Genomic DNA, 288,358 nt, shown 5'->3' with positions numbered 1-288,358 from the left:
AGAAATACATTGTGTCAGGTCTAGCCCAAGTAACTCACTGCTCCCTACATTAGCCAACTTTTTAATGTAAAAACAACAAAGGGCTACTTAACCATTTTGCTTCTGTCAGAAAACAGAAAACAAACATGAATTCAATTCAATTCAAAAACCTTTATTAAATACGTTTATTAAATTATTTTATTTTATTAAATAAAATAAGCCTCTCTGAAGTGTGAAACATCATCCAGGTTTTATAATTTACAACATCTTCCTTGCTGATACCACGTTAGCTATCACATTGTTCAAGGAATCCAAACAAATATAACATAAGCTTGGATTTTAAGCTTTCCTATAATGCTACCAAATGGTAAAAGTAGCTTATAGCCATTACCTAAAAGGATATAAAGTAGCATTTGCATGAACGCTAAAGTTGGTTGTTGTCTTGCTGAATCTAGTTATTTCAACTTACATGGTCAGATTTTACTGTCCTTTCATTTATCAGAGAAAGAAAGACCTTTTTTTATTTCATTTAAAAAAAACAATCCCAAAACAGCCATAGGATTTTGTGACAGCATCAGCACTTTCCACCCAGATCATATTAATGTAGAATAACGAGTGAGTGGAGTGTGAGCACATGTTTATGATTCATCAGACTTTCATACAGTATGAGAACAAGTGTAGCCGACAGCTGTGCAGGAAACGGGAGTGATGTGAAACATGAACATGAGGAGTGGTGATGAAAGGGTGTTTGTGTGTGTCTGTTGGAGAGAGAATGTGAAACAAATGTTATATTACTCATGATGTTTATATGACAAGTACTTCACAGCCTTTAACTTTTTCAATTTAGCTGTGAAGAGTTTTTTTTAAATTACAAATTTAGATGCATAAAATACCTTTACAAACAACCTTTAATAAGATGTGTACATTTTAGAATATCAATTCAGTATCTCCCTAATAACCACAAAAACAAAAGAAGGAAAACATAAAAGGTTGAATAAAGTGATTGCTAAGCTAGCTTACAGCGCTAGTTGAAGAGTTGCTGAAGCTAGAGAGCGAACCAGCTAGTATCATTGGTAGGCACAGCTTCTCTCTGAATTCTCTTACTTCAGGCCTTGGATTTAGTTCAGTATTACAAACTTTTTTGTTCATTTCAAAGCTCCTGATGAGATAAAATAAAGTTATCTAATCTAACCAGCCCTCTAAATGGTCAGTAAGCTAACTGACCACATTTAATGAAACCATGTTGTATCACGTTTTTACTTTGGATAGCCTAATTACCTGGCTTTAGTTTTAAATGTCCCCTGCTGTGAGTGAACAGATTCAGCCCTCTAACCTGAAAAGGGTTGGGAAATGTTTAGGAGTGCAGTACATGTGTGATGGGCTTAAGGGTTGGCTCTGGAGGAAGTGCAGGTCTAGTTATTTTTTTAATGTATTTTATTTTTATTTAATCTTTATTTAACCAGGTTGGTCCCATTGAAATTAAAAACCTCTTTTCCAAGGGAGACCTGGCCAAGACAGGTTAAGATTCAGGTGAGTTTTTTTTTATCATTATTATGATTTAGGGGATAATAATTACTCTTTCTTTACAACTTACGTGGTGGAATAAAGTGACCAAAAAAAAAAAAAAAAAAAAGCTTACATTTAAAAAAAAGATTTCTTCCTGATGTGTGAAATTGCATTTCCATCACACTGGATGAAACACACACTACAATGAAAGAATGAGGAGAAAGGTGGGCGTACCGTACATCTTGCCCTCGTCAGAGAGGATGATCTTCCTGCGGCCACAGGGCGGATAGATGGCCAGGGCTTCTTGGAAGCTCTGTTCAATGTCTGGGCTCCACACACCCTCTGCATCGTTCTCCAAGGGTTTGTCGAGTGCATCCCCCAGCTCCTCACTCCCACCCCTGGGGGAGGGAGCCTGCACCCACTCTGCAGACGTGGTGGGAGGACAGGAAGGAGACCACAGAGCAGGTGGTGAAGGCTCTTGTTTGTGGTGGTAGGTGAGGTAGGAGAAAGGGAGGAGGCAGCAGGGAGCAGGCCTGCCTGTATGAAATCCACAGATGTGTTGATGATGGTGTCACAGTGCGGTCCTAAGAAAAAAAGAAAATGGTGATCAAATTAACAAGGTGTGACGTAAAGACTCTTAACAAGTCCAGAGTTGTCCAGGGGATATTTTACAAGGACTTCAAGGCTGTAAATAAAACACTGAATTCACCACCAAGATTTTTCCCCCAGTTTCTAACTAAAAGCACTGAGTTTGGTTTAAAAAGTTTGATACTTTAAATAGCAATATTGGATATTTTGAGATCACATTAAAAAAAGATTTGAGTTATCGCAGGGCGTGCGATACTGAGGCAAAGGCAAAGACAAAGCAGCGTATCATGCTGCTTCTTTGTTTTGCGTTTATTGATTAAACAACAAAGAATCTGACCAGAGACAGAACGTGTGCTGAGCTGTGCCTTTGAACCCTGAATATTGGCTTGTTTACTAGGGTGAAGTAACTACATTTCATAGTTAGATATCATTTGTTGTAGCTTCTTATTTTGAGCTGTCAGGGCTCCGATTATCATAAATACACACAATATACAAAGGAGGACACTTTCAATGTGCATTTAATAACTTCCTGGGGAAAACGAGTGACACTCCTTGATTATTGGGACACTTAAACGCTTTTGCAACAGCTTAAGAAATATTTTTTGGATTCAGTTATTTAAAAAAAAATTGGTTTTCTTAATACAAACACTAATGGTGGCAGACAGCACAAAACTTTTTAGGTTTCTCTCATGGTGTCTGACTGGGTTTTAACATTTCTTTTTACGTGTTTTAGCTCGCCACAATACAAACAAAAAAACTGAAAACTTATAACTAAAAAAAAAACAAAAGATGAAAAAACATTGATGCAACAAATTGTAACAGGGACATTTTAGCCCTTGAACCTGGGCATAAGAGAGACAGTTTAAAGGCAAATCAATATGCAACCTAGCTTCTATATCAAGACGGTTGGACCACAGTACATCATCAATCAGCATTAAATCTGTTCATCTTGATTTGGAAAAGCTCTGCAGATCATTGATAAGCAAAGTGAAACTGCATAAAATGAGTTGAAATATCACTTGGAGAAGGGGGAGGCTGGTGGGCTCACAAAAGGGCCTACAGACAACACATGAGAGGACACATTAAAGTGGGATCAGTGTCCTCAGACACACTTCGACACACATGCCAAGGAGGATCATACCAGGATATGAATGCCAGGAGGCTTTTTAGGCTGCCTGTTGCTTCATCAGCACCACAGATGACTGTTCTAATCTAATCAAAGTGTTTGTGCACTGTTTTGGTTTAGGGCGTGTTACTTTAACAAACAGACTCATCAATAGGATTCATTTGACATTCCATCTGCTTCTTAAAAGAGAAATGAACACAGGTTTGAGATCCAGGAAAGAGTGGCAGCACTTTTATATCCCGTTTATTCGACTCTCGTTTTTAAGGATGTTTGTGTACACTTTTTGTGTGTGTGTGTGTGTGTGTGTGTAGGGGTGTGTGTGGGGGGTGTGTGTGTGTGTGGGGGGGATAGCTGGAATATGACACATACGAAGCTTAGCCTCTTCCTGTCAACGGACGTGCAGAAACAAAAAGGAGACGGACGCAAATGCTCGTACACAACTAAGACAGACTCATGAGTCGGTGCAGACAGAGCTCTGTGTCTTCCTGCCTTCCTGAAAGTCGGAGACCTACATGTCCATTTAGGGCAGAAAATAAGGAAAAGCGGCGACCGGACTCTGAATTGCTTGTTTGAAAAAGGGTCAGAGACACCCGATGAGTGAGTCAGACTCTCTCGTCCCTCACCATCCCCCTCACACTTCCTCTCAGCCCCTAATGTTCACATCACTTCCTGTTAAAGGTCTGGCTGTTCAGCCCTTCTCCCAACCTCTCTTATTGACACACACAAACACACACACACACACACACACACAGGTGAGGACAAACAAACAAAAGGATGATGAGATAAACTCACACAACCCAAACATATGCATACTAACAAACAGAATCACTTCCTGTAAAGTCTTGATATAAAACGTGTACGATATAAAATTCTTCAAATTAAAGTACTATGTAAGACTTACATGACATTAACCAGCTTAAAGAAAACCGATAAGTCCCTCTTACACCTGTGCTGGCATGGATGTGGTGAGGCAGGTAAACTGATCCATCTATTGTGGTACTGCCCTTCTGTGAGCAGTGTTTGGACTGAGGTTATCTCAAGATGCTCTTTTATTTTGAAAGAAAAAAAAATTCAGCTTTTTTTTTTTTTTAAGTCTGCCTTGTCGACACTCGGGTAAAAGGTATAGAGTCAATGCTTTCACGACGTATCATCACACTGGCCTTTTCTGTCAGTGAAGCGAATCATTATGATGAATACACAAACCATAACGCTTCAGCACTGACAGTTGGTTAAAAGACTTCATGGATTTACTGTCAATGGAACTTTATCAGACTATACTTGGAAATCACACAAATGAACTACACCCCCCCCCTTCCTCTCTCTTTTTTTCTTTTCCATTCTTATTGTATTATTGTTTACTCTTTTCTTGTCTGGTGTCCATTGAATTTCCCTCGGGATCAATAATATCTATCTATCTATATATAATATCTATCTAATTGTGTCTTGTTTTGTACACTGTCATATGTACATTTTTGTTTTATGTGTAAGTGGTGTACAAGGGTTCTGATTTTTGTTTTGGAAAAAAAAAAACAGTCTCTACTAACACAGCTATAGCTATGACTGATACGTGTCAAAGCATGAAGTAGGCTCTTCATCTTAGAATGGTGAGTAAATCAAGCAAAAATAGGAAACCTTTGCTTGTTCAGCAGCGCTGTGAAGATCAGCTGTTTTTTTTTCTATTTGACTTGACTGGATCAGTGTTTCCTCTCGGTTTACATGCACAGCTTTAATTGTTTTGATGATTGGGGTGCAAAATAAGAATGAATCATATCTCCAACATTTTGATTATTTGCTCGTTTTATTGGTTTTCTATGATACTGTGTTGAATGTGTATTATGAACCAGTGGTTTAACTTGACAGCCTTACCTGTTATTCTCAACTACTTTCATACTAATGCAAATTTCAGTTTTCTTTGACCCTTCAGAGAAGATTTGATCATTTCTAAAAAGAAAGCAGATCAGGAAATATTCTCCATAAATGGCTAATAAGAAAATAACCAATCAAACGTTTGAACTCTACGTTACACTTTAAAGGAAATCGCAGCGACACTGAGAAAGAAAAAAAAAAGGTGACGTGAGTGTGAGATTGTTCTAAATCAACGAGTTAAAGGCCCCCTCCTGTGAAGCTGTGAAGGTTTTAGTTACTGATTGACTTTACAGATTATGACGTTAACGAATATCATTCCAACAAGCAAAAGTTTGACTCAGAACGTCTGAAACAAAATGTGTCAGATATCTTTTGATTTAACGACACCGTCTATACTCGTAACTCTCAGGGCAGAGCAGAATTATTTACTAACGATAAAATGATGCAACAGCATTTCCGAAGGCTGCCTCTGAACCCCAAATCAATTTTAAATAGCAGATGTTAAGCTAGAACAGGGCCCAGCTAATCTAAAACAACTTTTCAGATTTAAATTATGCATTTAAAATCCAAAATTAGAAAATAAATCTTTCTGCTGAGAAATCCTTAAATCCCTAATCTTGATCACGAGTCAACCAGCTGTGTTAAACAATGGTTTCATTTCATCACAACAAACCACTTTCTGAAGTTAATCACAGACACGACACAAGGTTGACTTCTGTTGTTTTATTTCACTGATTTTAAACTAACTGCAGCTTCAGCTCAGGGCGGCTGTTTGTCCCTGTGAGATTTGTTCAGACCATAAACCATTAGCGTGCTGCTCAGTGCGCCGGTCAAATATCCAGGAGGTTAATTAACTTAAGCCATGCTTTAAACCCCCCCACCCCACTCTCTCTCCTATTAGCCTCCTCTCTCCCTCCCTAACCCGTCCAGTCCTACCTCAACCAGCCCCAGCGAGGCCCCCCTTCCATGGATCAGCTCAGAATAATCCCCCCAGCTGGTGCTGCGGTCAAGGAGCCATGTAACCCTCCGGCTGCCCCCCCATCCCTTAACACAACTGCACACAGCAACCAAGCAAAGGAGAAAAAACACTAATGGAAACATATTAACAGGAAATAAACTCTGAGCATCAAATATGAGCTTTAAAAACTCAAAACACACACACAAACACACACACACACACACACACACACACACACACGACAACAATCCTTGTGTGCCTGCAAGGGGAGCAGGTGACTAGTAGTTACGGATACAATTACTAGTTATTGATGTCATTATTTAAGTAACGTTTTACTTTTTACGCACCTTCACGTGTTTGTGTTTAAGTCTACAGTAGCTCAACTCAGTAAGCATCACATGGACTCGGTCAGCCAGGGAACGTTCTGTCTACAAGTTCTTTGACTAAACAAATCAACAACAACATGCAGTGTAATGTATATTTCATCAATCATGCCGATCGTATATTTCCTAGTTTGATACTTCACCACATGTGCATCGGGCTCAAGAAGAAAAGCAGCAGAGACAGACAACAGGCTATTAGTGCATGTCATCATGATGATACCAGCAAACAATGCAAAGAAACTTGGCAGACTTTAAAGAAGCTTTGAAAAGCTTAAGCTGGTTCTTACTGTCAGACGATAATACTGTCTTGAAAAGGAGGAATTCTAGATTTCATGTCAGCCCATAAATCCTCCTCTATCGTTCGCACTTGTCCTTTCATACGGCTTCACAGGGAAAGTTTGTTGGCCATCAGTGTGAAAGTGCAGCATCTCAAAATGACTCGATTCCAGGCAGACAGCTGTTATTATCAGCCGTCGAAAGAAGCACAAAGGTCAGAGAGTGCACAAGTGCAGGTCAATATGTAGGAAGAGTCAAAGAGTTAAAGGGTGAAGGGTTTTTTGCTTGATATTGTGTGTGTTTGTGAGCTTGTGCGAGTACTCAACGGGTCACAATCTCCACTAATCAGGCGTGGAATGTAAAGGCAGGAAACACAGTCTGAAAGTAAGGACGGCTATGTGATGGAAAGTCACCGAGAGAGAGAGCCAGTGGAGACCTGAAGGATCGTTATGTTGAGTTTTTTTTTTTGCTGGAGCACATGTTCTCTGGTACAGAGTCTCACTGGGCTGAAACAGCAGGAGTCTTCAAGCTCTGCGTAAATGTACAGACAGAACAATCACACGCACATAACACACACTGTGTTTTTTTTTTACATCTTTGACCGAACATGTTCACGTTTAAATCTGATAACCATCATTGACTGTCCTTTCAAACTTTTGAAGGCGCATCCTTAACATTTGGTTCGTAGTATGTAAGAGTCGGAAAGTACTAAAAGATTTCTCGGGACATTGAAAACTTGTCAGCATAAAAAAGACATTTTGTGTCTGTAACATTGCTACAAAAAAATCTATGAATTAAATAGAAGAGAATTTTAAAGGATAACATTTTTATTACTAAAAAAAAAAAAATCTGAGAAATAAATAAATGTTTAATTTTTTCCATCTCATGTCTTGCACTCATTGACTCCTGTACTGGAGTATCAGACTCAGAGGGATGAGCAGAACACTGCGTTCAATAGTTTATAGGTCTGAATGGGGACTGACTGTCATTGAGCCAGCCTCCAGTGGCCACTCAAAGAACTGCAGTTTTTGGCATTGATGCGATTACCTCATTTTTGAGATCCCAAAGTAATCGTTACTGTTTGGTTAAATAACAAAGAATCATCAACAAAAAATTCTAAGAAATAAAGTCTGTGGCCATACCGTGCACTGGAATTAATAATTTTTAAATCCTACCGATGTAACTGCTTATCTAATGAGTGGACAGAGCAGAGTCTGTCAAATCAGCCACAGATAATACAACAGAATGCTCCATCAGACTGAAATCAATGGACTAAACAGACACACACACACACACACACACACACACACACTGCTCTGTGTGTAGAAAGAGGAGGGCAGAGGGGGGGAAAGAGAGTCTTTGTTCTTGGACACTCATATCAGAGGAATTATTTGTTTCACTCTTGTGCGAGCCGAAAAGATATGATCGCTATGTGAGATGAGCAAAAAACCTCCACAGTGGAGAGGACCTGTCTCAAGGCAACTCCACACACACACACACACACAACTCCCCCGGAGTTCTAATACACTTTTCCTCCTTTCTTATTTGTACAGCTCAGTCACCCACACATACACTTCCACCTCCAGGCCCAGTTAAATCCACCTCCACACACACACACACACACACACACACACACACACACACACACACACACACACACACACACACACACACACACACACACACACACACACACACACACACACACACACACACACACACACACACACACACACACACACACACACACACACACACACACTACGACCTTAAAGTTCACATTACAATATAACTCATCCGTCTGGGACAATAGTCAACCCAAGGCCTTGAAAACAAAAAATTTCCAAGGCCTGGAAAAAACCCCAAACTCCTCTGGCTGTCAGACACTTAAGAGGCAGCTTTGACAGGTGTGTTTTTCACAACCCGCCCTCCCCCTCATCAGACTGTCACCCTGCTCTATTCCACCTGTTGCCCCTCTGGAAAACACACTCCGCTCAGCTGCCCCGGGGACACCACAACACACACACACACACACACACACACACACACACACACACACACACACACACACACACACACACACACACACACACACACACACACACACACACACACACACACACACACACACACACACACACACACACACACACACACACACACACACACACACACACACACACACACACACACAAATGCAAACACACACTCTCTCTTTAACACACACACACAAAGCCCCAGAAATCCTGAGCGAAAACACTCCCTGACGCAGACTTATCCACTCCGCAGTGAGACCGACAGGATCTAATGAAAGATCTTCTATCAGTCATTCTGTCACACACACCACAGAATATCAGACATGATGGAAGTTTCATTACTGTAGTCCTTTGTAGAAGCACTTATGGTAGCACTGCTGCTTTTCCTCAGAGCAGATGCCCCATGTTCAGAGGCTGCGGTCCTCAGCGGACTGGTTGCAGGTTCAACTCCCAGTCCTGTCACTGTCACTTCCTACCCCTGTTTATCTTCAGCTGTCCAATCAAATAAAGGCTAGAATAATTATAAATACGATGCACTTGTGGTAAAGCTGAATATTTTGTTGAGTCTGTCCATTAACAGAAACACAAACAGTATTTCAGTTCATGTTTAAAAGGTTTCAGCTGCTCAGATGTTTGTCTTGTGTGTTATGATAACTTGAATACATTTAGACTTGATGACCATCGGTCATTTCAAATATGATACTCCATGTTGTTCCAATGCATCACTGCGGGATTGGGTGGCTTGCAGTCGCTGTTTTCCGAGACGTTTGATAAATATTCAACACATTAAGCACATTCATATATATATATATATAAATGAAAGTCATCTCTGGCAGCCTCCCTGAATCTTACTCAATGTTTATTTATACACACAAATCTTTCCAATCAAAACGACATCACTCTTTTAAAGTAAAGAATAATAACTTGGACATAATAACTTTACATCACTGCACTCCACTAAAAAGAAAAAAAAAAACTTGTGTAGCGTGCAGTTGTATACACCTTTTTAGGTGATGACTTTTAATAACAAGAAAACTACATTCTAAGGGGCAGCCTTGTACTTGTCTTTATGGTATTTATTTTATTCATTGTGACTTCTTTATGATTTAATATTTTAGAGATAAATCTAGTTTTTCACTGTGCCTTATTTATCTGGTATCCATAGTTAGCCGACCTGAAACATGTTAAAGACTCCTTCTGATTTATTTATACAAAGACAAAGAAAAAATACATCAGCTGCACTTTGTGTTTACATGAAAGCATGTCATTAAATGTCATTGCATGAACAATAACAATAGCAGCCACTAAAAATAAGTCACATAACTCTGACAGAGAACGTTTGCATGCTTTGTGAACGGACTTCTTGTTCTGAAACTGATTCTCATTTATTTACAACTTTATTGACTGACACAACTCATAGGATTCAAACAATACAAATAAATCAGGGGTTTTCTCCTTCTTTCATGGAAACACATGGAGCAGGAAATACATTTCAAAGTAAGGCTGTTAATTTTAAAATGTTTTACTTTACTTGATTTACTTTACTTAATACTTGAATTGAAAAAACCAATGTGCCATGTAACTACTTAGGAAAAAAAAGTCATGTGAGTATACTGTATTGTGCGTTGTTTTGTGAAGTACTACCCACAACACTGTTTAAGAATAATGACGAGTTCAGTCAAAATGAATTGCTGTGTTGTTTCAGACTGCGGTCTGTTGACAAGTTTAAATGTCCAAATGCGTCTGTAGGAGAGGCCGTTTATCCTCTGCTGGACGGGACACTTAAAAAAAACCATTTCTGAAATAATAAGGAGTATATCCACACCACTGTATTTACAAAGCATCATTTTGGCCTGAAATATAAAAAACGAATGAGTAATATTACCACTTGCTACTTTCAGTCTGCTCACACTTGTTGATGGAGGAGAGAAAAACACTCCCTGAATTAAAGCTGCTAGTTTATAAAAACACTCAGGTGTAAAACTTGGAACAGACATGATAATGTGCTAATGCTTCACAGCTCCACTGTGGCTTTATTCCTTTTAAAAAACGTGGGGGGGGGAAAGTTCTGGCTGAAGTCACAGGAAGTGAAACAATCACTAACTCACACTGCAGCTGTGGAGTTCTAGAAAAAATGTCGGAATTTGAGCAAAAAAATGTGAGATATTTAAGGAATGTTACTTCGGACAGTGAATGAGGATGATTCAGAGGGAGAGAGCGGAGTGAAATACCGACTTCACATCCACCAAATCCAACTCAGTGAAAGTTTACTCTCCGACTTCATGCGCAGCTTAAGTCTGGACACATGAGGGAAATATTAACATACAAATAGTAAAACATTTGCACGAACTTACCTGGTGAAGATATAGCTGCCTGGCAGACAGGTGGAGGGATATTTTAATAATAAATAAAAAAATTCAGGAGTTAGGCTACTCTGTTTCTATTTTTTCTTTGTTTTCTGCAGCCCTGTCTCCTTCCCTGAAGCCGTTTTGTTTGAAGCGAGAGGTTGGCAGGAATTTCAGGAATTGGCCGTGGTATGACATGAAGCCTGGTAAAAGCCAGAGAAAAAGAGACCAAGGGAGAGAAGGAGGAGAGGAGGAGGAGGAGGGAGGCAGGTCTGACCGCTCAACACCACGTAATGACGAAGGGTGGGGGAGGAGAGAGGGGGGGGCTCCTAAAGGAAAGGAAAGGGTGGTGTGGAGAGTAAAGAGGGTTGCAAAGGAAATATCACTAAGAATGAAAAATAGTTACAGTCAGGGGAAGCTGTTAAAGGGTGACCGGTCACTGGTTGAAAAACAAACAACTTAAAAAAAAAAAAAAATGGTGCTTAATGTCAGGCCACTTTCAAGGCCTACCTCGTCGAGCCTAACATGTAGCATACACAGTGTGCAGGCTACATGACAGGAATGAACCGTATTGTGAATAAAAGCCTGCATTTGTTTGACTTTTTTTTTTACAATTGGGAAGTTTATCTATGCCTTACTACACAATGGCTGAAAGCAAAGAACGTGGCTTTTTGTGTAGCTCATTATGCAACGCGCTGTCCCCAGGTTGTCTTTTATCTGGACCTTTAGTTGTAAAAAACAACTTTTGAACTGAATTTCCAATTTAACTCCCGATTTATTTCTTTTTTCCCAAATGTGCAAAACTGTATTGCATTTTTTCTGCTATTATTGAATGAGTAATATTGGATTTATTATTGTTTTTGTTTTTTTTAAGATAAACTTTCTTTGTCACTTCACTTTAGAGACATGTCTTAAGTTTGTATTACAGCAGACTGATGCAAAGAAAACCATTTTTTCAGTATTTTATTTTTTTAAGTGTTCTAGTTTTAAAAGATGTTCTGAATAACCCGTTTTGGACTTATTTAGGTTCCTCTGTGTTTACTCTTGCATAAGCAGACAAAGGACTCGTTGTTAGACTTGGTTATGTTGTGCAGGTCATGGACGTCCTGCAGGTTGTCTATTGTGATTCTGAACTTTGGACTCTGAAGGACAAGACAACAAAAACTTGGTAACAGAGCCCTCTAGTGGATATTTGTAGGTATGACATGTAACGTAAAAAAAATCTCAAAATGTAATTGTTCAGATGAGAGCAACACTGAAGGTGCACATATTGTCTCTCCGATCAGAGTAACAGACTACACATAGAGATTACTTGGTTACAATAAACTAATAAAATAATGTCTCTTTGTTTTGTGTTGTTCTAAAGTCTGTGTTTGAAAATGCCTTTAAGTGGCTTTGCACAATGTTTAATACTTTACCAGTGACAGTGAGTATCCCCAATCTCTGGCACCCTCATTCTGGGGGTTGCATGCCACACAGTTTGGGAATCCACTGAATAAAACACAGGAGACTCTTATCAAGTTCCCTGAAGATATGAAGCTAACTATAAAGTGAAATCATAGAAGTTCATTTCTTTGGCAAGCGGACACAATGAAAAACATAATTTATTTTTATAAATACATAATTAAAAAAATATATTTTTTTTCTACTCTTTAATCTGTCAGTGGATACCTGATATCTTACACCCTACACCTTTAAATCTTTGTCAACCATAAACTGAAGGTTTTCATTCATATAAACCCACATAAAACAACATAAACGATTCTCAAAAATGTATTAAAGCCAGGTAATTTGTTTTGGTTGTCAGCTCAAACCTTACTTGCTCTGGTACAATAGTAATTGTAGAAGTGCTGACAGTAGTTCATATAAGCAACATCTCCATGTGACCTCACTGAGTAATTTCACAGCGGTAAAACAAGCGGAAAACACACTGCTGGAGTTCCTCGGCATCACTTTGAATCAGTGAAAGAAAGTCAATAATTGAAGAGAAATTTCCAAAAATGAATCATTTTATTTATAAACTTTCATCACATTCTCAATCAAGTTTAAGGCAAACAAAGTTGCTTTTGTGAGACACAACAATACAGATTAGCCTAACATGCACATCCAACGTCAACTTCCAGACTTTTCCTTAAACCAAAGTGTGACACACATTAACATTGTTTTTCTTACATCTTTACATTGTCTTTATTCTTCCTTTTTTGATGCTCATTCCTTTTCTCCAATCAAAGTAGATTTACTCAAACAGTGGTACATTTACCCAACAACCCAAAGTGGTCTACAAACAGTCTGCTCTAGACTTTGTTAAATTAAGCCCACAACAAACTAAATGAGATTTATTTGCACTCATTTAAAATAATACATTTGAGATTAAGTTTATCTAAAAAAAAGATATAAATTAACTTAAAAGCCTCCTGCTGATGAAGAAGTTGTACTACTGTATTTATAAAAGGTCCTAGAGGGAATATTTGGAATGTAAAGGAAAGTTTTGTACACAATAAGACACTCCTCCTGACAGGTTTTCCATGTGAAGTCAATGAAGGGAAAAAAAGAACACTGTTTCTAAAATAAACATTTACACTGTATTGTGCTGTCAGAAACACACTGCAGGGAATGATGAGAATCTGTAAAACATCAATTACGGATATCACTACGTTGTGTTGGAGGGGTCTTTGGTCCAAGCTGAGTTAACCCCTCCCAACAACATTGGGTCGTTCCCCAGAATCCTTCAAGTTCACTACCTCCAGGTCCAGTTCATGTTAGTCTTTCTAAAACATCCACATCGTTACGTTCTCCACATCTGGGGAGTGCACCCTCTAGTTTTTATATCATCCCACACAACTCTTCATGCTTTTTTCCCCACACTTTCAACCATGCCTTCCTGGATCAAGACATCATTTCTTAGAGAGGAATTTCATCTTGTTTCCTGAAATTACAAAACATATTGAATACAATTTTAAAAGTCAGTTTGGGCAGAGAACTTGATGCACACTTATAAGGTAATACACTTTAAAGTTATTGGACCATTAATAGCTGTGGCGCTCGTAAGGATGAATTTTATTACTGCAGGTGTAAAGCAGGGACATTTGAACACATCATTTATTCATGTTAGGACATGGACTACACTATGGCTCCTGTTCACCTGAGCTTCATCTACGCTTTTATCTCACTGTTTACACGTTATCCCTGTTTGTCAGACCTTTTTATAGTAGTTTAAAGATTTAGTTGCCATTGTTGAGCTCGTCCTTATTTTAAGTATATGTCCATTACTGTGTGGTAACGTTGAGAGTAATGTAAAACCAGAGATGAATTCTTTGGATGTGTCCACATAGCTGGTCAATTAAATTGATTTGGACTTCTGGTCTTTGTGACAGAAGAGATTGGGAGTCGACCAAACACTTCTTAGCCGTGTACAAGACTGTGACTTGACATGCCACAGTTCTCTAAAGTGGGACTTGAAAGAACTGCATAGGAGAAGATTTTCATCTACAAACAGGGTACCAGGCCCTTACTGTACGGATTATTGTATACTTTTTTTAAATCATGTTTTTTCAAAATAAATTACACAAGATTGTTCATGTAGCCTACGTGTCTTTAAGTTGATGCTGAATTTGAGTCACTGCTTTGATTCATAAAGTGTTCCTTGATGGCTTTCCTGCAAAATGCAGTGTTGAAATGTGGGAAAAATCTTTGACTCAGTGTTTTTTATTGATCTAGCTTTGAAGGGCTGATGTGATAGCTATCAAATGACTGTTTGTTACATTATTAAATACATGTGTAACTCTCACCAAGACCCTTGAGAAACTTGTTGACTCCCCGTTGCTCGCTTCCAGGCAGCGAGTCCAGATACTCCTGTGCTCTCACCTCAAATAGACCTGGGAATAAAATAAGTCAAACAGATTTTACAATCACATGCAACAGCTTTGGGTTTAAAACCAAAGATAACAAAGTTGAACACTTTTGAAGGTTTTCATATGTCAGTACCTCTAAGGCCCTGACGGCGCAGATCTCTCTCCTGGATGAAGCCGGTGAACATCTGCGTCTCCATGAACACCTCCAAGAACCTCCTCAAGCTCTTGGATGTGACCGCTTTGCGAAAGGCATCACGCTGAAATGACGAGACTGAGGAGGACGAGGATGAGGAAGAGGAGGGGCTGAGCAACGTAGGTGAGGAGACGGACTCGTCGTCTCGCTCTGCTCCACCCATGAAGAGAGAGTAGTGACCCACCATCTCCACAAAGAAACGCACAAAGGCCTCTGACACCACTGTGCTGAGGGAGTTGGAGTCTGGTTGGAGGTAGAGGAGACACAGGCAGAAATAGATACTACATCAGGATGAATGATACATGTTGTATCAGGGAAACATTGGTCCATAAAGATAACTCCAAAGAAATCTAAACTCTCAACACAAAAAACTACATCCCTTTTATTGCGTTGACATAAATGACAGCATCACTCAGCTCTCTGCTCCAGAGCTGTACTTAGTACTTTTTGGTTGGAACATTTCGACCTTTGTAAAGAACCAATATTTAATTTTGTAGTTTTATTTTCACCAGTCTGTCTTCAGGATATCATCATACAGAGATCTAATGAATCCTGATACTGAAATGATGGATCGTTCTCTTGAAAGTACGTCTTTCATCTACCACAAACCTATGATTAAGTTGCTATTTGAGAAGAAGATCAAATGTCATTCTGCACCTGGCAGCTAAAATATGAGGTCGGATCAGGAATGATGGAAAATAGAAGTCATACAAATGACTAGAGGTTTTTTTTGGCGATGCTCTTAAAAGCCCATATTAAAAATATATACATATTATCAAAACATATTGGGGGGTTTTTTTACTATAAGAGACAATATTGTAAAAAGTGTGATGAGTCACCATTGGGTAGATCTCCTTTCTCACAGGCCAGCTCCCTCCTCTTGTCGAGCACATGCTCGAGAGCCGCCTGCAGCTTGTGAGGAAGAATAGAGTCCTCATCATCCAGCTGAGGAGGGAAAGATTTAAAAACAATTAGCATGCTACAGAGAATAATATCCGGTAGAATCACTACATGTTAAACTGAGTTAAAGGATGGCTCTTTGTTTCGCTGTTTTATCTAAGTTTCTATAGTTTCTACCTGTCTTAGGAAGCGGCTGTTGCAGAGGTCAACTACCAGGACCTGGGGGAGGAGCAGAGGGACAGTGATGTCATTTCCTGCAGCTATTGTTCAGAGGGGGAAAGGTCCCGAGAAAAACACGTCTGTACGTCACAAACAAAGAAAAAAGCGGATCTCACTTCTTCTATGGGCAGCTCCTTGAGTCGAGGCAGAGAGCTGGAGAGGAGGCCGACTATGAAGGGGGTGGGGGTGCACACAATGTCCAACATGGAGGGAGGGAGCACGGGGATGTACGTGTGCTGCCAGGTGAAAGGATAGAGCAGAGCCACTACTGCATGACAACACTGAGACAAGGTGCTGTGGAAAGAGAGATATTAAACAGTGAAAACTGTAGAAAAGTTCAGATAAGCCCCCAAACACTGCCTATTACAACATGCTCAGATATTATAAATACTGGTCACATGACTGGACATTATAATCACATTATTAGTTTGGTATCATGAGCAAGCCTACCAAAATGTCCATTCACTTGTTATTCTGGAACTATAAACGAAGTTGTTAGAAAATAAGACAGCTTAAATATTGTACATAAAACTTAAAAAAAGATGGTACTCATGACGGATTTTCTGTGGTTGAGAAATGAACACGTCGAGTGTTTACCACAAGAGGGCACTGAACAACCCCTTAAGACAATAACCTCTCCTCCACCTTTTCCTTATTTTGGAACAAGATGTTAAAAGTTTATTCCTGTTGCTCCAAACAAGACCATTATTACCATGAGAACATTTTTTAATGCATCTCTCGGAGGAGAGTGATGTAATGCGTATAAAAACTATACAGCAGTAGCAAACACACTCAACCCCATGCTGTTAAGTTAATGTCTCCCGGGTGTGCATATGCTCACACTTAATTCATTAAAAAATTAATTGAGGAGGCCAAGTTTCCAGTCTAGGGCAGAAAATGTGCAACCACGACGTGTTCTGCTTCGGAGCTCTGGTGAGAAATGCTTCCAAGGCTACTTTCTGCACAACAGTAGAAAGCTGGGAACATAAACATGGAGGGAAAAAAAACAGGATTGTATAGCATTGAAACTGGTAAAAGTAGAAACAAATCAAGACAGAATGAAGCTGATTGTGCTAAGCCCACATGTTGACCAGGTGCGCTACAACAGTAAGAAACAGTCAGGGGGCTAAAGTGGACTGTGTGGGTGTGATGACGTCATTGTGCACACGTGTTCGATCTTGAGTCATCCTCTGAAACCTCACTCCTTCTCTCTGGCGTCTATGACAGTTTTCCAGAGGAGAAGTGATTGTTCCCCAGGCGACTGTATAACACAACAGCATTCCTTCCTTTCATACTCTGTCAGGATCTTCTTTTTGCTCAGGCTGTTTGTCTCTCCGCCACATCTTTCAAACTCAAAGTTTTTTATTTCTTCCCTCGAAAAATCTAATCCCAACAGATGAAATGAAAACTCTGCAATGACCCCATCTTAATGACACTTGTTGCCTTAACAACAAGTTAAGACTTAACGTGATCTTTGTATTAGGGAGCAGACTAAACGCAGTGCTCTCTAACTACATGATCCTGGAGCCCACCTGAGTTTGTCAGCAGTGAAGATGACCCTGCGCTCCAGGAGCAGAGAGGCAAACACTCGCAGGAGGAGACGTAGACTCAGGGAGGAGAAGAGACATTCGAAGTCCACATGTTCCAGACGAGAATCTGAGGGCCGACATAACTCTATCACCTGTAGGAAAAAAACGAGAAAGTCAGCGGGACAAAAAATGAAGACCGTTAGATTTCGTCGTTTGCACTCCATGTGTACAAATAAAGACACTGATGTGGTCTAATTATTTCTAAATACGTTCATTTAACCTTCAAGAATATTCTCACCTCCGTCCCAGAACCAGGTAAGAAGTTTTTGACAGTGATGGTTCTTCCTGGAGCTGGAAAAGGAGCCTCCATTATGCCTCTCATGAAAGGTTGCACCAGAGCAGGAGAAATAGCCCTCCTTTTCTCCACTTCATCCAAAATCTGAAAAACACAAAGAACATGGCTCTGTATCTTAAACACCAGAAATCACAGAGCGCCATGTGCAAAAGCTATAGTCCTCGTCACAGCTTTAAATATCAATACAATACTGACTATTTAAGTAATTATGGAAAGGTCACATAATACTTAGGCCTCTTCAATCAGTACAGCTCACCAAAATATGTTATTGAAGTTTCTTGTTATAAATCCACTCTTATCCTGTATTTGATCATGCCTAAAAACGCCTCTATTTCAGTGCTGCTCAGCTGTTTCTGTGTCTGTTCCTTTAAATACAAATGAGCTGTCTGACCACGGCCCTCTCTGGAAGAACTTAGGTGGCTCGGGCTTTCTGGCACCATTTCCAATTATTTACGGTAAGAAGGTAGACTCAGAGGGCAGAACAAACACCGAGCTGTGGGAGTGTCTTCCACCTGGGGGAGGGGCTACTGCCCTTTGTGATGTCATTAAGGGAAAATCTATAGACGCCCAAGCAACACATTGTCTGAAAAGTGGAGCAGGCAAAAGATAGACAGGATGGACTTTTTACATAATTGGGGGTGTTTATAGACAGGATAGGGACACATATTAGTGTTAGAAAAACATGGTGAAATGCATAAATGTGACCTTTAACCTTTATTGAGCCAGGTCAATCCCATTGAACTGTGATAGAAGAGTGAATATGTATCTGATAACAATCAGTAATCTTATTGGCATTGATATCCATTGCTATAGATGTATGTGCCATCAGTGTGTGGGAAGTGGAGACAGTTAAATACTGTCAAAAGTGAATACAACAAATAGCTAACAGCCTGAACCCATCATGTGTACCCCTCTAAACACACACTGTACACATCTGGACCTCATTAAACTTTAGTGTAGTGATTTGATACAGATGAAACACAGTTTGTCATCAGTACTGAGTACACGCAATGCAGATGGAGCAGTTTTTCTATTTACAAAGTCCTGTGAGAACAGACTCACTCTTTTTTTAGGGACCCTTGCCCATGTTTGAATCTCAACAAACCCAGTTTTAGTGAAGGCATGTGTACATTGCACAGATATTTACGTATATGGGTCGACATGCATATAAATCACAGGCTCTGTGCAGGGATTTTTTTTTCAACTGTCGAAACCACATCAGCTGCAGTTCACATGTGTCTCTGAACTGGAGCCAAGACTCAAGGATTTGTGGGAAAGTAGAGCGGACAGGGGGTGGGTGTGGCTCTGTGGGCGATGAGGATGGTACCGCTCCATACTCTCATAGTGTGGGTGGGGTTATGTGTATGTAGAACACATTTCATTCTGTTGCAACTTTGTTGAAGTGAACTACATACCGGTACATGTTTCAATGTGAATTTTGAGCATTCAGTCAATCAAACGACTGTATCTACCTTAGAGAAGAGGTCGAAGCAGCCCAGGCGGCTGACGATGCAGTAAACCTCAGGGAGCCTTCTGCCTTTACCACTGGGCTGAGAAGAGATGGCAAAAAAAGAGAAGAAAACACTGGAGAGTCAAAAGATTAGTCACCCAAGCATCACCCCAGGATTAGACCGGTGAAGTAGAGCAAAGCTTTTGTTTCACAGACACTTTGAGAAAAAAATAATTCACCAACCAAATTTTTAAGAGACGTGTCAAGACAAGATAAAAATGGTAAAAGGAACAGTGGAAGTTGGGTCGGGTAATACTATCTGACTTAACATTAGGAGGCTTTATTGTACAACTTTATAGGAGCATACCAGCAACCGGCGACAGTATCCAAACCGCCTGCTCCCATCCTCACCGGTCAGGACAAATGAGAACGTCTCACTGTGGATTTAAAAAAAAAAAAAAAAAAACAATAATTCAAACATTCTGGTAAATTCTAAACATTTAGAGCTTTTTAAACTACACAACCTCCCTCCTCCTGAACTGCTTGTGTGGTTTGTGTAAACAAAGGCATGTCTTTGTACTTGAGAGGGGAAACCCTCAGGACAGGTTTACTCTGCAAATATCCTCACAAAACCTCCTTAGCTGGAGTTGACAGGTATTCATTGACCTGTGACGACCCCATTGACAGGAAGGAGCGTCAGCAAGTTCAATGCAGGTGTGTGTTGGGTGGCCCCTAACCCGTGAAACATTTCAATCCAGGTAATAATTAGCCATAGCTGTCAGGACACTCATCATCACTTCCCAGAACAATGTATGCATTGAGAGGCTAAGCTAGGAGGAATGGGGTAATTATGCCAATTTTAAACAGAGAAGACAGAGAGGTGATTTTCTAATACCAAAACAGGTGTGTCATGTGCTGGATCCAAAACTTCTCCCTGTAATTATTTGTCAGCGTCGGTGCTTTAAAGAAATGACCAACATATTTACAAGGCACGAGGTCATTTCTATTTCGAGCCGCTCCTCTCACAAGTGGCTATTAGCCAGGGAAACAGCTGAGTTATTAACACTCTGTGGGGAAATTCCTGTGTCCCTGTTGTGTTTCTTTTTTTTTTTCAAGTCAAAGTGCTGTGGCAAGCTAATCAGACAAAGACTGACCTGGGGAAGTTGTCAACAGGGGCCCAGTCTTTGGCGTCAGGGAAACAGAATTGAGGGATGACCTTCAGCTGGTCCTCAGTTTCCCGCATAAACTTAAAGCTCCTCTCCAACTGAATGAAAAAAGGACCGGAGATTTGTAAACAAATGGATTTAATTTCAACATGAAAAACATCGCCATTAAAGTCTGAAACAGAGAACATCTGCATGCTAAAAGGAATAAATAATGAAGCCTATCTTCTTTTTTGAATTGCCATTACATCAATGGGATACCAGTTGTGTCTTGATTTTAGGAAATGATTCACTATTGTCGGTAAGACAGTAAGATCATGGTTAGTCTTGACATTGTTAACATCACTTTATGAGTTTGGCACACAGAAGGCTGCGTTGTTGCAAAGTCATCATTGATTATTCTTTCGTCTGTAAAGAAGCAGCAGCACTGTTATTTGAAGCACCTGCTGTTGATCTGCTGTCAAGTGTGAAATTTCCTGTGGGTTTTTTTTTTTCAAGTAAAATCCATACCAGGTGCTCATAAACTTTAAGCTGAATTATCACTCTCCGCCAGCTAGACAGCTACACAGTTATGGTGCATTGCAGAAGTTTCTTGGTCTTCGAATAATATTCTTGGTTTGTCAGCTTGGATAAGTGCTTCGGACAGGTATTCTGCCACATCATTTCTTTTACCTTGAGGGGGAACTGCTGTGTGACTTCTGGCAGGTATGGGACTCCAGCTTTGGTCTTGTGGAGTGCAACAACTATGAAATACTCAAATAGTTTCCTCTCCTGCAACTCCATCAGATCCCTTTCCAACGTCCGGTACCGCCCTGTCTGCCTCAGCATGGATTGGACCGACACCAGGCGCTGACTGTGTGCTGAGAACGGTGGTGTAAAGAAACAATTCATGCAATAATCCATGTTGTGTTTGCAAACATATAAGATGAACAAAGGCTCGTTGTGAGGTTATTGTGTAAGGCTATCAGTTTCATCAGTGTTTATCTTTAAAGTTGGCTGTACAATTAAACAATGGACAGAAAGGAAACACTATGATCTTAATCAGTTTCCTAAACAGATAAAATGATCTGCGGTACATCATAAGCTACAGTACATGATCCTAATGGTACTGGGCACAGCCTAGCATTTATTTTCTGTTCTCACCTTTTAGTTTCTCCTCCGTGTCACTCTCTGACTCACTGTTCTCATCCGTCACTTAATTAAAAGAAAAGAAAGAGTGAAAAAGACATGAGATGACTGCAAAAAAACAATCACACAAAATAACTCACAGAGCACATCCAATCTGCTCACAGTGCTTTCAAACCTGCATCTAAAACAAGAAGTGACCCATTCCTCTGAAACTCACATAAGTCTCAGCTGAATTGTTTTTTCTCCATATTATTTCACATGTGTAACATTTCTATGTATGATTGCAGACATCAAACCCATATTATATTCATTTTAATCAAAATATTGTTAAGCGTTGTCAGAGCATCTAAAATAGAATCTATTTCATACTTTAGTGGTTCAACATTAAGTCATTTATGCTTCTAATCTAGTTTCTTTTTCAACTTAAAGACTGGAGAGGTCAACGTTTAACTACAAACTCCTGCCAAATCTGTCGTGTGCTTGTGTTTACATGACAATGGTACAATCCATTTCCTCTCGCTGTCAAATAACTAAAAAGCCAAAGTGTCATGTAGTATTTGATTTGATTTTTATTCAAAGCAGTTGAAGAAAACTGCCCTGCAATGTCAACAAAGCTTTTAAAGAATGAATTGAACCAAACTGGCATTTGCACCAGAAGGTCTTTCTTTGTTTCCTTACAAGTGTTAAAAGACTAACAAAACACAGCCTCCTTGATGGTGGCATTGCATAGACAGAGGAGATGTGTTTTTACTTAATTGACAATTGTGCAGCAAAATAAAAAGAAATAACAGTTCAAAACAGGCTTTCATACTTGGAGCCTCACCTCTCCCTGAGCTGTACTCTGTGGACTGAGACACCCTCTTCATGCGTTTCTTCCCTCTCCTTGCCTCAAAGATGCCATTGATTTTCAGCACCATCTGGAGGTAAGGGGAAAAAAAGGTCCATCTTTAACTCCTTAAACTAATAAACAAAATCTGCCAGACTCCAACCAAGATTATTTCAATACAAGCTTCTGGGAGGCCTTCCGCTAGGCACACTTCTCACAGGAAATATCTGTCAGGACATATTTCTCTGCCTTACTCATCCCCAGACGGCAGCATGAGTGGAGCAGCTCTGAACCTTCCTGAGCAATACGCTGGACCCATGAATTAAAGACAGAGCAGCACTAGTTTTGTTGGAGGCTTCTCAAGACTCCCATACCTTTGGGATTTTCCTCCGTCTGCGGTTGTACGGGTCTCCGGAGAGGCAGGGGGTGTCGTCTGGGCTGCTGGGTGTAGAAGGGGGGCTGACACGGGAGGGAGAGGAGATGCCGGTGTCCCTGCTGGCCTTACGTAGTTCCAGGAGCTTGAAGCTTCGCCGTTCTGAATTTTGTCTGAAGAAACCAGGCTTTGAGGAGAGCTGGGGCGAAATAAGAACGCCATTTTAGTCAATATGTTGCCTTAAATCTAGATAATGTTATATTGGTGTCTTAGTGATCAGGCACCTTAGTTGGTGTGTCAGGTATTGGAGATGAGGAGGCAGGTGAGACACATTTGCTTCCCAAACAACTTCTCTCCAGCTCTATATCTTCATAAGGGTTTTCCTTGGATGGAGGATCTGCAGGAGAAAAAAAACAATTACAAAACAAAATTGACCTGTAAGATACAACAGCCTGACAGGAGATTTTCCAAAAAGAAGATAAAGTGCTTTTTCTAGATCTGTGATGACTGTTTTTAGACGTTTCTACTCCAGATGTGCAGAGGGTGACCAAAGTCAGTCATCCAGCTCATATTTCCCTGTGAGTCAGAGTTAAAGCAAATAACTTCTAGACACCAATCCTCCCCTCCAGATAAGAAATGAGCATGTTTCACTATCAAAAAACCTGAGCCTCCTTCTCTCTCAAGTCTCTTTTGTATCTCCTTTGCTCTATCAATCCATCCACCAGATGTGAGCTGAATGAGTAGGAGGATTAAGACAGACGTTCAGTTCCCGGTTTCTTCTCCCTCCGAGGAAAAACAAGGGATCAGTGTGCTGTTTTTCGCATTGCTGGCTGCTGAAAGCGTCACACGTCAGCTGTGCACATGTGACTGTGCATCGGTCATCGAAGGGTTTCGTCGGAATAAGTGTGGTGGTGAAAGAAGCTTTCTTCTCAATTTAAAAACAATATCAGTCACGTGGAAGGTGTGTTTAAAGTGTGTAGAGGAGAGAGGTTTCTGTGAGGAGGTCGTTGACAAGACAAGGAGGATATAACAACTCCTCATCGCTATCTATACCTGTTTTTTAGGAGTTTTCGGGAACCGAAATAAAGAATAATACTTCTGTTAAAAAAGCAGCCAATGGATCTAAGAAAAGCTGAGGAATCACCCAAATAGAATTTGCCCTTGTTGCCAACAAGGAGCCCTCATTATACACCAGTATCAAGGAGGAGAGCAAAAGACACACTGATGCAATTGGAAGTAGTATGCCATGGCTCTATGCCATCATCATGTCATGATATTACACCGATTATTAAAGTAGCCAGCCTCAGCTATAGTACGACCTCACACAACGCAGCTATTGTACCTGATGAAATTAAACTGGCTCGAGGTGGGGTTGGCACAACACGGCAGATAATGAGGTAGCAACTAAGGTTAGGTTTCTACGTAGAAAAATGTAATAAAAGTGAAGCTGCATGGCTCCAAAATTAAAATTGGAGCAATAAAAACAAAGCAGAGCAAAGACAGCCTGGCCTCCTCATCACCTCTGTTAACTGCACACTATGACTGATATGTGAAATGAAACCAGAGGGTCATGCAGAGTGTGATGGGTACAGGAAAATGCTACCTACATTGTGGTAAGAAACAACTCTACTTGTACCTATTATGTCCTCATAGACATTCTCTTCTGATAAAGTGCGTGTTAGGCCCAGTCTGGACTGAGCATACCAGTCCACCCGGCCACTTTCTGAAGACGACTGGAGCAGATCCTCAAATTCGTAGGACTTCCTGGTGGACAGAACATCACAAAGATTTAGGGGAGTTGCATGACAAATACAAAGACAGGAGATGAAGGAAGGATATTTGACGGATGTCTCTAAGTAAATTTGAGCTCATATTGATGCTTTTAAAACTAATGTTGCATTTTGCTCGTTGCCACATCTGAATGGCCACATCTGTGTTTCATCAAGAGCAGAATAAAGTGCACACAAGCATACACCATTGCGTGCATCCCTGCATGTGTGCACTTACTACAAATAAGAGCAAGTTGTCATTTTATTAGGCACAGCTTGCCACGTGGATTGCAATCCAACAGCCCTGCAAGAATCCATCTTGTTTAATTTGAGTTATCTTTCAAGCCAAGTGTTTCTTGGTTGATAAGTCACCAAGTAGTGGACTTGTAAATCACTTACCCTCCTTAATGATCTCTTTCTCTAACTGGAACTATAATTTACAAGATAAGCATCATGCTGCTTTAATAATACTTCACACGAGTGAAAATAAACTCATTAAGAAAGTAAAATAAAAAGTAAGAGATAGCATAATTTCCTCAATGATTTTAATACAATCAGAATCATTTTTGGAGCAAGTGGAGTTGCCCCCTGCTGGTTGTTCAATATAAAAACAGTAAAGGCACTTTGGCCTCTGCCAAACTTTGAAAAACCAAGAGCCTTTGTACACTTCTTATATGCACTGTCTATAAGTTAAATCAATACTTTTATGAAAGGTTTTACATCTATTACAACGCAGCACGCAAGTATTCCTTTACACTCTGCAGAAGATACAGAGACAGCCTTGCCAAACAAAGGGCTTGACCCAGCACACTTGTGCTGAACGAGGTCTCCACATATGGTATGGAATGTACCAAATCCAAGCCAAGCTTCGAATAAAAATTCAGACCACCGGAGAAAGTGAACAATAGATGCACTCAAATACTGCAGAGTTCTTGTTTTTTTGTTTTTGCTACAGAGCTTTGTTTGTTTTATTGTAACCATCACAATGTGAGCACTGCTTTTAAAAAGTCAAACATGTTAATTGCTCTTGACAGAATAGAATGACTCAGCTTGTGATTCACACTTTACTAGTAGACACATGTTACATTTAGAAATATCAGCTCTGCAAACTGATCACCTCACACATTATTTGTGATGGCAAAAGCCTTGCACAACCCTCTTTACTGTCAAAGCTAAAAAATCTTGAAAAGCACAGGGCCTCCCTAACATTACTCACACAAATCTGCAAGTTGCTCTTCCCTTTTTGCAGTACTTTTGGAAGGACGACTGGGTCTATTTAAGCTTTACATTCCTAAGATCCAACAAATGAGCTCATTCTTTGGGATATTTCGAAACAGGATGATGTCATCTGTGTTTGTGATTTACAGCAGATGTGGGAAATGTTTTTCACCTCAATTTTTGGTGACAGTGGTCGGGGGGGTGGTGGGGGGAATGGGGGGGGGGGGATACACTACACCATGAACAGTTGATACAAATGCCATTAGAGCATGTCAGACTTTCATTAAGTGAGATTTTTGGTCAGGACAAAACAAGACAGCTTGACTATCTGGCAGTTCATGTCACGTTAAAGCTCCATGAAAAAAAGTATCTGATTTTGGTTTGTTGGTCGATCTCTTTGGTCCAGGCTGAATAATCTCCACCAATATTGAATGGATTGATAAAACTTGAAACTTAAGGCAAACAAGGTCCATAATAATAATAATAATAATGATTTCATTAAGTTACATTGTTTAGCTACTGACTGTTCAACAGGTCTGTTCTTACAAAATCTAAAGACCAGGCTATCTATACACAGACGTTTGAGCTGTTTATAAGTGTTTTCTTTAACCTGACATATAGGTTTAATTGTTGGTTTGTTTGTTCTTTGTTGGAACCAGGAATAAAACTAATAACACGGGTTAAACACACATTTATATTCAGATAAGCTCGTCTGAAGTTAGGAAAACTACTAAAACAGTCAATATTGAGAACACTTTATTTAACACAACTAAAGACATGATCACAGCGTCTGCGTGTTGAAGATGTCAAATTAGCTAGCAAAGTGTGGCTACGGTCACCAATGCTAACACTGCCAGCCTTTGGTCCTGCTCTAGTCGAGTGGCTATATTAGGTCAGTTTTGCTAAATTAAAACACAGCCTTTCCATACTGCTTCTACTTTGCTTGTTTACATCTGGGTAGTCGAGAATTATGGCAGCATAGCAGTTACCAGTAGGAGCTAGCAGCCCCTGCTAGTGATAAACCAGCTGCGCTACTGCTTAGACACAAGATTTGACTGGCAGCGCAGGCCTGAATTAGTAAAAACATTAACAACTGGTTAAAACAACACATAATTTTGGTTCTGCTAGAGAGGGGGGGACAAGAATCATTGATCTTTAATGTCAATGGGACAAACATGGTTTCAAAAAGATCAAAAAAAAATAAAGTAATATCCTAGTTCTACTTGAGTGCTTACAAGTAAATTGTAACACTGTAAACTTCGGTGTTGGAAATGCAGAATAATATATTAAATAATAATTAGATTTCTTATAGTAAACATATGTATAGAGACATAAGCACTCAATTCAAATAACTGCTATGTGTGCATTTCTGCCTTAGAGATGGCATTCGCTCACCTGTTACTGCTGTCCCTTGGTCTGTCTGCCCATGGTCTCCTGCAAACTCCAGGGGGTGGGCATGTGGGTAACGGTGGGGGAGGAATTGATGGCAGAGGAGGTAAGTTCCTCCGTCCCTTCCCCAAGCCTAGTCCTGAAGTTGGAGTAGTGGGTGGGGTGTGGTGCTGGAAGGTTCTTTGAGGTTTAGGTAAAGGGTTTATTGAAGGTGCGCCTGGTTCACTGTACACATTCTCTGGATCCCCCTCCCTCCTCCTCCGAGACCCTCCATGCCGAGCCACATCAAAAGTTCCAAAAATGGGCTCGTTGGCCTTTTTTTCAGTTTCTTCTAGTTCCTCCTTTGAGGGAGGACAGAAGTAATTTCCTGGAAATGCCAGTGAAGGTCTGTCAGGAACCTCCTTTGTTGCCTTCTCCAGTTTCTTAACATGAGTTAAAACCGTTTTCTTGTCTTGGGGTTGTTCTGTTGGCTTTGAGGCCAAACATCCCCTCTCCAAGATTACTTCTCTGTCCTTGTTTGTTTGGCCCTCAGGAGATTTAGCCCTTGAGTCCCCGAGCTTTCCAACATTCTCCTTCCCTGAGTCCTGTCTGTCCCAGCTGACAAACTTCTTACTGTCCGTCCTTTGAAACTCCGAAGATTTGGATTCCTTTTTCCTCACTGTCTCAACCTCCTTCTGTGTCATGCTCAGTGGACATGTCCCAGAAGAAGTAAGAGGGGTAGACTCCTTTTTGCCCTCCCATTGTGAAATCTTATCGCGGATGCTTGCAGTCTTGACTCCTGCTGGGCTCTTATTGTTGTTCAGCTTGCCACACAGGCCATTCTCCATGTTGGGAGTCCGCGCATCACTGGTGGTGGTAGTTCTCCTTTGAGCCAGCATGGCGTCAGGAGGACCCAGGCCGTCGGTCAGGCTTAGTGACGGGGAGAGGGGACACTTGGTGGACACAGGGGTGTCCCTCCTGTCTTTGTCCCCTGGTGACCCGCACACCTCTTGGCGCTGGGGCACCGAAAGCGACGGAGGCTCCCCGACCTTCAAGCCACAGCACTGGAGCCTAGAAAAAAAACACAGCAGGAAGATTAACAAACACATTTAAAATACTTCTTAACATGCAAACTGATAAAAGAACATTAATAAACATGAAGGGAATCATACAAAGACGCATTTCTTGATAATAAGCGATTGCTAACGCAGCAACAAACATGACAACTGAGTTGTACTTAATTAAAGAAAAATACATAGAGGTGTACATAAATGGCAATGTTTTAACTGTCATTATTTATTGGGCTGTTATTTTCACTGAAATTTGAATTGCTGCCTCAGTATACGAAGTCAAGCATCGAAAGCAATGCAGTCTAAACACCTAGATTTATTCACCATAGGTCTTTGTTTTATGGGGGAAGCAATTATTAAAGATGCAGAGACATCTATTCGTTGACTCAATTTCTGCAGTGAGTCATTCCTGGAAGATAACTGGGTCATGACCATTTGAACTCTGGGTTTCACGGTCAAAGTTTACTCGCTATACACACAGCTATTTCTGGAGAGGGGATGAAAGTATGCACGGAAGAGGAGGGGCCCGAAGTGTAGACGTGCATCTTTTCATTGCTTCTCCTGACCCCCGAAGCTCAGTTTTGGCCTATGGACCATACATCACATGACTAAATGTCCAACAAACGGAGGAAACGCTGCCTTTCTGGGTGACATCTGATGACACCGCTGTGGATGTAAAAACCAACGGTCATGCAATTCAGAGAAATTCTCTGGGGGACATTACTTATTTAAAGTTTCCCCAGAGACCTTTAAAGAAAAGACATATAAAGTGATGTTGTAACTATGGCCAATAAGGAAACCAAATAATTATCCTCCAAATTGCTCTTAGTTTTATTAGCTTGACCCTTCTCACCCTCCCCCCTTGTTTCTTGTTTCTTGGTCCCTTGCAAGAAACAGCAGTTTCTGTTAAGCATGAAGCACCAGAGAGGAAAAAAAGTAGGTCACATAGAAAAGCCAAGTAAAGGAGAACAGGAGTATGAAGGGGTGGGCTGTGTGGGGGTGAAGGCGCAGATGGACAAGGGCTCAATAATATACTTCTCTGTTTAAAAACAAACAACTGTTGCTGATTAAGTGTGAAGAAGAGATTGCGAGAAAGTAATTATAAAAATGGACAGTATGCAATGTCAAGTCAAGGATGGGTGGAGCATGGAGATGAGGGTTATTGAGTGCAGAAAGACAAAAGGGGGTATGATGGCACAACAGGATCTCTGACAAGCTGAGCTAATATAGGATGAGAGGATTCAAGAAAGAGTTTATAAAGAATAGGACAAAGATAAACAGATCATTTATTATGATATTATCTATTTAGATTTACATTTAACAAATCCCAAAGTTAAATAATGTTACTGAACAATCGGAAAATGGCAGATTATCAAAACATCTAAATCTTACAGTCCCTTTTCTTACAGGCACCAGCCAAAATCCCTTCATTACAATCTAAATAGCACTAATGAATATTGCAAGGGTGACAGAAGGGACCTGTATGAGAGTGGTCAAAGAGGCCTCAGACAATGGCAGCAGGGGGGCAGTAACAGTATCCAGATGCCAGATGGCCAACTCTGCCCTGCTCTGCATTCTAGTCCTGCTGTTGTTTCCTTGCTAACCCCAATGGAAAGAGGTGTTTCAAGTGTGCTTAACAGCAGCAGAGACCCGTTTTATGGTTATGGGAAAAGTGCATTTGAGGTTAGAAAACGTGCTTTGGAAAACTAGAAGAGGTATAGGATGGAAAAGAAAAGTGAACTTCTTAACTGTCTTAACATTGTTGTTACATTTGGCCTCGATAACAAGATCTACTTCACTGAAAGTTGAAGAAGAATCATGATATCAAATACAGTTTTGCTGTGATTTCAGCTTCATGCCTGAGGAACAATGTTTCTGATCAGACCTTAAAGGGCTGTTACAAAAAGTTGGAAGATTCAAAAGGTAAAGGTAACAGGAATGGTTCAAATCAAAGAGCTTGACTCACTTTGAGTGTGGATCAAATTCCACAAAGGTTTAACCCCTTCTTCTTCAGATTTATTTAAACAGTAGAACCTCATTGAGAGTGTCCTGGCCAAGTCGGCCATCCATAAAACTCAAAACTCAAAGGTTCATAACTACATTTATCAATAAAAGGCCAAGAAAAAACAAGAATATAATGTTGATCTTTGTCAAATAAAACAATCTGACATTGCTATACTACAACAGAAATCAGCAGTATGGCAAATTTTACAATGAGGACCAGTGGTGCAAGAAAAACCAAGCAGCCAATGTTGTGAGATCCATGTGATGTAATGTCTTCACCAGTGTTTCATTTCACAATAAGATGTCCAAAAACATGCGTTATCGTAGCGTTTGCTGTAGCACAAACAGTTTTGTAGGCTAGCTTTTAAACAATGAATGAGTACTTATTGGGTTTGAGGCACCTACCCGTTAACTGATTGGTAGATACAGTTGTCAGTGTTTGTACAGAGCAGCAGGGCCCTCCCACCAGTCATGGTGCTAGCAGCTGGCATCCTGTTCAGACACAGAAAAAGACAGTGATGAGCATGACTGTACATTGAAATGTGTATCCTGTAAAGAATTGTTAAAAAACATGGACCAATATTTCGACATATCGGCCATGATATTGTACTGAAAAGCTTTTACAAGACAACTTGTTCAGAGAGCAGGAAATAATGCAGCTTATATCCTTTCAGTTAAACGTTTTCACAAAAATAAGCAGAAGAACAAACACAGATGAGAGTGAGGGCAAAAGAAGAGCTGATTCCCCAGGACCCTGTCAGGAAAGGTTTTTTTTTTTTTTTTTCTAACTCTAGTGTGTGAATGTAAACCACTGTATGGCTAAAACCTCTCATTTCTGTGGCGAGCCAAACTCAATTCTGAACCAAGCTGCAGAACATCGGACCTCACAGGTTGCACAGCATCCTTCCAAAACGGAGTAATTGTAGGATACAGCTGAAAAGAAAAGCTTCAGCATTTGCTAACACGAAACACACTTTCGATTCCTTCAGCCAAGTGGCATCATGAAAAAAAAACAAAAAAACATACGTCCACACTGTCATTATTAAATCATCAGTGGGGGCAGAAAGACAGAGAGTATATGTTTTTTACACTTTCCAAAGATTTGTTTTTAGTTCATTTAAGCCAAAAACTTTACATATATTTGTTCTCTCATTAAAATCCTCCTTGAAAACTCTCCTTTCATTAACTTCCTTAATGTGTTGTCTTCCACAACACTGCACATTATTCATTTATTTATTGCAGTCGAGAAATGCCAGGGCGAGTGTAACAGGACATGATCAGCGAGCTTGAAATAATGACTTGGTCCATTTGAGTATGATGAAACCATCCATGTAACATAAAACAAGAATCACTGGTTCAAAGTGTTCATGATTTGGAACTGGAAATTCTGGCGAAGAGCTGGCATGTAGGAGAAGGGCTAAGCCTCTATGTGTCTCAGATGTGACGAACATGAGAAAGGAGGAAAGGTGTTCAGCAGGTATTTACATATTAAGTCAATTCTAATTAACACTTGTAAATGCTATGGCACTCACACACAAAGCCTCATAAACAAACACAAACACACAGACCTACATAAACACATCCTGCCAGACATCCCATACTCCAGACCAACATAATGTACATGTGTGAGTACGCGGCTTCAACCAGATGTGCTGGGATACTTTAGGGTATCTGTATGCTGTTAAACATTTCCTGAGCACTGTTTGGCCCAATCCCCACTTCATTCCTCAGCCAATAAACGTGCATTACTTAACCCTGACCCTATTTTTTTTTTTGCACCTTAGCTATGAAGAGAATCTGCGACTAAGTCGGCCAAATTCCACAAATTGTTGTCCCAACTGGCATTGAGGCAAGTCAGAAAAAAACCATAATTTCAGCAGATTACATAAACTTTTGCAGCCACATATCTGAACTCTTCCGTTGGCTAACAACATAATTGGCCCTTTGGGTCCAGTGTTTTGGAATGATTCAGGGTTTGTATTTTTCTTCTTTCTAACAGGATGAACAACAAATTGACACGATGGAAGAGTTTAATTTGACAAGAAGATGACAAAAAGTACAATACACTGATTTGTTTGCGTCTAGTTTTGCTCACAGCTTAATTTTCAACCCCCACCCCCACTTTGGCCAGGACCAAGCTCCCCCAGCGAGGGGAGAGTAGGGAGGAGTGTTTGCGTCAGCCGTCCACTGGCCTGTGGGCCTAAATTATTTTCAGCTGTGAGGCGAGCAGAGGTCACATGTTTGAGGGGAAACATCAACCATTTTTTCCCCCTTCCTCCCCCCTGATTCTTTTCTCCTTACCAAAACCAAAAACAGAAATGAAGGCCAGAAATCCTGCATGGAAAGGAGGGAGGGGATGGGCAAAGGGGGACCATAAAGAATGTATAGAGCCTTCTAGTTTTACAGTTAAATTTTTCTTGGTTTTGAAGGGTGATGCATATTCTAGAGGGAGAGGAATGCTGGGAGATGTGAAGGAGGAGCATATTGACAAGGAGATGGGGGGGGTGGGATGACAGGGGTTGTCAAAACTAAAGAGGAAAGTGGATATTTCAAAGAATAATACAAGTATACTATTGCACTATAAACAGTGTGGGCTGTCCCACTTCTCTGACTGGAGTCCTAAAGCTAAAACTAAGAAAGTGCAGATTTTAGAGCCCTAAAAGGTTATTTGGTATTTTCGCGCAATTCTTGCTTGGGCTTGACCATTTGTCCGACCTGACTCCTGCATTCAGGACAGCTCTAACCAGCATTCCCCTGAACCTGACTAACACGAATGACTTTTGCATCTTGTAAAATCAGTAGATTTGACAGCAGTTTGTAAGTTTTACAACCTTTGGTTACTGAGGAAACTCTTTTTGGAGCCTTGAAGGCTTTTGTCTCATACAACTATTGGCAACTATTGTTAACCCTGACCCTCAGAACAAGATGGCTACCATAACAATGCAGAGGCTGAGGGAAGCCATCTGCTGAGTCCAATAAAAACATCACGGGAAACTGCGACCTCAGAGACCTCAACGTGCCCCGCCCCCCTTCAGCCTCCGCCGGGTGAGGTGTGACAGTGTGTGGACACTGGGGCAAAGGAAGTGGAAGTGGTACTGATCTTGTAATCAGAAGTGTACTGCAATGGAAAACACAGGAACACATCGACTGATGCTTTTGTTTGATCTTCAATTAGATATTTTTGGAAGTCCTGTTAATTGATCAAAATGTTTCAGATCCTTTTAAGATTCACATTATCACCTGATGGAATTCTGAAATCGTTAGCTCATTGACTTTCAAATAAAGTTACTACAAAGATATAGTTCATGAGGAATAACCCCCAGTCCTTGCTTCAGATGAAAACTGATTTGTATTCAGTGAATGCACACGGTCCTAAATGCCTTTGAGGCTTTACCAGATAGAGATAGCTGCAGCCGGGGTCAAACACAGTCCATCAGAACAAAGCATCAGTTGCATAACAAACTGCAGGAGATACCTATCAGTGGATGGACACTGGGTATGTGGCCATCATTTTTCTGAAACACGTTGATGTCTTGCATCATTTCTTCATTTCATATCTTGATCAAGCCTTCCGTCAGCTTTAGGTACATCTACTTTGACAACTGTTGACTTGAACTGTTTCATGATAAACATTATATGTTACTGGTATAATGGAACATATAAATGTGCACAATTATACCTGATTTGATTCTTGAGTCTCAAAGGTGTCTCATCTGACTGAAAGAACGAGTGAACTGAAATGATTGAAACCAGAATTTGAGTTTGTCCATGGCAGTGAAGTGAAAAGAAAATCTAATACATTTGACTACCGTTAAGATAAGAGAGGTTACAAGTAGTATTATTTGGAAATGATTGTCATTCCAGTCAATAGTGCCATTTGGATCAAATAGAGGCCTGATACTCTTTTCCAGTTGGCTCACAGATGCTAGGTTTGTAGTTGGACTGAATGCTGGACGCACAAAGACATGGCCTACCTCAGTACAGTGTGTTAGCCAGCACAGCCAGGACTCATCATGGCAATGGTAACACTCACTTTCCTCGATAAATCCTCCTCAAGCTGTGTCAGTTATGAGCTGGCTTTTACTAGCTCTGAATAGCAGGACGTGTCAGTGATAAACTGTAAAAGGGCCCTCAGTCATATTTTTGACATTGCGAGGAGTGGACAATATCAATATTGTATGGTTTTTTGAACTTGTAAAAATTCACTTCATCTCTTTTAGACTTGGTGATACTCAAAGCTTTGCGATTGCAGTTATGTCTGTATGCGGGTGGTGTTGTCATCGTTTCATAGCCAGCTTTATCAGGCCTCCGAGTTGTTGTCAGTGAGCTGTTGGCAGGCTGTTGCTTTAGTGCTCTGGAAAGCTGCCTGCCTCTCCCCAACAGCTGCTTCTTATCAAGATTTCATCCTCCTCTCTATCCCTGTGTCCCTCCATACCTTTGTCCAGCCCTGCAGAAACAACTAATGCCATGACATCATCATCCCTTGTTCTTCCCCAAATCACACTGTTTCTCACTTTAATACCTAAAAAGGGGAAAAGTCTTACAGCCCATGATGTATTTACCATTTATCAGGACATGGAGTCACAAAAATGACAGGGAGAAATCAAAAAGAGGCAGCCCCTAAATCACAAGTCATCCTTATGAGTGAGGCTTTTCTTAATAACTGGGACAGTCGGGAGCATGAAAGCACAAAATGGGAATGATATACTGCCAAGTAAAAAGATTATTTATTTTCTTCCTTTTCAGCGCCCACGCTGAGTTGAGGACCCGAAACCCTACATGATGTGGCTTATAATAGCATGTGCCAAAACCATTGCCTGCAATCAATTTTACGCACCACTGCACATTTAGCCAGCTTTCTCTGAAATGGCAAACTTGTCTTTTTACCTCTGTGTCGGTCACTTTCATTTCTCCCTTTTAGTCTTACTCTGATTTATTCCTGTTCAGTCTACCAAGTTGTAGGGACAAAGTATAATAGAGGAGAGAGTGACAGAGGAGACTGATTTTTTTAGGCTTAGCATGATAGCCACTCGCCCACTTATATACTGCAATTGTGCAGCCCATTTGTTTCAGGCACTCTGGGCTTGCCATATCTTCGAGCAGTATTTGGTTTAAGTGTTATTTGGATTTTTTTTTTTCAATGACTGTCATGCTTCCTTAACCTGGTAGGCATTTACAAAGTTTTTGCAAAGTTCCTGAAGAAGTTGAAAGAGAGGGCTGATGATGAAGGAAGAGATGTATGGAGAGGGGGAGGGAAGGAGAGGGTTGGGCAAATAAACAATGGAATTTTATCTGGGCTCAGCAGTCTCCCTCTCTCGTTTTCTCTCTCTGTTTCTGTCTCTATGTCCTGTTCAGGGCCCCTGCTGCTTTCCCAAGCTGATTTCATAGCAGCAGGGCCTTGGACATGAGCCAAACAGGCCAACTCTGACAATGTGCCTGTGTCTCTGCATGTATCACAAAACACATGCTTTAACCAGTCAGAAAGTGTGTTACAGTTAATATTCCTCCATGTCAGTTCACCTCATACTCTGCACTCTTATCTACATTTGAGGGCAGAGTCTGTTTGAAGAGCCCTTTAAAGGAGCCTAATTTTCACTGGGCTTTTTTGGTTTTGGGGACAACCCTGAAAACACCAAATTAGCTAATTTTATACAATCATCACTTTCATAAACATGTTATTACTAAATATAGCTTTGCTTTGTTGTACTGTGGATAATTAAAGAATGATCTGTATTCTATGATGAACACTTCAGAATTTGGCATCTCAGGACCAAAAACAATCAAAACAGAGTTTAAGTGCATGTACAGCACAAGTCATCCCACTCAATGGTGTCCAGTCTGAGCCCACTGACAGCCCGCCTGCCCTGCTGTGCTGTCCTTTTGCCCCTGCACTTTCCCCCCTGCTCTCTCCATTGTTAGAAGAGGATGGATGTGAGACAGCATTGAAACTGGGTTAGCCACAGAACCAGACAGGAACCGACGGAGGGATACCACAAACAATCGATTTCTCCCTGCATGTATTTTTGCTTATCAATCTACTCTAAATATAACACGAGTATCCATTGTTGTATTTCTAACGCCGCACATAAAGCATTTCTTGTTATTGTGGTTGCATTTATAACAGAGACTCCTGACGGCATGGGTCTTTACAGTCTTACCTCCAGAGACTTGGAAGAATGGGCCTCAATAACCTTAAAAAAATGTAAACTCAAACCTTAATTATAATTGTGACCACAGAGAAAGCCACTATGGACTTAATTATAGTGCAAAGGCACGACCAAGGGGCAGAATGCTACACCATTTTGAAGGCTTCTTATTTATGTAAGAGTAGTAATTTTCTTGTTTGTGTCTGTGCGCAAAAGCAGACAGGACGGGTGATTTGACTCGAAGGTGGAAGGAGTAGAACTGACCTCTGCGTCTCCTGAAAGAAAATTAGCCGGCTATTTGCAAGGCAAGTTCCCTCGCTTAGGAATTCTCCTCGTACAATAGGAACTTGAGTTTGTTGTTGAGAAATGGGATAGCTGTCTACCACAAGGTCAAAATGGAAGCGAACGGAAGGAAAACTCCAAACAAGATCAGCAAAATCCAACTTAAAAGTCCAACTCACTTGTTCCACCTGTCAGAGTTTATAAATGACCATCCTGCAACAGTTTAACCACAGGCTTTTAATGGGGAAGGTCTCCCTTTTCCTTTTGAGCTTGTGGTTTTCATTCCACATTCTGCTGACTGCAAATGGAGCTGTCAAGCACGTTAACGATGCACTGAAGTCCTCAAGTGATAGGTCCTTCTCAAAATAGGGGAGAATTTGACATTTTTGGCCTGAAAAAATGGTGAACAAAACCTGGACTGACCTGTTGGAAACGATTCAGAAATGTCTCCATCTCAACACTACATTCTCTAAACCTATGGCCAACAAATACAAAGAGGCTTTAACTATGAGAAGAGAAGTCTCTCCATGAAAAAGATAATCCCAATGAGTAGAGAGAAAGAAGTGAAGGAGGAATATTAATCCGCCTTGGAGGCAGAGCAAACACATCTCTCTCTATCCCCCCCCCCATCTGTGAAAAAGGTGTCATGTTACATCTCATTGCAGAGTCGGAGCATCTGTCCTTCGACTCCCTCCCACAGATTAGTCAGACCCTCCTCCCCAAATACAGAAAGCTCTCGTCACCATAGCTCTTGAATCATCTCTAGTCTGCTACCAATTCCACCACTGGCAACACAGACCAGTGAAATGCCAACTCATCCCGTGGCTTGTTTTTAAACTACTCATCCCCATGCAACTCTAATTCTGTTAAATTAAATCCATATTGGTTCATCTGGAGCCGAAGCAGTCCTACAATTTTAGCCAATTTGTAAGATTCAACAAAAGGCTAAACGTCTCTGTGTGCCTCAAACAGAAGTGCTCGTTGGATCATCTCTCAGCATCTGAAACATTTTCTATGAAGCAATAAGTGAAGGTTTATAACTTTAACACAGAAAATGCAGCAGTTAACTATCTTATAATTTCAAATGCTTAAATGGTTGGCAACTCTTGCACAGTCATTTGCTATGATTTTTATTGGTTTTAGGAATGCAATAAGTGACTATGGCAGTGTTAGCTTTTTGCTATGTCAATTCATTGCATTGTTCTTAAGTGAAATAACTTAAGTACCATTTAATTCATTATTATATCAGATATCCGACCTTGGCGGCCCTCTGAAGCTTTCAGTATTGCCATAATTCAGTTATTGAAACAGTTAATAAAACGTGCTTCGCTATGATGTTTAACATTTGAAGTTTCTTGATTAAACATCAACATTCACATTGCCTGAGCATCTTAAACCATTGACATGCCAATGCACAGATTTTTGGAACCATTAGCTGGGTCAATCCATTCATGGTACACAAATGAGCATTTCTGAAACTTAAAAGTCTGCTATCCCTTTAAATACTTCTGTTCTCTTCTGCCTTCCTTCAAAGGAAAAATTAGCCCACATCATTGGCTCATTATGCTGTAAAACACAAGACCTTGGTGTAGATACACCTGTGGTTTGAGCACTGTGGTTGAACAAGCATAAATGATCACTGACAGAGTAAGTAAGGCCGTTTACAGGAAAGCTCGCCAACCAAAAGAAGCAATGGAGTCCTGGCAATGAGCTTTACTGTTTGGCAAGCAGTGATGAAAGTCAAAGTATGAGGTTTATAAGGGTAGTAGACACACAAAACCTCTGTCATCTGCAACCACAGCTGTACTGAGTTTCACCATGCCCTTAGACACAGGAGACAGACATGGCATGTCTTACACCTAAGACAATACCTGTCTCTGCTGTTAACAACACCCAGAGGGCCTGGGTTTTACACACACATGAGGAAGTGTCATTGAATATTCACAGTGAAAAATCGACTGCCTACAGTGAGCAGTATTTATAGCTATCTGATATTACATTGTGCAGACACAAAATGTGGGCCTAATGGCAAAACCTTCCCTCTTTAAAACCGGCTCAGCCACAGTGAATGTGCAGCAGTGAGTGGACCTACAGATCCTTTCAACAATAACCTGGCAGCTTGAGCACACTAACATAATTCACAGGGGCCTGGATCCGATTTCTCTTCTAAGACGTAGCATTTGAGCTGAGCTGCAACGCCAAAATCCTCTACTTTCCCACTCTTTCCTGTTTTTTTTTTCTTCCTATTTTACATCTTAGGCCGGGATCCGTTTGCGAATTCCCACCAGAGCTCCCTCGTCCCGTCAGCTCCTCAGCTTCTCTGCATGCATGTACAGAAACAGATTTTTTATAATTCACCCGTCAATCCCCGAGGGAGAAAAGCAAGGCGAGAGCTTGGGAAAGTGCTCTTCCGGAGTGTAAACTCCAGAGTCAGAGTCAGAGCTGACGATTTTGACCTCCTCACACCCCGTGACCGACAAATGTGGGCCTGATCCAACACCGCCAGTGGACAAAGAAGCTAGGGAAATGAAAAGAAGGTATTTTGCACAGAAGCAACCTAAACCTAAAACATTTACCAAACACATGACCTCTATGCTCATATTATGTTGTTTGAATTTAAAGTAGCACAGGGCTTAAGGAAGAATAGTTGGGGAGGCCATGTTTGCAGTGGCAAAATGTGAAACGGTTAAACCTTCAGATTAAATCAATGATCACTTTTCCCAATTTAGTTTCATTTTCTTTAAATGCCTGGGACCTAATACACAATTTTTACATTATTGAAAAACCTACAGTACGATTAAATGGTAGTAAACAAAAACAAGTCTTAGCTCAAATATACTGTATCTGAAACTGTAAAGACAACAATCAGCTAATTGCTTCATGTATTTCAGCATGATGTCTGAAAACTGAAAAGTACAGGGATAGAAATAATGTATGCAAAAATGTATAGTTTTGTCATGAGCCTGCCCACATCCAAGTAATAAAGGAACGTACCAAGCTTGACTAGAGAGGCAACTGGACGCTATATAGCAGTTTTAAAAAAGGAGGAGATAATTGTAACACTGGAGACAGACAATGACATAACTACTGCTTTCCCTTCCCTGGAACTTAACAAGACAGTGTTTGGAAATGATTTGGCGTGATCAAAGCTCCTGTGTGTCTGCAGAGTGTCTGGAGTATCTACTCATTAAGTCGTTACACTTGGATGAAGCTCTAGACATTTTTTTTAAAATTCTCATTATAGAGTGGATCCCTTAATTAACAGGTAAACAACATTCTTCTCATTCACAGGCATAGCTGCAAGAGTAGAGACGAGAAGACGAGAGAATAGAAGAAAAGAACAGATAGACTGGAACACACAAAATTATAACAAGATTATTGCTCTTACAGTTTTTCCGTCTCGAGTATTTCACACACGCGGCACACACCATATCTAAACTAACAAAGCATGCTGTAACCTTTCCAATTTTGCTTGGAATGCTCATTATAACATGGCAATCCAAGCCTAAATCAACGAGCTGCAAAGCCACATTAGAGTCACACTTTGAACCCAGATGGACACATTCCTTTCTCGTCGGCAGCACTTGCCACATACAAATTCTTTTTCCAAGCTGGGGATATTAAGCAAATGGAAAATACATGTTCAATTCCACGAACAGTATGTCCCGGGATGTTGAAGTATGTGTGGCCATGTGTTTGTGCATATTCTGGTCTTCATGGCCTTGTGTGTCGAAGTCTGCCTGCATATATTTGTTACCGGGCAATGCTTATTCCTAGACTGGCACAAGTTGCAAGTCTCTTTGCTGTGAACCCTGCCATAACACTGTTCTGTCTTTGGCCCTCTCTATGTGAAACCTGTCAAGGAATCTGCACCTGTATAGACAACACAGCAGGACAAGGATTCAGCCTGCAATATCCTGTACTGCGTCCTAATCAGAGCTGTTGAATCTTCTTTCAGCTCATATACAAAGCAGAGTGAAAATGCCGGACAGAGCAACAGCTTGCAAGCGACACATTGTGAGAGTGTTTGCATGAAAATGCAGCTGGGCAGGGTTAAAGTTGCATCCAATAAAAGCACTGAGGCCAGCTGCAAGATGCCACCAACATCCAATGTGATGGTATGCATTATCCATGCATGCATGTATATTCATGTGTTGGTTTGACTCTTCAAAGGAACCGGTTACGGCACTCTCAGATGGTATGCATTATCCATGCATTGGTATGTGTATGTGTGAGTGAGGGTTTTTGATCATGACTTGAGCTCATGGCCATCCACCATAGACAATACCCCCCCCCCCCCCCCCCCCCCCCCCCCCCCCCCACTACTACCACCATCACCACAGGACACATTCCTTCTGAGCATGTCCCTGTAGCAACAGCAGCAGCAGCTCGAGGATGGCAGGAGATTGACCCAGTGGGGTCTTTAAGTTGCAGGCCGTCCTGCAGAGTGCCTGTCAAAAGCCAGTTCCTGTATGAGGAGGGGTATAGGGGCTGTAACCTCCTAAAGTCCTGCTGTCACTTTACTGAGCAGAAAAGAATAGAGAAGACATCTCGCAGGCTCCATCCATTACCACACAAACATATACCCACACACTCTTATATATTAAATGTGGACTATTAGTCAAAACAGTCCAGGCCTTTTTTTTGTAATATGCATCAACAAACACATTATTACAAGTGAAGACTGAGAAACACAAGCATTTAAAAACAATGGGTGGGACTTTTTTTCAAGACCTAAACAATATGTTTTGCCTTAAAATCAACCCACTCAGGAAAGTGCATTACACGTCAGTAAAATACATTCAATGCACCAAGGTTCTCCCATAAAAACATTACTGAATGTATGTACACGATAAGGCAACTAAACATTGAAACAGCATCTATCTTGGTAGTTGGCACCAGAATAATTGGCCAGTTCAACTAAGTTTTTCAATAGTTTTATGAATCCATGCCTGCAATAGAGCTCAAATGTTGTTTCTAAGCCGCTAGCTCGGGCTGAAGCAGTTCACAGACGTGGAAGTGTTTTGATGCAGATAACGGAGATAAAGTTGTGTGGAGGCTGCGCCAGGTGGGTGAAACAGGCATACAACCACTTGACATGGGTGATGCATAACAGACACAGTCATGTGGACAATAACATGCAAGGAGGACTGAAGGCTGGTGGTGGCGCTACGATAACTGCACTCAGCAAACCAACGTGACATTGTTTGACAGCAGACACTTTGATGCTGCGTTAAGCCTCACTATATTATTTTTTTGTAATATGAGTCAACAAACTGCTCAATGCTTTGAAAAAATAACATAACATGTCTTTAATTTTGTCTGTATCACAAAATATTAAGAATGAACAACTGCATTTGAGTTTAAAATATAAAGTTGGGCACCATCAATGCTGAATAAAGTGTTATGTTTGGTTAAATATATAAGTAGATAAGTAATCATAATTGCTTCCTTAAGAGTGTTCTACAATTTGGCCCTCGAGCAGTGAGAATCAAATGATTGTGGCCCTCTCTTTGACACAAGGTTGCCCATCCCTGTTGAATGTATTCATTAAAAGTAAGTCTAAGTTGTGGCTGCATTTGAAACAGGCATCTAATAGTTAACTTTTTGTAAATGAAACCCATAGTGTCAGTCTGGAGCTGAGCTCTGTTTTCCTGGATGAAACATGCTCTCAAGTGACTCATACCAATCATCAAGACCAATTTCTCCACCTCAGCAAACTTCCAAGGAAAAAAAAAACTGCTGATTCAGTTATGAGAGAGGACAGAATTGTCATGATACTCAAGATCCGGTGTTTGAGTTTTCAGGACCAGTCTTTTTTTCCCTCCTTATAAAGCATGCATAGGAATGAAAAACTCCTCCGTTGAGTATAGCTTTAAGTCCTTGTATGTTACGTGTGTTGCTGGTGTTTATGCCAGTGAGTATGTGAGAAATCCTGAGTCACAGAGTGTGAAAAGAAAGTCATGCACTAAGAGAGAATGCCATGAGTATGAGTGTGTCAATGATTTGGTTTGTAGTGAAAGAAAAAGGAAACAGAAACATGAGGAAAATATAAAATTAGTCAAGATGCCCTGAGAATGAATGAGTGTATTACTGAGGGTAAAGTGAATCACAGGGGGGAGAAAGATTGAGTGTGTGAATATCCTGAGTGATGCACCCAAGGTCACAAATACGCTCTCCTCCGCCACAGTGCACATTGTCTCGCACAGCAGTCATGCAGACAGTTAGCCTCTGCCCCTGACTCCTGAATGTAAACAACTGACCCAATCTGACAGAACATTATGTGTGTGATGGCAACACTGGTAACACACACTCACACAATGGCTCCACACCAGAGCCCCTTTACAAGATTGCAGCCCGCTTATTACAACCATGCTGACGCGCAGACAGACAGTCCCTGTCTCTTTATCTTCAACTCTATAAACCTTTTCTGCACAGCGCCAGAAAGTCAGCCAGGCTCAATTCAATAAACTCTCAACCTTGCCCAGTTGAGTAAATACAACCTAAGGACAGAGAGAAACCGGAGAGAGCAGAGGAATGTTGATTTGTGGCCTGTAAAACTCCTAATAACCTGCCAACATGAAAATAACACTGGATTTAAGAGGCAGTAAATTAAGCTCAATTCTTCTGTGTCTATCACATGAAAAACAATGTAATCACATGTTCCAGTGTGGATGAGCATGTTCAATGGATCTCTCTTTTGGGTTTAATCATTGCCCAGCAAACTGAAGTTAAAGGCCTGAGGAACTGCTGAGATGGATTATGGAGGCTGAATGATAACCATCTCTTCAGGGTCACTGCCTATAAGACACAGCAGACATTCCTGTTGGACTCTGGAATGGCATTCAACAGTGCAGCATTCGACTCAAATGAAAAGATTCAAAACACACAGATTTCAAAACGAAACAGATACATGGATTTATTTGAAGGTGGTTTTTTTTCATTGGTAGAACTAGAATTTGACATTCATGTGAAGAGACCTTTTCTTCCTTTCAGATATCCATTCTAATGCCTGCATTTTTAACCCTTCAATACGATGTAGTTTGTATGTAGCATATGTAGCGATGTAGTGTAAGTGCAACCATGGCTGTATAGCCTAGCTCCACTCACTGAAGGAGTCTTATATCTAAACAAACTCAGCAGAAAAGGCTGAGCTAGCTAAAGCTGCAGTTTAGCTCAAGGCCTCTACTGTAGTCCTATGTGAACAGATGGATGGCAGATAAATGCAGAGTTTTTTTCTTTTGCTCCAGCTGCTTTATTCTTGTTTTTGTTTTTTTACTGAGATTAAAATATTACAGCCTTAACATTTAAGATCATCAAGCAATGACTGGTTACATTTTGTTAGCATTGGCTACCTTAACACGTTATGCTTACACTGTGCTTTTGTTTGTTGCCATCGTGACAAAAGAACTGCTAGATACTCTTTGCCCATTTTAAACAGCAGCTTCTAGTGGCAGCCATAACATACATCAAAGATGTGTTTTTGGAGAGGATAAGGTATAACAACATAACTAACTGGATTGGTGCATTGACTAGCTTAAGTAACAATAGCCAATGCCACATTTTTGGCAGTGTTGGAAACATTTCCTTAAGGTACTAGACTAATCCTTCATCAGTTGTAAAACATCAGATAGTTAATACTCAGGCCTGTATATATTAACTTGCCTTATGTGTTGGCAAACCAAACGTTACTATAAAAAGTGTCCCTGAAGCTCAACATCAGCTTGTGGCAGAAGTTTTACAATGCAGCCCAAGAGAAGAGAAGACAATGGGTTTTCAAATTTCACAATCTTTCTGGACGTTATGATAACATCAAAATATTTTCATGAGATAAGAAATGTATTCCAGATGTTCAGTTGGTCTTCAGGGTGCATTGACAGAAAAATCCAAACACAATTGTAATTGTTTACAATAAAAACTCCACATGGTGCACTCACTAGTCAAACCATTTCTTGTGAGTAAAGGGTGAGAATCCGTGTCCTTCTTTTCATGGGAACATCTTACTCTAACTGTAAAGTACATTTAAACGGTCACTCAGGAACAATTTTCTTCATTTTTAACAATTGGTCTTTGCTCTTTGGTTTTACTGTTGCTTACTGAAATATCTTGGCCTCCACCACAAGGTTTCATTGTGTTTTTTTTTGTGTATTTTCATCCATTAGTTAAAAAAAATGCTTTGCATGTACTCAGTGCCACTTCTTCTGCCACTGTTACTGTCGCTGTTTAAGCTTTTTATCCAATTGTAATGCATACTCCATAACATCCTGCATGTTCTGTTAATTTAAGTGCAGATTTTCAAAATGTAACCATCAGGAACTTACCAAAGACTTAAATGCAATGGTTTTTTTTTGTTTTTATCTTTGACCTCCATTCTGTCTTTCATAATCCTTTTCAAAGTTTCATGGTCAGTCATGAATCTACAAACACATTTTTACGCCTCATCTCTGAAGAGTTGACTTTTCAGTTCCACCTGAGGTTGGACTCCCATGTCCTCCCTGGGGAGGTTTCCACCCTTGCCTGCCTCCTCACAACAATACAGGTCCAGGACCTCTGCATGAAGAGGTGCCTTTGTTCATGGTGAAGAATGCTCATCTCACTTATCCTCTCTTCTTTTCTCTCGACCCCTCAAAAAGCCGGTTTGGAATGTGACGGTTTGAGTTTGTGCTGTGACTGTAATCCAAGTAGTCACCAAACCATCTATCTACACATTTGTTTTCATTTAATAAGCAGACGAGAGCTGACAGCCATTCAGTGTGCTGTGTGTGTGTGTGTGTGTGTGTGTGTGTGTGTGTGTGTGTGTGTGTGCTTGTGTGTGCTCAGAGACTTCAGTGACTCTCTTGTGGGCAGCTGTAATGGACTTGGTGCAGACAGTTTGAGACCGGCTCCTTGAGCAACACTTACAGATACTTTGACTGGAGCCAAAGCAGTCAGTACTGAAATACGGCCCAAATAAACACAAAAAAAACACACATTCATGTCCAAAGTGCTTTCAACAAGCAACAGATGTACATTCTGTACTTGCTGAACAATCAAGGTCACACACAATGCTGTACGTCTTTGCTGCACACTCTAAATGGGAAGGATAAGTGGATGCACATGCCTGAAGTTTTATCAAGACCTTCAGACTGAGCAGACAACTTGGGTTCAAGTGATTGATTGCTGTTAAAAGTTTGAAAGGAAATCAACTGCATTTCTTTGAGCTCAACATACTGTGTGAAAACAAACACATCTTTAACAAGAATGTTGCTGGCTTTTGTTTTTGAGGGCATTTTAAAGAGAATAAGAAACACGTTACCTCTCTGAGCTGGCTGAGCCCTGATGATGTGCTCCTGGAGTAGTTTCTCATTTTGTGTAATCTGATCCTGCAGAAGACAGCATCCACTTGCATGGTACTTTTCCTTCAGGGGAGCTCCTTTTTCTCTTTCCTCTCTCTCTTCTCCACGGTTTGCAAACCCCTACCCCTGCCTCTGACTTCTTTTCCTTTGCATAGCCCCTGCCTGTACCTCCCACACAGAAAAAGACACAGCTCCGCAAGGGCACAAAAAAAAGTTTGCAAATGGGCACAAAGTCAGGGAAATCCCTCCTCCTGTGCAGCCAGTTTAAAATGTTTACAGTTCTTTCTCCTCTCTCAAACACACTCACTCATTTCGGACTCCTATCTCTCACTAACGCCAGTGGCTCCTTCTCTTCCTCTCTCCCCTCCTCAAACTTTTCCCACCCCCCTCTCTCCTGCTCCCCTCTCCCTCTCTCTCTCTCTATTTTCCATCATCACCCCCCCTTCACATCTCCTCCCACCCACCACAACCCCCCACCACTGAACTAATCTGCAGCTGGCCGGGGCGATTGGAGCCCTAGTTGCCGGGGAAACCGAGTGTCCTGCTCAACAAAAAAAAAGGAAGGCACGGAGCAGGAAGGGGCAAAGCTGAGCACAACTGAACACATAAATAAAAAAAGCCTCCTGTGGGAGCCAATTACAAGCCCAAGATCTCCCTCCTTCTGCCTCAAAGAGGGGACAACATGTTCATCTATTTCATCTCGGTTCACGTTTGTGTTTATTTGTTGACATGTGCCCGTCAACTGCTGCTGAATGTTTCTGAGGAAAGAGTGAAGGGGAAAAAGGTGAGAGAGCAGGAAACTAGACTGAACAAGCTTACTGATGACCAGTGAGATAATCATTAACCTGTTCAACCCCACAGGACCTCTCGGGCAAGTCCATTATTTCACATTTATGCTTTTAAAGACAAACAGTTTTTCAATCCTGAATGATTTATATTGAGAGCATGTCATTTATAAAGATGTGGAAGTAGATTATGTCAGTGAAATAAGCCTAAAGCACTTTCATGTCCAGGTGCAGCCAATAAAGCGAAGTTTTAGATTTAAATGTTTCTCTGAATATGTTGTGATCTATAATAATAAACAGTAACGTTTGGGCATGGAGGTTGAAAAGGGATTGATTAGTTGACGAATTGATTGGGTTCAAATAAAATAAGCCAGCAACTATTTCAACAAATGATAGGCTTCTTTTCTTTGTAGTCTAAGACTGCCAAATAGATACATTTGGATTAGGAACTTTTTAAAGATTGTGATTATATTGTTGTAAACTAAAGAATTAAATAACACATAACTTGTAGTCCCAGAACAGCCAAGTAACACAAGATAGTATAAAAAGTGGTTAAAAAAGGAAAACTGGAGGAAGTTTGGAAATGCTCCAGCAGTTCATAATTATGATATTTTCAACTCATAAAATATTCCTGACTGACTATGAAGCCAGGTTTGGTTGCCCTGAAGCATCAGTATGCCTCTGTTGCATCATTTCACTGAGCAGCCTCCATCAAGTTTTTACCAGCATCATGTCAGCAGAGCAACCATCCTGCTGACCTCTGAGCCCAAACCCTGACCTCTCTTTGAAATGCAAGAGAGATCTGAAAGGCCTGGCTTGTCGATCAGGGGCTGTTGGGAGGGAACAGAGAGAGAGGTGGGGGCTAGTAACATCTGTTTGGCGTTTATCCTACCTTATTGTGTAGCTGAGTCCTCTATCAGGCTTACAGCTGGGATCCTGGGAGCGCACTGAGCCCAGTGTCCAGAGCACTCATACCGTGACTGGGAACAGAGCTGTGACATGTTCTCAGTCCTTGATGGTGCATGGCCTGGCTATTTGCAACAACTATCGTATAAGCAGAGGAAATGACAATAAAATCAAACCCAGGCTGTCTTTTGTTTCCTGCCTCCTCCTTTCCTTTATGAGCCAGACACTGCACTAGACATCCCTACAAATACTACTGGAAAATAATAAAACAGCTCTGAGATCACATGGGAAACTTTGTTCAGGAAAACACAAAGCATCCTACCAGGAAGTACCTCTAAGTACCACCTCCTTTAATGCCAAGACCACATACTGTAGACTTCACTCAGTCTGTCAACAACCAATCAACAGTCAGCTACAATGTGTAGGTGTTTAATTTCCTCTCTTTTACAGCCAACATGCTGAATGTCTAATGCTCATCAATTTACTTTTTTCCACAATTAAGTTTTCCACATTAAAGCTAAACATATTTCAAAGATAAGGACACATGAAATCAAGTGTCCACTTTTTAATGGCCAACTTTAGTAAAACTTAATTAGATAAATAACTGTCTCTATTTAATTCCCCTTACCATTCTTTACCTTTCTGTTTACATATAGTTCTGTTTCCATCTGTTTACGTATAGTTCTATTTGCATCAGTTCACCACTGCATGTCTGTTTACATCATATACAGTACGTCTGTTCGCATGCATATGTCTGTTTACGTCTGTTTACATGCATATAAGTCGGTTTACATCTTCGTCCAATCGCTGTCCTTTGCATCTAACTTTGTAATTTTATATATTAACTTTTAATTACATCTTGACACTTTATTCTTTGATGACACTTTTTTCTTCAATGCTTTTGTTGACACTTTATCTTGGTTACATTTTTATATAGCTGCACTGTTGTTTTTGCACTGCTTTTAATTGCCCCGCAGAGAAAAATAAAGTTTTTTGAATTTAATTGAATTGACCTTTGTTTTCTTTAGGAGAATCTTGTCGAGCACGGCGAGTACTTTGTGATATGTCTCCACCTGTAGGGCAGTTGCTGTCACTGCACATATTAATTATGAATAATATAATTATAATAATATATAATATTTTAGAATATATTAACAATATTTTTAGTTTACTGTTTATAATATGCACTGCAGTTTTTGTTGTAGTAGTAGTTTAGTATGTGGCAAACTGGCTCGAACTCACTTTCTGTCCAGCTTCGCTTCGCCTCCTCTTTAAAATAAAAGATTTTCCATAAAGCTGAAACAAATGTCAGCTAGTGAGCGTCTATGGCGAGCACACGAAAAAACAAATCCGTTTTTTTTTTTTACGTGCTCCTTTAAGACGTAATCACGTGACAATGGTCGGCACTACGTCATACCCGGATGTGAAGCGACTGTCATTCTCATGTTTTCATGTTCGGTCAATGGACGATACATTTTTTTTTAACGATGACTGCGCCAGCTGAACTATGAACTATCTAAAAAGAACAATTCAAGATGCTTTCATGCGACCGGAAACCAAAGAAGGCTGCCTTTGATCGTCAGTTTAAGTAGCGAAATGGATTTGTAGATAAACTATATTTTTTCGTTGCAGGTTTGATGAAGCATCAATCGAGGATATTTATTTCTGTTTTGGTCAGTCCTGTACAAACCGGCGTATGTATGCGTGGACACATCATATATGTCTGAATTGAAGGAGTCAAGCTTCTCTGATGATTTCGTTAAAGGCTGTTTCGCAACACAACACAGGCACATGTGGATCAATAATTCACCTCCTGGATTGATCTAAAGCACTTTTTTTTTTGGTCATCATGACTATGATTGCCTTCGGATTAAAAGCAGCCCTCGTCAACCTGAGGTACACTACTATCCAAAGAGCTGGCTTCTTTACCAGAACCAGACTCTTCCACAACTCCAAGACATGTTTCCATAAAAGAGGGCAGATTTTATTATCCCAGGTACCAAGACTTGCATTTCTATGTGTTGGAGCAGTCAGTGCATCATCCTGTGCAGCAAGATGCCAAGAAGCAATTCTTCCATCACAAAAAGTGGAGAGAAAGTCCGTAGCAAGAGTCCAAGTGCATAAATTCATTTTCTTCCTCCGCCTCAGCCTTCGTGCGCTGGTGCTGCTCCTGAAATTTGGCCCTCTTCTCCTCCTCTCCCCCTTGGCTCTGGTGTCCGCTCGCTGGGCCTCACACTGGCTGAACGCTCTCTTGTGGGTGACTGAAACATCTGGTCCTACCTTCATCAAGCTGGGACAATGGGCCAGCACCAGACGGGACATTTTCTCCCAAGACTTCTGTGAACGCTTCTCCCGGCTCCACGTACAGGTGCGCCCTCACTCCTGGTCCCACACCAAGCAGTGTCTCCGCAGGGCTTTTGGGGAAGCCTGGAGGAGGGTTTTAGTGTTTGAGAGCAAAGAGCCAGTAGGTTCGGGATGTGTGGCCCAGGTGTATAGAGGCTGGGCAAATGCAGACCAGGTGGAGGACCCTGCCTTCCAGGCGCTGGTTGAGCAGATGGAGAAGGAAGACTTGCTAGAAGCCTGGGAGATCCCCGGTCTGGGAGGAGTGGTGAGGTCTCTGAGGAAGCTTCTGAGCGGTGGTAAGGAGGAGGAAGGTTACGAAGAACGAGGCCAGCAAGAGGGTTGGCATGCAGCGAAGGAGCATCTGATACCCGTGGCTATCAAGGTATGTGAAGATCACATCAGAGTCTCACTAATTAGTAAATCAAGTATGTTTTTCAAGCCATTCATCAGATGTTTCTAAACTGTTTCTGCTGTATGACAGGTGGTGCATCCCGGTGTCAGAAGGCAGGTGGAAATTGACCTACTGCTGATGAAAACAGGCAGCTGGCTTCTGCACTGCCTGCCTGGACTCAAGTGGCTCAGTTTGTGTGAGATAGTTGATGAATTTGAGAAGCTCATGACCAAACAGGTAGGAACATTAATTTCTCCCGATTTTAAGATGTTGTAGTCGTTTGCCTTTATTCTTATGTCATTAGTTTGAACACACTTTGATTTATTGATCGCTTGCCATCGGTAAAATGGGGCCACATTTTTTGGGGGCTTTAGCGGTACAATATACTGTTGTTTGTAATGTTTTAAAATGAGCGTATGGAAGGCTTTAATAGTTATTTATTTCAGTGACATACGCAACTGGACTTTTTTATATTTCAGATTGATCTGCGTTTTGAGGCCACAAACATGGAGCGTTTCCAGGAGAATTTCCGTGATGTGAAATATGTCAAATTCCCAACTCCGTTACGACCGTTTGTCACCAGGACCATTTTAGTGGAAACTTTTGAAGTGAGTGAAGAGAGATCACAATGTCTGAAAGACTGAGGAATGCAAGTTTTAGATCAGTGACTTCTATCACACCTTCTTCGGCTAAATTAAAGCTAAACGATTGGATACATAACAAATAGTATCCCCCCCATTTGTTGTGTTTCTGTTCATTTGTTTTCTGTTCAGGAGAGTGAGCCCATATCCAACTACCTGGGCTCTGAGGTTCCTCAGGAGGTGAAGCAGAGGATAGCCAGGATGGGCGTAGACACCATGCTGAAGATGGTAAGCTACGGCACCTGCAATAAAATCAACGTGTTTCATGAGTCTCTTTGGTTTCAACACTTTCACGTGTGTTCAGATCTACTAAAAGACATTCTATTTATTTTTCCTAATACATATAAGTGTCAGATTGTATCCTTACTTCATTCTTTCTGTTGTGACATTGTTCTCCGTCGTTATGTCTGTCTTCAAGGTTTTTATTGACAACTTTGTCCACGCTGATCTCCATCCTGGGAACGTTCTTGTCCAGTGTTTGGGGCCTCTTCCCGGTTCCAGCCACAGTTCTGGTATATCAGCAGAGACCCATGGTAAGACCACCCTGACCGACTTGTGGGACACGGTGGTGGTGAGCGTCCGGCCAGAGCCATACCCTCTCCAGCTGGTTCTGCTGGACGCTGGTATCATCGCCCAGCTCAGTGATCACGATCTCGCCAACTTCAAATCGGTCTTCACTGCTGTGGTGCTACGACAGGTAATAAAGGAGTTATCTCGTTTATCTGACGACAAAGGAAGCATCCAGCTTGGATTCACTGCTGCTGGGGTCTTGTTTTCTTGGCTCAGGGTGAACGAGTGGCAGAGTTGATCCTGAATCATGCTCGAGCCAATGAGTGCCAAGATGTGCCGCAGTTTAAGAAGGAGATGGCCCTGCTGGTGGATCATGCCCTCAGCAACTCCCTCTCTCTGGGAAAGGTACCAACTGAGATGTTTGCTGTGTCATTTGTTTGTGTCTTTCAGGATGGTGACCATACTTTTATGTATTATGTTGCTATAGTTAGCTGGAATGGACAGTAATTAGGAAAGTGATTTTCCCTATCCCTCTGTGATTATTAATGCATCATCATTATTATTATTATTATCATTTACCATAGTTCTTTTTCAAATGAAGTTGTCAGTAACATTAAGGATGTCGTTTTATTTCTTGATTATTTTTTTCACTGGCTTTCTAGATCCAAGTGGGTGACTTGCTCTCTCGAGTCTTCGGTCTACTCATCAAACACAAGGTAGAACACTTGGAGGTTACATTTATTTTCTTCATTATGACCCTAACCCTTAAATTCAAGTATTTAAAATGCCGTTCCAGAGTTATTTGTCTCTGCTTTGTATTTGAAAACAGTTTTCATTTTGTAACTAAGACCAGCATGCACTTCACCATTACACGTGTGGTACTGTGAGACTGAAATCAGAACTTACTGTACTGAATTTTAGTATAATTTCCAGGGTTCAATTAGAACTCCCCCAGTAAATTACGGTTTGTTATAAGAATAACATCTTATTAAAAGGCTGCAGAAATAGTCATGATCTAACAACTAAAGGAACTTTTAAACTTGAAAACAGGGCTTGTGTAGGCCAAGATCTGTCCTTTGAAACAACAGACACTGCACTGAGAAATAAAAAGGAGCTCTGTATGTCTATAACGTACCTGTGTTGTTACTTATTGTTTGTTGTAGGTGAAGCTGGAAAGTAATTTCGCATCTATCGTGTTTGCCATCATGGTGCTGGAGGGTCTGGGCAGGTCACTCGATCCCAACTTGGACATCCTGGATTTGGCCAAACCCTTGTTGCTAAAGAACTGTGCATCACTGCTCTGACACACACATGCAGCTAAAGCACAGTGAATCACACACGATAAGGCATCTATTATCACATACAGCCGTAAGTATTCATACACCTTTCAGACTTTCATCTGGATGAACCAACATCACATGTACACCCCGGCTTAGTGACAAGAAAAGAAGTTCAAACGGTTCAATTTACAAGCTCTTAGTTACAAAAATGATCAGTGGCATATAGAACATATTAGATCCACGGTGGCCCCACCTGGAAATGAAAAGGTCTGTAGCAAACCTTCTGTATGACAGATTACACAAAAAGCTTCGGAGTCCCCGCTGCAAGAGTTCAGAGTTGTTAAATAAGATCTTTACAAGTGTACAACTGAAGACTTGGTTTCACGATCCCTGTCCTATCACTTCATTTCAACAGTGTAGATGACGTAAATACCTCAGTGAGTTTTACATTAGTGGCATTGAATTGTATTTTCTTTTTTTTTTTAGACTGAAGCAGAAACATTTCACGAACAGGTACAAACTTGAAGAGTGATAGTAGGTGCTTTACATGAGGCACCACTTGTTTATGGAGTGCTAATGGAGTCAGACACGTTAGCAGGCACACAGATGGCACCAGAGAGCATTTGTAGTGATTTAAGATCTAAAAGAAAATGCAGACAAAGTCCCTGGTGGATTCTCAAAAGCATATTTACTTTTAGTATTGATCTCAGGGTGTGTTTTATCGCTCTTTTATATTACATTATAGATAACGTTGTCTAATGGACTAGATTTGCGTTCATGTCTGAGGCACAATGTACTGTATGTAACACTGACAACTTGAAACCTTTAGCTCATGATACTCACAACTGTGTATTTAAACTCCCACGGCATAACTGGGAACACTTTTATGATTTCAACATTTCAATAAAGAGACAATGAATCTACCATAACTAATCTTTATCTTTCTTTCTTGTCCAAAGTTGCATTTCATCGTGGTCAGGAAAACTACATCAAGGGAACGGGATCCATTAATTTACAATTTTATTAAACCTGTCAATGAAAAACACAGACAAGAGACGCAATTCTGTCAATGTCATCAGGAAGAACAGTCAGCATGGCTGAAAGAGTGAGATCAGGAGGTTTTGGTGCAAAAAAAAATAATAATAAAAAAAAAAACTCATCACAGATCCTTTATTGCAAAACTGTTGATTTCTTTTAATCACCATCTAGAGCCCAGACAGAGCAGCACTGTTCAAGTAAGGAGGGAGGGAGAGGTGACAACTGTGTAAAAAAAACCTTTCAATAATATTAATTAATAATAATAATGACAAAAGAAATAAAAACATCTCTAATAGACAAACACAATCACCTCAGTATAAGACAAGTTTCTGTCACGGTCACAACAACCAGAGAAAAGTTGTTTTCTTTTTTTCTTTTTCTTTTTTTAAATGAATTAAATAGTTTTTAAAAATATCTCACCATTTACTTATATTCATCTTTTTTCATTTATTGCGAAAAATAGGCAACTGGACTAATTGTGATGATGCGCTTTTCTTTGTGTGTCTGTGTGTTTATGTGTCTGAGTGAGACAGAAATAGAGAAGTGGAGAGATCCAGTGGAGCGTTGGCACTGAGAGCAGCAGCGGAGTGTGGTAATGCAATACTCTCATCTGCCATCAGGTGGCACAGTTCAGTCTGAACATTCCTGGAGGGCCGGAGCTATGGCGGCTGTATCAAGAGGAAGTCAAGTTATGCTGACAGCAGCCTCTGATTTTTGGAATGATGTGTGTTGAAACTTTGTCCACGGTCGCTTATCTGCGTTGCCAGTTCTCAGTTCTATGTACAAAGATTTCAAATCCCTGAAGGACATCTACAAAGACAAGTGCAACCTCCTCGCGACAATCCCCTTTCTGGAGACGCTTAGGGATCTCAGGGTTCCTCTTCAGGGGAAACATGAGGGAATAGTACCAAACAGATCAGGTAAACGTGACACAGCAGGACTCAACAGAATTGCTCATAGGAATAAAAGTCAGTAACTATGGACGAAGAATAGGAATGTCAAAAGTTGAAGAAGAAGGGGTTGTAACTTCCTCACACGGGGCACCAAAATAACCTAATGCAATTCTTTCTAACACAAGTTCCAAGAGGGGATAAAACGGGAAAGAAACCAGCTTAATGCTCAAATAAAATGATGCATCCATCTTCCATTTGTTATATCCACTCATGCTGATCCATCAGTCCCTCCATGCATTTAAAAAAGTCGTAAGAGACCAAACTGTCCTTCTCTGTCGATAATTGATTGTATTCTAGTTTTTCTTTTTTCTGCTCATCCCACACTGTCCTCATGATGTAGAGAAACATGAGGATAATATTCAGGAATATACAAACAAAACAGAGTGGCAACTGTCAATGTGGTGCCCCCTGGAGGACTGGCTGACCTCCAGTTCTCTGCCGTGGCCCCCTGGTAGGAGCATGCAGCTTATTTTGGAAGGAACGTAATGAGGGACCAAAATGGGGAAAAGGATTTTGATTTGTGGAAGAAAAAAGGGTGTAAACTTTTAGTCCCATGTAGGTTCGTCTTCCATAGCAGAGTGAGGGGGAAGAAGGGTGTACCTGGGCTGGAAATAGAGAGGAGAAGTCTCTGTAGGCAGATCTTGAGCACAGGCACGTGTGCTCGTTCTCCCTGCCAAAAACAAACACTCTTGTCTGTCTATAAGGCCCTGGCTATGTAAAGGTCATGGCAGATGGAGCTCTAGGCTCTTACTTTTCTTTCCCCTCGTTGAAAAGATCAGCAACTGTTAGTGGCCCCTGACTGGATCGATCCAGGTTGAAAATGTGAATCACGAAGAAGAGAAACTATGAGGGGGTTGGCTGACATCTTGACAGCAGAAGAGAAGAAGAATAGTCATCTCTCTCGGCATCCATCGGTAAGTTATCTTATTTCAGGGAGATGTTTCAGAAGACACAGCTGCTATGTCATGTTATCTCCATTAGCTTGTCTTTACATTCCTTTTGGGAAAGATGAGGGGCTTTTGTTGGATTTAAGCCTACTAAGATAAGCATTGATGGATGTGTTGGACAGGGTAGAAAGGATAAGCTTGTCTTTATCTTCTCTCTACGCTGTTGTTCCTGGAGCTGCCACCAGGGGATGATGTTTGGGCTAACCGTTGATGTGACATGGGGGAGGAGGAGGACTTATGATCAGTTTGTGGCTACGAGTTGATCCATGGGTGGTTGAGGCATTCGCCGGCAGAGGCCCTCTTCTCAGGCACCATCTCCAGCATGGGCAGAAGGAAATGGGTGAAATGGCCGGCGTCTTCGTGCGCCCAGCCGTACTTTTCCACCAACACGTCAAACAGGGACCACGGCTTCAGCTTGGTGATGTGCCGCAGCTCACCTGTAGGGGGCGACAGGGAGACGAGTAAATGAAAGCACAAAGAAAGTGACAGAGTGGTAATTTTGAAAGAGTTTGTTCCTCCAAAAACCAAGATTGACTGTAAATATTCTGTTTCTTTAAGAAATTCCAAGAAACGACAGAACCATTTATTATGGATCCTACTCTCAAATATTCTGTACTTTAGCCTGATTAAGGGGTATTTTGTTATGCTTTTTTTAATAAGCCAGAACATATCTCAATAACTATGAGCCACAGTGTTATGTTAGCTAATATATAACTTCATATATATATATAACTTACACTTGTGACCCATTTACTACTCAGTGAACCATTTATGCATTAAGGCTGAGCTCCACCGACAACACTCAGAGACAGACAATTATATTGTCTTCTGGTTTTCTCTTGGAATTTGTTAAAATAAGAACAGTTTAGAAAACAGCCTTAGTAATAGTCTGATGATATCTACCCTTGACCCTGTGACGTTTCTGTTATTAAGACATCTGAGGTTTTTACATCCACCTGAACATTTTTCCTTCAGGCTGCACCCAGTTTGAAAACAGCAACATCTTTTCACAGAAATGTTGTCATCCTTGCTACGTAGCATACAGAATACTATACAAGACACACACTCAGCAGTGTTCACACACAGAGACTGTTTCTTTTGTAGGTAGCAGTTTCATCAAAGAATCAAAATGAAATGAGCAGATGGTACAGGATAAAGCTGCCACAATGTTTTGTTTCCACTTTGGCGTGATATCAAATAATAGCAGGGCCAGAATTAAGCATGAAGAGTATTATTACAATACTACATGTAATATTAATGTAGTTTTGATCACCTAGATGCTCACTATTAGGCGACTTGTAGACTTCTTTTGTTATTAATATTTATCACAAAGAAAACGCTTTTTGCCGCCTGTTATCTTGAGTAACAGGGACATCATTTAAAAAGATGTTGCTGCTTTTCCACGTTTAGAACACGCGAACAAAAAATCCAATGTTTTGCTCAACAAAATGTCTGCATGGCTGGATTCCACCAGAGGTGAGCAAGTTATTCTTAGAAGGTCATTCAGGTGGAGGAACCTTTTAATAAGATGTCGATGACCATATTTAAATAACAGCCATTTTCCTCGAATGTCACGCTGAGGGTTGGCAGCTGAAATGTTATTATGTTGTATACATGAGTGCAAGGTTTGCAAAACTCACAAACCGTAGGAATCTGACAAATTGTTATCACATCACTACTCCTCCATTGGTTAGAAACTGAATGGGCAATTGACAGTAAATTATCTGTGGACAAATGGCCACCATAGCTGGTCATTCTTCTGCAGACTCCAGTCAAACTGAGCTGATTAGATCACCCTCCAAGACTGAAATCGGACTAATTAGTGATATGCTGTCACAGCACTTGGTTTGACCAAAAACAGACAAGAACAGACGTCAGGAGAGAAAGACACAAAGAGAGAGGTGATTTAATGGAAACAGCCGAGCAGAGGAAGGTGTTCATTATTCAGGAGAGGAAGAAAATGATTGGCTGGGGGCAAAAGACTGACAGAGAGGAAAAAGTACGAGAGAATGATTAATGGTAGTCCAGCTCAGAACAGGGTTGTAACAAGATGGGTAAAAGGAACCCCCCCTTTTTTTAAAGACTAAACAGCTGTTTCTTTAACATTAAGTCTTGCAATAAAATGCTGTTATTTACAATCTTTTGGAGTTAAACTGTTTTGATTGTAATGAGTGTATCTTCTTTCCCCCAGGTGTTTCAGGGAAATCAGAACAAGGTCTACAAGGTAACAAGGCCGCTAGATTGCAACGCACAGCCGAATGCAGCACGGCAGACAGGAGGAGCCCAGAGAGACGGAGCGAGAAAGTCAGAGCAGATTAACAGAGCGCCGAGAGATAAAAGGCAGAACATTGAGACATCAAGTGCAGGCTCAGACCTCGGATAGAGACAACATCAAAGGCAGAATATTCAGGTCTCATGACACATTATGAAGAATATATGAGCAGAAAAGGGAGGTAGATCAGGAGGAAGAAAAAAAGAAGAAGAAATGTGAGAGTGCTGGGGTTATCAGCCGTACCAGTCACAGATCCATACACTTACCAGGCTCACAAAGAGCAGAGGCAGTCAGGTGCATGACACACCTGAGACCTGCTTGTCTGTGTTCAGGCTGATGAACTATAACTTATCTTTCCTTTGCTTTTCCAACGTTCTCAAAGACTATAAGTGATTGAATGTTGATCCATTTAAATTGACGCCCTTGTGCTTCAATTGCTGATAAGAATGTTACAAAGAGCCAAAACACGACTATCATGTGTTCGGTGAACAATAAGTTGGTTTGATCAAAGTCTCTCCTTACATTCATATATCTTCATGTGTCCCTGACTATAGTGAAACCACCGACCCTTCTGCTTCTTTCTACAGAATGTCAGAGACAATCCCAGCAAAGTAGTTGGATGTCGAGAAAGTTAGGGACGTGCAGTAAAATGACAGAATGTTTTTCAGAGACTATGGTTGTAAGCATTCATTAACATCCATGGATATAGCTTTAAAGTCTTGGTCATGAAGTCCTCTTTTAAACATCTTTTTCTCTTTTGTTGGCTTTGTTGCACTGTTGAACTGGGTTCTAATTGATGTATGTTTATTTTATTTACTGTAAAGCACTCTAGAGTGTTATACAAATGAAATGATTCTTATGATTATTTTAATTATTAAATCACTTCAGTGATTCAAGTTATTAATCACATGCCCCTGAACTGTTCAGGTTAGTTGCATTGTCTTACTGTGAGTTAGTTCATTAGTTTGGACAAAAGAAATCTAAGCCATGATTTCTGAGCTTTATATGATGTATGTTTTTTAGTTATTGTAGTCTGAGCATGAAAATGTGATTCATGTGTTTGTTACTTTACGTAAGGCCAGACTTTAATAGAGTATGTTTTTAACTTTAGGGTGACAAAGATAGCTTAGCATTTTATTGACTTATTTCTGTAAATCCTTTATTGAATTTTCTTATATTTGTGTCATCAATTTTTATTTATTTAGATATTTTTAATTTTTTTTGCTTTGACATCCACCTCACCTTTTTAGATGTATATTTAGATTACTATCCACACCACTTTCATACCTACACCTAAAAGGCCGCCTGGGCTCTTAACTAACCACTGACCACGGTGTCGTTTACCTTTCTTGGAGAAAAACTCTCTGCTGTACTTCCCGGCTGCGACCACTTTGCGTGGGATCTTCCCAAGGAGCTCCATGATCAGAGCGATGTGGTCTGCCCACCACCACATACATCACAGAGGGAACAGGCATTACAGCATGCACACACACGTCAACACCTTTGGCTGTATGGGACTGACACACACTGTTGATCGGGTGCACTGCATGGACACACTTGCAGATGGACGTCTGCTGGAACTCCTTGAAGTTGTGCAGTTTTTGGTTGTTTGTATGCTTTTAGTGGCTATTTAACCTATAAGTCCAATCAAAATGAAAATATTAAAACAAATGTGTTGTCCTGGCTGCCTACTAGTGTCCACTCTAGCCCACCACAGACATCAGTGTGTCCCATTCCCTCCAGCTCTCTGTCCATCGCTACCTCTTCTGTTGAAGAACTCCCGGGAATATTTTCCGGAGAGCGCAAAGTGCCTCGGAATACAGCCCAGCAGCTCTATGATGTGAGCTATGTGGTCTATGGAGGAGAGAGGGGGAGGAGGGTGGGAGGGGAGGAGGAGAAAGAGAAGGAAAAGGGATAACCAAAAGAACAAGGGAGGAAAGGGAAGAGAAAGTGTAAAGACAAGAAAGAAGAAAAGGAGATAGTAGACAGAAAAAAAGGTTGGATTTAGGATAAGAAAAACAAAGTGATCACAGAGAGGGGAGGGAGGAATAAAAAGAGAGGAAAGGGAAGGAAGGAAAAAAGAGACAGTCACAGAGAGTAAAGGAGAAAAACCTGTTAGTGAGCTGTGCCTCCACAGCAGTGGTGATGAAATGAAAATGATCAGCTTCAGAATTAAAGTGACATGCATTCAGACTTCAGTGAACCAGAACACAGAACTTTACTTTCACTTTGGCCTCAATGATGGGAGTTCACGGGTGTCTCGAAGTTTAATTATCAAGATGTCATGATCTATCTGACAGTGGCTTATTACCTGTGCAACACATGCAAAACGAGGTGAAGTGGCTGTGTGTCACGCAGGCAGTGAGAAAGATAACCCAATCAGAGGATGTAAAAAAGACAAAAGTGCAGATGAGGATCTATTGTTTGAAACAGGTTTTATTTAGTATGATATGGAGCAAGGGGATGAGTAGGGTTGATGACTGGGGTTGACGTGCAAAAATAGGGATTGTAGTGCTTTAGTAATTAATAGAGATGATAAGCAGATCATGCATCCATACATTTAACTACTCAGATGGATCATAGACGATCAAACACTGTTTTCTACTGACTGCAGTTGTTTTAAAGGTCAGATTGTAGGAACATGTGTCAGTCTAGTATTCTACCAAGTCCAGATGTTGAGCACATGCAGGAGCTCACTGTGTATCTATGACACTGAAACAACACAGGTGAAGGTGAGGATGAGTGGAGGCATAGCAGCAGAGCTAAAGGACAGGATTCACAGTCGACAGTGGACAGGGGGATTCTGGGGTGAGGGTTGGCTATCATTTGAGCTAAGCGCACTTTTTTTTCATCAGCATAAATATAGTTGAGAAGGTAAACATTTAATACATTCTTTTTCCATTGTTCAGATGCATTAAGGAGAAAATATTAAAAACAAACGTGTTTATGGATGTATCTTTTTATGCAGGAGGATCATTGATTTATAATTAACTTATAAAAGCTTGTTGTTCGTTTTCTTCTAAAAAATAATGTTCACTAAGAATAAATGTCCTCACTGCAATTTTTTTAATAGAAGTTTCGTTATTTCAGGAATTTGGATGCTTGTCGGAAAATATTCGCATAACATCTGTGCAGGTAAAAGATAATCGTAACATGACATTTTCATCCTTTTCCAGTCTCGGTGAAATCAGAACTAAATATCAGTGTTTGTGCTAAATGCTATTCAAACCACATGTTTATGTTGTGTGGAGATCAAAGATCTTGCTCAATAGTAAACGCAGCAACGATGCATCTGAACAACGGAGAAATCTGATCAAACACACTCAGTTCAATTGCAAACACACATTTACATTTGAAACTAGATCAATAAACGCTTCTAAAAACATTCATGTATTTCTGATGTAAAATAAACTTTTTTACCTCACTGCCTTTCTCTAATACTTGAGTCAACCACTTAAACAAACTGTACCACAAGCTTACTCTCACAGGATAGAATATTCAGCTGTGAAACTCTAGTGGAATACTTTGAAGTGACACATTTTCTACATCTCTATTTTTAGAAATTAGCCGTCTTGAGTGTGCGTCATAGAGATTTAGATACTCACCTTCATCACGAGAGTAGTCTTCTCCAGAGTGAGGCTCAAACAAGTAATCTCCAGTCGCCAGTTCAAAGGCCTATAAGAGATCCAGATGTATGTGAGTCCATACTGCGTGTGTTTAAATACACCATGTATGTCATGGGCTGTATATGTGCATGCGTTTTACTCACCATGCAGGCAGTGCTCCAGATGTCTGCAGGAGTGCTGTAACCAGCTCCAATCAGGACTTCAATGGAACGATACTGTCTCGTCTGGATGTCCTCGGTAAAGTGCTTGTGCTGTATAGAGAGAAGATGAATGGACATTAGTCTAACTGTAATATAAGTTAATAATACAAAAGATGCTCGGCACATTCTCTGCACGTGTTTTAATGTATTTATTAACTACGATATCATCCTCATTCATTTAAAGTTACCTTCCGCCTTTAAAAATGTATCCCGATGCAACATATTTTTTATGTGTTTTTGGGCAGAGACATCCTACTTTAAATGCATTGGTACGTCAGATTATGAAGAATTAATATAGTATATTTATAAAGTGCACTCACAGTCTCACATACAGCATTGGTAAAAGAGCACAATTCACATTTACTTACCCAACTATATACACCACTAAAAGATGACAAGGGTATTAATGGCTTCAGGTAAATAAGCCTTATGTGTCCACATTAGCTTGTAAACTTACTAAATGTAAATGTTTTTCTAATGTGTTTGTTTTAGACAGAATATTAAAATGTGTTTAACTAGTTGCTGTTTTTAGTCTTTTTATTTTGCTTCCGCCCTCACTGGAGAATTTCTGAATATGTGTAGAACTGCATCTTACCACCCAACAGGCATTCCCAAGATCAGCGATTTTGACTCGAATGGATTCAGCATTTCGTGGGTCTAGCGGGTTGATCAAGAGGTCTGCGGCTCGTGCCCGGACTGAACAGAAGGAAAGACAAGAAGAGTTAACAAACTTGGATGTACCTGTGGACATTATTACAGACTGAGGACTCTTCAGATGAAATCCAAATAATAAGAAATAACCACTAACTTTTTTGCTGATGAATTATTCAGTGTGTTGCATAACTGAATAACAGATTAAGGGGATGTTTAAAACTGCTTTTGTGCTTTGGAGATGTGACCCTAAAGGTGACCCTGGAGCTAATAGGTAGGAGTCCAAGTAATTGATGATGTGAATAACACTGTGGGTGGATGAGTAACAGTGATGGTGAGTCATTAATAATTCCCACAGGAGATCTCTAGAAACAAGAGAAAAAAACCTGCTGAGGACATGGATTATCTTACTGGGCAGTTTTAATGTTTCAGATAGATAATATACCAGTGAGGTTAATTCATCTTGTGCTGACTAGTTACTTCAACCAAGATTACTTTCATCATCCCCTTTCCCTCCCTTACCCTAATCTATCCAAGTAAAATCCTCATTTTCATGTAGATTGAAATGCCCTCTTTATTATAGACCTGAAACATATATACATCAGGCCACATTACATCATTTTTTATTCTTTTAAAATAAAATCATTCTAAAATGAATTGAACAAAACCATTACACACTCTGGACATTAAAGCTGTTCAATGAAGTGAATATCGCAGAACATTTTAAATTACTGAAAAGTCTGTAAAAAAATATGTTCTCTTAAAATCCTCAAAAGCACAAAAAGGCAGCAAACAATTCTCTACGAAACGATAATTTGGGGTCCCTTTAGGAGTTTTAATATGATGTGCATATCACACTTTTTGTGTTAACCAACAGATTTATAAAAACTAAGTGTCACCTTTGGGTGTGTCCCCCGTGCTTGAGGACGACACTGTGCGACTGCGGTCAGCGGTGGGACTGTTGGTCAAAAGCCCAGCTCCAATATCTGCCATTCCAATAGAAATGGGGTTTCCTGGCAAAGGATCCAGGGGCAAGTCGGGGAAGATGGGCACTGTGGTCCGGTGGCGATCACTGGAGCCGTTAGTCAGCCCCGTCTCACTCACCTCGCCGTTGTGCATCTCATAAGCCGAGCTGAGAGAGTTGTCCCTGTCCGTGTAGCTGAGCTCAGACTCCACCAGGGGGCAGAGGAGAGCAGAGGGGGTGGGAGAAGGAGGAGGAGGAGTGCCAGGGTTTGGTTTGAGTCCCTCAGATCCCAACAATACATGACCGTTGGTTTTGACTGAATTGCTTTTGACCGAATTGCTTTTGTTGTTGTCAGGTACGATGGGGGAGGTGCTCTCTGTGATGAGGTCTGCCGTCGTGTCGTCATCCTCATCTTCCTCGTCATCATCCTCCTCCTCCTCCTCCTCCTCCTTCTCTTCCTCCCCTTCCTTCTGCTCCTCTTCGACCTCGGCCTTCTCCTCTATTTTGCACTCAGTCTTTGGCTCCTCTTTGTCCTTCTCCTCTTTTTCAGTCTCTTTCTCCTCCTCCTCCTCTTCCTCCTCCTCCTCCTCCTCCTCATCATCATCCTCCTCCTCTTCCTCCTCATCATCATCATCCTCCTCCTCTTCCTCCTCCTGCTCTTCCTTCTCCTCTGCTACCTCTTTCTCAGTTCCATCCTCTTCCCCTTTTGATTCTTCCTTCTCCCCCACCTCGTCTTCTTCTTCTGCCTGCTTTGGATCGCCGTTACCTTGTTCTGTTTTCGGGGGAATCGGGGTATCTTTTTCAGTGATAGGAGTCAGCTCCTCTTCCTCCTCTTCCTCCTCCTCCTCCTCCTCGTCCTCCTCTTCTTCCACCTCCTCGTCCTGGTTGTCTTCAGTGATGTTAGGAGCCTCGCTCTGCTCCTGAGGAGGCGCTGCACCTTGTATTGAAAGAAAATAAGAAAAACAGTGAAGAAAAGAAGTGGGTGGGAACGAGATACAAGCGAGTCAAGGACAGTGTAGGCAGTGAAGAAAAGCGCATAAAAAAGTGAATAAAGATTGCAGAGAGGGAAGTGAAAGAGAGAAAAGGAGAACGCTAGAGACAGAAGGTGGAGAGACAGGGGTGGAGGAGGGAGACGGAGAAAGGCAGGGTTCTTTTAGTGTGAATCAGCCCAGCTACCCATACACTGTGGGACTAGCGTGGGCAGCTGGTTGGAGCCAGTCCACCTCCTATTCATTCACAGGCAGACGAACCTGAACACGCACATTCACACACTCACTCATGCTGCAGGCCTGCTATAGGCTGAACCTCTCCCTCTTGCAGTCAATGACCGGAGTACAGCCTTCACAGTGTTTTAAACTTAGAGGATTGTAAAAGATTGAATGTCGATTGAATGGATCATTGTCATGTTAAAGGACACGAGTCAAATACAGGACATACCAAATTTAATCTTAATCGCCATTAAAAACCATTTGCACAAACCTCATGCAGAAATGTGTTGATTTTATTTTTGCGAGGCTTGTTTGAAGGGTGAACTAAATTTCAGTGTCGTTTCACGACGGAGGAGAATATCAAATAAGTGCAGTGCAGCTGGGTTTTACAAATCAGAGCTGAAAGGACGATTCTGATCCAGGCTGTGATGAAGTACAGTACAAACATCACTGCAGTGACGCAGATTAGAGGACATTTTCACTCATAACTGTAAAGAAACCCCTCTGACAAAAAGACAATATGTTTATGAAATATGTAAAGTCACACCTGTGTGGCATAAGACATGATGCATAAAACCTGTGCTTAAAATGACTCTGTTAACTTTACTGTCCATGTAAAGACATGGTCGACAGATAAATAGTGCAAAGAATACTGTCGCTATACCAAGGCAATTTTGACTGAATGTGTTTAGAATTAAGACGTCAAATGAAAAAAACATGTTCAGATTGAGATTATGATACAGCCTTTGATGCCTTTTGCCGATCTTTAAAGCGATTTATTAATCTATGTTATTATTATATTGTTATAGAAAGTGAAGGTGAAAAAGAGAAAAATAAAAACTTCACAACCTCTTTTTAAACAGAGGTCAAGAGTACTGTTACTCATGGATGAAGTACATTTCTTTTATCTGAAGACTGCAGCACTGATACCAACAGGAATGGGAAAGGTGGTAAAGGTTTGAAATGCAGCAGAGATTCAAAGCCGTCTCAAAATCTGTGATCTGACAGTGAAACTGTTAAATATTAAAGATTCCTCACGGAGTCTGTGGACTCTAGTATAAGCACTAGAGCACCAGGGTGTCCCTAAAAGACATCTGCAATAATGATTAAATTACGTGTATCATACTCGATTTTTTTATTTCACAGGTGACGAGAATATATTTGTGAAATCAGATTTGAAGAAGAGAGAGAGATTTCATTCCAAGTAAACCAAGGATCGATGCACTCACATGTATGATTTGTCAACCTGATGGGCCTCTCCTTCCCCTCCTCCTCCTCCTCCTCATCGTCGTCGTCCTCCTCCTCATCATCGTCGCTCTCTCCCAGTGCCATGCTGGGTCCTATTGGCGGCGGGGTCTTCTTCAGGGGCGAAGGCGGGTTGTGTTCATGGTCCCCTTTCTCTCCCCCGTCTTTGGCTCGTTCGTCCTTCTTCTCTGCCTCTCTCTCCAGGGCTTCGATCTCCAGCATGCGCCTCTCCAGCAGCTCGGCCTGACGCTTCTGCTTCTTCTTCAGCTTCTTCTTCTTGTTCTTGGAGATCTTTCCCACCTAAGAGAAAAAAAAAACAGGAGGAGAGAGGGTCAGAGGAAGGCAAACAAACAAATGAACATGAGGCGTAATGTTGTGTTTCTAATTTACAAGAATTGAAAAATTGAAAATACATTTTTAAGCATCAAGTTGTTGCTGTCTAATGAAAAGCAAGGGTCTCAAAGTATTGTGACTTTTGTTAGCAGCTAACAAAGGAATCACATTTCCGTTGTAGTTTTGAAAAACTTGAAAATTCCTGAAGGTCTATACAACTTATATAAAACATATATTAAGGACAAGGATAGACTTTATTGAGCCCCTAATGGGGGAAATTTAGTTGTTGTAGCAGCTCCAGGAAAATAGTAAATATAAACAGCATCAATAACAAAAAGGTTTTAAAAAACATCTATGAACAAGTTCACATTAATTAAATAAAGGAAGAAAAAATAAATTCAAATTAAAGAACTCTTTCCTCAGTCAGTAAGCTCAGTTTTGGTAATTTGGGAAACTTTTAGCATTTCTTTTTTATCGTTTATGGTGTTCCTGCTGGTTGTAATGCGGGGGACATTTAGAAAAAGGAGATGCCAGTTACCTCCATGTAAAAGAATTGAAATTCTGACCAGGTGAGATTTGAGGTTGTTTGCTCACGCTGCCAGACAACTGTCAATCAAAACTGATGCTGCAGAGGATCTGAGTTTTAACGTTTTACAAAGTTAAACAAATAAACAGGGATGACTTTTTTTCAGGGATTAAATAAAGCACGAGAAACTACAGTGGATTGTATAAAAAATTCTGTTACTGGGTTAAAAATAGAGATACTTTTCCTAGCTTATAAAAAAGTTGATGTTTGGGTTAAGGTTTCACGGGGCAGAAATCTAATGATGTAATCGAGATTATTGTATCAAATATATTTTAGACAGATACCTTCAAAGGAGCTCGTCTCTAATTTAATGATACAGTATCTGGGACTTTATGTATTTAAATTAAATGTTTCCTCAGGATTTTTTTGTTGAATACTGATTTCATTTCAGTGTGCTCAAAAAAAACACACTTGTTTGAAAACTGATAATAAAACATTCAGTGCATGGAGTGCCTTCCCTGCAACACGAGCTACCGTCACTGTGAACAATGTGACATGCTGAAGGTTGTGTCTATGTGTGTTTATGTTTGTGTGTGTGTGCATGGCTCTCATTTCATACTCACATCTGTTGTACTCACCGGTTTGAGCTGGGGGGCTGTGCTAACTGACAGACAGAGAAGAAAAACAACAACAATCAGACGCCTCAAAGTGGAGCAGACATCTTTTTTTTTTTTTTTTTTTGCCAAAAGTTCACGTTGTGCGTCCATTATTTACTCGTCTAAAAGAGGGAGGGTTATGAATATGCTCCCTTTATTTATGTGATATTACAGAATCTAGAGGTGAAGTGAGAGAAATGAAAATGAATGAGGGGAAAAGATCACTCACACACATCCTTATTTCATCGTCCCAGATCCATAGCGTTAATGGTTTGTTCTCATGTCTGTGAATGTAGCTCCTACTGTATGAAGTTACAACTCAATCATCTGACAACAAGGTGCTGAACCATTTTCAGTGGGTCGTGAGTGGATGCCAAAGCAAGAAATGTGTGGACAAAAGTCTGTGCTGTGCTTTCCTTTTGAAGGATGTGTCTCTAATGAAAGTGTGCGTGAGGGAGAAGGGAAGTTTATTAACTGTACAACACAGTAGATGATAGAAATGCATCGTGTTCACGCTGATGAACACCAAAAGAAGAAGAAGAGGAAGCAGTGAAATGCTTGATTTTTTATGCTAACAGTTTTGCATGACGAAATGCAATCAGGACATTGAATATATTAATGGAACTTCATCAATAATGTAGCTAGAATGCCAACTTTGAGAGGCACATTTGGCCTTTGAAGGATGAGTTTTTAGGTAAAAAGAAAAAAACAGGGAATCGTCAAAAGATTTGAGTGTTACTAACAAGAAATACAGGAATGAATATCCCTGTTATTGAAAATGAACAAACACATGACAGATTTCCAAAAGCTGTTCCAGCAAAAAATGATCCTTGGTTTGTTTCAATTATGTGTCGGAACGGAGCGACACACGCACATCTTTTTTTTGTGGCATTAACAAGTTTCCAGCAGAGCCGATCAGGAGCTACAAGATTCATCAGAAAACATTCACACCAAAATATAAACTATAAATGGATTTATAACACAAACACTGAAGACGAGCATGTTGTCTTCTTGGTTTCATGTAGCTTCATGTAGCCAGAAACGTTTATTTGTTTCGGATGATTAGCGCTTCTCCTGTTATGTTCATAGCATTAAAATCTTTTATTTACATTGCCTCTTAAATCAAAGTCAAATTTTGTCAACAGTCAGCCCTCCTGTTTTGACAGCTGATGGGTTTGTGCCCGGCTTTAATTGCGTCGAAATGTAAGCAGTATAATTGGTTTCCCCATGGCTCATGAGCATTGCTTCGGCTGATGCAAGCAATCGACAGCTCAATGTGCGGTTCACCGGGAGGACAGGGTTCAAGTCGAGTTTGTCAAGACGGGCATTTTTTTGAAGACCTTGTTTCTCTCTCTCTCTCTCTCTCTCTCTCTCTCTCTCTCTCTCTCTCTTTCGGTGACAGGAGATGGAAAAAATCAGCAACAACAAAAAATGTCTCGTGTGAAGAAACGGAGGCACAGGAGGCTTCCCTGACTCATTTAGAGAAGAAACAGGACTATTTTAGTAGTAGTGCTGTATGAGGCTTTTTAGTTACAAATCTAATCAACAGTTTGAGCTGTTAAGCTAGTAGGGACTGTAAGGCTAGGAGTGGTTCTAATCTTTGACATTCATCAGGGAGTCCTTTTCACTAGTCTCCGTCCTTGTGCTCTATTAAATGAATGCTAATTTGAAAGCAAGATTTTCGGTAAAAACATGAGTGATAAGCGTTGACGCTCCCTTGAATACTCAAATTGGCTTTCAGATTAAGTGATTAAGACCATTCTCATGTGTAAATGCTAAATATGAAGCTTCATCCAGCAGCCCTCACTGTGCATATAGAGGAAAAATGCTGGCCTTGCATAAGAGTAAACAATATGTCGAACAGCACCTCCAAAGCACAAGACATACGCGATATATCTTTGTGATTAATCTTACTAAAACATTGGGAGGTAAATAAGGGTTTAAATGTATAAGTCATCGGACTGTGTCGCCTACTAAACCATCGGCGTCCTCATTCATGCACGGCCTGCTCCGACCTCCTCCTCAGCAGCAAGGAAGTGAGGACAGCAGGAAACACAAAGGAGAAATCCTGCCCGCATGATTCCATATATGCTTTTCATCACAGTTGTTATAAATTTACAAATAAGGATTGATTGATTGCTTGAGTAAAATAGAACTTTTTAAGCCACACTAGTTAAAAGTCCCATATTATGCTGTATACATCTAATTCTAATTCGGCAGTAGCTGGTAGCGGCAGTAGCTCAGTGGGGCGGCAGTAGCTCAGTCTGTAGGGACTTGGGTTGGGAACGGGAGGGTCGCCGGTTCAAGTCCCTGCACGGACCAAGTCCAGAAACTGGTCTGGTAGCTGGAGAGGTGCCAGTCCACTTCCTGATTTCATGTACTGCCTGCCTGCCTGTGTTTCTAAAGTCTGATCTGATTGGTCGGCCGATCTGCTCTCTTGTCATTCGTCAGTCGTTCAGCTTTTTTGTATATGCCCCGCCCCTTTTACCATATTGGGAATGCTGCAGTCTACAACATGCACAAGGTACCTGGAAAATGCACTAAGGGGCATATAAAATGAGAAAAAGGATAATATGGGACCTTTAACTTCACAGCTCATAGTGCAAAGAAAAAAAATCTCAATGGTGGAAAATCATTACACCAATGAGGTTTGCCATTACAACAGTAAGATTGCTAAGAAGGTCGTTGAGAATTGAACGTCTTACTTTGAAAGGACAAAGGGGAACAGGAAACTGGGATTCTTGTTTGTTTCTGGTTGACTGTTATAAATTCTCTCGTCCACCTCTTGTTGAGAAAGAAACATTTTTAAAATGTTAAACTACGTCATCACGTGACATAGTTTGTGTGTTTACCTGCTGATCCAGAGGGAGGGGGGGCGCCAGCTTTCTGCCACTCAGTAGCCTCCATGGCCATGCGTCTAACGAAGGTGTCATCGACACACATCAGGATGTTCTCTGGCTTGATGTCTGTGTGGATGATTTTACATTTGGTGTGAAGGTAGTCCAGACCCTGCAGCACCTGCAAACACATTCAGATAAACAGACATACATAAAGACAAGTTTAAACCAAAGACAAAAAGAAAACCTCGTACACCTCTTTAGTTCTCCTTCTCGCCCTCTATTCATTCCTTCTCTGTTTCTCATTAGCCGCTCTCTGGTGCTTGTCTAACTTCGCGGGCAGAGCAGAGAGGCTGCTGTTGTTGTTTTTTTTGTTCAGCTTCTCTCGTTTGTTTGTCTGAAGTGTGAAGTGAACAATACCGTTCCCTGTTTCGAAAGTAAGTGACGGGTGGGAATCTTCTTTTTCTGTTTTATTAAAATTTGTTTCTCTATTATTTTTCTTTCACCTCCTCCCCATATAGGTCAGCCAAATAATCTCAGTACTACAGTACACATGCATGATTTATGGTACACAGAGCTACTTTTTGTCTGGTAAAGCAATAAAACATCCGTGCTTCAATGTAGTCATCATGTTAGAATAAAGCTCTAATCAGGACTTAATGTTCTTTAAATATGTCATGCACCACAACTCTTGGGGAAATACCTCCCATTATTCACATGCTGACAATTTACACATTTAGGCAAAACATTTTTCCTAAATTTTATTTTTTTATTTATTTTTTAATTTTTTGCTCAAATATATTGACACGTAAAAACTAATATGGTTTGAGTGTGTGTGTGTGTGTGTGTGTGTGTGTGTGTGTGTGTGTGTGTGTGTGAGAGTGCTTACCTGTCTGATGATGCTCTTGACACACGGCAGCGGCAGACCTTGGTAGTTGGATTTAATAATCCACTTCAGCAGATGGTGACCAAGGACCTCAAACACCATACACACATCTGGGACAGCGAGTCAAGGACTCAAACTATATATCTGTCTCTCTCTCTCTCTCTCTCTCTCTCACACACACACACACACACACACACACACACACACACACACACCTGATAAGGATACGTATTCCGTTGACTCCAGAGATCTTAAAGTCATCTATTAGCTGGACCACCATGTCTTTGTTGGGGTCGTTTGGGTCGCTCTCTCTGACCTGGAGGACAAGACGACAAGGAGATGAAGCAAACATGACAGGTAAGAAGAGCAGAGGACAGAGGAGAGACAGCAATAAGAAAAGGAAACAATGAAGTATTAGAAAGAAAAAAGTAAAGAGCGATAGATGGAAAAAGGTGGCTGAAGGACAATTCAAAAGGTAGGGAAAGAGAGGAGACACGAGGGGATAAGGAAAAAGAGAGAGGTGGGAAAAGAAAGGGGCGAAGTTAGATGGATGTCAGGGAAAAAAAGATGCTGAAAAATTGATTCAAAGATGACTGTCCAATGCAGCCAGCATGCAAGATAAATGACTGGTGTACCTTTAGTGTATTTGTCAACAGAGATTCAAAGTGGAGGGACTGCAAGGCGTGAAGAGGGGAAGCATGGGTGGAGAAAAGACGGAGAGGAGATGGGACATTTTGGGAGGATGAAAAAAGAACGGTGAGTGAATAAATGAGGAAAGAAAAAGGAAGCAAGAAAGGAAGGACAGAGACGAAAAAGGAGTCCATAAAAGTAAGACGGGAGTGTGAGAGAGAAAGACGTCGAAACACTGAAAAGCCAGACTGATCGGATTCTCACACATCGCAGAAGTTTGATCTCATCCAGGGCCGTCTCTGTGTAATGCTGGGCGCTCTTCACCACCTTCATGGCCACAAAGTTCTTCACTCTGTAAGACACACAGACAGTTATTTCATGAGCTTATAAAAAGCAGTAATGACAGATTATTTGTTCTTGTTGTAGATTTGGTAAAAGCAGCTGCTTTAATTACAATTGCTTGGCTGTGGTTCACACGGCCTATACTGCCTCTGGAAATGCTAATTAGGCATTGTGGCATTTTATAACACAACTTTTTGATTATTATTACATTACCACTAAAGAACCAAGTCAGTGAGAATCTAAACAGCCAACACGATATTTCTCAACACCTGCATACTTTATGCATCAAATGATTCAACTGGCAGGCTCTCGCACTGCTGTTAGCTTACAAGCTACTGATGAGTCATTTATTGATCACCAAACAAACAACAGATGTATACTTCTGTCTGCTTTTGTTTGCTTTTAATGTATACAAACTAAACATAAAAGACCAGTGTTGTAGTACTCAAAGTTGGTCTTTGAAGGTCTTTTCTCGGAAATGAAAGAATTGTAACTTTTTTTTGTTTTGGTCTTGGACCGGGCGGACTCGGGATTTTGAGTCAAAACCGCTTAAGAGCACCACTCACAGGCCGTTTTTCCACATCACTGCTGTGATGAGAAGGAAAACAACAAATATCTTCAATTCATTTGTAGTTTGTTTTTATCCCACGGTTACGGCTGCAACCTTCCCAATGTGAGGGACCACGCCCTCCGCACACAACAAGAGGACTTTGATGTTTATGGTCTTGATTTTGTCTCCGTCTCACCCTGTCTCAGTAGTCTTTCCTTGGTCTCGATCCCTAAATGTCCTAGTCTCAGAGCACTCTGGTCTCGGTTAGTGTGGTCTTGACGACAACACCATAAAAGGCCATACATTCAAAATGTTTCACCTTTCACACTCACAAGTGCAATTTCCTTTTATTCAAGAAGAAATCCACCCTGAACAATTTCCAAGTGTACAGAACACAGAAAATTCAAAACTTTCTTTTTCTAGATTGGACTGGTTATGTCTCAGCCATGCTGTGTTTAACCTTAACACATCCATCCTGTGAATACAAGTCTAATTGTTCTCAAAGTAATTCTGTATCAGAGAACACAAAAAACCCAACAACATTGTATTCCTTTATGAACTCCTCATAAGTAGCACTTCTGAGACCTTCCACCGTTTGAGCCTGGAATGAACAACATTTAGGCTGCAGACTCGAGCTTGATAAGATTTGTGTCTCAGGTTTCTCCAAATAACAGGATTTTGCTTTGAACAAACAAAACAACAAAAATACATTCTGTCATAGACTTGACAGCTGGAAGGAGCTATATCATAAATCCCCTCAAGACTACAGTTTCTATCTGATTAAAGTGAGAGAAGACAATGATGCACAATAAACAGCACTGAGTTTTTACTGGACAACAGAGTCAAGTTTCTTTCTTTATGATGTCATGTTCAACGTTAATAAAGCAGCCAAAACGGCTTTTAAAAACATTGATGATGATGACAATAATTGTGTTTTTAGATGATTTTTTTGAGTTTGTTTTGTGACTAACACTGACTATGTAGACGAATAATGAGAGAGCCAAGGAGGGCACCGGCGAAATCAAACTGAGAACATTTAAGCTATGTACTTGTCTGCTAAAGAGAAGAGACGAGAAGAGAAGAGAAGAGAAGAGAAGAGAAGAGACGAGACGAGAAGAGAAGAGAAGAGACGAGAAGAGAAGAGAAGAGAAGAGAAGAGAAGAGAAGAGAAGAGACGAGAAGAGAAGAGACGAGACGAGACGAGAAGAGAAGAGAAGAGAAGAGAAGAGAAGAGAAGAGAAGAGACGAGACGAGACGAGACGAGACGAGAAGAGAAGAGAAGAGAAGAGAAGAGAAGAGACGAGACGAGACGAGAAGAGAAGAGAAGAGAAGAGAAGAGAAGAGAAGAGAAGATCTAAGGAATGTTCCTGAATGTTTTTTAAGGGGTGTGTCTGACTGCACAGTGCGCCTACAGAAACTCTATTCCATCTCATGAGCCATATGAACACCATTAGTGTAATTAACACCAGTGACACAAGTAAACGTGTGAGTGTCATTCCCTGAAAGGAGACACTCGGTTGACTATACTGTGACCCGTCCGTCCTGGGTGCCATGTGAACGATAAACATTAAACTGCTGGCTTTTCCTTCTGAAGCAGGGTGGTGTTGGCTGCAATGTTTGTCGTTGGGTTGATGTGCAAGATAGTGTCAACAGGTGCATGTGAGGTGGCGAGTGTGGTTTGCATGATGTGTGTGTACAGTATGTGTGTGTGTGTGTGTGAGGGGTTAGCTGAAGGAGAGCGTGTGTGCATGTGTGTGTGTGTGTGTGTGCATGTGTGTGAGAGCTTGTGTGTGTCTGACAGGGAGCGCTGAGGACTTCTTCTAGGTCACAATGTGCTTGTGGTACATGTGTTTGTGTCTTGAGGACTCAGATCAACTGAGAAATTCTATGCCGTTTGTGCGTGCGTGTGTGTGTGTGTGTGTGTGTGTGTGTGTGTGTGTGCAGGTGTGTGTTTGTGTGACTCACTGTATGTCCCAGCACAGCCATACGGTGGAGAAGTGGCCCCACCCCAGCTTCCTGATCACATGGTACCGCCCGTTGAACAAATCCCCGATCTTCACCGGATGGTACCCTCCTGAGAGAGATAAAGAGGAGAGGAGATGAAGGTTACAGGGGACTGCTGGTGATAACCAGGCAATGACATGAAATCCATTTGTGAAGATGGGGGGGGGGGAGCTGTCAGTGAATAAGACGTGTTCGAGATGAACTAATAAGTAGACGCAGGAGAGAATAAAAGCACAGATGCTTCAACAAGCACATAGCATCTATAAAGTTACCTATCAATAACTATTAAACCAACCATGACAAAAGCAGTTAGTTGTTGATCATTAATATATAAATTTGTTAATTTTCTGAAAAATGCTAAATCTTAGCAGCTTCCTGTTTCTAAAATGTGAACATGAATTAATTTATTTCAAGCTTTATTGATATTTTTCAGGGACAGCACACACTTGGACCCTTGGCATCGGTGGGATCGAACCCGTGACTTGAAATCTTGTAGACCAGCAAGCAGTTGTTGTTTTACTCTTGAACCCTTCTTTTTGTCAGGCCCAGTGTCAGCTCTCAAATAACTTAGGCACTGGCTCTGAACCAGCTCTTCAACTGGTTCAGTGGAAAAAGGGGCCATAGAGACCAAAGAGTGTGACTGGTCCACTTTGTAGCCTTGCACCAAAACTACTGAGGACGTTTTGCTTGTTCTTGTTTGTTCATTGGTGCAACAGCCTGTTGGAATATAGTCAGCGCCAATGTCTTTCTAGCCGCATTTTGTGAGTATGATTTCTGCATTGCAATTATTTTACTAAAAAGTTTCTGTAGTACACATTTATGTCAAGCAGCACAGACCTTGTCTATTGACTACAGAGCAGGCTTAGAGTAAAGTTAAAATGTGGTATTTAAAATATCAATAATTACTTCCCAGCCAGGAGGCCATTTAAATTATTGTCCGACAGATATTCTAGTTTTGATTGGTGGTTCTCAACTGGTCTCGTCTCACGATCCACCACCAACTCCTTCATGAAAAATTGCAACCCAAATATCAGACTTTTTTTTCTCTTTTTTCAACCAATCAGATTTATTTAACCTTCACGAGCCCCTGAAAACAGCCCCGTGACCATCTTTTGGGTCCCGACACACCAGTTGAGAGGCACTGCATGACAGGGTTTTGTGAAGTCTGTAAAATATTTAGAAAGGTGCTTTGAGAGAGAACACTAATAAAAAAGAATCACCTGATGGTGTCTTGTTTCGTTTGGTAAAATGGCTTCAGACAGTTTGTCTTTGTTTCTCTTTAAAAAAGGTCTCACAGCACTTAAGAAATGTTTCATCAAAGGAGATGCAAATCAGCTGAATAAGACTCATCCTGATTTATTAAGCGACATTTTACTTTGTTTACTGTAACATGCTGTGCTTCTTTAACCAGCAGATATTCATCGCTGTTTCCAGGAGTAACAAACAAAAACCTCTGAGAAGAAGGACGGTCTCGTCACTGCAGAAAACTAGACTGCTGCTTCTTTCTGTTCGGCAAACACAACAACCTTGAAACGCCGGTGTCACTACCATGATGGCTTTGACAAAGCTGCCGCAAATCCCATCAGGAGGCGAGAGAGAGAGAGAGAGAGAGAGAGAGAGAGAGGAGGGAAAGAATCACAGAAAGGAGCAGACGTCAGTGTGCGTGAGTGTGTGTGTGTGTGTGTGGCTCTGACCTTTGCAGTAATCTGCGGGGTCCTCCTGCTCCTCATCGTCGGAGCCCAGGATCTCCTCCTCCGGCTCCGGGGGCCCTGCTGGCTCAGGGGGAGGCGGAGGGGGCGGCGGGGGAGGAGGGGCACTCAACGGGGCTTTCTGCTGGGTCTCAGGCCTGAAAACACCACAACAGATGGATAGAAGTTCAGTAACCAAGCAGATAACTTCTGAACTTCTAACAGGAAATCCACCTCCAAGGATAGTACAGTTTGTACTTTGACACGTTTTAGGTATTTCTAGCTGTGACTCACAGCGACTGCAGACTGAACTTTAAGTGCAGATGACTAACATCCAATGCCAACTTCTAGCTGACTGTGATTCAAGCAGTTCTAAGTTCATGAGCATTTTTACATCGTTTCAGACAGCTCTTTACAGAAGAGGAAAGAGTTGGCACTATATCAGCAGTCACAGTGTTGCTTAACAAGTACAGAATGAGGTAAGGACTACAGGGACTCATATTTAATCAAGAGAAAACCCAAGAAGAACGAGGACATCCCAACACCAGGGACTTCTTAGGATTGCAATAACATGATCACAAACACTAGTCTGCACAACAACAGAATACAGACAAGTTCTGGGCAACGTAGCCCAAGAAAACAAAGCTAACAGGTATGTATTCAAGCAGAAGCTGATTAGCAGAAGATGCTAATTCCATTATTTTAACTACACTAGATTTAAGTTGATGCAGTTTCTTCTTTGTTTGTTTTGCACACCTCTCTGACAGGACTGACTGAATGAAGTCATGAGTGAATCATGAGCGCTGTGCAGACAAAGGCAGATGCTGTTAATGCTGCACCACTTCTGCAGGGTCAGAGACAAAAAAAAAATCGGGTTTCATTCTACACTAAAGTTTTATTTAGAGCCTAATTAAAGAGGGAAAATAGAAAGAAAAACATCTTAATCATGACTAGGCCCTGTTGTTAGTGTTGTGATAAGCAAGGTCAATTCTCAAGATCAATTAATTTTCTACCCATCTATCAATTAGCTATACCGCTTTTCCCATTGGGGGGGGGGAGGAGATACCCCGCACTGGGGGATTCAGTTTGAATCCTAAAAAACTAGCCAGGGACAGGAGCTGCAAATTAGCCACGGCTAGAAACCTGTATGCACGGCCCCCTCCACACTGCTGTTCACTGATTGGGTCCCTGTTAAATTCAAAACAAACAAAAAAACATGGCTGACATACAAACAGCCAACCAACAACTGTTATTGGACTTTAGGAGGAGGCAGGTGTACAGTGAGAGAACCAACACATGCACAGGGAGAGCACAGAAAGGCTGCTATCAGACGAGGATTCAAACCAGGATTTATGGTGGAGTGAACATTACTGCGCTTGTTTGACTTTCGCCTGCAGCTCAGACATCCAGGTTGACCCAATCAACTCCCACACTAAAGCTCAGGTAGGAATGGGCAGGAAAACAGAAACAGTCCAAACACAACTTGATATTTGCAACTCTGAAAATGTAATAACAGAAAATAAGGACATATATGAGGAAAAGTTAGCTTCTCGGTGTTCACTTCTACGGTCCACAGCGGCCTTGATCCACTTCCCCTGTCGTCTAAAATGGAACTGAGCCCATGAGAGAGGAAAAAGAAAAGAGGCTGCAGAGCTGGGTCTGCCTCTTTCTCCAGGCCCAGATACTTTGACAGCATTTAGCTGGCACTCTCATCCAGGACGACTTACAATGATTGATCAGGCAGGAAATTCAGGGTCCTGCTTTAGGAGGCTGCTATGACACGTACGGCTATTCGGGGAGGGTTTGGGAACTTGCCTGTAATGCTTCTGTTTTTAAGCCAATGCCACCCAAACCACCGGACTATTCAATCCAAAAGTCTCTGGACTGAATATAGACCCTTTATTGCACTTGGATGAAGCCCTTTCATCTACAAATACTTGTCTTTCAAAAATAAAGCTCACTATTTTTAACAAAGGGATTACTGGAGAATCAAAATGAAATGCAACATTTTTTTGAAATTCAACATCGATTGACTTCTTGTAAAAACATGTAACATGTAAGATCCTGGGTAAACAGGCCAAAGACTAAAAAACAATGGTGTGATCACATCATCCTTATAGAGTATTGTGATAAAGTACAGAACACACACACACACACACACACACACACACACTCTTTCCTACACACCCAACATCTGTCCACAATAGTTTGGAGGGCTCAAAAAATCAGGAATGTCAGAGTATGCATAATGCACACTAGATTTAGTTTGCAGTATGAAGTTTTTAACTGACATATGATAACATACAAGCCTTTACCAATTTACCACCCAGTGCAGATGTGTCCATATAGCTGAACTAGACGATCGTCTTGAGTGGCACTGGAGTAAAGGGTGGAAATGCTAAACCAGCTATGCAAAGTAACCAGCTGCTGTTCTGCCTGCACAGCATGGTAGGCTTTCTATAAGCAAAATGAAATGCTATATAATTCAATCAATCTGCTCCGGCAGCCACATCCTATGCCCATCTCACGCCCCCCCAGCTCTAATGAGCCAGCCTGGTCTAATGACACCAGCTTAGTCTGGCACCAAGAGTAAACACACGTGCCATGTGAGGAGATGCTAATGACGCTGCATGTTTAAACAACAAAATAGTTTTTGTATTCAAGTATAAAACTGAAGACTTTGGGAGGAGAAAGGTCTGAGAAAAAAGAGATTTGATTTTTAAGACACTCCCCGATGGCTAACAGTGGTTCAAACCCCACCAGAGCAAACAATGACACGAGTTGACTGCTTTGAGCAGATGGGTAGAGGCTTGAGCTCCCCCACTGAAGCCCTGAAGCTCACCTCAGCAAATGTGATGCCATCAATTACTTCAGTGCTTCTCATCCTCCTTCGTTCAGTCGCAAACATTTGAGGAATTGGTACAGACAATTTGAATAGAGAAGTCAAGAACTCTGCTGAGATAAAAAAAAAAGACTTGCTCTATACGCCTCCAAAAGGTAGGCTATAAGCTTATTTTTTGTCTATAGTTGTTAAAATTTCTGATATTATGGGAATGCACTCACTTCGTGTGTGTATTAGTGTGTACATTCCCAGACGAGAAGGTGTTATCGGCTGACATCTGCTTTGGAATTGTTGATTTTGAGGCGGCTGAAACGTGGTTGTTGGAGAGGAAATCTGAAAATGCTGTATTGACCTGAGCTGTAAACGTTTGGACCAGGTTATTACAGGTATTATGAATACCTGCTACCACACATTTATGTTTTGCAATGTTGACATCTGCATGGTGTAATAATGATGTCTTATCACCTTGAGTGGCACAGTGCTCAGCAGTCCTGATACCGATGTATCTATAAAGAGTTTCAACTGAAAAATAATTCATTGACCTTTTGTATATTGTACACTGTCACGCTTACTTTAGAGAAGAGTGTATATAATCTTATATTCAAAGCCTGCAGTCAGTTATCAATGCCATCTTTCCAGGTCTCTTATGATTGGAGGGACATTTCCCGATTCTTAATGTTTCTGCCCAACGAGTTCTCCTGCCACAACGATCCTGTAAGATCTGAACTTAATCATCAGAAAAACACCGCGAAGAGCTCCGCAGCTCTGAAATCAATCAGTGCCAGAAGGAACGCTGACACCTTCGACCAATCTTACATTTCCTCATTATGGACTCGATCGAGTCTTCACCTCAAAACGACAAACGCTTTCTGTGAAGTCTCTCTGGGAGACAAGTAAAGGCGAGCCCGAGAGAACTCGACAAACACAAACACCTTTTCTCTCTCGTCCAGCGTCACACGTCGCAGCAGAACCAGCATCATGATCAAAAGCTAAATTAAGACGGGGAGAAATATAAACACACAAAGCCAGTGCTTTGTGAGCGGTTATAAAATTGCGGTCACAGGCGCAGACACATGATGGAGCCTCTTGGTGCGTTGCCATGGCAACTGCAGAGCGAGGAGGGGAGGCAGAGGGGAGGAGGGGAGAAGGGGGGGGGGGACGTGAAGATTCCAGGACACTAAGCGTTAACATGGTGGCAAGGCCGACATACACACACACACGCACACACACACACACACGCACACGCACACACACACACACACGGTGCTGGGCTTTGTCCTTGCAGGAGGATGCTCCTTCTTTACCAAAGCAGTCACGTAGAGAGACATACATCACGTCTAATTGCTCAGCATTTTTTTTTTACGGCCCGTCTTGCCATTGGCTGCACTAACACTTAGCCTCTCAGAACTTTCTGGACCCGGGCCAAGCAGCAAAAACATTAAGACTGCAAAGACGCCACCGCCTTAGACACAGAAAGGAAGGTACTGTCGGTAGGCAGAGGAAGGACAGTGACAGAATGAAGAGGACTCAAAAGCAAGGAGAGGAAATCACATGTCAGAGAGAAGAGAGGGAGAGAAAAGAAGGTCACTAGAAGGATGGACACATGCATAAACATGCAGGCAAAAACAGAGACATGGAGCGAAAGACAAATATAGGAAGAGATGTAGTTTGCAGAATGAAAGACAGCATCTGATTAGTAGAAAAACAGGTATGACACAGAGCATGCACAAACTGAAAAGAAAGAGAGAGAGAGAGACTGTTTTCTGGATCCAACCATGAATAAAAATAATGGTCATTATTCATAAAAGAGCTTAAGCAGGATTTGCTTTGTTGCAGTCACACACTGACTGTGGCTGTAACAGAAAGTTGCTTTCGTTTTTATCACAACAGATTGTTCCACGCCGAAAAACACACTGCACATCGCTCCACCTTAAACTACACTGAGAGACAGGTGGAGGAGGAGAGAGCATTACTGCTGAGCAAGTGGAAAACAACAAACCCCTGAGCTGACAACCGGCTTGTCTTTGAAGACCAAAAACACAACAGTGAAGTGAGGTCATTACCTTCAAACACAGCGTGAAGTTACACACTGAAAGTAGATCTTTGTTTCTCTGATGAAGGAAAAAGTCACCATGGAGAAGATAAGGAGTTGTTTTTGTTTGCTTTGATTGTATTAAGGAGATATTTTCCTTTTTTAATGACAAACATCACACTGTTTATAATATAAAAGCTATTCTCTGCTTTCACCAACTGATGTTGTGTAATATTTTAACATTTTAATATGCAAAGCTAAGATCATGACGCATCGCTGAAACACAGCCATGATGTGATGACCTACCTTGTTACAGTTTGATGTTGTTGTTGCACTGGACATGTTTGTCTGAGAAAATGAAACCTTTGACCTGGTGGAAGTCCACGTGCCCTTCTAGATTCTTCCCTCGCTGTTCCGTGATGTCAATCTGCCCTCAAACGGTTGTTATTAGCTGCCAGATACATTGATCTCTGAAGATTGACACAAACTCTCTTCTGTCATGATGTGCAGCTGCTAAACATCCTCAACATGAACCAACCATTCAAGCCTTTTGGAGTATTTCTTGTAAATGAGAATAAACAGTAATATACTGTAGGTAATAGGTTGTGAACTGAATCTGAAATGTGTCACTGAGGTTCAACAGTTCCTGATTGGTTTCAAAAGAACCAATCAGCTGTGATTACTTCCCCTCCTCTGGTTAAAAGGTGTAATAATCCATTTTCTCCACTTATTGGCACTAATTTGCACACTCAGAGATTCAATTTGCTCCTGAAGGGTCCCTGCCCGCCTGTCCTGTGCTCACAAGCTGCTGTATTTTTAGCCCTCATCACTTCAGGGTTTACTGACGATCATTTCATTAGAAGTTGAGACTGATTCTGATCCAAGTTTTACTGGGGAAAAAAAAGTTATTTGTTAACATGCAAGATACAAAACTAAAGTTTGGCTGCATGGTGTCATATATACTGTATATTTGGAACAAAACTGAAATAATAGCTACATTATTGAGAGACAAGTGGACAGACAAAGCCATAACTTGGCTAAAAGTTATTTTAGCCAAGTTATGGCTATGGCCAATGTCGGGAGTCTGTCTGGGGAAAAAACACATTTTGTATAGAAAATGTATCTTTTTTTTTTTTTTTTAAAGAGTTAATTTTTTTTAAAGTGATCAAACAGCAAGTAAACAATGTTAAATTAAAATTTGAGCTGGGGCTCCTCAAACACTTCGGCAGTAAGCTTTATGTTTATAAGGCTTACAGGCGATCAGTCATTTTTTCAGATTTTAGTGACTGGCTTAGCCATGGGTCAAACAAAAATGAACCCCTCCCTAACAGAGGGTGGGGTTCATCTGTAAAAGTGTGTGTCTGTGCATGCATGCATGTGTGTGTGTGTGTGTGTGTGTGTGTGTGTGTGTGATCACCTTGCCTCAGGCCACAGTGAGCGAACCATCAGGAATGTCCCGCATGTTTGAGCCTTTTCATGGTTCTAATATAAGAGACGCTGAGTGTCTGTATGTGTGTTCATGTTGTGTTGTCCACTCCTGCACTGATGCATGTTTAAAATACTGCAGAGCGCAGGTTGAGACAGGACTCTGTCAGCCTACAGCTTTGTACTTTGGAGGTAAAAAAAACTGCAGAAGTTTTCCATCCCTCAACATCTTGTTATGTGTGCGGACTTGCCCTCGCGGCTTTTTACACCCGCCCGAGTGTGATGTACAAACATCTGCACACATACGCATGCTGCCCGCTGTCAGCTACTCCGATCTCACGCCCCACAAAGGCATCTCAAGCACCACTTGTACATTTCCTACAGACCGGCATGCCTTTGAATCAGGCATGGCCTACATTACACAAAGAAAAACAAATAAGCACAAAATAAACTTGATCTGAGTTTCATCCCACATGGTTTTTGTTCCCTACTTACTGCTAAACTACCTCCCTCCATCACAGCCCTTTTGGATTGGGATTTGGGATCCTACGTGAGTCGCTCACCTGATTTGCTGCTTCTTAAAGTCCCTCGAGCTTGTGCTGAACTCAGTAAAACTGCATCTTCCTCTGACGCCCCGAGCTCATGGATCAGCCTCCAGATAAAAAAAACAATAAATAACAAGTTCTTCCCTCTCTTGCAGAGTTAAAGATCAGGCTATCTAGACACTATTTGAAATTGTACTTGTTTAAATCCATTTCTCTTTTTTTTGTAGTTGATTATACAATGCCTTGAATTTCCCTTGGGATCAATAAAGTATCTATCCATCTATCTATCATCTATATGCTGCTGTTTTTTTGTTTGTTTAATGTGCCTGTAATCTCAACAGCATTTGAAATGAGGGAAACCTTAAAGGCAGGGTCGGTCATTTTTGAAAACTAGCATGATTTTGAAAGTAGCATTCTCTCAGTGCTCCGTCTGTACCCACCCCCTCCTTTCTGAGCTCCCTCAAAAGCCACGCCCCTCAGTTAAATGCACTAGCGCCATTGGTCCAAAAACAATTCTCAGCTCGTGCTCATTTCTTCGCTCCTTTTTTTTTCAGAGCACATGAGTTATTAATGTGTGTCAGGACTTAAAGACAATTTCAACCAAAATCTTAAAACGTGAATCTGGGTGAAAATTACCAACCCCGCCTTTAATGTCCTCTGAAAATGTCAAGAGTGTAGAGGTAAAACAACTCAGAATCAGCTGTCATGACTTCAGAGACACTATACTACATTTCTATCACAAATAGAAATGTAGAAACATAGTCACAACTCCAAAATCCATGCTGCAGAATATCCACTTAAAGGAAATGAAATAAGGTAAAAAAGTAAAAGTCCTCTCTCCCAGAATGACCAACAGGTGTACCCTGTGTACATCCTTTACATTTCAAGTGTGCATGGTTACTTATCCATATTGCTTTTTTTTTTTTTTTAAAACCCTGAATGTTCAAATAATGTTCTCCATTGAAACTCCAGCACCACTCAGGCTATATTCCTCTCTCAATGTCTATGTATACTAAATGTTACTGTCGAACACCATAATGACCATTTCCAGGTTAAAAGCAGATGTTTTCGTTGTTAGTGTTCCTCCTGAAGATGGAAATCTCTCAAAAGACAAAAAGCTCTGTTTCCTTATTTTTAGACAGAGCTTATCTTAATGAACTGGGCAGCTGTTGTTTGTAGTACACGTTACTCTACCAGCTGTAAGAAGTGTTTTTATTAGGAGACTATTTTAAGCCATGATTTGGCTCTCCCGTGAGTATTTACACAGCAGGATGGTGTATGTGGAAAAGACCACAAGTAAACAGTGCATAAACAGGGTGCGACTCTGTGGCAAGCTGATGGGTTTTTAACAGCTTTTGACAACTATAGAGGTCCATGGTACAGAAGGAAAGGCTGTTTGAAGCTTTGGCAACTGCCTTTAATGTTGTGAACATGACAGGTGTAATTAAAAGTGTGATACGTAGAATCTAAAATACCTCAAATTAACTGTATCTTCATAAAATAAGAAACTGTCTGAACCTATGTTATCTGTTTTATTGAATACTTACAATATTTCTAATATTTCCAACAGTTATCAAAACCAGAGAAATACTTAATTTTATAGTTATATAAAATATACCCATAGCATTCATGGCGGCCGCCATGTCATGACATGTTTATCATTGCCATGGAAACACTGGACAGCCTAACGTGGGAATTAAAAGCGGCCGTACTGTTGCTGTGATAAACCGTCATGTCACTTACACATACATCGTCTGTAAACATATTCTCTTCCTCAGCTCGGTTTCACCCGCTCATCTTTGTTTTCATCAGGGGTCGGGGCTGAAGTAGCAGAGAAAATCACTCCCATGATTCCCCCTGCCAGCTTGTCATCTTTTGTTATCGTTTTGATTGCAAGCCCCCTGCTGGTGGAATCCACAAACTGCGCGTTTAAGAAAGGTCATGTGCCGCTCTGATGTTAGATTCAGTCATTCGCTTTGAATGCATTAAGACATTCAAAGTCCAGGGGTCTGCAGCTGGAGACACTTCCAGTGCTAAAGCTGTGGTAGCGTCTGTGGCACAGAATGTCCCTGACTACGACTCTTTTGAAATGACGATGTTGGGAATGAAATAATCAGTCACCACTGTTTGAAGAAGATGCTTTATATTTCTATATATAGAGCATTTACCTTGTTTACGTTTGTTTTTGGAGCTTTAGCTGTTAGTCCTTCATCAACTACAAACCAGGACCTGAACCTTTTCAAAGAATTCCACAAATGCTTTTTCTCCCCGTGTTTGCTTGGGATGAATCTGGGTCTCACTGTGTTTGTCCCATTTTATGACACACATTTAAAATGCCTGAAGGAAAATGAAGGAGAGGATTTTGTTTCTTGATTTTTGAAACACATATGAATCAATGACTGTAGACTAAGAACCGTCCTCTTAAACCTTCTCTTTGAACATTGTATAAGGCTTGCTCTTCCTACCAAAGTCCGGCCAATAAAGATACACATTTTTTTCTATTTTTTAATATTTCTCGTATCTCTTTTTATGGCTTGAAGCCACTTGTTATTGTTTCCATCTCTTGCTGCTTATTTATCTTCTTACATCCTCGGCCGCCTTGGTCTTAACCTCGCCGCATCTCGCAGTTAACGACAAAGAGCTCACAGATCGTGGCTGAGAAAACCGCACTGAACAGTCGACCGCTCTAGCGTTCAAACTTGATGACTCATCTTCATACACGTCCAGTCATCACCAAGGTAACAGGTATTCCTAAGCAACAAGAGCATCTTCCTCCTCTCCTCTCGCTGTGAGGGCGTGGGTTTCAAACCGCGGGTGTCCTTCAGCTCTGTTTCTCCATTCTCTCGCCGGTGCCTCTACGTCTGATCGATTCATCGTTAATCTTTCACTCTCTCCGTCTCACCATCTCGGCCCCGTGTCGGCAGGACAGCTGACTCACTCTTTCCTCTCATCCAGAGGATCCGTCTGTGAGCAGAACTGAGATCTCACAACTATTTTCAGGATGCAGCCTGCTGTCACTGCCCCCACATAACCTCTCGCTGCACATTATGGTTCTGCCGGATGCTGTTTCCCACCACCAGACATCGATTCAATACTTTAGTATAAGGTGTAATGCTGGATCCCACATACTATTTTACACTACAAATGTGAAAGGTGGAAGCTGCCTTGTTCTTGAACTTCTTCTTTGACTTTCGATGGATTTTACCGGATAAGAAAGGAAATCAAAAACAAGAAGTAACAATGCAAGCAAGAGAGAGAGAGAAACCCCAAATTAGCATTGCACTTGTTACATCTGCGATGAATGGCTCAGAAAACAATCTAAATTGACGCAGCACTACCATAAATACTTGTTCCTGTTCACCACAGGATTTATTTCAAAGTTTTATTTCTGGCTTTTAAATCACTAAATGGCTCAGCACCTCACTACCAGTGTGAACTTCTTCATGTTCATGCTCCATCCAGAGCACGAAGCTCCTCCAACCAGCTGCTCCGGGACGTGCCCAAAACGAGGCTTAAAACTCGGGGCGATCGAGCCCTTTCTGTGGTAGCTCCAAAACTCTGGAATAAACTAACTTTTAATATAAGCTCTACAGCAACAACTGAAACCAATTCATTCTCTTTGGCTTTTACTTCTAGTTGAGTGTTTTTTTTTTTTTAATCCCAAACAGCAGTGTCCACTTGAACTTTTACGATTGTTTAGCACTTTAACTAGATTTTAAATTTGTTTGTGCGGTTTTTGTGATGTTTGGATGAAATGTATTTTTACTAAACTTAATGTACAGCACTTTGGTCCGCCTTGGCTGTTATTAACGTGCTATTTAAATAAAGTTGCCTCGACTTTACATACATTGAATGTTAGATTAGTCAAGGCTTAAAAACGATTATATGTTTCAAGTTCAGATATTTAAAATGGGGTGGGAATTAAAGGAGATCTATGTTCAAAATAAACGTGAAATACGGGACAAGATGGAGCAACCATAAAGGTACAGTAAGTCCAATATCAATGTGCGAAGCCGACATATCTGAGTTTCTATCAGGAAGGACAAAGGTCAATAGAAATTTCCAGTAACATTTCCAGTAATTGGGAAGTGAATTTGCATTTTTAAAGCTCCCATCAATCCTACAAACTCTGGAGTGAGTCAAATGTTTGGCGTTCCCTTTAAGTCACCCGCACTAATGACAGGGTTTAAGCTATTCACTTCAGTTTGCTGAAGCTTCCAGTTACTCAAGAGATGTCAGACTGGACTCCAGAAAAGCACAAAGAAGCTGATTCTGCATCAGTGGTGTAAAGGACTACTTTATCTCATTCTGCATGGTGCTCACGGTGGCTTAGAGAGGCCAAAAAGCAGCAGAGGCCTTCGCCCTTTGATCTCTCTAGTGCTCTGAACACCATCCAGCCCTTTTAACTTGGCAAGAGGCTCTCAACAATTCAGGTACGCCACGAAATGAGCAGGTTGTGAAGGAATAGGTTGTGTGTTAGGAATGTGTTGTGGATGTGTTGCTGTCGCCACGTGTCCTCCTGACATTTTCCAACAAGCATCAATGGAAACAACAGGCTACAAGTATCTCTCACTGAAGATTAACAGTGACGAAGAAATAAAACAGATACAGATTTAGAAAGACTGAAGATAGACGAACATGGTTAAATCTCTCTTGTTCCTCAGAACATTTTTCATGCAGGTACAGTAGACTTTCATTGAATATTGTATTCTTCATGGATTGCCTTCACGTCTGCAGCCGAGTATTGTTCCTGCAGCAACAATTGGATTTCCTTCATAGATATCACCTGTAACTTTGTAACTAATGATCTCCATCTAATTTGGAAACAAGCAAGATTCAGAATTCAACCCAACAAATGAAATTAAATAAACGTGTTTTATTATCAGCCACTGCATCCTGCAGACATTTCAGTATGAACCTCTTCACTAATCAAATGTAAGACTTGAAAAAAGTGTAAGATAAATGTCAAAAATCTAAAATAAAAGCCATACTTTGGTTATGATAGAAAAGGGATTGCCGTGGTTTGTGCATTTGTCAGTGTCGAGGCTAAGACCTAGTTTCAATGGTGATTAATAGACACAGAAGGACATAAAAGACTGTGCTTTGTGCAGCAGGGCTCAGACCAAACCAATCTATACAGTCTGAATCGACTGCTGCTGAAATTCCCCACAGGCCGCCGACGGATACAGGACCACATGCTACGCAGAATTGACTGAACTCCACAGTGGATACACGATGCAGGGCGTACACACACACACACAAACACACACACACACACACACACACACACACACACACACACTGCAAAAATGCAAACACGTTTGAAGATGATGATGAGCTACAAAAGGCTAATGAGCAGAATCCATACATACACCACCATTACAGCCATGTTGGTGCACTAAAATAAAGCTGCAGCACCGATCTGTGATTGCATGGAAATCCCATTGCGATAAAACCAGCTGACTTGGAATCAAATTTGCATCGGGAAACAGGAGCTCTACATGGCTACCGTGGTGGCATATGTGCAAAAAACACACAGACACACAATGCCTCGAGGCGGTGGAAGTCAAGTGACATGGCTGCAGACCCAGTAGAACAAGCACAATTCTGTCTCCTGAGTGCAAAAATAAAATAAAAAAAACACACCAGCAAAAACTCCAAAACATCCATGCACACTTAGAAAATCATGCTCTCTTTCATGTTTTTTTGCGTGCATCATGTGGGCTTTCTGTGGGGGGAAAAAAAGCCATTAGCCTGGTGTTTATGGCATATTCTGCTAGAAACATCTTCCAGCATTTCTTGCACACAGAGCCGATGGGTATCTGCTGTGTCTTTTATCGTGCACTGTGCACTTTACACTCTCTCTTATATAGTGCACTCATTCTCTGCATTCTGTATTTATACATTCCAATGACGTCAGCCGGCCACAAAGCCTGTTATTGTGGAGGGTTACATCCGCCCACACTTAGTTACAGCAAAGCCTCATGAGAAGCCATGTGTGTGAATGTATGTATGAATTGTAAATTCAGTGATGTATGTGCGCACATCGAGAAGCTTCTCTGCCCCTGTTAACCATGCATAGAAAGAAGAGTCTCTCCTTGGACTCGAAAATGATCAGAATGCATGCGTTTATAATTCTCCAACAAGCCTGCAGTTTAAAATGTTTATTCAGTGTATATGATATAGTACATTGGGATAAATTGAGAGATAAATACAAAGGGCCCCCACGTAATACTAATCCCCTGCAAATAGCCATTAATATAATACATTTAGCACACAAATTAGTAAAAAGACTTTTTGGATACTATTTTGAAAAATTGAGCTTCCCTTTTGTTAGGATTTATCTGAATAAACATCATGGAGCTACATCCATTCAGAGACCAGTTCATCAGGTAGAACAGACAATGAGTTTATGATCCAAAACTCCAATCAAGCTAAAAATAATACATCAAATGTTGTTTTTTTTATATCGCCACAGTCTGACGGAAATTCATCTATGGCGTCTTTATTATTAATACGCGTCTACATCAATGAGGGGATAGATTATGAAAAGACCTCCACAAACATGAAGTAAAATTCTGAACTTTGACATTTTCACCCAAAAACACAAGTTTTGTAAAAGTTTACGTTGAATTCATGTGAGAGCTTTGGCAGAGATCCAAGTGTACCTAATGAAGCTGAATCATGTATAGTTAATAAAATCATAGAATAATAATGATATAGTGTGTGTCTTCGAATGGAAATCAGGCTTCTACATATAAAACTGCTTTGATCGGAATATGGTAAAAAAAAAAAAAAGAGCATGATGGAAAAAAAAAAGTCTTAACAATCTTGTTTCACTTTCTTTGCTCTGTGGTTTGAGACTGTTTCTTTGCTCTAAACTCCCATGGGGCTTCAGTGATTGAAAATCCCCCTCTCGAGCTTAACGTAACAATAATCCTCCTTAAAAGTAATATAACTGTATTAGTTTTCAGAAGCAGGCTCTAAATGATGTCTATTAATTACAGCCAATCAAAGTGAGTGTCAACATTAATGAAGTCTTGATGTATAACATTGCCTTCAACCAACAATAAGCTATTAAATAGGCCTGTCAATCATGATATGGCAACATTAGATATATTTACATTTAGAGTCATATGATATAGATATACCAATGTCTGAACTGTGATCATCACCTTAACATAACCTGGCACTTTATATGTATGTGTGTGTGTGTGTGTGTGTGTGTGTGTGTGTGTGTGTGTGTGTGTGTGTGTGTGTGTGTGTGTGTGTGACATGCGGAATAAAAGTAGTAGTAGTAGTAGTCAGAAGACTAGAAAAGCGCTATACAAGTTCAAGTCCATTTACCATTAACCTTTAAAAAACATCAGACAACATTGTCTGCTACCAATGCACAGTCCCACTCTATTTCTATCATAAAACAATGTGGTGCATTGTTGCACTTCCATGTGAGAAAACAGGAAGCTGGAGCTTGGCCAGTGCATAAATAAAGGTCACTAGTTATCTTATTTGTCCTGTCAATCCAATCCTACTTTTTGCCATCCTCTCAACAAGAACAGGAATCACATTAAAATAAAAGGTTAAGAAACAACCTAACCTCAAAACTCAAATGTACATTCTTTTGACCCTTCCAAAATGAATCCAATTAGTTTTATCAATCCTGCACCTCTTGACACTTTACTTCTCCACTCATTTAACTCAGATTTTTAACCTCTACCTGTTTCGGAAAGCCCTGTGCCGGAGGCGGAGCACGCACAAAGCCAGGCTCCATTTCTTCTTGGTGGTCAAACTTGAATTGAATTCCATTGGGTAAGAAAATGGGATAGATTTATGGACGGACAGAGACCTCAGTGTCTCCTGCTCTCCACTGCAGACTCTAGGATACAGCAGTGGAGGGACCGACCCAGCCTTGAATTCCATCAGAAGTCATGTGGGACTGTGACACCCACCTGCGAAGGATCCATCTCGAAGCCGGATTGAGTTTTGGCACTGACGCAAATACATCTGTAACATAGGCCTGGATGCATATATTGTATACAGACACAAACACAATATCTCACATATCGATCAGAAATGCAACACCCACAGCACATTTCACACCTCTCCGTCGATGACTATTTAAACAAACTGGTTACCTAAGACATGCAGTGTCAGTTAAAGTTCCAGACAACACTGCTTCCAGAAATACTTTATAATATGATTTAAATGTCATCTCATTAGCATGCCTGTGTCTGCAGTCTAAGCTTCACATGCGGCTGTGGACTGAGTGAATCCAGAAGAGCCTCTCGTGTGGGGAGCATGTGGTAAATATAGCCAGTTATAAAAAGATGGATGTCATTTAATTAAATAGAAATAAAGGACCAGGACGGTGACTGACAGTATGATGCAGAAACGTTTTTCAATGACAAAAAGTCTCAATGAGTTAGTAGTTGTTTGTAGTTAAAAACAACAGTATGACATGTTTTGTAAAAGAAGAACCTTCCTAATGCATGTTCAGGACTAAATCAACAGAGAAAAACTACAGACTGTTAATAATGAATAATGAAACCCTTGTGCCATCACCCATTGGTTACTGAAGGAGGCTACTGAAGCACGCAGACAGCGGCCGTCATATTGAAGCCGTCCGTCCGTCTCAAACAAACTTTTTGTCAAGCTTACACCAACTCTGCGCCCAGGTCAGTCAGGTTAGCCTGAATAACTAGTATCCTTTAATAAAATGGTCAGCTATTAAAAAAATAAAAAATAAATAAAAACCTGGTCAGTTTGTGTGGGTTAAAAAATGAGCTATCCAGACCAATTCTCGTTTTTGGAATCAGACTGAAAACATGTTTGTTTGTGCTGTGAAAGTGATCATTTTGAATGTGTATTTTGTGGCCTCTGCAACCAGCCTCGAGTTGACACTCTAGTAACTGCAGGATATTGCACTTCATTTATCAACACTGCAGGTTGGTGCTTGGATAAGAAGCACCACATCCATGCGCCCCTGACACAGCAGGGGGAGCAATTTTGGGGTTAAGTGACTTGCCCAAAGACACATCAGACATGTTGCTTGCAGGAAGGTGGGTATCGAACCCTCGACCTTCCGGGCCGCCCCGCTTTTCTAGACTCTTCCCTGACAGAGGAGCGATGGCCAAACTCAGCCTTGCCATGTGTGCCATCGGTAACAGGATGACACACATCACTATGACTTTATTGGTAATACTCTGTTTCATTGGTGTTTTTTACAATGTGGAAGTGTTTTCAGGGGTCCAGAGCCTGAGAAAGCCCGCCCACTCAGGGCTGAACAACAACAAAAAGCGACCATGCAACAGGAAGACACTTCTTGCACTGTCCTCTCAGACACAACAGATGAATGTTGTTCTCAGTCACGCAGCAGACGAGTGACTCAGTCCTCCAGGGCATAAGGTGCTGCTGAGGGGTTACACGTGTGAGTATGGACATGCTTATGTGTTTGTTTTTGTGGCAGGAGAAAAAAAGTATGCAACGTGCTATCTGTTTCACACAGATGCATACGCCTCCCCACACACACACACAAACACAAACAGGCCATTATCATTCCTCTGCTTCAACGCTGCAGCATCAGTAGAGATTAGTCTCCCGGTGACCTAGCATTACCCAGCACACTGCGCAAGTCTGCAGAGAACCATCTATCTTCTCCCCCCATCTTCCCCCTCCTCTCCTCTCCCTTCTCCTTTTTATCTCCGTCTTTCCAAGGCTCCCAAGCTGTCTCCATCGCCTCTCTCTGGAGGTTTCTGCTGTCCTCTCCTGTTCTTTACTCTCTCTGTCTCTATCTCCGTCTCCCTCTTTCGCTCTCCGGCATTCTTCCGTCTGCTTTATCCTCTTTTTCTCAATTCCTCTGTGGGTTCATATCTCTCTCTCTCTCTCTCTCTCTGTTAGGGTTGTCGCTAAATCCTCTGCTCCTTCTCCTAAAAAAATCCCAAATTCCTCCTCCATCCCTCTCTCTCCTTCCTCCATTTCCTTGTTTCTGCTGTGTATAAATTGCACGGCGAAAGCAGTGAAGTCGACGAAAATATTTAAAAAAGGAGAGAAAAGGGCGCTAGCTGTATGCTAACAATCCACACGGCAGTTTAAGACATCACACAGGAAGACAGGAGAGCATAAGGGAATATTATTCCTCCATTTCTTTCTGTAACGTCTTATTGCATAAAGGGAATACTGCTCATTGTTAGCATTGTTACAATTGCTTATTAAAAACCAATGAGCTCCTGCTGCACAGTAGGTGGCGAACAAAATACAAACAGTGTGAGCCACTTTATGAGCCTTGAGTATGATTGTTATTGTAACCTAATAGCAAACGTTTGTGTGAAGGAAAACGAGAGCAGATTATTAATTTACTCATAACAGTTCAAAACAAACGTTGGTTCATGAAGTGAATGAAGCATGTTTTTAACAAAGTGTGTTTGATAACTCCACTACAGTAGCTCCAGCAGTGAACAGGACTAATCTAAAAAAATAACTATTGCATGAGATCCAGTTCCAACAGAGGAACTAAAAACCTCAAATGAAACAAACACCAATTAATAAATAGGAGACGGAGAGGTAAAATGGCTAAGTAGTTAGGTGAGAATTAAAACGACAGAAGTAGATGAAGTGAAGGATGTAAAAGACAGAGAGGGAAGCGAGTGAGCAATCGGGCATAACTGGAGCAGGCTTGAAAGACTGGAATGCCATAAATGTAAACAAACTGAGTCAACAAGGACTGGGAGTATTTGACCCAAACACACAAAGTCCAGAAAAAGAGGGTAAAAAAAAAAGCTTTACAAAAATGTACTGAAGAAAGGACAGACAAGCTATTTAAGCACATTATAGCCACGTTCAATACACAATGGTCACGTTACCAACAATGGTCAAGACTGGAGTAGCTTTACAACTACAGTATGGAACATTCAGAACTCTAAAAGAGTATCTGTTCAATGTAAAAGGAAGAACACACAAGGCTGAAATTTGTGGGTTTGAGTTGCGTCACTTCAATCAATCAACCTGTACTGATGTCTACTTGTGAGAAAATTGGTCCTGAGCGGTTCTGTGCTAATCATCACATCAACAATTCACTTTAAGGTGAAGCCAAATAGTTTTGTTGTATAATGACAATAAAGGCATTCTATCTATCTAAATCAAGCTAGCGATCACACCAATGTTTATCAATTCAATATCAAATGTAAGATCGCTATAGAATTCATACCAGCTTCTAGAGAATAGCATTTAGCTAAATACTTACAGAGCTGCTATCATGGCTCAACTTCATTACAGCAGGAATGTATCTACCTTATATGTGATAAGCAGAGCTGTGACACACATTCGGGCATCAATAAAGGCTTAATGACAGCTAAACTTTGTTACAGCGCTTTTGTATTTTTTTGCTATTTTAAAAAGGGCCATAGTTTATTTTGTATATCTCTGTACAGTACATCCACTGACGCCACAGTGTGACCTTTCCTCCGAAACATCACTGGCTGAGATCAAAATCCTAACTAGACACAAATAGCAGATCAGGTACCTGGGTCTGGATCATGTGACCAACTACTTGGGGGTATCGATACGGCAATCGTGTTAGACACACCACTCGTGAGGTGTCTTGTTCCCAACTGCTGCAGGTTCGACTCAGTGATTCTTATTACTGGTGGAAATTCACGGTGTTTCGGTGGGGAGGCTGTGCTACGTAGACAGGTTAAACTTGTTTGCTCAGCTTGAAAAATTTCAGAGCAGTTTTGACAACACTAACACCCACATCCAGTTATTTACCGTTGATACAGTAACTGAGGAACAGAAAAAGGTACATGCATAAGGGGATGTCCTTGTCCTCCTGTCCTGACGGAAAATAGTGGCCCAAAAAAAAAAAAGAAAGAGAAAAAAGGTGTTAAAAGAGAAAAAAACAGGTATTCATCTGTTTCTTTCCAGACGTGGGAGGGGGGCTGGTGGGGATAATGGAGGCTGAAAAGCCAGACAGGCAGGGCAAGCAGGCTAGTTAGCAAGCTAGCTCCCTGCCACGCTTCATTAGCTATTGTCATGTCGCTGCATGGCAGGGGCTGCTCACGTTTGTCTGCCTGTGTGTGTGTGTGTGTGTGTGTGTGTGTGTGTGTGTGTGTCTGTAGCCAAGTAGGTCGGACCAGAGAAGATGGTGGAGGCCGCGTAGGCCAGTTAAAGCTGCATAAACACAATGTGTGTGAGTGTGTGTGTGTGTGTGTGTGTGTGCATGTGAAAGCTGCCACGGCCCGTTCTTGCAAAGATAGATGTGACGCTGTGCTGCAGAGTAGGTCTGGCTCACACAGGCACATGAAGCATCAATAGAACACACAAAGACTCATCTCCTGCTCTTTCTGCACACATTTTATCCTCCCTTTTATCTTTTGCCGACGTTTAATCTCTTTCCATTTTGTCCCGGCTCTTTTATAAGAAAAGCACAGCATCCCATAACTACAAATTCAACTTCTTAATATCGTCCTTAATCCCAAGGATATTTCATTACCTAGCACATTTGTCAAACAAAGCTACACCTCATCACATTTGAGAAGTTGAAACTGGCTATTGTTTGGCCTCTTTACTTGAACATTCCAGAAATCACTTTTTCAAAACAGCAACACATTACTATTCATTCAATCAACCATGCAGCTAAAGATTATCTGACACAGCTCTATGTTGAGTATATTTTGGTTTTGACTGTTGATCAGAGAACGTGAGCAAATGTAGGAAATAACTTTAGACTCTTAAAGGCATATTTTACTGTTTTTTTACATTTATAGATCAAGCATTTTGCAAACTGATCAAGAAAAACACTGTCATGATAATCAATGGAAATATTGCTGAGCTTCATGGATATGAAGGTTGAGATTCAACTAGTGTCAAGCAGAAGATGCTCTGCTTGACACCCCGCTCTGTGAAGGTTAGCCGTTTCAGTAACCACAGTAAAAATCATGCATCATCACACTGACAAGGTGCAGATGCATACTACCACCCACTGAAACACACACACACACACACACACACACACACACACACACACACACACAGGAACGCTCAGATCATGCAGATGGATCATGTGCTAATTTCAGACAGTGCTTCCACCTGTCGTCTTTAATCTGCTACCTGCACACTTTGAAGTGGACATAATACTGTCAAAAGCTCGCCTAAGAGCTACACTCTAAAAAAACAGACAATCAGCTTCAAAGGCGAAGAAGTTTACCAAACAATAACCTCTCAGCCCTGCTGTCTTTAACTCGCTACAAGAACTACGAGAAAGCCTTTCAACAAGGCTGCTCAACTCTTGACCTTCGGGTGTTTATTCGTTCAACTTTCCTTTAATCCTTAAAGAAAGTGTCTCCTAAGGACACAAGTAAGCTCTGCGCCCAACAGCGTCAGTTATGACCTACACAGATGAGCAATCACACCGAGGAAAGAAGATTTAAGCTGCTGCTGATGTCAAAACACTAACATATCCTTACACACACACACACACACACACACACACACTCCATCCATCTCCATCTCCACCATGCCTGCAGTGCCAAGTTACACAATTGGGTCGTCTTCCTAACTCAAGTGCTCCAAGAGGGATTTGTCACCGCGCTGCCTCTTTGCTCTTTTCAGGCCCAACTCCATCCATCCTTTTGGTTTGGCACATCAATTATCCAACCTATTCCGCCTTGATGTTGACAAACATATTACTGCACATCCCAAATGAATCACCACAGTGTGTGTGTGTAGGGTGCCTGGGGCCCAGATGCTGCTGTAGACAGAAAAAAAAAACTTCCACAGAGTCCATAAACAAATATAAACAATGAATACAGCGAAAGAATATGTCCAATATCTGAATAATTTCACGATGCTTTTTGTGCATCAATAATCATCAAAGAAAGTCAATCGGATAAAAATTACGGTTATCAGTGAGGCATCTTTCTATATATTATCTTGATGCTCCTAGTTACTAATTTCCCTGTCAATTAAAATTTTAATTCAGACCATAGCCATCTGGTCTGAAGGTAAGAAAACCATCTGCAAAAGAATTGGCATAATTTATTGAATGCTAACATGCTAGCACCACCTGCCTAATGTTCTTAGCTTAACATCCACATACCAGCGCTCAAACCACATTTCATCTTCTGCTCTTTTAGTCTACTACACACACTCCTTATCAATATATCCCATCTCAAGTAATAAACCACTAAAGGAAGATGACATCTTTACAGGGTTCATCATCATCCCTCTGTTTCTAGAGATGCCGACATATATGCACGGATAGAATAAGGGTGCACTTTTTCTATGTAAGCGAGATGTTTTCAATCTGTATGGATACACATTGTATGGCAGCCCAGCTGTCAATGCAAGTCTCACAGAGCTGCACATTCCCCTCTAATCCTCGGTGCCCAGTTCAGCTAGAACTCAGATCAAGCTTGAACCACAAAAGGTATGAGCAGCTAGTCATACCTGATAGTGTGATGAGGTATTTGTAAAATAATGCAGAGTAATAAACCAATTACCTAAAGACGAGTTGTACTAACACCCCTGTTGAGCTATTCTAGTTGACCTGAGATGGAGACCAAGGGGCAGTTGCGTGCTTTGTTGCCGTTGTCATGTGAGATGTGACAGCCGTTACAGGTGGCAGCATTGTGTGTAGCTCTTTGTTGCTACCTGCCATGCAACAAGGGAATGCATTAGTCTTAATTACAGTCAGACCACTTTGACCCACACAATAGAGAAAGGGGGAAACTGGCCAAGTGTTGAAATGCACACACTTCGGCACACCATGCCTGCAAGATGATGCTTTTTATACGCTAGTGTGAGAGGATGCTTTTTTTCAGATGCGACATATATCAGTGCATTTACCCAAAAAGGCCTTTGCACACCATGTGTACCCACTGCCACTTCCTCAATATTAAACTTCACTTCATTTCCATCCAAAGCCTCCACTGTTAATGCTGCTCTCCTCTGTGCCCAACTGTCCATGTCATAATGCTTGATATACTTAGTGCCCATTTACTTGCCTATCTGTGTGCCCACCGCGCTGTGTTTCGAGTGTGCCAGTCTGGGGCCTGGCGCTAGCTTTTGTGGATGGCAGCAGCTCTGCCTGATCGTACTTGGCACAGGATCAGTGGCTACCTGAGTCATCCAGTCTGCCTGCTCCTCACCCTCCAGCACCCGTCAAATCGAGCTCTTTCCGCATTTGCACACTGGAAAAGGAATGTGGGCACACTGAAGACTGATATGAATGGATACGGGTTCCTAAAACGTGCAGAAAAGCGATTCGGACACAGCACACATCACGACTTTGACGTCTCGATTCGCTGCTTGAAACAGAAATGGAACTTCCAACAACGGAGTCTCTTCTCGAAGAAAAAGAAAATACAGTTCACCTTTTTGAATTGACCACCAACTGAAGTCACTCTTTGACCAAAACAACAACAGAGATCAGCTGAATAATCATCAATAACATCACAGAATGTCGTACATCTGAATGGGGGTTTCATGTTCAGCATAAATAGCGACAAATGATAAAAGAGGTCAGGTACTGAATGAGCAAGGCTAGGATACCTCTGAACCGTGGCTCGCATGGCTACACGTGCTCCAAATGTATTGTGAAATATTCTGTAAAGGTATTTCAAAATGATGCTCATGTCTTTGTCTGCATGTTTTTTTTTTCCCTTTTCAATTAGCCACAGATACTGTATCCATGTGACCGGTCATCCCTTGTGACTCTGATTTTCATTACATGTTTCCCTCCACATCAACATTACTTATAGCCGGTGAGAATGTCACACAAATGCCGGGGTGTGCAGGTTGGGAGTTTTTGAGGCATTCAGAGGTGCCATTGCTCAGTAATGCTATGCACTGAGGTGCGTCATGTGGCGAGCTGTTGTCTTGCATCGCTGCTGAGATGCTGCTGCTGCTGCTGCTGCTGTTGGCGCTGCTAATGTTGACGTGTGTTGACACTCTTGCTGTGTAAGCTGTGCGCTCCGACGCCATAAAGAGACAGTGTGTGAGTCTGTGTGTTGGCCTGTGTGTGTGTGTGTGTGTGTTGTCATGGGGGACGTTGCAGCTTCAGTGTATGACGGAGATTATTTTCAACACGAGGTCTAAGCGAGGGGTTGGCTATTTGCTGCATATGTTTCAAGACTGTAAAAGCAGGATGTTCTGTCCTTTTGCACCATGCAACAATGAACAAATGCGTTGTTGTTGTTTTTTACCCCCCCCCCCAGCCCCCCCCCCCCCCCCCACCTCCTCTCCATGCTACAGTCACACTGCTGTGACCCAGACAATAGAAGAAACCAGCACAGGAACCTCAGACAGAGAAAGTCAAAGAGGAGAGGATAGAAAAGATGGAGGGGCTGAGGGGGTTGTGGGTAGGAGAGGAGGAGGCACATAAAACAAGAGGTGGAAGAGAAGGACATGCAGACATACGCAGACATAATGGTGTGAAGTGATAGAGAAGGAGAGAGGGAAGGAGGTGTTACCTTTCAGGGGACGAGGATTTCTCCGAGTTCACGGACATGAGCGGTGCCTGTTAGCCGCTCGCTGGCCGAGGGACCACAGCAGACGGCGAAATAGAACAGAATGCTGCTTTCTCTGGGGTTTTTTTTACACTCTCTCCCTATCTCTCTCTCTCTGCTGTGTGAAGGAGAGGAGAGGGTTACTGCCTCTTCCCCTCCTCCTCCTCCTTCTTCTTCTCCTCCTCGTCCTTTTTCCTCCTCCTCCTCCTCTTCCTCCTCTCTGTCTCTCTTGTCCTCTTGCTCGGAGGAGAAGAAAGGATGGAGGACAAGCTTCAAAAGGGGAAACAAAAAGAGCAGCAACTGTGCACTGCACAATCTGGCTGGATGTGTGTGTGTGTGGAGGTCTGCCTATGTCTGTGTATGTGTGATAGCAAGAGCAGCAATGTCAGTCAGACGCCCCTCCTCATGCCCCTTTCCTCCTTCCTCCCTCCCTTTCCTTCCTTCTTTCCTTCTCCTCTTTCACCTTGCCACTCTTTCACTGTCCCTGCTTTCACTGAAACTCCTTTTTCTCTTTTTGTTTTCCTCTTCCTCCTCTTTGTGTCCTTCCTCTCTGGTGCCGCTGGTTGAACGAGGTGATGAAATGAATACACGGGCTCTGGATCCACAGTGTGTGTGTGTGTGCGTGTGTGTGTGTGTGTGTCTGTCTGTCTGTCTCTTGTCCCTCTATCCCTCCCTTCCTGCTCTCTCTGTCTCGCTGGCTCTATCAGGCCTTCTGCAGCTCTGCACAACAACAGAGCCCAGAGCGAGCTGGAACGTTCCACTTTCAGAACAGGCAGAGGGGTGTCAGCTTGTCACAGCAACAGGAAATATATCTCTTTCTCCTGAGGTGCACTCTCCTCCCCCCTTTTCCCCTCTGAATAGGCCTGCCTCTCTCTACCTCTCTCTCTCTCTCTCTCTCTCTCTCTCTCTCTCTCTACCTCTCTCTCTCTCTATCTCTCTCTCTCCCAATTGCCTTATTACGACATCCTGTATCTCAGGGCAACGCCGCACAGATCTGCCTCGCTCTCTCTCCCCCCTCTCTCTTTTCTTCTCCATCTCCATCTACCCCCGTTTTCTTTCTTTCCAATCCCCCATTTCCCCACCTCTGTGTTTTCGGGATGCTGGGTAATCTTAATACACAATTTGATATTTTGTCCCACCCCCCCGCCCCCCGTCTGTCTCTATTTTCACTGCATCTCTCTAGGCAGATGGGTCTCCTTCTACATGAGTGAACAGCTCACAGAGAGGTAGCCAGAGGGTGTTCCATGATGGGGGTCTGTCTCAATCTCTCAATCTGACCTCTATAATTGTGTGGGTATGTGGCCGTACGTGTGTGCAGCTATATGTACTGTACTGTATGTGTTTTTGTTTGTGTGTGTGTTTGTGCGTGTGTGTGTATAAAAATGCCCAGCAGGGGTTGAAAGGGAGCATCCTGAGGTTAAAGAGGCTAGTCAGCCATATAGCGTGAGAGACAAATAGTGTACAGCATCTACAGCTGAATCAGTATTTCAGCAGTTTGTCAACAATACGATGCAAAACCGTTTCATTATAATTCAAACAACAAATCTATTTGGTTGAATCAATGAAAGAAAGGCATGGTGAGAGAGCTCTGATTGTGTTCTAGGTCATTGCAATATGTTGAGTTCTGCTCTGCTGTGTTGTTAGACTGGTCATCAGCTGGATGAAATGTCTCGTTTTGTCAGGTGTTTATTTTGCTGTGTAAACCAAAAACAGGTTCTCTCATCTGGTCTTTTGTCACGCTTCTCAAATCGCACTGACATCAGTTTGTCAGAAAGACAGTCGGACCACCACTCTGGTCCAGATATATATATACATATATATATATATATACAGTATATAGTGTCACTATGGCAGGTAGGACACACATTCATGTCTCGTGAGTATTTGTTATCACTGTGGTTATCCCTTTGTTTTCATGCAGGGCCATCATGCCTGGTCCGAGGTCTGGCTCTGACCAACACTTTGGTTCATGACTAAATACCAGCAGAACTGGATTTGCTCCATTCCTGAATGTGGCCTCAAACTAAAAACAAAGTCATTTCAGCAGCAGACAAAGTTGCCTCCCCTGCTGCTTTTCGCAAATCTTATTGTTTTTGTAAATTCTTAGCTTTTATAACGAACTACGTTGAAATTTTCATTTGCCATCTTTTATTACTTTTTATACTATTACCATGTGCACCGTGGTTCAGAGAGAAATGACGTTTCTATTGCTCTGTACGTCCAGTCTGTATTGCAACATAGATAAAAAAGTTGAAATGCTGATTGCGAGTTGTCGTGTAAGATCAGGTATCTGAACTGAATTGGGGTTATATTAGCCATCCAGCGAGCCGCTAATCAAACAACAATACATGGTAGAGCTGAAGCTACTCTGGTCTTGGATAGTACATTAAAATAGACATTTTTAAAGAATAAATATTACATATATCTGTAGTTTATCTGTGTTTTGGAAGATTTCAACAAAAACGGAATTGTATCCTGAGTGCATTCCACTACTATCAGAGAAAAAAACACTGTTCAAACATGGATGCATTATATGATTTTTGTTTTGTAGTGATTACAATAAATGTGCATGACAGAATACACTACTATGGAGAAACTAACTAGTACAGAGCAATCTTTCTTCATCATCATCTCATCAGCTGCAGCTGTAAGTTGTTTTTGTTTTTTTTGCACCAGCTGCTGCAGTGTGAATGTTAATAAAAGTGCATTTTCAGAATAAACACTGGAGCCAGACATCTAAATGCTATCAGAGGCTGACAGACAGACGTAAGATAAACCGGCACACAACAATCCCCCATCCTCCTATTTCCATACAGTTCCACTTTCCCACATAAAAGGACTACATTAGGCACACATGTCTCTGAGCCAAACTGTTGTCCTCATTCTCTGTGGATGTGGGCCAATGGGGGGTAAAGTACACACCGGGTCTCTGCGCATCCAGACAGCGAGAGGAATATTGAGCTAATGTGCACTCCACTTTTCATCCATTTCTTTTCCGTAACCTGTTTTTTATCCCCCCCCCCTCCCCCAGGGTCACAGGCAGTGGGGGAGGGAGCCTAGAGTCCTGTAATATAATGCAGTCAATAGGACCTCACAGATCACCCGTTTATCATTCACTCATTCACATACAGGAGCACTAACTCCTTTGCTATTGTAGAATCAAACGAGTGAGAGAAGAGCAAGAGAAAAGTCGACAAACACTGAAAGAAGCAGGCAGTTTCAATTTCTGCTGAAGTCTTTTTTAGCTGTTCCAGAGAAAGTTCATCACCCAACATGTTTAATAGCAACAAACCATTTCACCTTTTTGGTTGCTGCTCTAAAATAGCCAAAGCTAAATATTTGGCGCGCTCAAGGGAACAGCGGCAGGAATTTCTCAACCTTAAGCCCGTATTTTAGACAGCTGCGATAATCGTTTTCAATTAGCTGTAAACTTATGATTGTGTCTGCAACTGTTCAGAATGTATTCCTCTTTTCAACATTACATGCGGTGTATTCATGCTGCTTGAATTCGTTTCTTTTGGACCCAGCATCTTGTCCTTTAATTGGAAAATAAACAACTGTTTATTTAATGATGAATTGTTTGGATGTTGTCGTACAAGTCAGGTTTTGCACCCTGCCCCCCCCCTTAAAATTAAACAGTAAATGAAAAGCTCATTCACATAAAGGACACATCTACACAAATCCATCAACGCATCCATAGCAGAGGATATTCTAAGAGGGTTTTTTTTTTGTAGTTCAGAGCTGATTGTGGTTCCATTTTCAGAAGCAGAAGGAGCAAAAGAAGAATAAGAAAGAGGGGGAGGGAGAGGAGATGATGACTCTCATGAGCAGATATATTTTGGGAGCCGGTATTGAGGCTGCCGGGAGCTATCTTTAAGCGGCCTACTTCTCATCTCTGCCGGGTGGATGCTGGGGAGAGAGAGGGGGTTTATACACTGTTAACACACACACACACACACACACACACACACACACACACACACACACACACACACACACTCATGTCCCATTGCAAACTGCTCTTGGAAATACAGTACACTCAAGCACACGCCAAGTAACAGAAATCACAGAGTAACACAATCCAGTGGACAGACGAGGAAGACGCTGCTTCTTCAACAGTGACTCTGCTCTTTGTGTCAGCGGCCGTGTTGTTTCTGTCTGCAGAGAGGAAACACTGCCCTCAAGTGGAAAGACACAAAAGCACACACAATAACATGCACACAAAGTAGCTGATCTTAACTTGTGCGTTCTTCGTGTTTAAAAGCAGTTAATGTCCAGATTGATTGATATATTGACAGCCTCAGGTCTGCTTTAGAGCAGCTTTTTCACTCGCTGCAGACTTCCATTTAGAGTACACAAGTCTGCCCTGATATAGAGCACATAGCATTACTGGTGGATACTGTTTATCTGCATACACAAGCGAGTTGCATAGGACAGAGAAAACAGAGGAGCATTACAGTGAAACGTAAACATTGTGAGGTATTCCATTTTGTATTTTGTGCTAAGCAGAAAAAAAATCTAAACAGTTTAACGACACAAATAAGAAATGTAAGGAACTTTAAACCCTTCTTTTTTCATCTTATAGATCTGATTTTACATTTCAGGGTCAATTCAATAAAAAAAACTGTCTGACCATCTTGACTGTCCTCCACAGAGTTTAAACACGTAAAGAAAATATTTGTATTTGTAATAAAACAGCTTACTGCATAACTGTGATCCAGTTCACACATTGGTTCATAATCCGATCATACCAGCTGAAAAACTCTGCATATTTCTTAAGTTTAACTTTAGATAGTTTTGAATTGATTGCAGTATGATTACTAGTATTATTACTTTATTTTCATCAGCCAAAAGGCAAACACTTTTCATTGTTTGATTATTGATTATTATTGGAGTTTATTATTTGAATATCACAAGAATTAAAATAACCAGCTTAAAAGAATTAAATCTTTAAAAAAAAGAAAAAAAAGAATAAAGAATCCAGCTTGAGTAAGGACAGCGAGTCATTCTGTTATGAAACAACGTCATCATTTTTGCAAGTCTGCAGCAGAATTGCTAGTCGGTGAAACCGAATCACTATTTTTTATTCATGCGCACGCCCACAATGCTGCCATGGTTAAATGTTGTATCTGTAGCACAGCCAGCCACCACTAGCATGAGCTGTAACTCCAGTTCATAGGCCTTCTCTCCTCACTACTGCCAGGATGTAAACCATCCTACCACTCAACCAGAGCAATGCCTAACCACGTTCAGCCACGTGGACATGAAGCTGTGTGGAGGAATGAAGGCTGGTGGTGCTAGCACTGCTAACATTAGCCACATTAGCCAACTACACACAATATGGTTTTTGACTGTCTTACGTAAAGTAAAATAAATTGGGCTATTTTAAGTAAGTGTTATCTTACCTTAACACTATACAACTATTCTGAATTAGATCACGAGAAACGTTTTTAACTCATTCAGTTAAAAGATTCATTAACCAGTTCAATGAAGGTAAGGTAAGTGTGGTCATGTACGATATGTTGAATTAAAGATCCCATATTATACTTCTTCTGGTTTTATATGCTCTTTAGTTTGTTTTCCATGTGTCTTTTGCATGTTTCCGCACATCTATTTGAAAAAATTTAAAGTCTGTGGAAATGCAGCTTCTCTTACCTCCTCCTGTTAGCAGTAGCAATAGCTGCATGAAACACTCTGTCCCTAGCCCCCCCCCCAAATTATGTGTTGTGACCTCACAAGACAAAGACATCACTGATCCAAGCCCATTGGCTCATCGTGGAAAGCACACGCTCCCCTCGGACTGACAGTAGCATTCCTAATATGGTAAAAGGGGTGGGACATATCCGAGAACAAAGCCGACCGACTGGCCAATTATGAGAGAGCAGATCGGCCGACCAATCAGATCAGACTTTGCACACGCGGGACGCTGCATTTTCTCTTTGTGGGGGATTCTGAGTGTTAGAAACACAGACAGATAACTGAGTCTTTCGAACATTAGCGATTGTGAACGTACTTTAGTAATTAATTACATATATGAACCTCGAAAAGGGCAGAATATGGGACCTTTAAGTACTTGTTGGATCATGTTAATTGACAAATTATTTTCTCTATCAAGGGTCCCCATAAACTATAATCCCAGCTTGCACAGTTAAAAATAATTGAAGCTAGGGTACCTCAATGCAATGCAACCATTGGTGTTATGAGTTACACTGGCTTTTTCTGATGTGACGCAGGAAAATATATATATTCCAAAAAAAAGTCCTATTGGCAGATAATTGGAGGAGTCCGGGGCTTAACAAAGGATTCTATCACTCTGAATCTTCTAGTTTAGGATAAAAAGTGCTCTCCTTTCCAAACACACAAACAGAACACTTGCTGTGCTCTTAATTCATCCCCACATACACACAGGTAAGCAGCTTGCACTTTGTGTGCCTCATTACCCCGGGGAAGCACACAATACAGCAGTATGTTTGAAATGTGTGCACTTTGTAAGCTAAAGGAAGTGTGTGCTGAGCAGTAAGTGGGTGAAGAGAGAGGAAGAGGAGGCGATTTATAGACACCTAAAGGGAATATACAAAATAGGGAGATTATGATCCAGTATTTGTGCCAAGTGTGTGTTTGTGTGTGTGTGCGTGTGTGTGTGTGTCTGTGTGTTTCTTCATGTGTTTGTGTGTGAAGGTGAGTGATAGCTCATTAGCTAAGTGGTGTGTGTTTAATTGATGAAGGTACGACCTTCACCCTCTCTTCCTGCACTCTGACCTCAGCTGCTTCACCACACTGATGTGTTTAAATGGATTTTTATCACACATGGGGTCTGGCAACACTTAGCAAACAAGCACACTGACAAATGGACCTCTTCTTCTTTTTAAACACTCATCCAGCACAATGACGTAGGACAGGACCGGCACAATAATGACACCTGATGTCATGACCCAACTGAGCCTATTTGACTTTTCTTTGGAGATTGTTTAGAAGAAATGTAATGGGCTGTTTGACATTTTTCACAAGATTGTAATTCTCATGAGCTGTGATTTCGAAAATTTGGCCTGAATAAATAATAATTGATGAGTAGTTTGTTTTGAAATATGTTGACGTTTTTTTAGTTCCAGTTTCAATTCTCGATGATGAGATCTGTTTCAATAAAGTCGAAGCGAGCATGTGGTGATTATCTGTTAGCTGTCATAATCCAGATACTTGTATTACAAACATGACATTAGGCAGCCAGCATTTATTCACAGCAAATTCACCAATAGACGTATGTTGTTTAGAGATCAGACCAGCGGCTCTGATGTGTACCACTTTAATTGCATTATGGGAAATGTAGGATCCTGTACAGGGCCCTTCAATTTAGCAATATCAAGTCTGAACCATAGGATGGAGGATGGGCAGTTTTAAAGTAGGTGATGGTGCACGGTTAGTTTTGTGTTCAATGTGGCTGCCTCCTGTCTCATCACCAGAAGAGAGCTGACTTTTCATAGGACTTCAGTGACTTCAAGTAAATGTACGTCTTGTTCAGAGTAACAAGAAATGCCACCCACAGACACTGATTAGCTCTTTAATGTTACACAGATACTTTCACCCAGCAGTGTTTCTGAATGTCATGTATTTATATGAAGAAATAAAAGGAAAGAAAAAGAATAATTGTGTGCAGTGCACTTAGTGGACCTACATACAGTATAACAGTGAGTGTTGTATTGATCATGGAACGGACAAGGACCGAGTACAAATGATTTATAAGTAAACATGCATCACCTGCAATGGGTCCTTTCACAAAACAACCAAAACAACTGAGACTTGGCTGCCCTCTATAGGACAGGAGAAGAATTACACCGAGACGGAACGTCACATACACCTCACCCTTCATTTTGAAGTGTGCATGGCTGGATACAGAGTGTCAGAGGAGAGTATAAGAGAACTAACACACATGAACAGATAAATAACAACATTTCTTTTTTCCATTGTCATATTGGGCAGAGAAAACAATGTTGATCTAGCTGGCCGTGCGTGCAAACAAAGAGTGTCCTGTGTTTCTAGTGTGATTACAGAAGAGAAGGCTGTCTGTGGTCACCAGTGAGCGTTGCGTCAACTCCCTGAATATGATAATACACATTGCAGATGCCTGAAATTGTGTTGATAAATCACTGACTTTAAATGTGAGTGTACAGCCCTCGTGTTTAGGCTACAGGAAATGGAGTTAAACAGCAAGCTAAAGCACTCAGCTTGGCTCAAACGAAACCTTGAGGACTCACCATTGTCCTGACAAAATATGACTAACAATTGTTCCATAATTAGAAGGCAACTTTTGAAAAGCCTAAATACGAAAGAAATCCCAAGTTGTAAAAACCAGAATTATTCATCTCAAGCAGGCAACCCGCAACCATATCTTAAACAAATGTCACAAGAGTGAGGGGGTAAATGGAGAATTGCATCTTTACAAGAACATTCTTTGGTCATAAGTGAGCCGTTTGTTTGGTTTATTTGACCAGAGGGGAAAAAAACCACGGCAAACATACACGAAGACTGGAAGATCCACATTTACTGCAGAATGAAAAATGTCACTTTATTAACGATGGAGAAGGAGAAGGTGGCAAATTGTGATAAACTGGAATCATACGAGAACGCTGCATAATAAAAATCCAAACATCTGTGATTCCCCCACAACCAGATACCAGGCATAGTTTTCAGGGAAGTAAACCGTGGGAGAACTTGTTTTTCGAGCTCATTTAGCCCACAAAAGTCTGGATTGAATGCTATCAAACTAAGTGGGCTGTATAATTGAGTTATTGTATCCTTAAGGAGTCATTGCACCAGCTGTTCTCAAAGTGTGGGCCACTTAAAGTCATTGTAAATAAATCCAGTAACAGCTTGTATGTGCACTCTTCAATGTACTATTTCAGCACATTTTTAACTTCTGTTTCTGAAGTAAAGATGTTGATCATCGCTGTGTGATTAGTGGTTTGGTTTGGCCCTTGAATATTTTAAAGTTCAAAATCGGTCCCTGGATCCCTATGTGATTGTTTGGTTCAGTCGACCAGCTGGAAGTTTCCCCACCTTTTTATTTAGATCTGCATTGTTAGAATCATGTAAGTCGTCGGTGTTTGTAGAGCTCACAAGAATATCTCCCAATGTTTGGATGACGTGCTGAATGAGGACAGCAGCTCAGCATAGCCAATCACTCAGTGTTTACCATCGCGGCAGCAGGCCTTGATGGAACGGAGCAGATGCATGGATTATGAAGGACACACACACACACACACACACAGACAAACAGGATGTATATACACACACGCTTGAGAGAACTGGGTTGGTGTGCTGTGGAGATACTGAGACAGATAAATACCTTGTGACCACGATGCATACAAGCATGACAACACATTCGAATGAGTATTGATTCTCTGTTGTATCTGTGTGCCTTCATCATGTGATCTGTGATTCCTGATGAGAAAACAAGGGAGATGGAGAAACGTCCCGCACTCCCTTAAACCACACTGATGACGGATACGGCGTATTGGCACTCACATCATCTTGTTGCACTTTCTTTACTGTTTCATTGGGGATTCAGAGTTTTGTTTTAGCTCTTCCTAACCTTAAAAGGGTCGATTACTTTAAATCAATAGTGATTTTTGTACTTAGTGCAAGAGCTATTAACTGAGCGCCACGGGAGTATGTTTTTTTAATGGGTTGTTAAAGCGATCTGTAGCATTTAGCTCAGCAGCAGTAAGTAAGCAAGGTGATGATGAAGTGCAGGTTGCTCCGTCTACATGATAGGCAGATCATACTAAGGGATTAAAGAAGTCCCCTCCTTGTACGTGTGTCTTTCATTTTTAGAATCAAATGTACTGTTGTTAACAGTTCCTTGGTATTATCAGGTGTTTTGAAGAGCGTTAAACTAAGTAAAGTTTATTTGTGCTGAAACATTCACATGGACATGCAAGTGTTCCGACAGTAACTTTATCCTATGTTATATAAACTGCTATTAAAAGACCAGATGATAAACAAAAGACACTCTCCACTTAGTGCAACACTGTTTCCTTTGTGATAAAAGAAGCTGTGCAACACTTTTTTTTAGAGGGAAATGCCCAGAAGGCTGTACTTTATGTTCGAGGAAAGAAGAAACGTCTCAGGCCAAAGATCGACTTCAGCTGTATTATTAGCAGAAAGGAAAATGCCCTTCAGAGGGACTCGACATTTCAGTGTTGCTTTTAAAGCTTTTTTTTTTTTTTACAATTATTTATTTTTATTATTTTGGTTATTTTTGCATTAAATAAATTAATAATCTATCACATCCAAACAGAACATTGAATGTTATTGTTTTGACGTAAAGAATGACATTATTTTAAAGGCATAGACAAGGCAGACAATTTCCAGCAGAAATATATCCTATACTTTATGTACATGTATGTTCTTTATCAGCACAATGCTTTCTAACAAACCGCCCACAAGGTGTCAGTGTAGGGGTCATGCAGTGTTCAGCCTCCCCAGCTGTGAGGAGCTCCTGTCCTCACAGAATTACATGCCCTATTAATGCCTTTCCTGCTGCTTCCCATGATGACCAACTGACCTGCCACTGCAGAGCTGGACCCCACTTCAGAGGGCCAGAGGAACAAATGTCTGCTTTTTGTCCCTTTGTTGGACAAGTGCTGTTTGGACCACACACACACACACACACACACACACACACAAACACACACACAATGTGAACACAGGAATGCTTCCCTTTAATTCACTCTTGCTCTTTCAGCTCACTCGCTCTCATTGATTCGGAATCTTTGCTGTGATTTGACGCTCTCTCTGGCTGATATCCTGGGAACGCTCAATCTCTCCTCATCAGACAAACATACGTTGGAAAGTCAGCCAGTGTTCTAAGTCATTCACCACACGTCGAGTGTCGAAGCCAAGTCTCCAATCTGCAGCTGCCACGACCAAGTCCAAGTCCGAGTCACCAAACACAAATCTCGAGTTGAGTCCGCATCACCGGAGAAAAAAACCGAGATCCAGTCATCACTACCCGAGTCCGAGTGCAAATCAGAGTCCTCAAGATTTAGTTTGAGCCAACTTTCAAGATACGCATCAGTTCTCACTTGAGCACATCCAACATTTTCGAACTGTTCTGACCTCTGTGGACACGTTTAAAGACTTTGTTTGATCTGTCTGTATCCCATTTTATGAGACTGTTTGTATCGTCTCTGTTTTTGTTTTATAGTGGCGCACTTTGTGACGTCTGTTCTTGAAAGGTGCTATATAAATAAACTTTACTTACTTAATGTGTTGATTTGATTAGGTTAAATGCTTCTGAGCTGAGCTTTAACTCTCTACTCTCTGGGAGGCTTCACGTCTATACTGTACCTTTGTCTTTTATGTTGAGCAGTGTCGGCTTTCAGGTGATTTTTTTTTGTGTCGTATGAGGTATAAAGGTCTTCTTTACTGTTTACTTTGAACTGCTCCTCCACTCTATGAACCTCGACTGACAGCGGGCCACCTTCTGGACATGTAGAAAACACATTTCTTTTAGTCATATTAGATTGTCAGTGTGTCTGGACATCTGAATTGTGAATGACGTTACAGAGCTGGGTTATGTTGTGTCTAAATTCTGGAGAGGCACTGATCGTTTCTTCTGAAGTGGGATCACTGCAGGCGCCTAATATACTCAACATACCTGCAATCCACCCGTTATCAATCACAATTTGAATTGTAATGATGCTGTTTGCCCGACCCATAGTTATATGTCTGCAATCTGCACATCAGCGGGACACACAAACTGTGGCAACATGAACGGGCGTGCACGTGAACACACACAAACATCTTCAGGGCCTCATTTAAAAACAAAACATTGCTAGGCTAGCACTACTCATTTACTTACAGCTGATAAACAAAGTTGTAATTTAATCATGGCGCTACTCTTCAGGAGCTCCTACTTTAAACACATACTGGAATGGCCTACATTACTTCTACATATATTCTATTGGACAGGCAGCCATCAGTAATACCAGCACCGTGACCACCATGAAGGAAATCTTTACCACTCAGACATCAGAGGAAGTAGCTGATATCAAATGTCCATTCAGTACATAACAAGGAATGATCTGCGATGGGCACAGCCAATCATTCAGACAGTCTCTCAAAGGAAAAGGGCTTGAATGTTGTGTGTACAAGCTGCATTGAATAATACTACTAACTCCTCCTTTAAGAATATAGGTTCATTGTAAATTTAGAGCTCAGTTAATGCACCTAATGTAGTAGTAGCACAGTAGCAATCAATACCTGGGTTTCAGCTACTTTTGCTATCCAATAATGTTAATCTGCTTAGCATTCAGCAACCAATGTATGTGCTTTCCCCATGTGTCCGACGCAGCACTTTTTACCTACACTCATTTCCTGCCTTCAGCTGCCCTGTGGCATCCTCTAATTTCCTCACTCGCTCGCTCCATCCCTGGCTTTCCTGTTGATATTTGTTGGCTCACACGTACTCCTTCTCACACTGTCAGTTTACCTCCCTCCAATTCTCTATTTTTGCTCCATCTTTCTAGACTCCCGCATGCCTCTCACTGTTTCTCTCTCCCTCTGTCTCTCTACATGCAGCTCACATGCTCGGCTCTCAGCACCCAGCATCAGCTCCATCCAGCAGGGCTGCAGTATTGATGAGGGAAGCGCTATTGGCTGAGCACTACAAATCTACTTGCAGAAGATCGAATCTCTGAGCTCTTCCTAACATCCCTGTTTTATATTGCATACTGGCCTTCAATCCACCATGCCTTGCTCCTAAAACCAGGGCACACGGCCAGCTCTTAGACCGATGGTATTCTTTTTCAGCTACATTCGATGGACTCCCCAGCCCCCTGAGGGAATCAATTCAATCTATTAGCAGGGAACCCTTTTGCTTACCACTTGCTTATCAACAGAAGAGATCATTGATCACAACCGCAGGCTGATCTTACCAATGACAAAATACAAACATACACTCAAAGGGTGATTTAAGAGCTTTGCGATAGTCAATAATCCACTTTCACATCGTCAATGAAAAAACGACATTTCTAACATACCTGAATTATGGTAACCTGTTTGTTGAGGTTTTTTTTTTTGTATATTCGATAGCCCAAAGGCGATACAACGCGATCACAAGAATAGCTTTTTGTACGACTAATTTGTTCTTTGTTTTACGGGTTCTTCCTTGCCCTGTTCGTGTTAAATCCTTCCTCTGTTATCTAATGTTTTCTTATTATGCTTACAAATCAACTCCGACGGCGCAGTAGTTATCCGTGTCAGGTAACTACTCAAAGAGAGCGTTTAAAAGCAAAAGTCATGCTTTTTTGTGTGTTCAATAGGAAGCAATAGGTTAGCTTAGCCTAGCATAGCGTTGAAAACATCTATTTAAGATTTTTTTACAGGGTGAATGATAGCTTTTGGTGAGCCAAAAGGTAATGGGTGATGAAGGAATTGTTTTTTGAACTTTCATCCAACAAAAAGAGCTAAGCTAGCTGTTTCGCCCTGTTTTTAGCCTTCATGCTAAGCTAAGCTAACCAGCTAGTATTTTTTCCTGCAACTCCAAATAGAGAGATATGAGACTAAATCGCCGGATCTGAATGTTTCAGAAATGTAATTAATCTGCTCAAAACTTTTAACTGTTATATTCTGTTTAAGGAAAATCAAGCAAAAGCAGTTTTTGATTTGAAATATTATCTCATGAACAGCATTCAGAAAATCGATAGATGACAAACTGTAGTTGAACCTAAATGCAGAATCAGAGGCTTCCTGTGAGGGTATAAAATATGTTAACTGAAAATATCTTTCTATGGTGTGTCTCATATGTCAGCTTCCGATTTATAAATCAATAAAGTAGAAATCCTGGCGTGTTATTTTAATCGTGACTGCTTTCATCCTTCTCTCTGCTGCCCGTTGAAATCAGTGAATAATCCTTGTCTCATCGCTGCCCTGTGTTCCAGCCAGCTGCTCTTTCATTCAGTCAAAGACTACTGGCTGGAAAAAGAACCCGACAAAAATCAATGCAGTTTACAGTGCAATGTGTGGGAACATCAGTCAGGTTATAGAGTATGCTCATTTCATGCAGAAAGGTCCATAGTGCTGCGATGGGCACTGCAGGCTCGCAGATTTAAATCCCAGGAAGAGTATTAGCATATAGATGCACTGGTGCTCTGTCTGGGAAAGTTATGACTAATGAATGCTATTCTACCTCTGTCTCTCTATATCATATTCACAGTCACAACCTCGGCACGTTTAAGTATGCTGATTGAGAGTTGTTTCGGCTTGGAGGAAATTCAAATCAAGGTCTCAGCTACTTACTTAAACTTGCTCTGAATCCTATACTAGAAGAAGCACACGCAATTTACAATCTGTATTATGAAAGGCAGCTTCAGGAGTCCAGAGTTGACCGTTAGGTCTACTTACAGGATTTCAAAGGATGGGTATCAAAGATTAATGAAAGAGAGACGCAGCTAAAGTCTCTGTAAATAAAGTGATTCAATTATATGAATCTGTTAAGTTACTGGCCATCTTAAAAAAAAATCCATTACAGAGGTGCCAACTCTCCCCACCATGCCTCCAAACTACTGCATCGTTGTTGTGCTTGTGAACATAGTGAGCAGGGCTCGCTGCATTATTGTTGTCCCTGGTTTCACAGCCTTACAGCCAGTGTTTCCATGACAACGTGCACAACAAAAGGGCATGACAACCCATTTATTTTAATAGAGAGCCCAAACTCACTAAAGGGCAGGAATAAAAGTCAAACGTCAGAAAAAGCTTTGGCTCATGACTGCACTTCTCTCGTCGGAGAAGAGAGTACTTGTGTTTCTGTTTCTCCTGCAGCAAACCTGCACTGAACTTTTCATTCAGTCGGTTTAGGTTATACAACTCTAAGGAAAACAAAGGGGCCTGGTTGGAAATCATCACCTGACTACTTACAGGATAATATCATTACAGGACTATATTCATAAGAGAACAAAAAAGCTATGGCTCCAGGTCTAAATATAAATGTAACGGGTTTAGTTCAGTTCCAGGAGTACTCTATTTTTCTATTCGCCCCAAAGGACTTGTTTTCGTGTGGATGTTTTCCTTGTGCTGTGTGTTATATGAAGTCCTTCAAAATGTATTTCTTATTTGGATCTCTGTAAACGACATCAATGAAGTAACTAACGACTGACTAATTTTTTTATTATTTTTTTTTAAGCAAATGTCAACTATTTCTTGATCCAGCTTCTTACATTGACTTGCTGCTTTCTTACAGCAAAACATGTTCACACACGCGAGATAAATCTCTGGAAAGTGTGCTCAGCTGAAACGTTGCATTTAACAATTGATTCGATGATTAATCGAATCATCAGTGATGACTGACTGGACATCATGAGGGGTTTTCACACATACACAAAACTCCTGAGAATGGACAGAAAAAACTTCACGCTGTGGAGGACGTGTGAACACAACTTTGGATCATTTCAGGGCTCGGCTGTCGTAAAATGTTTGGTGACATTTCAAAATGAAAGAGAGATGAGCTGAGAAAGAAATGGGCTGATTGATCAACAATGAGGATAAACTGCAGACTGACATCAATGCTTTATCTCTGGAGCTACATGTCGACCTCCTGGACGAACAACAACTCAGCTGGTTCCGTTTAGGGCTGCAGTTTACTACTGAATGCAAATGTGGATCCATTTGTCCATCATTACCTCAATCGTCTACAGACGATCATGAAATGTTTGTCATCTAAAACAACATTAAACAACTCATTAATGATACACATAATTATTCATTATTTAATCCTGTTTGTTTAGATAAGAGGCACTGAGGTAAGACCAATAGAGTGAAAACAAGTATATACACGGCTCAGTCTTTGACGTCTAAACTCCTGTACTGAGTAAATCTCTCACTATCAGACACAAACACACACACACACACACACACACACATTGATGAAATAAAGTAATGAGAAACACGACTTATAGTTCAGACTTCAAAAGAAAAAAACTAAAAGTTGAACAATTTAAGGGGATGGTGAATCAAAGTGAACTTGCTATGAACTTTTCTTTTGGGCCAAAACTAAGTTCAAAGCATCTCTCTCTCTCTCTCTCTCTCTCTCTCTCTCTCTCTCTCTCATCCTCTCTCTCTCTCTCACACACACACACACACACACACACACAAACACAAACACACACAGAAAAAGTCAATGCTGTGATATTTTTCATCCATAAATCCGACAAAAATATAACAAGGCACTTCAGCGCTCACAAATCAAAAGCGGTGTCTTTGAAATGTGCTGGCATTGCCTCAGCCTGGTGGATGCAGTTTGGTCAGCACATCCAACAGATGAGAGGAAAAGTTGAAAAGAAGTCTCTGAAGACTTGTAGCTGCAAGGCCAACAGATTGTTTTCTTGTTTACAGACACTCTGCTCAGCATTTATGCAGTTTAACTCCAACATGTGTCTGATCCAGTGCTGGCGATAAAGTTATCTCCGGGGTGTAGCAGAAGTATAAACATCACATTGGCTCTCAGTCTGTGAAGAAGTCGATGGAAAAACACAACAGATGTGGTGATTTCTGACTGAACTGATTTCAGTTCATTGAGCCTCTAAGATACAGTTCATGTAACCTCCAACATGCAAACAATGACACTGCTAAACTTTTTACATTTATAGCTAACATTTCCACAGTTCACCTTCTTTGTAATATCTTTTACACAGACATTACATACCAGGATGAACAAGCACTTGGCAGCAGTGGCAAGACAAACAAACTCCCTTTTTACAGAGTGAAACCTCCAACAGAACCGGTGCAGTACCCCTGCACTAATCGCTCATGGGGACTCTCTGGCTAGTTATCTAGTTTATGTGTACATGCATTCACTGTATTTGTAAGTGTATGTTTGTACAGCTGAATGACTCTATTCGTCATGGGAAGTTGGATCAGTTTAAATCAGGATCAAGATCAAAGTCAACAGACAATGACTGGTCTAAAACTTTTCTCCCTGAGTACACAAAGCTCTTAATATTACAGCCTATCTGTGGTGGATACGTGTGTGTGTGTGTGTGTGTGTGTGTGTGTGTGTGTGTGTGTGTGTGTGTGTGTGTGTGTGTGAGTTTGTTGTGGTTTCTGAACACAAAGCTCGTCTCTGCTGTGGGAAGCCCTTCAGTGGAGGCCAGGCAGGACTCTGGATCAAAGCAGAACACGACCCTCAAGCAGGAACTCTCTCTTTGAAAAGTGAGAACGGGTGTAAGAGAAGTCAAGAGAAAGAGTGTGTTGTCTAGTGTGTGTGTGTGTGTGTGTGTGTGTGTGTTCGTGTGTGTGCAAGGGGTGTGTCTGCTTGCCCTGATGCCACTATATAACCATGACCTGGAAAATGTCTAAAAACAGGGAGAAATGAATGAATTTACTGTAATGTCTGAGTGTATCTGTTAAACTGTCAAAGAAAGAGCCAGAGCTCAAACCAACATGAAGTCACATATGTGAAGCTTTTTCAAACTTGCCTGGGTTATACATCTTCAAATGTAATTTCAATAGTTTATACTGAGCCGTCTGCTATGGTGTCATTTTCCCCCCAATGTGGCTTCAAAAAGTCATTGCCTTTAGCTTTGTACTGTAATACAAAGGTTGTAACCTGTCACTACACAGCAATACCTTACCGAGCCCCATCGTGAATATGCTAGTGAAAGGAAATTCAACTCAACAGTTTCATCTACATGATATATCTAAGATTTAGATTCAACGTAGGAAGTGGCGTTACATGGAGAGATCACATGAATAACGAATAATCACATTTACATACTAATGTAAATTATTTACAGCAGTCAGACTAATTGCTAGATCCTTGTGGCATAAAATCAAGATTATATATCGGAGTGAACGTTATCATTCAACATGAACCAGGCTATTTACTATTTACGGGGGACAAAAGGTTGGGAACCACTGCCATAAATGATTAAAAATATATATATATGTTCAAATGATTCAAAGTACGTAGAGGTTCATTATTTATCATTCTATACAGAAGAGGCAAAAAAAAAAAGGTTGACACACTAGATTTTTTTCAAAGCTTTCAAACTTCTGGGCCTCTATCAGCACGTCGGCACTGCATTGCTGATAACTACTCAACTATTGCAATGACATCTGAGCAACCTCCACTTATTAGTGAAGGCCATGAAAGTTAAAGAACAGTTCAAGTATGTAGAACTTGTCTATAAAAAACATTCATTCAAACTAGATTAAATGTGTTGATAATTCTAATTTATCCCTATGAGTAAGGATAAGGATAATCTTTATTTATCCCCCAATGGGGGAAATGTGGATGTCACAAAAGCTCCAAAAAAAACAAGTAAGTATAAGTACAGTATCGCTGTAAATAATCTGCAGATGAGCCTACAACAGAAACAATCATGCGTGGCAGCAGCTGAAGTCTACTGCATGTAATCAAAGATCATTCTTCTCTGATTCACTCACTGTTTTCTCTTGTTTAATCCCTATCTGGATTAAGCCCTTTCTATATCCCAGCATACACTGGGCACAGGGCAGGACCACTTCCACAACATCCCCCACCAATCTCAGAACAACCACTGGAAGTTATATTTTGCAGCTGCTTCTGGAAAAAGGTCCTGATGCAGGTGAAAATCCATGCACATAATGAAGACTGACATCCTCTGATCGTCTTTTTAAGCACAACATTTACTTACTTGTCTTTATGAATGGACTTTTTTTTCCAGCATGCACCTGCATGCTGTATTTAAATGTGGAGGTGTTTTGGAATCTAGTACATTCTAGAAGCAGCCCCCCTGAGGTGGTCACACCTTTGGTATCACCTAATTGATGCCTTCTTTGACTACCGGTGACGTCGCTCCAATAGCATCATGCCATGAAGTCAAAGCCCCCACTCACTCACTCACTCACCCACTCACTCACTCACTCACTCCACTCCAATTCGCATGCACTCTACTTGGTCACTGCGCTGCTCACGCCGGGGAGATCATGCAGAGATATCTCGTGCATCTTCCCTGCAAGGAAACCAATGATACACCAGGAGACAATGCTCTCATGTATTCAAGAAATGTTACATAATCCAAAAAAAAATAAATAATCATGCGAGATCCTCAAATAGGCTTGGCGATGAGCCCGCTGCTTATCCAACTCACAGTGCCATCACTGCTGCAAAAAGAAATGATTTGTCACATCTGTCACAGTTTACCAGTTTACTACCAGAGCCTATAGGTGTGAATACAACAGTGGGCTGTATGCAAACGTTACTGGAAACAGCGGATGGAGTGGGACCAGTCACATACTCAGTCCACTCACGTAAAATGTCAACTTCCCATATACCGCACAGTCAGTCTGTCTGTGGGATGAAAATACAAACCTATCTGCCATATGTGCTGCTTACAGACACCGCCAACGCACCGGCAGTAGCACCGGCGTCATATGGAGAGCCACCCGCTGCCAACACACCAAACCCGGGCAAACAAGCACTTCACTCTCACTACGTCGCACGGTCATGAACCGCCGCCGCCCCACACTTACCTCCGATTGTGACCTGTCCTGTCTTTCTTCCCCTTTGGCCTCCTTTTTCTGGCCTGGATGGCCATCACTGCCGGGGTGACGGAGTGTTTATCCGCGGGCATATCCAGCGTCCGAGTCCGGGGGATGTGGTGCAAGAGGGGACGGGGGACACAGAGAGACAGAGAGAGAGGGAGAACAAACACACATCATCAGGCTCTGAATGATGTTGCCATGGGTCATAAAGCGTCTTTTAGTACGCTTCGATCGGCTTTCTAACCAGCGTAACTTCCGCTACCTTTGATATTAAATAAAAGGATACAACTGTATAAGCAGAGGTACGTTTGAAGGCAGAGGGATACACACCTTTCCTGGAGCTCATGTTTCCTCCTCTTCCCCTCAGCAGGAGCGGGCAGCTCGGTGCTAAGAGCCGGATTCTCCTTTCCTCTTGCACACACAAACACTCACACGAACACACACACACACACACAAACACTAACCGCAACCTGAAGATGGCACGCGCTCCCTCTGCTGTTTGAAGCGGGAGTCGCGTGCAGAACTGCTCAGAGATGAGCAGCTCAAATGGATATACAGAAGAAGGCTACACACATTTATTCCTTACAAAATTAAGGCTACCTGCTAAAGGTGGTATATTAATTTAAGTTCGCGACATGTAAACCAGTAATGGTTTGTTTCGGACTGATTAACCCCAGCCTGACTATCCAAATTGAGTGTTTTTGTTTTATAATAGCTTTATTCACTTTATTTTACTTTATTTCATGAAAAGGTTTTGCTATCATGCTATCATTTTGCTGTCATTCATGGTGACATGGTGAAAGTCTACAGCTAACTATGAGAAGGCTACATCAAGATATATTTGACCTTTCACTTTGTTTTGAAGCTGAGTTGCAATCTTGCAGTTACTGTTTAGACATTATTTGTTAACTATCGCATATGGTTATTCATACGGTTATCAAAAGGAATAGCTTCTACAGTGGATAACTTCAAAATACAAGTACACATTCCCTTATCAAGTAAAATGGCACAGTTCATGTAGGCCGTGTTAGGGTATAGGAATAGGAAATTAAGGGACTTTCTCAATCAACATATTGGACAGTCTTCTTAATGTAAAAACATTTATTATTATTGTTTATTTGACCAGGAAAACCTCATTGAGATTAAGAATCGTATACCAGAGTGTCTTGGCAAAAAGTGGCAGCAGCACAACAAAATGTTACAGACAACATGGTGTAATTACAACAACAACATGAACATGTCCTGCAGAGTCACATAGAAGAAAGTCATGAGTCAAATCTACAACCTGAAGCATTTTCCTCCAACACCTTCAATCTACTTTTAAAAAGATTTTAATAAACCAGCTTCCCCAGATACAGATCCTCCTGTTGGAAATTCCAGGCCGTCTGGGCACTGCTGCCTACCTGAAACTCCTTTTCCCCCTTTCATAACGCACTTTGGGAACAGATAACAACAATATGTTTTATGTCTGAATTGCAGAGCAAAAACTGTGGCTTCCCGCAAATTTGCATTTATTTAACAGGGAAGTTAACCCATCAATAGCTCTTTCACAAGGGTGGCCTGGCCAAGAGGGCAACAGAACACGTCATGATAAATACAATTACACAAGTAAAAGGGAAGCAGGTTAGGTATAAAGCCTTATAAATAAGGACATGCCAATTACTTTGTTAGGCAATAATAAATACAAAATGTAGCCAACTTATATCATCTCAGCTATTTATGAATAATTACAAACAAATTAGGCTACTTATTTTAGCCATAACAAGTAAGCACTATACGGTGGTTATTAGACAAAATATTAGAATTTAGTTGACTACTCGATTGTTTTTTCTTTTTCATTCAAAGGATTTCAATCTGTTTACATGAAAAACTCTGCATTTAAAATACTTTACTTAAAATGCATCTAAAGAGGAAATTGGCAGCATAAAAGAAGCTGACCAGAAGTAGAGAAATGATGCAAAGGTTTACCACACCGCTCTATTAAAAAAAGGTAGGTGTACATGGAAGTTGAATTTCTATGTTTAGCTTTTCTTACCATATGTAACATTTATGAACTTCTAATTCATTCTTTATTTGTCAACACACTTCAGTCTTTCTGTTAAGAATATCTGTCATGTCTTGAACAGCAGCAGGAACACAGGTAATGTATCATTGACATCCAGTGGGACATGATCAGTGAAAAGGCACCGCTGGGATTCGAACCCAGGATCTCCTGTTTACTAGACAGGCGCTTTAACCAACTAAGCCACGGCGCCGATATTGGGTAGAACGGATAAATATATCAGAATCACACAATATATCATCTCATGAATTTGATTTATCAAAAGATTTATCAAGGTTTATTAAATTATTTGATGAAAAAATTACCCTCCAAAAACCTGCAATTTAGAAAACATAAATTCATAAATCTTGTGACGCAAATGATCGTTTTATCACAATACTTGACGCCAGTAGGCTTGTTTGTTTGTTTCTGTTTTTTTAAGCCCATCAATGTAGGTGACCTGAACTTCGTGATTGACAGGTTTCTTAACCAACCATTTTTAAGTGGGCGGGACTTCTTATACTTCTGTGCAATCTGTTTCCGGAACTCACTAAACAGACGCACACACGCACGTGTGAGGGAAGCTGGCCTTAAACCGTGTTTGTACTCTTCTGAACATCACAATAAAAAGGTAAGGTGTAAACATTGAGGGCTTTGAGCAGCGACGCTTTTGCATAATTTACAGACGTTTAGATTAGCGCTGTCGCCATAGCAGCGGTAACATGAGCTAACGATGTTAGCTAGCATGTTCTTATTAGATGACCGTGCGGCGGCTTTGCTAACTTTTCTGCAATGCTTCTGAGTTGTCAGTAGTACTTTGATACTGTCTTGCAGAGCCAGCTTCACGCTTCCGTTCCTGAGGAAGTGTCTGCAGGTGTTTGGCAGCTGGGAGACGAGGAGTGTTACTCACATCCACAGCTGTCTTCACCAACATCAGTCCCACAAACAGTAAGTCAGCAGCATAAGTATGTAGGCCATTTATGTTGATGTCATATAAACACTGCAATGAAATATTAATAGCTGCATTTTAAAGTGATTGTTGTGCTTTAAATTTAATTCCAACTCATTTGCAATATGTAGTTTTATTGAACTCAGTCAGTATTACTTTAACATGGATGTTCCCTCCAGTGTGCAAAATAAAAGGTTTGGATTTGATTAATAAATACATTGTCACTGGCCACTTTTATTGTAAAAAAAACCAAACTGAAATAGCACGCCATTGATCAACCGTAAAGAATTTAAGATAAGATACCCACATATCAACAATGATCTCAGCTGTTCATTATCTCCTGTCAAATGAAAACATGACATCATCAGGGTTATGTTCTTAAACTCAATAAGTACCTTCCAAAAGAGGCAGTAGCGATTCAAAAATGCAGTCACCGTAGTATAACTTCTTTTTGTGTAAAATTGGTCTCCCTTTCGATGTAATATGTTCAAACATTTGAATCATTGTTTTGGTGTCCCTGTTGTCACAGGTTGGTCCTGATGGCTGATGCAGAGCCTGTGCCTGTACCCGCTCAGGTCAGAGAAAAGAGGGGCTGTCCTGAAGATGAAGACAAAGAAACACCATCGAAGAAGCTCAGAGTTGAGAAGGATAAGAAGAATGGCGGCCCTCCCCAGCCAGACGGGGAGGAAGAGCCAGAGGGCGGAGCCAGTGATGGAGAGGAGGAGGGGGAGACTTTTGCTGATATGATGAAGCATGGCCTCACTGAGCTGGATGTAGGCATCTTGAAGTATGTCAGTGACCATGAGGGCTTCTCAGGAATCCTGAAGGAAAGGTACGTTCTCTAGAATCAGGGAATTGTTGGCACAATTAATAAAATAAAATAAATTCTGTTTTCGGTTTTTAACAGATTTTTTTTTTTTTAATTCTCAGATATTCTGATTTTGTGGTACATGAAATCAACAAACAAGGCAAGATAGTGCATTTAGATGACCTCTCCATCCCTGCAGAGGTTGAAGTAAGAACATTGATTAAACTTCAACCACCACTGTTACATTTCCCTGATGTTGGAGTTTCCAATTTGGCTTGATTGTCCTGTAACTTGACGTTAAGGAGTTTTCAAATGCAGTGTTATTATTTTTGGTAAAACTGTAATTATGACGTTGGTGTTTTTAGCCAAACAGATATTTATATCAAATAGGGGTGTAACAGTATATAGAAGTCAAGCTTTAGTTTGCACCTCAGTCATTACACCAGTAAAGGGCAGAGACGATGGACTGGCTAATGTGCACACGAGATGGGATGTTGCACAAATGCTTGAGTGCTTCTAAACACCTGAAGGTACTCATCCACTGCATGTGCACTCAAAGCCTTCGCTAGTTTCTTTAAACCTTTCAAATGATTTAAAGATGCAGGCGGGTCTTTTAGCTCTGCTGTGTCTTCGATTTTGTTGCGTCTGCTTCCTCATCTGAGGTTGCAAACCGTTGCAAGCGTTGGCACCATCCAAGTTTGGATGTGTGATTGCCCTTTTTCCTTATTAAGACATACTTGTCGTAAGAATACACATACTGTTACATCCCCTAAAGGAAACCTTTGTAGGGATCAAGTAACACATCTTCTAATGTCATCTAACTATTTTCATTTAAATCCCATTGTGTATAAGGCTGATCAGTTTGTAGACTTCAATGTTTTTGTTGTTGCCTTTTGTCTTCATATCTTATAAAAAAGGAAGTCCCAGAGGTTGAAGAGCAGCCGAAAGACTGTGATGTGCTGACTGAAGAGCAGAAAAAGCAGCTTGGGGAGCTTCAGCTCTTCAAGAATAAAGAGACTGAAGTCTCTATCGAGGTGAGTTTACACTTGGGGTGGGTTATGTGTTACACACTGCTTTAATTAGTTCAGTGAATACACTAAATGTACAGCTTATATCAGGAGAGGCTGCGATCCTACAGCCAATCATTTCCCACTGCTTTAATACTCTTTAGGGGGGGCGGCAGTAGCTCAGTCTGTAGGGACTTGGGTTGGGAACCGGAGGGTCGCCGGCTCAAGTCCCGGCACGGACCAAGTCCGGAAATTGGTCTGGTAGCTGGAGAGGTGCCAGTCCACTTCCTGAGCACTGCCGAGGTGCCCTTGAGCAAGGCACCGAACCCCAACAACCGCTCTGGGGCGCCCTCTGTGGGCAGCCCCCTCACTCTGAGACCTCTCCATTAAATGCAGAGTGAAAACCGAATTTCCCCTCGCGGGATTAATAAAGTATATGAAAAAAAAAAATGAAAAAAAAGGGGTCTTACATGATGTCCCCACTCCTATCTCAAAATGTTTAGGTGGTGGACGATACAAAGGAGAAGCGTACGCTGGTCCACAAAGCCATCAAGACTCAGTTTCCTGGTCTGGAGACGAAGACAGAAGAGAAGGAAGGACGCAAGTTCATAGTGGCGTACCATGCTGCTGGGAAGAAAGCTCTGGCAGGTATGTGGACAGGAGACAGGACCACATGTCAAACTTAGACTATCCAGACAAGTAAATAAATCGAATGCACAGCAAAGGATTTTGTTTGCATGTATGTACGTTAAACTAATCTGCAGCAATGCATGTGGTACCACTTGAATTACATAGTAGTCAAACATGATGCATGCACCAATGCATGCGCTTGTTCAGGGTGCCTGCATGATCTTTTTTTGTGTTTTTTAAACAAGCAGATTTTTGATTCTGGACTGACACTATGAAGTGGACTGTTCTGGTGTAGGTTTAAATGGGATTTTAAATGATGAATAAATGTAAATGGAAAAAAAATGAAAAGACAAATATAGTCGAGAGAATCGGTCTTGGAGCCTGACATTTCCAGCATCTCCATTCCACTCTGAGGCCCGTGCATGAACTCTCACACTCTAAAGACACGTCCCACAGTCCTTCTTCATCTCTTTCTTAGTAACATTATTCTATCCTCCTTTTGCTTTTCTGTGGTGGATAGAGGTCAAAGCAACTACAGGTAAGAACCTTTTCTCCACACAGTTCAAGGTGGTTTAAACCCAAAAGCAGAGGAGTAAGGTTAGGTTTTGTAATGGTATGAAATTTGTTTTCCCACTTTCTTCCAGTGCTGTAGTAGCATTTCGTAAATCACAATTTCCAGTAAGAATTAAAAAAGTAACTTTTGTTTTCTTCGCAGGTGATCTTGAAGAAGTACAAAATCTGTTAAGATAGAGGTTGAATCTTTAAAGTGATATTTATCGAGGAGTATGTGCATCATTAGGCTGCTTTATATTGGCTTTGTGTTTCAAAGCAACCTTTTTTTTTCTGTGTCCTTAAAAGCTCCAAGGAAACACTTCTGGCCTAAAAACCGTGGCAGTTTCTGCCACTTTGCCCTGTACAAGGAGAACAAGGACACCATGGACGCCATCAATGTGCTGTCAAAGTTCCTCAGGTCTGAATGTCATCCTTACCTTTCTTTGATGGCCACACTGAGAGTGTCGCTGCCCAATGAAATGTTATTAAGGTGAACTAGCATGTGGTGAATCATGCATGTCTTTCTAGGCTGAGGCCCAACATGTTTTCCTACATGGGAACCAAAGACAAGAGAGCCATCACTGTGCAGGAGATAGCAGTGCTCAAGTGAGTAAATAACTACTTCAGTCAGTCTGTGGATGATCCATGAATAGGTGGTGGTATGAACGTTGCATCTGGTCTGTACTGGACTGGAGGTGTTTTTTGCAGTCACTGAGCAGATGTGGTCTGGTGCATCAGGGTGTTGCAAAAAATCGGTTATTAACTTTTTCTCTGTCCCGTCAGGATCACAGCAGAGAGGTTAGCTCACCTCAACAAGTGCCTCATGAACCTCAAGCTGGGAAACTTTTGCTACAAAAACCACCCTCTAAAGCTGGGCGAGCTGCAGGGGAACCACTTCACCATCATCATCAGGTCAGTGTGTATTAGTGTAATGATGGTACTCATAACTGGGAAACGGATTCCCCAACCCTCGTATCTCAGAACACTGAGCCACAGAGGAGGCCGGTAGTGCAGTTGTTGGTACATGCGCCCCGTGTAAGGAGGCTATAATCCTCCAAATCTGCTGCCCGGGATCAAATCCGCCCGTTGCAGTTTTCCCGCATGTCCCAAAACGAAACAAAAGTTCACCAAATAAAGTGCTGATTGTACAATTATTAAAATGTATACATCATAAAATGTTGTTAGACAAATCTAGTTTTTATTACATCTTATTCCTAATCCACCTAAACGCACCCTTTGTCCTGTATAATCCCACATCCTTCACAGTGCTGTTTAATTTGATGTGTGAATTTCAGGAACATCTCAGGTACAGATGAGCAGGTCCAACAGGCCATGACGTCCCTCAGGCAGACAGGATTTATTAACTACTATGGCATGCAGCGATTCGGCACCACAGCTGTTCCTACACAACAGGTTGGCAGGTAAGGTCACGACATGGTGATACTATCATTAATCATGACTTGGCAAAACCTAGGAAAGGATGGTGAATTTATGCATATGTTGTGTGGCAGGGCGATCTTGAGAAATGACTGGAAGGAGGTGGTGGATTTAATTCTGAAGCCTCGTCCTGGAGGTAATGCTTTGGATTTAACACAGCTGTCTTCCATTTGTCAAGAGGTTTAAATTGTTTTTTTTTAACCTTTCTCAATTTTTTTCTGTTCTAAATTAGCGGAGAAAGAATTCCTGGTGCGCTGCAGGGAGGAGTGGGCGAAGACTCAGGACCCGGAGGCAGCCCTGAAAAAGCTGCCCAACAAGCGCTGCGTGGAGGGGCAGCTGCTGAGAGGCCTGTCCATGTATGGCAAGAAGGACATCGTCACTGCTTTTGGACTGGTAGGTGTTTTGACAATGATGCTAAAAGGTTGATGAGACATAAAAAACTTTAAACAGCTGCAGGGGAAAGTGCTCTTAGATGAAGTTCAAACTGCAGAAGGACAAGAATTTGTTTTAAACCAGTATGAAAATGACACAAACCCTAACCCTAATGATAGGTCAAAAATCAGATTCTGCTCTAGATAAACACCATGTTCAGGAACAACTGACTGTCATTTAAAAAGGCAGGACTGATGAGGTTTTTTTTCCTTCTTTTTTCAGATCCCTCGTAACAACCGTCTGATGTACATCCACAGCTACCAGAGCGTTGTATGGAACACCATGGTGAGCCGCAGAATTGAAGCCTTCGGCCTCAAGGCTGTGGAGGGAGACCTGATGCTCAAAGGAAGTTAGTAGTTCAAGCTCATTTTCTCAGCTGACAGAGTAAACACTAAATGAAGAGTTTGATGTTTTTTTTACACTCTGAACAGATTAAAAAAAAAGATGTGATATTTTAGTAATTGACTTTATGAAAGCACAGACATCATCTAGTCAATTAATGGCAACCAAGATTAAGTTAAAGAAGCTAAAGATGTACTCAGTTCATGTAGTTTTTACTCACTTAAGAGTGTCACTCAATCATTCAGCATCAGGTTGTTTCTATATAGTGGCTGTGTTCTGATGGTTGACTGTGTTGTGTTCATGAAGCTGCAGCACACGTGTTGTCTGCAGAGGAGGCTGAGAGTCACTCCATCCATGACATTGTGATGCCACTTCCTGGGTTTGACGTCATCTACCCTACGCATCACGGTAAGAAGTGACTCTGTAAGCTTTGATGTTGATTTATCTGATCCCTGTCTATCCCTTTCACTCACGCAAAGACATCAGCTTTATGGATTGAACTTAAAGTTGAGTGAAGGAAAACTCAAAAAAACTGTTTCTATTTATTTTTTACTTGTTTTATATATTATATTTCTACATGTTTTACTTGTTTTTAAGACTTTTCTCTTTGTCTGTCAGTGGGTAAAGGATACAGAGAGCTGCTCTCTGCAGACGGTTTGGACATCGACAACATGAGACACAAAGTGAAGGACTATTCACTGGCAGGAGCCTACAGACGCATCATCATCAGACCCAGTGATGTCAGCTGGTTAGCAGCCTATTAAAACTTAATTTAGTGTTTCCTATGTATTTATGTAAACAGCTCTTAACTTATTTTCATACAAAAGCTGTTACTGCATGCTTCAGTTATTTGACTTTGTAAATCTTAGGTCCTCACTGTAGCTTCTCCATCCATCTCTAACTCTGTGCTGTCTGTCGGATTTCTTCAGGGAGGTCATTGAGTACGACGACCCGAAGATCTCTCTGGTGCATAGTGATTTTGAGAAACTGGAGAATAAACCTGCCCCTGTCTTCAACACAGGTACGTTCCCTCGAGAGGTTTTTTTTTTTTTTTTGCTCTTAATAATTGGAAACACTAATATGATGTCCCAGAACAAAATGAATATATTGGTGGGGGGAATTACATGTCGAAAGTCATTCACATACAACTCTGCTGTTTATAAGTCTGCACGTATTTAACATGTCAAGACAGTTGTAACATTACAAGAGGAAGAGGAAGTAGGGAAAATTGCATTTTACACACACACACACACACACACACACAGAGGCAGAAATATTCACAACTGCACAAAAAGGATCCTATGGCCATGCACTGATGGAAAGATGTCAGAGTGCAGGGACTGCTCACAGCGGGCGCTCCTGAGCTAGAGACAGGAGTTTGGTGCCTTGCTCAGTGGCACCTTGGCAGTGCACAGGAAGGAAGTTAAAACCTCCTTGACTAATTTCCAGACTTCCAGAACATGAGACCCTACAGTTCCCAACCCAAGTCCCTGCAGACTGAGCCACTGCCACTTGAACATAGCAGATTGTTTTCTGAACTGAATGTAACCAACATTTTGTCTCAAAGTTCATGTTTTTATTTTTTAGGTTTATTTTTGGGCTTTTCATGCTTTTATTTCCTGACAGGACAGTGGACAAAGTAAAAAAATCCGGGGGTTAATCGAGCATAGTTAGCACAGGGGGAAGTCTCTTTGGATGATAACTTGCCTCCTTTTGTACACACACACACACTAACTACAGTCTCTCTCTCTCTCTCTCTCTCTCTCTCTCTCTCTCTCTCTCTCTCTCTCTCTCTCTCTCTCTCTCTCTCTCTCACCCCTCCATCAGAGGGGAAGTATCGAGCTCTGCGGATGGAGTTCTCCCTCCCTCCCTCCACCTACGCCACCATGGCAATCAGAGAGGTCCTGAAGCTGGACACGAGCATCAAGAAACAAACGCAGCTCAACACCACGTGGTTCAACTGACACCTCAAACACTTTCTGCTATCTAACAGAGTGCTGCTGCAGGCTGTGTCGCGCCGGTCGACTGTGGCTACTTACTGTTGTGAGTGTTTAGTGTGTTGCTGTAGGTGTGCGTTTGTGTGAGAGAGCAGTTTTCGGTTCTGTGTGAACCAAAGATCATTTCTTTGAAGTACAAAGAGAAACTTATTGACTATTATTGAACTTTTTCTTTGAATGTTTTTACCTGCTCTTATGGATTTTTATGCTGCAATGACTCAGCATATTTTGACGATGATTTAGGTCAGTGGCTCCCAAACTTTTTCTTTTCCTTTGGCAGATGAAGCCCTACACCCCTCAACATACACATCAACATATATCAGAATTCCCTAGAATCGCTCTCAGTCACGCTCTTTGCTCACAAATTCCTTTATATTTAGAGTTTATCTCAAACATTGTCTAGAAGAACACAGAACTGCAACTTCAGTGTGTGTCAACAAGCGTCCATTTTAAAAGAGGAAGCAATCAAAAGTGAAACTGTAACATGAAACTTCACAGTATGTGACATCTTAGGTAGATTCTTTTTTAGCCTTAATTTCTCCTAGAAGTCCTCTCACAAAACGTGTCATGCTTTATTAGCTGTGAATAACAGTGTGCATTGTGCTTTCCCACTTTGGGAATCAGTGATTTAAGTGAACCTTGTGTCACCACTGTGTACAGATTTTTTTTTTTTTTTACATATCTGAGCTGAATGTGTGATATGTTGAAAAACGACTCAAACAAATAAAGAAACATTGAGTTTATAGTTTCATTGTCTTTCTTTTTAATCAAGTTCGAAATGTTCTTATTGTGATGAGGGCTTTTATACATTGTTGGATGGTCTATTGAAGCCTTATTTGTTTTTCACAACAGACAATTCTAAGTTTCTATCTGTTCAACAAGAAGCCATAAGCTATACAATACATGGTGTAACCTGTTTTCATGTGGTGTCTAATATTTAGATCTGGGCAGGTTGATGGATTCACACATCCTGTGCACATTTACACAAAACCACAATAACAAGCAAAAACTAAACCACAAACTGTTCATTTGTTGCTGTTCTGAGTCAAGGTTTTTTAACAAGAACTTTATAGATATTTACCCTGATGACAAGTGATATGGAGACTTAATTAAGTGGATTCATGGACTGTACGGGGTAGACCCTGAGTCTACTATTATTACAATTATCTATTTCACAATATTAACTCAATTGCAATTCCTTGAAACAACTTTCAGTGTGTTGTTGAAACATCTGTGTCATCCTTACTTTACGCCTCAAAACCATAAATCAAAAAACTTAACCTCAAAGACCCCAATGACTTCCCAATTACATAAACGGAGCAAGCTAATGCACCTATAATGCTGTTTTCATCATGCAGATGTCTCCCTTTGAAATGTATTTTAAGCTCTTATCCGTTAAAAGACACTTTGAGCTGACCATCTGGCATAGTGCCAAATGTGAGGCAGCTGGCAGCATTCAGCCAGCCTCTCAAACATGGTTACTGATGTCTTTCATCCTGACACTATGGCTGCTTGGGATCATTTTAATGTGTCTACACTTTCATATAGTCAGTATGAAGCATGTATGACCTGCTGATCTGATGGTCGATTGAAATCTTTATTTAAATAGGTTGATAACGAAAACGAAAAAACAAAACAAGAAAAGCTGGAAAAAATATGAAAAGTAAACCTTAACACGAATATTGATTGCTGTATTTGACTCAAAGCAAACAGTACATGTTCAAAAAGGAGGATGAAGTTCACACTTCTTCTACTGTTTAACAACTTTAATATGATCCATTATGATATATGACCAAATATTAGAAAACACATACTTTTTTTTTCCTTTTTCCAGACAAATTCCTAGAAATTTAATCACAATGTGTTGTTGAGTAGTAATAAAAAGTCAGTCATGATATTGGCCCAGTTAGACGTGCTGTGTGTGGCACAAATACACTTCAGAGGCTGTACTGTATGTGTAAATGTAAAACTGCTGATTTAATCAGTGTGTTGAACAAAAGGCCTTTAGAGGCAGAAGTCCTGTCCATAAGAGGATACATATTAACAACAGATAAAGCAAATGAAGAGTACAACTATGGCTTTTTATAGTATAGTTAAGCACACCAAAGGTCATTGATGTACCTTAACAGACAGCTTTATTACAATCTGACAAGTTTTACTGAAGTTGCTAAGAGTTTCATTTGACAAAGTTCACCAATCTCGCCACTGGGCAAAATATTTACAGAACAAAACTGCATAGTATGTATGTTATAACATAATGGGAAAAGATGAATCTAATTTTAAAAAAAGAATTTGAATTAGAAAATTTAAGATAATTAACTCTTCTTTGGGACTTAATCTAAACCAAAGGATAATCATTTCATTTGCTTAAGAAGGTTGGGCAACACAGTTTTCGTAAAAGACCTGGAAATTACTGTCAACATAAGTCACCTTCTTCAGGAAGTCCTCCAGCTGCAGCACCGGCATCTCTTGAACATTATTATTCTCCCTGTCGTTTAAACCGTAAGCTGCAAACGCTGGAAACTTTGAGCGCTCAATGTAAGGTGCATTGTGGTCATAGTCAATGCAGCAGTAGGCTGACCAGAGATAGGTGGGGATGCCCAGGCGGTTTATGTTATGTCGACGGATTGTGTGCCCAGAAATGGTGACTCCTGTCACCATGTATGCGGTGCCCCGGCAGTAGTTGTTGAGGCGCCTTCTGATGGTGTGCTCGTGTTTCTTCCAGGGACCAATGTTGAAATCTCGAACCCGAGGGACAACGTTTGTCAGAGTGTAGGTGGCTGCCTTGTCATCAGGGTTGGCCTGGTGCTCATCTGGATTCAGCTGGCCACGCTCAAACATGACACTGTCTGAGTAGTCGTCGAGCACGGCCTGAGCATCCTCGAAACTCCTGTGAAGGTTTTCTGCAGGAAGCTGCTGCATCTCTCTGGAGCCTGATGCTGTGGAGAGCTGTCAGGAGGAACAAGGTCATTGTTATGAGTAAGTGTTCAGTTTGAGGACATAACAGATTGTTAAAAAAAAAAAAAAAGAGTCAACACTGAAGTGTTTTTCTAACATCAAACAATAAAAATCAACCTTTTTGGTTGGAGTGGTAGCTACTCCAATACTTTGCCTCTTACCTGTGGCTCATACATCCATGGTACATCGACCTTCTTGAAGCCGTCTGAGCGCTTGAAGGTGTACGCAGAATAAATAGGGATGTGATTCAAAGTGTCATACAAGGTGACAAATCGTGGGTTACCCGCATAGTACTGGCAGATCTTCTTAAAAGCCTTCTCCTCCAGCCCTCGAGGCAGTGTGCCCTTAAATACAAACTGTTTGCACTCAGGTGAGATGTTTTCCTGCACCTCTGCTCCCGCCATCGCAACAACAAGAAGACAGATGAGCGTTTGATCCGTTCTGGGGACTAACATGATGAAACCTGCAGAATGTCTTCACCGTGCAGTCAGTCCCTTTGAAATGTCATCCTCCTGTGTGGACTTTGGCTCCTCTGTGCTTCATACCAGAGCAGTCATATTATGCAAAATCTTATCGTATTACTTTCCCTAGTAGGCCAACCTAAGCTGGTCGAGCGCAGGTTTTCTTCTCTATAAACCCAGACAAGGAGGACACTGCTCTAAACAGATCCCATTCAAGCTATGTTACTGCTTACAGAATTAGTTCTGAATGTCCACTTGTGTTAATCCGGCTGGAGACTCAACACACTGACGTCGCTATGGGTGGGCCATAGGGGGCCGGGCCCGCCCGCATAAATGCTTGTGCTTGAGGCACCGATCTTTTTTTTTTTTTTTTATAAACTTAATATTATATTATCATAGATGCAAATCATGTTGCATTGATGTTGCATTCTTTATCAGTAAACCATCAAAAATATAAAGAAACATTTTTTTAGTGTAGGTGGGATTTAATATGCTGTTGAATTACATACATTGTCACAGCTCAGTATCCTCTGGGTCTCTCCCTGTATGTTACACTGCAGGTCATCCTTCATGCCTGTTACACTCAACTACAGATCTTTTATCAATAAAACTATTGTATTTACTTTTCCTTTCTTTTATAAAGCTTTATATTGTGTCCACTTGCCAGTGTGAGTGTGTGTGTATATTTGTGTGTCTTCACTGTGCTGTCTTGAGAGGAAGGACTGTGGAATGTTCCAGGAACATCTCGTTTCCATAACAACAGGCTGATGACAGCATGACCCTTCTACCCCTGTGGAAACAAACACTTCCTGTTTACTGTTTAAGCATCTTCCCTGTTTACACGGTGACCTCTTACTGGCATACAGTATCTTTTTATTCATCTGTTCAATTATTGAAGGTGTAGTTTTACACGTAGCCGAGTGGAAAGAGCACACAAACACTTGAAATTGTCTCTGTAACCCCATTGTCTTAGAAAGTAAAGATGTTCACACGGTAACATCTTTAATAATGTTTTATCTCAGGTTTAGAGTTAATGCACCGCCTGTGAACTGTAATATCTACATTTTAAATCCCAGTAGTCTGAATAGAGACGATACTTCACACCCATCTGATGCCACTGTTCAATTTTTTAGCTGTATGTCTCTGAATGTAGAAAAGAGTGCAGTCATTATTTTATGTGCATGTCAACTACAACGTCATAAACAAGGCTTCCTTAACATTATCAAGAAAAACACAAAAAAACATAATAAAGTCAAGTTTTTTTATTAAGTTAAAGGGAAACAGGTTGTTCTTGACTATACAGACTAAGATTAAAATTCAATGTGCATTTTTTGGCATGATAGTTTTGAGGGTGCTTAATTTTGTTGGCTGACTTATATTTTCAATGCCACAGTAGAACAATAGAGAGATAATTAAGATTTAAGATTAACTTTATTGTCTCAGTGGGAAATCTGCATTGGACTTCACAGTGCTCTGGTGTAGTAGCAAATGACAACAAAATACAAACATTTCCTACAGCTCAATGGTGTCTGTGTTATTGCACCAGCGACATCTTAATAATGCAGGTACACTTTGAACGTGTAGGCATTGCAGGCATAGATATAACCTCAAAACAACTCCCTCATGCAATTCTGTACAGCTCCTTATTATTGTTGCATATATTCATATGGCAGCTATACTATTTCTGTGTGTTAATGCAAATTGCAAAGTCTTGTCAGTCAGTGTGTGCAGATAATAGAAGCCTTGTGGTTATATGTCACAAGGCTCATGTACAATCTCTCTGGCATGGCCGGGGGGCCTCGGCCCTTTGCTGCGTGTCATCCCGCACGCTCATCTCCCAACATTTCCTGTCTCACTTCAGCGGTCCTATTCAATAAAGGCAAAAAGGTACAACAACGTTACTTTGAAAAGAGAAATAACTATTAAGAAAAAAAGTTGACTGACATGAGTGGCTGATAGCATAACAGACAGGAAGGTATAGATTCTTATGACAAAAAAAAACAGATTAATTTCCTATTTAGGTTTTTGTATGTTAAGCATGCATTTGTTTGTAATTTTACCTGTAGTTTACTGGATGCAAACAAATGTTTTATTATGTTGTACAGTATATGTCAAGGCCCATCTAGGGGCAAGAGTTAAAACATAGCAAAATCATTAACTGTGAGTGTAGCATATCAGTGTCATGCTCTGTAAAGTAACAATGTGAAACTGTATTGTATTGTCAAAATTATATCACTAAAAACAAAACAGAAAAACCTTGCTTATTAAGCGTTGCAACGTAATAACAATGTAAAAACTTTCCTGCCTTTTCATAAATGACACCCTTATTGTGGTAAGTATAACACAGCTGTAAGTTTGGATCTAACTTCATGTCAAAACTGCTCTGTTGTTCTTTCATACAACATACAGGGTAAAGGTTCAGCTCCTTTTTATTCGATTCACACAGACGGTTGCCTCACATACATTCACTCTTCTGTTCTAACAGTCTGACTGTGAATGCAGGGGTTGTTAGTAGCTGTTTGCACTCTGAGTGGTTTGTTGCATTTGACATCTGCACACACTGTGTGTTTGAACATGAGAGACAAAGAGAAGAAAGAGCGTGTTTGTGTGTGCATGCATTTGTTTACTGTATGTGCATTTGGATTTGTTGTGTCTGTGAATAGAGAATATGAGAAGCAGTTTGGGGTGGTGGTGGGGGCGGGGGGTCTGTTTGTGTGTCTCGGATTTGTGTGTTTGAGCATGGGGGAAGGATGGGTGGTGTTATTGTGTCTCTTGGGAGGTGTGTGTGTGTTTGTGCTGAAGGGGGGACTATTTGTAGGTCTCGTAACTCACTGCTGGGGTGGTCCAGTTTTGAGAACAAGGGAAAGGAGGGTGTGTGTATACATGGTGTGTGTGTGTGTGTGTGTGTGTGTGTGTGTGTGTGTGTGTGCGTGTGTGTGTGTGTGTGTGTGTGTAGGAGATTACTATATATTGCGACTTAGGTGAAAGACACGTCTTCCTTGGTGGGCACAGTAGAGATGTAGAGATTGAGGGAGAAGACTCAGAGAGAAAGTGAAATGTAGGAAGACAGAGGATTCATTTTACTCCACATTTATCATCACACTGTTAGTCACATCTGAAAAAAAAGGATTTCTTTCAAGCTGATGTAATAGCCTGAGGTAAGTAACTTTGTGAGTTTCATTATAATTCCTCTCAGGAGTACTGAGCCCTTTATTCAGATTCAGACAAGCAAGGATGCAATGCAACACAAACACATCATACCTTAAGACTGCTATAGCTATTAACAGTAGTACCGTATTTCAAAATGTTAAGCAACGCTGAAAGTGGAATATTAGGTGCACACACAACATAAACAATCACATTCAACATTTTCACTTTTAAAATGTGTATTTTTTGTACATTTATCAGAGGTTTAGTCTTTGACAGAAACATTGTAGTACATTTTAAAGGGTCTTGTTTAGCTCTTTGTGTTTTTGATTCCAGACCTTTCCTCTATTACTATTATCTTATTCTGCACTAAGCTGCTCAGGGAGATACTTTGCTTTTTTTTTTCCCACAATGGCAATAAAGACTTGATTCTTGTCTCGATTTGCATTTGAGAAATGACCGTCTTTAAGCCTCACGTGTCATAAAGTTGTAAAATAGTATGCCAAAGTGTTTAAAATGCCCTAAAATGGGGCATGAAATCCTTTTCAGTCTAAGAGGATAATTTGATCTGGTCAAAAACAAAGTATTTTTTTGCTTGTGTGTTTCAGTGTTTCATTGCATAGCATTGCATGTGACAAAGATCTTAAAATATGTCTTAAATATGTCTTCAAATTGGAGACATATTTATGCACACAGTTTTAACGATGTGCTTGTTTTAAAAACCCTGAAATACTGACAAACAATTTACACACACCTCTGACATTTTGAAGTTGTTTGTTGAATGTTGTCAACATTCCCAGGATGATAAGTCAAAATTCCTGACTAAATACCTGAAATAAGACATGTGTGGCTTAACTATGACCTGTCATTAGAAGCTGTGCATGCACTGTAATTACTCTTTTTGTGCCTGTTGCAAAAGTTTAAGGATCCTGCTGTGTCTAATTTCATTTTCAGACCCTCCAAGTCAAAGGACCAAGGGATTTGTCCAAGTCAGGGCATTCTGGCCTTAACTTCTACAAACAAAACTTTTTCTATTACTGAGAGAGGTTGGATTCAAGAAATTATTTCTACCAAATGTCACCAAATATTGGAACCTCAACTTATTTAAATGGTTGGTGATTTTCTGTAAAGACCGAGGACATGGACCACCAAATGTCAGACCTCCTCGCCTCCCCGTCTCCTTCTCCCTCTCCCTTCTACCACTGTGACTACAGCGACTGGTCTCCTTCCTTCTCCATCATCCCCTCTGTGTACCTGCTAGCCTTTCTGGTTGGTTGCCTTGGTAACGTCCTGGTGCTGTGGGCCTACCTGGACAAAGCTGAGGGGAGGGGAGCGAGATCAAGAGGGCGGTTCTGTTGCACCCGTCAGTTGAACGTTAACAGCTCTGGAAGAAGTCGGCGCAATTCGTATCCCGAGAAAGGCAAGGAAAACTGTGGATCTTCTTCAGGAAAAAGCAGCAGAGCCTCTTTTCACTCCTCCTCCAACTCCTCGTCCTCTTATCCTCCCTCCATCCCTCGTCCCTCCCACTCCCTGACAGACTCTCTAATAGCCAGCTTAGCCTTGGCTGACCTCTGCTTTCTTGTGACCCTCCCTCTGTGGGCCGTCTACACAGCTCTGGGCTATCACTGGCCTTTTGGGCAACCGCTCTGCCAAATCAGCAGCTTCCTCACCGCCCTCAACATGTATGCCAGCGTGTTCAGTCTGAGCATGCTCAGTGTGGAGCGCTACTGGGTTTTGACTGGACGCCGGCACTCCAGCCACCATCACCCACAGCAGAGCTGCCCCCGCAGGGCTCTGTGGATACTTGGAGGGGTGTGGGTACTGGCTGGGGTTTTGGCACTTCCTGGTTTGCTGCTGCGCTCTGTCAAGGAGGTGGAGCTACAATCTGAATCTGAGGATGATTGGCAGCTAGAAGACAGCCTTTTAACTGACTCTGGGTCAGTGTTCCTTTCCTGTCAAATGGACTACTACATGCTGATTGGAGCAGAGATGGAGGAGATGGACAGAGAGAGGGCGGAGATGATGTGGGCGGCAGCCTTGAGTCTTAAATCAACTCTAATTGGCTTCCTGCTTCCTCTGGTCATCCTGCTGGTTTGTTACTGCTCCTTAGCCCAGCTCCTCAGCAGACATTTTGGACGAGGTCCTCGTCCTGACCGCAGGCGTCAGCGGAGACTCCTCAGGGTCATCATCTCTTTAGTGCTGGCCTTCTTCCTGTGCTGGCTACCCCTGCATGTTAACAAGACTGTCTCCATGCTGCTTGAGTTTGGCTTTGTCCCTTACTCTTGCTTTTTAGATCAGATTCTACTGGCTGCTCAACCATACGTTACCTGTTTAGCTTATCTTAACTCCTGTCTCAACCCTCTCCTGTATGCTGCCTGTGACCCGACATTCAGGAAGAGATGCAGAGGAGCTCTGCTCATGATGTGCAAGAAAGGAGGAGAGGGGAGAGAGGGAAAGAAGGAGGAAGGAGAGGAAGGGAAAGAGGAAAGGAGTTCAGCTTTTCCCACGAGAACTCAGGAGGAGACAGCAAGAACAGAGGGAGAGGAGGAGAGGGAAGGGGTGGATGGGCCACATGAATCAGGGCTGCAAATTTAAATATAAACTGATCCTGAAATAAGTGGTAAATAAAGCAGCATTCAATGGGATATGTCAGTGTTGCTCAAACAATAAACAAAAACTGTATTCCAAAGAGGCCTACACGTTCTGCACAATATTTTTGTGGGCTGTGCAGGATTGTAAAATGATCATTCATGAGGTCAAGGTCATGGACATAATTTCGTATGACTACATTCTTCCCACAGGAAAGAGATGCCACCACTTACTAAAAGATATTTAGGGCACTGGCCAGACCAAATGTTGTCCTATCATTTAATCTGTTTGCTTTGTTTATTTTTTTCTTTTAATTGGAACTACAATGAAAGTTTACACTGATTTTTCAAAGATTTAGTTGCACTGTTTTATATTAAAGTAAGAATGGTTCACACTGGTGTTGGTCTTGTAATCGCTTAGAAATAGAATTCATCTATAAATGTCTTATTTGAAATAAAACTTGAACACGTTTTTAGCTCTTTATTTTATTTATCAAGTTTAATTTTAAAGTTGAAACTAAAGATACAACTACAAAAAATGATACATCAAAGCAAAAACATGGACCGTCCATAAGGGTTAGGACGGCATTCAATGAAAGTACATGATCTGTCAACATTATGTTTGTATTTATTAAATAAGAGCTTTTCAAAAACTCAAAGACGCTTTACATGTTAAAAACAAAATACAAGTATACAGGATAAATTCAAACAAGGAAAACAGACAAACAGCTAAAAGAGCAAAAATACATACATTGTGAAGTTTATCTAAGTGATGCGTGATACAGAGATTAGTGAGGTGAGAGGTTGAAGGCAGTGTGGAACAGGTGTGTTTTTAATTTGGTTTTGAAGGTGGTAGGGTCGACGGTGTCACGAATGTGTTGTGGGAGTGAGTTCCAAAGTGAGGGGGCGGCAACAGAGAAGGCTCTGTCCCCCCCAGGTGCGGTGCATGGTCATAGGGACGGTCAGGAGGTTTGCATTGGTGGAACGGAGGGTTCCACTAATAAAGATGCAAGATGTGTTTATGCATCTATGTAACTTTAAGTGCTAGATTATTCTTGTAAAAAAAAAATTGTAACACAGTTTGGTCTTTTAGCACAGCAACTGCTTTTCTGCTAAAAAAAAATTAAGAAACACAATGGATTTACCTTTGCAGAACTTAAAATCCATAAGGTCTCTTCAGTAGATGTAAGTATCTGACTCCATCCAGTAGATGGCGCGACGGCACCTTTTCACTGTTTAACAACCTTCATAACACAGAAAGACTTGTTTGATTTTACCATCCGTACTCACTCTGTTTACCTTTGTTAACGTGCTGTTTGTGGAGCATATGGTGTCTTTTTTTTTAGCTTTTTTGCACCCGTCTGTCAAAGTCCAAGTTTTATTACCTTAGGCTACTTATTTTTTAGAAAGCCTTTCGATATACTTTGCATACAAAGTCCAGTGTGACTGGTCTGTGATATAATGACGATGGGGACAGCTCTGATTTACGACGAGGAGATGACCAAGTATAAACTGCTCTGGGTTGAGTAAGTTTGTCACAAGAAGTATTATTATGATTTTTTTGTTGTTGCTAGCACGCTAACTAAATCAGGCCACCCTCATTAACATCCGGCAATGCTACATTAAATAACCTTTAAGGTAAAACTTAAACCCCGACTGTGACTTTTAAAGAGTACTTTTTTTTGCTAAACTAAATTTGCATGATTATGTTCTTCTATCACTCGTAACGAAATGTTTCATGACACTATAAGTTCAAGGCTCTAATCCTATTTAGCTGCAGTTACTGCCTAATCAAAAAGGGCTTTTTATATTGAAATATCCAACCGTTTTAGCAGGTGTATTATTTCATAGTTTATTTTGACAGACTGGAAACTGTTCACCGTGTTGTCGGAAAGTTCATACAGACAGTTACGATGCTGTGTTGGTAGGAACTGAAGTTACTGTCTCATGTATCTCGTCGGGACTGTTAGCGGGGAGCACTCGCCGTGTGTCCCATTATCAGGGACGACTGTGAACAAAAAAAAACAGTGAACTGTGAACAGTTTCACTGGTTCTGTTCAACTCAGGCCAAAGGTCCTTATGATTTATTAAGTCCTTAAAAAGGATCAGACTCAGTTGCTATTAATTAAATAAAGATGTGAAGTCTTCCTCAAGTCATTTTACATCTTCATATTTAAATAAAATACATGTGTACCACTCAGCTGGACAGATCATCATGTTCACTTTTTTAATCCTCAGCCCTGCTTGTAAGATTGAAGTGCCCGAGCGTCTGACAGTGAGTTATGAAGCTTTGGTCAAGACCGGTCTGACTGATCGCTGTGTCTCTGTACCTGTCCGAGAGGCGACTGATGCAGACATCCTGCTGGTTCACAGGTCAGACATGATGTCCACAAACGGCCCTCGCCTTTTACTTACCTTTTACCTCTGCAATCGCCTGATATAGACGAAGCCACTCCAATGTACTTTTCTACGCCCAACAGTGAGGAGTACTTAGAGGCAGTGAAGAAGACCCCCTACATGACCCTGGAGGATCTCAAAGAGTTCACCCTGCAGTATGGGGACGTCTACTTCCACCCAGTTAGTCCCACACATAACATAGCAGCTGTTATTATTTATTTCTGTCTTGCATTTGTTCTTTCAGTGGTAAGAGTATTCGTCTTCTTCTTTGTCTCTGTCCTAGAACATCTATCACTGTGCCAAGCTGGCTGCAGGCGCTGCACTGCAGCTTGTGGACAATGTAATGACGGGAAAGGTGAGGAATGGCATGGCTCTGGTCAGGTGAGGTTAACCAGTTACATACAGCTCTCCTCATGCTTTCTCTGATCCTACAGTGAACCAGTCTCTCTTTGTTGCGAGGAAGATTTATTTTGATCATGTTATATTCTAGTTCTAGAAGTCCATAAATTGATGGGTTGCTTTTTTGATTTGATCATATTGCTGACATTCTGGTTAAAATTGATAATGATAAATTGAAGGATTTGTGCCACTTACGGGAATAATATTAAGTTTATGTGCACAGCTTCTGAAGTGTCAAGACTACATGATTAATGGATTACTCTGGTAAAGACATGTGCACATTACTTCTCTATTATTCTTAACAGACCACCAGGACATCACAGTATGCGCAGCGCTGCTAATGGATTCTGTGTGTTCAATAATGTGGCCATAGCAGCTCGATACGCCAAGCAAAAATACGAGGTGAAAAGGTAACACAACCGGATATTTGTTTGTTTCAGAACTTAGCGTATCAGCTCTAGCACAAAATGTGTTTTTAATATACGTGTTTCAATATTCCAGGGTTTTAATAGTTGACTGGGATGTACATCATGGTCAAGGGGTGCAATACTGTTTTGAAGATGATCCAAGGTTAGTCCAACTGGAAGCATCCTGAGTATGACGCTTAGTTTTTTCTTCTGCCATTTGAAATCTGAATACTATTTCCATGTGTCTTCCATCCGTCAGTGTGCTCTACTTCTCCTGGCACCGCTATGAGCATCAGAGATTCTGGCCTCAGCTGAGAGAATCAGACTACGACAGTGTTGGGAAAGACAAAGGGACAGGGTTTAATATCAATGTGCCATGGAATCAGGTTTGTGTCCACGAACTTTGAATGATTGTTGAATGAAACACTTCCTGTCAGAAAGGTTATAAAGTGAAAGAAAGTGAAATGATGAGATCAAATTAAAATGAGGTGAAATGGATTTAATAAAACTATTCATAAAGTAAAATATTATTTTCATGAGTTAACACAAAGATCTTTAACTCTTTGAACCTGCTTCATGGATTAATCCTCTATACCAACAAAGATCCCCAAAGATCTTTTAAATAGATTTCTAAGTCACCTTCACTGGTTAAAAGCAGCTTCTGCAGGTTGCAATGAGGCAAAGCAGATCACGTCTGTTTCTTCCATGTACAGTATGCATGCTCTTCTTAAGAAGGACTCATTGTCATATTTCAGGTGGGAATGAAAAACAGTGACTACCTTTCTGTCTTCTGTCACCTCCTTCTCCCAGTCGCGTACGAGGTGATCCATTTACAAAAAAACAAAAAAAAAAAACCTCACATTTTGCAAACATGTTGATGATCAGGTGGTTATTAACATGAGTATTTCTTTGTCACAGTTTAGTCCAGACCTGGTGCTGGTGTGTGCAGGCTTTGACTCAGCCATTGGTGACCCAGAGGTACAAAATATCTCTAGAATCAGTCACATTTAAACTGAACAGCTCTGCCACATATTCTAACTTTACTACGTTTATTAGTTTTATTAGTTTATTACAAGTTTTAATTGCATCGTAACTTATTCTGCTGGATATTTTCCAGACGGGGGCACTATAGAGTCCCCCTGGCAACTGGCAAAAAATGTATTTGAGACGTCATCTATCCCAAGAGGAATAAACATCCTGAATCTTACAACATGACTGATGAGATCGAAACCAGGACATGAACTGATTTAACTTTTTGTTTTGATCTGTAAATGTAGCTGCTCTGTTTGTCTCTGTTATCGACTAACATAGTTTATTCTGTACTGTACGTATATCAGGGAGGAAAAATTTCTGAAGCACCCTCCAGAATAATGCAGTTTAGCACAACACCACTACTGAGACATCAACACTCAAACTGCTTTATGGCAGAGTGGTTTATATGACTACATTATTGTATGCATGCTTATAGTGGTTATGTATATAGTGGACACTGAGTGTATGTAGTAACATATGAATGTGCACAAAGTATTTTTACCATCATTGGGATATTATGAGGCAAACTGACTTTATTGGTGGATTAAAGAGACATTTTTATTTAGGGTAAAATGTGTGCTACCCCGGAAATCTTCGCCCACCTCACTCACCTGCTGAAGAACCTGGCAGGAGGGAAACTGTGCGCTGTTCTGGAGGTAAAGCAACACAATCCATTATGCACTACATCCTGTATCAGCACGAACATAAAAAAACACCTTATTCACTTCACATTTCAACAGGAGGAATCCATCAATTCTGTTGTATTTTCCCTGTCTACTTATTGAATTATTTACCTGCATTGTGCTGTTATATTTCATGGCACTAGCCGTCTGTTAAAGTTCTACCTGATGCCCCCTTAGTGTTGGATGGGTTCTCAGGCGGTAAAAGTTTTATTGTGTGCATGTTTTCCAGGGAGGATACAACTTGACTTCCCTTCCTCAGTCTGTGTGTCAGACAGTTCAAACTTTGCTTGGAGATCCTGCGCCTCGACCTGCAGATCTCGATGGTCCTTGTAAAAGGTGTGACCTCCCATCGGTCAAATGTTTGTATCTGACATTATCTAGTATGTGTGTTGATAACTCTACTTCCTTTTTCTCTCCTCAGTGCGCTGGAGTCCCTTCACTGCGTCCGATCAGCTCACAGGCAGTACTGGTCCTCCCTCAAACACGCAGGTAATGGTTAGGGTACCTGAGCGACTTATTAAAGGTACTAAGTAAATCAACGAACCACAACGCAGAGTCAATATCTAATGGATTGCTGATTCTGAACAACTTTGTTGTTTTTAAGTGTTTGCTCGCATGTCAATGTGGACAAATCACAAGCTACAGTAGCTACATACTGTCATCAGTGGAAAATGTCAGACATCTTCAAAACTCCACACCAGTGATCTAGCTGGTCAAATTGCTAGCTAACTAGCTAACCTAACTTGCTTGCATATTTTCTAGTAAAACACTATTTCATTACATAACTTAGTATGTGATCGTGCCATTTTCTGAACCTGCATCAAGTTCTGTGTTCAGTGTCAACAGGGACTTTAGTTAGTACTTTCGGACAATAATACATGTGTCAGTGGTTTAAAGCACAGGTTAATAAGATGTGTAAAACAAAACCATGCCTGTAAAACTCATAAAGAAGTGTGTCAGTTAACTGTTTTAGCAGACAGTGAGGATGCTGGCTCAGACCTCATAGTGAGAGAGAAAGGAAGAGGATGCTGACTCATAGTTGGCTCTAAAACCCCCCGTTTCATTTATAGTCTTCTCCAGAGTACAGTGATTTTAGAATAGTTGTCAACACATCACTCCTTTTACACGGTTGGAGCTACGACAAGGCAGGTGAAATTAAAAAAAAAAAAATCTAACTTAAAGGTTATTAAATTGTCTTTCCACATATTGTTCTTCTTCATTCACCTAGATCATCCATGATGCAACACTTCAGGTTTCAGATTTTAATTTGTTTTTTCCAGTAGCTGCCAAGAGAGACTGTGATAACCTTCACTTGCACTGCCTATAAAACATTTGTTACCCTTTTCTCCAGCTGATCTGCCCACCTCTGACATCAGCACAAAGCGCATCAAATTAGCAGAAGAAGGAGAAAAGACGGAGAACGGAGAAGAGGAGACAAGTGAAGAGGTGTGGCCAGAGCCTCCGACACGTGTCTCTCCTCCGATCCACACAGCTGTAGTTCTACCTGATGGTGTAACCTGCCCAGACGGATGTAAGCACATCAGCTCATTAGAGGATCACAACCCAGAAACTGTCAACAAACTCAGGTATGGAGCTGTGGTTAGATTGTTGTAATGTTGTTATAGACTTTATTATGTTTTACTGACACAGGAAGAGTTTATTTTTGGAGGGTTAGGGTTTGATACATTCAAAATAAAATTCATAATTATCAAATCTTTTACATTATTGCGTTTTTCCATAAATTAGGGAGACTTTGCTCAAAGCAGAAGATGACAGCGTCGCTTTAACAACCCTGTCCAGTCTTATTGCCCTCGTAGAGAAAATGGAGAAGAACGAGGTACAGTCTGGATATCATGTCTGCTGTGTTTTTCTGATGAGATGTGCTTGTAGATATGTTTTTTTTCCTCTGCTGACCTGCCTGCAAGCTGATGTCACTCTGTTTAATGACTTCCCCTCAGATCCGCAATGGCTTGGCTCTGGTCTGTGATGTCTCCATGGCGATAATGTGTCTTATCCAGCATGCTGTAACCGCCCCAAACAGCCGGTATAACAATATGGATGTAATTCATATGTTTATTACTGAGGTATAAAAGTAAATCTTAGACCTTAAGCTAAATGTAATGCCAGGAGAGTGTTAGCTAACCCTTGCATGAAGACTTGGAAAAAGCAGCCCGAGTCCTACTAGTGGCAAATAAAGTCTGTTCATGAGCACATTTAAGGGCCAGTAATTAAAATATGTAAAATGACAGATTAGGGTTTGGCATTGGTTAGTGAGCAGGACAATTGTTTGTTTTAGAGGAGAGTAGTGACTTCCACATTTTTGAACTTCATTACATTACGAGTTCACTTTAAAAAAAAAAACAACCTTTAAAACTTTAATCAATTAGGTCTAGTCAACTTTAGACAAAAGTCTTTAAGCTAAGCTAACTAGCTATTGGCTGTAGCTTCATATTAATATGAATTACCTGAGCGTGATCATGAACATTTCCTTTACACAGCTGAACATGAATATGCTGTGTGTGCTTTGTTCTTCTGTTTCTTCATTTGTGTGTTAAGATTATTTTTTGGGCTTACATCTTTATTTGGCCAGGGCAGCTGAAAATAGACAGGAAGTGAGAGTGAGGGAAGGACTACAGCGTCATGAGGCCTGCTTTACCAATTGACTTAAACCAGTGTTTCAAGTGTACTTGACATTTTTATGAATAAGTATTTCACTGTCAGGAGTTCAGTCTGATTTGAAACCCCTCTCTCTGCATGCAGGGTTCTTGTTGTTTGTGTTGGGGATGAAGTCGTCCCGAGTCTCGACACAGATGATGGGTAAGAATAAATATTTGTTCTCCCTGAATTACACTTTTCAAAACTTGCCACCTGTTGTGATTATGAACGAACATTTTTCTGCAACATGTTGAAAGTAAGCTTTCCATCTCTAGGAAAACGCTCCTGGTTCAGTTCAGCAACAAGGAATTGGACAAACGGAAAAGCAAATACAACATCAATGTGTGCCTGAATAAGGTAGTGTGTGTGTTACTGTCTTATGAGTGTTATTAATTTCAGTGAGATGATTTAAAGTTTGATTTATAGTTTTTAACATGGTGTTACAGATGTTAAAGATGTTGTGTTGTCCTTCTGCAGGGCTGCAGTGACGTGTCAGGGTTCACACAGGCTGTGCTGAGCCTCCTTCTGCCTGTGGGGTACGAGTACGACCCGAGTCTGGTTCTGTTGGTCCGGATGTCCGATAGCGGGGTGTGTGATAGTGTGTGGCAACAGCTTACAGGCCTGCTCCTGGGCCTGGCACAGGGGCGGACACTGGTACTAATGCAGGTAAACACCATCCTGATCCTCAACATACAGTATGTAGCAGTCTCTGGATTTGTATTTTGGAGGTTTAAATGACTTTCTTTATCTCTTTAGGAAGCTGAAAAGGCTTGGGTCGGCCTCACAGCCTCCTCTCTCCTTGGGGATGCTGCTCCCTCTCTGGGGCAGCTTGATGCTGCTTTGCCTGAGGATGTGGAGGCATTGGAGAGGCTGAGACACAGACTGCAGGCAGATTGGAAGCTTCTGCACACCACAGGTGAATATCTAACAGAAGCATCACAAATGATCACATAATCAGACATCCAACACAGTTCCCCTGTAACTGCAGCATGCTAACTGTTATTCTTGCCTCCCAAACACAGCACCAGAAACAGGACGAGGTGAAGCACACTGAAAGGCGTCATGCTCCTTTAAAGTTCTGTATATTGTTTGCGATTAAATTGACTTTTTATCAAATAAATTGAGCCATGAAATCACATGTTGAGTCTTTGTGTTTAACAGTTACAAAAATTAGGACCAATTTTCTTTCAATGAAGATTTTTTTCATTTTTTTTGCTCCACTTGTGTTTACAGTTGTTTAGTTTGATTAATGCATAAACATCATATTGTATAAACTCATTTCATGAATTCCTCCCTAAAATTGTGTGAAAATAAAAACACTGAAAGTACAATACTTGTGCATCAAGGTACACTAGGTCTACTTTATGAAATGTAGCTTGTTATTAGTCCTCTACTGCATTCAATGAGATGATAGTCTATGATTATAATGTTATAATTTAAACATTATTTCAGCACCTGAATGAAGGATTTGAAAGTTAAGAGACACATGATGTTAATACACTTCATAAAGTTGCTTTGTAGTTCAGTGTCTTATAAATCAGTTCCTCATCATGCCGTTAGGTGGCGCTGTGGTTATGAATCCTCTGCAAACAGTGAGTCAGACGAAGCTGTAACACATGTGAGTCAATTTGTCCGTGTTGATACTGTGGTCAGCCCCTCTTTCTTCCAGACAGTGTGTGTGTCTGCCAGCGTATGAATGTGTGACTTTGTTTTCCTGTCGCTGTGATTGGATCGTGCAACTTGCGCTTCAATGCATCACAAGGAGGAGTGATATTATTATCAGCCGACACATCGAGGCTGCGCACAGATCCTGAAAGATGTCTGGTACTGCTCCTCACACATCTACGACCCTGCAGACTGCAAAAATGAAAAAGGACGAATCCTTCCTCGGGAAATTAGGAGGCACACTGGTGCGGAAGAAAAAAGCCAAAGAAGGTAAGAAATGTCATTTACTTTTCACATTTTTTTTTATTAAACATTGTTCAAGGCCTCTTATTTGTTTCGCTTGTTGTGTTTCTGTCCATGGTGCTGCAATCTCATGATGCACTACTAAAATATTCTCCTCTGGGACATCCCTGGCCCTTTAATCATGAGGCTGCACACATGGTTTACAGCTTATATAAAGACTTTCATAGTGTTTCCCAGATGCACAGTTTTTTTCTGTCTATGGTTCTGTCTTTCTTTGGCCTATTATTCTTATCGTGCAATTTTGTTTTCTAATCCATCTTTCTGTATGCTTACTCATTAACATTTTGAGCTTTAGTGCAGTTTGGAAATAGTTTTGATTCTATTAAATGGGTAAGAAATGCTGATAAGTAAATAAGAGGCGAGACGAAGCGTCAGAGTGCCTCCACAGGCATTTAACATGAGGTAATAACCATAAATAGATCCTACAGTCAGTGACCGGTGACAGGAATGCAAGGTTATGAAGATAAAGGTGTAAGAGGATTTGCTTTTCATCGTCATTTGGACACAAAGAAACCCCTTCTTACTTATTGTCCCAGGTTTGCAGTTGTTGTCCAAACTATTTTCTGCCTTCCCTCAGGACAGTCAGTGTGTAGTCAAAGGGACAGCTGCTGGCTTTAAAAACCCAGTGTGTGTGTGTGTTCTCTCTGTGTGTGTTCACAGACATGTGTTTTGTGATCTCCATTAAAGGAGGTCTGCCAGCAGGAGGACAGAAACCCGGCAATTGTTTGAAGAGCCTCATTCAATTCCACATCTATAAATAAGAACTGGATTCCACCCTTTAAGTGATGTTACAACAGACTGAAATGTCTAAACTGATTCTCTACACTTTAAAATAAACACAAGATATGTGTTTTAGCTTACTTTAGGCTACATGAGACATGTTAAGAAAGAAAATTGCTGTACAAAATGGGAAAAGTCAGAAAAGTGCTTGCTTAAAGTAAAAGATTAAAATATTGTGAAGTATTGGTTTAGATATAGCAAAAGATCATGGATGAACAAATAGAAAGCTCCTATTGTAAAAAAATAAAAAGTTTGATGTTAAGCTAAAAGAATTGAATTTAAGTTGTTGACATTTGTTACTTTTTTTATTTTGAAATGAAATATATATTGCTTTATATACTCGTGTTTGATAATATTCAGATAAAACCAATTGAATCCCTGTTGTGGAGACAAGAGAACAAAAAGCGTGTATAGGAGCAGTGCCCCTGTGTGGTCAGAGTGGGTTAAAGCTGTGATGAGCAGTTTGCATGCATCTCTGAAGGAAACAGGTCTCAGTGATGTTTGAGTAATGAATCTCTTAAACAGAAGAAAATACAGAGGCGTGGATAATCTTTTTGCCCCACATGTCTCGCGCAGAACTTCTGTTCCTCTTATATTTGGGTGTGGTGCTCTTAAACGCTTTAAAGGGAACACCCACGGGGGATGAGTCACCGCTGGAAAAGTTGCATTACACTTACTGAAAAATCATTAAGGGCTGATTTAGTAACCTTCGAAACAACACTGAGAACACGTTGCAGTATTAACTAAAACCGTCATTATGTATCATAAACGTGATGGAAAGTGTGAATTAAACAAGTAATAAAGCTATTTCTTTTCCAGAGCTTCTTTTTCCTAGAACACATCTAGTTCATGTTTTGTTGTTTACTCTGATAAAGTAAAAGGAAGTCTGCATTTCTCTGACAAAGCACAACTGCTTCTGTCAGCAGCAGGACTGTTGTGATAGTGAGTTTAGTGAAGGAAAAAAAAACACGTTTTTCTTTAAAAGGACTGAAAGAAGCGTCACATCACATCCTCTGTATTATCTTAAAGTTGATTGTGTTAAGTGAACATTAGTTACTATGTACTTAAGTGTTGAGATGGATGCAGACAATAGTAAGTGAACTGTTTGTTGATCTTTAATTTTTTTTGTTCCCTCCACTTTTTTTTTTAATAATCTAATAGCAACAGAGAGAACATCATGTGTTCATTATTGTTTATTGTTAGGCAAACAGATCTCTTAAAAATTATGTTTTGCGCTACTGTGATATTTCTGGGGATTTCTCGATGCGAATACTTGCAAGATAACTAAACATCAAAAATGAAATAGAATTACTAATGCAATGTTGCAATGTACAAATGCACAGTTACTTCAAAAAACATACATTTGCTGTGAAAAGAAATGGAGCCCGTTTAAAGACTGATCCTGTTCATTTTGTTTGAGGAAAATGGGGATAGAATTTGTAAATAAGATATTCCTTTACTAACATTCATGCAGTTAAAAATATATATATAATTATTTTTTTACGGGAGGACGGCTCTTAAATTGAAGTTTTTTGACATTAAAATGTCCCATCCCCAAAAGTTTCTCATAGACTGAAACGTAGGTGTGCAAAGACCCTCACAGAAAGGGTTTGCTGATGCTCTAAGTTCAGACTGAAATACCACATTTTTCAAGTTTAAAACTTCCACCTCCTTATAAAACCTATCCAAGAGGTCTTTACTGTGTGAACAATCCTGCTGTTATTTGACCCTTGAGTTCTATAAGAAGAAGAAATAAATGAAAAAGAAAAGCATTACGAAAGGAAGAAGAGGATGTTTTTTCCAGGATAAGCAGACTATCAAAGAGTAAGGGTTCACTATAGAGACACGTAGCAGAATATTTAAAACATGTATGATGAGTCACAGAGCTAAAGCGCTCATGGTTAATATCTGTAACACACTCACTGCCATCTCCTGACCGCTGTTACTCACTGCTGCTGGTTGGTGTAAATAACCAGAGCTATATTTAAAGGTCCAGTCTGTCTTCTCCATACTGCTGTATTATTTATATCCCCTCTGGTGCCACGGTGAAACGCCTCCCTCCATCCGTTGGGAGCAGTGGGACCAAAAACATTAGCCTTACTTCAACCTGCACATGATTTTGTGTCTCATGAATTGCAGAATCCTCTGAACCCCTTTCTTGCTATGGTGTGCAATACCATTGAGGAGGGTTTTTTTTTTCATTTTATTATGCAAAGTAGAAAAATGCTCATGCCTGCAGACTTTGCTTCCTATTTAATTAGTGTAATTGTGTTAACAAGGACACAGCCAGTGCCTGATTGATTATCCGCTGCAGTAAAACATACTAAAGGCTCCATTCACATGCTCCTTGGCTAATTCACTGGAAGTCTGTTCTCTGATACTGCTTCGAAATGACTAGACAGTCACTTTTAACGAAACAAAGATAGACAGTGAACGAGGAGTTATTGATAAGTGATATAAATAACAAATCAAAGGATATCCAGTTAAACTTTACCTGTAGGTCAGTGAAGCCTGTCCTGTGTCCACTGGTCAACAGCCCAGAGATGACTGCTGTTGTCCATTTGCTTTGGTGCATCCAGTGTGGTGTCTCCTTCCTGTTGCACGCACACACACACACACGCACACGCACACACGTCGCTCAGGGTCTCTTGTAACTGGACCGTGGAGGTGGGGTGGAGGGTTGTGACAGAAATAAACACGTGATGACGCCCCCGTCCACTGCGCAGCCCCACAGACTGCGTTTCACACACACAAATACAGCTTCTATATTCTCATACTGGTCCTACCTTCTCTTGCTGCCACCGGAGGGGCAATACATAAGTTTATAGCGAGAAATGGCAGGGCTGCTGTGTGGGACCAAGAGGAAGAAACAAGGTAATTTGATTTAGTTTTAAGAGAAACATGGAAGTGGAAATGGGGAAGCTGGAGTTGTAACCTTGCAGGTTATTGCAGGTTAATATCAAGAAATGAATTGCGCTGGCTGTTTTAAGAGTTCATCAAAATGTAAGTGCTAATATTAAATATTTAATTTAGAATGATCAAATTGATCGTGCAAATGTTACAGTTTTATTTCCGGGCTAAGAGTGTGAAATCCGAGCAAATTGTTCTGCATAAATCTGCTCCATTAAGTTGACAATTTTGTGCATTTTACTTGATTTTGTGAAGTGTCACTGCAGCAGCTATGCAGTCAGTTTCACATGGAGGGAGGGGGCAGCACAATTATGATTAAACGCTGGAAGCTGGCTCAGTAATTACAAAGCAAAATGCTGATCTGTGCTGAGATTCAGAGCGTGGCGCTCTTATGAGAAGGCTGAATCAGATATGAAACCTGTTGGGACTCCTCTTCCCTGAGAACAGTGTATATCCTCTCTTTGTGCACTTTGAAGTTAAGATGTTTATCAAGTCTTTACTATAAATACACTGATTTACCATTAATTTAACTGAAACATTTAAACATTCTTTTTCTAAACAAAGCTGAATGTGCATCTTCACCCTGGATCTCCTGTCAAGTTTTTAAATTTTTTTTATAAATAGTCGAGTCAGTGAAATGATAGATATTTCAGACATGGATTTTGGTCCAGCCTGTTGCAGGTCTATCTAATTGACATACAGGATGATAAAAGCAGCACAGCCATTAGAGGGAGAAAGCTTTTACATCCCCAGAGTGTCTCTGAAATCCAAAGTGAAAACATCCCGACAAAAATAGATTTTACTCAAAGCATGACTCAGAGTGTGTGTCCGTGTCCTTTAGGTTATCATCTTTAATGGACTTTAATGTGTCACATTAGATTCTGATTCTAATGAGAGCAAATATAACAGTAAGTACCAGTTACTTTTTCACGATAAGATGTTGATAGACAGTTCTTCCTCTTAATGTTGTCTGTCGTAAAAAGGACCGGAGTCCCACATGACTTGAGAGATATGATAAGGTGTCCGTCGTCTGGCAGCAGAGCAACATCCACATCGAAACATAAATAAGCTGTTTTTAACTCCCAGCATGACAAACTCCCTAAAGTATTAGCACAGTATTTTACATCTTAAAGGTTATTTGATTACTCTTTATTATTAGGAAGAAATATTTGACCTAATTAATTCTGTAGGATCATATAACACCTGACTTTTTAAAATAAACAGTGTGACGACCCGACTCTTAAAGCCAAAAGCAAAGGAAACGTACAGTTTTAACTCAATGGTTTAAAAGTTTATTACAAGAATACAAAAAACAGTAATCATGTACGTACAAAGAGGGTGGCGTGTGTTTGTCAGTGAATCAGTGTTTCAGCTGTTTTATGAGCTTGTTGTTTCAGGGGAAACTAAACATCACATGATCAGACAAACATGGTGCTAAACGCTGAGGGGATGAGAGAGATTGAGAGGATGACTGCCTGATCTTGACCGCACACCGGCGTCTAGCCGGTGGGAGCGACGTCACAAAAGTTCTAAATAAATAGTTGATCGTTTTTGAGTTGTCCTTCTGTTACAGGATATGAAACAGAGGGACTGAAAGTGAAACATAAAGCACTTTAAGAAGGTGTTAAAAAAGCAAGTTCGTCTGTATAGAACTTTCTCCAAGTCATAAAACATGTTATAACCTTATTGTAGTTGTAGTTGTTTTAAATGTCTCTCCTGTAAAGCTCTTACTGACGCTGACTCAAGTGACATCACTTGAGTTAACTTATCGACTATGCGTAGCCTCCTCTGGGACAACAAAAGACTTTGATAAAAAAAATGTTCACGTGTTATTGTTCTTCACAGATTGTGATGAGTTCCTCTTCAGGGCTCTGATCATAGAGTCACCAGATTAAATGTCCCATCAAACCTCTTCAAATATCACTGAGTTCAGCTTCAGCCGTTACTGACACCAGACAGAGAAAAAACGTAGAGTGTTTACAGAGGGGAGGACTGACACCACTGTTGACCCTCAGTTGGAACAGGTTGGTGGTTGTTCTCTGTGACCACACTGACAAAAGTTTCATTTTGATCTTTCATCTTGCTAGTCATGGCCATTTTTAGATGTACTTGTCATCATTGAATAATTATAAGAAAACAAACGTGGGTTTCTGGTTCGCAGCACAAAAGTTTTCATCATCACCAGTGAAATGTTTCATAGAAACAATATAAATGTATTTTATATAACCAATATAAGACATATTTAATTTACATTTTATCAGAGTACCAGGACCAGCATACATCAATAACTTCCTGACTCCTGTAACAAATGAGAAACAAATTTTCAAAAATGATCCCATGTTAGAAAAAGGTATTTTTTTCTAAAATAATTATCCTACTATCTGGAGAAATCTTTTCATGTTTGTCTGAGATATAGAGATTTAAGTTACAAAAACAGTTTCAAGTATGGCCACTCCAGGCTTCCATACCTCAGTTAGTCTCAAGGCAAACCTATTGTTATATAATGAAAACAACTTAGCTAACCTGGCATATTTTCACCTTCTAGATCCAGTAGCATTAAAAGACATAGTTCAACACCTCAGGTCCACTACATGCAGTCTTGACATTCTGCCCACAAGCTTTTAAAAAAATGTTTTTACCTGTGTTGCACCAGATGTATTGCAGATAGTTAACAGCTCTCTTCAGACAGGCACTTTTCCTAAGTCGCTAAAGACAGCAGTGATCAAACCCCTCCTAAAAAGAGTAGTCTGGATGCTTTATCAATTAATAACTACAGACCCATATCTAACTTGCCTTTCTTAGGCAAGATAATCGAAAAAGCAAAGTGTGCAACTTAACACTTTTATGGTACAAAATAAATATCTGGATTCAGGTCAAAGCACAGCACTGAGACTGCTCTTATCAAAGTACTAAATGATATCTATGTGAACAGTGATGCATCTAAAGTCTCAGTTTTAGTGCTACTGGATCTTAGTGCTGCATTTGATACGGTGGACCGTAACATACTGCTGGACAGACTTGAAAACTGGCTTGGAGTTTCTGGAACTGCCTTAAATTGGTTTAAATCTTACTTGCAGGACAGGGTCTACACTGTGTCTGTTGGTAATTATGAATCTGAGCATGTGAAGATCACCTGTGGAGTTCCTCAAGGTTCCATCCTTGGGCCGCTTTTATTTAACATCTACATGCTCCCTCTCGTTCAGATCATGGAATATTACAACGTTTCCTATCATAATTATGCAGATGACACACAGCTCTATATATCAGTCTCAACGAATGACCATAGTGCCTTATACTCACTGAGCAAGTGCATCAACGAAATCACTGAGTGGATGTGTCAGAACTTTTTACAACTGAACCCAGAAAAGACTGAGGTGATTGTTTTTGGCCCTAAAGAGGAAAGGTCAGAGGTCAGCACTTGTCTTGAATCCATGTCCTTAAGAACAACAAATCAAGCCAGACATCTTGGTGTGATTATGGACTCAGACCTCAAATTCAACAACCACATTAAGATGGTAACAAAATCAGCTTATTACCATCTGAAAAATATTGCTAGAATCAAAGGTTTTCTGACCAAACAAGATTCAGAAAAACTTGTTCATGCTTTTATTTTCAGCAGGCTGGATTATTGTAACGGTGTGTTTACAGGCCTTAGTAAAAAATCTGTCCGACAGCTGCAGCTGATCCAGAACGCAGCAGCCAGAGTCCTCACCAACACAAAGAGGGTGGAGCACATTACACCTGTGCTTCAATCACTGCACTGGATGCCTGTGTGTCAGAGGATCGACTTTAAAATCTTACTACTGGTCTATAGAGCATTAAATGGTCTTGGCCCTAAGTACATGTCAGATCTACTTGTAGAATATAAAACATCCAGACCGCTCAGGTCCTCAGGAAGAGGTTTACTCAGTGTTCCCAGAGTCAGAACCAAACAAGGTGAAGCAGCGTTTAGTCACTACGCTCCTCAACTGTGGAACAAACTCCCTGAACAACTGAGGACTGCTGCCACACTCAACTCCTTTAAATCAGGCCTTAAAACTTTGTTATTCGCTCAGGCTTTCAATTAGAAATATACTGTCTGCCTTACTGCAACACATTCTTCCTTTTTTAATAGTTTTAACAGTTGTTCCTTTATCGAGTATTTTCACTTTCATCCCCGTCTTTTAATGATGTATTTTGCATTCTTTCCTTAAGCTCTGTTTTTATGTTTTTATGTCTGTAAAGCACTGTGAACAGTGCTATATAAATAAACTTGTTTTGCCTGCCTTGCCTATAACCCGCTAATCACTGAAAAGGAGGACTTGTGTTATTGGATTGTTTTATGGTGTTCAAATGAGTGTTTTGTTGTGTTTGATTGTTTGACTAGTGAGTGATCTCCAAGAAGAGGGGAAGAATGCCATCAATGCTCCCATGCTTCCCCCCGGGACGGACATCCATCCAGAGGACACACTGATGGGTACAGACTGTATACACACACTTATAAACACACAAAAGTTCATGTCAATACAGAGGCTGTCAAACGATTACATTTTAAACTGAGATTTATTGCTCAAAATCAATAATTGATTTTGATTAATATGCATATATGTGTATTTTTAAGATTTATTGTGGGGATTTTTGAATTTATTTTATAGAGCTGTAGATGGCATAGGAAACATGGCGATAGAGTGTGGAATAATATGCCATAAAGGTGCCACAGGACAGACTGATTAAGCATCCGTTTAATATCATTCTTTGCTCTGAGCTGAGTGCTCTTTACTTGCTGTGTGAATTTAACACTGCTTTTATTCTGAAATGAAGTAAAAACCTCCTGGTAGATGGAAATATTTGATATAAGGTTGGACATTCCTTTTGACTCGTCAAGTGAAATGAGACATTTAAAAGACGCAGCAGAGTTGTTCTTTTTTTATGTCACTGTGACTGAGACTCTGTACGTTTAAAAAGTCTCAACCATTAAAAAAAATAAGCAAAATGTTTGTGCTCATTTGTCCCCAAATGAAGCTGTTGTTCACACTGCAGTTACATTTCCAGTATTTTCATTTTAAATGCTCATGTCACCACGTGTCACCTTTCGGACAGGGTGACATGTGGTGTCACACGGAGGCTTTGATGTTAAGGAGCAGGAAATGAAAGTGGGTGGAGGGGAGACGCCTTTGTCTTTCAGTCATACACGTGGGGGGAAAGAAACATTGTGTGAAACATTGTATGAGTGTGTTGGTTTTTAGTGGCTGATGCGTATTAATCTGAGACAAAATGTGACTGTATTCAAAGGCAACTTGAGTGTCTATAAACATGCCTACATACATTAATCTCCCTTATGTCTTCTCTAATTAGAGGAAAATGCTGAGAGGATCATGTTAGACCCAACGTCACGGGAAAACCTTAAATTTAAAGATCTTCTGAAGGTAATGAGGTTTCACATTTTGTGCACAAACATTAAATCTCTTCATTACATTGAGAGCATTAAGAAAAGAATACAGCACATAGATATTTTATTGCTTTCTAAATTGTTTTGTCCAGGTCCTGATCGACTGGATCAACAGTGAGTTGGAGGAGGACAGGATCATAGTCAAAGACCTGGAGGAGGACTGTTATGATGGACAGGTGCTCCAGAAGTTATTTGGTAAGAAGTCTAAACAGCTTCTCACCTTCCACGAGCATGAGCTGAAAAAAGTGCTTGCATCTCTGCATTTCTCAGCACTGAGGAAGGAAGTGTCCGTCATGCACTTTTATCAAACATCATTAAACATATTGAAACAACAGACACAGGCTGCATTGTTAAATTGGAAGCTGCTGTGTCTTGAGACTTTAAGAGAGCTCCCCCTTGTGTCTGTTTTTTGTTACGACAGGCTAAAAACATTACATTAACCTACGTGTGCAAACATTCAATGATTTTATTATTCCACGCTCACACAAACCCCACTGAAAAATACAAATAAAGCCCATTTAAAGTTTATGTTGGCACATATGTCTTGTTTATTTGGACAGGACTTTAAAAACTCTCTCTTCAGCTCTTATCACTTTTTTCTGTGCAACCGCTTTCTTCTTCGCCGTCCTTTTTTTTTGTCTTCTGTATAACAGGATTGTAGCCTGACAAAGTAGAACTTGCATCTTCATTTTCCAAAAGCCAGCTCATGCAACACATGTTACAGAAGTGTCATGAAAACGAGCTCACATGCTGCGATTTATGTATTACTGCTTGAGCCTCTTGAAAGAGAATGCACACTTGTTTGTGTCTCTTTTCCTTTTATTTCCTTTTAAGAGATGTTTCTATGGTTTTTGTTTTGAAATTTCAACCCCCCATACGAAAGAAAAGCCTCCTGAATCCTCAATGAGAGCAGAGCAGAGACGATTTTTCTTTCCAAGTTATCTTTGTTCTCACACGAGCACATTTGTCCTTGTGTCCAGCAGGCACAACCCAAACTGATACAGGCATGAAACAACTTCTTCTTTTTCTTTTCTTTACAACAGTCTTTCTCTGTTTGACATAATTTAATTTTTTTTTATTTTTAGTCTTTTTCCCCCTCTGAGCCTATTGTTTTCTGCAGTTCACACTTTCAATACAACACAAAACAGCTGCATGGTGCTGAAAACAATTATTCATCCTTCTTTTCTGTGTATGGAAGGTCTAATCTTTTGTATTTGTCTTGTATTTGTCTCTCCTGTGGTGAACAGAAAAGTTGTCCGGCAGGAAGCTGAATGTGGCTGAGGTGACACAGTCAGAGATCGGACAGAAACAGAAGCTGCAGACGGTTCTGGAGGCGGTCAATGAACTTCTGAGGCCTCACGGCTGGACCATTGAGTGGAGTGTTGACTGTGAGTTTTTTTACCCGAGCTTCAGTAAACTGCCACCCTGAGTAAAAAGTCTACAGATGAAACACTTTGATTCTATTAAGCTAGGGAATTTACCAGCTATCGTTAAAATGAAAAACAACGGCAGGTTTAATCATGTTGTGTGCTGCTGAAACTCCAACTGGATATAACAGCACTTTCTGTAGCCACATGTCGCAGAATGTCTCAGTCGAACAGATGGTGATCAGCACATGAATTTGTTGATAGTTTCAAAAAGACAATCTCACATTCTTCTTAAAGTTACAGTGGGGGGCTTCAGAGGCTCATTGGCACCAGCTGCTATGCCAGAAATCCTTTCTCAGTCCAACATTCAGTCATCCTAACAACAGATTTAGAGCTCGTGCTGTGGAGGGTTTTAAGTCTCCTGACAAACCGTTACATCCCGCTCACCTGTCAATCAGATCAGCTACACGGCTAACTTTGCATAACACATATTGTTAATGTACTTAAAATAAACTGCCCGTACAGTGTGTGCCCACGAGGACAATAACTCATTAGACCTATTTCATTTTTTGGACCAGGCTGTGAATGTGTGAATTGTTTCTGTAAAAATTGGCATTTTTGAGTGTGGCTTCCGGGCTTTTGGAGCTTTGACGAGCTGCAGGATTTTACACATCAGCATTGGCTTCATCTTTCAACTTCGGAGGTCACTGCTTGGTGTGAATTCATAAAGTCCAACTCTTTTAAGAAAAGGTTTTCTCATGACTGATTAAAAATTAAGTGTGTTTAAGTGTGTGTGTGTGTTTGCTGAAATTTCCTGCAGTTTTTAGTCTCATAAATCCAATTTGGATTGAGCTCTCGTTTTTATAGACTGTATAATCGTCCTCGTGACAAACAAACTCAACATCATGTCTTAGGTTAATGAACTGCTCCTTTAATCACATAATTAACTTTCTTAATTTGCACTACAAATAAAGAGTGTTTAATCCTGTATGGACTTTTAAAGACTTTCAAACACGCATTTCCCAGTGGAGCTAACCTCAGAGTTAATTTAATTCATGCTCCGTTAACTGCTCCTTTTTAATTTGTCTTTTGTCTCTGAAAAAAAAAATGCACCAACTGTTTCCTTTTATCTTTAGGAAAGTGCTCCAATAATTATTTTAGCTTGCAGCTGAAAGTCTGTCTTTGATTTCTTGTTACAGCCATCCATTCAAAGAACCTGGTGGCTATCGTCTACCTGCTGGTGGCTCTTGCAATGCACTTCCAGGCCCCCATCAGACTGCCGGAGCATGTTTCTGTGCAGGTGGTGGTAGTGAAGGTAGGTCAAGTATCTCACATTATTGAGAGTTCTTTTAGAAAGTCAGACAAAACCAACATCGACTTGCATGCAAATAACAACATAAAAAATGAAAGTGAAAGGCAGTAAAGTGACATTATTAAATGTGTTTTGCATACCTGTTACTTTCATAATGTACATTAACATTAGTAGTTGTTCCTTTTATTGAAGTATTCTTTATTTGATGCGAGCAGAAGCGAGAGGGCATCCTGCAGACTGCTTTAGTGACCAAGGAGCTGACCAGCACCACAGAGTAAGAGCTGATCCAGTTTCCTAAACATTCACACCTTCCCTCATCTATTTTCTTTGTTGTACTGTTGATTTGAACTGATATTATAAACCGTACATACAGAATGAAAAGACCTGAAACGTTGGCTTGTTTTGTTTTTCAGAATGATGATGGGAAGATTTGGTGAGTTTATACCTCACGTCATGTTTCAGTGTTGTGGAAATGTCTCTATTTATCTGCTCAACCTTTTTTTTTTTAGGTTTAAATGTAACAATTGTTCCCATTTGCATATCTTGAACTTGAATTTCCCTCGGGATCAATAAAGTATCTATCTATCTATCTATCTATCTATCTATCTATCTATCTGTCTGTCTGTCTGTCTGTCTGTCTGTCTGTCTGTCTGTCTGTCTGTCTGTCTGTCTGTCTGTCTGTCTGTCTGTCTGTCTGTCTGTCTGTCTGTCTGTCTGTCTGTCTGTCTGTCTGTCTATCTATCTAGCTATCTATCTATCTATCTAGCTATCTATCTATCTATCTAGCTATCTATCTGTTTGATAAATGTTGTACATTTACAAATAGTGTAAAGATTGTCAATGAGTGGAAACAGCAAGCCTGGCTTTGTCCACAGATAACAGAATCCATCTCTCTGCTCTCCTGAAGTATTAAGAAGTTACAGTATGTCTGATTTGTCCAGATTTTGTTAATGCTAAGCTGACCTGCAGCTAGCGACAGTATTTGCTTATTATTTAGTATTAAACAAATGGTTACCATATGTTTTCCTTTTTGGCCACATTAGTGCTTTAAGTTTATTGAAAGAGGTTTCGCTTTTATAACTGGATACTCACATTTCAAAGGCTCACAGTATGAGTACATTTTAAAAGGGAGAGTATTTTCTATTTGCGCCATATGGTCCAATTTATTAAATAAAGAAAATTAAAAGAGCTGGAATATTCCTTAAAGCGCTATTAACCGTTTTCTTTTTATAACAGAGAGAGACGCATTCGACACTTTGTTGGATCATGCGCCTGACAAGCTCAACGTGGTGAAAACGGTATGCAAGACCCTTCTTTCCCGAATAATGGACAGAGAAATGATAAGTGTTTTACGTGTATAATTGATTAAAAGTGTGTTGATCCTTACACCAGTCTCTCATCACCTTCGTAAACAAACACCTGAACAAGCTGAACCTGGAGGTTACTGAGCTGGAATCTCAGGTAAGAGCTGTGATGGTTTATCCACAAGCAATCAATTATTCAAATAATCATTAGTCTAGTTTTTATGTGCAATGTAACAGATTCATCATCTCATCGTCAACATATTTGAATGCAAACATTTAATTTCCAAATTCTCCTTATCCAATTTAAACTTTTATGCAGTTTTAATATTTGATGTAACATAAATATTCATGAAGTCTCTGTGTGTGTGTGTGTGTGTGTGTGTGTGTGTGTGTGTGTGTGTGTGTGTGTGTGTGTGTGTGTGCGTGTGTGTCCAGTTTGCTGATGGAGTGTACCTCGTTTTGCTGATGGGGCTGCTAGAAGACTACTTTGTCCCTCTCTACAACTTCTTCCTCACCCCAGAGAGCTTCGAACAGAAGGTAATTTTTTTTTTACTCGTGAAGTGAATTTTATTGCTCAAATAAGCAGATTTTGGCAACTTCAATGCGTGTCCTTTTTCTTAGGTCCACAATGTGGCGTTTGCCTTTGAGCTGATGCAGGATGGAGGCCTGAAGAAACCCAAAGCCAGACCAGAAGGTATTTTATAGATATACAGTAGAGATTGTATATTAGTCATTCGAAAAGATGCAATTATTTTTTAACTTTTGTTGAGTTTGTAAAGCTGTTGGTGTCCTTCTTTAGCAGACATATTAGCTGTTTGCCAGTAGATGGCAACCTTGTTTCACTTTCTCACAGGATGGGGAGGTTCGTGCCCTGAAGCTTCAATCATCTGTCCAGTTTGAATAAAGAAGCCTGTTCTTATCAAAGATAATATCAGAACTTATACTTGATAATCAAAATGTGCTTTTCTAGTTTCACATTGTTTTACTCTTATTATAGATTTTTTTTTGTAAAATGTGCTTTTTATTAACAACATTTACACACCCCCTGTGGAGAAAATGGTTTCAGAAAAAAAGATCAAGATGTGATTGTAAACAGATGAATGGCTGCAGGTGGTGTAAAGTTTTTTTGTTTTTTACATTTACCCAGGTAGCCTTCTACATAAGTACAGCTTTGAGTTACTTCAGTAATTCTGTTTTGGTATCCAAGATTTGATAAAGCTGTTATTCCACGTTGTGTCTGAAGGATTTAGTCATTTTTTCAGAGAACAGATTTCAGTCCCTTACATCCAAATTTGTTGATAATTAATTAGTATATTTCTGTTCCAGCCAAACATAAGGCACTTCAATTAGCATTTCTGTTTAACATTAGTTTTTGTCCAAACTGCTTATTGAGTGTTCCCACTTTTCTCCATATTCATTGTATTATCCATTGCCCAGCATTCTGCTGCCCAGTCTTGTGTGTGCAAGCTACTATAATGCCAAAGCATGCAATAGACTCGCTGCTTGGTGTGTGGTTATTCAATATTTGAATTTTGAACCAGTTTGAGCTACTGTAGACTTTCCAAATGTGTAAATATTGTTTCTCTCCACACTTATGCAAATGACTTTCCCTTCTGCAAACAATTTCTGGACTAAGCTAAAGAGGAAACATATCCTGAGCAAAAAAAGCAATCACTTCTCAGATATCTGCAGTAATTGGATATAATAGCTACTATCTTCAAAGCTCCAAGACTGTGCTGCTTCTACAATATATCCTGTCTCCTGATTAGCATATGACTCGCAAAGGTTTGTGCACAACTGCAGGTTCATTATAAATGAAAGTGCAGAACTTGGAGCTGTTAATGTTATCAACAGTGTCACCCATGCTAACAGGCAAATGCAGGTGATAAAAGCCTCAGAATAACATTAGAACAAGAAAAGTAGAACACCATGTTCAAGACGAAGAGAACAATTTAACATGTGCCCTAAGAAGAACATTGCATGAAAAACATTTGCAAATAATTTTGTTATTTTAAGCTACATCGCCTTCATAAATTTAAGAATGACCTTTGAAAGTAGTCCAACATCAATCAAAAAAAGCTCATTTGCACTTTAAAAATATTATTTTTGTTGCACAATCCATTTATCTTGTGTTTCAGCCAGTGGCGATTCTTGAGCTTGTAGGGACCAGAGGCAAACCTTTATTGGGGGCCCCTCCAACCACCATTATGTCTGCCAGTGTCTTGACATGATTCTTCTGTTTTTTTTCACTCCTGGACAGATAATTTAATTTTCCTTCAGTGAATTTCATTAATGAACTTTGGTTTTCACATGAATAATGCATGAGATGCTAAGCTTGAAAAAGAGACTGATTGCTGTAGATGTGGTCCCCTTAGGGAGGTTTCCTCCTATCATTGTGAAATTTGCACATTGTGAGCTGCAGTTAAGTTTTGTCAGCCCTTAGGGGCCTATTACTGGCATTGTCCCAAGCAGTTGCTTGGCTTGCCTGTTGTCACGCAGCGCCTCTGGCTATAACATTACAAAGGTTACATCTTTCAGCCAAATACAGTATCTTAATTCTTTTTCTGAAGCTTCCTTAAACAGTTATAGCACATCGTTATAATCTGTACTGTCTTATTTTTTTGTTTTCCAGATGTAGTCAACCTGAACCTCAAATCCACCCTCAGAGTCCTCTACAACCTGTTCACCAACTACAAAAACTCTGAGTGAATGTATCCAGTCCCCCCCACCCGGTGTTACTCTGAACACTGCCCTAGTGCCTGTGTGGATATTTTACAAGTCTGGAGACTGGAGGAGACCAACTAGGACTGAAATTCATCATTTTGTCGGACTTAAAAAGGCCCATGGGGAGTAGCCAGGAAAAGGCTCAGAATGTTAGTATTTAATCTATCCCTAATGTCAGAATTTATTTGTTCCTTCCCTGCATGTTAACTGTAGCCCAGAAAACCCAACAACCTTTAGCCTGCATTTGAATATTTTGCTGTCGGTGCAGGAAAAATGTACGAGGGCAGAATGTTGACACTGGAAACTTTACTGCGTGTTTAGCTGAACTCTTCATTGGGGAATATTAACTACATTTGAAAATGCTGTTATATTTTATATGTAATCTAAAAGTGCTTTTTGTAAATATTTAAAGAACAGAAATGGAAATAAAATAATAGAAATAAACGTGATCACTTTCATCAAAAGAGTTTCATTGAAATATAAAAGCTCTCTGCTCTTTGTATGCTAACATTAAACATTTAGCTCTTTCAGTTGACGACTGTAATCTATAACAATTGGACAGAATACTAAGAAATTGTATATTCATTAATATGTGAAACATTTGCTTTAAATATTAAAGGAATTAATTCTCGAACATCACCTACAAACATGACACTTTACCGACATAGTTCATAGAAGAAACCTGTTTATATCTACTTCGCTGCCAATAGAAGATTACAATTCACTGTAATATGTATTATTTAAATGAAGCTTAATATACTGAATGAATATCTCAAGAGTAAAAATAATTTGGTGGACTCTGCTGGGTTGATAATCTCCACGTGACTGGATTTTGCTTCTGCTATATTTAGGTACAGGTATGTTAAATTGTATTAAAGATCAAAATAGTTTTTTAACATATGCAGACAACAGCTCAGGAAAGCTGAGCCTGGTAAATAACTTACCGTAGGTTGATCATGGCTAAGGCTAGCTAATAGCTAGCTTTTACATGACAACTTTCTGTCTTAAGCCACCTGGAACATTTCGTTAATATATATATAAAAAGCTGTAAATAATATGTTATTTTATATTGAAAAACATTCATCTATGTCAAAAAGTCAGAGCTGGTCTAAATTCAGTTTTGAACAAAGCATATAGTTTCAATGCTATTTGTTCCTAATTCCACCTTTATGCTAACCGAAGCTAAGCTGTGACTGGTTAGCATTTGAATGGTATCAATTTAAGGGTGCAATTTAACTTTTCAACCAACTTTGAAGAAAAACTTCCTTGAAGAAAATTGAAAATGTTATGTCTTACATAATGTCTCAAAATGCTTTGAATAGCCTGCAGCTATTCTTTGAAAGCTTTTACTTGACATCTGACAGAACTGCACTTCAAGTGTCAGGCCATATTTAAAAGCTGTTGCTTCCTGTCTAAGTGCTACAGTCACTCGCTGTCCCAGGAGAGCCTGAGTCATAGAGTGTCTTTGTATTGATTGGCCTTGCAGACAAGCCTCTGAGGAGGCCCAGGACCTTTCGGTGCTCTTCTTTAGCAGAGCTGGATCCCGAAGGGGACACCTTTAGACCTGTCAAGACATACAGTACAGTTCACTGCTACTACATCCATTTTAGAGCTGAATTATTGAGAGGGTAAGAAGTGGGTCTAAACTGTGCTCGATGGCTCACCCCTGTGCACGTCTTTTTATTTTTATCTTGCCTATCAGGAAATAAATGCCTTGGATCAAACAGAATGAGAATTTCATTATCTTGAATTTGTGTTATAGGTTAGATTTGCTTTGGCTCTTGAAAGAGATTGGCTTTGGAACAGCCAATTCCTGCAATTTCAGTTCAGCTAAAGGAATTATGGGTTTATTTTAGGCCTTTATTTTTCTTGTCTCATTCCTTTGTTGCTATGGTAACCTTTCACATCCCCCAAATTGCCCCTTCGTCTGGCTGATGGGTGGTCTTTTCTTCTCCCAACAGCGGTGCACATCGAAGCTATTTCTTCTATTGTCTCCAGCATTTCCTATCAGTCTTTCTTTTTCTTGTAGTTTGTTATATTTGTTGGAGAATAGTGAAGGCTGGACACCAGATGATAACAAATCAATCCAGCCAGTCGCAGATGGGGATGTATGAGTCAAGTTTGAGTGGTTCAGGCCTCTGAGTGTCACGTTTCTCTTGGCCCTCCTGAAGCGTGGCTTTTCCCGAACATCAGTGTACCATAGAGACTTCTATTTTCCCTTTCTCTCAGCACAAGAGACATTAGTAAAGCCTCAAATGTGATTTCTGACACTGGACACAAACGCCCTAAAAAAAAAACACTGTGCAAAGCCAGTATCAAAAAGAGGAAGAGGCTGCCTTCTTCTTCTCAGCCACATCCTCTCATTTGTGCTTATCTTCCCTTTCGACCTGGTGACATGTTATTTTCTTTCAGAAAGCCACGGTTTGAAATTGAGTGCAGTCAGACCTTTTGTGCCGATAGAATTTACATGATGCTGTATTCAGATTGAGTCCGCTTCTTTCATCGCTGTTGTGACAGTTGGTGAACTTGACATCAGTTCAGGAACTCAATTCAAGCTCACGTCAACCCCGTTCTGTCGAGTTGCTCTCACAGTGCTAAAGGTAAGCTTATTCCAGAAACACTTTTATTGTTTATAACCGTATTTGAAAGTTACTGTCAACCTCAGTAAAAGGAAGTCGTACACACACATTAAACACACAGGAAAGAAAAGCTGCTAAGCAAGGCTTTTCTCCTTCAGATCCAGGAAACAACACACTCCAGGTCACGTCGGTTTTGTCAAACTCTGTTACTTTGTGTGTTTGCGTTGCTTTGTCTCAAACCTTGTGATTGAAAATGTTCAGAGGCAGAGGTTTATCTTCTGGCAGATCAGTGGGGATCAACAGTACTTGATGTGTTAGCTGTGCATCTGAAAGCGAGAAAAGGAAGTGAGGAAACAAACGATCTTCTGTTTTTAGTTAGATGAGTTTTCAACCAGTTCAGTTAGATTTGTGTGAAACTTCTGAACACCCACAGACTACAAAAACCTTTTGAATCCAAATCCAAAGTCTAAAAAGGTCTTTGTTGAGCACAAGTTTTCCTTTGTACCTGAAAAGCAAAAATTGGAAGATCGAGATCCACACAGCAGTTTAAGCCTGCTGGCAGTACAATCATCGTTTTCTCTGCCGGTCAGAGAGTCGAGCAACAAGGTCAAAGAGCCCCTGTTCAGAGAAAGAGACTTTCTGCACAAGTTGTTGATGGAAAAAGAGTTTCCTCGTTCTTCTGTGGTTTATATTTAAAGCACATCTTTTCCACTTGTAGAGCCCAGCTGCTCCTCTGCAGGTTTGTTTCTTTTGACAGGAAGTGAAAAATTCAGCTCTAGAGGTGATGGAGGCTGATATCTTTGAGTATCACAAAGAAGAGCCTGTGGACATCGACACTTTTCCAGGTATATCTGCAGTTAATTGTTTAAAATCATGTAATCATTTCCAAATACCCTGAAGTTATTTTGAGTGAGTTTGTAATAATAATAATACGTTTATTTGAAAAAAGGGACAGTGCACATTAATAACATTTCTGTAAATGTGCCTCAATTAGCCAAAGGGCTATTTTTCATCTGTAGTCCCCAGACAGATGTTAATAGTCATCCTAAAAACATTATATAATACCAAGACATATAGCCTTATGATAGGTTGACTGGAGTCTGTCATTTATCCATCTCTCTTGTCTGCATAAATGTATTTAATCTAACTGCTTAATTCTCAAATCAACTTCTAGCCTTTTCTGGAAAATACAAATAATTTGCTATTTAACTGATTTAAACACCATGTTGGGTCCATATTTGACATCTTAATGGTTTGGTCTCCATCAGCCCCTGGCTTTCAAGCTGGAACTCCATGTTTACCTGTAGTGATTGATAATCACTTTCTGTGCTTTATCAGAACAGGAGATATGATTGTTCTCAAACCAAAATAATAGTAAAGAGTGATCAAAAACAGTATATAGATTACATCATGTTGTGCCTCAAGCCTTTACACACTCACTAGTTTTAGATTCATTTGTACTTATACTTAAAGGAAAGGGGTGAAACATATTGTGTAGAATATACCTTACATTCATCAATGCTTAGGGTGGCATCGGTTTACCAACGTTTAGTAGCAAATGCATTCAAGAAAATTACAAATATATGTTAAGAAATAGACTAAAAAAATTCTGTCTCATCAATGTTTTTCCTGCGCAGGGGAAAAGCAAAAGCTGATTCAGCCAACATCTTTAAAAGATCCCAAATTTGAAAAGCTAAAGGAGGTAAGACACATTCCTGAAACTACATTTAAACCTTCCCTGTCTGAATCTAACTTGTGCTGTAACATAATCAGCATCTTCCTGGATCTGAGTATCACAAATGCAGGAATCTCTGTGAGTCCTAATGGGTTTGAGATCAATGCTACACAGGAAGTACATTAAAGTGCTTGCATGCATGTGGGAAGTGAAGAGCATGAATAATGTCTGACACAGAAAGAGAGGTGGAAGAATCAGTGAAACTTTAATGAGCATGATTATCAGAAATGAGGTAAACGCATCATAGAGCCACGACAAGGAGTCAGCAGGACTTCCATGATGTGACTTTAAAACACTTTGATGACATGAAGCAAATGATTGGCAGAGCAGGTTCTTCGCGCAATTGTGGCAAGTGGCAAGAAATGAATATTTAACATAGCTAGCCTGTGGCGGAAGAGGCTGGAGGTAAAAAACAAATTAGATATTGCCTGTTTTGGGGAAGTACTTTGTATTTGTCATCATTCCCATCAGCTTATGGAAAATACCATCCTTCATAATTGACAAATATAATAACAAACAAACAAGGCTTCATGCCGTTTTTCATTTGGTGTATACAATAAAAGTAGACAGGCAGATGAAAGGGTTTGATGCCTCTGACTGTGTGATAAATTGTGTGTTGGTAGGCATTGGTTGATTGGATCAATAGCACTTTGAAAGCAGAGCACATAGTGGTTCAGAGTCTGGAGGAGGATTTGTACGATGGACTCGTACTTCATCATCTTCTGTGTAAGTTAATACACAATAATATGATGACACTATTATTCATGATATATAAATCATCATTACTTTTCACGTCATGAGTATTCAGTTTTAAGAGGAAAACAAAGCTTTGGAATGATTTCAGAGTCAGACTATGTTTTATGTCAAAGCAACATTTGAAAAAAAATGTCCAAACTATATACTGTATAACCATTTATATACAAAAGGTATTGTCCCGCTTTCTGCACAAAATCCCCACGGTACCATTTATATTGTTAGGTAAAAAAAATCGAAACAGATAAGTACACTGAGGCAGATGTAATTTTAGCAAGGTTATGATAATGTTTGATAGGAAATGGTTAAATGCAAACATGTAAGCTGCTTCACTTAGCTGTCAGTATGTATTAATGAAATATGTTGTTTTACCTCATTCCTGTCCCTAAAGATTTTCAGTATCATTTGTCTTGTCACAGATCAATAAAGAAGCAGTGCCTGATTCCCTATGTTCATATAATAATAATAATATAAGAGTGATGACGATAATAAAATGATTATTATAAAGCACTTTTATGGGTACTCAAAGACACTGTACATAGTAAAAAGTTAAAGGATAAGGCATAGGTAGCCTGGTGGTTAGTATGCATCCATTGCAGAGGTTGCAGTCCTCCAGGCTGCCGGCCTGGGTTTGATCCTGACCTGTGACTCCTTTCAAGATCAAAACTATTAGTAAATATAACATTTCAACATAGGATCCTTCCTTTGCAGTTTTCCCAAAATATGTCACTTATAAAGTGTAAAACACATTCCATAATAATTTCCTGATTTCCAGCCAGATTGGCTGGTGTAAAATTGTCTTTGGATGAAATGGCCCTGACCAGCAAGGCTCAGATTCATAAACTGGAGATGGTCCTGGAGGAGTTGGACAAGAGACTGGACCTGCAGGACAGCAGCCAGATCAAGTGGAACGTTGAACGTGAGTTATATAGCAGAAATGGTTTAAAAAACAAAGTAAATAGTTAGCAAATGTTCTGATCTGGCCATGACTTTAAATAACAGCAGGATTTGTTTCTAGCTCAAGTGTGCCTTGTTAGTTTAAATCAACTGATGGAGATCATGGTGAAGATAAAATGCACTGATGTATGGACCAGTGTTTTGATCATAACAACTTTTCCTTCATATTGGCCTCCTAATCGGATGTTATAGGATGAATCTCTGAAAGGACATTAGTCTTATGGATTGCTCAAAGTGCTCTTATTTTGTCAACCTCAGACTCTCAACGTCAAAATTGTATGTTCCTGTCATGTTGCTGAATCAGGAACCTCAAGATTGACATTTGTGTATTTCGTAAATATGAAGATGAAACAAAAAAAACAACAACACACAACTGCAGGGCTTAATTTAACAATATCACTCTCCCTCTTCCGAGCTAGCTATTTAGCATAACAGGATAGGCCTACAGACAATATAGAAGATGGAAGTGGGCTACTTTTCTTTGTAATGTAGAAATATTAGCTATGATTTGGTTGATTGCAACAGTCTATGATGCAAACCTGTTGATTAACACAACAGTGACAATGCATGTGAAATGTATGGATGAAAGAATATTCAAAACATTTTTATTTGATACTGCTAGACTTCAGCTTAAGTACTTCCAAACTGAAGTTACAGTAGACCTAATATTACAGATACAAAAGGAAAGGTGTAAATACTTAGCTAGCACTAATAGCCAACAGTTATATTAGCGAGGAGGTTAAAAGAAATAGTTAAAGCTTGTAGGAATAATAGGCCAACATAAAAAACACAGATTTGTAATTGTATGCATCCTTCCATGTCCAAGCTAACTTAAACATTATATTTTTACATGCTAGGTTTTACTTAGGTAGCGATAATGTAAACTAGCCAACCGATATATTAGTGAGAACTTGGTTTACTGCTAATTTGATCTAGAAAGTTTAAAACTACATACTATAACAGAATATAGAGGCTACAGTCTGGTTTAGACAAACTAAGGAATTATAAATATCAGTTTTATTACGCGGATGTGTTAAATACTTGATTCTGATTGGCCAATTAAACATTGAAATGGCCTTCTATCCCTAAAAAGCAGATAGTTGTGCTACTGTCAGGTCCTGTTCATGTTGGGGTTCAATTCCATGTTAACAGTCACCCCCACACCAACTCTACATTATCCCTTTTTAAAAATGAAAAGTTCGATGCTACTTTTTTTATATGACTCAGACTCTTTTGCCCTTGCTTTGCTCTCATCTGTGAGGTTTTGAGCCTGTCAGAACAGTGCTAGTTCAGTGTTGTTTCAGTGTATTCTGTTCTCCTCTGTTTGCCTGTCAGTCATTCACAACAAAGACCTTCTGGCCACTATTCATCTGCTTGTTGCCATGGTGAGATGTTTCCAGCCTGAGCTGGATTTACCACCAAATGTAAAGGTTGAGGTTGTCGTTGTGGAGGTTAGTTTTAGTTCCATCTTTAAGTCCCTATTACTGCTGTAAAATTAAACACCACTGCTGAACATTTGCAGCTTAATTTTTCTTCATTTTGTTTTTCATCCAGGTCAGCAAAAGTGGAATAAAATCAGACGTTCAGACGGAGGTCCTTACAGTGGCGAGGTCAGAAGATTTCTGTTCTATATGATTAGGTTGATGATGCAAAAGAATTCACCCTCATTTTTTATTTTTCAACATTTTGATGTTTCGACAGAGATGCTGGCTCAGACTCCCTGAGAAATACGGAGAGTGAGTTCAGAGTGGTAGCTTGAGTTGATGTAACATTTTGGATGTCATCCAAGCCACTCTATAGCCTATACAACGGTTTTAACATACTTTTGTTGCTGTCTGGTCACCCAGGGGAAGATCCTATCGAGGAACTGCTGAAGCTCGAGCCTCACAAGGTCGACACTGTGAAGAAGGTATAATGAGGAGGAATAGGAGACTGAGGTAGTTTACAGAGTTAAGTCTCTTGTCTCCAAGGAAGGGAGAATACAAAGTGTTTCACTTGAAACCTACATTTATCCTGAATATGAGCTCGATGAAGGCTCTAAATGTCTAACCATGAAGTAGAACTGTCTTTGAACACATTAGAGCTCTTAATAATCTGACAATTATTGTCAGATTTTGTCATATTAATTCCTTATTACAGGGGTTTAAAACTTTATTTTTTATTAAATACAACCAATTCTTTTGACAATTTTCTCTGATTTTGCCATTTGGCAATTATTTGAACAACTTTTTTGCAGAAAAAATATAAAGAGACATAATGTAGTCCTGCTTCCTGCAGCTGTTTACCAAAAAAAAAGAAAAACAATCACAAAGCCTGTGTAACTTCTAAAAACACCAGTAAATGTATTCATCCTGATAATGATGCTAAACTCTTACGCTCTGTTTTTCTGTTGCTTCTCATTTTATCTAGCAAACCATTTTCTTGATTTTATCTGTAATTTTGTATTTTATATTTCATGATTAGATTTAAATTAGGAATATCAATTGTAAAATGTGCTCAATAAAATCACAATATTTAATTGAATGACTGATACTTACCTTTTACTTAAACTAAATTAAAATCCCCAGTTTGACCTGCAGTTCTCCAAAGAACCCATATCTACCAGCTTTCTTAGAAGAATACTACTTTAAAATATCAGTTTAATTAGACCAATTAGTATTTCAAACTGCTTAACTGTAGTTTTTCCATTTTCAGGCCATCTTACACTTTGTGAACCTGAATATGTTGACTCTGGGTCTGCAAGTGGCTGATATGGAAAAGCAGGTAAAAAAAATCCATGCAAAACACATTAAAAAAAGAATAGTATTCCTGAGATGATATCACCTTATATTTCCAATGTATTTCCTTTAGTTTGCTGATGGAGTGATTTTGCTGCTGCTCATTGGACAGCTGGAGGGCTTCTTCATCCCTCTCCATGACTTCAACCTGACCCCCATCAATCCATCTGAGATGGTACAGTATAGATTCAAAATGGATTCCTCACACATTAGTGAGGGAAGTGCTAAACAGGAAAGAGAAGCACACACCTGAGTTCAACTTTATTTGGTACAACGTTACCACCGCCACTCTGCAGATGATTCGCCATGTCTTGTCATTTGCAATGTATTTATTCATCAAAAATTTAAAGAATCATTTAGTAGTAGTAGTGTTTGATACATAACTAAAAGTACAGATGTACACTGAAGCAGTTATTCAAATTTAAGATCAAAATACTGTACATGTTTTTGTTTTAAATACTTCCCCACAAGAGCCCAGTAGATAGAAAGTACAGCAACCTGATCCAAAAAGGGGCTTATTACACTGTATTTTATGGTCAAATTAAAATTTTACAGTTCCCATCCTAATGTAGATGCATAATTACTGCTGTGTCATGGCTCACTTATAATAATGATCTTACTTTACTTGAAGCAGTAGGATGAGTCTGAAAAAATTATGACTCTTTTATCACTGCATGATCAGCTTATGAATTACTTAGACCCCAAGGACACTGTAAAAGTCTGTATTAGACGGTTAATAAATTAATCATATTTTAGGGATTGTAATGCCATATACTTATAACATTACATTATGTTTGATTATGTGTTACACTGTTGTTATGTGAATACAATGTGTTTTAAAGTGTCTTTGTGATTGTTTATGAGGACAAAATTCAAATTGTACACAATTCTTTACCATCTTTTAGCCAAAATGTTCAATTTGATCATTTTGGGATGATCAAAATTCCACAAAATAAAAAAAATACAAAATAAAAAAACTAGATCTATATATTTACTTGACAGGTAAATTACAAGACAAATAATAACAAAAATGTTGAGAAGGGGATTTTTGCTATCACACACAATCTCATAAAAATACATCTGCTTGATAGTTTCATCTCTCTCTTTGACCTTCAGCTTCACAATGTGACCTTGGCCCTAGAACTCCTCAATGACATTGGCCTCCAGATGTCCAGTGTTGACCCACAAGGTGAGGAAATACACACTGTGCACAAAATACACAGCCAAACCTTGTTAACAACGAATTTTCCTGAATTAAAATGCCATGCAAGCAGAGGATGAAAAAAAGTGTGTAAAATAATTGCAACAGGGGAAAAACACTTCAGCTCAGAGACAGCGGTGTCAAAGTAATTCATCTGATATCCTCTAATCAAGAGCATTTATCGGTGTGACATGGAAACGCCAAAAACTGTTAGTTTGTCAGACGGGTTGGTGGAGGGTTGCCCCTGTAGTTTGAGTTAATTTTAGGTGGAGTGTGGGTTTCACAGTGTTTTGGAGGAAAAGATGGAATTGCAAACCGAATATGAATAAGTACGACTCATGTCTCCGTATCTCTGTGGATGATTGGCTCAGTCTGAGGTCATCATCATTCATTTAGAGAGGAGCAGCGAGGGAGACAGTCTCAAGGGGACAATGTTACTCTGGTGCTGGCTGATAGACACGGGGATTCAACTTCACCACCATAGCTTTATCTACTCGGTGTGTGTGTGTGTGTGCACGTGTGTTTGAATGGAGGAAGATAGCTTATCTGTATTCATGAGCACTGCCACTGTATACCACCCACTTATCAGACAGATCCCAGGAATATCCTCACTCTATCTCTGCTGAAATTGTCAGTTTCAATCTGCAACTGCTAGCTATAGGCATCTAATCGTTCATGATTTATGATAGAAGTGTATGAAATACATTTATACAAACAAAAGAAACAAATTGTCAACTAAATCTACAATACTTAGCATTAGATCACTGCAACTGTCACTGAGTCTTGCACTTGGCATCTACGCTTCAATGTTCAACATTGACAAAGTTAACTTTAATGTAAAAATTTTGCCCCTATTGCAGCTGCACTTTGGCACTTTTGGCAACTTTGTGGGACACAAAAAAAAGCCCTTTGAACTGAAACGCATAGGGACATAAAATGCAATGACGTAGCCATATTAAAATATTAGTAACTGATCAATTCATGGGGGGGGGTTAGATATAGAAGTGGGACCAGAGGATCAGAGCATGTGCATGCAGTGCTCAAAACAACAATTTTTATGTAATTTTGATGTAGAACTCCTTGACCAGCCTCCACTGAGCTCTGACGTCAACCTCATCAAACACCTTTATGATGAACCGCAAAGCTTACAGTGAGCCAGAACTTATCACCTAACGTCACCACCCAGCTTCACTAATACTCATATAGGTGAACTGGAGCCAATCTCTGCAGCTGGTTTGGAAGAATAGTGGCTGCTTATATAAGTTTCCGCGGAACATTAAGGCCCATTTTAAGGTTTTGGAATGAGATGTCCAACAATCCCATGTGGGTGTAATGTTTGGGTGCCCATGTGGAGTAAATGAATCAAAAAAGAGATCGAGTGACGGACTCAGTGAGATTTACCAACTGGTTCAAGTGTGTGAATCAATCAATGGCAAATGGATCTGCTTCTCCTTCCTGCAGATCCATTATCGACAAGATGCTCTGTTTTCTCTCCGAGCTTTCACCATCGCTAAAACTTCCCCAGCATATTGCCTGCCAGCCGTGACGCCCGTAATTGTGAAGTAAATCCCCAACATGATAACTGTTAATGTAGGGACCTGCGCCATTAATCTAAGCCAGGAGCAAGTGGCTAATTTAATTCATTTTTTGTGCCTTTTTAATTACCCACATAATTGCTGTGATGGAATGAGGGATCCCAGTACTCAGGGTCTAAAATGGGAGCGTGCTGTATGCATAAATTAGGTTAGGCGGTGCTGGAGTCGATCTTTATGTCACATTCATTCAGTTAGTGCATCTCACAACTGAGAACATTTTGTTGTCTCACCAAGGACATATTGATGCAATTCAATTTCCATTCAGTGTTTTTATTTTATTTTGTCATACTGATCTATGACCTGTTCGGATTGGATTGTGAGAATAGTTATTAGCTAATGTTGCTAAAAGCATCCTCGTGCTCTCACTGTTTCAGTGAGTTTGCTGGATGCTGATGGTGCATTATAAATACTCACTCCATGTCCTTGTTTTATGTGACAGATATTGTCTCCCAGGACATCTCTGCCACCTTGAAGATCCTGTACGCCCTGTTCAAGAAGCACAAAGGGAAGTAAAGAGGACACTTGTGTGAAGAAGAATTCAGCAACAAGAAAATACACTGTGGTAAATTATGTCAAAAAAACACATTAATATATTTCAAGGGTTTGTACACCCAAGAAAATAATAATGAAATAAATGCCGGAACTCTAAGTAACTTCAAGAAGTTATGCTTAATCAATAGAGCCAAGTCAGAAAAATCAATTCATTCAGAATATATAGCTCCAATTAGGGGATCTGCTTGTTAATTCTGGAGATAGCTGCCAAGTTTTTTTTGTTGTGCTGTGGGCCAACAACAAATCATTCTATTACAGTTGACCTTCAAGAATACATAGGGCCAAAAAGTATTAAATGAGACACTCTACGTAAACTAAGAGGCGTAGTTTGCAATAAGGAAGACGTTTCAGGTACAATGAATTCATGTAAAGTAAGGGTGTATGATTCAGTCCAAACACTGTGTCAAATGCATGTATTTCCCCCCTGACAGTATTGTTGTCTGCTCTATGAAAGTGTCACAAAGTTGAACAAGTAAAATATTTGCTCTACTGTGCACGTCCTCTGTCTGCAATTCTTTCTACTCCATCTTCTCTCCCAAGATGGAGCTTCACTAAAATATCAATATAAATGTCTTCTTTGTGAAAAAGAAAGCCAGCAGGAGCGCTTCTGGTATCCCTCAAACCACCAGTGTTTATGGAAGGGAAAACTTCAAACTAAAGGGGGAGAAAAACGTAAGACCAAAAATTATTGGTATAAATAATCCAGGTCAAGGAACTCAGGATGGTGGAAAATACAAAAAGCCTTTAATTCATAGGGTTACAAAAAAGAAATAAAAACACAAACACATATTGGCTTGTGCCCCTTCAGGGTGCAGGATCACTATAAATGTTTTCTTGTTACCCTGCCTTCAAATGTTTTACCATGATGATTTTCTGACATCACAAAGTCGCATAACTCCTTCTGGTCACGTGCCCTAGAAAAGGCAGCACATGGACCTTCCCCAAGGCTTTGGACAGTTGGCCAATCAGAACAAAGTGTGCTTGTGGGTAAATCATGCAAAGCTTTTACGAGACAAAACGTGACTTAATAAAAAGGATATATCCACTTTAGGTTAAAACAACAACATGCCTAAACGTGTTGCAAAACCTACCTATAACTTAATTGTTTTAAGTTTTGTTTTTATTGCTTTATTTTGGCTGCTTTTATACAAAATGTTTTGAGTTAGAATAGATTTTACTTTAGTTCGGCTGTTTCTATAGGACTTTGTTTCAGATATTTATATTTTCTTTTATATTCTGTTAGCCTGCTGTGGATTGTAAGAAAAGTTAGTATTTTATTCTGTAAGTCTCAATCTCAAAATCTCAATCAGTTTGTGGTGAATGTGACTAATTAAGAAATCCATGGCAGTGGCTCAGGTGATGGAGCAGCTCAATCCCCCGGCTCCTCTTCTCCACGTGTGTGTATCCCTCTGGGTAAGAAAAGACCTGGTTAGCTCTCTGCCATCAATATGTTTGTGTTAATGGCTGAATGAGATGCTAATTGGTTTACAAATGCAGCTAATTGCAATCAAACTAAGGTAGGTTCTCCTTCATTACCAGATCTTGTTGCTGTGGCTTGTGCTCTTTATCAAAATTGTGTTGGGGTTTTCGGGCTTTTTTGCTAAAAATATTGGTACTTTTTCTGGACCACTCTCAGGTCACACTCTGCCTACATGGTGTGTTAAAATACCATTGACAGTGCAAAGACAAGTGTGTGCAACATCATAGGGAGTCAATGTGTTCTGAAATGTAAAGTTTTTAAATGTTTTTGTATAAGGAGGAAGAAAGTTCCCATCATGGAGAGGAGAGAGATATTATTTAGGACAGTCTCTCCTGGAAAACGTTCAAGCTGTTGTACTCAATTGTTCACTTGGTGAAAGAAATGGTTGTGTGAAGAATGAAAAAAGAATGGTGCCAGAGAACAAAGTTCAAACCATTCACACCTACGCAGAGCTGGCCAAGTGCAACGTGAAGTAGTTGTAAAAGTTGGATTTTCAGTTTTGAAAAAACCACCAAAAAACAGTAGGGAAATTGTTTTCTTTTTTACTTTTCACTCCAGCATTTAAAAACAACCATCCTGTCCTGTCCCTACTCAGCAAACTATGTTTTTTTTTTGTCTTTGTATTTAAATTCTGCAAAAAGAACTGTTCACAGACTGTCTGAACTCAGAAGAACCAATTGTAATTTTTTAGAGCAATTGTTTGTTTTGTCATTTATTTTTTAGAAACTCATTGTCCTGCATGCAGAGTGCAGCAAAGATTAACAAGGGGATGAAACAATGCATGTGATGAATCTAAGCATATTTTGCAAATGCAGATCGATAGATAGACATTTATGGAAACCATTAGTGAAACTTTAAAGTGCCTGAGTGTAAAATCTGTCTTCCACTGCCTCGCTGTCTGGTTCCGTTTGTGCAGAATGAAGTTCTTTGTTTGTGTCCTGGGGTTATTTGTATACAAATTTGGGGAATGCTAAACAGTAACAACATCCACTTTCACCCTTTTTGATTCCCTGCAGTTTTCTTGCAAATGTGTTTGTTGACATTCAGGGAAGCCAATTTATGCGTATTTTTACTAGGGTGATGGAAAATACTATTTTTCCTTCCCCTGACATTTCAAAAGATTTGCATAAATATTTGCTCTGCAGTCAGGTGAAATCATAGCTGCTGCAGAGAGGGGGACAGACAGAGGTTGGGATTTAAAGAGACATTGAGGTGTGTGTTGCTCTTGTTCATCATGTGCATTGACCATTTCAGCTGACAGTTAAAGTAACTTGAAATCAAAGTGAGGTCTTCTCTTTTCCAATTTATAAACCATGTGAACTCCTTATCCAGGGTGACTGTAAACTGGATTTGCTTGTTGAAAATGAAATCCACTGTAGTGCTTGGTCAAACCATGAAAAAGCAATAAAGTATTAAAGTGCACTTTTTATGCATTTTAAGGCATGTGAGTTTTTTTGCATTTTGGCACTCCTACATTTTAGAGGAGAAACTCTGTCTGCATTTACTCCTGTCTGGCCTCTTGCCTCTTTTTCTTTTTCTCTGTTAGCTTCCTCCAGCAGCATCCTTTTCAGTCCCCAAACCTCTGCCCAGGTGTTTGAAATGAGAATACTGAGGCAAGATCAGTAACGGGAGAAGTTTGCCTTCATGGTTTTCTGCCAGAAAGCGGTGCCATAAAGCATTGCACACGTCTCCTTGAGAACCACTCAACCAAAGTTAGAAAGTAATAAGAATAAGCTTGCCTAGGTAGGAAATGAAAGAGGCAAGATCTTACCACAAGTCAGTTCGCCATGAGAGGAATTTAAATCTGCTTCGAAGTTGAAATAGTAGAAAAGAATATTATAGGTTTATAGTAACTGTAAGTTATAAGTAAGTCAGGAAAGTTATTTATATTGCACCTTGCCAGAACATACATCAGAAAGACAACAAAAGATAAGAAAAACCAGAGATTGCAACATAAAATAAAATACATTCATATTATGGAAGAAATAAACGATTAAATAAATGGGTCTTCAGCTGCTTCAGTTCCAGTGGAAAACAGCTCCAAAGTGTAAGAACTCCAACCTTCAAAGCACAGTTTCTTTTAGTTTTGAATCTGTTACAAGAACAGGTGCTGGACCATGCAAGGTTTAAATCACAGAGTGTACATAGGATTCTAACTTTGATGTGGAGTCAGTACAAAGAGCAAGGATTAGTGGTACATGGGACTAAAAAAGGTTTAACACTTGTTTAATGTTCAACACAAAAAAACGAGCAGACAGTGAAAGCAGGGCACAGGCTGGCCAGAAAACACTCCATCACACCGTCGCTATTGACGGGCCATAGGGGGCCGGGCCCGCCCGCATAAATGCTTGTGCCCCCCCACTTGAGGCACAGATCTATTTTTTTATTTATTTTTTTAATTATATTATCAGGTGCAAAAAAAAAAGGGAAAAGAGGGATGCGAGAGGTTGCAGCGATTTTGCGCAACCTCTCCTGACCCCGCCTCACGCCCCTGGGGGGCGGGGGAGGGGGAGCTCTCTTCCTCTCTTTGGCTACCTGTTTAGAGGAAAATTTTGGAAAAAAACAAAACGTAAAAAAACCCCAATACAGACATTTAGTACTTTCATTTTACTAGTTTCTTTTTAACAGTTTAGATATTATGCCCATTTGGAAAAGTGTGTATTCACTTGTGCTTGTGAACACACACTTTTTCAACTGGGTATAATATCAAAACTCTTAAAAAGAAAATAGTAAAATAAATGGAAAGTCTAAACATACCTCTTGAATCATTGTGAGATTGCCACAGTTGACAAAACACTAAATAAACATGAGATGGAAAGATTATTTTTAACGGTTAAAAAATGTTTTTAAAATATTAACACAAATACAAAGATTTAATTACACTTTACTTGTGGTTTTTAATCATGCAAAAATTGATTGTTACAAAAATAAAATAACAGCAGACCTTGTATCCTAAAAATTTTTCTAAAGATAATTGATACTAGTAAAAATAACTAAATTAAGGACTTTAATGTTAAAAGTAAATCTGTCTTCAACAAATTTCAACAGGGAAACTGAAGTAAAATAGTTTGTTTCTGATTCTGATAAATGGCACTAACTTGTAATGTAAGTGTAGTGATATTCAAATTGAAAAAAAAAGTCATGCTTGAGGAGTTCATTCAAGGATCAAAACATCACCTTGTGTATTGCTGTAAGTGAACCAGTAAAACCTTTACAAACAAAAACCCACCCAGTTACAGGACTGTCCAAAGCAACAGTGACTAATGTCTTTGATATTTGACTATTGTATGGTTTCTCTCAAAAATCAAGCATTTAGTGTGTTCTGATACACTCAAAGATCATTATGAAGTTTGCGTTTCATCATTCAGTATGGAGCAGGATTCAGGGATGAACACCGCAGGAGGGAAATCAGCATTCTGTCATTCTTAAGAGAATATTAAATCCCCTGTGGTTTTCTGAGTTAAGTTATAAATGAATTACACTCTTAGAACAGAGGTTATTTATGATTGAGTGTTTTTTTAATGGAACTAAACATCAAACTTGGATCTGTCATCCTCATGTGATGTAAATAAAAGTAAACACAATGCCTCATTTCTGCTGAAGATCATGAATGAAAACTCATGTAATTTATAACATTTTGTAAATTGTCTCCGGACACAAAAATTTCCATCATTAAAAAAACAAGCATATTGTTTGCATTTGAGTTCTGCAAAAAGAAAACAGAAAAACTCCATTATTTGTCTCCCAAGAGTGGGCTTGTTATTTTGCTGAAAATAAATCATGCTGTATCTCCTCGCTCGGTGCTGTGACCTAGGAGGATACAACAAGGAGTGATTTAAACTTGGTTCTGTTTACCCTTATTTCTTTAATGCTAAAATCTATTAATCCTCCTGTGGGGAACGTGTCGTCTGTATTAGACCCATCCTAAGTATTTATAGTTCGAGGGGCTCTAGCTGCTCATATCAAATACAGCCCTCTTTTTTAAGACACATAGACACTGAGCAGATCATACAAAATCCACATAGTAGAGCCCATAGACAAACTCAAGGTTTTTTGTTTTTTTTTTTACTATCCAACCTCTGCAACCTCATTAGACTTTCTTTAATTTAATAATAATTGCAGCTGAATTAATAATTGATGGACTGTGACCTGCAGCCTGTATTAGTTCTGTATCTGGATAATAAGCTGTTACAGAGGAAACACTGTGAATCAATGACAAAGATAAAGTCATTTTCTCTAATTTAATTTCTTTATCCTTTGGGGTTACACAATTATTTTTTAAAGAGTTTTTTTTCAGGTTTGTTCTTATCTAAACCTGGACATGCTGTACTGTAGCCAGAAGAAAATAGCATCTGGAAAAATATCAAACCACCTGCAGGATGCCATGTCGGGCTTGTTAAAGTTGTTATGATCACAATGTGGGAGAGCCAAGCTGAAAACTGATATCGATCCAAACGAGATAGTGATGTAACACAGGAGCTGTTGCAGCAATCATCACCATCATCACAGTTTAATTTACAGATAAGATATTTTTTAAACATGTTTTAGGTTGTTGTGATACTCAGTGTTTAATATTGAATACATGATGATATTGACTTTTAAGGTGAATACATTTCAAAGCCCCTGAAGTCCCAAAAAGTAAAAAAATATACATACAGGCTCCATAATGCTCTATCACCATGCACACGGTAAAGAAACTTGCAGCCGCATACTCAACTTTTGGGGACTCATATTCTACTTTGATGAGTCAGACTTGAGACTTGAAGTTTTGACAATTTGAGAGGCATAGTTACTCATTTACAAATGACTTCAAACATTGTGTTTTCAACCAAAAGAAAACACACATTGACTATTTTTACATGAAAACATGTTATTCATTGTGACACATCAAATATATCTTTTGAGTCACTACTATGCTGCACAGACTTGAGTGCACCATTCCTCAGGAAGTGTCAAACAGAGCTGAACCCAGCCTTGGGTTCATATAATTAATGGGGGTGTGTCCAGTGGAAGGTGCCATGTTTGGTAGAGGTGGAGGGATATTTAGGTTGTTGAGATTAAAAATGTTATTTAAAAGGCAGTTTCAGTGTTTGCTTAACTGAAATGTATTTTGACATGTTTTGTCTTATTGCAGATAGTTTGTGTTGTTTGTAGAATAGGTAATACTCACCTGTGAGTAAACTGATTTCCACCCCCTCGTGGTAGGTTCCAGCTCCTATATAAGAGGAGGCTTGAGAGCCTCTTATCTAGTTGGAGGTTGGAGTGGTCGAGCAAAAAAATCTGAAGGATGTGAAAGAGGAGCTACAATGAGAAGCTAAAACAACGCTTCTCAGGTAATGACCCCCCCAGTAGTTTGAAAAGGCCTGGGGGAGGTCACCAGCTGCAGGAAACCCCCACCCCACCCTGCAGGTAACAATGGACTGGCTGAGGACCTGAACAGCTTATATTGCAGGTTTTCACGAAATACAAAGCAACAAACCTAAAACTGTGCTGAAAGAGGCTTTTATTTTCTTGTTGTTTGGCCACAACATCACTTAAATACCACAAAACCATTGCTCAAAATGTCTGTTCTGTCAAGTCCTATTTTGTTCCTCTGCTTCTGTTAAGTGTGGTCTACCGCGGCAGGAATACTTGAACACTCACATTGGCTACTTTTTCTGGACGTCATAAAAAAAGTAACTGTATCTGATTCAGACAGATCTTTATGTGGAGTCTGTGCCACAAAAGATCCGGCCTGAGTAGACAGTGCATCAGAGAGACGAGGCTTAATGGAGTTTTAATAGATAAATGTTGGCAGGATGTATCTCCGGCTCCTCAATAACAGCAGGATGTGGAAAATCCAGACAATGGTTTTTAAATGCTGATGGATGGCATCAATTGGATTCATATGCAGAGATGGGAAGAGTTGGTTTCAGGCGTACTGGAAAAGAAAGAAAGAGGTCAAAGATGTAGAGAGAAAGCCAAGGGAACATGCACAGTATGATGGACAGAGGTGGATGAGGGTTGGATAAAAAGTGGTCCTCTACAACTTGGTAACAAACTTCATGGTTGCCTGAGGCCTTTGACGCAGACAAGCAGTGGCAGGTGTCTGATTGAAATGAGGTGTTGAGGTCTGACAGGGCACATTGCTGTCAGTCTTTCACCCTGTTTTTTTCACTTTTCTTTGCTGTAATGATGTTTCCATGTTGGCAAGCTTTGGATGTGGCTCTGTCAGCCTGAGAGGCTCACTACTTTGAGGCCACATGAATCATCTGATGGTGTATTGATTAACTTAAAAAAAAGGGATGCAATTCATTCAGAGTCTTATTGAGCCTCTCTGACTGATAAAGAGAAAGTAAAAGGTCATCAGTCAAGTGAACAACACAACTTCCCCTTCAGTCTTCAATCATAATTCTTTCCCCTGCACCTCAAATTCATAGTTGTATGAATGACAGAATTTAATCATTTTCCATTCATTTGACAGTAATAAATCCCTGGTCAAAGATTAACTGTCTAGTTATAGATTTGCAACTACAGCAAGTGGGAGCCATAGCGATAGTGATTTTACCCATAATAGCAGCTGGTTCCAGAGGCTCATTGGCGGCATAATATCGAAAATGAAAAAATGAATATCAAACCTATTTCTTTTCTTCTTTTTTCTTGTCATTTTCTTAATTTATGCTGTAAAATGGACTTTCCGGAATCAATACTCGACAAACTGTGTCGCATGTGTGGCATGTGTCTCATGTTAACTTAAGAAGCTTCTTATGGCTTCAATTTAATGTTATATGTAGTTGCTTGCCATGGATGTAATTTTGCATGATTAACAGAAGTATTTTGCTCCTTCTACACCCACTAAACCTGTGAAAATGAATAAAAAGGAACTATCTATTTCACAAAACATGCATTGTTTCACACAGGTTAAATGCACCCTGAATTATGCTGCATAGCACACAGTGGTGCTGTACACAGGTGCTGGTTACACCTTTTCAAATGTTACATCATGCAGTCCATTGGGAAAACCGTCCACTGCCCATGCAAAAAAATAAAAAAATCCCCAGGTGCTGAATGTGCCAGTTTAATAAGAGATGTCACACTCTAACTTTGTCATGACCAGGAAAACAATTCCACCTCATTATGACTTCAAAATAGAGTATAATAATTAGTATATCAAGTTTGTAGATTTTACAAATATTATATAATATTTTAATATTTAACCAGTGGTTAAATCAAACTTGGGCTCTCAGTGACTCCACACTTCATTCACTTGTTTGGAGACGGTCCGGAGCCGTTTCGTACAATGAAGCAAATTTCATGCTTCATCTAAAAGGAAAGCTTTAGTTATACTGTATATTTGAAGTCTGGCATCAATACAAACCCTGATAAAATATTGTTGAAATACTTGTCATCATCAATAAGTCTCCACACACACTGATCACCTGAAATGATCACAAAATGTTTTCTGTATAATGTTGCTACTTTGCCTTATTAAGTTTACACTGAATTAATGAACAATAGATGGCCTGTGACTTATATCGTTAGCAACAGGATTCTAGCACAATATCATGTAGTCATTATATGCACATGAGAAGGCTTTACCCTGTGTTTTCCAACCAGCTAATAGAGCTAACGAGAGTTAGCAAACTTGCTACAACAGTATTTTCCTGTCATTTCAGCCCTGCAGAAGTAGGTCGCTTTGTCCCTTGTAGCCATCATGAGCATTTTGAGGTAAACCTGTACCTTTCAATATTTTAAACTATCAACGTAACTGAATAATAATCGCAAAGGAGACTCACACACAGGACATTTTACTCTCATGGACACATTTGCACACACCCATCTCTTTTGCATCTAAGCATTAGAAATATTGGACACATACTGACAATGAAAGTCTTCCATTAACTCACAAACGTAGAGAACAATAGAGCTGAATTTAAAAAAAAAAGAGGCAAATAAACAGACGTAAAAAAGTTAATGAATATGTCTTCAATTTATTATATTAATTTGAAATAAATTACATTTTTACATTTGATTTTAAATATAACTAACAGGATTATATATTCAAATATTTCGGACTCCTCTGCTAACCTTTGTCTGTATCAGGCCTCTGTAGGTTTTAAAGACTTGATGAAATGAAATATATGTTCTTCTTCCAAAGAGTATTTGACACACAAAGGGATTTAAACACACTGGAAAAGATAAAACTTTATTTCTCCCTGTCGTGACAATACAAAGTCAACAAGTGCAATAACAATCCAACTCAAAACGGTACTGGACATTCTATCTAGTAGTAAATACGTAGACAGAATGTGGTGCACATGACCACCACCACCACACATAAAAAGTGAGGTATCAACCACTACAAAGCTTCTGTGTACAGGTGGGTATTCAACTGTAAGGCAACTGTTACCATGACAACCTGGAGAGACTGAAACAGATGTGCGCACCCTCCTTCCCATTGTTTTTTTTGTTTTGTTTGTTTTTTATTAAGGAAGAAGGTTGAGCTGATACGAGTCACAGTACCACATCACATCAGTCCAGAATCAGACTGTTTGTTTTCCAACAAAAACAGAAAACAGCACGAAACCATTGATGTTGAAATATTTTATAAGAAATGAGGGAGGAAAGATCCCACGTTTGTAACTTGAGGGAATCCATTTGCTGCACTGCTACGGCTTGTGAGAGGCAAAATTAAGTTTTTATTTCCCTGGGTGTCACAATATTGGTACTCGTGATAATGCAGACCTTCCCTGACTTATTTCAGAACAAAACCCACCGGATAGAGCCCTAAAAGCCACATTCTCCATCAACTTTTTACCACTTATTCAGTATCTGATCCAGTATCTGTGCTGCTTAAGGCTGGGCATCGTAATAAAAAAATAACTATCTGAAAATGTACCAGAACTCTTTCAGTAAAAGCAACACTAAAAGAGTACCTTGATATCTTTTCCTAGTAAATGTAATACCTGTCAAAAACATTCAGCTTTGTAAAATCCGACTTTTACTTTCCAAAAACAAACAATTCAAACAAATAGATTGCAACTGCCATCTCTGTCAAATACATCACACCACACACGGAGTTGATGCTGCTACGGTGGACGAATCAAACGCCTCATTATATTGAAGAATGATGTGATTGGCTGCAAGAACCTTACAAATGCTCGAGCTAGAGTTGGGCAATACGATGAGTCAGACTGTCTGACAATTGAAATGTGTCTACTACAGACATTTAGCATTACTGTTACTTTTATGGGCGGTCTTATTGTTATAATTTTGAGACGCTGTGCTACAGAACAAGATTTAACGTACTCATACGGCAGGCATATGAGGGTAGCTGAAATGCTTTGACTCAACTTGATTGGAGCGCCTCTTCTAGGACATCTCAGCTTACTTATTTTGTTCCACATGTTACTGTGTTGTTACATGTTACTGTGTCAACACAGCATTGCTGTGTTCGCATTTGGGCAAATGCACCCTGTTTCTGTTTCTGAACAACTGCTCCAAATGATCATGGTGTGAAAGCAACAAAAGTGTTAAGTTAAGAGTTAATACACATGGGGTTGGTCACTTTAGGGGGCAGCCTTTGACATCTGTGTGATAAAATGAATTAATGGGACTTGTCGTATAGAAGCAGCTGTGATTGGTCTTACTTACTTTTAAAAACTTCTCCATGTTTGCTGCCTTTTTGTTGACACTTTAGGAGTAAGGAGACAGCTGGAGAGGAAATCTAGACAGTGTAATTCTGAATTACTGCTGAGCAAATTGTTTGATTTGGATACATCCTTTTCCCCTGCTGGGGTGCACACACAACTAAACTTTAGCCACTGAACTGGGTTATAACTTCTAACAACTCAGCCAATAAAAACATTATTAGGCCTACTGATAACTGAGGGGGACGCATGCAGCACTTTTAACCAGATTTCAGAAGGTTCACTATAACCTTATGAAAGAGGGAGGATAAACATTGGGAAGTCTCATAGCTTTGCTTGCTGCTCTCTGAAATCAATAAATGTAGAGTGGTGTAGCGCCATTCTATTTTCAATATTGTCTTAAGACATTTTGCAAAAAGATCAGTGCTAGACCTTGCTCTATTGTTAACCAGTCAAAGATGGAAAGATTAGGACAGACACTCCTCTCCGTCTGTCCCTGCCGTCTGTCCTCGTCGTCCACAAGACTCTTGCTTTTACAGCAGGCCACCTGCTGCTTGGTTTTAAGAAATGCTATCTCATTAGTGTGTTTAAGGTAATTTAAGGTATGCAATTCCCATGATTCTGCTTCTCAAATGTAAAAATGTAATTAAACATCTTCAGACTTTCACAATTGTTTGGCATAAATACAAAGGAATCTATTATTTTCCATTTTTGGACCTTTCATAAGCCAAACAATTCATTGAGTAAGTAACTGTGACTGATACTTGAATCATCCCTAAAGTGTGGGGATTTAAAGCTTTTTACTGTTAAACACAACAGTACAATGAAAACCATACGTTTTAAACATTTGGTAAACAAAAGTAAGTCTTTTATATCCCTTACCTTAGGTTGTTGTGGAGAAAATAGTGTTACAGCACATAGATTCATAATGAAAATAATGATGAATTGTTTTCCTTACAAAGCTGACACTTCCTACTGTAGATAACATTGATAATTCAGAAACACCTTTTTGTTTGTTCCATTTTTTTCCACCTTCTTATTACAGTAAAGGTAAACGTAGATGAACTCTCTGAGATACACCTACTGTAATTGAATACCCCGTGCTCATTTGGCCGACCCCTCTGACTCTACCACTTCCTCATTTATATTTAAGCTGCTGTACATTATTGCTGACAGTGGAGGGGGCTTAATTTTTTTATTTTTTTTATTTTCTGTTATGGCTAATCACTTACAATGATCTCTTAGCAGTGTGGGACGTAGAGTGCTCCTTATAAAAGAACCAAATGGATATTCATTTGCATCATATTGCTAATGGAGCTGTTTTTCAGGCATCTCCGGTAATGAGGAAGGGCAAACATGTCATCAGATGAGGTTACCCCAGCTGTCTCACACTAAACTTTATAAGTGATGGATTTAAATGGGCTCATAGGCTCAGAGCCAAGGGTTAAGGTCAACTTAGCATAAAGCTTGTTGCTGTTGAGAAAGCATCCCTGATCCTCATGAATGTTTTGGGTGAGTAATTTAGTGAGTGTCAGGATCCCGAGGTTTCTCACCATCATTAAACCAAAGACAAAAATCTCAATTACCCACTATAAAACCTTTAGAGCTACAGCAGTTTTACTGTATGGCGTTGTGTCCTTGTCAGACACATTACATTATAGATATATCACTTACTTTGCAGAAAGGTGACCAAAAAGATTCCATACAAGATAGTGTTTTTCAGCATGGCTGCAGAGACATTTTGAGTCTAGTTTCAGTAACAAAAACAGTCTACTCTACGTGAGATGCTCAGCATCAACCTAAGCTGTTACATGTTCAGAATGTTAACCACTCACATATTTCTCTGACTACTTCACATAAATAATTCACCAAATAGATAACCCACAACTGTGTCTAACTGCTACTGAACACAAACTGACACAGCAGTGTAATAAACATTTTCTATCTAAAAAGATGAGATTTGTTTTTTTAAAAACAGACAGGGCTCCTCGCTTGCCAGTACAGTTTATCCAGTTCAGCCTGGATTCATTTGGGATACTTCGGGCCTTGGCAGCCATTTCAAGGGATCACTGAACACCTGTGAGCTACTGAATGCGTCTGCTGCTCCTCAGCTGTGGTAACAGAAGCACTAGGTCCTCTGTGTTGTCACGTCGGCCTGCTTCTTTCAGTCCATAGGTGTTTTTGTGCTCTTAAGAAAAGGTCAGTAGTCACTTCTAACAACTACGATATGGCTAGCCCAACACTAAGTAAGCGTCTGTGTTCCAGAGAGGGGCTTCTGTCAGGCATCTCCAAAGTACCACGTAAGGAAAGATGTTACTGCTCTTCACTTTGTCCACCTGCAGCATCTTTCTGCACAGAGAGAAACACAGAAACTTTGGATTAGTGTTTGTCCTTGAAAATCCTTTTAATAACAATGTCCGCATTTATTGTCAAGCTGTGAAGCTTTAAAAAACATCCCTTAGTTATTTCTGAGAGGATGGAGCTGTCCAGTTGTCACAAAGATGGCTAAGATCAGAGGTTTTTAAAAGATTGTGACTGTGGCCCTCCACACAGAAAAAAATGGTTTAAAAAGAAAGAAAAAAAAAATCCCCACTCATGATCCTACTTATGACCCCTTGAATTACTGGCCTTTTTTATATCAATTTATGTATGCCAATTAGATCATTATGATGTTATTTGTCCCCACCGACATTCAAAACACAAGCCAATAAAGCCTTATATTTCTGTTTGGGATAATTTCACATTACATCAAATGTATTAAAGAGGTCTTTCCTAAGCATATGCTCAATTTAAACTTACAAAAAGTGTCGACATTTCCCATACTGTTTCTCTTTAACATTTATTTTTTTGTGAAACCAAAAACAAAGTTTTAATGAAAACAATTATGTTTGGATATTTATAAAACCTCTCGCTAGCTGAGTGAAAACAATGAAGAAATGGAACAAAAGAGAGGCTTTAATACTGCACTTTCATCTGTGTGATTGATTTGTGGAAAGGTGTTTTGGAAAATTGTTTGGAAAAAACTTCTGGACTGTGTAGAGCAAAACAGACATGGCATAGCAGCGATTGTCTAAGATTACAATGTTTTTGCTTTGTGCTGAACAGTCCTCGTTGATCTTTATAGAAGAACACATTGGCTTAAAACCTCACTCATGGCCTGAAAACACAAAGACTTGTAAAAGAGAGTAGCTTTGCCTTTCAATAGGCGTTTTACAGATTTACAGGAATATTTTTCACGTCTGTAATTCTTGTAAAGACTTGAAGTCTGCCTGGTCTCTATGAATCACATCCATTGAACCCGTTTCTGCTGTCCAAAATGATAAAACTACATTTTTGTTGAGACAATAAAAGTGTCCACATTTTCCCTGATCATATTGATCTTGTCAAGGTTTATTCTTAATTCGTATTCCCTCTTGAGGCATACAATGAAGTTCATAATCAACTATAGATCTCATGACGAATCAGAAATGCATCTCTAAAATAGGATATCCGATATTTCACTGTTTTGTGGCAATGCCAAGCTTTGTTTTACCTGCAGAGAGCTGAATCTGCTCTCCTGCTCTTTATCTTTAGCCTACAGCAGAACCCTGTGCCTGGCTGCCTTTGTAGCATGTATGATGTTAATTAACTCACACCACATGGAGCGTGTTGCTTTAATTGGACAAGGCCTTGGCATACCGCTCTGTGGACAGGCAGGCCAGGAATAATTTTTTTCAAAATGTACAATTCCATTATTACCACAAAGAGCCCACCAGTGAGTTCAAAGATGGATGTGAATATGCAGGAGCCAGGGAAAAGCTTTGATCACACACTTACAGGTGGGAAAAAAAAGTTGTGAAATGTTGTGTCAGCCTCCTCAGTGTCATTTCAGGTGCTGGTGTTCGGGTTACCTATGACCAAAGCCAAGTTACAGACAAACTGAGCGAGTTATTGTAACCTAGTTTACTAGACTGGTTGATAATGCTGAATCACAGAGCTCTGACAGTAAGAGGAAGTGTTACGATCACTGGTGAGTCAGGTATGCACTGAATGTGGTGACAGATGCCACCTCACATGGACAGCTCTATCCGCAGTTTACTGTAGCTAGGCAGATAAAATAAGCATCTGACCTTGAGTGAGTAAGAGGTTACTGGCACAAGATGCTGCTGTAACGTGATGCCAAGTCATATGTGAATCATCAACGGACTCTTTGACATGATCTTATTGGCTTACAGTGGCGCCATTTGATGTTGCCCAACATTTATTCCACTTTATTTTCGACTCTTCTGGCTGATGCTCAGCACACATAAACCAAATATGAGTCATTGACCCAATCGTGCATTAGATGTAAATATCCCTGAGGATCGCATGGAGGCTTCAGCTGACGCAGGTCATATTTTTAATTCAGCCACAGCGCATGCAGCAAAGCAGCAGCTTGTGTTTTTTTAATCATGATTTCACAGCTGTTGTTGCACTGTACGTCCTGGTAAGCCCACACTGACAAGAGCCGTATATAAAAGCCAGACTAAAATGACAGCAACAGATCAGATGGTTTCACAAGTGGGGACGGTCCAATTCAAGCTATAGTCCATTTGACTATGAGAAGAAAACCTATCAAGAATTCAATGCTGCTAAAGACTACATAGTGACAGAACAATCACCATTATTATAGAAAGTAGATGTTTTTAACCATATCAAGATACATTTAGCCTTAAAAAGTGATGCAAACTATTTGTAATTACTTGTCAATCATTTGTGGTGTTTAAGTTATCTAAGCTGTCTCAGCATGGTTAGAGTTGTGCCCTAAAGAGTTGCCACCTTTTTTTTTTACCAAATTGAAATCAACAATCAAATGCAGATATGCCTCCTGCAGTTGCCCTTTAAGAGCTGGCATTAGCACAGAAAATTGTAATCAGATATTTCTAATACGCCTCAAAACAAATGTGTAGTTTATGGAGTCTTTCAAATCATTTTACTCATTTTAAATCAGCAGAGCTACTCCTTAGTGTCTAAACTGCAAAATAACAAATACCCCAGAAGTCAGTAAAGAAGATGTCTTTATTTTCTGACATTATGCCTGCTTTTGAACATAAATCATTCAACAGGACTAGGGACTAGGGACATTAGGTGTAGGCTACCCTGTACCCATGCCATGTACTATCACAGGAAAAGACTGGCCTTGCAACTGACTGGGTTGTTGACGGCATGAAGTGCCACGTTACCAACAACAGAAAAGATCATGACTTCCAAAATGACTGAGATGTCCATTGAAGTGTACCAATAACAGATAAGTTGTTGTTGTGACACTGTGGCAGTTATGTTAGGTTTGGACAAAGCACTACTTCTTAAGAAAGAGATCTAATTTTTCTTTAAGTATGTAGTGTAAATTAAGATGAGTAAAATCTTGGGTTTGGGCACATTTATGATGTGGCAGATGAGTGACAGACATCAACCAGGAAGCCTGCTGACATTGTAATTTCCTGATTTAAAAGCTCCAACATAACATCCCCCTGTCTGGCTCAATGGGGGTTTAGCAGGCTAAATAGATAGTCATCACTAAACAGTCCCTTAAGTATCTTGAGGTTTTTTTGTCAGTGATTGTTGTGGCCTAAAATGCCTAAAATGGAAGATGCGATGTTTTGAGGATTTATACATACAAAATTTTGGTTCAGTTTGCGCTGATAGTTGTGATCGCAACCTCACAACTCTTTGGAGGGACTGACTAACACAGAGGGTGTCAGAGCAGCCAACAGGCTGAAGTGATGCTGCCATGTATTTCTGTCACCCTTTTGAGACTTGCTGAAATTCACAGTCTACAGTCCTGTTGCTTCTGTATATCTCGGTGTACATTAACATAGCAAACAGCAAAATTGTGCCACTGCTTCCAAATTTGGGTTTGAACCATCAATCTAACCCAACCTCTTCCTCATTTCTAAATCAAACGTCTCTCTCTTCAAAAAACATCCAATGTACTGCTCATTTCCTCCTACAATAATTACAAATAAACCTATACTGTATTGGACATAGTAAGCTGCTTAATAGTTGACCAATATGGTCGTATTTTGGTGGACGTTCTGTCATTACTCTGAGTAAACTCAACTGCTCATAAAGAAACCATGCATTCTTCTTATTAAACTCAAACCATCTCTTTTGGCTGAGGAAACGTGCTCTTTTCACCATCCCTGAATAACATGTTAGTTGGTGAAGAATTACAGCAGTTAAGTTCCTTTTTATTGGTTCAAACTGCTTTGACTATATGAATGTGATAGTTGAATAAAAGTTGTCCACTGAGAAAGTAATAACTAATTCCTATGCTGCCCACATTGAACCCCCAGCAGATCTGCGGCAGTACAAGCCCACTAACATTGCAGTATGGTGAACTGTATTCCCATATGCCAAACGTCAAGCTGTACTTTGTCTGAAGAAGCATCTCTATACATGTGAAGGAATGTTTTGTACTTCGACTAAACACCAGGATTGCTCTGCTGTGTTGGTAACCATTCGTGCTGGATTCCTGAGTTGCTGTGTTACTGGGTTGTTTTTAGACGCAGCTTTGCCAGTTGTGGGACTTGACCCCATCTTTGGTTGTTTACATTTGGCCAACAGATGTTCAACTACATGGACCCAGTTTTCTGAGCCATTTACCCTGCATCCTCTCTGGGGATAAAGATAACTACCCCCGCAAATAAACCACGGGCCATCCGATGACGCACACGTGTGGGCAACATTATCTGTGCTATATGTATCATTTTTCCTCCGTTGAGGTTATTTAACACATTAAACAAAAAGTGTGAGTGTTATCTTTGTTGTGAGAAATGATTCTCAGTGTGAAACTGCATATAAGCTCCAAACTTGCCCCAGAAACTGTATTTAGCTCGCAGCTCTTTTACTTTTTTTTAAAAAACAAAATGAGTGATTACCTAAGACTATTCTTAGCTTTATGTTAATTTTGTCCTGTTTATTAGCTTGTACTTTTTATAGAAAGGGGTCTTGCACAAGATAATCCCACACTGACATTCATCCTGAAGCAGTTTCTTTTATCAACATGAATAACCAGGTAGCACACTTTCTCGGCTCAATTTGTCATTAAGCATTTGCAGCTGTTCTAAACACCTTATTATAGATATCTTCAAGCTTAAAGCTGGAGAGGTGCTGCTACAGGTCAAACTCACATGCCAAGGATTGATGAGTCCTTTCATTGTGCAGCTGACTTCATGTCTAATGAGAAGGCCCCACGGATATGTCCGGTGTTAGTTAACCTTGTTTCCACCAGCAGAGCAGCCTCAGGATCCCTGTGCAGCATCCCAACTTCTCGCATCTACGGCTCACACAGTCCACACAGTTTCTGTAAGCCATTTGTCAAACCTCAGCTTACATTAAATTATCATGACCCAAGAGAGATATCTACCTCTAGGAAGAGACTCTGAGCCCCAGTCAGACGGATAGGGCGCACCGTGTCTGAGATGGAGAACTGAATGAAAAATTGACCGTGCAGAATCTAGGTTTGTTCACACTGTGCTCTGTGATTGTGTTACTTTATTATGAAAGTATGAACAATGTCTGCCAAGAGAAGGAAAGTTCCCTACGGCTGCTTGATGTTAAAGTTCACTCACGGCATCATAAATCATCCTGTATGTTTTAACAACAGTCACACGCAGCCCAGTACACCCAGAGACTCCTGTGACTGCTCTCCAAGGCAATAAAAAGATAAACAGAAAGGACAGCAGATGGTGTTTGGCCACAGAAACTCCATGAGAGGTTTCATTTGTGACTCAGAGTCGAATCACTCAGGTTAAATATGAGTTAGGGGCCCCTGGCGGTCAGTGAAGCTTTTCACATTATTCTGTTCTTTTCTAGTCATTAATAATGATAACCCCCAAATGAGCTGGTCTGTCTTAAAACCAAGAAAAGTTCTCTTTTCAGAAGAGTTAGATGGTGAGACTGAGTGTAGCTATTCTGAGATGAAAGACCAATACAGATCAAGATGCTTTAAAGAAATCCATTAGAGGGCGAGAGGGCAGAATTTTTCAAATGATCATGTCTGCATTCTCAAGTCGGAGGCAAAGTATGTATTGAAGTCAGTGTGCTCTTTATCCTTGAGTGCAATTGTGAAGTAAAAAACAGCAGCATGATCTTCAGGAGGCTGTAATCTTGTGTATGTGTGTTGTTGTTGTTCACACTGCACTCTTAATAAGGAATCCAAGTTACAAGGAGCCCGATGTTTGAGCTTCTGATGTCTTGGGAATAATATCCTAGAAATTTTCTCATTTCTGTGCTGTTTCCACTGTACCCCTGACATGTTGCTCTCTGCATGACATAACAAAGAGTACAGAGCAAAAAAAAAAAAAAGACTCACTGAGAAAGTGTTCGGGAAACAAAAAGCAAATCTCTAAAGGCACCCATGAATTTCTTTAAGCATCCGTTACACTCATTGCTTTTCCAAATAAAAACCAGTCTCTTCTTATGCTCATCAGATCAGAATAAATCAAGTTTTGAAAGGGTCATGAGCACAGGGTTATAGGAAACACGTCCTACAGCAGTATGGTTGTCAATCTAAGAGCTGCAATGATGAGACTCTTCGTGAGCTGGCTAATCATGTTCAAATGCAAAATGTCAACAAACTTCACATTTTATCCCAGCTTCCAGATAAGATAGCAGTGTGACAGGTCCCAGATTGGATTTCTTTTTTTGGATTAAAAAAAAAACATTATATCACTTTTCTACTCTTCAGTACAAGTCAAAGTCAAAATGGTTGGTGTAGCAGCAGTTCAATCATTTAACATAATGATGATATGATTTTTTCATCAATCCCCCGATCAGATGCAGCCTGAAACGTGGGAGATGATCTGATCCTCTGCACAACTTATAAATAAAGTAAATAGTTTTATTCTTGCCCTATTCCATGTGTATGATCTCAGTGTGTCAAACGTGAAACTGATCATTTCCATTGATGTTAGTAAAACTATACATTTAATTGACCTGATATAGAAGTTTTGTCTGAACGTAATATAAACCGACTGCTAAGTTTGAAAGTGGATTTTAGTCTTGCTGTGGTTTGACACCAGCTCTGAACTGAACATTGGCTTCTTTGCCTAATTAAGTCCATCAAACAATATATATGCATGACAAAGCCCAGTGTGCTGTTCAAACATTGTTTAACTTGTTTGCAGGGACTGCAGGGACTGCAGGTGGAAATTAGCACAAGTGCTACAACCTGGTACAATGCATCTCTCCTTTCTGAGGTTAATATATATTGTACACTGCCCCTGTTCAAATAAATAAATAAATGAAAAAATGAAATGAAATGTTTAAACAACATGCGTTTCAAAGACAAGCACACATTAAATCACACTATAAACAGGAGACTGAAATCATTAATAATACATTATTAAAGCATCACATGATTCCATGTAGGGGATGTTCATACTGTATAATCAGAGCTTGTTGTCTAAGTCTTCATCCTGGGCTTTCTGTACCAGGTTCCCCAAGTGAAGAGAAGAGTACATACTCGGACCAAAGGGGATGCTGTGGGTCTGCTGTAAACTTAATGGTGAACCGGTTTGGAAAGAAGCACTGCACATTGATTTCCCTGTTATTCTGCAAGCAAGTGTAACCTCCCTTCTAGTTTGCTCTCATTATGTATAGACTATGCCCCCCCCCTCCCAACACTGAATACAAAAGGTCAGAGCACTTTTCAATGAAGCTTTTGAAAGAAAAGAAGAAAAAAAAGTCAGCATGGTGCTGTCAACATTTAAACTTCTCAGTTTGCTTTAAAAAATAGAGACGCTGCTGAGCCTTTGTAAATCATACTCACTTACATTCCTCGAACACACTCAATGGTCGTGTTGTTCATAATAACAGGGGAGAGAGGAGAAGCGCTTCTACAATCAATAATCATTTCTTTAGTTTCCTTTGGGTTTGAAATGGATGAATTATCTGAACAGTAGCTGTTAAAGCTGTCCGTCTCAGCTCTGTAGATGGTCTCGTCTTTTAAGAGAAAAGCAACAATGCTGCACTTTACAGTTCAGCTTTTATTCGAAAGCTTTATTACATATAACATTCATATTTCCACAATATACCAAATGCATTTAATTGATGCAGTTTTTATTTGAGTTTTACCCAAGTTTGATATTCAAACTCAAATCCCCGTGAGACAAATCTGCAGTTTGGGAGTTTCGTAATGACAACAGCCCAACTGTCCTCTCCAGCTACCTGTCAGCTTGTATAAATTCTTTGCACATTGCCAACTGTCCCATGTAGATACCAGCTGTAGTTACCCAGGACATTTGTGACTCATAATGTTTGTTCCTTATTTGCTCATTCTTGCAGCGTGCATGTGCCAAACTGCAGATTGGCAGTAATGGTGATACCAACAGTGACTCACCATGCTGTGGATGTGTTGTAGGGCAGGAGCGTGGGGCTGTGGCTCTCCCCTCTTAGGCTGTGTCTGGGCTGGTAGTGGCTCGGGACCATGGGTTGGGCTTGAGCCTGGGCCTCGCTCTCCTCCGGCATGGATCTGTGCCACTGACTCCTGGCCTTCTTCAGCCAGCGTCCCCCAAGACCCCATTTCTCCAGGTAGACCCGGCACAGCTCGTAATTTATGGCTGAGTAGTAGAGGAAGTCTAGCGCCAGCAGCACCATGACAAAGAAGCCGTAGATCCACACGCCAACCAGGGCTGTATAATTACTGTGAGACAGAGACAGACAGAGTATTAGCACAGTGTATTCAACATGGCTGCCGTCCAGATACACTTAAGCTGGGATCTTAAATCCCAGAAGCCACAATAAAGCTGCCAATGTTTACTGCTCATGCGGCAAAAAGATAAACATTCCTCAAATTGACCCTTGAAAAACAAATTAAAGAGTTACAAACACATTTTATATATTGCTTCTTAAATACGACAGAGCGTTTGATTCACTCGTCATCAGTGTCTGATTTCACACTTTGTGAGCATATGGAGTCTATCATATTCAACTCCTCTTTGAGACATAACCTAAGATGGATTATTCTTTGAGTTGTTAAACTTCAAAATAGAGAATTTGTAAGTTGAAAATTCCTTGTTGAAGGATATTTAATGTTTTTTTTTTGACTGCTTTGATTTGATTTGAGCATTTTTATGTCCAAAAGCTTCTGATTGAGTCAGTCAGTCAAGGAGGGAATCCTCTTCTGTCTAAAATTGATGTGGCCTTCGGGATATTTATCTGAATAAATTACTTTAAAATGAACGTGAGCTGCTCAAATGAACACTCTGGCAGGTTAGAACTTCCCCTGCACTCAAATCTAAAGGTATTCTGAGCTCTATTTACCTCTCCTTACTTGTGCTTCTGAAACATTTACCTATAACTTAATTTGTGTGTCTACTGAGGTAATTTGTGAACATATCGGGATTTCTAATGTCAGATTATGTGAACCTTAGGATAGGTAAACAACAGTATGTGCTCAGCTCTTGGAGAGATCAATCATGATCACACAACTAAAACAAATATTATCCAAGACTGCTTAACACCACTTCCTAAAGGGAGAGAAGATGCCATTGATTATCTGTCAAAGGTTTGCATTTTTGCTTGTTGCTTTTAAACATTTTTCTCTAAGGTAACTTTGGATCTATTTGGATTCTGCAGCATATAAAGCCCTCTGTAAAAAAGGAGCAACCCAGTGCATTTAAAGCTAAACAGTAATAACATTTCAACTGTGCAGTGTGAGCAGAGAGCAGAATTATGACCAGTTTAACTTGCTTGTGGCGATAAATATCAATCCCTCAGTCCTAACGCCCTGTGAGCCAGGATGAAAGAGTAGCCCAACAGGCCATCTGACACTAAAATGAAATATCACGACCTGCTGCAGGGCAGTGTAGCTGGTCTGAGACAGAGGCATGCTGGGAGGGCATTAGTACAGAGCGCTGTGCTTTGGACACCTAAATCTCCCGCTGAGAGCTCACACAGAACAAGAGGCTCATTTTTCTGCATCCATCACTCGGCTTTAATCTGCTTATACTGCAGCGAATAAGTATGTCCTCTGTTGTGTGTGTCCCTCTGTGAAGAGCTACCGTGATATCATAGCTGCTTTTTTTTTATCATCCTTATCCAGGAGTGTAGTATCTGAGTTTGAGTGGATTGCATATGTAAGTTGTTCCAGCCTCTGATGCTTCTAAAATGAATGAGTATGCCAGTCAGTGCACCAGTAAGATAACAGAGTATATTAACTCCCTCTAAAACACACAGGTTTGCCCAAAACAAGCACGAAAAACGTTTTACTACATTGTTCAGAAGATTTCATCAAAGGCAGGAAATATTTAAATAACTTGTCTTCTGTTGTGAGCAGGTCTGAGGAGAGAATGGGGACAGTGTTACAAAATCCAAATCTCTATAAAATGAAAGACTATACTCATAAATCAAAAATAATCATAGCATTTGTAAACTATTTGTAACACTAAAAGTACTTTAATTCTTTCATGGACAACTGTACTATGATAGTGTACCACAGTGATACTTGATATAACAGCCAGCACTTAACACCTGGCTTTGTGAGCTCATGTAGAGGCGCCTCTCTCTCTTATAACAACAACAACTGCTTTGAGCATCTGCTCTTCTCTGCGCTGCTTTTGAATGCCTCTGTAGGTGTAGATCAATGTCAGCAAACCCTCCGAGCAAGAGGCAAGCGGTGTCAATGAGAGCGACGCTGTCAGGGGAGCAAAAACATTTGTGAGCAGGCAGACTGGAGCAGCTGTTTTTATTTCATCTGAGGGAACGGCACGAAACTGAATCTGTTTGTTTCCCCACAGCTCTTCACATAAAGTTCTCCACCTGAGATTTATTTTTCTGTATCATTAGCTTCCCAAAGACCAAGAAGGTTTTGTGGTAGTCCCTAGTTTGTTTGTGGTTTTAGGGTTCCTTTAAAACCTAGAAAACAGATTTCATGTAAGATGTACAGTGTCTTTCTGGCCCTAAGAACTTTTAGGCTTCTTATAGTTTCAATGAAGCACTAGTGTTTAATAACAAGTGTTTCTACAGCCTCTTATTAAGCATGACTTCCTCTTTTGAGTTTGGCTGGCTGGTAGTGGTTGGGGCTTATCAATTAACACAGAGGCCCAGGTGTGTTAATTGTGTCCATTGTGGATCGGGATGCTGAGCCATTGAGAATCACTTTGTCTGACACGACACAGAAGCAGGAGCAGGAGTAGTCATAATTAGACATAATTTACCACCTCTCATTTTTGTTCCTTTAAGTTAGAATCACTCATAACAATTACAAAACTTGAGAAAGAGGTAAAACTGGCTGCTTGTGGGAGAGCTGAAGATCTGATCGTGCCGCTGACTGCTGACCTAAGGTAAGCCCATATCTTACACCGCCAGCCTTTGTTTTAAATGCATTTTTCTGTTCGAGAATGAGCATCCCCGAGACGGCATTCATTCTCGTAACACAAGCCTCACTAAAACTGAACCAAGAGGCTGAGAAGTAAACACTGTTACACTTTGTTTTCATCATCAGTCTCATTGGCTCCAGTCCACACAGTTTCTGTCAATGAGGAAGATTAGATATTCTTAAACCAATCACAAGAGAATATATTTGCCTGAATTTTGGAGAGAAGTAAACCCAACAATGTTTGGTGAAGTCAGGCTGTATATGTAACCTAACAGGTCTCTGTATATACAGACAGCAGCTGTTAACAAGCCTCTTTGGTTCTGTCACACAACTAGACAAAGCTCCACAATGTGAGGGAACACACTGTTTCTGGTTCTAACCTCTCAAGCGTGAGGATTTCCTGTTTTGTTGTGTGTTGTGGGTCTTGCTGTATTTTGTTTTCACAGAAGTTGTGATTGGCATTTTTTCTGTACATTTTTGACATCTTATTTTCAACTGCAGATTTTGCAAAAAAAAAAAAATCCATGATGGACGTATCCCATACTCTCACTGGGCTCTCTATTTTTTCAACAAACAACATAAAACATTCTGTTGGACGGGCCCATTAGCCTGTGACTGGCAGTTCTTGTTTGACCAACCATGGATTTGATTTTCCTCCAAAATCAACATGACTTACTGTCCTGTATCTATTATACCTTGATCAAGATCCAGATGTACATTTCTTTTAACTATTTCCTGTAATGAAAGGGGACAGATTTAATGTAGCAGCCTCAGTGGGGGTTTGTACACCCCTGAGGCTTTTCTAGGTCATAATGAAATGACAGGAGTGGATTCAAAATGTCATTAACTGCAGTGTATGTGCTTTTTTTTTTTTTTTTTTTTACTTACTTATGTGCATAACCATCTGACGTGGTGGTGAGGTTGATCTGCATGACCATCTGAAACTCGGTCTCGTTGCAGCAGTATTTGAAGGCCGTGTTGTTATGGTAGCAGCAGAACATGTAGGTCTTGTTGTCTGAGAGGCGTGGGCAGTGAAAGCCGAAGTGAGGACGCCCCTTTTGATCGTCGTAGGGTTCACACACTCTGTAATGAGCCGATAAAGCTGCAGTTTGGAGAAAGAGAAAGATTCCAGGTGTAAAAATGTGTGAGTTATTAATGAACAAACGGCTATAAAGGAAACATCGTTCAAACAGCAGCAGCTAGCAGAGTACTGAACGCATTTTATTTTCAAGCCTCTGAAAAAAAATAGATTGAGGGTGCGTGTAATTATATGGAGGAAAAAGTACATGCAAAATAATCAGATAGCACCATCACGTTTAGAATTCAAGCGCTGATGGTATTCTCGCCCTAACCTTTAATTTCAACAGAAAACATTGCATCTTACATTGTCAGTCATTATGCAAAAGGTGTCCATCTTCATGGAAGTATTTATGATGTCCCTGTGTCCAGATGCTGAACTTTTCCCACCAGAACAACATTATACATTTCTAGGGGTTGTTTTTTTTGGTGATGCCAGGTTATAATGTTTTAAACCAGAGGAGATAAAAGTATTTTTCTGTCCACACGTGTGGCTGAAGCATCTCATCACCTCTTCTTTAAAGCTTCTCGTGAGCATTAAAATATTGACTTGTTTTTGGCAGCTGGAGTCATACAGGAGGACAACAGAGTTTTAAATTCATAATGGAGTGTATGAATGTTTGTTGTATAAGTAATGCTCTTCTTATTTGCATTCTTCTGTTGCTGTGCATTCAAGTCCCTGCAGCTATGGGAAGGCGTGATAGAGCAATGCATTATTTCTCTTCTCAAAAGGTCAAGAAAAGCAATATTGTCTTTGTTATGAAATCTGGCAAACAACAAACTTTATTTTTAAATAATTCTCAGGAGTAGCTGTATCCCAGGCGTTGTCTGGTAATTATACATTACACAATCTGTCAGAGAAAGGAATGACCCAGATATAATGGGTGTCAAATTACGTGGCTGATGGCAGTAACACCCACTTGTTCAACACCTTCATTACTAATCAGTCAGACATTTTTAGCACTCTTCACTTTCTATTACAAGCAGTGAAACCAATAATGAATACACAACAGTTTGCCTGTAGTCACACCCGATAGTCTGCAGGTTAGACGTACAGAAACGGACCAATAGTGAGTTATACTCTCAGCCTGCTCAGAATATATGTTTATTACACAACTTAACTCAGTCCTGTGTTTGAATAAACTGTTTTAGAAAATGTCAAATGAAATCAGTAAAGCCTTATTGGAGTTGTCAATCGTTTTTTTTGTTTTTAAAGATTGTTGTGGTCAGTACAACCAACAAGAACACACGCGGTCAGAGAAACGAATCATAATAATGTGTCTTCATCTCTATCCTGTTTTTTAAATCAGGTGCAATGTTGTCAGATTTCTGGTTATACCCAAAGATTTCTGCTCCTTTTTAAAGGAAGTTTTTCTTCTCCCTGTTACTTTGCTAACTGTTAAGTGCTACACTCATGATGGATTAACATTAGGTCTTTCTAATATAACAATGAGTCAGGTCTTTTACCTGCTTTTTGTAAAGTGTCTCGTTACATTTCTTATAAATTGGCGCTAAACGACTTAAGATTGATTGATTGAAATGTGATCATAGCTATCTGTTTTTCAATCAAGACACAAACCTGTCTGCTCCCTCAAATACAATGGTAAATTGTGTAATAATGTTACTGTATTTTTTAATTAGCATGCAAACATCTTTTTCATTGTTTTTCTGCACGTATATGTGACTGATTTGAAGACAGGCTGATTATTTTATTTTACAGCACTAGAAGATAAAATCAGATGAAGATATCATCCATGCTCACATCGAAATTAAGCTCTGTCTGTGTCGTTTTCTAAATCAGTCATGAAAATATCTCGTTTTCTTTTTGCATGATCGTTCGCTATTCATGCAAATACGTTTACTGAGTGCACACCTTTGTTCAATTTCCGTTGATTTGTCTTTGTCTTGTGTGTTTTCTTTCGTCTGTGGAGCTCATAGAATCTGGCACCAAAAGTGGTGTAGCTGTGATTCGGTTCAAGGTCTACTTATGCTGCGGCTTGATTTGAAGTCTGTCAGTAATCCCAGACGGGAGACGGATCAGCATTTGAAAGGGAAGAGCTCTTTCAGGTTATAATGAGCTCTGTGTTGCCGGCCATCTTCCCTTCCACTACCCACATGTGAGCGCGAGAAGAGCCGAAATGAAGCAGCACACGAGAACAAGGGGATAAGATGTCAAGGATGGAAATATGGTGGGAGAAAACTCCTCATCTGACCTTTGCATGGACTGTCAAAGTTATCTATCTCCAATAAATCCTTGCTCATAAACTGTGGGTCAGCAGTTGTAAGTACCTGAACTCACAATAAGGAAACGGATGCCCTCGACATCGGAAGAGAGCCATAAAGTCCTCTAACGTTGCTCGATTTAAAGAGAACGGTTCAGGGGAAGTCTCTGGCTGCTCAAATTAACAACAGCTGCTTCTGGAGACCGTGCCGTTGTAAACACACCCACCTGCTTAATTTCATTAACACCTCTTGAATTTTAGGATACGGTTAACAGCTTGGCTCTTTGCACTACACTATGTTTACAGCCTGAGAACTGCCACGGCCGTCTCCAACTGCCATGAAAATCCGGCAAAATCTGAGCATCAGTCAGAACTCCCACATCACATTCATTTATTAAACGCTACGATCACATGCAGTTTGTTTCCATTCTTCTGAAACACAGAAGAAATGTTTGCTGCGTTGCAACTGTATTTTAATCTCTGTTCATCTACAAAGAACGAGATATTTACTCACAACGGGTTCATTTGAAGTTAGCCAAGCAGTAAAACTGATTTCTTATCTAACTAAAGACAAGTATGATGCAACCTCTTGCTGTGTATAATAAATGAATATCAGCTGAGGAAAAGAAGCCTCATTCTGTTTACATTCATCTTATATAACAACAAAAATCAATCATTTAGAAAGCGACATGAGCCGGTGCTTGCTTTTCAAGTGTGAGCGTTTGCTGAGTTTTCACAGTTTTATATAATCATTACAAGAATATATTTCAGGATTAAGAAACATTGTTCTGCACCAGATATAAGCTGAATAAAAAAACATGTTAAGTGTTTTAAGCTACATCCTTGCTGTCTGTATTATATTGTTGTAAACAATAGGGAATAAATCCAAACATTTGTGAGGAAAGAGCAAATGAACAAAGACATTACTAACAAAAAATAAAAGGTACAGTAGCATTATTCATTGCAGATTGTAAACACAACATTGAAACTGATCCCCTCCTTCTGTCCTCATCGTACCGCACAAGCTCTCACTCACTGGAGGACTGGTTTGTTTACTTACACTGCAAACTAACCAGTGTTTGGCACCTGCCAGCCCAACAGAAAGCAGGACTCAGGTAAAATTAACCAAAGGTTCTCCCTCATTTTAGAAACAAGCGTTATCAGCCTGGTGTTGCGTCCCACTGTTATATTTGTTCTCCTCGGCTGCTATGTCCTTGTCCTTCATATTTGCTGGTTTGAATCCCCTCCGATCACTGAATTTTATCCACTCCTAAATTCACCTGTGTATTGTTATTAGCTGAAGGAAAGTGTGTTTTTGACCATGAAAAATGTTCTGAATAACTTAAGATCTGGGGAGAAATATCTTTATATCTATATAAAAGAAAAATCCAGACGTAAATTCAGCAGTATAAGTCTGACTTATAGGGCTTATACTTAGATCATTTACATGTATTAGTAAACTGTAGCCAGTGGGAGGCAGTTGAAATGATAGAAGACCTTAAAGGTGTGGGTCAGTTGTTAAATAAAGACAGAGAACGTTTGTGTTTGGAGGAAGTTTGGTTTAATGGGGAAAAAAAGGGACTTAGTCCTATGTGTAGTTTCAGATACAAAGAAACCTCATGTACATTGATGACGTTATGCAAATCCTGTCTTGTACAAAATGTTTCATGACCCGAGTTGCAGCTGTTGAAGATGTGCTGATCATCTATTTTATTTGTTCACTAAAATCCTCCCCTTCAGTTGTTAAAGTCAGAGGAAATCTGAATTGACCTGTGGTGTTGAAAGTTCAAATGTATTCACTTTAAGGAGGTAATCCAGATATTGCACCCTCTCCCTGGCAGGCAATGAAGGCATATTTCTTATGTGTTCAAATCAAAAAGGTTGTTAAATTCCTCTTGAATGAGGAGGATTATTCCAACCTGCTTTATGCTCCTGCTGAACTGATTTCTTCCTCCAATACTCCATCCTGTGCCTGCCCTATTTTGTCATTTTTAAAACTTGAGTTGGCATCTTTTCCCTTGTGCATAATGTATATTCCATTGCTCAGAAATGTGTGCTGGTGGAGTTTTTCTCTTGGTATACTTCGGGGGTAGAATACTCCCTCTTCACATTTTCACACTGCATGGCCTAATTTATAGAGCACCCTAAGATTCAGAGCTTTTCTAGCTAAGAGCACTTCTCTTTGGGGCAATAAATGCTTTTAAGCCCGTTGAAGATGAGTGTCTCTGACTGATCTTTTGGCCATCAGATAACAACTTAAATCCTTTAAATTGTGTCCTCTGAGGTTGTTTGCATGCTAAACCAGAAAATGGTTGAGCCAGCAAACAAAACTCTCATATGAGTGCCTTTAAAAAAAAAAAAGAAAAAAAAAAAAAGAGGGCTGATAAGCTCTCCGTAAACTTTACAGACCTGCAGTGGACAGCAGCAGGAAGATGACCGTCAGGACATTGAAGGACTGCCGGCTGGTGATAGTCATCTTCTCCTCCTCATGTGGGAAGAAGGGAGGGAGCACGAGGGAGGGAGGAAGGAAAGGAGGGAGGCTGCTCTTCTCTAGATGGACGTGGGCATCCTCTGCTGTGTGACAGCTCCACTCACATGGCTGCTGCTCGGAGTCAGGACTCCTGATGAGAACAAGACAAGCAGAGAGAGGAAAGATTAACCATTAGATTTAAGGGTTCAGGAAGTTCCACCCCACTGTGTGGACAGCTTGTCTTGCAGTGAGCGCACATGATGCCTTCTAAAATCCATCCTGAGGGTTGTTTAATAAGAAGGCTTCGACATTAATTTGAATGGAAATTGGCAGTCTGGCAAGACGGGGCTCTAAGTTGTCCCTTTTTTTTCTTTTGCATAAATCCCTATTGTCTGCTGTAAACAGAGGATATCGTTGCACACGGATGTAATATTTCAGAGGTTTAGAGCACATTTTATCTTTGAATTACAGTTTCATTGAGCTGAGGATTTGTAAGCCATTAGGTCTAAAAGCTTGGTCCATAAAGCCATGAAGCCAGTGGTTACCTAGTTTCACCTTCTCAAATGATGCAATATGCTGATTTACTTTGTTTTATAAGATCTTAAACAGGAGAAATTCACTTTTGAAAAAAATTGATTTTTACCTCCTATATACTGTAGACCATTAAAGACTTAAATAAGCAAGAACATCATTAGGAAAACTTGGAAAGTCTGGTACACATTTTTGTTTTTATAGTTGGTATTTAAGTTTAAAATAAAGACATGAAAAGAAGTATCCCGGAAATAACTTTGTAAAAATAAGCAAAACTAAAATCAACAAAACAATAGGAGAAAACTGCTAGTTCACTGCATCTTAGCTAAATATGCAAAACACCCATCTTCCAGCAAACATTATACAGAGGAGAATGTCAGCAATAACCAGTCAGATCAAATAATAATGAGCTCAGTTTCAATGTTTGCTTATTGCATTCATTTATATGGTTACTTCTAGGAAATCTAAATTGTTACTTGCAGCCCCAATTATGTTCTTACAGTTTCTTCACCATTACATCTCTAAAGGATAGAACACATAGAGCAAACAGATACATTATATCAACCCTGTTATTCTTATTATTTTTTAGATTTTTATTTTTGGGCTATTTGTGTCTTAATTGGAGATCTAGAACAGTGGACAGAGATGGAAAGTACGGAGAGAGAGTGGGGATCGACATGCAGGAAAGAAGAGACAGGCCGGACCGGAACCTGCGCCATCAATCACATTATTAGGAATATAATAAATGTATTCCTCTTACAAAAATGTGCAAGTTATCCATTTGTCCCAGTCAAACCAACTTTTTAAAAGCCAGGGAGAAAAATGGCTGAAAGTCTTCAGAGTGCATCAAAGTGTGATGTTTTTCATGAAAGTGATGCTTTCACCAAATATTTCATGATTTTCACAGAACTTGCTTCTTCAGCATAATGTACACAGTTATTTTTAAAACTTGCTGATGAGCAGGTTGCTTGTAAATGATGCATCATGGGAGTTTGTGAACCATTCTTCTTCGAACTGAGTATCAATGCACAGTTACCTTTAGTGCTGCGTCACAGTTATCTGTCCTCTGATTCGAAGTGAGATTAATGGGGACATCCGCACAATGTGCTAAGCCATGCTCCTTCTGTACTTGAGCAGATTTATTCCTTTAATAGCACAAGGGACACACACACACACACACACACACACACACACACACATAAACGCTCCCTGTCCCTGACTCACAGGTAAAAGGTGGAGTGGACGCGATTTATTACAAGCTCTGTCAGTGAACCATTTGCATTTGGCAGAGGTTTCACAAAGTTAATAATGTATGTAACACTTTGCTGTTGAATGTGACTTTGAGGCTGTTCAATGTCAGCCACAAAGAGAAAGAAGAAACATGGATGATAATTTAAGGGAGGTTGTAATGTGAGACACCAAAGCTATGGCTGTCCAAATAAGATTTAGATATGGAAGGATGTTTCAACCATTTGGGAAATATATCCCTTTTCCCCTAAACCATAAAATCTTCACCTCCATGATTTGTGACACCACTTCAATTTCAACTTAAGTACCAGAATCTTCCTTTGAAATGACCCCAACACCACGGAGGGCTTCAGATGTAAGCCCGTGCAAAGAAAGTTAAAACATGATCTCCGTAGAAGCTGCATGGGAAACATTACAAAACAAAAGTCCTGAATTATTGAGCAGCCGACAGCAGCTGACAGCTGGATGGAAACCACAAATAAGAAGAAAACAAGTCCATAGAAAGCATCAATGTTTTTCTCTTGCTGTGATGAAACAATGCAACGTTGGATCCCATCCAGTTTATTGTTGCATCATCGTTTACTCGTTTTCTTTGTTTCTTAAACTATTTACAAGCTGTTTTGGCGAGCTGTTGGTGCCAAATGTGGTGCAGAAAAATCTCCATTTGGATGGTGATTAAAAACGTTCAGTTGGGGAATATGTTTCTCATAAAGACATGATGAGGAATTTAATGACAACCAATTATGGCAGAGTTAAAGCTAATGGTTCCTGTGATGACAGGATCAAGTTCATAATTGCAGAATTTAGAATTTACAACAATAGTCACTGTATTGGTTATAAATCCTGATTTTTGTCACACATCTGTTGGCTGCAACTACAGAAGGACGATCTTCATCTCTTCCGTCTTGATGTTATCGTTACATGTGACATAGAAGGTTCTTGTTTCTGAATAGATGAGAAGGCTGGATAATTTTAGCCTTCTGATCCTCGGAAGCATCAGATGTAAATAATTTTAGGCCCATCTTCGACTTTGCCTCCACACTTTGACTTATGTTTGATTAGAAGTATATTTTCAATGATTTCAGATTGGATTTTCCAGGGGCCCGAAATCTCAAATGCTGGATAATTTTTTTTTTTTAAATCCTGAATATTTATTAGTATATTAATACTCTAATGCTTTCTGAGATCTTCAGACAGTTCATTCTCATACAAATCTACATCCTTTATACATAGAACAGCTTCAAATTTAAGGGACACAATAATTTAAAAATGTGAATAACAGAAATGTTTGATTTTAAGGTTTTGTTGACAGAAATGCTCCAAATGACACCAGACATTTAGATCAGGGATGTATTCTCTTCACAATACAGGATCACCCGGGCAGATACAACTGTTCCAGTCAACCTCAAATTAAAAACAGCTCTACGGTTATTTGGGGGGGTCAAATTGTAGCCAAAGTCTGTTTGACTATCCTCTGGTTCGGGGCCAGCTTTAGGATACACCACCAGCTAACAAGCTGGAAAAAAAAAAAAAAAAAAAAGATTGCAGCAGATGTAATTTGTTTGAACAGACGAGTTCACAGTGATCCATCTCACGTCAGGACACATTTTCTCCTGTGATGATTTTGATTGTGTGTCCGCTTGAAAACACACGAGTATTAAACATATTGACACACAGACTTGCAGCAATACTACAGGATATTACCCGGTATGATGATAATGAAACTGCCTTTGGCCTGTGACCACATGTTCCCTCTTTGCAGACCACCTTAACAATATGAGAGGATATGTGAAGTCAAGCATTTATGGGGAAAAAGTTGCTCCGCTTAATTAAGCCTCCATGGATAAACCTTGGAGAATCTTGTTCCCTTTCAATGACTGCGCCAACTCCTACTTGTTACCTTGTTTCTTATGCAGTCCTAACAGTACAGATTAATTATTGCACATGACCAAAACCATATATAAAGCCGTTGCTGTGGATGGAGAGTACAGAATATTTATGTGAAGCACAGCAGGCGGTTTCTGTTGGAGCCTTTTAAAAGGGGTTTTAGATCAGACAAGCTGTTCCCTCTTCAGAAAACCAGGCAGCTATGGTCCCAGGAGGCTTGTTAGAGTGGCATTTTTAGCCTTTTTTTTCTCCAATATTTTTACTCCTGGTGAGAGCTTCAGTGTGCTGCTTGATGACAACATGTCCAGTATACAATGAGGGATTCCCATCATAACGAAAGCTCCCCTTCCTTTTAACCGTTGTGCTCTGACCAAGATTTTTACTGACATTATTTTTCTCCTCGTTTTTTCACTCTCAGGAGTCACATCATTGTCACATTACTCCCTGTGCTGTACACGCTACAAAAGGGCAAGGTTCACTTCGTCACACTGCTGGAGCTTGTTTGCAAAGACGATGTGAGTGTGAGAGGTTTGTGTAATGAGCCTGATGGTAGTGAAGCAGAACATGTACTGTAAATACACAGACGTGAACACACAACATAGTACACTGTGCTCAGCTCCATGCAACTGAAAATAGAACATACCACACAGCTGAACAGGCGTGCAACACAGATGGAGGTTCTAGCTGCTTGCAGTTTATGTCAAAGAAGAAACTAAAATATACATAAAGACCATGACAGCCTACTCACACTGTAACCACTCTCAGAGTAAATGTAAGGGCTGTCATGAGTGGCGATATGTGAAAAATTAACAAACTCACAGAGAGCACAGATCTCTTTTATTTGAGTACAATTCCCTCACTGTTGTTGCCTGAGAGAAGAAGGAAATATTAAGTGACCAATTACTGCAGCAACCACTGTGAATGTAAAAGCACACGTTTCATCACAACGCAGCAGGAGACCCAAATCTGTCAGAGGGTTTGATATAAGGAGAAGTGCGGCGGGAAGATTTTGAGCTATTTGAAGATTACATGCAGCGATATGTCGGGCCTCTCTCATTATCATTCTTGTTTATGTCTTATTTTTGTTTAAACATTAGCTTCAAAGACAACAACACGTTATTACACTTTCTAAAAAAAAAAATCACTCTTTATTTTGTCCTGCTGTGTCTCGAACATGATATGAGAGACAATAAAGTTTAAGGCATGAACTCGACATTAGGCTACAGCTTGAGTTATTTTTAGGAGAAACATTTTAGTCTGTCATTTTGAGTATTTACATAACCTTTTTTTCCACGGGATTATAATACTGTTGGTGGATATTTATTGCATATTTATGCAGCCTCTGTGCGTCGTTATTAGGTTTGTGTTTTCCTCAGAGCTCACAAATACACTCTCTGTTGCTGGGCCGGCCCTTAATCTGTGTTAATGTGCATAATCAATCACACTGAAACACACAAGTTCATGAGCATTTGGAGTCAAGTACAGTTTAGAGAGGAGACTCCCACTTCACAGTGACTGAGCGCACACTCGCTAAGTGATTCCATCTCATATCTGGTTCTGCTGATGGGCTCACATCCAGCTACTGATCAGTATTCTACTGGAATGACTTCTGTGTTTAATTGATGCTCCCTTCAACTGTTATCTTAATAAAGTGGGTTTTATTCACTTTCAGTGGCATCAAAGCTTCACTCAGAAGCCCCACAGTGCTCCACTATGATTAAACTGAGCTCATACTGCTTTTGGATATCTGTCTGAAATATAGTCAAATAGAGTCAGTGGGTTGGTTACCTGTGAGATAGTGCCCACTCCAGACTGATTTAATTCTATGTTTACCTCGACGTGCATACAATTTATCATGTGTCACAAGAGTGCCAGGCAACCATTTGGCCCTAAATGAAGAAGGATGGATTCAGATCAGTGTCTTCCCCATCATTCATTTAGAGGGTCGGCCCCCCTGCTTAAGAGAGTGAAGCAGTGCATTTCTCTGTTGCTCTTATTTGATTCAATGATGAGTTACATTAAACAACGTCATGCAGTCAGTTAAAATTGTGTATTATTTTACTTCTTTTTTTTTCCAATTCCTTTAAGTACAGAGACCTCCCACATAAGTTATGATCATGACCTAAAAATACTGGAGAATACAGCAAAAAAAGGCCTGAAAGTCAGCGGTTCAGATCTACATCCTGGTTTCTTTGCCATCACTCTAAGGCCATCTGTAATGTCTGTGAAGGTGTTGCATTTGTTTTACAAAGTAAGAACCGAAATGTTAAAGTCAAGCCTAAAGTTTTCTTCTATATCAAAGTATGATCCCCATTTGTTTTTTTCACACACTGACACAAACAAACAGCTTCATAATTAAACACTGGTGATGAATTGGTATTGTGTGTTTAATGATATAACAGAACAGATCAGTATCAGGACTGCTAAAGCTCGATTCCTTGTAGGTATGCTTCAAAGAGAAGAGTGAATGGTATCAATAAGTTATCTTTTCAAACACACATGCACAAAGAAGACCATGTTATCTTTAACAGTGCAAGGACACAGTTCTGTAATCCAAGCAGAGAATTTTAAAACAGCAATGACAGAGAAACTTTATTGGAATTGGATTGGTCTCACCATTCGAAGGCCTGACCTACTCAGCCAAGGTTTTATTGGCAATGATATGGGCCCAGTGGACTCGATCACTGAAAACCTGTCATTTAAACAAAACCCGAGAATTTAAATTAAAAGAGAAGTAGAAAACTCAGCACGAGTGGCCACTTATACAAAGCATTTTGTTTTCCACAGCTGGAAATAATAAGTCACCAAACAATTTGACTTGAAGTCAAGAGTAATTCATCTAACTGTAAATATCACTGGGAAATTATTTGCTGTTTAGAGTTCCCGTAAGTGTTCTGATTTATTTCTTTTGGTTTTATACTGCACTTGTAAAAAAAAAAAAAAAAAAAAAAGAATTTTGTTGACTATTACGGGCCTTTAGTTCAAACATTAACCCCAGGCTCCAACCATATTTATCACTGGGCTCCGTGATGCTGATCCAATTTTGATTTGTTGTGTTTAATACAGACAGGCTGTAAGCAGGAAATGGAGTCCCATGAACATTAAGTTTAGTTTTATTGCCCTGCAAGCTTTTGCAAAAAGCTCCCCTATGACTCATGATTTTATAACAAAAACCTGGTGGGTCAAGAGAGGACATGATGATTTATAGGTTTTTATTATTATTGTGAATTATTTTAAATAAATAAAAAAAGACAGATCCAAACAAAGCTAATCATCAAAAGATGTTTCTGTTAATAATTCTGCAAAAATACAGAGACTGGAATAATTGAGTACTTTTTGTTTTTACAACAAAAGTATTTTTCCATCAAGTGATAAATGAATATCTAGGTTTTAATCCGCCTCTTGCTTTGTTTTATCACTGAGAGCCGAGAGGTGCTGAACTGCACATACATTCGAGTGATGAGCTGAAGGTTTGTCTTTGGTTGAGATGATCAGCCACTGGAATAAATCTTCAGGATCTTATATTCTAAATAAAGCTCAAAGGAGGAAACGTGTTCTGGTCTGGTGGCTTGATGTCGCTAGGGAGACGTTCACATCACTGAAGAAACAGGGAGAATGTAGCATGTGGTAATTAGCATCCACGATGTAGAGCACAGGATATGAATACAGTTGATCTAAAGGCAGGGTTGCCATAGAGTCTGTTGTGGAGCGTTTGGTCAATATGGCAACATAATGGGCTCAGCAGTATATGGATCCACCTTGCTGCACGGGTGGTCTGTTTCTCTCTCTGACTATAGGTAATGGTTTGTTAGCTTAACACAAACAGAAGATAAGAGAAGGGATGTAGTCAATGTGCTGCTGGCTTGTTATGCTTCTACCTGCTGAGAGCTGTCATGTTGATGGAAACCTTTCTGCCTCTTCAATCACTCAGTCTCACACCCTTAATACATCCTCAGCTTGAATCATGGAGGCACATTAGGAACTCTAACTGAATATCTGCTAACTTTTAAGCAGAGCATTAACTTGGAACAACTGAAATATTTTAATAGATAGCTGAGGGAATGGAAGAAATTGAAGAGCAGACTCACTTAACCATCTGCTGTGTCTGTTGAGGGCAAAATTATCTTAGCCTTCGAACATGAGAGATCTGCAATTATGGGTTTTTTTTTGGTGGGGTTTTACAGATCTATCTCATTCTCATAAAAGTTGAACACATTTCTGTCTGTCTTTTTTCAGCTTCAGGCAAATTAAAATGTTCAATCACTCAAAAATGAAGAATGTCTAAGCTCTGTTAAGGCCTTTTTGTTATGGGTAAACATTCAGGGTGCCTTTTTGTTAGAGTCGTCATGCTAATGTTCTGATTTGGAACTTCAGAAGCAAAAGTTAAATTGGAGTTGAGATAGGATGTCTAACAGTGTGCTGTTAATATCACTTGCTTCCTGTTTTCTGAGAATTATAGAAGCCAAGTCTTTGTCAGATGACTCAGTAGGTTCCCAGATATGCCTCTTTGCCCTCCACAAGGACTGTTTCTCTGCATACCACCAATGCTCATTGTAGGACTGTGTTATAGTACAAACTTAAAACAGAAAGGATGTCCTACTCACATATTGTGTGCATATGACCAAATCAGTAAAAGAAAAAAGGGGAACATTAAGGAATCTGCAATCCTTTCAGAATAAAAGAAATCGTAAAAGTTATATACCAAATGTCTTTTGTATTTTTGTTTAAATGGAGGCCAGATTTATTGGATGATCACTAAAAGGGATTTTTTTGGGGGCTGCAACGAGGACTATAGCCTCTGTAGATGGGACACGTGCTTGAACCACTGACCTTCACTAGCACCCAAAGCCTGCAACTTCTTAAGACGTTTTTCTCGTTCTTATTGATTGTAACATCCATCAGCATCTTATTCTAAAGCCCCACGCAAACAACACTGGGAGATTATAATTGAGCCGAGAGGCTTAAGACTAATATGTATTTGCGAATCTTTCTGATGTAACATTAGCATCTACTTCCATGAATGAGTTTTTCACTAAATTTCATGAAATGGCAAACTCATTTCCAGCTGAATATTGTGATCCATTATCTAAGAAAATCTTGGACCAATTAAGTTTAAACATAATTCTTTTCTCAGTCAGTAAATAAATTCTATGCATGCAGGGAGGGAGAGACTGCTAATGAGACAGCAGCTGGACTCTTACAAGTTGAATTCATTATGCAATCAAGGTCTCAAAATCAGCTGGGAGAGGAAATCTTTCAGAGGCCCGTTGAATGTAAAGCAGACCCCAAAGATGTGTTTTCATGTGATTGAGAATAATAAATGAGCCCAACTTTTTATGACACTTTCTGGGTCTTTTCATTCATCGTTTTTAGAAAGCAGAAAAAGCATCTAGATTGCCTCGCTTCTATACTGTCCTGTACCTAGCACTAATGCTGTACGTTCATCAAATGAAGAGATGACAGAAAATCAAGCAACAATAATCAAACAGTGAAATTATTCACCTCCTTACCTTTCTGATTATTATAAATTGAATGTCTTTTTATTTGAAAAAAAATAAATAATTCTGGTTTATTTTTTAGCTGCTCTGGATTTTCACTCCACATTAAGTTTTACCTGTTGGCAAAGTATCATGGAACTAGTAGTTGTAGATGTGATGGTTTGACCCACAGAGGTGTCCACAAGATCACTTCCAGATAAGATATTAATTCTGCAAACAAAATTATGACCTCACATTTTCTGACTTCATATCTTTTGTTGGTTCCAGATCTGTGATGTAATGAGTTCGTCTTTGGGTCATGATGCATCCTCCCACCAAGTTTCTCTCAGCTACAAGGACTAAGACAAAATACAAATCTCAGACCTGCATGTGTAGACTGCTTCAAATCAAAGGTCCAAATGTTAAGACAAATGGGAATCACATTACCAGATGTTATATTTCCATATTCTAATCAAGTCTTTTCCACATTGACTTCTAATGTGAGATCTCTACGTTCACTCTTGATCTTGGGGAACAACAGTTGAAATCATTTTTCAGATTCCAATTACTTGCTTTTTTAAAGATTTGTGTGTGTGAATCAGACAAAACAAGCACTTGAAGATGTAGTTTCCAGTTCTTGAATGTTGGCCGTATGCATTTGGCAGCTTGCAGACATTTTTAAGTCAAACAAAATGAATTGACTTATCAAAAAATTATTGACAGATAAAAGTTGACAAAAGATTTTGCTTACAGTTCTGCTTTTGATTTGAGTTTGCCCTCCCTGTGCATCTCTGCTGTTCAGAGTTTTGCTTTAATCAAACAAACTCAGAGAATTATGTGTTGTTGAGTCTCACTGCTAAATGTCACAGAGATACAGTAGCTGTGTCAGTGATGTCACTTTCAAAACCACAGAAAACCTTCCAGGAATGGTTCCACACCAGCTCTCAACACTCGCAGTTCCAACAAGGTTTTACTTTCCTGCAGGCTACACAGAGGCCTCATCTGTCAGCGCGTCAATGCTTCGGCCCTCAGATTCAGTTTTCTTTGGTAGCCGGCCTGTGACTCACGCACAATAACCAAACTTGTTTTGGCTCCAGGGTTTGGGAGACATATCTAGTGGACTGTTTGGTGTCTGTGATGCAGACAGACAAGACTGTATCTTCCAGACACAAGGCTGCTTTGTTTGTTTGGATTTGCTTTAACACCCTATTCTAGGCTCAGTCGGTTTCTCTTGGAAATGTTTCCCTTCATCATCCGCCTGACCCTGGATTAAAAATAACTCTCCACTCACAGACAAGTAGCCTGGTGGGAATTTGAAAAATGAAGAAAAAGAATAATATGACATGGGACAGCAATGCATGACAAAACTGCAGCTTAAACAGAGGAGCTTGATAATCTTTATTGTCTTCACTATGGTGGGTTTCAGTATTCTCATTTTACAAAGACCACCCTGGTAGTGAGGCAACACAACGAAACAACCCAAAAAGTTTAATTCTATATATAACATTCTGTGTTACCCAGCAGTTATCGTGTGGTATTTATCAATAAACCAAGCAGTAAATGTTCTGTGTAAAAGTGTCAAAAAATGGAAATACTTTGAACAGCACCTTATTACAACTCAAAAGCACCTCCCAACAGATTTTCTCATTTAACAACGGAAATCAACTTTATGCTGCCACAAAATGTTTTGGTCTTATTAGCTCATTTTTCCCCATTCATGAAAACTTTATGGGGGTGTGGGGGAGTTATGTTAGTCACTCGTTTAAATAATGAAGGCACAGCGCTTTGCATAATTAAAGGTGTCTCCCCTGTGAGTGACAGGTGTGCTGCTCACTTTCTGCTGGCGTACCCTCAGTGAATTCCAGTCACTGAACTTGAGCCCATAGGTATCAACACTCTTGTCAAAGTTATATCACCTAGCCAATGGCTAACGTCCATTTTGCTTCTTTTAAACAATCTATAGAGGAAAACAACATCTAACAGCGAGACACTTACTCTCTGCTGTTCTTCGTATCTAACTCTGTGATTGTATTCTAACCTGTACTAACACCCTTGAAACGTAATCTTCTTTGACACTTTTCTTTGCTGATTGGTTAATTGTTTAGTATAGTTGCACTGTCGTTATCTGCTGCTCTGTGTGCCCTTGAATTGCCCCCTGGGTACAAATAAAGTTTTTTTTAATTTGAATACTAAGAAAAAAACAAGTATGAAGTATCATCTGTTTTTGCTTCTCATTCTATTATATTGACAAGTGATTGCTAAATCTAAAGAATACATGTTTTTTGGATAATTGGGCCTATAGGCACTTTCTATTTGCATTTAAGCCTTTACAAACATTTCATATTTCATTTTATTGGACTCTAATGCTTTGTTGTGTTACTCGTAGTTCTATAATTACAGCAACCATAAGACAACAATTTAGTTTGATTATTAAATTATCTTATTTGATTGCACTCTTTCTCCCAGTGCTTTATCCGAAACCGACTAGCACAGGTTTGATATTTATATATCAAACCTATATTATAAGGGATAACATCAAGGGACTTCTGCAGACAAACAAGTATACACCATTTTTAGTGTACAGTCCTGTAGCTGTCAATGACATTGTAGAGAAGTAGAAAATAATCAGATTTAAACTGGTGAAAAATAGAATTTTATATATATATATATATATATATATATATATATACATATATATATTTCCCTTTTAAGTCACCTGAAGAAATTATTAAAAATCAATCAATGGAAAATATATATTTAAAAAAACAGCTCTACTCCTTGGTAAAAGCATTATTTCTAAAATGGCCACACTAAAAACAGAGAAGGGTGTGAGTTTCCCCTCAGATAACCTTCCTGAACCACAGTCAGTCTTAAGAGGTTTAACACTCCAAACCAAACCCCAAGTAACTCGGCCCCGAAATAGCCATGACAGATAAAACCACAGAGACCTGGAAGGCATTTTATACACCTCGAGGTCCAAAGAGGTCACAGAGGTCTGCTGTCACAGACAACCTCACCCGACCTGCACCGCCAATACCTCAGAAGAGAGCTGGTAATACTACACGCTGCTCCAACTCCAAACGCTAATGGTGTTTTGGCAGGCAAGTTTATACAGCCTGTTAGAAAAACCCTTTAAATGCAAGGAACCGTTGATGTAGCGTTCCAGTAGTCATTATTGGACGTGTTGGTTGACTGGCCACCGTGGCCGGATTGCACCTCATTAATGAGGCTGTCCCGGTTTTGACCCATGCTGAATGAACTCAGCTCGCTTAGCATGAGTTTGGCAGTTCTTCTATGAATAATAACTTCCTCTTATGTCCTGAAATGCTCCCTGGATGCCGTTTTGTTCAACTTTAAGTGCTAATATTTTAACTTAAGGTTCAACTGAGCTGATTGCTGTGAATGCAATGAAGAATATCAGTCACCCGCTGTTTTCTACTGATAATCTCTGTATGACATTATCGTCTTTTTTTTTTTTTTTTTTTTAACTCATCAGTCATTGTTGTAGAGGGGGAAAAAAAGCTAGCCACCATTATAATACATGGTGAATAAGGCATTGCAGTCATTTGAGCCTGTTATGACTCGTGAATTTTAGTGAGCTTTTACATAACACCTTTTCTCTGTCAGCATTATGAGCACATTTATGTTTGGGCCTACGATATCTGGACAAATCAGCAGAAATGCAACATGGGGTTGGTTTGTACTGCGACTGCTCTGAATGTGCCGACATGATGTGACACGCCTCAGCGCTAACTTCACTTTAAAGAGTTGCAAGGTCATGAAAGTAATGAAGGAGAAAAAAAAATTAGAAGTGGCCAAAGTGACAGATTTATCTGCACACTCGCCGGTGTGTGTTGGCCTCCGTCAGGGTTGTCCCTTGTCAGAGATTTGGTTTGTAATCTTCATGGACAGCATCTCAGGGTGCAACCAGAGGAGGACGGTTTACAGTTTGGGAAAATGGATGGTGGGACATACATTAGGGATATTTCAATTATCATTGAGGTCCAATTTTTAAAAAAAGTAATTAATTGTTCATTGAAGACCTCTTATGAGTTGCAAATGCGTACCACAGGCTCAGAGGCTATTACAGATAGAAAAGGTCTATTAGAGATCTTTCAGAGGAAGGTCCTTTGATACAAGAAATTATGAATAGAATAAAGTTTTATGTGCTTTTCAAAGCCTGAAAAAGTTATTGTTTCTAAACCCTGGACTACATGAAAGAGACCTGCACTTTAAAGTAAAAAAAATAGAAAAGGTTAATGTGACAAAATAAGCTCAACACAAAGATGAACTAAGTGCTCCGATCCAGCCTTAAACAACATGCAGCTCGATAACAAAGTGGGCTAGTTTTTTCAGCTGCCTGGCTCTCTGCGTCACTGTTTTGGTTCACTCTCTCAGCTATAATGCTGTTTTTCTTTCTCCAGTAGGCAGCTGTTTTTTTAAGGGACAAAGCTGTAAGATCCCACTGTACACGACGTGCTCAGCATCAATAAGCAGCCTGATAAAGTAAGCTGCTATCTGGTAAACATAGTGGATCATTTTGTAACCAAAGAGCCTCTGAAGTATAGGCTCAGAAAGCAATTCTCATTTATGATTTAACCAATAACAACTGCCCAGTATTGTCAGAGTTTTATACATTATACAGTATACAACATACAGTTGTATAAGTCCAAATATTTCATAACTAAAAGTCTAACAGTTAATCCAGTGGTTTTCATGTACAGCTGATCCTCCAGCCCTCTCGCTCGTCACTTCTTGTTGACTCTGAAGATGCATTTAAGCTGTTACCCTGACATGCTCCTTGTATCTGGTGATAAAAGCTTTTTCCTCTCTGTTGCACGGCCTAGCCAAAGTGACAGAGGCTCTGCTGCACCTCTGGCTCTGCAATTAACAGCACGAGTCTGACATCGCCGTTTAACCCTTCGTCCACTTTGCCAGCATCTCTGCTGTCACTCACGTCTGCTTTCTAACTACAACACTTCAATAGTGCAGGACAGTAATGCACTTATGGCTTTGTATGGAAGTTGTTTAGAGCAGTACAATCTGTGTATTCTGCTTTGAATTTGGATGCCTACAGATTATCTCAAGATTCTCCTGATGTTGTCTCGTTTGTTTTTGGTTTTGTACCTGTGTTGTGATTTTACTGGAGACAGTAAATATCTGTCTATTAGGTGTTGTCTTCTATGTTGCTTCTAGGCTATATAGACCTTCCAACAAAAACATGATTGTTTCGAGTTCAGGTAAATGATACCAAGTAGATACCAAGAAGTTATACAACACAAGAAAGTAAATCTGCAAAAATTGTGATTGAAAAAACACAAACTTCTCTAAGATGATTTAAAACACAATAAAATATTACACATGAGTTATGTAATACTTTTGTTAAAGCACATTCAATATTCATAACAAAGCTGAGACACTTCATCGATAAGACTACATAAACAAGTCCCAGATTGTTTTCATAATCAATCATATTGAATCACACAAGGGCTTAATTTCTGCTCTAACGATTACTTGCAAATGTTTGGAGTATTTTTGCTATGTGGTAACACAACTACAGCGCCCCTGTAGTCCTGAGGAGTAATGAAAAAACCCAACCTTTGTACGTTATTATCTTTTGCTCATAACATAATTATCATCTGCGCAAAATATTGTTTTGCTTTTTGGGACTTCATTGGCTCTGTACACTGTTGTTTAAATATAAAGTAACTAAAATGTACAGTATATACAAAAGAAGAATATTTTCACCATGAGTATTTGTCTGTATCTCCTCTTTTAAATGTGTGATTTGTACGTCAATAAAACCATTGCCATGTGGATTGAACGTGAAAAGAACATGAATGGCTTGTCTTATGTAACACTGATCTATGGCACAACTTGAGGTCAAACACAAGTCGAAGAAGAGGCCATGTGGAAACGCTGCCCCCGGTCACAGGTCAGACCCCGGTACACCAGATAATGAGAATTGAGTGAGGTCAGTGAGCAAGGAGTGGGACCATGCATAAAGATTTCAATACCAATATGTCAATATTATTGTTATGCTCTGAGAGTTTTCTCTCTTTAAATTCACCTTCGAGAGAAGACCCCTGACCCTCTCCCCTTAATTATGGTTGTTCAGAACTGTTCAGGGAATGACTGCATTTTAAAAGAGTACAACGCACAGACGGAGCTCATCATTTATGCATTTGGATGAACAATAACCATTGTTAGTATTTTACATAATGAATGCACTCCAGTAAATATTTGCCTGACCTTTGATTTCCCAAAGTGTTGGCCTTCTTCTTCGTCGTGCACCATCATTTGTGTATGATGTAGGAGTTTCAGCAGGCTCAATAATACAAACGCCTTAAATGAGTCAGAATCTGTGGACTATGTCTTCTCTTTTTAGTGGACCAGACTCACAAACTCAATCAGAGAGCAAACACAGTGCATTAATATTCAAAACAGCCACTGTGTGAACCTGCGTCTGAATTTCAACAGCTTGTTTCTTCATCATTCCTTCAGCCTCTTGTTTCAGCTACTGCGCATGAATATCAACACACATAGTCACCTCCTCCCCCCCACATCTAAACAGCAAAGCTCAAATCAATTAGCATATCTACGTCGACGAGTTATGATAAATAACAATGCACTCCTATAGTGACATTTACATACACGTGAAATAATGTTTAGGGCTGTTTTATCTGCTGCAAACATGCCGTGAGTGAAATGTGCAGCCATGTTCGTGTTTTTCTCTTTTACTTGTGTGGCTGTTTGGAAAGTGTTCCCCTATTTTTCTTAAAGGGGGTCAGGATGCACCGACTGAGGAAACTGATATTAGCATTGACAGAATAATGGGACCAAATGCGAGCTGGCTTTTTGCCTCTAGTGTCTAATGGTTACAGTGTTGAAGCACACAGGGGTCATACATGGAGTTAGAGCGACAGTTGACAAGTAGAGAGTGTGTGTGTGTGTGTGTGTGTGTGTGTTTGTGTGGGTGTGTGTGTGTGTGCGTGCGTGTGTGTGCACGATTCGCTATCTGTAAGCCTCCCCTTGATTATCATCTGTTCCGTGGAATCTGATATGAAGGGAAACTGGCATCAAAGGCCTCATCAACGCTGCTTCAAGGAACCTGCTTCTGTCAGCCTCTCTCTCTCTCTCTCTTTTCTCTCTCTCTTCCTTGCTCACCCACACGTAAACATATAACAATAGACACACACGCTTCACGGTGTAAACACATTAACATTCACACTGTACAAACTCTTACTTTCTCTTTCAAACTCAGCCTCTCTCTAACAATCACACAGGCATATGTTGAGATCAACACAATTTAAAAGGCATAAAAACACACACAAACACTGTACAAACACACACACAGAGCTGAGCCAAGGGGCAGAGCAAGTCAGTGTGAACCCGGGGGAGAGAGATGTCACTATGACAGACAGGCCAAATGAAAATAAATGCAGAGTTTTTCTGCACCGCGGATCAGAAAACAAGACACTTCTGTGCACGCAGCGCGGCCGCATGCTGCTGTTTATTTTGGAAAGTAGAACATAATTATTCGGCTGCCAGTGCTGCTGTTGGTGTTATTAATCAGTTAAACTCTCTACTGGAAACTGTTCGATATGAGGTTTTTGAAGGGGGTAAGTAGGGGGATGAGGTCAGTCAGTGCGCTCAGAAAGTCAGATTAAAGCCTTTGCTCCATTCAGATGCCAAAGCTTTTCGCTGAGTTTGAAATAAAAAGCTAAACTTAACATTTGAAGATGTTTTTGATCGTGTCTTTAACTGAATGGGACCTCTTTACATCCCTCAGATTATTCTGAATCTCTGACGTATTTGCATTTTTTTCATAGCGCAGGCTAAATCAAAGACAGTTTACAAGTATTCCTAAAGTAGACGGTTTACTGTCGAGTTTGAACTACTGTGTTGTTAATACTTAATAACACTCACAGCACGTCCAACAACTGACGACAGTGTCATTCTTATTAGAAAAACGTGACCTTTGAGATACAGTACAAATGCTAAAGGTAGAACAAAGTTTAGTGAGAGAAAAATGTGCTTGTCAAACGTGTGTTGTTAAAAAATGGTAGTAACATGTTAGTGGACCGTATGACATAGACCAGTGCTTCTCAAAGGGTGGGTCGGGACCCTAAAGTGGGTCACAGAGCTGTTTTCAGTCAGTTGCTGAATGTGTGCCAAGAAAAAGAAACCTGTGAAGTAGCCTGTTTAAACCCGTCAGTTCAAAAAACTGTACCGTCTGAAGTCCAAACTGTAAAGTTTTTCACTAACTCAACCTGGTTGGTTAAAAGTTAACATTTTCACAATGGAGTTGGTGCTTCCTGAGGCTAGACCTTCTGAGAACCACTGACATGGAAAAATCAGAAGGCACAGAAAGTATAAAAAGATCCTCACGTCAGAACAGCTTAGAACAAAAGTAAACTCGCCTATAGCAAGAATTTAGAAGGGATTCATGGAAATCAAATTCATTGTCTAAAACCCCAGATAGAAAATAGTTTAAGCTGCTTCTTCTTACATTCGTATGAGGTGTGTCTGTCCCAGTTGAAAAGTATGAGTTAGAGCGGGAAGGTGACACTGAGTAACAACGGTCTGTTGAATGCAACAGTACTGCTGTCTTCTTACCAATGTTTTCAGTTTAAACCCTGAACAAATGTATGGGTTTGATGGACAACTTCAGTGTGTTCAGCCGTATGTTAATAAAAGAGATGTTTCTGAGCTTTGAATAATAGATGTGAAATTCTCAGTGAAACTGCTGGCAGCCTTACAGTAACGCTCATCACAGTTACTGATAAAGAGCGGGTAAAATGTGGTGATGGTGTTCTATTCTTCTTCCTCTTGCTCTTTCAGATTAATTAGAAAAATGTCTATTTGATCATTTGCTTGTAGCCTTTATCTGTTATCCTCAATGTTTTGCATAGAATACTGCAGATAGTGCATACTCTTTGGCTCTCTCTCCACACACAAAAAACAAATTTTTGATACTTATGATCCCTCAAAGGACGCTACTTTAATCGTTTTGCACTAATGCAGTGCATATGTTCAAAAACTGTGAAGAAACAAGAAGTTTTGCATGACATTAACATTACTATGCTTGAACTTGTTCTGTTCAAGCATACAGAACTGGTGCTATTCTGGTACTGTTCTGCATGGTGAGTAATGAATGTCTTAGAACCTTACTGAAGTTGCATTTTTCAGACTGCCACTCATTTTAAAAAGGCAGAAAATGTATAATTTTTCTGAATCTGTTTTGGAAATAAACCTGTGAATTTAGCATCTATTTTGCACCAATATGACTTTTTAAACACACTCAAGAGGCTTTTTTTTTAGGACTTTACATATTAAGGGTGACATCAAATATATTTCCCATTGTGAAACAATTCTGTCATGCTCTGCGATATGTGCTGCAGACGAGGTCGTGTGTTTTTAAGTATAGAGTCTCAGTAATAACAGCACTTCTTGCTCTCACACTGTGATTGTTCTTTCAGAAACATGCTCATATTTCATATTAGCATTACCGAAACAAGAAAGGCAAAAGTTCTCACATACTTTTGAAGGTCCCCAGGATTCACTCCTGCAGAACATTATTGCAGACAGTAAGGACCATGCAGTGACCTAGCAGACAAAATGTTCAGTTGCCAGTCCAAATGTGTCTTCATGTAATGGAAGTGAGGACACACTACAACCTAGCCATGACTGAAGGACTCTAAAAACGCAGAGTAAGTTTGAGTTCACTATTAATACACACACACTCCGTAAACTGTGATACCTCTAGATAAACGTGTGGTTCAGGTGTGCAGTAATGATATCCGAGCAGGAAATACTGCTCGATATAGCTGCGAGTTATTCGCCCCATCCAGAGTGTGATAAGAACCAGCACCAGTGAGAGGACGATACCACAGTTGTACTAATTTCAGCTCTGCGTCTCTGACTTTTCTGTTTGAGAATCAGGCACTGAAAAGTCTTCTACTGCCAAAAGATTGTCTGCATCTGGTGCCGGCAGCAACTCTGCAGCTTTCCACACCAGTTTGATCATCTGTTCTGAATTCGAAATGCTCCTCACTTAAAATCTTCACCTTGAGGGCCTCTGCCAAGTCACTGGTCACGACGCCTCTCCCTGCTCCACCCACCTCCCCTGGTGGGAGTGTGTGTCTGTGTGTAAGTGTCGATCCAGTGCATGTGTTATTCTGCCTTTGTGCATATGCCTGGCGGGGAATGTGGTCGTGTGTACCGTGTGTAGTGAGAAGGCATTAACACCGTCTCAATGTCAATGATTCCTCCAAGTAGGAAAAGTCAGCGAGCCACTGATGGCCTCAGTACAGTCGTCCCTGTGAGGCAGTACTGAGGGTGTGTTAGTGTGCCTGAGACAAGGTGACACAAGAAACAGTCCTCTACTGATGACTGACAGCCAGATCCAACTGTTCTGACCTCACTTATGTGGAGGTGACTGTGAGACAAACACAGTCCAGAGAATAAACACGAAGCGAGGACGGTCAAAGCGCTAATCTGCAGCTGAAAGCAAATTCTTTCTGTATAAACAAATCCTGCTGAAAATAGACTAACACTTCACTATCTCTGAAATAAATGGACTGTAAGGTCTAGGCTTGTGCAGTATCTCTCCTTTAGTGTCCAAACATTTATGAATAATTACCCTCCACCTGTGTTTACAACGCGCTTTCCCTCCCTTGCAACATTTAATTTAACAAGGACTCTTTTTAAAACTTGCATCAGGAGCAGGAGGGAAACCTCACCGTCCCTGGACACACTTTTCTCCCCCACACTGAAATATGGCTGCAAGGATGCTTTGTGACAAACAGTGAGCAGAGAATTGCTGGATTGTTTTTGATCACATGCTTTAAATGAACAAAAGCAGAGTCCTCAGGGAGCTCATTTATTGTAAAAATTACTCAAGCGCTCATCCATTCATTACAGAGAACAGCATATTTTTCTATCCAGGTATCACTAAATTTTAAGACGGGTTGTAATGTTTTCATGATTTTTTTTTTCCCATTCTCTTATTGTTCAGCTGATTCAAGGTGTGGATAAATTCTTCCACTTGTGGTAATTAAATATGAGGGCTCACCTAAGAGACTCACTACCTGCAAGAGACACCGGAGAGATGAATAATCTTTGTGCATGCAGCCACGCACACAGCACACAATCTCTGTGCACATGCACTTACACACACACGCACACACAGACACACAGACACAGACACACACACACACACACACACAAACAATGCACACTGTCATGCAAAATCATAAAAGCTCACAACTGCTGCCCCTGGGCCAGTTTTCACACAGACACGCAGGCGGGAGCAGGATTTTTCACAGAGGAGCAAGCTTTTGTGTGAATGAACAAAGGGAATCTCCTTCCTCCTCTGCTTCCTCATCCCCTCTAAATCCTATCATGTGCCACCATTCGTCTCCCACACGCCTGTTTCCAAGTTACCGGCAGAGTCGTCTGCCAATCTCTCTTAATTGCCTCCTGTGCAAAGTGACGACTGAGGAGAGCCGAGCGACGAGAGCAAAGCTTCCCTATCCTCCTCCTGCAGCTCACTCACTGCTGAGACTCTACCTGAGAACCACATCGTGCACCTTTGGGAAATTAAACAGTTTCGTTGACCTTGTGTGAAACTTCAGTAACCAACCTGGAGAAAAAAAAAAAACATCTAGGAAATGTAACAAGGGGACTTTTAAAACAAACTCAATTAATTAAACTGCTGTGTGAGGATATTTAATGTATGCCTTAATGGACACTAAAATATTGAAAACACTTGAATATAAAATGTGAATATGAAATATGGCTTGAATAGAAAATGTCTCTCTTGAGACAAGAAAGTAAAGCATCGGGGTGAAACAATAAAGGCAGGCAGTGTTTGTTTTAACGATAAGCAGCTTTTCCTCACTAACCTCGCTCAGAAAATGAGAGATCTTCTCGCTCGCAGAATTTGCCACCCTGTTGCTCCTTCTTTCCTCTTCCTTTGTTGTGTCTTCCTCACACATAGATCCTCCTCATCCTCGGGACCGGTGTCGGAGTTAACAGCTCATGAGGAGGAGGGGGGATGAAGCCAGGCAGAAGAGAAAGGAAACACACCCAGAGAAGAAAAGAAACACACTCTTCTCGCCCCTAAGTCCTCCTTGGCAGTGTATCCCCATCCGTCAGAGCGCAGCAACTGCGAGTGTGTGAGCAAAGAGAGAGAGAGAGAGCGAGAGAGAGGGAGTGAGGGAGGGTGGGAGAGAGAGATGAAACGATACTGAGTAAGTGGGCGAGTGAGAGACAAAGTGAGAGAGGACGGAAGGGGAGAGAGGGAGAGAGAGAGAGAGAGAGAGAGAGGAGGGTGATCCTCTACTCTCTATGAGCTCCTGTTTATCTCTGCGTCTCCTCTGCATGCATTCCTTCCCGACAGAAGCCACAAGGTCAGAAGCTTTTACAGTAACAAGACTTTGTTTCCTCTGGAGGGAGAAGACTTCCTGTCAGTCCTCCACTCAACTTCCCTCATGAGTGAAATCACTTTATTTCACTGTTTTAAAAAAAAAAAAACCCTCTCGCCTCTTTTCTCTCTCAACTCTTGCAAACACGATCACACGCTCTTTTTCTGTCTTTTGAATTATTATCAACCTGGTTAGAGTTGATCTTATTTCCTAACTCTCAGCACTCTGCCTATCCAGAGGTTATTCATCTGACAAGGACTCCGCTGCAATTTTACTTTTGGATAAACCCAGAACAAACATTTTTAAACGCACATAAGTTGATACTCTACTGTTTTGAGAGTATTAAGTCAAAATGTTTTTTCGTTTTTTTTTTTTTTTTAAACACACACCATAACATTTCAATCTATTTCAGCTTTTGCTCAGCTGTTTGCTGTAAGGGGTCAACCATGCACTCTTTCACCTAAACTTGATTTGTGTCTGCCTTTCAATATCAAAACAGACTCCACACTCCACACAGACCATACATACAACGTGAACTCAATTATACTGCTTAAGTTTGGACTGGTGATAGTTAAAATAAGAATATCTAATGTCATTGTAATTTTGCACACTCTTTTCATTTTGGGTGAAACTTTTTATTTTGAATTTTAGTTTTAATTTTATCATTTGAATCCCTGATATTTTTGTTATGTAAGAATATTATTCATGATGGATTGTTTTAATAAGCAAACTAGCAAGTATCTCCTGCTGATCTTACCATTGGAAAAATTCTGGGCTACAAGAAGGCACAATTGTAATTTGTTTTAAACCTTTCTCTTCCAGCTTTGAAGTTTAAAATGTTATTGTTGATATTGATAAAACAAACCACTGTGAATTGAAGTTATTTTAGCCAAATCCCAACTGTTCATAAACACATGGTTTTTCAGTTTGGAAGATTTCAATTGAAATGTAAAAAAAAAGAAAAAAGAAAACCTTGACGCCATGGTTACAGTAAACTACAGAAAACTGTTGGTTAGTTAAATGTCAAAGTGTAAAAACTAAAAAGTGTCAGTTGTGACTTGGTCTTGCAAGTGTCAGCACAGCCGGTGTGAAAACGGGCTGTTTCTGTGATCCTCTGCCTCTTTGCTCTCCTGACTTATGATGGGACATGGCAGACAGAGAGCTTAAGGGTCTCCCCTGAGTACACTGCATGGCTGTGTCAATATGCACGTGAAATGCTGGATCAATTAGGGCACACACGTCAATGAGAGGTGAATCAGGGGCCGACTTGACAGCTTCCTCTGTAATGTTGATAAAGTGTCAGAACTTCATGAGTCACACAGACAGACACACACCACGAGGGAAGTGACAGAAATCCTCAGTCACACCACAGATGAAGTGATAAAGAAACTCAACAGAGCGGGGAAACGGTGGGGACAAACATATGGCCGTGTTGTTTTGAGGCTGCACGTTAGCCCGCTGACCGGGCGAGCAAAAGGTTCTCCTGCAGAGCACTGTGGGCACTGAGCTGTCTCTGTTGGCAGGTGATACTGCAGGATACAGGCTCTTCTAACAGAGCTCAGATAAGGGTTTCTGTTTCTATGGGAAGCAGGCACGCCTGAGTCCTGTTACAGTATGTTAAGACTGGGCTGTATGTTGTTCAGCCAGGAGGAAGTATGGACAGGAGCTGTATAATGCATTCTCTCAGAGTGTGGTGATATTGCTGTGACACCATGTGGACTTCATTGATTGTTTCGAGGAAATAACTATAACTACTTGTCATAGCATAGTTATTTCCGATCCAGCGCAATCATCCAAATGGCATAGTTTGTGCTGCTCTTCCTCTGAGACCAGCAATCAGTGCAAACACAAACACTTGAAAGGTTTAATAGCCAAACCAAGTCAGTTTTTCAAAAGCTTCTGCATGGGAAGGGAAACAGAAAAACATCACCAAAATGATTTCATTTTTCAAAAGAGAGAGCTGTGATGTCATTCTTGCCAGAGTTTCAGTCTATATGGAAAGTGACTCTCAGCCACATATATATATGTACGTACAGCAACAATTATATGTTTCCCTGAAAACCCTCATGAAATATAAAGTGGCTTGAAATGCTCTTGGAAAATGAGGTCATAAGAAATGAATGCAAAGCAGGGAAGCAGATTGTTTGCTGGCGGCACAAGATAAAACCGCTGATGACTGAATATCTGACACACAAAAAAACCCCCACTAATGTCTTCACACTGTACATACAGTACATCCACCATGATTGGTTTGGGGAGTTTTACCTCCAATAGGAGAGAATAGTCTTTGCTCATTATTCATGTCAAAAAAGGCCTGTTTGCATCTTCACCTTGATCATACCTGTACCCTCTATAGACTGAAATGTAATCAATCTAGTCCAGTTCCCTTTTCTCCCCTTCCCTAAATCATGCTCATCTTCCTCAAGAGAATCAGCTGACAGAAGTTCTTCTGTCTCTGTGGCATTTTCTTTCTTTTCGCCAAGCTCTGGGAGATTTCTTTGAATCCTTTTAGGAGGCTCCATAAATGTTGAGGATCAGCTTACACGGTCCAGCAATAACCCGGCAGGGTATTTGATACAGATGTGACTCTCAGCCTTCTAAAAACAAAATGTAGTTAAGCCTTGCATTATAATGTCAATGTGTAAGGAAATGACTCTTTGAAAAAGGTTTGACTGTATTTCCTTTTTTATTGCCTCAGATAGCATATCTTCGATTAAAGCTGTGGTTTAAGGATGAACGTAGGGTCTTAAGCAAAATCATGGCCTTGGTTATGAATTAGTGCAGCTGAGGCCATGAGGCCCCATGGCAATAAAGTGAGTGAATGTTGTGTTGTTGAGCTTTTCTCAGGGGCCCTGCTTAAGCCCACTAGATGGAGGTCAGAAGAGGAATGGGGAATTGTGAAAATCCCTGCAAGTCATAGTGTGTCCTTTAGTCTTTAGATGGATGCTAACAGAAACATGCTGCTGCTATCTAATGAAAAATGGTTTTCCAACAAAGAAGAACATCTTTCTTCACTTCATTATGTGACCGATCGAAACATTTGACAAAGGCAGTAAACGTTCCCTGCATCTTTCTAAATGTACACACAAAGAAGACTTTAACTGTTTAGGCCGAGTGCAAGATGAGTCAGTGATAAGTGATGATATAGACCATCCTCTCTGCAAAGAGATTGTTTTTAGCGGTGCTTGAAGCAAATTTAAAGAATATTTTCTAATTGAAGCGTTTTTCTTTTCTTAAACACACAACAGATGGTATCAAGTGTTTTTACCCCCCATCCCAAATCCTAAAGCTTGCGTAGAGGGCTTGTCCTTGGGATCAGGATGTAATGATACGCCACCTCCACCCTTTCATGTGATCATCACATACTGGTGCTGACACAGTCTTTGCAAAAATACATTTCAGACACATCATCAACTTCTTTTTAGCGTATCTGCTGACAAGTGGATGTATCAGTGATTTCCTTCAGTGTGTCCTTGTAATTACCAAGAAAGTAGGGCTGCTTGTTGAAAATCTGTAAACTCCATATTGAACGCAGCAGGTGTGACTTAACATCAGTTCTTACACCATTCAATCATAAACTGCTGAGCCATCTAAAGCGAACATTTAGGTAATAATTTTTCTCTGACACCTTCAACATCAAGACCAGTGAACAAACTAATAAGCCCTGAACAGGTGATTGCTTTAATGATTTTTTTTACTGTCCTTGATGTGTTTTTCCGTGGCTGAATGAAGCACTGAATCAACGTCTCGAGGGGATTACAAAGCTAGGTTATGTGCATATTTAAACGGAGAAATTAGCTTTCATTGTTGCAGGATATAAGTTGTAATGACATTTTTAGATCAAATAGCTCCTTGGTGTTTTTTTAATGAGACTCTTTTAAAGTCAACTTTTCTTTCAACAAGGTTTTTGGACTTTAAAAAGAAGTAGAAAGGTTCCATGACAAGACTTGACTCATACCTCCTCTGTGTAGCAGCTGTGTGTCTATTCCTTGTGATCTCTTCCTGAAGTGAAGGGACACGTCGGTCCAGGCATCACACTTCCCCTCTCTGAGGTCCAAACTTTTATAAATGTCATCATGCTGCCAAAGCTCAGGTCAGCTCGAGAGTGACTTTGTTTTTTGTTCTCCTGTCATTCCACCATCATCACGTAATTACTGACATTTAAAGTGTCACAACAACAAACACATTGTTGTTTCTCCATCTGAGCACTCTGACAGAGATGTTGCTTCAAATTAAGTGTCATTTCGTAAAATCAGAGTTTGTTCATTCGAGAAAAAATTTGTCGTTAAATAATAAGATGAAGGATTATGAGTACATTAAAACGGCTTTAATCAGCTGTTAATTGTTATTTTTAGCAAGAGATACAAATTCCTTCATCCTCTGAAATCTTTTCTTTTTTTTGTATTGTTTTAATAATAAAATGGCCCCTTTAACACTATGAAAAGACATGAAAATAACAAAATAATGTTCATATGTCAATGGAAATGTCCTGTCAAGAGTAAACCATTGTAGAGGGCAGCGCTATAATACACTGCAGGTGGTCAATCACTGTTCCCTCATTTAATTGAGACATTAATTAAATGAGTATAAGTCGTCCACAAAAAAAGTCACCAGGCTATTCCAAACCTGAACTTCTTTTTCTAAATCTGTTGTTTGTTTTAAGGAAAGTTTCTTTTTTGAGTCGTAGACTCATTTCATCTTTGTCAGCATAAAAATATATTCAGAAATAGTCTCTGAAAACATACAACACAACAAAACGTATACTACCGAATGCACAGTTTCCTTATAAAATGACCATTTATCAAAGGATGGTCTTTAAATCAATTAAAATCAATCCCAGTAGTCATTTTTTGTTAGAAGTCGGTTGTCCATTTTGAAAAAATTTAAGATAAATCGTTGTGGAACAAAGCTTTTAAAAGCTCTTTGTAGAATATGTTCAGAAGATGAAGAGGCCAACAGAGAAGTCAGGATACCCAGAACAGCAGCATCAAATATTAAGCAGCTGTCAATATCAGATCTGCACTTTTCATCCCTGTGTGGGTGACAACAAGAAAAGCCTCAGAGTGCTGCCACCTATCATGATTTCACTCTGTGGCCTCGGAGGGGAGAGCGACTGTCACTCTCACTGATACACACTGATGAAACTGGAGATCTGTGTACATTTTTTATGAGGTTTTTTTTTACTTTATTGTTCTACTCTATTTTTTGGGGGGGGGGTAGAGCTTTCAAAATGAATTAGTATGAATATTTGCAACCTTACTAATGTTTTAAGCAGAAGAATACAATGCTTCCCCTGTCACGGTCACAGCCACCGTCACGGCTGGCGGCGCAGCTTTATTGCTGCAGTCATAAAGCACCACGAGGACTTTTGTGTTTGTGGATAAATATGATGCATTATTACAACAATCCTCCCCTGAGATGATGTTTTTTGTGCAAAGTTTTAAAGCTTTTTACCCTAAGAGCAGCCGTGTAGTCTGCTGTGATCGATGCTCTCACTGTCGATTCGGTCCTAGATAATTAGTAAGACAACAACGCAGGGATTCTCAGAAGTAAGATCAATTCCTCTCTTTGCCAAACCCACTGGCTGCAAAGAGGTGGTTTGTCTTTACAGTATTGATAGTCAAATAAAACAACGCTTCAGGACAGCAGGTAGTAAAAATGCAGTAACTAAAGAATAATTGATGAACAGCAGGGATGTCAATCATGGGCTTTAAACTTAGTCATCGACAAGTCGTGCAAAGACCAAAAGATGAAGATGAATGGAAAGAGTTTGATCATCAAAATGTATATTTTAATCATGTAGAAAGTACTTTAAGTACTCTCACTGATACAGTACATGAAGTACTTTCTGCACCACAATTATTAAACCTTTCCATATCTCAGGCTAACGCCAACGCAAACGAAAGCTTCGACAATGTGCTGCTACAAATCAAAGCCAGAGAAGTAACGAGCAAGAGACCTTTAAAGACGACAGGTTGAATTACATTTCATCCTGGCATTAAAGCAAAAACTGTAAACGGTGACATGAAGCTGCAAATCTCTGTGGACAGAGGCTTTTGTTTCGTCTGCCCAAGTCAAATCTCAGGCACCTGCAAGTCTGGATCGTCATGTCTCAAGTGGTGATTCACAGCTCTCTTGACTCTTCATCAGATTTGGCCAGCAGACAAGTATATGCAAATATACTTTAGTGTCCAATTAAACACACAGAATGTAAATTCTGAGGGGAATCATGGTGGTTTTTCTCTCTGCTACTACTCCACACCTTGAAAACAAACTCCTACTGTGGTCGACCGTATTTAAGACGAACAGGAGACAGACCTGAGAAAGAGAATAAGTTTACATTTGAGCTAATGTATCCGAGTATAATTGACATTTTTATCACAGCAGCACATAAAGCTACAGTGCAGTACAGCTTTCAGTAACAGCTTCTTTTCCTTACATAGCGGTCTTTGACGTTACATCCAGTGTTTCCACGGCAACGATAATACGTTGCGTCTGCCTTGGTGCCACGTAAGATGCGTACCATTCAAACCATATTGTTAAGGATTCCTCTGGCTTACGATTAAAAAATGTAATGTTAGTACTAAACAAAACAATATATAACATGGTTTAGTTTTTTTTTTAATAAAGTGTAAAAATTCTACATCGCTATGATGCCTTTAAGCAGTGAGTGTTGGCAATGAGGATCCTATAGGGCTTATACCTGGTTACTTTGTTGTGTTGTACTCGAGTTAGGTCTGGTATTCTTGGACCACTAAGAAGGGGGATGGAGGGCCCTTGTGTCTATTGACTGACTAGGCAAATATCTGTAGGTACAGCAAAGCAACCTACATTTACCTTAAGGTGGCTAGCAATCATTTTTTACAAACATAAGCTTTACCTACAACGTGACAGAAAATTGGAGAGTGATATGGCATCACTTAAACAGACAGATGTAGACCACAGTGTGGCAGACTCCATGTTTGAAGAGTGCTCTCTAAAAGTTTGGAGACTTATATGCGAACTGACCTCCTGACCTGAACGTTTTTTCTCTATCTCCAAGAAAATCCAATTAGGCTTCAGCAAACCTCGCAGTGTTTATCTGAACCTAATTGCCGATCTCTTCAGGTCTCCCACTTTGGCTTCACTCCTCAAACCAAAAAACAAAAGCCTCTTTTAGTCTAGAAAAAAAGAATGTCAACTCGTTCATTACGGTTTCAACATGTAACCTGTCTAAATGAGACACTTTTTTAATCCCTGTGGACAGTATTTTCCTCAGGATTGTATTGCTTATGTAAAAACAATTAAGACTTCCAAGCCATAGTTCTTTTCTGCCACTAAGTACCATGTCTCTGTACATGACACATGGCAGCACTGGTGTGGATAAGGAAAGTAGAGATACTTCTATCTGCACCCCAGACAGAGGAGCTAAGCAACAACAACACCTTTTTTTCTTGTCTTGTAGGAGGATACAGTTAAAAAAAAGGTGAACAATCCCTTTTAAAGATTACATAAATGGGGTGTCGGATGCCTCGGGGTTTGGTTGCTCCCCATGTACGGGGGTTATAGTCCTTGACGCAGGCAGCGGATTCAAGTCCGGCCTGTGGCTCCTTTCCTGCACGTCATTCCTCATGTTCCCTGATTTCCTTCTCAAACCACTTTCCTCTGAAATAAAGACACTAAACATCCTAACTCTACAGGTAATTCATCCTGTAGTAGGTAAGACATTTAATTCTGTCTTTGGAGCCAGGCTGCTATAACACGACTATCACTCCTTAAATGCTCACCTAACATTTGAGTAGACAGGTTTTTTTTGTTGTTTTTTTTAAATAAAACGTGAAGCATTACCAAAAAGAGAACTGTTTTAAAACCTGTGAAAAAAAACCCAAGGAAGCTTTCAGAACAATGCTAAATGAACAACCGCAATCATCTTCATTCTTGAAAAAGAAAACAGTCACCTGAGTCTGCAATAGATATGAGATGTGAAGATATTATTTGGTTCACTGACACAAACATGATGTCAACTGCAACTCTAAAGTCCTTCATGAGCCTTTGAAAGGAAAGATCTCCAAAACACTGTCAGCCCTGCAAAGTGCTATTTATATGATGTTTACATGTGAGGCTTTTAGAGACATACTTAGCAGGAGGAACATAAAATGAGTGAGTTTGTAATAGCTCAGGGACACGAACATGGTTGCTGTGGGGACCACATCTCTGAAACTTCCTCTGTAAATACAACACTGCCACCACACTGCGCTCTTTCCTAGACAGTTTTATAGATAACAATAACTTGTAAAATACAACGTCACCGAGCTTCTTACACTGTTAGTCCTAACAGTCTGTCTGAACACTCAATGCAATAGTTAGTGTTAAATTTAGCCTGTCATTCATAAAGCTCTGAGCACACATATTTTCTGTATTTCAGTGATTATCCAATAAAGCCAAGCATTCAAATCAAATTTAAGGAGGCGTTTCAAGCATTTAGTCTTTTTTGAAGCATACATAAAATCCAAACGTACAAGAGCAAAAGATCTAAGCAAATGCTGTGAATTATTTTGACCTATTCTTATGTATGTATCTAAGTGTTAGCATGTCCAGTAAGCTTAGTCACGGCTCCAAAACAGTGGTCCTGTGTGAAAGGATCAGAGATCCATGACTGATCTTGCGATCTTGATAGAGAGAGCCTGTGGCAAATATCTGACAGTAGCAGATATTTTTGACGATCATAACAATAAATATGAACACTTACGATCTACGCCACTTACTAACTAATGGAAATCCATTTTGAAACAACACAATAATCAATGCGCCTGAGTAGTGGAAAGCATATAATACTAATAGCATGACTTACCTCAAGTTCTCTTTTCAACCCTGGCATCTCAATTCGGCCTCTTTTCCCTTGAAAGAACAATGTCCACATCTTTATATCATACTCTGTTTTCTTATTTTTCTATGCACATGAACGCCACTTGGCTGACCGCCATGGCAACTTCAGCCACACACTAATGATGCTGAGTGTGGACTTGCATCGCAGCCTATGATTCACAGGTACCTCATCGCACAGCGTGCATGAATGTCGCATACAATGTGAGATCCATTTAGCACAGCGTGGGTTGCAATAAACTTATAAGATTGCTAAAATCGCACAGTGTGAAAATGTAAAATCACACATAAATAAGACTTCGCAGTGTACCATTAGCATCTCTGTCCTGGAACATGTCCCCAGGTAAACTTCTTTAAACACACCTACAATTCATTTAGTCACCAATTAACAAGGGATGTCTTTAGACTTGGAAAAACTCAGTGTACGCATCAATAGGGAGAACACTGAAGGCATTTAGAAAAAAACAACACTGTCAGAAGTACAGTATGTTATATTAAGATTAACACTTGTGACAGAGTTAAAGTTGCAGTTGATTAGATGAGGAATAATAATCAGCACTTTAATTTTCAATCAGCAGAAGAGAACCTGATGTGACTGCACAAGGTCGTTACTCAGACAGCCATTCAGCCCCATTCAAGGACCTACTCGTGTGTGTGTGTGTGTGTGTGTGTGTGTGTGTGTGTGTGTGTGTGTGTGTCTGCATTAAATCAAGCAACCTGAGGATGTGAGTGGGAGCTCTTGGGAGCACACTCCATATGACTGATGAGCTGACCCCTGACCTTGAGTGGGTGATGGCATTGCAACACCCTTATGGCTGTTTCTGTAATGAAGCCCAAGGTAGGACATGAAAAAACACACTGCTGCACTGATAAGTTTACTGTAGAACAGTTTATTATAAACCTTATCCACCAAATGTCAAACCTATATCTATAATCAAGGCCTTAATGAGGTAGTAACAATACTTTACTACTTGACTTTATTATGAATCTTGTTATAAGTGATACTTTCTTTTTTACAAAGCTTTTACAGTAATTATTATAAACTTATTATATGTGATTAGGACTTCATCACTTACAAAATCAGCAACATTAACGTGTTATTTCTATTAATGAGATCTCGTAAGAAGGGGCTAGAAGGGACTGAACAACCTTTTTCTTTTGTACCATACTTTGAGCATAACATGTTTTACTGCGAGAGATGTGTGTTCTCTTTCCTCTTTCAGAGATTAATTGCACAACGGCAATGATAAAATAAACCAAGGTGCTGTTCATCAGAACACTGGAAAGAGCTCAGTGAGGTCTTGTTCTCATGTGAAATCATTTACCTGCAAAAAGCTTAGCTCATGGTGAATAGATGCAGAGTTTACTGCTAATAAATGCTTAATAAAAGATCGATTACTGTTAAAGGGAAATATTCAGTAAAGATAAGATAATATATTCAATTAAAAAATCTCATGAGACATGCAGGTATTGTCATATAATTTAACAAATATTATCATTTGAATAACAATCTTGTGGTATTAAGCATCTTGTATTTACTGTACTTAGGGCCTTATTACATCTTATGAGTTCTTTTTACAAGAACCTCAGTACAAACTCTCATGTTGTGAAACTTTCATGCTCTGGAGTCCAAACATCATTTCTCCGCCTTGATCAGAATGATCAGAAAACAGTCTACACGCTTTATGAAGCTAAATTAGGACATCTCAAAGCAGCTGATTATAAGCTGCAGACCAAAGATCTCTGAGTGCTCCTGGTTGTCTTTAAAAAAAATGTTGCTTCTCTGGAGTGATGCTTAATCCTCGGGTTTAAAAGCAGCACTATGAGCTGCAGGGAATAAATGCAGCTCAATAGACTGAAGGCTGGGCAGTGAAACGGCAAAACTGTGTGTAGAAATGAAAATTGTTCATCATTAATCACTAAACCTTCCCAAGCTTATTGTCATGCTTCATGTGCATATTGGAAGCTTGTGTTTATGCCTGAACATGTTCAGTCCCTGTTGGTTACTTCGGAAAAGGTGCGTACTTTGTTAATTACCTTGTATCCTCAGTGTGTGTGTCTGATCATTTGCCTGATAGTCAATCATGCACAGCCTGATTGCAGTCGCAGTCTATTCACGGAGTCACTAATTAAAGCCACGTAACGTTGTACTGACACAACCTTGGATAAATGAAATACAGGCTTGTGTAATGATTGTCCAATCACCTTTTCTTATTTGGCCAGCCATTTCTGTCTTTATTAGCTAGGACAGCTGAGGAGAGGCAGGATATGTCTGGGGGAGAGAGACTGGGGAATGACATGCAGTAAAGGGCCGAGGTCGGATTTGAAACCCTCAGCTGCTGCGGTGAGGACTATAGCCTCTGTACATGCAACACAACTGCTAGGCTTTCCAGTTCCAATCATCTTCAAAATTAAAAGTCTAAGAGGATCGTGACAAATAAAATGACTTCTTCTGATTATTGAAATATTACAGTAATTGTGAAGCTGGTGTTTCTAAAATGTCCTTTCAAGAAACCATTTAACCTAGTTTCAGTCACTGGTTTAACAACTGCACTTCAGCACACTAGGTATATTAAACTGTGAGTAACCATAGCAACAGTATTTCTAATTCAAGCTACATTTCCAGTTTATTCTCACTGGTTAAAGTGGCACACCTGATGCAGTATATCTTTATATGAGCCTCTTCTGCCAAAACTATGAATGGAAGCCGCCATGCTCACTATGTGTTGGGTAATGTGATACCAGGTGTGTCGTTGAGGGACAAATTATAGAAAAAAACAACTACAGTGGTGCAGCTTACCTCTGTTTGATAGTGAAGCGATCTCTGAAATGGTTACAGGCTTGGCTTCTTTGGCCTTTGCTAAGGAGTAAGTATTATTCATTCCTGCAGGTACAAGTACTAAATGTTAGATTAAATCTACATTTATATATTTTTATTATCATTTACTTATCTGTAAAATGTACTTAAACAAACTCTAAGGATTGTTTTATCTGGTCCCCCCCCCCCCACACACACACACACTACTGAAAATTTGTATTTATGTTACTATTTTTATTAGTTTTTTGACTTTTTTTGATTCTGTGCTGCTGCAACGCCCGAATTTCCCCATTGGGGATCAATAAAGTTATATCTTATCTTATACTGTTATTATAATAGTGATAGACTATAAGTAGGCATGCTTTAAGATGTAAGTAGCATTGTTGCTGGCTCAGTTGGATAATGTTAATTAAAAAAAAACTATTGTGAAGTTTAAGCTAATACATAATAAGGTTTTGATGATTAAATCTGTGAATGTTTATTTGTCTTAAATGGAATAGAGAAAAAGAAAAAGATCTGCCTCCTAAAGTGGAGGGTTATCAGAACTCTGTTAAATCTTTGTAAAGAACAAAACCAGGGTCGAATGCAAAATTAAGTCAGACTCTGCATTGTTCCTGCTAGAACACTCCTGGATCACTTTTGTCCTTGCCGTGGGCCTAAAATCTGGCTGTAAAAAGAAGCCAGCTCCTCTCATTTATATATAAACCTCTGTTAGTCCATCCGGTGTGTAGGGGGTTTGGCTGCACAAGACAAAGCTGTCAACCTGTCCAAGAATGAATCATCAGCTCCAAGATCACGTGCGAAATCAACAATGTAATTATAGTAGCTGAGGGGAAAGAACATGGAGTACAAGAAAAAAGGAGTTGAAGGGTGTTAGCACATCGTGATGATTTAGACAACTTAAAAAAGGAAAAACTGTGAGAAGAAAAATTGAACTGATTAGATTTTGTAAAACTTGCAGCAGTTCTGTGCTCTGTGTCTCTTGTATGCTATAGTGACAACCTATTCATCTGAGTCTTTCCTTCAAATCAATTTGAATCAAAACCAATGATTAAGAATCGTTGGGATCCACAACAGGGTACGAGACAAGTGGTCCAATGGTTTATTTGCATTGTAGATCCCACAATCCCCATGTGGAGCTGCAGCACGTCATTTATCAAGACATGATATGGAAAGAAAGTATCAATCCTCTCTTTCTTCTCTCTGCTCTGTGGATGTTTAAATGATCCAACATTTGCACAAACAGGGTAGAGCTTAAATAAATCCCAGTCCCGAATCACTGGTGTGGAGTCCCCACAAAACTCCAGAAGGTTGAGAGGGTGAAAAGTGAATTGCATAATCATTTTCTGATTTGTAAATATATTATCCTGCTCACTATGAACTGTATAAATGCTTGATACCGCAAGGCTGCTGTGCACAGAATTCAAATGAGACGAGATTTATTTATTTTTGTTACAGGAAGGTGTCTATTTGAACTCCTCTCTAACCTCTTTGTTATCACATTGATCTTGAAATATGGATAGGGATTTCTCGATAAGCCATAATTTTTCATCTTGATACAGTTTCACTATTATTGTGTTTTGGAGAAGCCGTGTGCATCGTGCTCCTCTTTTCCTGGGATCTGAAGAAAACCGCAAATCTAATCATGGCAATACATTCACACTACAAACCTCTTCTGAGCGAACGGTGACGCTGTGTTTTTTGGATCGCCTTAGGGATAGGTGAGATAAGCTTTGATCACGCACTCACTCACACACACACACAAACACATCAAGCCTTGTCTTTCATCTGTTCTCACTGTTTGAATCCATCTGTCAATTCCTCAGACTTAATGCACCTCGGGGTCTGTGTTTTGTCTTTCTCTCTGTGTTTGTCTCTTTTGAGACTGGTGGGAGGAAGAAGAGAGACAGACTGTCTTTACCTCTATCTGGCCTTGGAAAAGTAGACATGGTGATTGCAATTTGATTTGTCATGGATCACAAAACATTACCTCAACATGATAAGAGACAGACACCAGACAAAGGCTGAGACCGAGCAGAGCTGTGGCCACTGCATGCTGACGATGCTCAGTGCTTTACTCACTCTTCTTTTTACCAGACTACTTTTTTTTTTTTTTTTTTTAAAGGTATGTGAGCTTTCTGTACTCACTGAAAGATTGTTTATGAGTTAAAAAATACGATCCACTCTGCAACTATGCAGCGCAAGAAATTCCTACTGGACTACTGTATGTGGGCTTTTGTAGCTCCAGTAAATCCATCAGAGTGCTACAAAGCAAACTCAAATTAAACGAATGTAAGTTTAATTAACCATGTGGTTCTGAATCAGAGCCTTCAGTTTACAGAAAAGATAGCTTGTGTAAAATAGGACTGCTGGAATAAAAGACTGTTAAAAACAGTTTCAAGGTTTCAATCAGATATTGTGTCTTGTTCTAGAGCTCAGATGATGAGCCGTTAAAGCGATTGACGGCGTAATCATTTGCAAAATATAATTATTTAGACATCTGAGGCAATTTATTAAATAAAACTGACAAAAAGATGTACCCCTGCTGTTCAAATAAGCATCAATAGCTAATTTTATATCGTTTCAAAGATAATTAACTTGATATCTTTGGATTTTACTATTATTTGTTGTAAAAAAACAGAAATCCTCGGAGCTGCAGAAGGGATAACATTACGCTTCCTCAAAAAACACCAATAATGTAAAATAATTTCATGCTACATTTATACACAATAAAAGTCTGTACAAAGCAGTTTAATATGGGGTTTTTTTACAATCTGGACATTCAGATTATCTGAGATTGTGTTCACGTTTGAAGGCTTTTTGAGTTGTCTGTCATTTTTGTAGTTCTGTAGGTAGTGAGTGTTGTGACTTTTGCTTACTCTATGAAGTCCGAGAGTAAACATTGTTGATGTATGAAGTTATTTTAATGTGGCCCCAGGAGGCAAGGGTGTTGTCAAGGCAACAGTTAACGGAGATCCCCACTAAATTATAAAACAATTTGAAGATCCCACAGGATATCTGGGATGGATATTTTTAACTACCACTCAACTTGTTGGTATTATTTTATTCCTGTAAACAAACTCAAGCACCAGATCTTATTTTTAAGCTCAACATATGTCAATGAACAATAACAACATATGCTGATCATTGTTTGGATCTGGCAACAACAACTCTCCAATGAGTGTGCACGAGGTATATCAAACTGAGTGTGTGTTTACCTTGTACAAAACCACACACCTAGAATATCACGCACAGATGCACATGAATGGTGGAAGAAGAGGAGATACAAAGTGCAGTTTGATTTGCTCAGTGAAGGGCTGATGGCGGATGAGAGTTGACAGCGTGTAGGTAGAGACAGACAGACAGCTGGCTTCAGCTCCACAGTGTACGAGCAGCCAAGTGGAAAACCACAAAGAGAAGGATATTTCATTAGAAAGCATTTTGCTCACAGAAAAAAAAACCTTCTTTTATTGCAGTAAATTACTCAAGCGCCATCCATCAGGCTTTTTGAGATGGATGACATCATTAATGCAAAATGGTGCATAGGTCTACACGGTAGTATTTTTAAAATAACTGTCCTTGATCTTTTCATTATCTTTTGAGAGACTTAGTTCAATCTCGAAGACAACTTCCTGCAGCTAGGATTAATGACCAAATCATATCAAGATACACAACTACAGATGTAAATGTCACCTGGAGCTGCTGTGCTGATTGTGTCTCCCTGGTTGAGGTGGACAAAAAAGGGACAGATTTGAAACCAGACCTCAGGAAACGGCCAGGCTCAGTGTCTGAGCGCACAGAATAGGTGGCAACTCATTGATGCTTTTCTACCCACAAGGAAAGGAAACAGGAAGTCGGAGTGTGGGAAGTTAAGCAGTAACAAAAATGTGTAGTGACTTGGGCTTACCTTGCTCCACTGTTCAGGCTGGAGAGAAATCTAGTAGAACATTTTTTCCATGGTGAGATGTGACCCAATCAGATGAATATAATGTCAAGTCTTTGGCAACAGATCCCATCCCACAAAGAAAAATAAATAAATTAATGATAAATAAAGTTTCTGTCAAGCGGCTGTCAGAGTTGTTTGTAGTCGTTAAACAAGACAAGTGCAGAGGTCGCCTGGCTTACCAGTTAGCTCCAATATAATTTGTCTATTGAAAAGTACCCCATGATGTCAAACCAGTCCACTTAGTCACATGTGATGTAATCATCTCTACAGTTTAAACAGCACTTTATTTTTCCTGCAATGACAAAACTCTTTTGTCTTTTTATGTATCTTTGGTATAACCTGGGGGGGAAAAAAGCCATTGCTCTTATGCCACACACACGCACACACACACACACGCACACACGCACACAATATAGCAATCATGTCAAGGACAAAAGAGATGAAAGCCAAAAAATATGTAAGTGATGAATTATTTTTAAACGTTACTGTTTTTGCCTGTCTCGGTGTTCACACGGCAACAGTCTCCTTTAATTCAGAATTGTTATTTCACACAACTTCAATTAGCTCTCTTCTGTAATATCTGGCAGACGGGTTTGTAAATAAGGGCAGTGTGCTCATTGTACATGCAGAGAGAGAGAGAGAGAGAGAGAGAGAGAGAGAGACACACAAAGAAGGGGGAATAAATAAAACGTGAATATAATACTTGTCACAGTGTCTGCTGTCCCTTGTGTGTACTCATGTTTACTCCCTCAGTCTTTATACCTAATTGTTATGTAACACCACATACAGAGTGTAATTAGCAGTATTGGCATGAACAGTTTTCTTTGATGTTAATGAAAAGAAATGTTTGAAGAAGGGGAGACGCTAAGCAGCAAAGCTCTGGTTGCCATGACAGAGGCTGACGCAAAAATGAAACCATCCGCACTCCCTCCTCACATTCAAGCACACACTCACTGTTGTTGGCTATTTTAAGCTCCAAGACTATAATTTGAGCACTCCATTTTTGACCATTGTCCCTCAGGATGCAGACAGGGGGAGAAAAAAAAAAACAGGAATCAGAGGCTGACAGGGGTGGAGGTTGAGTTAGGAGTGAGAGAGTAACAGGTGACGGTATAATGGGAACAGAGCCCGAAGTGGCAGCAGGCAGGGTCAGGAGAGCCACTTGTTATCCAGGCCAACTTTGCCCCTCTTACACTCTTTCATCCGCTTTCACCAAGAGAGCCTTCAAGTAGACGGACAGCCTCTTCGATTGCCTTTCAAATGTGGTCTTAAAAGCATTTTTACAGCATGACGGAAACTTCTGTCTCCTTGTAAAAAATAACTTAAATTGCTTTGCTTCTTTTGCTATCACAGATTCCGGACAATTGTACAAAATTGTTCCCAATGTCTGTTGGTGAATTTTTTTCTGAGTGCTGATCACAGAGGGGGACCTTGTTGGTCTCTCAGTATGACACAAAAAAACAACTTTAGTGACTCATGCACATTATACTCTAGTCATGTTGTACCAGTAGCATCGATTGGACAAACGCCACTTTGATTTCCTTTGCCAGATGAGTGGGTAGGAGTCAGATCTATTCTAGGACCGGGAAGACTTTGCTTTTCAGACATCAATTAACCTGGAAATAGAAGCAAGTCAGAAAGATTATTACCAGGATGAATCAGAGAGGCTGTAGACACCTGCGCCTCGCTGTTTATAATAGAAGATCTCAGGCAGCTGTCACGAACGGTCGGCTGACATCAGACAAGATTACATGTGACTTATTTTGTCCGTCTTCTTATGATTCACAATTTCCACAATTAAAACGTATGATTTTACAAAAAATGTTTTTGAGGATCAAAAATGGAACAGCAGTGCTTAAGATGAAAAAAGATCAAGAAGAGTAATCAGGTCCGGGTTTGGGAGAAACCGACAGTTTTAGATCAGACAAGAAGCAAACAGGAGAGCCCCGATATGTTTCTTTACTACATCTGAGGTGAGAAACAGAAACTGCAGGTCTGTTTTTGGACTCCAGTCTTAACAAATAACCACACAGCTTTCTAGCTCTCAGTTTTGACTTTCCCTTTTTCCCAGCTAAATCTTTTTTACTCTGGATATGTACATGTTTTTGAAGTTCTATCTTTTTTTTTTTTTTTCAAACTTAGCATTTGAGTGACGCTCAACAGAGACCAAAGAAAATGATGAGCCTCTTTACTCTCCCTCTGTACAGCCATATCGTCATCAATATTAGTACAAATATCAAGAGCCGCTTAGAGCACCTGTTTGAAAGCATTTCAGACTTTAAATTCTTCAATTTCTTTGAGAAAAAAATCCACTTGACTCCAGCATGACAGTTCTGTCACCTTCTGTTATTCTGTTTTAGACAGTTTACACAGAAGTTGTCCAAATGCTTAAAAAACTTTTTAAGCTATGTTAGGACACTTCAGATCAGATACTGGCCTCTGTATAATGCAATACAGATCAACAGCACAAACGAAAACATCCAAAAGATTATGAAGTTAATTCAAACTCTCTAAAATAGTTCCCAGCAGGCAGAACATTATGACCCCTAAAGGGAGAATGTACTGCAGGCCTTTTTAACATTTTTGATGCTTCAACGCTCTTCCTGCCATGATTTTTAATCAAAAATGGCTCTGCTCCAGGAGAGCAGATTAGCAACTAATCAGCATCTTACAGCTGACAGCCTGCCTCAATTTTCACAGTCAGTAGGAGCAGAACTCATGTTTAGTGTGGACACACAGCTACTCTTAGTGCTACTACTCCCATCCATCACTGTGATCCCATGGCTCTCACATCCACTGCATATTTCTCATGTTAGAAGATAAAGTTGGGATATATAAAGAGGAATAGTTTAGAAAAAGTCCAAGGGGTTCGGACTCCAGTCGAACTTGTTGTAAATGAAGCTGTCACCACAACTTAACTTTTTGCACAAAGAAGTAGTACATGCATTCAAAACTGTGTACTTTAAAGTAACAAAGGCAAAGCTGCAGAAAATTGTCTCTGTTGTAGGTTACTGTGTGAAATAAGTTTACGCCAAGGACTCTAAAATGTAAAGAGGAAGGGTCTTGCTTTCTAACCCTGAGGGGATTTGTTTCAAATGATAAAATCTTTCATGAAGCCAGTTTGTCTTCAGCTTTGTAAAAAAAAAACACAAAAAAACCCCCCAACAACTGTGGCACTAGTTTGTTAGGTTTGTTGCATTGTTGTTGTTTTGAATAATCAATGAGGCTAGTCTACACTTACTCTGCTTCATGCAGAAGTGTTCACCAGGTCTTTTTGATCTTTCTGATGTTGTGGGAATGATTCAGTGAAATATGAATTCAGTCCGTCATCAACATACTGCAAGCACTGCCCTGTGTGTGTGTTATTTGTGTCCAGTGGCACATTAAGTTAGATTAGCTGATGGGCTAACTTCACTCTAAGAGTAAAGACTGGGGCGTAGAAAAGCCGAGCGGTTGTGTTTTGCACGTCTCAAAATAGGGCCCTAAGAGATGAATGTTGTTTGCAACATGAATGATTTTTAAACAATCTCATAAATGTGGCATAGAAATTGTTTATCTTACAGAAGACAATAAAATACAGCCACAGAAAAGGAAATTAAGTTAAAGTCAAGTAGAAGAACCTTGAATAACATTTAACATCTGCTGCCCTGACAGATAGTCTTGATCACTTCCTGTGTCAACAATTGATAATACTGACATACAACATATCAGCTTCACTCTTACAGATTTACAGCACTAAATAGGATAACAAGGGTCTGTGTGATCTGAGGCCGTTTTCACCTGGACATGAGTTTACTTCTGTGGCTGTTCTAACCAGTTCAAACTCCAATTCATTATTATCCTGCAAATGGCTGCCATTCAGAAAGAGTAAGGAAAGGAAGGAGAGAGAAAAGAAAGGAAGGTTTAGTGCGAGTTCAAAGGAAAGAGGAAATATGAACCATCTGTGTGAGCCCTAACATCTTGGTTGTAAAAGACATTTTTGTATTTTTATTTGTAATAACTGGGCAGTGTGCCTTGTGGCGGTTTTATGACGAAGACTTCAGAGTCAACTGGCAAACAACCGGAGAACCAATTAGTCAATGGTAAAACATTCAGTGAAGAACAGTAACGCCACTAAGAAATGCAAACGTTTCACAGGGGTCACACATAGTTTACAGTTGCGAGACATTCGGGGCAGTGAAAAAGATCTGCTCTCAGCTCTGCATCTTCAAGCACTATAGCGTCAGCTGTTAATGTAAAAAATGCCCTCAATATGTAAGTATCACAGACTACTTAACCCCCTATTGTTTCCCTCATATTTCTGAGAGCTCTTCTGAAAAAAGGGCACTAAGACTTATTTCTCTCTGTCAGAAATTGAGCATGTTTCCATGGTAACGGTGCTGCCGTTAGCCAGCTGTCCAAAGTGAGATAACGTACTGTAGCAGGCAGAGTTGAGAGGGAGTTCTATAAATTCTCATTGTGATCACATAGATTAGGGAAAGCTGTTGTGTCTGTACTGGTGGGAGGTGTGTGTTTACCTGGCTCACATCACCAAGGCCTCAGCCAACACAAGTAACTAAACACTGCTTCATGTTAGCTGATATTATCTTATTACAGAAGAAGACATTAAGACAGTCGGCTCAGGTTTCACTTTTGTTAAAGGGTGCATTTTGGTTTGTTTGTGTGATTTTAATGCAGTTTTGTGAACAGTATAAATTGTGCAAAGCATTACAGTACTTATAATCAATTAGCATAATTGTTCCCACGAGTTACCCATGTATTTAACACCTTCCCTGACAAAGTACGACTGTACTGTGTCAGTGCATGCCCTGTGGCATGAATGCATCAGTTGGGCCACCATCTGGCAGCTTTTGCAATATTTGTCCTGCTGCGCTCTGCAAGTGCCACTGCTGAAATGGCAGCAATGGTAATGTAGAAACAGCTTGTCTGAGACATACAAGCCTTATTTACATGTCGGTCCCTGAAGGAAAAGAAACCGGCTCGCAGGTTTAGTTTACTTCTCTAAATCTGCTTGAGGGAGTCAAGGTAGTGCTCATACTTTCATGCACTATTTAAGCACAGCACGATGGTAATGTGTGGCTGTACATTATGAATGAGAAATATACCATGTAATGGTGCAAAAAAAAAAAAAGGGCCAATAAGACTGAAAAATGTGCGTCCTTCCTCTCTTTCACTCCCAGTGTCTAATAAGTTACCATGGCAACCAAAGAGTGGAGAGGATTGCCCTTGTTGAGCCGGAGCTCTTCTATGTTGGGAAGGTTTTCTTTTTTCTACTGTGGTCTGCCGTAATCACCTTGTGATTATGATACACACACTTTATATATAGAATACTAGGAGACAACTGAGAGACGAGCAATTTAAGAATGATCCTCTCTGACTCTCTGAGCATTCACTCATGCCTACAGTAAGAGCTAGCTTTGTGAGGAAAGCTATTTTCAGGGTTTTATTTCAAACAAAATACGAAAAGAAATGTTCCATTCTGTTTAAATATTTCTTTAACAGTCACATTTCAGGACCCTGGCCTTAAAGATTGTGTGTGTGTGTGTGGGGGGGGGGGGGGGGGGGGGGGGTTTAATAATTGAAATCTAAATAATGAACGATGTTTCATCACTATCTGAAGCAGAGGTGTGAAAACACTCATTGAACCCCTAATAGCATTTCTGTAATCAACACTCCTGCACCTGTTGAAAAGGATTAGCATTTGAGCCCATTTCCCCCCCAAATAATCCCCCTTTAATATGCACTTCATGTAATAATGAGCTGCTTGACTTCTCTGATAGCACGGCTTGGATCTGATTCAAATCACCACATGGCTTTGAGAGCTCTTCCTCTGCCTCAGCAACTAAACTTTGTTCCACTATTTTGTATGTAAGCCCCCCAACCAGAACCAGCGGCCCTCAACCTCCTCCCTGGCTTCTGGTCTTCCTTCCTGGCTCCTTTAATACAGCACTGGTTTTTCTGTCTGCCAAGGTAGCACATGGAACACACAAGCTGCCCATCTTGTGGCCCTCTGATCTGAGAAGGCTCCAACAGAGGGGGGTACAGGGTATGATTCACCGCAGTGATTTTCAACTGGTGGGTCAAGACCAAAAAGTGGGTCGTGGAGCTGTTTCAATCTATCCTGGCTGTGGGTCTGGATTATTTTTTCTTTTTCTTTTTTTCAAAACGTCTGTTATGCGATTTAGCCATGTTTATTTTGCTACCACTTTGTTAAATCTAAAATGCATTTTTTAGTTTAATAAATTGATTGGTGATGATTGGTTCATTCAGGAGGTGGTATTGGGCCCTTAATTTCTCCCTGTTTGTTTCAAAATCAGTGGTGGCTTCTTCTACCTCATTTGAATTCCACATCAAGGAGTTCACCTGAATTGCGGGATTGCCATTTTTATATTGTTATTCTTCATGAATGTCATCAGTACGGATTCAAACATTGAGAGTAAGCAGACCTAGATATCATTATTTTCCACAGCAGAGTTTTGCAGTGAGTCTAAAGCTGGATAGTCAAAATAAAGCAAACAATATCAAACAAGCAGAAGCCGGTCAGGTTTAGTTCAGAGGAAAACGCAGTGAATTGGATGAGAAAACTGACAGTTGAAAAGCACAAGCAAAGACATGAGTATGCCACAGACGCTATGTCCCAATTCAGGGTCTGCATCCTTCACTGGTGTGTCAAAGGCTTTCCCATTTGAAAGCACCTTTAGTGCGGCACCTTTAAATACATACTCCGATCGGGAACTACTCCTGTTTTGGCCCTTACCCTCCAAGACAGTTGAGTAATTTGTCTTTTCTACTGGGGTCCTTGTTGTGTCTGTGGGTTGAGGTCTGGCCTCGGCTCTTTGCTGCACTTCGTCCCCCACTTCGTCTCTCTTTGGCTGTCCTATCCAATGGGGGTGAAAGGGCCTACAATGTAAGTGTGAAGAAAAATGTTGCCAGCCTTGGTTGGTACAGTCAATATGATGATGATGAATATTACTGTGAAACATGTTGAACTTGCCTTAAAGTTATATCTGGCTGTTGTTTTATCAATTTGACAACAAAATAATTATGAGTTATTTTGGTAACTTCAGCTTCATCATCTGTACAACACGTTTTACAGGAGCTGCCATAATCAACGGAAAAATTAAAGTTCCTCACAGCTGCTTCAACTTGCCTATTAGTAAGATCAAAATGTGTGCAGTACATTCAGTAGTGAAGCAGCACTTATTGGAGGTTAAGAGAGCCACATTTTCCAGTACTGATGTAACATATTCATTTTCTCCTTCTGGGTTAATCCCAAGACAACCCCATCCCCCTTTGTTATGGTGTTCTTTGTTTAACTAAGAACCACTGATTAAAATTCAGCTCATTTAGCGTGGCCTGAATTACATCACAGAAAGCACACAAACACCGAGACAACAACGCAGAAGCTGACATTTCAATATTGATTCCGAGCTTCAGTGACACCATGAAGGATTGTGGCCACAGGAGTGCAGGGAAATTCATCAAGGTGAGCTAGTGATAAATGAGAGTGACAAATATTGTGACGTGAATGTTAAAGGTCGCGTGTGACACTCTGCACACAGGCAAGTCTCCAAGAATGAGAGTGAGCCATGTCATTATCTCCTCTTCCAGCTCAAAAGAGGGACCAGCAGGGCAACGGCCAGCTAAATGTCACATCTGCCCTGCCAACGGATGCCGAAGGAGCGAGCTGACAGCCCGACGAAGCCACAGGCTGCTGCTGCTCTGCTAGTCTATTATACAGCATCCCATCTCAGTGCAGCCACACAAAAGCTGCTGTCTTAATGTCACCTGAGTGTGTCGCCTCTAGCAGACAATGGGCACCAGCACTGCTGCTTTCATAGGAGTGTGTGTCTGAGTGTGTTTGGAAAGATAACGCAGTGTAACTTGGACCTTTGCTCAGCTAGGCAAATGCGTCCTCTTCCATGCTCCCCACTGAGCATTTCTTCTCCTTGTCGCTTTCTTTTAAAACGCTTGAAATCCCTCTTTGCTCAGAGATATATATATATATGTGGACGCCCTGTCTCTCTTGCTTTATTATCCCTAGTACAGCGAGTAGAGCGAGCCATGAGAGGATTAGAATATTTTAATTTCCAATCCTGGTTCATAACAGGAGAGACAAAAGGTAACCTGTAACTTTGAGTTCTGTGGTCGGGATGAATAAACTGTACCTAATTATTGATTCATTAGAATATTGATACATTACATGATAATACACTGCTCTCAGCTTTGACTCCCACTCTGCAGTCATTTGTTTAATGTCAGCACTTTCACACATCTCACATTTCCTTTCTTAAGCTGGCATATATAATGAAGGCTAAGACCAAAAACATTCAAATAATAATAAGGGCAATTACTATATGTCTCTTTAAGATGCTGAATTCAGAGATTAGCAGTTACTTTGGCCAAAACTCATGTTTACATTCAGGGCTTCATGGTTAAGAGGACAACACATGATTTATCCAAAATAATATTATTATTCAATAATGATTAGTGAAAAGAAAATACTTTTTAAAAACTCATAAAACCAGTCTTTTTTCAAAAAGAGAAACTATAAGTTATTCATTTAAAAGACCTGTCTTATTGTTTTCTTTTATATATTACAATTGTTCTTGAATAAAACAAGAAAAAAAAAACGCTTCCCATGCTATTTTCTGATAGGTGAGTCGTGCAAAAGCACAACTGCATAGGTTGCGCTTATTTCCCCCAATACTGCAGTGTTTTCCGGAAAGCTCTACAGTTTGCCAAATGGCTTTGTCGAACACCTGATGTGGTGTCCTGCCTCCATGCACTTCAACTTTTCTATTTCTATGAAAACAAACCAACAATCTGAGTTTATTTCTAGACAGTATATCACTGTTGTTTTTGTGTGGGTGATTATTTTAACATAACAAGGGAGAAAAGATGTTAAAAAGTGACACTGATATCTTCATTGGTGTATATCAGGATACTTTGAGCAGCGAGTCAGCTAGTTGTAATGTATAATAAATGGGGGCAAATTCTGACATACAGTACATGAGCTGCCACACACATGCAGTCCTGAAAAAGAAAAAAAAAAAAAGAAGCAAAATAAGTGATTTTCTAATCCATGATTTACACTCCGATTATTGTGGATTTGTAATGATTGATACAATTTAAGGTCCCTCGAGCTCATTTTCGCACTAGAGGTGACCGGTCGTTCCAGGTCGTTGCTCCGAGCCTCTGGAATGAACTTCCATCATCCTTGCGCTCAATTGATTCAGTTGAAGACTGAAGAAAACTGAAGACGTTTTTATTTGTCCAGGCTTTTAATTAGTCTCTTTTAGGGCTGCTATGATCTTTGTACTGTCTGTATATTGCTTGTGATGTTTTAACCCTGTTTGTGAAGCACTTTGTGGCCCCTGCCTGCGAAAAGTGCTATATAAATAAAATTTACTTACTTACTTACTTACTTACTTACTTAAATATCACATACAGATTCTGAAGAGCGCTACCATTAGCCTGCTAACACAACAATCCAAAGAGCAATTTAATCCACCGCTTGCGCTTAGCATTTAGCATTTAGCACTTAGCGCTTAATTATGGTGCGCTTTGAAGTGTATCGCTGTAGGAGAACAGAGAATTCAGTGGCGAAGGTGTCACCAAACAGCCGTTTGTTTTGGTTTCATGCTGGTGCTCAGAAGGGTGACATCAAAAAGTCTCACAATTCTTTCTTTAAGGACCCAATACTGACGTTCCACATCTTTTTTATCTCCTACCTTAATTTTATTTGCCACTGAATACATGTGATGGCGAGGGTAAAGTGAAAAGAAGTGGTTTTATATTGTACATTCAAACATTCTTAAACCACAGAAGATTGTAAGATTTATTTTTTGATCCTTAAAGATATAGGTTCAACACTTAAGTAACAATAGGTAATTCCTTTTCTATTGTGATGCATTAGAAAAATAGGGATATCTGTTTTTGAATGATTTGAGTGTTTTGTATAGCTGCACCTAAATAACTGGCATATATGTTTCTCAGTCAAAGACAAGAGACCCGTCAGACAGCAGAAAAGGGGAAATGTGACACTTATTGAGGGATTATGCGTCATCATTGACATTTGCAGAACATTTTTATCGAGCTGTATTCATTATCTTGTGAATTACTCTCTTTTTAGCACCTAATCAGCCCGCCGAGGATTAGTTTCAGCTCATGTAAAATTTATTTCATGCTTCAGCTTACATGGAAGCAGGGCATGAAAAACCACTCAGACCACTGAATGTGCCACAGGCGTGTAAATAATGACACTAGAGGTTAGCTTAAACGTTATGCAGGAGCATCATAAGGCATTACAAGAAATTATATAGATATTTTGTAGCATAGCACTATTTCTCAAGTACTCACTGTGCCCTGTAAATTCTTCAAAAAAACATCTCAAAAGATGTCAAGACATCGCACTGATTCACTATTTGATTTTCTTTTCTGTTTCATGTTGCCCAGACAAGTTGCACTTTGACTGACCTTTAACTGGGGAGAGAATTAAGGATCCAGCAGGCCTATTTATATGATGGGCAGCACCTTATTAATATGTTAATACCTACCAATTCTCCACTGCTTCACTTTTAAGAAAGAAATAGCTTGACCTTTAGAGCCAACCTGCTGACAAAGTCGAGCCAGCCTTTTAAAAAGACGGTTAATGTCTATTGCCCTTTGATCCAGGGGAGCACAAAAAGCTCTTTGTAATACTTTAAAGTAACAAAAAAAAGACACAAGAGACCAATAATACTGTTTTCAATTGATTCTAAGTTCCTAAGGACTATTGCCCTAATTGCTAAAACAAGGTCAAACCAATGTCTTCATTTTTGCCATTAAGTAGCTCTTAATTGCCTGATACACACTTTTGTTCCACTGTTCTTTTAAAACACACTTACTAGTGGATTTTAATCTCACATTATGGATACCTTTTTCATTTTCACTAATATGTATTATACTATAATGATATTTTTCTTGCAGTATGGATTTGTGCTATAGACATTTAAAAGTAACTCAATTGGTTCTGTTGAACCTGAAAAGCAGGAACTGCTTGAATTCCTTCACAAACAATCTTTCAGAGACAGAAGTATCTGATGATTGTCTTCAGGTAGTCAGTCACATTATTCAGCCAAATAAACATCTGCTTAAAACAGGCAATGTTTTCTCCATGAAATAAAATATCCTACTGAGCAGCCGTCAAAGTACAATATATATTAACAATAGAGGGGACTGTAAATCATCTCACACTCATCCATGTGTGTCCCTCATAAATTGTTCTGTTATTTAATGTTACAGCTACATCAATAACAAGTGAACCTGAAAAAAATATACTTAATACAAATGTCTTCAGACTGTTTGATGATGTCACTATCATTAGTCATGTTTATTCTCTCCGATGCCGAGAAATGCAATTTGGCAAACAATAATTGTGCTCTTGAGACACCAAAAGAGCTCACTGATCCTCAGGCAAGATTTAATTACATTACTTTTTCCCCTGTGTCTTAAGATTCATGGTGCCCATGAGTTATCTCCAGCCTGTACGGCAGGAAATGGCAACATTGACCCTTGGGCCTCAGTGATTTATATCAGGGCTTCATTGAAGCACTGGGACTTCAGGAGGATATAGACCAGAGTCCCTGGTGTATCACATGTGATAGAATATACTAATACTATAGCAGGACTGCCATTCACCTCAACCTGCACACTTAGAGCAAAGACATGACATTTCTTTTAAAGGCTGATGCATAGAAGTATTAAAAGTTTATTTACTATCTATAATTTTTGGACTTGTCTGTATGGGGTCTATTAGGAAAGGTTGTAATTACAAGTGTAATTTAAACCTCAAATCAAATACATCACTTGACACACAACTAGGTTGAGTGTGTTCTGTTAGCTCTGCTACCCAACCTAAACCCGTTAAGTAGACCCAGCCTCGGGTAAGGGAGACAGTGCTGTAGCTAGCAGCCCACAGATCCATGCCATTCTGCATGACATCCACCCATCTTTCTGCATAGCTTTCAGTATATCTAAACTTCCACTGTGAAATATTTTGTTTGATGTCCTAAATCCTTATTCCATGAATTTATTTGAATATATTCTATGTGACCAAGCTTGAACATAATTTTAAAAATTCATGTTCAAACCGATCTAACCTGTCATTGTGTTAACCACTTTAGTGAAAGATAAAAAGAAAACTGACACTTGTTTAACTGGTAACGACAACTTTAACTTTGCACACCATCACTAGAACTCCATTAGGTCATCCTTATCAGACTGAAATCGTCTTTTTTGGCTTTACAGCTGGATAAAGTGGATCCAGCTTAGATTGGCTAAACTGCAGAGCCTGAAGCTCCAGTTGGAGCTTGGTAATCTTGATGTTAGCAGCACAGACGGCCAGTCATTCTGCACAGAGTCGATGTCTGTAAATGATTTGAATGACTCAGACGTCATCTTCAACACTCGGATCACATTCATTCATATGAGAAGGCAAGCTATGACTCAAACCCAGGGGGTTCGATGCACTTGACCAAGTTCAGTTGGCTATTATAATGACAAGTGAGAAGAATTTGACCAAATGTTATCATCATAGTTAAAAAATAAAAAAAATACTTTCAGCATATTAATTGTATTGGCATTCTCTTTTTGAGGTGAGACAGAGCAGGAGTTAGGACTGCCAAACTGATAAAATGTCAAATAAACAGTTTGCTGAGGTGGCTGGCAAACAGGACTCCATTGCCTCTCTCTTTTAATGACCCTCCTTGTGTGCTTAGATTTGGGGAGTTTGAATATTATTTTAGCTTGAGCAATTTCATCCCACTGCATGTGCTCACTGGGGTTACATTGAAACCAAACACACCCACGGTTGAAACCAGTTTGAAGGCATTTTGAATTAATTTCAACCTGGATAGACATCATGTCATGTATGACCTCTATTTACTTTAACAGAGAACTAATAGAACCTGCTTCATTATTATTATTATCAGAACTGTTTCCCTCCCACACAAACGTCTCCAACAGAGCCAACCTCCCTTCTATGTGAAAACAGCCTGTAATTAAAAGAAAAATGTCTGGTTTTCACTACAGGGACAAATTAAGTTTCTTTCATAAACTGGGATTGACAGGATGGGGCACCAATAGCCTACCCAGTTATGCTGTGTGCTCAATGTATGTAGGCTATTGTCATCATAGCAGCAGCTGTGGGATCTAATCAATCCTGGGCCATTTGCTACATGTCCTTCGCCAAATTCTCTTCCCAACATGTCCTGTGTCTCTTCAGCGGTCCTATCCAATAAAGGCAAAAATGCATCAAAAAACAACTTAAAAAAAAAAAAAATGATGACAGAACAGTATTTCTTTAAGTTCTCAGTATTGTAGGAGGGAGTTATTGTTGCTTCAGTTCTTTGGAAATCATAGAAGACTACATGATAAAGTTATCATTACCCCAACTAATATCTTAATCAGCATCTAGATCATCTTATCCTGCATTTCTTCAGTTCATTGTTTAACATTTGTCAGCTGCTGCTGATTTTAAAATGTGCTTTATAAATAAATGTGGCTTGGCTTGACTTTTCAACTTCTTTGTGGACTGCACTGTCCCAGCAAGGACTGTCCTTTGTTATTCAAATAACAAAGCTGTGGGTAACATAGGACATGAAGATGGCCTTTAGAGATGGTAATCATGAGGGGGTTAGCACAATTCAAGAGGTCCTAAAAGTAAAGATCGGGGGGAGGACAACCACAGGAGGAAGATGGAGCAAAAACTTCTGCAAAGGAACACGAGGCAGGTCTGGAGTAGCATGAAGACCATTGTGTCAGGACAAACAGCAGCAGAGGAATTGAAGGACCCATGCACAGGACCAATAAAATAAATCTATTCCTTAATAGACTACATGTCTTATGTTCTTCCCCATGTCACTACTGTCTGCCTGAAGCCACCGCCCCTTTCATCTGCCTCCTATTCTTACAGCCCTCTCTAGGCAGATGAATCAGTTCCCCCACCTCCTATGACCTTAACACTGTCCTTCACTGCTTATTATGTTAGAAAACAGCTGATGAGACTCCTGGCAGGCAAGGCTGCAGGTCCTGATGGTGTCAGCCCATGGTCTCTGTTCCTTTACACCACAGACTTCAACTTCAACACAGAGTCCAGTCCTGCCATATTCAGAAGTTTTCTGACAACTTTGCTGTAGTTGGATGCGCCAGCAAGGGTGACGGGTGACTGTCACATGGTGCGAGCAAACCATCTCTTGCACCAAGGAAGTGGTTGTAGATCTGAGGAGTAAAAGGTGCCAATGACCCCTGTTTCCATTAAGGGTACTTAGAAGTACTTGGATAATAAACTGGACTGGTCAAAGAACATCAACGGCGTCTACAAGAAGGGCCTGAGCCGCCTCTACTTCCTGAGGATGCTGAGGTCCTGCAGGACAATGCTGAGGATGTTCTATGAGTCTGTGGTGGCCAGAGCTTTTCTGTTTGCTGTTGTGTGCTCTGGCAGCAGCCTGAAGGTAGCTGATGCCAACAAACTGAGCAAACTGATTTGCAGGGCCAGTGACGTTGGGGGGATGGAGCCAGACTCTCTGGCGGTGGTCTTCAAAAAGGTGCAATATCTGAACTGTTCAATATTGCACAACTACATTCCAGGCCAGTTTTGATGAAGGCAAGGTTCTAAACAAAATGTGGGAGGAACTTAGATTTTATTGTATTGTACCAGAAAATGATAATATCAGACATCTAAGTCCTCACTATCTATTTTAAAAAGACACCACCATTTAACAAAAAATACAATAAATCAACAAACATGTCTCGTTTTCATTTTGAGCAAATGTAACACAAACATTTAACATGTCCATTTTGAGCTGCCTTGATAGAAGTGCAACAGAAACATTACTGACATCCAGATTCAATTTGCCTTTCCGGGATCCCTGGCTGACACAACAATTAGTGCAGCTGTGCCAAAGAGATGTGACACGTATCGTCTGCCAGACGCTCGTCCTGACGCGACACTGATGAAGCATGAAAAGATACACTGCCACTCTACAGGTTTAGCTCTGTCATTCACAAAACCGGCCTCATTAGCCAACAGACACTGTGTGTTTACTTAATAAGCACATTGACATATAGTTAAATCTATATAGGAACTTTATTATCAGGAAGTTATGCATGTCTGGGTTTGAATGATGGGCCGTGATCCTATAAATCGTCCTGGTAAAAATCTCAACAACATTAGTTTGGTGCAACTTTCACTTGTGCAGAAACTGCTGAAGACTTGCACAGTTGTTGCTTTAACGATGTGGAGAACAATCGTTCCACCTTACCTTCATTTACTCTTTTTGTACCAATTCCTCTTTTCCCCATGTTTCAACCATTCCAGCTCGTTTGTCATGTTTAGTTCCAGTGATCCTTTAATTATTTACATTTTTTAATTAAGTCAGAAAAATCAATAATTTGCTCCACAAAGCAACCCCCTTTCCTTTCATGGATTGTTAAACTTTAAACTAGACTGCATTTAACACTGTTCAAAGTGGCCCAAACATTCCCAGTTTGAATTAAACTGCAGGGCTTGTCAGAGACTTGTGCCACTGGAAACATCAGCCTTTAACTCATTCTTGACCAATACTGTTGTTGTCCACAGTCTGTTCCTATGGCTGTCCATTTAATTTCCCAAATGGCTTTGAGGGCAGGGGGGAGGGTGACACTCCCTGGTGACAGAGACTGCCATTTTAAATTATATTTGTTGTCCTCCTCAAGAACCATTTAAGTTTTCAGCTCCAGAGCCTCTGTTGAAATCACAGTAGGGGGAGGTTAGAAGTAATATAGAGACAAAGAGAGTGAAAAGAGAGTAGAAGCTGGCCAAGTGGCTATTGTACCATGTAGAGGATTTACACCCCCAGAATCTGAAATTGAATTGCAGGAAAGTGGGAACAATTGAAACACATTTCTTTTGTTCACTTTTTCAAGGCCAATAAGAGCTAGAGGGATGTAGCCAGCAAGCATGTACAACTATAAAAAGTGTTCCTCCTGTCTACTGTTGGTTTATGGTGGTTTCTTGACCATATAGAAAATATAAACAACACTAGCCTTGTTCTTTAAGAGCACTCTTTGTTAAGATTCCTGATTTACATTTACAAGAGCAATCTTAAACGCGAGCGATGTAAAACAGCTTCATGCTGTCTTACATCCCTGAGTGTGTCAGCTGCCACTCCACAGTGTAATGCCATGGTGAATGCAGTCAGTCTGTCAAACGTCTTTGATCAACAAACGTGCTTGAGAGGGACAAGACACTCCACTCTCCAGCAGTTAATTATCTTGAGTGAGCAACCAGACCAATGATAAAGCGAGTCCCAGAGACTGGCCACTCTCCACTTTCTGTCACAGATAACATATCATTACAAGGTCATTGCACCGAGCCACAGTGTTGGAACTCGGTGGCAAATACTAACCTAATCAGAAGTAGCCAGCTGACATTTGTGTCGAAAATAGACACTTCTGTCCAGTGTCTTTATAAATATCTGAAGTTTAGTTCATTATAAACACTAGAAAATACATTCACAAAATTGTAATCCTCCTCTAATGTATGGGCTCCAAATCAATTTAAAAGTGCAATCTTTTTTCAGCTCATAGAAGTTCTTAAATTCAACATGCTTTTCGCAAACCAGACAGCAGAATGAATAGAGACATGGATTATATTTTCCAAGATTTGGAGTGAAGTAAGGTTAAAACCAAGCATGATTAAGCCGCTCTGAGCTGGTGACGGTGTGCTTAATGTGCAGAAGTAACCATGGACATATCCTCTAGCACCTCAAGTCGGGATGACAGGACAAATGTTGACCTTTAGCCTCTGTATAAATTACGTCATTACAGAAAAGAAGAGTCCTGCCCAAAAGCATTAGCACAGCCTGGGAATTTGTATGTACATTCAGTTAGGTGTAATATGTTGAATTTTTAAACTAAAATAACAACATTTTGCACCAAAGATCGATGCATCAGGAATCAAGAACTACTACTGAAAGATGATTTATACTTTTGCTGTTTGTGTTAGAAAAATCTAAATTGTACGTGGATAAATTGTCTGTCTTCTCTGATTGGTTGAGGGATCAGAGATTTTTTTAGAATTCCGCCAATGACAATAGCAGCTGTAAAACTAGAAAATGTACCTTCATTCTCTTTTTCTCTAAGAAATATTATGTGTACAGTTCAGCTCCTGGAACAACATGTTATGACCTTGACTTTGAGGTTTGATTTCAAATACATTAATAGAGATTTTTCACAACAGCTTGTATTGGCTCTGTTGGTTATCACAAAAAATACTCAGCTAAAGTTGCATGGTTCTTGCTGCAAAAAAACAGAACAACATGGGGCACTGTTTGAGAGCCCCATGTACAGAGACTTTAGTCGTCGACACAGCAGACATTTTTATAAATCTGACCTCAGCCCTTTTGTACATGTGAGGCCACCTCTCTCCTCCCAACATTTTCTGTCTCTGTTTAGCTATCCTGTCCAATAAAAAGCCCCAAAACAGACGAAGGCCCCAGGCTCCCTTGGTCGTTGATAACCTTAAACCAAAGAAATCTAATCTGCGAAACCAAATCAGGGAGAATGGTGAAAAACACATTTTCTAACATTGAAAAAGACAATAGAATTGATGAGCTTTGATGGCATTGAAACAACAAAGGTAAAGCATTTTGCAATTCCTTAAAGTTATTCTTATTTCTCCCTGTGAAAACAACAACACACATTTCTAATATTTCAAATGCTCCTTCTGTAAATCTGATTTTAGCACATGAACGAAGTTGAAAAACATTATGAAAAATGAAATCCATTTTATTTCTTACACCTATTTTTCTTGAAGCGTCGTTCACAAATCTCTCACACACTGTGTTATCCCTGACATTTACAAACAGTGAAAGCTCCGTGAAAGTATACAACACAATCTCAGGTCCTGATAGAGGTAAGTCGACAAGCAATTCAATGGAATCACGACCTGAGTGAATAATAAAATTATACCAAAAAAAAATTCTTGTGGTTCAATAAACCATAGAAGCAGCCACAGGTGCTCTCATTCTAAAGTCACTATATCAAGCAGGAAAGACACAATTGACAACTTCATGTGGAAAAAATTGAATCTGCCGCCTTTCATCATAAAAGATTGTTTGCTTTTGTGCATCTCTGAAAGGATTGTTCTTTTTAAAGCAATCCTTCTGCAAGTAAACCCTTTTTTCCACGCTTTGATGGGCTTCAGGTTCTGGGCAGATTTGGGCAAAGGTGATGTGCTAAAATAAAATGATTGACAGCAGAGTAGGGAGAGGCTTGTAGGCAAATGCATGTTGTGGCACAGCAATGAACAATCTGCAGCCTCGTCCTATTTGCTATGACTGAGGGAGCCACAGCTGAAACACGATAGGGGTGCCCACAATCCATCAGCTGTGCACAGATGTGCCACTCGCTGTATTTTCAGGAGAGATAAAGTAGCAACGTAACATGTGACATTTTTACACAGAAAATAGATCTTATGTTACGTGTTGTGCTGTTTTTTTCTAGAAAAAAACCCCAAATCATATTTCACTGATGTCCAATCCACTGCAGCAACCAATCAATAAAGGAAACTCGATGCCTGTGTGCCTGTCAGCAAAGGGACTTCCATGCAGTCGGCTCTCGTGTATCCTCTCATATCACTCCTCAGATTTCCCTCTTACCTTCTTGATTCACTCTCCCAAGCAGCTTTAAAAGCTTCGGAATACTCCTTAACAGGGCAGGTCTAGACATACTTCCTGTTCGACAGAGGAGTGAGGAGACATTTAAGTGACTTGAGATGCAGCTTAAAGGGTGTGCATGATGACTAACGTACATGAGGTAACCATTCTCTGGCGCAGCTGGACCTGGAGCAATGTGAGTGCAGGCCAGTAGGGAAAATGGGGAGCGGTGACAATAATGCTTCGGCAGCGTATAAGGCCTAATATGACTGTGCCCTTACTGCAGTACAAACCCATGTTTGAGTGCACTACAGTGACATATTAAAATGCTAAATACCTAAAAAAGATAAATAATTGAGATCAATCTGAAGCTAACATTTGAGAGCCTGGCATATAGGCAGTATGAGTGTTAAACAGTCCAAAAGGATATTCCTTGTCATATCACATCTTTGTCAAATACAGCCTGAAGAAAACACAAAGATGGTAACTCTCCACCCAGAATGTTAGTGGATAATAGATACAGCTATACTCACTTTTACACTGCCAGCAACAGCAATTTGTAGCTCTCGAGTGCTGTCCCACCTGGTGCCCTGCATGGTGTTGCATTAATAAGCTGAAAATAGTGCATTGCCAGTTTAACCAGTGAGGGCACCTAAGGGCAAAAAAGAACCACTTGGCCCAACATTAAATCTTCTGTTACTTCTACTATCTCATTATGTATAGTATCCATGTAACTAGAAAAGCCCCAAGGTTTGCTGCAAAGTTATTCAACACAAATTAAACTCACAATGCTAAAATACTTAAAAACTGACTTTCTCTATTAGCTTCTTACTTTCCTACTTTTGTCATTGAGCAGGATATGTTCTGTTCAAATTATGAACATGATGAACATTAGAATTCTTTATTTCTTTTTTTCCCCTCCCCACTTGCACATGTGCTCAAATAAACTGGGCATGGACATTTTGTCATATTTACAGCAATATTTGAGATACATGGAAAAATAGAGACATGCTCAAATTATGAAACATTTCTGAATAAATTTGGAAATAAGGATTAAATTCATAAACTGACACAGCTGTCAGTGCTTTACAATAGGTTGGATTTGACAATAAAATGTCTTTTCAAGTTGTAGTGATTTTTTAAAAAACATTTTTATTTTGACATGAGTCCATCACTGTACAGGCCCGGCCTGAAAGGTTGATTGAATGTTTTTAGTCAGATAATCCTCAAAACAAATTGTCAATCAATATAACAAACAATCTAAAACAGTGCTTACAGTCCCCAGGACTGATGCTTGCTCCTGTAAATCTGTGGAAAATGCCAAACAAGGCAAAGTCAATGTAAGAATGTGTGTATTGAAGGAGACAAGCAATTTAAATTTTGCTTAACAAAATGGAGCAGTCATCCAGTTCTCACTTGGCAAGTTGTGACAGCTGTTATATTCATTGTGGTAACAAGCTGTTACATGTCTGCTGTGCTACCCACTGGTTCCTGATGCAGGATCTGTCATTCATTTTCTCCATCTGAACAATCCTCTAGCCAAAATCATTACAACGCTTGTTTATCTCACACTCAGTGGCATGGCCATCTTTCATTTGGCTACGCCGGAGGTCTTCCAAGTGGCACCATTAGCCGACTTTTCATCACTGTTTTTACTTTGGTTCTGACACATACGAGGGATGCAACATTCCCTGCGCTCCTGTCGCTCCATCTCATGCTGGATAAATTATTCACAAGTGATCACATTCCAGCCGTATAATTATCACTGTCCAACAGCAACACCTCAGCAGTCTCTTAGCAACTGCTATCGGCACATTTTCCACTTCCACAACAGCAGTATTTTCCTTCTAGTCGAAACCAGGCTCATTATTTGTGGAATTTATTAGATAATGCCATCGGGATGTTTCTAAACACAAATGCATCAGTCTTAACTGCTAATCACAGCTATTATATGGTTTTTAAACTAACGTCTGCCTCATGTAGTTATGCCCATTTCTGCTCCCGCTCTATCTGTTGAGCGAAAAAGAATTCATCCTTGGACACACTGACCATTGATGTGCAACTTACAGAGAAGAAGAAAGAGAAACACAGATCCATGCACACTGGCTGAATAGATAACCTCTGGACTGTGTTTGTGTATTATTCATCTACTCTTTTGAGCTGGACTGAGCTCTGTATGGCAGCATGGATGGCAGACAAGCACCCCAGGTTCCAGGCTGTGGGAGACAGCCTTGGTTTTAGTCAGCGAGCTGGTGGCTCAGATGGCACTATGGATGGGAGCCAAAACAAGCAGGAGGGATGTTCACAGCACAGAACAGAGCTGGGGAATTGTTGGGGTGTTATTGGGAAGGTTTCAGATCAGCGATTGGCTACTTTGAGAATTGAACTTGTGGATCTTTTAAACAACGTAGCTCTTTGTAGAGTAAACTCAACGAGACAATTTGTTGAATATCAAGTTTCAAAAGACGTAGTGGTGTTTGAGATGCAATGATATACCTTATTTTACCAAAGTAGTAGTGTAGTTTGAGAGCTCAATTACTTTACCTGTAGCTAACAGGATTGTAAACTCCATATGGCATAAAAGAGATGATACTAGAAAGAGCTGCAGAGAAACTGCACACTATGGAGTTAACGGAATGCTTTTTAAAAATGTTGTTGTACTGGTTACAATAACAATAAAGGACTGCATCTTATGTGCTTGTTCAACAAATATCTGGAATTGTTACAAAACTTGAAAAAGCTGTTCCTGAGTAATCTCGAGAACGTGACTGAGACAGCGGGCATAAAAGTGTCAAACTATTGTCACAATAAAAGTTATGGCAGATGGAAGATGGCATGGTGAAGGAACGTTGAATTTGAACAAGTTCATCCTCGGGTCCAAATGGACATAGGAGATCCTCCCCCCAAAATTGTTACCGATTATAAAACAAGACATTTGGCTTGAGCATCACGGTTAGTGTTGTTAGCTCCCAATATAAAAGACAACAGAATACCACACTTTCACATAAACAAACATGAATGATGCTGTTCTGGAGACAACAAGCTGCAGAGAAACTAAAGTTGTGGCTTGTCTCTTGAGGTCCAAAGTTTTCAAAAGTAAAATGGCTTCTGTGATTCAAGGTGCTAACACTGGACAACCTGTTGGTGATCATTTTGGCTGCCCTGCAGGGAGCAGCAAGGCGGACAATGGGCAGTAATGTGTTCTAAACTTAACAGCTAGTAATCGGTTTCTGCAGGAGGACATGTATTGCACCCAATGACTTGAACGTGGCTGTCACAGCATAGAACTGTGTTTGACAGAATTCAGAATAAAAGCAACTTTCCGCACTCTCTCCCTGTCCATCTATAATTATAGGAAGCGCTCAAAATGGAGCTGACTATTCAATTGACACATCAGCCAATATCCTGTGTCTTCTCTTTCACATCGGATATTAAGCTTGAAGCTGACGGTGTGTAGTGCTTTCTTATCAGTACACGAGAACCTAGCCTTTAAATTGCTTGCACATGTATTGATGTTCAAATAATCCCCTCACTCATACATACTGTATTAGTGTGACAAACAATTTGTCTCTTTCTGGTTGAATTGCTTTTTAACAATCTTATGCAAAGCTGTTTGTGTTGTTGACTGAATCCTTGCTAAGCTTTGTATTGCCTGTCTTACACAAAACAATGAGAGATTTTGACAGATTCTTTGCGCAGCAGACCGTTGCATATGCTGCTCAAACTTAAATCCCATCCTCGTTTCCCCTTCATGCATCTCATTCTGTATTGTATATTTGAATGATGCGTCCGCTTGTCGATGTATTTATTTATGCATGGGATTTTTTTTTAACGTGTAAAGTTAAAGAAACAAGTCCACAGAAACTCTCATTGATTTGTCGCCTCCAATTGTACATGTTAAGTGTTGTGATGCTTCTTTTAGAGTTCCTGTTTCTTTAAGATACAAAGTGTATAACTTTAGCTGTAAGGTAGACATTATCAACATCTTGATATTAGTATTGATGGTGATATTTTTGGGCAAGACCCATTCAATGAACTCAAAATGAGTGCTTCATAAAATAAAGAAGAGTGTAGTTGTTACGTGGGGACCTGTTCTCTGTTTCTCGCTCTACCTGTTGCACACCTCTTCTCTCTCTCCTCCGTTCTTCCTCCTCCTTCACCTGCTGCACACCTGAGCACTCAGGGACGAGGAGCCAAGTATGGCAGCGACGTGACGAGGAGCTCTTGTTCCCGCATTTTTACTTTTCCCAGGCATGTCAAGCTTGCTGGAGCTTGTTCGGGTTTTTTTTAATGTGCTGGAGATCACCTTTTTTTTCCTTTAGGTTAATATTGTTATCATGGTCACTTTATAAGAGGACATATCTGATTAAAATCAAGGACAGAGTCCGGAGAGAGTTTTTAGTTAAATTGATAGTTTAAATAAACCAACAACAACAACAAAAACCTCAGTGTCTAAAAAGTGTCTTAAATTTAGTTTTTCAATTACAAAATGGGAATCCAGTTTATCTCCAGAATCTCCTCATCTGTATAACATTTCTCTGAAAGCTACCATGGATTTACTCTTAATTCTTCTCCTCTTTATTAAGAGGATTTAAATTACCTTTAGGCAGTGTTGGGTAACAGAAGGTGTTTACAACCATGATATTTCAAAGTGAAGGCAGATTAGTTGCTGTGTTGGCCTTGTTGGTGTTTATCCTACACCCTGGTCTTGAACAGGCATTTTCACATACTAAACATGTATTTAAAAGCCAGATCTAAGAAAAGAGATCCCCAGTGATGTACCATTTTAACATAAGTATGACCAGATGGTGTTTTTAACAGTTTGTTTTTCTTGATGTTCATACTATATGCATGAGTTTCTTTAGATCGGATGGCTTTACGCATCTTGAGTATTTATTGCATAAGAGTCAGATGGGTTTGTTATGCTCTGTACACTCCTGTTGGCTTCAAAGTCTCTGTATCCCAACATGGAGGTAGAGTAATTGCTGTTCCCAAGGATTGTGCATGGTTCGTTTAGTTTAAAATGTTTTAAGTTTTAATCATGGGCTCTCTCTTTTTTTAAATGCATGGCATGATAAAGAGTTTCTTGTAATCGTATTTGTCAAAAGAAAATGATTTCTCTGCTCGATGGTGTTTTTGCCTTGGCTTTAAGACAATGTCTTGCCCATTGTGTTTAGTACCTGGAATGAAAACCTGTCTGACAGAAGATTTGTCATGGATGTTGACCATGTACTGACGCTCCATCACTCCCAAGTCTCTGCGTGGGTGTTCATGACCTACCAGAACGGGACAAAGAGCCAGATCAGTCTGCTGTTTGCAGAAAAATAACCACTGTGGCAGAAACAGGTTGAAGGTTAGGACAGAAATCCAATAGTAAATCTAGCTAAGTCCTTGTTCCTCCATGCTGGCTTCTGCATTGACATTCCCCACAAGTCAATAGATCCACTTTCTGATAGAGCAGACTTAGTGGTGTTGACACTGAGGAGCTTTGTACAGCAAATGTCAGAAATGGTCTCATTGACTGACCTACCGCTCAAAGAATTCAAGCTGACTCCAGCACCGTGATTCTTCCTTTAACAAAAAGATAATGACATGCAGAGTAAGAAAGAAAGAGTTGAATGGCAAAGCTGTTGGAGGTCTTTTCTATACAGAGTTATTTTTAGCTTATTTTATACAAACTCCCTTCTACAGACGGGGATTGGTTCCTGACTTGTTCTCAAGCAGCTCAAAGAGAATTGGAAATAAAGCACCTTCTTGTCTGCAGCAGGATGCCTGGCAGATCACTCACACTGGCCAGTGGAATAAAGGTGCAGGTTGCAAACGTGTGCAGACAACGGTATGTGTACAGTATGTGCATCCAGTAGTGTTTCAAAAGAACTGCTTGTTGGGCAGGGCTAAGAGTTTGAGAACCCAAAATGCAGAACACAGAGTCAGAGGCAGGAAGCGGGTGCAAAAGGGAGTTTAATGATCAACAGGACTGTATGAAGATCCAGAAGTTCGGGGGAGGGTCAAGGGCTGAGTCGAGCTGGGGCGTTTGAGGTTGCTGGGGTGAAGAGTTGTCGGAGGAGTCCAGAAAGATGCAGGAGTGGGATGGAGGCAGGAGTTGAGCGCCGGGAGACTGTCAATGAAGGAGAACAATGTTAGAATGATAAATACGGAACAATGGGAATCAATTTTCTAATAAGCAGCAAGACCACAACTGACTGCGTAAACAGAGTCTAAGATCTGGCAGAGTGGTGGAGTTGAAGCCCAGTATTTGTAGCAGTGTTGATTGGAGATGAAGAGCAGCTGCAGCCCAACTCCTGCACACCAGAGTCCACTCCTGCAATCAAGAACAAACACACACTGCAGGCCAGGATTAAGCAGTGGTCATGACAGTACCCCCCCTTCTACGTGCGCCTCTTGGCGCACCTCCTGGTTTGTCAGGATGAGTCCGATGAAAGTCCCGCACTACAGACGAGTCCAAGATTTGGCGGCGTGGGATCCAACTGCGCTCTTCTGGGCCGTACCCCTCCCAATCTACCAAATACTGTAGACCACGGCCCCGCCTGCGCACATTTAGCAGTCGTCTAACTGTGTAGACAGGCTGGTCATCCACCAACCTGGGAGGAGGAGGGGGAGGAATGGGAGGGCAAAGAGGGCTAGAGGAAACGGGTTTGACTTGTGAGACATGAAACGTAGGGTGAATGCGAAAGGAGGCAGGAAGCTTGAGGCGAACTGCACAAGGGTTGACAACGGACTCAATCTCAAAGGGGCCAATAAACCTGGGTGACAACTTCCGTGATACCACTTTGAGAGGGAGATTTTTAGTGTTGAGCCATACCTTCTGCCCTGCGGTGTAGCTGGGAGCTGGAGTCCGGCGGCGATTAGCCTGTTCCTTCATTCTTGTGGAAGAACTGAGCAGAGAGTTCCTGGCTTGTCTCCAAACTTTAAAACATCGCCGCATATGGGCTTGAATTGAGGGGACCGCCAATTCTTGCTCCTGTGCAGGAAATAAGGGAGGTTGGTAGCCGAGAGAACAAAGGAAGGGTGACATACCAGAGGAGGCGTTAGGCAGGGTGTTGTGGGCATACTCTACCCAAGGGAGTAGAGAGTTCCAGGAGGATGGATTGGAGGAGGTGACACAGCGAAGTGCAGCCTCCAATTCCTGATTAGTCCTTTCTGTTTGACCGTTAGTTTGAGGATGGTACCCAGACGAAAGGCTGGTGGTGGCTCCCAGGGCAGAACAGAAAGCCTTCCAGACTTGGGAGGTAAACTGGGGTCCCCTGTCAGAGACAATGTCAGTGGGCAGGCCATGCTGACAGAAAACATGCTTAACCAGAAGGTCAGCAGTCTCCCTAGCTGACGGAAGTTTAGGCAGGGCTAGAAAATGAGCTGTTTTAGAAAAACGATCGACAATATTGAGAATTACAGTTTTACCATCTGAAGGGGGGAGACCAGTAACGAAGTCCAGAGCGATGTGTGACCATGGACGACTGGGAATGGGTAAAGGACGAAGGAGACCAGAGCTTGGTTTGTTGGATGTCTTGTTTTGAGCACAAATGGAGCAGGCAGAGATGAACGAACGGGTATCCGCATCCATGGTAGGCCACCAGAACCGACGACGAAGAAAGGCTAGAGTCCGGTTCATGCCGGGATGGCAAGTTAGACGGGAGGCGTGAGCCCACATGAGAACCTGAGAACGGACAGCATCAGGGACATAAAGACGGTTAGGGGGACCATTACCAGGGTCTGCTTGGTGGTTCTGAGCCTGCTTCACCAGAGACTCAATCTCCCATGTAACAGCCGCTACCACACAGGTTGGTGGCAGTATAGGTTCCGGGTCAGAACTGGGCTCCTCCAAGAATTGCCGTGAAAGGGCATCAGGCTTAGTGTTGCGGGAACCTGGGCGGTAGGTTAGTGTAAAGTTAAATCTGCCAAAATACAATGTCCATCTCGCTTGTCTGGAATTCAAACGTTTTGCTGATTGAATGTATGAAAGATTTTTGTGATCTGTCCATACCACAAACTGTTGTTCTGCCCCTTCCAGCCAATGTCGCCACTCCTCTAGGGCCAACTTCACCGCAAGCAGTTCTCGATTGCCAATGTCATAGTTTCTCTCTGCGGGAGATAATCTACGGGAAAAAAAAGCACATGGGTGAATCTTGTTATCTGTAGCGGCTCTTTGTGATAATACTGCTCCTACTCCAATATCTGAGGCATCCACTTCTACAATAAATTGCCGGGCAGGGTCAGGCTGGACCAGAATGGGAGCAGTGGCAAAACAACGCTTGAGTTCTTTGAATGCCGTTTCCGCCTCAGAGGTCCAACAGAAGGGGAGCAGTGTTGAGGTGAGAGCAGTAAGAGGAGCAACGAGGCGACTGTAATTCTTAATGAACCTCCTGTAGAAGTTGGCAAACCCCAGGAAACGTTGCAGCAATTTGCGGTTGGTGGGTGTTGGCCATTCAGTCACTGCAGAAACCTTTGCCTGATCCATTTGCACCTCTCCCTGTGCAACAATGTAGCCAAGAAAAGAGATTTTAGGGACGTTAAATTGACATTTCTCTGCCTTAACAAACAACTTGTTCTCCAGTAGACGCTGAAGGACCAACCGTACATGCTGCTTGTGCTCAGAGGGTGTCTTGGAGAATATCAGGATGTCGTCTAAATACACGAAAACAAACCTGTTTAGCATATCTCGAAGGACATCATTCACGAGGGCCTGAAACACAGCTGGGGCATTGGTCAAACCAAAAGGCATTACCAGGTACTCAAAATGCCCCAGCGGAGTGTTGAATCCTGTCTTCCATTCATCACCCTCCCGGATGCGCACCAAATGATAAGCATTGCGCAGGTCCAATTTGGTAAAAACAGTGGCTCCATGGAGAGTGGAGAAAGCAGAATTGATTAAGGGCAATGGGTATTTGTTTTTAACAGTTATATTGTTTAGCCCACGAAAGTCTATACAAGGTCTAAGGGTTCCATCTTTTTTACCCACAAAGAAAAAACCAGCACCCACCGGAGAGGAAGATGGACGAATGATTCCTGAAGCAAGGGAATCCTGAATATACTTTTCCATGGCCTCATGTTCCGGTCGGGAGAGGTGGAAAAGACGGCTGTTGGGGAGAGGGGCTCCAGGTTGTAGGTCAATAGCACAGTCGTACGGACGATGTGGTGGTAGAGACAGTGCATTATGTTTACTGAAGACTGGTGCAAGGTCATGAAACTCTTCAGGAACTCCAGAAAGGTCAGGAGGCTCAGGCAGGATACGGGGTTCGGTGAAGGCTGGGACAAGGGCAGAGTGCAGACAATTAGTATGACAAAACGTGCTCCATGAGGTGATACTCCCTTTAGACCAATCTATCTGAGGATTGTGCAATTTAAGCCAGGGGATTCCGAGAACCAGAGGGGTTTGAGGACAGTCCATGATGTGTAATTGGATTCTCTCTTGGTGATTTCCAGATAACCTGAGCATAATGGGTACAGTCTGGTGGGTCACCTTTGCTAGCAATAACCCGTTTAAGGCTTTAGCATCTACGGAGGTGTCTAAAACCCTGGTCTCTATTGCCAATTGTTGGACTATAGAACGATCAATGAAACTCTCATCAGCTCCTGAATCAACAAGTGCAGAAAGGGATAATGACTGTAATTGCCACAGGAGGGAGGCACTGAGCTGAATACGGTAGGGAGATAAACTAGCTGTGTGGCTCACCAAGATCTCTCCCACTACTGGTGAGCCACCTCTTTTACTGGACGTGTGGGGCAGGTGGCAATGAAATGGCCAGACTGGCCACAATAGAGACAGGCTTTGGAGGCAAGGCGACGGGTTCGCTCCTCAGGTGTTAACTGGGCTCTACCTAACTGCATAGGCTCTGGTTCGACTCTTAGAGTTTGGGGTTGTTCGGGAGCTCTAGTTAGAGAGCGGCCAGGCATTGCAGAAGTGACGTTTTGGAGTTTAGAACCCCTCTCCCGACGGCGCTCTCTGAGTCGATTGTCGATCTTAATAGCCAGCGAAATCAGTTCATCAAGGGATTCTGGTTCGTCCCTGGAAACAAGTTCATCCTTAATAATGTCATTCAGGGCATTCTGAAACGCCCCCTGCAGAGCCTCATCGTTCCATCCACTCACTGCCGCCAGGGTACGAAAATCCACTGATAGTTCAGCCACACTGCGAGGGCCCTGCCGGAGAGAGAGCAGACGTTTAGCAGCATCTTTTCCTCGGACCGGGTGATCGAAGACCTTCTGCATCTCCGTGATGAAGGCCTTGTATGAAAAACACACTGCTGACTGGCTTTCCCACACGGCTGAACTCCAATCACGTGCAGTTCCTGACATGGAGTTAATCAAATAAGCTATACGGGAGCGATCGGTGGCATAAGAGAGGGGCTGTTGTTCAAACACTAAAGAACATTGAGTCAAAAAGGCTCTGCATGAGCCAAGATCGCCATTGTAACGTTCAGGTGCAGGCACGAAGGGCTCACGACCCACATGAGTAGGGTTAAGATCCAGGTTAACTGTAGCAGGAGGTGGAGGCTGAGGGGGCGTGGCCAGCACTGGTGGAGTAATGACCATCTGGGTGAGGTGATCTGTGAGGGTGGCCACTTGACCAGTGAGCAGACTGATCTGTTTTAACATAGATTCGTTGTTTTCAGAGAGAGCTCTTAAAACCTGCTCGTGTTGTCCCAAAAGACTGCCCTGGCTCGATAGAGCAGTCTGAACAACTAAAAAATCCAAGGGCTCTCGGGGGTCTGTGTCTGCTGGGTTCATCTCAGGGCCAGATCTTACTGTTGGGCAGGGCTAAGAGTTTGAGAACCCAAAATGCAGAACACAGAGTCAGAGGCAGGAAGCGGGTGCAAAAGGGAGTTTAATGATCAACAGGACTGTATGAAGATCCAGAAGTTCGGGGGAGGGTCAAGGGCTGAGTCGAGCTGGGGCGTTTGAGGTTGCTGGGGTGAAGAGTTGTCGGAGGAGTCCAGAAAGATGCAGGAGTGGGATGGAGGCAGGAGTTGAGCGCCGGGAGACTGTCAATGAAGGAGAACAATGTTAGAATGATAAATACGGAACAATGGGAATCAATTTTCTAATAAGCAGCAAGACCACAACTGACTGCGTAAACAGAGTCTAAGATCTGGCAGAGTGGTGGAGTTGAAGCCCAGTATTTGTAGCAGTGTTGATTGGAGATGAAGAGCAGCTGCAGCCCAACTCCTGCACACCAGAGTCCACTCCTGCAATCAAGAACAAACACACACTGCAGGCCAGGATTAAGCAGTGGTCATGACACTGCTGCTTTTGTTCTATTGAGAAAATGCAACAAGACAAGGTCTAATGCAGTTGGTTCCTTCTGATTTCAGTGAGCCTTTTCTCCAACCTGAACCTCGTAGGGCTGTCACAAGTTACCAGATTATCTTATTGTCACATCTTTGCAGGTTAACTTTCTTTCAATTGCTGCGTCTTCTTGTTCAAAATAGAACTGAGGACACCTGCCTTGGGAGGTTTTCCAGGCACACCTAACTGGGAGGAGACCCCGGGGTAGACTCAGAGTTCGCTCAAGGGATTTTAAATCCCGTCTAGCCTGGGAACACCTCGGATATCCCCCAGGATTTCACTGCGCATGCTGCCACCGCGACCCAACCTTGGATTTATTTTTGTTTTATTTAACTTCTTGCTAGTTTGGCTTAATTTCTCTTGTTAACCGTTTTTGCACCAAAACACCAAGACAAATTCCTTGTATGTGTAAATGTACTTGGCAATAAAACCCCATTCTGATTCTCATAAGCGGAAAAAGATGGCTAGGTGGAAAACTGAGGATATGAAGTTTCCTCCAGCTTTGGTCATTTTGGACACCATCGATCATTAAAACAACAAAGATTGTATTGTTTTGAAACCTGGTATCTCGTAGTATCCAGGTGCAGTGCCAACCGTTCTACCCCGTGATGTTAACGTACCCTCTAGCTCGGTTTCCAAGTCAAGATGTAAATCAGAAGAATACTTGTGTGGAGGGGTTATTGCATAATTTTGGATCCCTACATAATGGAACTAAATAAAAAAAAAACACATGAACACAGCAATTGCACAGTATTAGTCTCCAGCTACTGAGAAAAAAACAAATGTTCCCATAATGACTCTCAATGACTGTGAGTAAAAGAGTGTAAATAATATTACAGTGGGGAACATAACAGAAGCACCATATGGTCGTTTAATGTGCAGTACATCCGTCTGCTTCCAGGGTGAAATCTGAACCATACATCAGAAGGACAGCTGATAACCTCCTTTAGTCAAGTATACATCCAGCTGTAGCCACTCTCAGAACTCCTTGTGAATATGACATGAAGGAGTGTTGTAAGACGTCACAGGAGAAACTGTAGGAAAGACAAACAACAAAACTGTGACTAAGAATCCAATACAAATCCAACATAAAGACCCATCTCAGATTGTTAATAACCAATAAGAAATAGTCTGTTTATGTATGCATGTGATCTCAGAATAAATACTAATGCAGTCTCAAGACTCTGTGGACCATGAGGGGAGTCAATGAGCAGCCATCAGACGAGTATTTATGATTATGTCCTCTAAATTGGATTTGTTCAGAAAGAAGGATGACTTGCACTTACAAGGACTCTAATTATGTTTCATGAAGCCAGTCACCACAACATCAGTGGGAATGTACTCTCTTTGGTACATTAAACATTCTGCTTCACTGTGAATTATGCATATCGTATAAATGTTCAAGTGGATTAAGTGCCAAGATGAACTCAAATGAAATGAAGACAAACATGCTGTGTGGAGTCGAACACTTGTCACCTCGGCCTCACATGTACAAACAAATTCAGCCTTCATAACATCCTGACACATAATATTAACTGGGGTGAAAATTCGTTTTTAATGACACTGAAAACTTTTTTTTTTTCCAGTCTAAATCATCCTTACATAAAAGTTAACGATGCTTAATTTTTCATGATGTTTTGATTTAAATGGATTAATTTTAAGATAGCATTTATATGGTTTATTTAAGTAGCAAAGAGCTGAAGTAAAATTTGTTTTTGTGTCAGATGTATAAGTGTTATTTTCTATTTTTGTTTGAGTAACTTTTAAAGAATATTAATTAAACAAAGATTGGCTATTTTCAATAAAAAAGTTGAAAAAAATAAAACTAGTAAAAAAGTAGTTTTATTGAACCATAAAAAGTTCAAACCAGAATACATAGTGCACATTTTTTAGACAAACATTGGAGTTTGATCTCTCTGAAATATTGGAGAGAAAAAAAAATCAAAACATGTACTACAGTACTACTCAACGACCCCTGTGCACAATGTTCGAGCCCATTTAATGTGAAAGACGAGTACCTCCTTTGCCAAGGCATTGACAGTCTGCTCACCACTCCGGCCTAAGTGCAAACTCTCTGCAGGAAAAGAACAAGGTCATCATGACTCTTGGCAAAACTTTTTTTTCTGTCACTAGTGAATTTCATTAACATGTGAAATAACGGCTTTAAGTGAACTTCCCATTAGACTGTTCAGTGGTGCAACCAACGGATCACAGAGAAGTACATACATGTGAGTGTCAGTGAAAAGAAAGCATTACTGAGGGTGCAGGAGAAACTTTGTAAAGACACTTCAGTCTTTTTTATATTATGTGAGTTTTTCACAAACGTTCACTCAGAAATTGGTTGTGAAGTGTTGATCTGTCATTTTGTATGGATACTTTGGATCACCAATGAGTACTTTACTCCTGTCCATCACAATAACCATAATTATTTTGCAAATATCAGCTGATTCCATGACAACGGCAAACAGTAGCGTAACTTTATTAAAGGATCAACTTGTTACTCTCACACGTACCGTCAAAAACGAGTACTGTGTTTCGTTTTCTTTGCCAACAGTATGCTAACTTTGACTTACCAATTCTTGTGTTCAAATTAAAAAAAAATTAAGACCCAGCAGGAAGATTACTCATTCTCGGACTTGAGTGAAAACTTGTTTCCCCCTGATACTTTGGAGTTTAGCGTGGTTAGGGGCATCACACTTCAATTTGTTCAACACCCTGATGTTTCTGACAAAATCACCTGGTGTCAGATTGGCACCAGAATCTTTTTTTAGCTGGCTATAACAAGTGATGATATGAGAACAGATGAGACACAGTGTGAGGGCCATGACACTGCGGAGTCAATATGAGTGTCTTAATAAACTCCAAGTTCAATGTCCCAACCTCAAAAACCCATGAACCTTGTTAAAAAATGTCCAGCTGAGCTCCGGAGACAAGTAGCTTATGTCTCACTTCATACTTTTCTATCACCTGGAGAGCCTCTCTGTCGCACTTTGACAGAACACCCTCACAGTAAGGCCACTTACAGGAAGCCTTCATAGTCTGAACACTGCACAATCCTCTCAGTGACACTTTTATGGACAACTTGCTTTTACGTAAACAGACAGCATGTTCACTTGTTGTGTTCTGAACATTTTCATTGCCCGTGCTGTTTCATAATCAAAGCTGGATTTCACTGAGAATTGGGCTATAAAAAGAAACATACATTTTTAAACCGAACCTCTACCTCTCAGCTGTCTTACCAGGTTAGCCTGCCGACTCAAAATCAATAAATAATGCTTTGTTTTAAAACATTCCACATTCATTTCAGGGCACATTTTTTGTAAATTTTAGTACACACTGTAAAAATGGATTCCCTTACTGACACTTATGGAGGTAATATCCTTAATACTAAGTGTTCTAGTGGAGGCCTCTTGTCTTTGATGGGCGCTAAGTATTCTGACACAATTACACTAAACAATGCACCATTCAAGTTGGCATGGTGTGATCTTATTTCTTCTCCTAATCGATCCCTGTGCCCCTTCAGACTGAGAAAGGTTGTTCATTTACTTGGACTAATTGCTTTGACCGGGCTTGGACCTGCTATGCGGTTATAATAGGATTTTAAAAGCGCCTTCCTCTCAGGGATTATAAGGTTGGTTGGTGTAACTCACTGCCTCCAGTATATGCTCTTCCTTAAGTCTGTTTTTCGTTTAAAGAGGTCAGAGTACCCGGGTGGAGACAGGTCTCTCACACACGGTGGATTTAAACGTTACCCTCTATGAGAGTGATAATGCAGAAATGTCTCCTTCATTCCTCTAAATCTGTGGTACTACGTTGACTTATATTACACATCATGTATGACTTCCTGATTCAAAAGATGTATCTTTATGAAGCCTCAACAGGCTTCATGGCAGATCACAATGATTTGTGCAATTTGCAAAAGTGGGAAGGTGGAAAGGGGGACAACATCAGGTCATATTGTAATTTTTTCCACCAAATCCACTTTCTTTGTAAAGTTTGCTTGTGATTAAAGTGGCTACAAAGACTCACTTACTGCACACTATCCAAGCTGAGCCTCGGAGCACGCAATAATCTTGTCAAAGAAATCCAATTAAAAGCATCTGGCTCCTGAGGAAACAGGGGAGACTGGTACCTTTTAAAAAGCCATTTCTTTGAGCCACAGGCTATCAGGGGCTACCGGAGCTCTGCTCCCAATCATCTCAACGAGTCAGGGTTCCCTTTTCTAACAACGTGTGCGTGCGTGTATTAAAGAACATGCATAATATTTGATATCTGCCGCTCTCAAGTCGGACCTGATACAAATACTGGCCGAAATGTTTATTTAAAGACGTGATCAATTGAATAAATAATGTTAACCTTCTTAATTCAGTCGATTTTTACAGGGTATTTAATCTCATTACTCAAGGTAAATCTTAATGAAATAATGTGAAACTTTCAATCACGTAGATGTCACAGCTAAGCACTTAACCCAAACAATACTCACACACCAACTCACCTCCTCCCCAACCCTTCCCTTACTGTGGTGTGTCAACATGTTGGTAGGACCGCTCTCCCCGCAGCCCACTTTCAAGTATTTTAGGCCAAACTACGTATTTTCTCTGGTTCAGAAAGTCTGTTTGTTCTCCTGCAATTGTTCTCTTGTGACAACACTCTGCCATTAAGCCTGTAGAACACTTTCTGTGAGTGGGGCGGGACTGTCTCTCTTTCCCCAAGTGGTGGCACAACTAATGGTTGGACAGGGAGGAGTGGAAAAACACGTTTGAGTGTCTGAGCGACACAAAAACCTGCCTTCAGCGTGAACACAGAGCTGATCTGTATACTACCATTAAATAACTGATAACTGAATCAACGTTTAGGTGGGGAAATGTGACCAATGATCATTGACATGAAGCTATCAAAGAAAGTGGAGTTAGGTGAAGAAAAGCCCAGGTTTTACACTGGCTCACCTTTAAACTACTGAAACACTATTGTCATTACTACAAAAGGAAGGGGCCGTACTGAGTGAGCGTTTATTCGTTAATTCATGTTTCAGGTCATGTTTTTGCTGCTATGATGGTTTCAAGAAAAAACGCACTCAGAAAAAGACGTGCATTTTCTGTCTCATGAATAACATTGATCGTTAAGACGTTCAATTATCGATTAAGAACATTGACAGAAACGTTATCGTCATTCCATTACTCATGAATCAAATCAGATCGACAATCAGGGCTGGGAAACTTTGAGCGTCTCACGATTGGATTAATAATTATTTTTGGATTAAATACGATTTCGGATTCATGATTCAAAGTCTATTTTTGAATGAGTGCATACTTCAGGATTTACTTCAGTCATCTGTGAGAGTGGCTGAATTTATTGCAGCTCCATTTGGCATTCTACCGAGTTAATGAGCTAGCCTTAACACTTAGCAGGGAGAGTGATGTTATGAATCTATTTAAAATCTCAGAAGATAAAAATCTTGATTCTGACAACGCATGAGTAGTATGGCACTCTGGACACAGGTTAGCATTTTACACGATCCTGTTTAAATGTCTATGATTAAACAAAATGGAAGCCCTTTTGCAGACAGTATGCTAGGATGTGTTCTTTGTCATCACATTGTTTGATATTTTATGTCTCTGTTACGAAGGTCCTGACGGGCCACTTGTACTTTGGAGTTCTGAGGGTTATATATCATCGATTAATAATAACCAGAGTAAAGTGCTTGCTGGCAAAATAAAAAAATTGAATTTTGAATTACAGATTCTGTCTGTCGGCCCCAAACTCCACTTCTAAGGAATATGTTCTCTTCTTCTTGGAGACTTTTATTACTTATTCCAGAAATGTGTGAAGTTGCTACAGCAGACTATTAGGTTTTTCAACGTGCAAAAATCACACCTAAAGTAAACCTGATAGCCCGTCATACTCCATAACAAGCATTAATCCAGAATATATATATGAAACAGTGTCAAGTTGTTTTATCTGCATGGAAAAGGCCAAGTCTTGCACAAGGATACGTAATAATAATGCATGTAGTTTAAGGCTGTAATATTCCTAAACATGAGTGACCATCTTTTAACAACACCTTAGAATGAGAGGGAGGAGGACAAAGAAAAAGAGAAGAGTGGAGGAGACCCATCACCTGAATGCCTGAAGGGTTTGCAGTAATTGAGGCTGAAACACAATCAGGGTGAAGCCGGGTGTCAGGGTGTCACAGGAGGCAGCTAATTGGGGGCAACCTCTTGTACATCCGAAGTGATTAAGAGGGAGATGGCATTAGAGGGTTTGGATTGAGTTTAATTGGGTGTGTTGAATAATTTTCTAACTTTTGAGGTTTCCTTTCATTCGTGTGATCTCTGCATTTTTCTGGTTATCTCAGAATAACGGGGCTAATTCTTCTGATCGTCTCTGAGGAAAGAGGAAGGGTAGGTGATGCAACAAGGATGTCCATAATTGGCCGCAAATCAAAGCACCTCTTTTAGATTTGCACCTGTTTTTTGTTTTTTTTATTAGCAGCGTCTGTGATGTCTCCCTCTTTGAAGATAAGCCTTTTTTTCCTCCCATTTGGAGCATCGAGTTGTAACTGGATTTGTGATAAACCGGATGAAAACAAAAAACCTTCGTCTTATTTGCCGATTGCACATTAACATAATGGACAAAAGATCTGAGGAACATGATTAACGCTACCTTTTGTTTACTCTGGTCTCAAACATGTTTTCATTTGTAATAGAGTTTAGTATAACTACAAGTGGCAGAAAAATCACAAGAGCAGGGAGCACAGTCATGTACAGAAGTGGTGTTTGTATTTCAGAAAGCTTTCTCAGCCCCACCAGTGACGTTTTATTATCAACTGTGATTTCTCCCCGGTGTCTAGCTTTCAGTAAAAAGGCCTGTCTGAATTTGTTCTCCAGCTTGTATGGAGAATGAGGGGAAATGACTTCCAATGACGTGACGGTGTCTTCCTCCACAACTGTCAAACATGGAAAGAAAAAGCAATTCACAGGAAAGGGAAGATTCTCACACATTGCCTCAAAGAACTGAGAGACGGAGAGGATACGCTGGTTTCCATAGCAATTGTCGCTGCTGTCACATGGTTACCTAGAAACGAGTCCTGGGATGCTGTTCATTTCATTTGTTTACGTTTGGCTAGTCTCCAGCTGCCGTCCACGTAGATCAAAGCCGTGTCCTGACATATCATTTCACACAGATGAAGAGCTGTCTGTGGTATCGGAAATCTCCTCAGAGCTTGAAAGATGTGCTGTAAAAGACAAGAACTATGCAATGAATATGCAGAAAACAGCAGGTCATCTGCTGGTCAACAGGACCACACACAGACAACGTTAACCTTGGAGCTCCATTTGGGTGCGGAGGGATCAATGCCCCATGATTGTGGGACAGTTAAAGCAGTGCATCATGGGTCATACTTACGGAGTGAAGATTAAACGCAAAAGCCGACCTTCGAGTAATTTATGTAAACACGAACCAATCTTCAAAACCTCCATTTCACCTTTGGTAAGACACCAAATGCTCCATTTGTCTGAAGGCGAGAGCCATCTTATTTCAATAATCAAATTACTCGGAAGAGACGAAATCACTTAAAAAACCCCGGAGTCTTTAAATGAAGGATGCACCGACGCACATTGGTATCTGATGATATCAGAACCTGTTGACAGACTTCTGCATTAAATGTGACATGAACCCTTGTCAGCAGCAGAATCTGTTGTGTCATAACAATCTCAATCTGGAATCTAGCAGGCGTGTGCGATGAACTGGTATCAGCACGCATTCTGCCAAGACTTGGATTGTGGCCATCTCGTCATCACTGGTTTGAGTACACACATTTGGTTATAGAGCACACACAAGGCAGCACTGATTGCTCATCCACTTAGCTGGTGGGTAAATAAAAGTAAGACAAAATATAGATTTGTAATAAGTCCGATAGTCCAAAAATAATCAAGGCATTCTATTTCCACCAAATCTTTCGCAATAAAAGTCCACACTTTTATAAGCTTTTGAGGTGATTTTATTGTGATAGTCATATCAGGAAATATGGTGTTTTGAGCAGCAACTTGACACACTCACATTTAGTTCAAAGCTACAGAGACCTAAATGCTCAGTGACTTTTAAAACATCTTTCTCTGATGTCATGCATAGAGAGGAGTCCGTCCAGCAGGTTTGTTTAAGGGGGAGAAGGGGGTCTCTGTTTGTGAACTTGTGTTCATATGCTCAATTAATGTTAATACGGAAAAAGCTCATTAAGTAATCTGATATGAGTCTAAGGTCACATCGCCCACCTCTAACCTTACTTCTGACTCAGAGAAGAGGCTTTTTATTGGGCAATGGAAGTCACCTGTTGGACATTCTCTGATCTGTTGTTTTTTTTTTTGTGGTCACACATTAAGGGAGTCCGACAAAATAAGTCATGAAAAGATATTGTCTTTCTGTTCTGTTTAAGCCATTAGTTTGTCGAGCTGTTTGAAAGTAAAATGTGTGTTTACGCTGCGAAGTTTTGATCTCATTTTTGTTTAACTGGAATCTTGATACAAGACAAAGTTTTGTTTGACAGACGCAGAATGGTCAGAGAGAGAGAGAGAGAGAGAGAGAGAGAGAGAGAGAGAGAGAGAGAGAGAGACTGCTGAGGTGACTTGGAGCAGCTTATGTTACATTAAACATGAGATGTAGCACTACAATCAATACACCCAAGGAGACATGTAACAGTGCATGAAGAGCCTGTATCAAATGCTGCTACCACTACTTAAACGACGAGTAGCGAGGGGAGATTGTTTTTCATCCAGACAGGATCTTAGATGGCAATCGAATAAAGATGAAAAAAGAAAAACCTGATTTTTTTTAATATATGCAGAGCATTTGGAAGTGTCTGGCAGTTATGTTTGAGCATGAAACCGAACCACAAGTGTGATGTTGAATCATGTCTAAATGAGTGGGCCTTCTTATCTGATGCATTAACTTTCATCAACGTAAGCCATCTCAGTCTAAGGAGTCTTATTGTGTGGAGTCAAGTCTTGACCATTTCCTCGACAGAATCTATATCCTCAATATTGCCACATGGCGGTTTTGTCCCGAGAGAGGAGTAAATATCATGTTTCTTAATCTTGGCTGCTTACTAATGTTTGCTTGCCTCTTGCTTGTTAACAGTCCAAAAGGCATGCGGTAGGAATTTCAAAATAAAGCTGAAGACGTAGATTTGATGTTGTGCATGAGTGAGTGTAAGAGTTTTAAAGTTTAACATGATTTGAAATACTTATTCAAACAATTAGTTTTCAAACTTTAGGAACAGGATCTCAATTAAAATGGAAATGAAAGATGTGCTTAGGACAAATGTTACTACCATCACCTCAGCGTCACAGATCTATTTCATATGAACGTCAGTATTACCGACAAACGCCGTCAGCGCCACATTACTATCAGAAGTTTTACTTCACGAGAGTACTAGAAAACTATGGAAATATTTCATTGTCATTTTGACACAATGTGATTTTTAATTATTTATTATTTAACTTGGAAAGGTGAAGTTTGCTGAAATTCATTTGAACTGAGGTGAAATCATACACAAGAAAACGTTTATTAACAGCCAGTCTACTGTCTTTGATTTTTGCACAATGCTTCAGAATATAAACTTTTGAAAAGCAATTAAATAAGGTGCAACCAAATGACATCAAACACCACATCTCATTGTAATATATCATATCATTGGATTAAACTCTTGATACACTATATCTGATGAAGACTAACAATGTTCTGAACTATGTCGTAATTATGAGCAACACATTTTGAATGTAAGGTGAAAATAATGATCCAACACATAATTTTTTTTATGTATGTCGTAGTGACAGAGGGAGAAAAAGAAGTATACTCAAATGACTTTGCATGTTAGTGTTTCAAGAGGCTTTGAGCTCATCTGCCTAATGAGAAAACTGACTTGATTACCCCTCTACCCCTGTGACTGCCAAAGAGCAAACCCTCTCTTCTAATCAGGGATAACTGCAATTATGCTTCTCTACAGGGGAGTCAAACATCATTTCACAAACGAACGGGAATCTCACTCACTATTTAACTCTACTTTTTTGATTGAATGATCAGCGTCAAGTCACAAAAAGTCTTTGTGGTCCCACTTCTGCCATCTTAAAATCTATAAATCGTTTCACCCCTTGGTCAAAAACAAGGCTTGCGTGTTGTATTGGTCGATTTGAACAAACCAAAGACTTCTCTGTCTTCATCCTGTTTTCCCATCTCAAGCCACTCGCCGATAACCTGTGTCAGAGTGCCCTCTGCTGTTCTGGTAAAAACATTGCAACATGAACAGAATCCTTTGTTTTACAATTTATGTTAAGTTTCTCATTTCTCTGTAGGAGTGACTTAAAAACACTCATACAAAGCCAGTATTACATAAATATGCTGCTTCATAAAGCACAGTATCTGCAGAGGTAAGACTCAGGATATTGAAAAATGCCCAGTCGATATATTAAAAGAAAACTCAAACTCATGAAGCAAGTTCAATCAAACACTAAAACTTGACTACGAAAAGGGAATTCAATAGTCTCATGCCACATCATCAAGTGCAGCTCAAAACAGTTTGTCTTCCTGTATTATGCTGTTGCATAACCATCTAAAATAGTGTTTCTAATGCTACACTCACTGACAGTTCTTTATGATTAATTTTCTAAATGTGCAGTCTGTCTTCAGAAGAATAGTAAATTACATCTTAAGAATTAATATAAACAACTCAGTTCACTGACATTGCTCAGATAGATCTCACATGGGAAATCCTACAATTAATATGTTGTTGAAGAAGCTTTTACACCCTTATCAACTATAAGACCTTATTTTCAACAGAGGTTTGAGTCTCCTTAGAGACCGTCAAAAATTGCCGTCGCCGACTATATTTCAAGTCGTCTAGGCGGGGTATTGGGTAAAGTTTTCAACTAGCAATAATCGCGCCTCGGATAAACCTCATAGGCTACGATACTGCCACTGCGCAAAGCTGACGATAAACTGGCAACGTTGAGGGTCTATACGACGCAACGACACGTCTGTGTCACGGTTCGCCGTGGGTGTGCTTTTATTTGCAAATTAAATATTTTATATAATAACGCAGACAGACAAGTTACGTTTTTCACCACACTGGACCCTCCAAAAACCCTGTAAATTGTCATAAAGTTCTAGAAAGTGAGCAAAGTGAACTGTGAGCATTTTTTTTGAAAAAAATAGACGCGCCTCCTGAAATTTCAAAAGTAACTACGCGGCTGTAATTGTTTTGTTTTTTTGCTGTGAATGCGTGGTCCGCTCATGTATAAACGTCGATGGTTAATAATCCATCTATATACAAACTATACAACATTAAAAGCTTACCAACAACGTTAAAGTAATACACAAAATCTTAAAGAAGCTGTAAGCGGAAATGACGTACACGTTCCTGTGCGTCTGTGTTGGTGCTCCTCGATTTATCCGACTCCCGTGCATAACACTTGATAACCGTGCCGTGTAGAAATGTAATTAAATTCACATCACAATGAAATATACCAATACATAATAAAGCTAACTGCTTCTTCATATAAAACCAACGTTGAGACTAATAATAACAAATAAATAAAACCCAGCCACAATATGGCCTAACATCTGGGCACAAAAAGGAAACTAAAAAGCATGACCTTTCTACAATGCCTTTGGAGTACGACAGCGTGATCTTTAGAGAATAATTAATATACGGTTATCAACAAAAACGACATTAATATCAACTGAGTGAGAGTTGTAAATGATAATGGAACTGCACCAATGTACGTATGACCGCTAACTTCCCCAAAACTAACAGCTAAAATCATCTTAATTAAATAGCTTTAACTGTAAATGCCTTGAATAAGCAGACTGTCTGTTGACACTCATGCACTTTGTAATATCTGCGTACTAATATGTACCGTTTGGGAAGTACTCTAGGTGATGAAGCACTTCAGTTTATCGTATATCCATATTTCGTCAGAATATTATTTTACAACGGTTTGAGTCTCCTTAGAGACCGTCAAAAATTGCCGTCGCCGACTATATTTCAAGTCGTCTAGGCGGGGTATTGGGTAAAGTTTTCAACTAGCAATAATCGCGCCTCGGATAAACCTCATAGGCTACGATACTGCCACTGCGCAAAGCTAACGTAACAATCGTCAGATCAGGGATAATGAGTGTGATGCATACGACTTTAAGTTACGGTTTCCAAAGTTTCCACCCTAAAACAATCACTATCAACCGAGGAGCAAACGCTACTCCACGTTCACTTTTAAATGAATGATGTGAAGTAGTGTGCCTGTTTAAAGTTTAATTTTGAAAAAAGGAAAACCATGGCTGTGCCGCAATGCATTTCGGGATATACTATATGGCACTGGCTCTGTTTGAAACCCTAAGAGAAAACAGTTTACAGTTTTTGCCTCTTTTAAAGACATAACGTTTAGGCAGCATGTCATGTTATTTCATTCAGAAGTACGAGGTATACATACAGACTAAAGAAATATGACTGTCAATCACTTTGCATGAAGATCGAAACTGAAAATTGTTTCGGAGTTGGGAGCTAGCCACACATAAGCTACACTCCGGAGTGCGGATATCGATTTTCAAATTAAATATCTGTAAATAACTCATCAATTTAGGCTTTTGAGCTCAAGAAAGTATAAAGTACTACTAAAAACCCGAAATACCCATCACTGGACGTCGTCGCACCAACTACCCTCGACGACCACAAGGTGTCAGTGTGGACAAGGATTAAACTGCCTTACCCTTGAGTCTTTTTTCCCTGTTTTATTCTGCTTCCAGGACTTCGTATTGAATGTTGTGCATTTTTACCTCGTAGTTGCTCATTTTAAATTAAAAACAATAAAGTAAAAAGAAAGCTTCAAATGCTGTTTTATTTATTTCATTACACTTGAATGCCTGTCTTTATGTATACTGGGAGGAGTGGGTGAGCAGCCTGCATCATATCAAGGTGCTTCGGTAGGCTACTCATGCCTGTTTAAATGCATTATGTAAATCCTACACGCAGACCCAAAACACACAGGCCTACAGGTAGGCTACATAAACGGTTTTTTTTTTCTTTCTTCAAATTGACTAGGTGTGTTTTAAAAACAACCCTAAAGTCTTCAACAAATAAGCAAATGAGTGACGTCACATGAACTCGCACATTTTTCACCGTCTAAAGCAGGAATAGGAGGAATACATTTATTTGAATATATAGTCCGATACATGTTAGGACTATAAATATGTTGCATGCCAAAACGTGAGCCTGAGCAAGTACGACGAGATGTGACAGTACTCACCTGCTGTCTGTTGCGGCCTCCAAGAAAAGTAGAAAAAGCAGGCTCCGACTTTTAAAAGTGGAAATACTGGAAGTGTTTCGTGTCCTATATCCAAAACAAACCGGCAGCACCTATGCATTAAAAGTAACACCCACGTGGTCCGTACCAGATAAGAAGATGCTCTATATTAGTGTGACACATAAATATGGTCGGGCAGGAAATAGATTAGACGATTTTTTTTCTTAGTGTTTACTTGTTATAATGATTGCTTGGTAATGGATTATCATGCCTTTCATAGTGTTGCCTAAAACGTTATTCATGCTATGGAAGCACAACATTTTTAATACTATATTGACAATATCCCTTGTGAATGTGAGATATTTGCAAATGATTATTTTTTATATTGCTCACATTTCCTCTAATATTTCTTTTTAACACTTAAAAAAAAGAGTGGCATTGGGCTTTGAAGATACATGAGACTAATGTAAAATAAAGCTCAAACGAAGATTGTAAAGCACGTTTAAGTATTTGCCAGAGAACAGAGGGCCTACAGAGCTATATCAACCCGAAACAGCATGCACAGATTTTGATTTTAAGACAACATTTTCCGCACATATTTTTCATCAGATTTAGATTAAGGGATTAACTGTCACCCTAACGTTTTAGTTCTATGGATAGCCTATCGTAGAGGGCAGATATAAAAACTCGAAATGCTAAGAAGGGCTAGACAGTTTATTAATTTAAAAATAGAAAACTAGATTTATCAGCTCAAAAATCCTCAAGTAAGCCATTGGGAGAAAGGTTGCCAAAACTAGAAATGTCTGCATTTTTGATCAGGTCAAAATCCCAGGCTAATGGTATTATGCAAACTGTGTGTCTGCAGCATGTCACAAACTGTAATTTCACTAGGTGGATATTAAGAAGCTCTTTCATTTGTTGTGGAGCTTCACTGGGATAATGCAGGTGCTTTTGGGTGCTCAGCAGATAAGCATTGGCGGGCCAGGTGTTAAAGCTGCCTGGGCTGACACATTAGACAGGGATTTTCTCATGCCAGAATGTCAGGCCAATGAGGTTCATAGAGGTACGTCTGGATCACTGTCAGGGACAGGTAAGTATGCAGATAAGGGGATTACACCATGTTTGGGCCAAGTAATCTCAAATGAATCCTGCCAGCCTCTTTTTCATTCTCACCTGGAAAGCCTTAATTTCTCTTCTTTCAACCCAAGAAACACATTACATGAACGCGGTTCAATTCACAAGATGATCCTTTTAACCTGGCTTAAGAAGCATTAGTGGAC

General features: G+C 40.2%; 11 protein-coding genes across 33 annotated transcripts in view; 6 read left to right on the top strand and 5 right to left on the bottom strand.

The window, feature by feature from the left end:
• The window catches only part of tead4 (TEA domain transcription factor 4), a 25,748-nt gene extending 23,893 nt beyond the window's left edge, over nucleotides 1-1,855 (bottom strand). For 2 of the 3 annotated variants that reach the window (XM_079346487.1, XM_079346488.1), the window contains exon 1: nucleotides 1,720-1,855. In XM_079346487.1, coding sequence (XP_079202613.1) covers nucleotides 1,720-1,726 — 7 coding nt within the window. In that variant the 5' untranslated portion in view covers nucleotides 1,727-1,855. The remainder of the gene's footprint in view (nucleotides 1-1,719) is intronic. The other variant, XM_079346489.1, reaches the window with a different exon arrangement.
• Nucleotides 1,856-14,828: 12,973 nt separating this feature from the next.
• Nucleotides 14,829-46,649, bottom strand: LOC306825850 (DENN domain-containing protein 2A; the record flags this gene model as incomplete). Its single annotated transcript, XM_079346804.1, has 19 exons — nucleotides 46,203-46,649; nucleotides 30,885-30,971; nucleotides 27,433-28,476; nucleotides 24,687-24,814; nucleotides 23,335-23,447; nucleotides 23,052-23,249; nucleotides 22,675-22,768; nucleotides 21,867-21,917; nucleotides 21,396-21,583; nucleotides 20,715-20,824; nucleotides 19,928-19,997; nucleotides 19,583-19,660; nucleotides 18,054-18,194; nucleotides 17,759-17,907; nucleotides 16,343-16,520; nucleotides 16,185-16,226; nucleotides 15,947-16,052; nucleotides 15,048-15,350; nucleotides 14,829-14,938 (listed from the first exon to the last, which is right to left on the bottom strand). Exons 2-19 carry the CDS (start codon nucleotides 30,968-30,970, stop codon nucleotides 14,829-14,831), a joined length of 3,189 nt encoding a protein of 1,062 aa, XP_079202930.1. The 5' UTR covers nucleotide 30,971; nucleotides 46,203-46,649.
• Nucleotides 46,650-49,345: 2,696 nt separating this feature from the next.
• adck2 (aarF domain containing kinase 2) lies at nucleotides 49,346-54,027 on the top strand. The gene is made up of 8 exons (XM_079345440.1): nucleotides 49,346-50,658; nucleotides 50,758-50,904; nucleotides 51,147-51,275; nucleotides 51,441-51,536; nucleotides 51,727-52,005; nucleotides 52,095-52,223; nucleotides 52,481-52,534; nucleotides 52,982-54,027. Exons 1-8 carry the CDS (start codon nucleotides 49,783-49,785, stop codon nucleotides 53,120-53,122), a joined length of 1,851 nt encoding a protein of 616 aa, XP_079201566.1. The 5' UTR covers nucleotides 49,346-49,782; the 3' UTR covers nucleotides 53,123-54,027.
• Nucleotides 54,028-54,101: 74 nt separating this feature from the next.
• Nucleotides 54,102-119,978, bottom strand: srpk2 (SRSF protein kinase 2). Of its 12 annotated transcripts, none has more exons than XM_079345431.1 (17): nucleotides 119,852-119,978; nucleotides 119,510-119,576; nucleotides 76,661-76,812; nucleotides 74,928-75,036; nucleotides 72,335-72,422; nucleotides 71,669-71,756; nucleotides 71,444-71,550; nucleotides 70,570-70,735; nucleotides 67,700-67,725; nucleotides 66,187-66,502; nucleotides 63,685-64,686; nucleotides 62,730-62,830; nucleotides 62,078-62,185; nucleotides 61,914-61,983; nucleotides 60,070-60,162; nucleotides 59,653-59,745; nucleotides 54,102-56,473 (listed from the first exon to the last, which is right to left on the bottom strand). In XM_079345431.1, exons 1-17 carry the CDS (start codon nucleotides 119,865-119,867, stop codon nucleotides 56,289-56,291), a joined length of 2,787 nt encoding a protein of 928 aa, XP_079201557.1. In that variant the 5' UTR covers nucleotides 119,868-119,978; the 3' UTR covers nucleotides 54,102-56,288. The 12 variants fall into 12 exon arrangements, with proteins under 12 accessions (XP_079201557.1, XP_079201553.1, XP_079201554.1 ...); XM_079345427.1 differs by having other exon boundaries at nucleotides 67,685-67,725; nucleotides 119,852-119,977; XM_079345428.1 differs by lacking the exon at nucleotides 60,070-60,162.
• A 2,077-nt stretch (nucleotides 119,979-122,055) lies between these two features.
• Nucleotides 122,056-130,459, top strand: pus7 (pseudouridine synthase 7). The gene is made up of 17 exons (XM_079345592.1): nucleotides 122,056-122,193; nucleotides 122,397-122,510; nucleotides 123,041-123,343; nucleotides 123,442-123,526; nucleotides 124,237-124,353; nucleotides 124,830-124,974; nucleotides 125,815-125,926; nucleotides 126,037-126,114; nucleotides 126,292-126,420; nucleotides 126,804-126,929; nucleotides 127,020-127,081; nucleotides 127,178-127,338; nucleotides 127,600-127,726; nucleotides 128,026-128,127; nucleotides 128,338-128,467; nucleotides 128,649-128,740; nucleotides 129,547-130,459. Exons 3-17 carry the CDS (start codon nucleotides 123,051-123,053, stop codon nucleotides 129,681-129,683), a joined length of 1,896 nt encoding a protein of 631 aa, XP_079201718.1. The 5' UTR covers nucleotides 122,056-122,193; nucleotides 122,397-122,510; nucleotides 123,041-123,050; the 3' UTR covers nucleotides 129,684-130,459.
• Nucleotides 130,460-132,083: 1,624 nt separating this feature from the next.
• Nucleotides 132,084-133,332, bottom strand: LOC306825849 (endonuclease domain-containing 1 protein-like; the record flags this gene model as incomplete). The annotated part of the gene is made up of 2 exons (XM_079346803.1): nucleotides 132,836-133,332; nucleotides 132,084-132,665 (listed from the first exon to the last, which is right to left on the bottom strand). Exons 1-2 carry the CDS (start codon nucleotides 133,127-133,129, stop codon nucleotides 132,084-132,086), a joined length of 876 nt encoding a protein of 291 aa, XP_079202929.1. The 5' UTR covers nucleotides 133,130-133,332.
• Nucleotides 133,333-137,261: 3,929 nt separating this feature from the next.
• On the top strand, nucleotides 137,262-139,263 carry aplnr2 (apelin receptor 2). The gene has a single exon (XM_079345162.1). The coding sequence runs from the start codon at nucleotides 137,423-137,425 to the stop codon at nucleotides 138,875-138,877; it is 1,455 nt and encodes a 484-aa protein (XP_079201288.1). The 5' UTR covers nucleotides 137,262-137,422; the 3' UTR covers nucleotides 138,878-139,263.
• A 795-nt stretch (nucleotides 139,264-140,058) lies between these two features.
• Nucleotides 140,059-147,579, top strand: hdac10 (histone deacetylase 10). Its single transcript, XM_079346937.1, has 20 exons — nucleotides 140,059-140,396; nucleotides 141,109-141,243; nucleotides 141,351-141,447; nucleotides 141,551-141,648; nucleotides 141,972-142,076; nucleotides 142,168-142,236; nucleotides 142,333-142,459; nucleotides 142,829-142,894; nucleotides 142,992-143,051; nucleotides 143,672-143,761; nucleotides 144,018-144,124; nucleotides 144,210-144,277; nucleotides 145,140-145,374; nucleotides 145,535-145,625; nucleotides 145,747-145,832; nucleotides 146,549-146,605; nucleotides 146,719-146,800; nucleotides 146,921-147,109; nucleotides 147,200-147,359; nucleotides 147,466-147,579. Exons 1-20 carry the CDS (start codon nucleotides 140,332-140,334, stop codon nucleotides 147,495-147,497), a joined length of 2,019 nt encoding a protein of 672 aa, XP_079203063.1. The 5' UTR covers nucleotides 140,059-140,331; the 3' UTR covers nucleotides 147,498-147,579.
• Nucleotides 147,580-148,034: 455 nt separating this feature from the next.
• On the top strand, nucleotides 148,035-164,685 carry parvb (parvin, beta). 2 transcript variants are annotated; one of them, XM_079345222.1, is made up of 13 exons: nucleotides 148,035-148,378; nucleotides 156,468-156,557; nucleotides 157,436-157,506; nucleotides 157,622-157,724; nucleotides 158,777-158,917; nucleotides 160,096-160,211; nucleotides 160,424-160,482; nucleotides 160,622-160,641; nucleotides 161,445-161,506; nucleotides 161,601-161,669; nucleotides 161,948-162,049; nucleotides 162,134-162,206; nucleotides 164,145-164,685. In XM_079345222.1, the coding sequence occupies exons 1-13, from the start codon at nucleotides 148,261-148,263 to the stop codon at nucleotides 164,219-164,221; spliced, it is 1,101 nt and encodes a 366-aa protein (XP_079201348.1). In that variant the 5' UTR covers nucleotides 148,035-148,260; the 3' UTR covers nucleotides 164,222-164,685. The 2 variants fall into 2 exon arrangements, with proteins under 2 accessions (XP_079201348.1, XP_079201349.1); XM_079345223.1 differs by lacking the exon at nucleotides 148,035-148,378 and adding an exon at nucleotides 151,870-152,065.
• A 1,931-nt stretch (nucleotides 164,686-166,616) lies between these two features.
• Nucleotides 166,617-176,878, top strand: parvg (parvin, gamma). Of its 3 annotated transcripts, none has more exons than XM_079346357.1 (13): nucleotides 166,617-166,836; nucleotides 167,573-167,660; nucleotides 168,453-168,517; nucleotides 169,174-169,276; nucleotides 170,079-170,222; nucleotides 171,596-171,711; nucleotides 171,815-171,870; nucleotides 171,962-171,996; nucleotides 172,108-172,169; nucleotides 172,955-173,023; nucleotides 173,111-173,212; nucleotides 174,154-174,226; nucleotides 176,273-176,878. In XM_079346357.1, exons 2-13 carry the CDS (start codon nucleotides 167,600-167,602, stop codon nucleotides 176,344-176,346), a joined length of 960 nt encoding a protein of 319 aa, XP_079202483.1. In that variant the 5' UTR covers nucleotides 166,617-166,836; nucleotides 167,573-167,599; the 3' UTR covers nucleotides 176,347-176,878. The 3 variants fall into 3 exon arrangements, with proteins under 3 accessions (XP_079202483.1, XP_079202484.1, XP_079202485.1); XM_079346358.1 differs by having other exon boundaries at nucleotides 167,555-167,660; XM_079346359.1 differs by having other exon boundaries at nucleotides 167,534-167,660.
• Nucleotides 176,879-186,029: 9,151 nt separating this feature from the next.
• shisal1b (shisa like 1b) lies at nucleotides 186,030-287,142 on the bottom strand (the record flags this gene model as incomplete). 7 transcript variants are annotated; one of them, XM_079347081.1, is made up of 8 exons in its annotated part: nucleotides 287,082-287,142; nucleotides 267,666-267,761; nucleotides 227,658-227,920; nucleotides 216,004-216,107; nucleotides 206,545-206,756; nucleotides 201,725-201,938; nucleotides 197,858-198,160; nucleotides 186,030-189,843 (listed from the first exon to the last, which is right to left on the bottom strand). In XM_079347081.1, coding segments are annotated over exons 4-8 (732 nt in total). In that variant the 5' UTR covers nucleotides 216,006-216,107; nucleotides 227,658-227,920; nucleotides 267,666-267,761; nucleotides 287,082-287,142. The 7 variants fall into 7 exon arrangements, with proteins under 7 accessions (XP_079203207.1, XP_079203205.1, XP_079203204.1 ...); XM_079347079.1 differs by lacking the exon at nucleotides 186,030-189,843 and adding an exon at nucleotides 280,864-281,023 and having other exon boundaries at nucleotides 197,854-198,160; nucleotides 287,082-287,141; XM_079347078.1 differs by lacking the exon at nucleotides 186,030-189,843 and having other exon boundaries at nucleotides 197,854-198,160.
• Nucleotides 287,143-288,358: the final 1,216 nt, after the last annotated feature.

This window comes from Symphodus melops (assembly GCF_947650265.1).
Source record: "Symphodus melops genome assembly, chromosome: 6".
NCBI classification, from domain to species: Eukaryota; Metazoa; Chordata; class Actinopteri; order Labriformes; family Labridae; genus Symphodus; species Symphodus melops.
The sequence above is the reverse complement of the archived record's forward strand: the minus strand, read 5'-3'. Positions and strand labels throughout refer to the sequence as shown.

What these genes read in the sequence shown, in the direction of transcription:
- adck2 (XM_079345440.1), top strand. Translation starts at nt 49,783, where the DNA reads ATGACTATGATTGCCTTCGGATTAAAAGCAGCCCTCGTCAACCTGAGG. An exon ending in CTGCTGTGGTGCTACGACAG is followed by an intron (nt 52,006 to 52,094) that starts GTAATAAAGGAG and finishes TTCTTGGCTCAG; the next exon opens with GGTGAACGAGTGGCAGAGTT. An exon ending in ACTCCCTCTCTCTGGGAAAG is followed by an intron (nt 52,224 to 52,480) that starts GTACCAACTGAG and finishes CTGGCTTTCTAG; the next exon opens with ATCCAAGTGGGTGACTTGCT.
- hdac10 (XM_079346937.1), top strand. Translation starts at nt 140,332, where the DNA reads ATGACGATGGGGACAGCTCTGATTTACGACGAGGAGATGACCAAGTAT. An exon ending in TATAAACTGCTCTGGGTTGA is followed by an intron (nt 140,397 to 141,108) that starts GTAAGTTTGTCA and finishes TTTAATCCTCAG; the next exon opens with CCCTGCTTGTAAGATTGAAG. An exon ending in AGTCTCGACACAGATGATGG is followed by an intron (nt 146,606 to 146,718) that starts GTAAGAATAAAT and finishes TTCCATCTCTAG; the next exon opens with GAAAACGCTCCTGGTTCAGT.
- aplnr2 (XM_079345162.1), top strand. Translation starts at nt 137,423, where the DNA reads ATGGACCACCAAATGTCAGACCTCCTCGCCTCCCCGTCTCCTTCTCCC.
- srpk2 (XM_079345427.1), bottom strand. An exon ending in TGGCTGTGCTGGGACATACA is followed by an intron (nt 72,423 to 74,927) that starts GTGAGTCACACA and finishes TGTGTCTTACAG; the next exon opens with AGTGAAGAACTTTGTGGCCA. An exon ending in AGACTACTCTCGTGATGAAG is followed by an intron (nt 60,163 to 61,913) that starts GTGAGTATCTAA and finishes TCTCCTCCATAG; the next exon opens with ACCACATAGCTCACATCATA.
- parvb (XM_079345222.1), top strand. Translation starts at nt 148,261, where the DNA reads ATGTCTGGTACTGCTCCTCACACATCTACGACCCTGCAGACTGCAAAA. An exon ending in TGCAGGTGGTGGTAGTGAAG is followed by an intron (nt 160,212 to 160,423) that starts GTAGGTCAAGTA and finishes TGATGCGAGCAG; the next exon opens with AAGCGAGAGGGCATCCTGCA. An exon ending in GAGCTGACCAGCACCACAGA is followed by an intron (nt 160,483 to 160,621) that starts GTAAGAGCTGAT and finishes TTTGTTTTTCAG; the next exon opens with AATGATGATGGGAAGATTTG.
- parvg (XM_079346357.1), top strand. Translation starts at nt 167,600, where the DNA reads ATGGAGGCTGATATCTTTGAGTATCACAAAGAAGAGCCTGTGGACATC. An exon ending in AATTTGAAAAGCTAAAGGAG is followed by an intron (nt 168,518 to 169,173) that starts GTAAGACACATT and finishes GTGTGTTGGTAG; the next exon opens with GCATTGGTTGATTGGATCAA. An exon ending in CTCCCTGAGAAATACGGAGA is followed by an intron (nt 171,997 to 172,107) that starts GTGAGTTCAGAG and finishes CTGGTCACCCAG; the next exon opens with GGGAAGATCCTATCGAGGAA.
- pus7 (XM_079345592.1), top strand. Translation starts at nt 123,051, where the DNA reads ATGGCTGATGCAGAGCCTGTGCCTGTACCCGCTCAGGTCAGAGAAAAG. An exon ending in CAGGAGATAGCAGTGCTCAA is followed by an intron (nt 126,115 to 126,291) that starts GTGAGTAAATAA and finishes CTGTCCCGTCAG; the next exon opens with GATCACAGCAGAGAGGTTAG. An exon ending in CACTTCACCATCATCATCAG is followed by an intron (nt 126,421 to 126,803) that starts GTCAGTGTGTAT and finishes TGTGAATTTCAG; the next exon opens with GAACATCTCAGGTACAGATG.